Source organism: Saccopteryx bilineata, chromosome 5, assembly GCF_036850765.1.
Source record: "Saccopteryx bilineata isolate mSacBil1 chromosome 5, mSacBil1_pri_phased_curated, whole genome shotgun sequence".
NCBI lineage: Eukaryota > Metazoa > Chordata > Mammalia > Chiroptera > Emballonuridae > Saccopteryx > Saccopteryx bilineata.
The window spans coordinates 240,144,852-240,433,209 of NC_089494.1; the positions used below are offsets into that span (position 1 = coordinate 240,144,852).

The 288,358-nt window shown below is 39.4% G+C and overlaps 1 protein-coding gene and 1 pseudogene across 4 annotated transcripts; both read left to right on the forward strand.

Moving 5' to 3' along the window:
- Positions 1-22,065: 22,065 nt before the first annotated feature.
- On the forward strand, positions 22,066-201,165 carry ARAP2 (ArfGAP with RhoGAP domain, ankyrin repeat and PH domain 2). 4 transcript variants are annotated; one of them, XM_066279125.1, is made up of 33 exons: positions 22,066-22,677; positions 36,242-37,308; positions 48,507-48,565; positions 49,649-49,725; positions 51,220-51,308; positions 52,796-53,149; positions 67,336-67,405; positions 73,658-73,778; positions 84,514-84,686; positions 100,553-100,668; positions 103,513-103,712; positions 107,410-107,495; positions 108,240-108,422; positions 113,019-113,193; positions 113,661-113,795; positions 123,087-123,231; positions 125,736-125,838; positions 126,977-127,175; positions 127,374-127,437; positions 142,520-142,683; positions 146,609-146,821; positions 150,389-150,494; positions 154,283-154,430; positions 155,853-155,921; positions 158,451-158,525; positions 161,266-161,383; positions 169,769-169,897; positions 180,781-180,920; positions 184,519-184,601; positions 185,666-185,701; positions 187,655-187,718; positions 196,529-196,663; positions 200,350-201,165. In XM_066279125.1, exons 2-33 carry the CDS (start codon positions 36,401-36,403, stop codon positions 200,731-200,733), a joined length of 5,121 nt encoding a protein of 1,706 aa, XP_066135222.1. In that variant the 5' UTR covers positions 22,066-22,677; positions 36,242-36,400; the 3' UTR covers positions 200,734-201,165. The 4 variants fall into 4 exon arrangements, with proteins under 4 accessions (XP_066135222.1, XP_066135220.1, XP_066135221.1 ...); XM_066279123.1 differs by having other exon boundaries at positions 22,067-22,677; positions 51,217-51,308; XM_066279124.1 differs by having other exon boundaries at positions 22,067-22,498; positions 51,217-51,308.
- LOC136338066 (C-terminal-binding protein 2-like) lies at positions 86,447-92,011 on the forward strand (annotated as a pseudogene).
- Positions 201,166-288,358: the final 87,193 nt, after the last annotated feature.

Below are 288,358 nucleotides of genomic sequence, written 5' to 3' on the forward strand. Positions count from 1 at the left end.
AATAATGTCCACACAAGCAACTAACTCCTTGTTAATGATTTTCATACGAATTAAAACAACTGAAAAACTCACTTAAAAAACAAAAACACATGCCAGCAAAAATGGTGATGGAGCAGTTTAATTATAGATTTGAAATGTCTCTTATTTTTATCATTTCCATGTGTTGATGAGAAGTGAAAGAAGTTGATTGAGACTAAGTCCCAGCTTTGAGAAAGTAAAGCAGACATATTTGCAGGAGTAGTTTCATTCCTTTGTGTTTAAGTACGTTCTTAAATCTTTACCATTCAATTATAGTATTGAATTTGAGATGTTTTGTCCTACCTTGGAGTTTAGAAGGGAAAGTTCTTATCAACAAGTTTGCAGTCACTATGTAAAGAACATGGTTGGCCCTGGCCGGTTGGCTCAGCGGTAGAGCGTCGGCCTGGCGTGCAGGAGTCCTGGGTTCGATTCCCAGCCAGGGCACACAAGTGAAGCGCCCATCTGCTTCTCCACCCCTCCCCCTCTCCTTCCTCTCTGTCTCTCTCTTCCGCTCCCGCAGCCAAGGCTCCATTGGAGTAAAGTTGGCCCTGGCACTGAGGATGGCTCTGTGGCCTCTGCCTCAGGTGCTAGAATGGCTCTGGATGCAACAGAGCGACGCCCCAGATGGGCAGAGCATCGCCCCCTGGTGGGCATGCCGGGTGGATCCCGGTTGGGCGCATGCGGGAGTCTGTCTGACTGCCTCCCGGTTTCCAGCTTCGGAAACATGAAAAAATAAATAAATAAAAATAAAAAAATTAAAAAAATAAAGAACATGGTTGCTCAAGGTGTCAGGAACTATACAATAGAACAGAAAAATAATTCAGGATATTTTGTTACTTGGTTAGCAAAAGTTCCTTTTTTAACAGCATCAGTGGCCTGCAGTTAATATCAGCATTTGGACTACGGTTTTGCAACCCTGCTCTGTTGAGTCACTGTGTTTGTAAAGATTGACTCAAGATATAGTCAATGGGCCTATGATATGAAACCACCAATGTAAATTTTCATGTGAAATCAAAACTAGACAATTTTTTGTTTTTGTTTTGTTTTTTTTTTACTCTGAGACAGATTTTCAAATGAGGGTGCACCAGGTACATTGCTGCAGTGACCAGTATGCATGCGTCCCAGGATTAAACTGTGTTTCCACGCCCTCCTCACTGCTTGACTTCTACCAGTGCATGGTCGGAGATTTGAGGCATAGGTCTGTCAAAAAGAAAGAAGAAATAACTAAAAGAAGAAAAGAGTTTTTTGCTTTTTTTTTTTTTTAAGAAAAGAGAGAGAGAAAAAGAAAGGGTCTAATATGTTTTGACTCTATGTATTCCTCCAAGTCACGTCTAGGTTCTTTCCTCTGGACCGGAAATGCAGTTGATACTACGATTCTAGATCTCACCTCCATAGACTGTCCCTCCTGCCTACCCTCTATCACATCTCTTAAAAACTTTATTTCTGGACTTATCATACAAGGATTCATCTCGTCGAAAGCTGAATTGTCATCAGAAGTCTTATTCCTCGCACTGCAAAAATAAATCTGCAAGAAATAAATTCTTCAGTACACATTATATCCTCAACATCATAGAAACTTGTTTAAAGTAAAAAAAAAAAAAAAAAAAGAAAGAAAGAACGCTGGTGGATGCCCAATTGGAGGCTTTTCAGAAATAATCGAAAGTTTCCAATTAATGTGAATGGACTGAGACTCCCCTGGGGACCCCATCCCCAGTGTCCATCATTATAGGAGAACAATATTGTACAGGTTCAATCCTCAAATGTCTTTGTTTCTCAGAAATATAACACATTATAAATAATGCATTAAGTTCTTCAGAATCACAGCTTTCTCCTTTCTAAGTTGTTATCTTGCTACAATTAATCTTATGCTTATCAACTGCTGTCTCAAATTATATATATACATCCACCACAGACATTAACCATGTTAAACTTCAGAAAAAAATATTATCAGTCTTTCTTTTTTTGCTTTCCTTTCCCTCTTCAGTGCTCTCCTCCCCAGGTTCAGGAACATCCTAGGATCTCAGCGGGAGGCGGTGGGCGTGGGCGTGGGCGTGGGCGTGGGCCTGAGGAGCAGCGGTACGTGGCCCTAGGCAAGCATTTTTATTATAAAATGATCACAGGCATCTCCTTTCTGGCCTGTTTCCGACCCATCTCTCCCTTTCCACATATCTTCCATGTTATTCTTTCTCTCCTGCTACCTTGTGTCATCTGCCAAAAATCATCTGGAAGAACCCATTAGCACTAGAGTCTTGGCAGGTCTGTGAGTTTCCTCACCAGCATTACTTGAATTTCTAAAGAATGAATCTGTAATGGTAAAATCAAAGCTTCTGTGTGATGTCTTTCCAGCTACATCTAAGCCTGCGTGTTAACTCTGCGCAGTGAAGTGCCATCATTGGGAACATTTTTTTCCTTTCTGTTATTTTGAGCACTGTTAGAAATGCAGATTTCTTTTTACTTCAGAATCAGCTATATGATTTTAAGGGAACTTCATTTGATTTCAAAAAAAAGTTTTTTAAACTCTGTGTTAAATATGAGAATGAGAATGAATTGACCTCTGTCCTCACAAAGTGCTCAATTTTTGTTAGGACATAGATGATTCAAGAACGTTCCACCCTTAAAAGATTCTGTTAGTTACTGGTAGACCCAGATAACAGCGCCAATGTAATCCCTGGTTCCCATATTAAATTAAATCTGCTTTGGGTTATTTAGGTCACATACTGCATAAATGCCCTCTCTGTGTCATTTCTCTGTAACCAGTAAGTGTACTTCAGTTTTCTCTATAATATACATTTATTTTTGGAGCTCATTAAATGAGTTAGAAAATTTAAGTAGGTCTAGCAAGTAGACAAAAGCTAAAGCTGAAGTTAGAAATACTCTGTGGTATTGTCTAACACAAGAGGAGGGTAGTTTTTTACTCTTGGCTGCTACCTACAAAAGAACTGAGAAAGCTATTTGAAAATCAGATCTTAAAATCAGGGCTATGCTACTTTATGCATATTGTATTGCTTAAGACTATTAGGTTTGCTTTAAAAGCAAAAATCCTAATAGAACATGAATATGCTAAGGCATTTTGTCTAGGTGGGTGTGGGAGTATGAAAATTCTAGTTTAAAGAGTCAAGTCCTATTTGTCTTCCCTACCACCCCTCTCTTACTCTCTTTTTCTGCAAATACATGGTTGTAATGCCTCCTTAATCTTACATTGGTTTGTATTTTTCTAAAGTCTAAGATTACTTCTGGAACATAAATTAGGTGCTTAGGGATTCGTGATATCATTGCATGTCAGGAAAAGTGCCCTATGGACTCATTTAATTCCATAGGACAGGACAGTTAGTTAGTGCCCCTGTATGGGAAGAGGCTACCTTGTGTTTTGAAGGACTTAAATCCCCAGTGCCTTGTTTATACCCTACGAGGGGCACACAGTACTAGAAGAAATAAGCCACAATGTTCAATACCAGAAGACTTAATTCAAATGTACAATAGAAATAATGTATTCATCCATGGGAAGAAGTCATCCTCTGTTTGGGGGAAATTTTAAAAATCACAGTTTCATTCATTAAACTGTCAAAAGTCTAGTGATAGTCTAGAGTAGTAAAAGAATCAGTAATTGCTAATTTAATAAGTAGAAGTATAAGGAGTCCTCAGCTTTTACCTTGTGTGGTAAGCTATAAGATTTTAAATAGGAATGTTTCAATATTCAAAAGATTCTTATTTAGAAAATTTGTCTATGTTTTTAAAGTACCAAGCGCTCAAATATTTTCTTGTACTTCATTTGTTCTCATTTCAACAAGCTCTAAACTTAATACGTGGGAAGCCATGTCAACGTTTTTATGAACCAAGAAAGTGGAGCACTTCAAGGATGGGTAGCAGAGGACATGCTAGGAAGTAAAAAACTAAGAAATATTTCCATTATGCTTTTGAAAAGAAGAAGTGATCAATGGGATGGCTATTTATGAGGAAATAAAAGTGTTTTGAGAATTTTTGCAGTTGAAATCCTTATCCTTGACCAAAGAAAAAAAACAGCAGTGTGTTTGCATGCCCTTGAAGACTGACATTTTGAACCATTTCTTAATTCAGCAGCTCAGGCAGTGCCCTTTTGTATTATATAAGATAAACAGAGAAGCATAATACAATAAGGCAATTAAGTTCTTGAGAAAGTTTGCTATGTGGGTACAGTCTCAGCTTCCCTGCAGCATGAACTGGTTCAGCCTGGTGGTGGTGATGGTCTCGCTATACGGTATAGCTGGGAGAATTGAGCCAAGAATAGATATTGCAACCCATTTGGGGACAACTTCAATCAACATCACCTGTGAACCGTGATGAGCACAGATAGTACAATAAGATCATCTACAATAACCCACTCAATTGAAGACATGTGTTTATCACCAAACCTCTGCTAGGCAAAGTGAGGAAAATTGATCTGCACACCTACATATTACAGAGAAGGGGCCCTGAAGTGAGACATATGCCCACCAGACAATGTATTATATGTTGTGGGCTATTTTGTGCTAAGCATTGTCCTAGTATGTTGGTGGCTTAGAAGAAATAGAACTGTCCCTGTGGATCTTAAAAATGTAGTTGGAGTGACTGAACATTGCATTTGATAATGATCCTAGAAACCAAAAATTTATATCAGAAGAACAAATGATCCATGTATGAAAGGGTTTTAAAAAAAATGAGTGCTGCCCTGGGGAGTTGGCTCAGTGTTAGAGAGTCAGTCTAGCATGTGGATGTCCCGGGTTCAACTGCTGATCAGGGCGCACAGGAAGAGTGACCATCTGTTTCTCTACCCCCCTCCCTTTTCTCACTCTCTCTCTCTTCCCCTTGCACAGCCATGGCTTGGTTGAAGCAAGTTGGCCCCAGGAGCTAAGGATAATTCCATGACTTCACTATAGGCGCTGAAATAGCTTGGTTGACTGAGTAATGGAGCAACAGCCCCAGAAGGGCGGAGAATTGCCCTGTAGGGGGCTTGCTGGGTGGATCCTGGTCGAGGAATTGCAGGAGTCTGTCTCCCTGCCCCCCTGCTTTTCACCTGAGGGGGAAAAAAAATGAGGGCTATAGATTAGATAAGGAAAGCAAAATGAAGAACCAGCAAATTACCCAGCCAGGCAAGTGGAGTGGTAGAGGTTAAATATAAATATCTCCAGACATCCTCAAGTGCAATTTCAAACCTGTTACAAAGACCCCGATTTGTAGGAAGAACAACAGATAAAGCATGAGTGTAGCAGCCAGGAGTTCATGGTGAAACCACCCCCAGGCATACAGAACGGAGGCTGTTGATTCATTCATCATCTAGCTATACCAAGCACATCTTGTTGCCGTGGGGACAAGAACTATAAAGCAGCCAACATCTTAAACTTAGAAAAAGTCCTCTAGGTTATATACAAATTTATTTTTAACAAGGACATTTCTCTGCTCAATCCTTGAATCACTCAAGCTGGTTATAATTGAATTTGGTTGGCCCAGAGAAAATTTTGTGGATGTGAATTTGAACGAAAATTTAAGCATTGTTTTTTGTTTCCTGGCCTATAATATGAAAGGCACTGAAAAATAGTTCTGCTCACACCTGCTTCCTCTCTGGGGTATCCTGGGATTTTTACTAGTGCTCTGTGTTAATTGCCAGTAAGACTTTTTCTCCCTATGTTTACAGTCAAATGATTTTCTGGGATATAAAAATGGTAAACCAATGGAAGTATACAATAGCAGGTAATTACTTCTAGTCCCTTTTAGCTAAAAAATCTCAATTTTTAGCTGATTGCATGTACTACATAAAATATTGTTTCCTTTGAGGTTTTGAAAGAAATAGCCTTTGGAAAGCCTCAATACCACGATAAATTCAAACTTTTAACAACACTCTGTGAGCTCAAGGGGATTTCCACAAGTAGAACGTTCATTTTCAGTGTTTAGAAGAAAACAATAAAAACCACCTTAAACAACTGATATGCCAGAAATACAAGTGGCATCGGACTATACATACATTCTAAAATGTCCTCCATGTGTTGTGAAGAAATGAAATCCATCTACTTTGGTGAGTATTGATAACTTCAATTTTAAGCCCTAACTTGAGCAAGATAACTTACAAATAGGTTTATTCATTACAAATGTTTACTAAGCATCAACTGTATGTCAGGTACCATTTAAGGCACTGAGAACACTAGTGCCATTCATCAAGTAGCTGAATTTAAGAGGGTGACTTATCCTGTTTCTGTAGGTTAGGCTACCAGGAGAGGCAGGCTAGCTAACTATCTCCCAGACAGACTTAAATAAACAATTTCTAATGGTATGTAATCTGAATTTATTATATATATTATATATATTTTGTTTGGCAGTTAGTGCTACACATAAAAGAGCCATTCTCAATATGTTGCAGCAGGTAAAGATTATCTGGTATTTCACAACAAAGTTTAAACAAAATTCTTTCAGATCTGATTGCTTTGTTTATCTTGACGGCTAGAATAAAGTAATCCTTAACAGTTATGTTTGAGATAAAACAAATTGCTCTGTTTCAAATCACTACTATTCCACATTGTTGTAAGTATAGTACCTGTTTTATTTAATATTTACTAAAAAATTTATTTCTAAATTAATTATAGTTTCACAAAACAATTATAATGACTAAGAAATTGTAGGTATTTTTAGTATCGTTTTCCCCCTATAATGAATTAGCTCTTTTACCTGGTTAAGGATCCATTTCATGAGGTCAGATCACTGGATGGAATCTTGGAACTTCAAAAGGCTCATTATGTGATATAACATTCAAATCTAATTTGAGAGGAAATGCTTCACTACAGTGTATTTCCTGGCCTTGTTTTTGTCAACAGATACAAGTTTGGAAACTTCCGCTAGTCAATGCCACCTCTTTTTGTTATTTTGTTATTTGTGTGTGTGTGTGTGTGTGTGAGAGAGAGAGAGAGAGAGAGAGAGAGAGAGAGAGAGAGAGAGGGAGCTGGAGATGAGCCCTTAGGACCCTATCTCTCCTCCAGACTTGATGACTGAGGCCAGCCTGGGATGAACTAGTTGCAGTGGTGAGGTTTCAGCACAGAGCTGCATCTGCTACCATTAGGTCCATGGTTCAATTCCAGTGCCTGACCTGGATGGAAAGGAGAGGTTTAGTCTTTTAAACTAAAAAACAAAACTATATGTAAACTTCAAACACTCTCCTGAATTGGAACTGTTAAACTATTCACAACTCATTTAAACATTATTTCCTTCTGGAGAAGAGGAAAACTTTTTCCTTCTTTCCATCTCTTCTTTATATACAGGAGGGAGCTGGAAGAAGCTTGGTTTGACACTGGATAGAGAAAAGAGACAAAGAGGAAGGAAGGAAGGAAGGAAGGAAGGAAGGAAGGGAGGGAGGGAGGGAGGGAGGGAGGGAAGAAGGGAGGGGGGAGGGAGGGAGGGAAGAAGGAAAGAAGGAAAGAAGGAAGGGAGGTAAGGAAAGGGGGAAAGAGAGGGAAGGAAGGAGGGAAGGAGGAAGGGGCAAAGAGCAACGACAAGGAAAAGGAGACATTCTAGACGGAACTGCTGTTCTAGGGAAGATTCATCATTGCCTTCTGGGAACCATTGAACGGAAGTCTCTGCTGTCTGAGGAGCCCCAAGTCTCCCAGAAGCAAGCCTGCCTTAGCACCACTGCCACACCCTGTCACCTGCTGGAGCACAAGGGAAGGTGCGGCCCTTGCAAACTGAGGTGATGGGTTTCAGAGCTTGGCAGCTGGGGACTTACTTGAGTTACACTCTCAGCAGTCAGAGATCCCAGAGACAGTCTTACCACAGCCACAGCAATGTACAGGTTATGCCCTTCATTTACCTTGAGCGGAATTTCCATTATTGTTCATCTAGTTAACATGTAATAATAAAAACCTCCCATCAATTAAAAAGGTCATAAATCAGAATCTGTGAATTTCAGCAGTTAAATAGAACATTAAAGAATGTAGTGAGCTCTCTAACAATGCATTAGTTCCAAGAAGTTAATGAAATTTGTGAGGAAGATATAAATATTGGCAGTACTCTTATGAATAAGAGTCAATACCTAGGCAGATATTTGAAATGGTAAAAAAAAGAAAAGAAGAAGAAGTAAAAATATAGATATTTAAAAGAAATCAGAACTGTATATGGTGGAAGCCATGAAAAAACATTTTTAAAAACTGACTTATTTCTGTCAATGCAATAACACTATATGTTAGTGTATATTAGTTAAAATAAGCAAAATCTAAAAAAAATAGTTCTCAAACACTGGGTCATTTACATGTGGCATTTTCAATAATTTCCATGTGATTCCATGGGTTTTTAATATTTTTTGCAAAGAAAAATGGTTCCCAACAGACATTTCTATAAATTTTTGATGAGTTCTAGCCTCATGGATTTGGGAATGGAGTGTTCTACTATAGATTTTTCTCTTATGTGTTCTCCAAGTTAATCTCATAGATACCTTGATGGTTTTCACAAGTGTGTTTAGCTAGGATAACTATTCTTTACTGCCTATGATGTGACTTTTAACTGGCAAATACACCTATTCATGTTGAGCTTTCTTACTTATTATCCATTGAATCCAGTGGACATGTATCATTCATGGACTCATCTGATGAGCTCAATGTTGATTCTTTATACATTAACTTAATCTACAGCTTAATAGCATTATAGAGACAAAGCAAGTCTTTTTTATGTCTAGGTGGATCTGACAGTAATTTCCAATGACTTTATAATGTTGGAGAAGTTAGTCGTATCTTCGATTAGAAAGATCAACACTTTCCCATCTTTATGAATAAGGAAACTTTTGTTGATTCAAACTTCACATCCTTCCAACCAACTAGCCCCACTATTTCATTTCTAGCTGAAAAACAAACAAACAAACACACTGGGAATACAAACATTCTAAAGCTCAAACACTATTTTTGGTAGGAATCTCTAACTAGCTTGTAGCTAGTGACTCAGAGACAAACTGCTAGTTTTCCCTAGAAGACATTCTCCCTTCATTCTTTTAGGAATTTCAACTGAACACACGGATGCCCAGAAAAGATTTCATTTCTCAGCCTTCCTTGAAGCTAGGTGTGGCCATTTGATTAAGTTCTCTAGCCTATATGATTATGGGTAAAAGTAATGACGATTTCTAGGTCTGGATCACACAAGAGCACACTGTGCCCTGTCTTTTTCTTTTCCTACCTGCTGGGATGTGGATGTGATGGTGAGAGCAAGAGTAGCCATCTTTGTCCATGACATATGCTTCACATGTTGATAAAAATGGAAAAAAGCTTAATCCTTTTCTGGACTACTTTTACAGAAGTTAAGAGAGGAATAAACATTTATCTTATTTAGGTGATTTTTACTTTGGCCTTTCTTACCACATCTAAACAAAATATCCTAACTCATAAAACCTCCAATACATAACGATCATGTGATAGGTTTTTTAAATAGAGTGGGTAATTCTGGCTCAACCACTCATCCCCAGTATGAATTTGAACAAATGAGTTGAAGTCTCTTATCCTCAAATTCCCTTTCCTTCTAAAAACTGTGTGTTGCCATGAGGATTAACATACTTAGGCCATGGATGTGCTCACCTTGGTACTTGCCAAAAGTAAGCCTTAAAAAAAATATTAGCTACTGTTATTATTAAAGCACTATGTTAGCCCATTTATTTATGCAGATGCATTTTTGGCCAATACCAACTTCCATAGTTTCTTTGAAATTTATGTAATGAAACTAGTTATTTATTGTAATGCTACCTTGGTGAGATCTTTCAGGGCTTATATAACAATTTGTTAACATACACTCATAAATTTTCTGGGTTTAATTTCCTGGGATATGGAACTTTATGGTATTTATTCCTTTTTAGCTTGGACTTATTTTGAAGTCTTCTGTGGATAAACCCTAACTCTATCCACAGAAACAGGTTCTTCCATTTCCACGAAGTGGTTGACTGACCGAGGTCCGTCCCCTGGGGGTTCTGCAGTTCTCGTTCGAGTTGGTCAGCCCTATCTCCCACTGGATGTCCATGAAACCCGAGCAGAATATCTGCATGCTGGCAATATTTTAAAGATTATTTCCTTTAAACTATGTCCACCTTCTCAAAAGCCTTGCTCTGAGAAGTTCTAGTTAATAATCTTCTTTTGAAATTTATCTATAGACTATGGGTTCCCCAATTACACTGGATCATCTTTTCTGAAAGTGTGGTTTAGTAAATGAAAGGTATTGCCCCCAAAAGATGGTTTCCTTACCCACTAAATCTAGGGAATGCTAAACTCAATAAGGTGTAGCAGGTTTCTCTTCTGTAAGACTCCGTAAAGACTTTAATATATATGATAAATATGCCATAAATCTCTAGGATAGAGTACTGATGGAAGCATTTCTTGGAAGGTTTTTTATTAAGTAATTTTTGTTTTCATAAAGCATATGTAGACCTAATATGAAACCCAGGTCATTGGTGACCGGCCTGAGTCCTTTGTTGGATAACCATCGCATCAGATTAAACCACTAGTCAAATGTTTTCTTGGATCTATCCTTTGCTTCTTAAACCCCTTTAGACACTATGTATTAAAATAATGACTATTCCCAGAGCCTATCTTCAGGCTTGAACTCGGCTTTCTCTTCTTCACTGAACCATGCCACTGAGGTCCCTGTAGGCCTAACAGACCATAACCTTATTTTTTTTTTCAAGAATTTGAAATGTTGTCTTGTCTATAAAGCAAATCCATTTCCTCTGAATTCAAAATGATATCAATGTAGCTTGTGGATGACTTGCCTGTTAATGTTATTGACTGAACCCATTTTTTTCTCACAAAGTATTAGGAGTAATAAGATTATTTTCAATGCTCAAAGATGCCACAGGAACCTGCAAGCTGGAATTCAAAACAAAGATTTCTAGGCTCCTAGAAATCATATCTAAATAAACTTTAAATTTCATTAACTGTCAGAGGAAAGTTGAATGAGAATATTGTTGATTGTATTTTTGATACAATATACAAGATGATGCTTGAAGGAGTGGATGGATGACTGTGCAGACCTGGGTCTTGCTATTGTCTTTGTACTGTTTAACAGGAAGGTCACAGTCTTGTACAGGCCTGGACGTGGGACATGCCTGGCTCAGTGAAAGATTTTTATCAATAATAGAGATGAAAGCTGCTCTTAAAGTTTGTTATCTGGGTAAACCTTTGGCTCTGTATGCAAGACTTCATTTAAATAGCCTAGCGGCAGTTACTATTTATGCTAATAATACTTCAGTTCCAAGGAGAAGTGGCCAGATGTTGTAATTATAGGGAAGTAGGCCTATGCCTCTGACAGTGGTACCAAGCATGAATTCCAGATACTTACAAGGTGTGTGGCCTTGGGCAATGACTTAAACTCTTCAACTTCTAAGTATCCTCATCTATTAAGTGAGGCTAGTAATAGAACCTAACTCATAGACTTGCTGTGAGGATTGAGGGAGATAGTTTATGTGCTGAGCTTGCATGTAAATAACTGTGGGTAGTGTTTAATAAAAACGATCACCTACACATGCATGCAGGCAGGCACTCCTACAAAAATGAAAGACTCCAGCATTGTTGATGAGGTGGCAAGTTCTTTTTATAATGTGTGTCTAACTAATGATATACTTAGCCACAGGCTCTTATCTAATAGGCTTAGTCGTGTTAGATGTGATACGTAGAGCAGTTCGAGGTTCAGCTTTGAAGAAGGTGGACAACAGTCAGGACGTCTGAAATAATGACGGTGTGTATCCTGGCCCCTGCTGATGGCTGTGGGGTTCAGGAGAGAAGTCTGGGGTAGGCGCTCTGTCCGTTGAAAGAAAGCAACTTTCACGTCCATAAAGGGCTGAAGGGGGATGTCAGAAGCTGCTGGGTGAGAGGAAGAATTTGCGGCATCTCAGGGGCAACAGGTAGACAGATTCCAGACTCCAAAAATGGGGTGGGGGGCAATGGGGACAGAGTTGGGGAGAACTAGGAGAGAAGGAGCAAGAAATTGGTAGTTGCGTGCACCCTTTTAGGGGCTGCCCTTCCTCTGGATCTCCTTTTCCCAGGGAACTGACCCTGAGGGAGGGAGCTGATGCAGCACCCAGTGACTGAGGGGAGAAGTGAGCATGGGAGGGAAGAAAGTTTAGCTCTCCAGTTCTGCTCACCACACCCAGGCCTGCAGGAAAGGGGCTGGGGACTGAGGATGGCACACGTGATACTGAATGAATTATACCGGCGGTAGTGTGTTTTGCTAACTCAGATCAGACATTTTGGTCATAGATTTAGATTGTTCTTGTCATTGACACAGATCAGAAAATCTAAAGGACCCACTCTATATTTCATTCAGGGACAGGGGAAAGGTTCAAAAAGCACAGTTTGGAAGGGACAATAAAAGAAAGGCTTAAGTTCTTTATATTTAATTGTTCCCTATTGGATTCAGCTAGCTGAATAAAACATTTAGCCATCTGATGATTGTATAAATGCCTTGCTTTGTATTTGAAAGTGCACTCTGCATTCTATGAAGATAATCTAATGAATTAATATTTTTTATTACTGCTTTCATAAAAATTATCCCCACTCAGGGCATAAAGACAAGGGACAGATTTCAGTGCGGCTTTATTTTCTTATTTTTTGTTTTGTTTAGTTTTTTGGAGGTGAATGACAAAAAAAAAACAACAACCCTTTTTTAGTGGCCTAGTAACTGTAATGAAAATGCCAAGCATTCATGGCTGAATGAACGCATGAGCAGAAGTTTCTTTACAAGTGAAAGAAAGAACTGTTCAATCAAGCATGTCTGCCACGGTCTCCTTAATATGCCTGCAAAACGTACAAGCAGACACCATGTCCTCCGATGGCCAACCCAGACTGAGGTTGAAGTATTGTGGGCAAGAGTTTCCACAGGAAAAACTATAAAGCCATTACACAGGATGCTCCGGAAGCCATGTGGAGCAAAGGAAACGCAGGCTGGAGGGCTGGGTCTTTGAAGGTCTGTGCACCTGCTGTTCAAGCATTACTGAGACAGTATGTCATACTTCACACATAGAAAATAATCAGATGGCAGAGAGACATCTTTTCTAAAGAGGTCTTTTTCGAAAAGAAAATAAAGAACAGTACCTTTTCTGACAGAGAGACAGGATATATGGAACTCGGTTTTCTAAAGGAAGAACAGACTTTGATGGCATAGAAGTTACCAGTACAATGTACAAATTACCTGAAGTCAATGAACTTTTAAATCATGTGTCCATTTCTGGCACTCTTAGAGATAGAGAGCTTAACCTTGGGTAGCATCCTCACTCTCAAAAGTTTTTTGGGGGTGGTTTTCTTTTCTTTTCTTTTTTTTTTTTTTGAAAGAGAAACAGCAGGAAGGAAGAGAGAAGTATAAACTCATAGTTGCAGCACTTTAGTTGTTCATTTATTGCTTTTTATACTTGACTGGGGGCTCCAGCCCAACCCGTGATCCTTTGCTCAAGCCAGCAACCTTGGACTCAAGCCAGTGACCATAAGATCATTTCAATGATCCCGCACTCGAGCCAATGGCCTCGAGGTTTCAAGTCCAGGACCTGTAGTGTCCCAAGTCAAGGTACCATTCACTGCACCACCACCAGTCAGGGCTACCAAAACTTTTTCATAACGTGCTGGGACATTCTTCTACTCTAATCTTTCCTCTAATCTATTTTTAATTATCTGGTTTGGAGGAAATTATTAAATTTGTTTACATAACACAAAAGGAGGTACTTCACAGTTAAAAAGTGAAATTTTCCCTAACATTAGAATTTTAATTGTGGAAGCTAGAATGATGAATTGGCTCAATTGTCCATTTTATTTCCCTAAACAGAGGTATCAAATGAAAGATACTAAATAATTTTTATAAATCGTTGAAAAAGATGATGAATTAGTCATATCTGGTACTTGTAAGTATAATAATAATCCACAAATTTTACCCCGAGATTTCTACTGATTAGTCTGTAGAGTCTTTTGGATAGGTAGGCTAGAAGAGCGATTAAAAGAATGATTCCTGGCATTATGTATATGTTCCATCAAGTAATAACAGGAGCAATTTAACCTCTGCATCTCAACTTACTCAGCTGATACACGAGCATAATGATAATACCTTTGATCGAGAATTGTTTTAAAGATTATATAAGGTAAAAAAAATAATTATATTATCCCCTGTTTCAGCCCCTTGATTACTTCCCATTCCCTTCTGATAAAATCCCCAAACCCCAGCATGGCTGTGAACGCCCTACACAATGTACCTGCCTGTCCCTGCAGTTTCATCTTGTTCTGCTCTACGCTATCTAGCTGATAGACCTTCTTTCAATTTCCCCTGCTTTTTGATGCCTCTGAGGTTTTACAAATGCTATTCTCTGCCTGGAACATATCTCTGTCCTCCCCCACACACATAGCATACCCATCTCTCTCCCTCCCAGCCCGTCCTTCTCAGCTTACACGTCTCTTATTTAAAGAGGACTCCTTTGATTTACCAATTAAAAACCAGTCCTTTCTTTTATCATTCTCTTGCATAAAAATCTTGTTCATTTCTAGCACCACAAGTAAGTGTTGAAGTACCTTGTTTGAAATGAGTGGAAAGATAGGAATCAGGCAGATGAGGAAGCAAATAGCACTTTTATTACCATTAGACAAATGTCAGGCTCTGAAGGCTCGGGATAGATTTAGACTTCCCATAGCGTTTCTATAGTGTGGAAGAGCAACACAGAATTCTGGCTTCTTCAAAGAAAGAGAGGATGAAATAGCAGGGCTCATGGGACCAGTTCCTCCTTCCAAATACACTAAATAAATGACTACACAGTCACATGGGCAGAATGTGTGTATGTGTCAGGGAGTGGGAGTAGGGATGGGGCAAAGAGAGGCCAGGAAGGTTAGAAAGTCCTTTCTCATGAAGTCAAGACTCGGAGTAGGGAAAAGCATTTCCTCTGTTCTCAGTTAAATTGTATTAATCTGGCCTGACCTGTGGTGGCACAGTGGATAAAGCATCAACTTGGAACACTGAGGTTGCCAGTTTGAAACCCTGGGCTTGCCCAGTCCAGGAAAGGGAAGCTTCTCTTCCCTTTCTCTGCCCCCCTAAAAATCAATAAATAAAATCTAAATTGTATTAATCTGAACCGTAAGCAATGATCATTTCTGAGGTTAAATACAGATGAATATCGCAAATTCATACAGTTTAAACATAATCATGCATGTATTGATATAATATGTTTTATACACATGAAATATATAAATAGATATGTAGGTATGTATACTATTAGTGTATGTGATATATGTGTTCATGTATACGTAGACCATACATATGTATGCAGGCATACTTTGTTTTGTTGTGTGTCGTTTTATGCATGTTACAGGGGTTTTGATTTTTACAAATGGAAGGCAAAACCCTTGAGTACCACTTATTGTGACACTCACTTTGTTATGGTTGTCTGAAACAGAACCTGCAGTATTTCTGACATATGCCTGTACTCTACTATATGTTATATGCAGGTCATACATATATTTATCTGTGTGATTATTTGTTGAATAGCTGCCTCTGCTATCACACTGTCACCTTCAAAAAGATAATGAAGTAGGCCTACTTTGTTTACCTCTGCATTTCTGTGACTCATCCCATCATATAATATCCACAAAACTCAGCTCAATGAATAATAGCTGCAAAGTATTCAACATGTTATTTGACTTATTTTAAGAACTCAATACTAGCTATTATGATGATCAAACTGCTGCTTCTGAGAAAATATCTGTAATATTCATGTATTCATTTTTGATCTGGGCTGTGTATGGCTAAGATTTCCATTTCACAAATCTGTAACCTTGCCTCAAGGGTCCCTCCTATAGCTTGTCTATCACGGAGCGTAATTCCAGGCAATATCCCATAGTTGCCACCTCCACAGCTCCTAAGGGTTAGCCTCAAAAAGCAACAGGGCAAGAAGGGACTAGAGCAGGGGTCCCCAAACTACGGCCCGCGGGCCACATGCGGCCCCCTGAGGCCATTTACCCAGCCCCCTCCGCACTTCTGTAAGGGGCATCTCATTCATTGGTGGTCAGTGAGAGGAGCATAGTTCCCATTGGAATACTGGTCAGTTTGTTGATTTAAATTTACTTGTTCTTTATTTTAAATATTGTATTTGTTCCCGTTTTGTTTTTGTTTTTTTACTTTAAAATAAGATATGTGCAGTGTGCATAGGGATTTGTTCATAGTTTTTTTTATAGTCCGGCCCTCCAACGGTCTGAGGGACAGTGAACTGGCCCCCTGTGTAAAAAGTTTGGGGACCTCTGGACTAGAGTAAATTCGAGACAGTAAGTCCTGTCCTAAAAGGCCTTCCAATTCCTCCAAACTTGCTTTGTGAAAATGTAATTTCAGTGCAATCAAGTATTAATTTTTCAAGAGAAACTGAAATCCATATTTTAGTGTAAAATCTTCTAAATTGGAGAACCTAATTAAAAACTGCTAAACTCTATGTGGTCTGAAAGATACTGGGACTTCATTCCACCCACAAGCAGCTAGTTTGTGACCTCTGCTTTGGGGGCCATTGTCTATCAACTTTGGGGGATTCTATCAATCCTTTTTTTGTTTTTCATTTACCTTTTACATGGATATTTGTTCTTTTCAGGTTAGTTTTTTTTGTTTTTTGTTTTTTTACAGAGACAGAGAGTGAGTCAGAGAGAGGGATAGACAGGAACAGACAGACAGGAACGGAGAGAGATGAGAAGCATCAATCATTAGTTTTTCATTGCACGTTGCAACACCTTAGTTGTTCATTGATTGCTTTCTCATATGTGCCTTGACCGCGGGCCTTCAGCAGACCAAGTAACCCCTTGCTGGAGCCAGCGACCTTGGGTTCAAGCTGGTGGGCTTTTGCTCAAACCAGATGAGCCCGCGTTTAAGCTGGCGACCTCAGGGTCTCGAACCTGGGTCCTCGGCATCCCAGTCCGACGCTTTATTCACTGTGCCACCGCCTGGTCAAGCTCAGGTTAGTTTTTTTAACAGCTGAACTTAATTGCTTTGTAGGAGATCTATTTCTAGCTATTGTTTTTTGTATTTTTACCTCTTCATCTTTTGCTTCTCTAAATCTCTACCTCTTTGTTTTCTTGATGTCAGAAAAGCTTTCAGATTGATTATCTATTATTATAAGAGAAGAATTTTTAGCAAAAAGAAAAAAATGGAACTGGTTAGTATGTTCAAGCTACAGTAAAATAAGTAGAATTTTGTGATGTGTTTAGTAAGTTCAATTTCAGAAATATATGGAAAAAATTGACATGACAAAATGGAAGCAATGATTTTACACTCAGTTGATATATTTAATCTACAAATCCACTGGGCAATAATAAGGTTTTCTGGGTTTCTCTTAAAAATTATTTTTCCTTGAGGAACTTTTATCCATAAAAAAGATTAACTTACCGTGTTAGCAGTATTTGAAACTACTGGAGGTCAACAACACTAAAATAGGATCAATTTTTTTCATAAAATTAATATATTCTAAACTATGAGAAAAAATACCACTGTAACCAAACTATAACAGTATTCACTTAAATTTTTTATTATGTATATATATATATATAAATATAAAAATGCTCTCTGAGAATTATTTAAACATAGATTTTTACCAAATATCACTTTGCTCTGTTTCCTTGCCTATCTGCAAAAACCTAGTATAATAATTTTGAGGGCATTTCAAATCAAAATTAAATTCAACCTGTATAGCACTGTCAATACAAGTAACTTACATGAAGTGATGATGACATAAACATCTGTGATCAAGTTCATGAACGTGTAAGACAATGTCAGCTATGTCACGACTGTTGCCTGGCCAACAGCAGTTGAAAACAGCAACTCTTAAAACTTGTAACAGAGTACCAAAAGGAGTCAACCTTATGAATATAAGTATTTCAAGCTAATAAAAAGAAAACATTCATCTAAGGCTATATAATAGGTACTTCAGAAAAGTCAAATAGTAGGAAAGCTTCCAGGTACCCATAGTATCAATACAAAGCAGACTGACTTTACTGGAGTACTGAGAGTACTCCAGTAGAGGTGATGGTACTTCTGGGATACAAATAGTAGTAACAAAAGCTTCTCAATATCCACAGTGCAAAGCCCACCAATAAACCCAATAACAGTAAAATCAAAAGGCAGTGGTAAAATCCAAGAGAGTATTAGATACGCCTGAACATAAGACACCTCATTTTTGCTTAAAATTAGGCATCAGAAAAGATGTCCCTGTGTTCAAAACTTGAAAACTCTTCTCTGAGGCATCACAGCAGAATGCTTAAGGCATAGAATTTGAATCTATATTATCTGGGTTCAAATCCTTTCTATCTTATTTACTGCTCATGAGTTCTTAGATGAGTTCACCTTTTTATGTCTTGGTTTCCTCACTGGCTAAAAAAGAGATAATGATTGCTCCTACCTCCATGTCCTGTTGAGAGGATTAAGAGTTTATAATGTATGATACACAGAATCTATATCACATGATCTCTTTTTGTCTTCAATTATTGTACATTAATCTAAACTGCAAACTACAAACTGCTGCAGTAGAGGGTGGTGAGTGTAGCATGAAAAACCCTCAAATCAATCCTGGTGTAGAATCCATACAGAGGAAATCTGACAAAATTGTTTAAAATACAAAGAGGCACAGATATTTAAAACAGATTAAGTAATTATTATTGGGCTATGACCCACAATTTTAAGTGTCCCATATTAGTGCAAGTACTCTTTTAAAAATCATTCAAAAACCAAATATAGGTGGAGATCACTAATGTACTTATTTAAGATGAAGGAGAACAACAACATCTTAATATAAAGCAAATGGAAATCTGGTTTGTAATAAAATTCCCAGTGACAGAAGCATAAAAGCATTCAGAAAAGTAGATACTGTCAAAAATATAAACCGAAGTGAAAAAAATACCCACTGTTGATTCAAAATGTGGCTTTCATGATGAAGTCATTGATGCCAAGTCGCTTGTTAAAATTTGAATAAATCTATTTATAAAATATGAATATTAAAGGCAGTATTTATACATTAATGTATACTTACTTCATTTTTATGTTTCTCTGAAATGATGAATTAAGTATTAAAATAAATAAGCAGAAATGCCTATTTTATCTATATCTCTACAATTTTATAATTAGCAAAAATAATATTGAGTTTTCCTAAGGGAACAATGAAGAGATTACTTTAAATTCTGTTTTGTAAATAGTTCTGGGCAGCAGGGATTTGGAAAGGCTTGAAAGAAACTTAAAATGAAGCCAGGAAAGAGCCATATAAATAGAATTCTACTGGAATCCAAAGAAAAGGCAATTGCTGAAGAATAACTGTAGAGAACAGAACAGAACTAAATATATGAAGGGACTTCTATTTTCTAGGCGACTTAGATATGTCGTCATATTAAATTCTCAGAGGTATTATTTCCAGTTTACAGATAGCGAAATTGAGGCTCAGAGAAATTAACAAGTTTGCTCAACATGCCACAACCCACACAATTAGGTTTCATTTGAATGCAGGCCCTTTCAGTTCTAGCGCTGTACTTTCCTGTAAGAGACAAGACAGTGCAGAGAGTGGATAGAGGCCACCGGGCTGAATTTCTCTCTCCCTAATGGTCCTAATTGGTGTACATTGCTCAACCTCCCTTTCTTATCATGAGGCTGTTAACACCATCTCTTCAAGGAACTGTTGAGATAATTAAATGAGCTTTTACAAGTAGAGTGCTGGGAACAGCAACTGGCTTGTAAATGCTCTAAGGTTAGCTAGCCTCAGTGATGTACAGAAAGGTTAAAGAATAAAAGCAGAGAGAGGAAGAGGAGAGGATTTCCAGTCTTTTACATTCCTCAGAAGCAGAGGGCATTCTGGGTAGGAGGAGCAAAGATACAAAGTTTGGGAAGGACATAGCTGTACTGGCTCTCTTACTCAAAATTTAAGAAATGGGTGGGAGTGGATCATTTTGGAATAAATCCAGCCTAGATATGTTCCTGTTGGGAACATATACTCCAATGGCCTTGGCAGTAAACAGATTTTCATACCTCGAGTTAATTTTCCTATTTTGCTCCCTTAATGCCCCACTATGAAGGTTGCTACATAAATAATTTACAAGCCTACAAATAGTGCAACTTAGTTGTATTCAATTTATTCACTATTTATTATTTAATCTTCTTAAGTCTCAAGCCTATATTTATAAAACTGGGGGAAATTTTTCAAATAATACAGTTGTATATATACAACATATATGTTACATGTTTGTTTGGCTGGAGCCTGGTATGATTAATGGGTAATTAATAAAAGGTTTTTTCCCCCATATTTCCTTTGCTCTTTATTTTCCTCTATATATTAAGGTTCTTAAAACGAGAATACAGGTATAACCAATGTATGTGTTCAATAGGGGAGCCTGTTTTCTTCACTTTCCAAAGCTATTATTAAATCTTCAGCATGCATCCCAGCTCTGAACTTTATTTCCCTTCCGAGAAGATTGTAAATTCAGAGGTGGCTTGTATAAGCTAGCCACTGTATTCTCAAACTATCAAAAAAGTAAGTGTTCAATAAATTTCTTAAATAAATCACTGACTGACAAGGAACTAAGACACTTGCCAACAGGCACAACTTCCCAATTAGTTTATAAAATCTACCAAGAGAAGTAACTTGAGGACAAAACAATGCTTGACATTCTGACGTACCATAATCGCTGTAAGAAGAACCCACCTTGTTCAGAAAGAGATGTAAGATGGCTTACAAAAATAAAAAGAAATGAAAAGTATGTGGGAACTCTGGGAGGGAGAGAAAAAAAAACCCAGGAAACAAGAGTATGGACTGCAAATGAAGCAAAGCCAGGAAAGAGCTACATAAATAAAATTCTCATGGAATTAAAAAAAAAAAAAAAAGGAAGAAGAAGACAATTCTCGAGGTTCAGAAAATGTTAAAAAAAACTGTCCTGGTAGAAATCGAGTTTGCTTTGGAGTATTTAAGTTAAAATAAACTGGGGATTTGGGGTCTGGGTAGCTGCCTGGCTGATCCAGGGGCCCTGGGAGCAAGAGAGGGCTTTCTGGTGGGCACGTATTTTGATGAAAGTTGAGGTCTCCCAAGCTCCTGGGCAGCCTCCCACTCGCGGGACTTCACCAATGATCTCATTTTCATAATTAAGCTCACCACTTTCCCTAACTGCCTCATTTCCATCTACAGGTACAGGGGAAAGATAAGGGCAATTGCATATTTTAAGAGAGAGAACTTCAGGTACAGGCAGTCTGTGAAGAGACGATTATTTTACAAACAGAAACAAAAATGAAGGGTTGGCCTTTGAACTCATGGCAAACAAGTGGATTTTAGAAACTCTTTGGACTGGGCGTGCACAGGTTTGGTGTGTGGTTTTTGTTTTGTTTTTGATCCTCTTATTTTCTTTTGCTGCCTCATTATCACTTTAAGAGCAGAGTGTCAACTCCAAGGGGAAATATCTTTCCTGGCTCTAACAATCTCCAGTGCCACAAGGACCGGGGCATGGTTATCTCTCCCCGCCAGCAGAAAAGTCTAGAAAGGGGAACTTAGAAAATCACTGAGGAGGCTGTATTTCTTAGGGGAAAGAGTTTAGATCTAGGTTGAAAATCACCTGGAGCCTTTAGAGCTGTGTCTGCTTGAGCAAGTTGCTCTGCCTCGCAGACTCATTAAGTAGAACGTGGAGATATTAACCCTTTCCTCTCAGGGGTGACTTGCAGGAGAATCCTAGACAGTGGGCTCTGCTTAACCAGCAAGCACAAGGTTTGGTCCACAGACTGATTCTCGGGCCCAAGGAATGTAACCTTGCTAAGAAGCAGCCTGGGAAAATGAGCGCCCTAGGTGCGTCTTAAGTTTGGGCAACGCCGAGGCGGCATGGAAAGTAGTCAGCAGAGTAACACTAATAATCAGTGGCGGTGAGGTTCCGCCCTATTGACAGCAACCCCCCATCAGGGAGCACCGACAACCCAACCCGCCCGCAGGAGCCGGGAGTGGCCCCCGGCATCTCCCTCCCGGGAGGTCATCGCCCCGCCGACCTCCGCTCCCGATGCGCCCTCGCAGCCTCGCCAGCCCCGCCGGTCCGGAGCCCCCGGCCCGAGGCGCTCCAGGTGGCGAGGGTGCCAGGCGCGGTCAAGTCGCGCCGGACTGAGTCAGCCGCCCAACTATGCGGCGGAACCAGGACGGCCAGCTCGGCCGCCCCCGCCGCTGAGCCCCGCCACCCCCGCGCGGGGCACCAGCTCCCCGCCCCCGCGGGCCGGGAGGAAGCAGCCGAGGCGCGGCGCCGAGCACCTGGGCCGGGAGCCGGCGGCGGGCGCGGCGCTTCCGGAGCTGCGCGCTCCCCGCCTCCAGGTGCGGCGGCCGAGTGACAGCGCCGCCCGCGTGGCCGCCGTCCGGGCAGCCGGCGGGGACCGGGAAGGAGGAGGCCCTGCGCCAGGGACCGACGGGGGAGGACGGGGGAGGACGGGGGAGGACGAGCGAGCAGGGCGGGCAGAGACGCCGGCGCCCGCGCTCCCCTCCGCCCGCCTCGCCTCCCGAGCCTGGCGGCCCTCGCGCAAGGCGAGTCCCAGGGGCCACGGGGTGGGCGGGCGGCGCGGACCGGGCCGGTGTGGGAGCCCCGTCTCCGGTCCGGCCGAGGCTTTTCGGGTAAATTTCCAGAGCTCGAAGTGCTGGGCTCTGGTTTCAGCCCCTTGGATTTCGCTCCCGCGTGTGGGCGTCTGAAAGGAAACCAGAAGCGGGTAAGTGATACAAAAACCCCACTTACTAATGCGGTTTGGTCCGCGGTGGTGACAATCCGGATAGACAGTCAGCATCCCCCTCCATCACCCCTCCCCAAAGGAACAATAAACAGAGAGGAGCCACCCTTGAGCGAGTTTCAGGCGCCAAGTTCTTTACTCGGTAGAGAGGATGAGTTTGCCCTGATCTCCCAGCTCCCCCGCACCCTGCTCGCTGTACGTCGTGAGACGACAGGCCTGTGAATTCACTTTAATTACAGTCATTTGGCTTCCACCTGGCTGAACCGAGCACCGTGCCCGGCGACCTGTCGGCAGTGAGTGGAGCAGATTGATCTTTCTCTTTTACTTTTGGAGACAGGTCCCTTGGGGGAAATGGGTGTCCATCACATTAAGTAAAGTAAGTTCATCTTGGCTTGTTTTCTTAAGCACTTCCCTCTGCCTCCTTGCGGCGAGCTGGGATTATTTTGCAGTGGGGGGAAGCCTTCGTGAAATTGTATTGTAAACTATATAACCTTTGATAATTAGAGGAAAATACAAGCTCGTTTATGTGGAATAAGGTTCTAGGCTGTTGCAAGTTTGTATGGTGATAGCAACAATTTATTTAGTTTGGCAAGGTTGTCCTTGAAGTAGGCTGCTCAGTGGAATGTATCCTTTTGGTTAAAAAAAAAAAGTGTATTGAAAAGAAACTATTTTTAAAATTACCTTTAATCGGATGTTATTTTGATTACCAATAATAGTATTGTACTTACAAGCGCGGTATTGATTTTCCCGCACTTAAGCACTCTGCATCCCAGCGACTTTGTGGAACTTTGCCCGAAAGTAATTGGAGGGTGAAGTTATGGCTGTTTTAAAAAGGAAGCTAACTTTTTTTTTTAAGGAAATAGAAAAATACCTCTAAACTTTTAGTGATGAGTTTCGTGCACGTACAAGAGACATACTGAGGGAAAATTCTCATGACATTCCACTGTATAACAAAGTTTAAGAAAAAGAAAGAAAAAGTAAAATGGGTCATAGAACTAGGCTAGAGCTTTAAGTGGAAATCTCTCCCAGTCTCCTTCAGAAGTAGGTTTACAGTTGTTAATGTGGAAAACAATACAATAATTAATAAATAATACATGAATAAACTCTTGAGTTTCCCGTACACACAACTGTAAACCTACTTTTGCCCATCTTGTATATTTAACACGTTGAAAGTGAGTCTTAAAACCGGGAGTGTCTTTTTATGGACTTGATTTGCCAGTATCAAAGATTTATTTAAATTAAAATACCTAAAGGGTAAATCAAATGACTCATATAAACTTATTTACCTCAGCACAAGTGTGTCTGTGTTTTTTCCTTCTTCTGTAAGCCTGTCAAATTTTGTGTGTTGTGCAAAGAAGGAGAATCAGATGGTACATTTGAAACAAACTCATAATCCTCAATCACTACATCTTTCTAGCAGTGTGAGGCTCATAGATTTTTGGTTACTACTTTTCAATTTAACTCTTCTTAGTTACTGTGGTTAAGTATAGGATTCATATTATAATGAATTGCTATTTTCTTGTAAACTCTAAGAGACTATGATGTTTAAGAAACTGCTTACTACTCTGGAGTATAGACCTCATGATATCCAAAAAGGTATTTTGTCTTGTTTGTTACTTTCTACCCCACCTCTCTGCAACTTTGACAGAGTGTGGTGACAGATGCTATAAAAATGTTAAGTATAAATGATCATCATTGCTATGATAGCCTTATTTTAATGAGTGTTTTTTTCCTTATTTATTTATTGACTATTAAATCCAATCTTTTCACTTACTCTAAACAGAAGGGTTTAAAAAATCCTCTGTAAAATATTAATAAGGTAGAGAAAGTTGGAAATATTTCTCAGTTCTGGCGAGAAGTGACTGATGAAAGATTAGAGGCTATGAGATGTCTTTTGTGTGCGTGTGTGTGTGTGTGTGTGTGTGTGAGAGAGAGAGAGAGAGAGAGAGAGAGAGAGAGAGAAATCCTAGACCCCTGTAGTTGATCATTTTAGGTTTCTGTTAAAACATTGCGTGGATTAAATATTTCATGATAGTTAAACCATTTTGCTCACTTATTTCCTTAATTGAACTGTCAGTGTATTCTCTGCACTTGTTCTTTTCTGGCTAGAAATTTGATCTGTGAAATTTTGTTGCAGTTTTGACTCAGCATAACCTTATTTCCTTAGCCTAGCCCTGGAAGAAGCAAAGGAGTCCTGATCTGAGTTAAAGAAATCATTTTGAGAAGCTTTAGAGGTAAAAGTACCAGTGAAGAAATCGGGAGAAGTATGTTTCTGTCGTATACCATTTTTGTACAAAGGTGCGTGGGTAGGCGAGGGAATACTTAGGGAAGGGCTGATAAGAGTGCATCTGCCTTCATAGTTCTCACCACAGTGGGATGCAAAAAGGACTGTTACATTGCATAGCTTTAAGAAAGGACAGAATGGTTTAATCCTTTGGAGTTATAGAAATGATCAAGAAAGAGAAATGTGGTCTCCATGCTGATTATCAGTGACTTGGGCTTCTAGGGTGATCTTGGTGAATGTGGTTAACAAGATGCTTTCTTCTTCATTTTTAATAATATCTATAAATATTTATGATTTCAGCAACAGAGAAAAGAAGAGAGAGAGAGAGAACAGGAACATTGAGCTGTTCCTGAATGTGCCCTGACTGGGGATCAAACCTGTTACCTTTCTGCTTTGGGAAGATGCTCTAAGCAGCTGAGATATCTGGTCAGGGCAATCATTGCCAAAGTGCTTTCACAGTATCTTGATGAAGTTCAGAATCCAGCCTGCTCTTCAAGGCCTTCCATGACCAATTCCAGCTTTCTTTATGGCATCACCGCCTTTTATTAAACCCTTGGGCCCTCCCAGCTACTCTCACTCCGTGCTGTTGCCTGAAGACCTCTCCTCCTGTGCCCCCCTTTGGGAATTCCTTCCACTTAAGATGCTGCTCTCTTCTGCTACATTTCTCCCACACTTCTTGAAGCTCCTTTCCATAACTCCTTCACTAAGCGCTCCATCCTCAAGGCTCAGATTACTGCATATTTCACTTAACTTTCATTAAACTGGAGACTTTGAGAGTTCCTTGGCGTTCCATGAAAGATGATGGTGCTTCTTCTCTCTGTACTTTAAATGTAAACCAGGTGAAAGTCAAGGTTACAAAATTTGATTTGATTTTTCTTATCTTTACTATTTGAGTGCTATTTTGGGTACATCATAATCTTCCAAGTTTGATATTCCTTCTTTACTGGTGTTTATTGCTGTAGTAGAGAATTGACTGTTTCTAGGCGTGCTATTTTCCTGTGCTTGTAGCTGTGTCTAATCTGCCCTTTTGGTTTTAAACTCCTTGAGGGAAGACCTTGCATCTTCACTTTCTTTGTAGCACTTAAGTCTTCTCAAATGAGCTTGTAGGTGCTGTTATCTTGAACTGCAAATATTTCCTGCTGTTATCTTGGAGAGAGTAAACTGTGTTCCTTAAATATTTATTGAATGAATAGCAATTGTAACAAATGAATCAACAAATTGGGAGACATTTGCTGAGGTATCCTCTTTTTCTAACAAAAAGAGACTGACAGTTACAGAACCACTAGGAATAAGCCCTCAAATTCAGTTGGAAAAGAGGTCAGGGTGCTATTTATAAATGCAAAGAGAGGAAACGGTTCACAGTAGGCTATTTTGAAACATCTGGTTGTTAGTCTAAAAATGCAGCTCAAATTCAGAGAAATGATGGGTTACACACTTGTATTAAATTTTAAAATATGTATATATATAAAGTGCGCATGTTATAAGTGTATATTTTAAAATCTGTTTATTGAAATATAATGTTAGTTTTGATGTGAGTAAATTAAGCTATGTTCAGTGTAGCATGAAATGGAACACAATCTTGAAGAACACATGCCTGTGTTTATATCAAGCGTTCTAAGCGGTCTGATTCCCCTTCCTGCTAGATGTGGCCAGATTGCAGAGAGGGTAGGAGAGAGCTGGCACAGGGCAGAGGTAGCTGTTCAGGTCAGAGGGGCACACAGCTGGCAGTCCTCCACAGGGATGCAGGCTTCACTTAGTACTTTTAATTATCCCTGCTTCTGCTCTAGTAGGAACTCAGGAAGACAAAGTCTTTCTCTGGTTGCCCAAGATTTATGGCTGTGCTTTAAAGATCTCTAATGGAAAATAAGTCTCAAACATTTGCCAGTTAACTTAAAATCTAGGTGGACAGCTTGAAAGAGAAAAGGCTTACTGAAGTTAAGTGAAGCTAAGGAGATTATCAACCACATAATTATTAAGATACTATCTATAAAACCTAACCTAGGTACTACTTAACGCCACTGATAACTTCTCATAACAAGTAAAGGAATTATCACTTCCGGCCTTCACTGGATGTGGAAGTAGATATTAAGTTCCATATTTTGAAAGAGTTGTATTTTTCAGATTGCACAGTACATAAAGTAATCAAAACATAACTTAGAACAGTAATGCCTCCTTGATCCAAGCCACAAATGCCTTTGCCCAGAGCCTAGCTATTTCAAAACTCAGCAATGCTTATTATTACTTGCCAGGGTCTGTTCTAACATCTTTATGTATATTTACTTATTTCATCCTCAAAGCAGTCCTGTGGTGTAGGCACTGTTGTCATCACTGCTTACACATGACAACAGTGAGGCTCAGAGAAATAAAGGAACCTTCCCAAGGCCATACACCCAGCGCACAGCAGAGCTGGGATCCCTGGTAATCACTGGTCTCTGTCCCAAGTCTGAGGTCTTCGGGAAGATCATTATTCTCACTACTCTAACCACATCTGTATTTTACTAAATTAATAAAACTGTTTACTGCTGTGTTAGGTGCTTTGTAGGTTTATTAGAGGAATAATTTACAGTGTAAATTAAAGGAATGTAATATTACTAGGTGGGCAGAAGAATACCAGTCAAACCAAGTTCAGTAATCTATTATGAATATGACCCAGTGCATATTGAATATAACAGATGAAGTGATAATAATAGCCAACATTTATAATTCATGTCAGGTACTGTTACATATACCTTACATATATTACTTAATGCTAATATTAATCCTATTAGATGTGAGGTAAGTTATCCTTATTATACAGACAAGCAAACTGAGCCAGGGAAGTTAAATAATGTAATCAAAGCGCACAGTTAACAAGTGGTGAAGACCAGACTTGGATTCAGGCAGCCTGGTCCCCGAGCACTGTGCTGCTGTCTCTGTGTGTGGAATCAGTGAGGAATTATGGGGGAACAGAATAGGTAGAGAAGATTTCTGCATGTGGTGGGATACACTTGTGAGACTTGAATTGGTTGCCACAGCAGAGGAAAAAGCCAGTGTATGCACGGGGAGTTCCATTTAAACAAAAAAGCTGAAAGCCCAGATCTCTAGTCAGTCTCCCTGCCTCCTCCTTATTGTGATAAACACAGTGTTCAACTACTTTTAAGTGTATAGTTCAGTAAAAGCATTAAGTATCCATACACTGTGGTGAAACAGATCTCCAGAGCTTTTCCATTGTGCAGAACCGAGCCGCTGTATCCATTGAACCCCACCCTCCCCTGCTGCTGGCCCCTGGTAAGCACCATCCTTTTATGAATTGGACTACTTAATATACGTCATGTAAGGAGAACCAAACCGTCCTTTTTAGACTGGTTTATTTCCTTTAGCATAATGTCCTCAAGGTTCATCCATGTTGGTAGCATATTGCAGAATTTCCTTCGTGTTTCACACTGTATAGTATTCAATTGTATATATTTAGCATATTTCGTTCATCCCTCAGCACTTGGGTTGCTCCAGATCCCTGTGTTCTTTTGCATCACATTCAAAGTTAAACCTTTAAAGCCATGGTTAAGTACCTTTTCAAACAGTGCTCCAATACTTTCTGTTACAGTCAAGCAGTTTTTTCTATCCCATCACCATTGACTCCTCAGGTGGGCAGTGAATTCTTTGGCCGTAATCGATTATGTCATTTTGTTTTCATACTGTTGTCTTACATAGTTCTTCATTAACTGCCTTTCTGCAATGATAGGTGCAAAATAAATTTTAATAAACTAAATTCTATGTTAACGTTTCTTTATACGGTAACTTCAAAGGTGTTCTCCCTTAATTTGTCTTTGGTTCTTCAATCTCAAACAATTAAATGTAAACAAATGTAGGTTTCCATATTTAACTACTTACATGGACACATATACCCACAATCAAATTGAAAAGGTGTCTGAAACTTGGGTTGGCCAGGCATGGTGTAGTTAAATAGTGTTTCTCTAGTGCAGGGGTCCCCAAACTTTTTACACAGGGGGCCAGTTCACTGTCCCTCAGACTGCTGGAGGGCCGGACTATAACAAAAACCATGAACAAATCCCTATGCACACTGCACGTATCTTATTTTAAAGTAAAAAAAACAAAACGGGAACAAATACAATATTTAAAATAAAGAACAAGTAAATTTAAATCAACAAACTGACCAGTATTTCAATGGGAACTATGGGCCTGCTTTTGGCTAATGAGATGGTCAATGTGCTCCTCTCACTGACCACCAATGAAAGAGGTGCCCCTTCCGGAAGTGCGGTGGGGGCGGATAAATGGTGTCAGGGGGCCGCAGTTTGGGGACCCCTGCTCTAGTGGCTATAAGTGCCCAACTAGACAGTCAGAGGAGAGAGAAATATGAAGTCCTTCACTCCCCCTCAGCAGCTGAATCAGCTGTGTAACTCCTAGGCAGCACAGGTGGTGGCGTCTGACTCTCAGAACTCTGGTTCCACTGTTTACAGGGGCTTGGGGAGTGAGACTTCCCTCCTAAGGCAGCTCTGAGGATGACACAGATGGTTTGTTAACACTCCACGGATACTGGCTATTATTGTTAACAATGCGAGTCTGGGAGAGAATGAAAGAGGTTGGATGTGTTTTGATGGAGAGAAAGTAGTGGTCAAGGTAGAGAGCACAGAGGCAGTGGAGGTCAGAGCACACACAGGCAGTGGAGGTGACCACAGTGAAGAGTGATGGCCAGATTGAGGAAATTGGGTTTCCTGTAAGGGGTTTAATGGGAGGGGGGTAGTGTTGCCCCAAGCTGATGTAGGCGAGTGGATGTTAGAGGAGAGGGTGCTAAGTGACCGGTGAACCGGGGACTGAGCTCTTAGGTTGGAACAGTAAGTTAGGATCCTTGACCTGTGACCTTCTGCAGTCTGCTCATACTATGTGATAGAGTAATACGACAACAAGTATATTTTCTCAAAACCACTTCCTCTTCTGCATAGTTGTGGGGAACAAAGTAGAACATGTTGACTTTGTGAATACTTGGAGTTAAAGTGTTGGTATTAAATAGCGAGTTTACTTGATAAGCAAATACCACAATACCTATTTTTGGGGGGACTATATTGTGTACTGTCACAAAGGTGCAATCCTTTAAGATCTGTCACCTGAACTAATTAGTTCAGCAAGTTATCCAGATGGAGCTCCCTAATTCTTTTTTAAAGGATTAGTTATTTTTCCACAATAAGTTTATTAGCATTTAAAGGCAGGGACACTTCTCTTACCTCTAGTGCCAGACACCCTATGGGAGTACTGAAAGATGGTATTAATCCCCTTTCCTAACTACTGGTGCCACTCAGCTCTTAGGACCAGCAAAAGCATCTTCTTACACGTTTCTGGATTTCCCCCAGGGAGATGGTTCCACTCTATTGAGAATCATCTCCTTGTATTCTGAAATACAATCAACTATCATTGTTCTTACAATCTGTAAGATTTGTATTGATAACATTAAAAAGTTTCACTATTCGTGCGGCAGTTTAATTTCTTTTTATTTGGTATTTTCTGAGGTTCCTTTCAGTTCTGTGATTCTGTGACTGTTAAACCTGTTATTTTGACACATTTGCAGCTTCTAAAGAATCTGAGGTTATGTTTCTCATTTTAAAATGTTATGCTTTGAAAAATGTGGATTAAATTTATGACCAAATTCAATTGTACTATGTTAGTTTTTCCTTCCTATAAGATATTGGAGTTGGGAATAGGTGATTCCAGAAGTTATTAGCATTGAATAATTAATGACCTTCTGGTTAAAGGGAGACCCATGGTTTTCAGTTGTTCTGTTTCCTAACTAGACTAGGAGAAATGACAAAACTGCGCTGGTGGTGGCTGGGGGTGGGGTGGGGAGGGGGTCACTGTAGTGGTTTTCCTTACTTGAGGCATTGGGATGGGGAAGGCTGTTCCAACCCATGAGTTGTTAAATACCCCATGGGTGGTTGGTATGTTTTCAGCTGCCCTCCTGCCAATCCCTAACTCCTGATGTGATTTCTTTTTTGTGGTTAGATGAATTAGAGAAGTCTGTGTTTGAATCCTGTCTCTGCTCCTTACAAATCTGGTGACCTAAATAGACAAAACTTGAAAAGTATACTTTCCACTCTTAAATCTCAAAGCTGGGAAGAACTCATTGTTTGCTAACATTTACTGAACACCAGCTATGTGCCTGACAGTGTTCAAACTTAAGGGCTGGAGCATTGGACAAGACAAGGTTTCTGCCCTCTTGGAACAGGCCACTGATGTCCGGGAGTAACAAATGCCATGGATATAGATAAAGCAAGGTTAAGGAGTACTGAGGCACAAGGCATGCTTCTGTGCATCAGGGGATTAGGGAAGGCCTCTGTAAAGGGGCCTGTGTGAGCAGAGACTTGCTCAGGTGATGGAGTGAACCATGAGTCACTGATATATGTGGAGGAAGCAGACTGAAAAAGAGATGGAAAGGCGAGAGCTAAGGTCGTGAGGTGAGAATAGGACTGAGGCCAACTTGGTGGCCATGGAGTACTGGAGGGGGAAAGCCAGGGACAGCTGAGAAGTCTCAGGGAATGACTTTTGTTACAAACTACGTCATCTGGCTGCTATATTGAGAATATATTGTGTGTGTGTGGAGGAGCGTAGGGTAGGAGACCAGGACAGAATCTGAACTATCAATCAGGAGGCTGTTGTCATGGTGTAAGATACATCAGATAATGGCTTGGACTGGGATGTGAGCAGGGCAGGTGGTGAGAAGTAGTCACTTCAGGATGTAGGTCCAGGGTGCAGTGCTCAATGAAATAATAAGATCATGCTTAAGTGATATTGCAAGCCAGGCATACAGTAGGTGCTCCTGAATGTTTCTTCCCTTTTACTTCTTCTTCCTGTTGGAAATGGGGGAGGATGGGATGGCCAGATGCGCCACCACATCGGTCATGCCAGCTGCACATTCTCTAAACATGTTCTGCATGCCCGTCATCCATTAAGTTTATAAACACATAATTTGACTGGAATTTATTGGGTAATTTATATAGGCTGGTCATCATCCTGGCAGAGTTATTAGTTTATAATGGGATAAGAGAAGGTAATTCTAACGGCCGACAGTTATGTAGCATTTGTTGTGTGCAGTTGGTGTTCTAAACCCTTGCAGCAGCTCTGTGAAGTAGGTACTTATTACTCCCATTTTCCTGATGAACAAACTGAGCCAGAGAGAGGGGGGGAATTGGGATTTGACCCAGGTTGTTCATTCAGCTCCAGAATCTTGGCTTTTGCACTATATTACCCCACTTCTGTAGGTTACTATCGAATGAATAAAATATAATTAGTGCTCTAACAAGTAACTGCTGTGGGACTATAAAGAAGAGAGTTCTATTTCTTGTTCAGTAGAAACCTTGTGATGGAAGTAGCATTTGAGTGAGACTTCAAAGAATGGGAAAGATTTCAGCTGTGGGAAGATAATGACTGCAGTGATGAAAAGAAATAATTATAATGATGGTGGTGAATGTTTGCTAAGCACTTAGCATATTCTAAGCACTATTTTAACACCAACAGATGGATTATCTCATTTAATCTTAACCGGTGCAGAGGTACCTTTGAATGTTTCCATGTTATGGTTAAGAAAACCGACATACATACCTGTGCCTATGTTTACACTGCTAGAAAGTGGAGGAGGTAGGACTTGAGTCTGACTTCCCACTCGTGGACAGCGTGTTAGGAGGAGAAGGATGAGCTAGGTTCAGGTGAGATGGTATAAAGCCTACTGGGGAGTGTGAGGAATTTAAAACTGTAATTACTAAGTGTTGTTGTGCATCCCAGTCATCATTGGTATGTTACAAATACAGATTCCTGGGCCAATCATCAGCACTTGTTTTGCTGTACAGCAGATCCACTGACCGGCACCTGGACAACGGCTGACCTGGAGCACAGCATGCGTGCCATGGTGCCCAAGTGGAGGCCAGAATGTGGAGGCTTCAGTTTCCTTATTAAGGAGTTTGACCACAGGAGACCCTTATAGTTAGGCACGTCCATCTGTTGTTGCCTCTGATGATTACAAGTGGACTAGCAGCCTCTAAGGGAAGACGGGGAACTGTGAACACCGTGCAGTGGGGAAGACAGTTTACAAGTCAGGCGACTGGAGGATGGAACTGATATTAAAGTGCACAGAGAATTATGTAGGGCCCGTGGTAGGGAGCCTCTTCTAGTCACAAAAAGGAATCAGGTTCACTAACCATATTTAGCGTGTTGACTGATAGTGGAGAGGGATGGTTTTGGGTAAAACACATGGTGTCTTCGTCCCTGAATCAGCCACCCAGGAAGTAGATGTGTATACTGCACGAGAAAGAAAGGGCTTTGTGTATTAAACACATGAGGACACGAACAACAGGGGCCTCTCAACTGATTCCGTCATCCCTACCAAATTCTCTCCTCTCTCTTAAACATGTCCCAAGCACTTGGCAAGTTTTAAGAATCCTGGTTATATATTGAACAGAGTGGTTCTATTTAAGGTCAATAGGAAGCATTCACACAGGAGGTAATACCAGCCTATTCAGAATTTCAAATAGTGCAGAGGATTTTTAAAAATGTGTAGCTTCACAAGCAGCTATAGCATATGCAAAAGGTATGGGGCGATTAAATAGTTGGTTGCTTTGGGGAGCAGTAGTTAGCAGTGAGCTAAAGTGAGTGAAGGATGTAGGTAGAATGTTTGGCACAGGTTGAACCTGAGCCTGGAATGAGGACATAGCAACACTTATGCTGCAGGGAATATATCCGAGGAATGGCGTCTGGCACATAATTGCTGTTTACAGCAGCAGCAGTAGCTGCTGCTGTTATTGTTAGATCAAGACCAGACTGTGTTTATGGCACCATAAGAAGCTTAGACTTGATCCTGTTGAGGATGTGCCGTGATATGCCAAATTTGGCTTCTCAGTGATTTACCGATAGATGAAGAGTGGGCCCAGGGATTTGTTCAGAGTGAGGCAGTAATCCAGGCAAGAGACTCTAAGGAAGGTCTGAACCAGGGCAAAGGCAGTAAGGCTGGAGGAGGGTATTAGTCAGTCCAAGCTGCTACAACAAAATACGCAGACTGCCTGGCCCAGTGGTTGGCAAACTCATTAGTCAGCAGAGCCAAATATCAACAGTACAAGGATTGAAATTTCTTTTGAGAGCCAAATTTTTTAAACTTAAACTATATAGGTAGGTACATTGTTATTAACTTAATTAGGGTACTCCTAAGCTGGCCTTTGCGCCCGCACTCAAGGGTGCCAAAGAGCCGCGGTTTGCCGACCACTAGCCTAGCCTAAAAAGCAAGCATTCATTTTCTTACAGTTCAGGAGGACGGAAAGACCAAGATTGAGGTGCCAGCCAGTTTGGCAATAATCATTCCCATTTTGTGATGTGCTAAAGAGTTAGTGTGTTCCTTTATTAAATAATTGTGTATAGTAAGAGTAGTACATACGTATATCTGAGACCTAGGTTTATGTGTGGGGTTGAGGCTTCACTTTCTATTTTTTTCCTGCCTTTTTGTCATTGTGATTGTGACAGAGGGGTGCCTTATTGATAAAGGCACTTCCTGCCTTTCATCTCTTGTTTGTATTTTTATTTCTCTGCTCCTTCAGTGCTGCCTGAATTTAAGTGCTTTAAACTCTTCTACTATACGTGTTTGTCAGGATTTGCTGACGTTTTAAATAGTCGAGGCAATAGTGTCTGGGTCGTTGGCGTGTAAGACACGCAGCGTCTGAGTGGTGCCGTGTAGAGAGCCATTTTGACATGTGATTTCCAGAAACGGTGTACCAGCCCGTGTTCAGGTGAACTTACATTGGTTGTGTGCGTCTCCTTTTATTCCTTCAGGTATAAGGGTGTTAGGCATATTCTGTACCTTTTTCTTTTTATTGGAGCATAATATTCAGAAATTTGCACATGCACATGTTTGCAAACTAAACAGAGCTGTAAAAAAAGAACCTAGATAAATCAGCTTTTAGAAAAACTGATTCATGTTATTTGGGAGAAACATGAAGCTAAGTGAATCTGCTGCGTGCGTATAAAGGAAAAGGTGACCTTTAAACGTTTTCGCTTTCCTTTCACATTAACTTACTTCCTGTTTTATAATGTGTTTAAGAATTAACTAACTATTCCTATCTTGTGTATCAGTATTGCATGTAGAGTGCTGATGACTTTTTGAAATGAAAATTATTGCCCTGAGAAACACGTTCTTAACTGTGCTTTTTTAGGAGAGTCTTTGAAGCAGGTGCGCCAAAGGGGAAGGTGCTCCTGTCTAGTTGCTGGGAAGGAAGGTTATCTAAGGCTTGGAAACCAAAAGAATGCACACATGTTCTTTCCTTGCTCTGTTGGGGCTACTGTGTAACAGGCCCGCCCTCAGGGTAGTGACTCCACTTCTTGTGCTGCAGCTCCTAGTTATTTTTTGGTTAAAGCCTAGAACTGGAAAGTTACCTGATCGCTTATAGATTTTTCCCCAGTAGAAAGACAACTCTAAAGGCTGTGGTTTTACTGCCCTGTAGGACATTAACCCTTTTTTTTAAAAAAACTAAGCTACCAGTCTTATTCTAACACTAAAAAAAAAAAAAAAAAAAAAAAAAACCCGAAGGAAAAAAAAAGCCTTTTCTGATAGATTGTATAAGCCTGTTCCACAAATGCTCTTAGAACTAACCTTACCATCTTATTGGTTCCTTCGTTAATGAGTTGAATGACATTTTGACACATGTTCATTTTACATTCTTTTGACAATCAGTTTTAATCTCTTTGAAAATCATCATTTGGGCCCTGGCTGGTGGCTCAGTGGATGGAGCACTGGCCTTGGCCTTTGGACATCCTGGGTTTCATTCCTGGTCAGGACACATGGGAGAGGTGACCATCTGCTTTTCTCCCCCTCCCTTTTCCTTTTCTCTCCCTCTTCCCCTCCCACAGCCAGTGGCTTAATTGGCTCAAGTGTTGACCGCAGGTACTGAGGATAGCTCAGGTGGTCCGAGCATCGGCCCCAGATGGGGTTGCCGGCTGGATCCTGTTCAGGGCACGTGCAAGAGTCTGACTCATTATCTCCCCTTCTCTCACCTAAAGAAAAAAAAAAGAAAGAAAAGAAAAAAATCGTTTGATACTCCCATTGCATTTCTGTCCGCTACCTTCCTACTCTGCCTAGGACTGACCTTCCAGGGCACCAGAGTAATGCCCAGAGATCCCAAATGCTCAGTGGGTTATAATAATTATCCTTGTTTCTGTTGTGTTTCTTCAGAGAAAGTTTATAGTGTGGCGCTAGGTTCTAATAACTTAAGTGTCCTAATAAATTAATTTTTTTTCTAGGCTTGAGCACGTAAGCCCCTCACGATGGAGAAAATCGCTTTCTGAGACATTCTTCTGCTGCCAGGACGAGAGGAAAAGCCAGTACAGCAGCACACCCTCCTGTGCGTGTACCTCATTGTGCCACCTTTTATAAATCAGCTTAGTAATGAAGCCACCATTATGTCCTCAGTCGGCGAAGTAAATGTTGACATCAGAGATTTCCTGATGAGCATTAATCTGGAGCAGTACGTCCCTCACTTCCGTGAGTCTGGTTTGAATACCGTGAAGGACTGTGTAGCAGTAAATGACAATGTGCTACACAAAATTGGAATCTCACCTACCGGACACCGGAGGAGGATAATTAAACAGTTACAGATAATCCTGTCAAAAATGCAAGATCTCCCAATATATGCAAATATTCATAAAACAAAGACAAATGATGAGACTTCAAAGGATCACCATGCTCCATCTTCTGAGCTGGATACCTGCCTAGAACTTCCAGATTCCAGTAGTATTCAGACACCTAGCTCACGGCAGTTGGAGACTGTTACAAAAAACCTTGTTCAAGATGACATTAGTGTGGAAAATAGCCAGCCTCTTAAATCGGATGCTAAGCTGTCTCTTCCTAAACACAACTTTCCCATTCCGGAAGAAGAACCACACCGGAATTCAGGTTCTTTTGAAGATACTTTATTTGGTAGTGAAACTAGTAAAATAGAACCTTTGCTTACAGAGAATACTGTGGATAGTACAACTGAAGAAGGACAAACAAAGAAAGGCGATTTGATCTCAAAAAATGTGAGCAAGCTTCCTAACGTAGACCCTGAATGCCTTTCTTCCCCTAGCTGTTCAGTATCAGAAGCAAATTCTGGAAGTGGGACTAATGGTTCATTAGAAAGATCACCGCCATCCCCTTTCTTTAAATTTCAAGGAGAAATGGTTGTCAATGATTTGTATGTTCCGTCATCGCCCTTCCTGCCACCGATGAGAAGTCGTAGCAAGTTGGTCTCAAGGCCATCTCGGTCTTTCCTGCTGAGACATCGGCCTGTACCAGAGATTCCGGGGTCAACAAAAGGAATTTCAGGGAGGTAAGAACTTTTATGATAAGTTGTTAAGTATTCAATTTGGGTGAATTTAGTCATTTTAAACAATTATATTTTCATTGTTTTCTAAATTTGACTTCTATTAATTTACCTATTTCAACCAACCTTTTCTTCTCTTAAAACTTTATTTTTGTCACGTCATTTCTCTTGAACACTGTTTCCCAGAGGCTGTATCCATCTTAGAACTGCCTGGACCTCTTCAGCTTTCACCCATTTAATTGGGGGGCATCCCTTCTCTTTATTCTGTCTGGACATTCGCTCTGTGAGCTTCCCTCCACAGTTGGCATTACGTTCTTCCATGAGTGCCGTTCGCATATTTGAGTTGCTGACTCTGTCTCTCCCCACTAAATAATTTGTTCTTTGTCAAAGGCCAGGTTTCTACTGTCTGTATATCTACTGCCTGGCACAGTGCTTGGCATGAGTTAATAATTCAACAGATACCTAGTCAGCACCTATTTGGTACTACTGGTCACTGGGCTGGGTGTGAAGGAGGTAGTATGAAAAAACAAAATTCAGCCAAGTAAATTTGAAGATCTAATTGGTTTTGTTCCGTGACTGATGAACCGGGAGGCATCTCGTTTAGCAAATGGAAAGCAGCTCCCAGGCGTGGTGTGCAGTGGGAGACTTCTCTAGGCAACGGAGGCAGGGCAAGGAGGTTATTTCAGCAAGTGGGTTGTTTTAGTCCTGGTCACTTTCCTTGGGGAGTGACTTCAGGGAGCTGTTCTGCAGAATAAAGATGAACTTCCAGGGAGAGTCTGAAACTGCAGTTGGGTTAGATACTGTGGAGTTTAGCATGGGTGACTTCATTTGGGGCCTGTTTCTTTTTTTTTTTTTTTTTTTCATTTTTCTGAAGCTGGAAACAGGGAGAGACAGTCAGACAGACTCCCGCATGCGCCCCACCGGGATCCACCCGGCACGCCCACCAGGGGCGGTGCTCTGCCCCCCAGGGGGCGATGCTCTGCCCATCCTGGGCGTTGCCATATTGCGACCAGAGCCACTCTAGCGCCTGAGGCAGAGGCCACAGAGCCATGCCCAGCGCCCGGGCCATCTTTGCTCCAATGGAGCCTTGGCTGCGGGAGGGGAAGAGAGAGACAGTGAGGAAAGCGCGGCGGAGGGGTGGAGAAGCAAATGGGCGCTTCTCCTATGTGCCCTGGCCGGGAATCGAACCCGGGTCCTCCGCACGCTAGGCCGACGCTCTACCGCTGAGCCAACCGGCCAGGGCCTCCTTTTTTTTTTTTAACCGTAGAAAGGCACTTGAAGTGTGGCGTAGGAGACACGTAAAACGATGGTGACAGTACAGTATGACACCAGGTCCTCTAGACACAGGAACTGTTAAAGAGGGGCCCCGGCAAACTGCTGGGTGATTGGTGGCATCAGGACCTGCGAAGTCCTGAGAGGAGCTGACTTTCAGCAGAGAGAGCTTTTATGTGTGTCTCAAAGTTACACCTAAAATAGTTGTGGTTTTTCTGCAGGGCTGAGGTGGAATTTTTTTTTTTCTTTTCACTAAAAGCTAAAACTTGTCTTTCTGCTGAGAGTCAAGTTTGGCTGTCACTGCTCTGGGGCTCGAAGCTGTGACAGATTCCTTGCCTGTCTGGAGACTGGCAATTCTGCTACAGACTCCTGACCCCTATCCCTGACTCCTGACCCCTCTCTGCTCTCTTCTCCTGTCTTAGGTACCTTTGCTAATTAATTGCAGTATGAAATCTTGGTTGTATTTCCAAGAGAAAACATGAAAATGTAATATTTGCAAGAGGAAACGTGACCATTTGCAAGACTGTTCATTTCAGTATCTCCCATTAGAGCAGCCACTCTTTGAAGGCAGAGGCCCTAGTTCATTTGTCCAGCTTGGCATCCCTAGTGCCAATAGCAATGTCTACTATTGATTAGGAAATCAATAGTAGTAGTAGTGTCATTTAGTAAACACGTTGGTGCTAGTTTGGTTTGTATTCATCTATATTCTTATAAGGTAACTAACTGAGTCTTAGGTTAATTTTCCTAGGATCTCAAGGATAGTGGACTGGATTTCATGTCAGTGAATCTGACTCCAGAACCTGCTTTCTTTTTTCTTTTTTTAATTTAATTTTATTTTTTTACAGAGACAGAGAGGGAGTCAAAGAGAGGAATAGATAGGGACAGACAGGAACGGAGAAATGAGAAGCATCAATCATTAGTTTTTTGTTGAGCATTGCGACACCTTAGTTGTTCATTGATTGCTTTCTCATGTGTGCCTTGACAGCGGGCCTTCAGCAGACCGAGTAACGCCTTGCTTGAGCCAGAGACCTTGGGTCCAAGCTGGTGAGCTTTTGCTCAAACTAGATGAGCCTGCGCTCAAGCTGGTGACCTCAGGTCTTGAACTTGGGTCCTCTGCATCCCAGTCTGATGCTCTATCCACTGCGTCACCACCTGGTCAGGCCATAACCTGCTTTCTAAACCACTCATTTAATAATTAAAAATGTTGATTGCATATCAAGGCATACCTCGGAGATGTTGCAGGTTCAGTTCCAGACCACCCCAATAAAGTGAGTCAAATTCTTTTCTGCTGGTGGAGGGTCATGCCTTCAATTTGTAAAAAAATGCAACATTTGTGAAGCACAAAAAAAGAGCTAACCATAATACAATGTGTCCGTAAAGTCATGGTGCACTTTTGACTGGTCACAGAAAAGCAACAGAAGACGATAGAAATGTGAAATCTGCACCAAATAAAAGGAAAACGCTCCCAGTTTCTGTAGGATGATGTGGCAGCATGTGCACATGCGCAGATGATGACGTAACACCGTGTGTACAGCGGAGCAGCCCACAGCCATGCCGGTCGAGATGTGGACGGTACAGAGGAAAGTTCAGTGTGTTCTGTGGCTCGCTAAATTCAAATCCATGACCAAAGTGCAACGTGAATATCGGCGCGTTTATAATGAAGTGCCAGCACATAGGAATAACATTACTCGGTGGGATAAGCAGTTGAAGGAAACTGGCAGTTTGGTGGAGAAACCCCGTTCTGGTAGGCCATCAGTCAGTGACAAGTCTGTAGAGGCTATACGGCATAGCTACCTAAGGAGCCCTAAAAAATCTGTGTGTGAGCCCACATCGAACTGCACTGAATAGGTATGAAACTGGGAGAGTTTTTCTTTTATTTGGTGCAGATTTCACATTTCTATTGTCTTTTGTTGTTTTCCTGTGACCGGTCAAAAGTGCACCATGTGATGACTTGACGGACACACTGTATAGTGAGGTCTGCCTGTATGAGAATTGGAATATTTCTCAGGCATATAGAAGATCACTCAGTTTTAACTTTAAAATATTTTGCTAATTTTAAATAAAATGAACTGGAAAGGGTCTGCTGTGAGTACACATATTGGAATTTCCTCTTTGCTAGAGCAGAATCCTTTTGGGAACCATTAAGGGTAACTTTAGATAAGAAACATGTGACTTAAGTTTTAAATAAGATGCGCTATTTTACACAAATTGAAAAGCTTGATATTCCAATTGACTGTGAGCCCTTGAGGATTAGAATTGAAATATCATTAAAATTAGTAGTAAATAACTTAGTAGCTGCATCATCGCCAGATCACCCATTGTAACCTTTCTTTTCTTCCTTGATCATGGCAGTAAACAGCAGCTATGCATTTGTGGCGCTTAGATCATAAAATGAGAAAGTAATTTGTTTTCAGACTTCACTATGTATGTTGACTTGTGGTCCTCACCAGAATAACAAATAATAATTGCAAGTTTCAAAAGTATTATAATAAGACATTTAAAATAAAATTGTGTACTACATAATCCGAGATTCTCTCTAATCAAATAACATCTAAGTGATATTTAGTACATTCCTTGATGTACCAAATAAAAATATTTTGTACAGTGCTTTTAACATAATTCCTTTACTAATTAAACATTCCATGGCTCTGGCCAGTTGGCTCAGTGGTAGAGCATTGGCTCAGTGTGTGGAAGTCCTGGGTTCGATTCCTGGTCAGGGCACACAGGAGAAGCACCCATCTGCTTCTCCGCCCCTCCCCCTCTTGCTTCTCTCTCTCTCTCTTCCCTTTCCACAGCCATGGCTCGAATAGTTCGAGCAAACTTGGCCTGGGTGCTGAGGATGTCTCCATGGCCTCGCCTCAGGTGCTAAAATAGCTCTGTTGCCCAACAACGGAGCAGCAGACCCAGACGGGCAGAGTGCCGATTTGTAGGGGATTTGCTGGGTGGATCCCGGTCAGTGCACCTGCAGGAGTCTGTCTCTGCTTCCTCGCTTAATAATAATAAAAATAACATTCCATGTAATTGTTAAAAGGAACGTGATGCTGGATGTGCTTAGCTGAAGCCCTTTTTTCCTATCTCTCTCTCTGATACAATTGACTCTCCAGTCAAAAGGATTATTTTTGCTCCTGCTTTGGGCTTCTTCCATGAATTCTTGCTCCTTTTTTTCTGCACTGCTGGGCTGGGTGGGGCTGTGCTGAACAATGAATCTCGGGATCTCTTAGAACTAGGCTGGAAGAGCCAGTTTTTTTATCTCCCTCACTTGAGGTCTCTCTGGTCCTATGGAAGCCTCCAAGCTGAAAGCAAGTCCAACCAGCTGTCATTTCCTTGGAGTCGTGGGGTGTCCTGTGATCCTTCCAGGAAGAGCCTCCTTCATGCTCAGGGCAGGAAGGAACAGGTATCTTTCAGTTACTGAAGAGGTACTTTTATCTTCCCCAGTTTAATGATTTTTATACATCTTACGTGCAACTTTTTTATCCGTGGACGAGTCAAAGAGCCTTCTCTTTTAGGTGTTGTGCCCCTGATTGTTTTGGGGGACAGGAGAGGAAGGCAGCAGAGTAAATGGGGAGGATGATGCTTTTGTGGGGCAGCATTGTGATTGCAATAAATTTAATTTATTATAAGACTGAGGTACTATATTGACTTTTGAAGGGCTTTTCAAAAGTTTGAAATCTAAACCTTAAGTCTCCAGCCTTCTTTAAACTTTTTGTAAAAGTAAAAATCTTAGCGATTTTTCTCTAGATATACATAGAATGATGCAGAGATTAGAAATGGATAATAATACTTTAGACTTTAATGTCAATCTATATACAAGCAAAAATTGTACAGAAAAATAATAGCCATTGTCAGCTGCATTGAATTAAGAAAACAGAAACTCATCACATCTTTTCCATGGTTAAGAAAAACTCTGTATTCTGTGTTATAGCAGAAAAATGCCTAGCAATACAAGATTTAGATTTTTTTCTTTAAAATGCCTTTTTATAAATTCTATGATAAAATCACCTGCAAAATTTTGACTTGAACATATAAATAAATCAAACTTGAGATAGTTTGATTTATGGTTGAGGATAGGATATCTATATATCTATAATTTTTATAAGAATACATTATGGTTATACTTTTTATTTTTCACAATTAAAAAAGTTCCACTTTGTGTGAAAAAATATATTTTTGTAAACTAAAAATAGTTCTAGACTGTAATAAAGAATGAAAAGCATTTATTTGAGCAAAAGGAGTTGCAGCCTGGGAGGCACTGACTCAGGTAGTAACCTAAATCATATGCCACCCAGAGAAAGGGGAGACCATCTTCTACATCCAAAGTTTCTGCCCAGGTAGGTCCATTATATGTAAATGAGGTATCTAAATTTGAACATTTCTAATTGGTCTGAATCTTGCAATCCTGATTGGTCAGTACTAGGCATTCTGATTGGTCATTATGGACTAAGACCTGGACTAAGGTCTTAGTCCATTGGTCAACAGATAAAACCAGGAATAAACTTTTAATAGTTTACTCAGGGCTTAGGGTGGGAAGCCAAAAGTCCAGTTTGAGATTTCTCTTGGTATACAGAAAAGCCCATCCACAGATGGCCTCTAAGCTCTTATTATTTATAAAAATTGGACCTTTTTTTGATCATGGGGAATTCATCTCAGTAGATAAATTCCTTCTTGTTGTTCACATCCAATGGATCTTTCTTCTTGGGGTGCACATTTGAACTGCAACTTTTGTTGCTTAAAAAAAAGTTTTGTGATACAGATTTTTGTGCTGTAATCCTTCTAATATGTATACTTTATTCTTATCATGAGGACTTTTTTGGGGGAAGTTTATAGGTTGTCTTAATTATCTGTGCATTGTAAATTTCACATTCTTGATCTATGCTGTCACTAGTACATTCATGCTTTCTGAATTTAGATTTGTGTGTTTAGCTAGATATTATATAAACCTTAAGGCTGGTTTAAACTGCTGCCTATTTATTGTTTTTCTTTTCTTTTTTTAAATTCATTTTTGTAATAATCTGTATTCAATCTGATATAGTCTGTTATGAATTGTAAGAGCCGAATTTCTTTTTAGACAAATATTCTGTGAAATGATGATGGTATATGTTTGATTATTTTTTGTTGTGGCAACCTTGCTTAAGTAATAGGTAAGTGTAAATCATAAAAGGAGATTTTTTTACATTAACCTGTATACCACTATTTTTCTTGGCAACTTTAGTGTTCAAAAAATGTGAGAGGCCCTGGCCGGTTGGCTCAGTGGTAGAGCGTCGGCCTGGCGTGCAGAAGTCCCGGGTTCGATTCCCGGCCAGGGCACACAGGAGAAGCACCCATCTGCTTCTCCACTCCTACCCCTCTCCTTCCTCTCTGTCTCTCTCTTCCCCTCCTGCAGCCGAGGCTCCACTGGAGCAAAGATGACCCAGACGCTGGGGATGGCTCCTCGGCTTCTGCCCCAGGCGCTAGAGTGGCTCTGGTCGCAACAGAGTGATGCCCGGGTGGGGCAGAGCATCGCCCCCTGGTGGGCAGAGCGTCGCCCCCTGGTGGGCATGCTGGGTGGATCCCGGTCGGGCGCATGCGGGAGTCTGTCTGACTGTCTCTCCCCGTTTCCGGCTTCAGAAAAATACAAAAAAAAACAAAAAAAAAACTGTGAGAAAATAGCATCTGTAGGTATGCTAGGGATTCCCTCTGATAATCAGTTATTGTTTTGCAACTTGGTGTTTCACTTAATATTATTTCTGAGTTCTGTCCACATTGATGCATGTTATATTAAACAATAACTCCTATAGAGTATTTTATTAAAAAGAAAAAAACTCCATTTTTCTGCTAGGTTGTTGATACTTTTTCACTATTACAAATGAAGAGTGTTCATACTTTCAAGGACTTTAAGAAATAAATATGCATATTAGGTTTATCAGGAGGTCCAACCATGATTTTCTCTAATAAAAATGGTAATGATTGGGTCATTTGCTGTGTGTTTACATTGAATAGGGCACACCTGATGCTCCTTAAATGCATTATCTCTTTAATTCCCACATATTCCTATGCAGCAAGTCCTGTGTTTATTCTCCTTCATGAAAAGAGCGAACCAGGCTCAGAGCTTTTAGGTAACCTGACCGTGATTTCAAAAGCATAATAATAACAAGGATGATGACTGCTTCTTTTCTTTATGGGTTTTTAAGTTTCACAAATTAATCATGCGTTATATTTCAAATTTAAAAGCAATCTTCAACTTTTATACTACTTTTCTGCCAATGACAACTCCTATCATGATGTTAAATAAAAATTTATTACCAAAAAAAAAGTATCTTTTTTTTTTTTTTTTTTTTTAGTTAGGGTTTACCTTTTGAGTATGCTCCATACAATATAGTTTTGAATGTTCTGTGATTTAAAAAATAGTCATATAGTGTGTATTCTTTTAGTCAGGTTGACTTTTTCCTTGTGTTGGTGCTCGTGGTTGTAGCTTACTTCCACTGCTGTTGAATAGTTCATTGTGGGACACCAGCAGGGTAGTCATTCCTTTGCAGATATTTGATACTCTCAACATGGCCTAGTATTTTGCCTGTTTATTGTGTGTTTGTTTATATATAAATTATTTGAAGACAAATGTAAATCAGTGTTATTTATATCTATTTTCATATAGACTCATTTTAAGTATCCTGGTTGGTGAGTTTTGGCAAATATGTATACCTATGTGACCTCTACCACATGAAGATATAGATAGATCAATGCTAGCACCACCCCACACCCCCCTAAAAAAGTCTCTCTTACCCATTCGCAGTAAAATTACTCCTGGCATTAGGCAAGCCCTGATCTCCCTATATTATTTTTGCTTGTTTTAGAATTTCATATAAATGGAATCGTACTGCGAGTAATGTTTTGTAGCTGGCATCTTTCACTCAACATCATGTTTTAGAGATGTTGCAGCATGTCAGTTATTTTATTGTTGCATAATGTTCCTTTGTGTGAATCTTCCATAACTTGTTTATTCATTCACATGTTGACATATATTTTTTATTTTTTTATTATTTTTTCTTGGAGCGTATTTATGTGAATGTTTGTAGGATATATACCGAGGAGTAGAATTGCTGTCATAGGATACGATTATCTTCCACTTTGGTAGGTAATGCAAAACCGTTCCTCGAAAGCAGCGATACTGATTTATAGTAACATCAGTGTATGGGCATTCCATCTGTGTTGTCGTAACTGGCAATAGGTCATCATTTCTTATGGCTGAGTAGTGTTCCGTTGTATATATGGACCACATCTTCTTTATCCAACTCTCTGTTGAGGGACACTTCGGTTGTTTCCATGTCTTGACCACTGTGAATAATGCTGTGATGAACATGGGGGTGAATGTATCTTTACATGCCACTGTTTTTGAGTTTTTAGGGTAGATACCCAATAGAGGGATTGCTGGGTCATTTGGTAGTTCTATTCCTAATTTTTTGAGGAACCACCATACTTTCTTCCATAATGGTTATTCTATTTTACATTCCCACCAGCAGTGAATGAGGGTTCCTTTTTCTCCACAGCCTCTCCAGTATTTGTATTACCCGTCTTGTTGATAATAGCCAATCTAGCAGGTGTGAGATGGTATATTATTGTAGTTTTGATTAGCCTTTCTCTGATAGCTAGTGATGATCAGCATTTTTTCAAATATCCGTTGGCCATTTGTATGTCTTCTTGGGAGAAGTGCCTGTTCAGGTCCTATCCCCATTTTTTAATTGGATTGTTTGCTTATTTGTTTCTGAGCTTTGTGAGTTCTTTGTATATATTGGATATTAACTCCCTCTCAGAGCTCTTGTTTGCCAATATCATCTCCCATTTCATTGGTTAATGATTTTTGTCAGTTTCTTTTACTATGCTAAAGCTTCTTAGTTTGATAAAGTCCTATTCATTTATTTTTGCTTTTGCTTCCCTTGCCTTTGAGGTCAAATTCATAAATTGTTCTCTGTGGCCAAGGTCCATGAGCTTAGTACCTATGCTTTCTTTTATGTAAGTTATTATTTCAGTGGTTTTGTGTTGGGTTTTTTTTTGTTTGTTTTTTGTTTTGTATTTTTCTGAAGTTGGAAACAGGGAGGCAGTCAGACAGACTCTCTCATGTGCCCTACCGGGATCCACCCGGCATGCCCACCAGGGGGTTATGCTCTGCCCATCTGGGGCATTGCTCTGTCGCAACCAGAGCCATTCTAGCACCTGAGGCAGAGGCCAAGGAGCCATCCCCAGTGCCCGGACCAACCCCGCTCCAATGGAGCCTTGGCTGTGGGAGGGGAAGAGAGAAACAGAGAGGGAGGAGAGGGAGAGGGGTGGAGAAGCAGATGGGCGCTTCTCCTGTGTGCCCTGGCCAGGAATCGAACCTGGGACTCCTGCATGCCAGGCCGACGCTCTACCACTGAGCCAACTAGCCAGGGCCTCAGTGGTTTTGTTTTGACTAGTTTTGATATCAGTAATACAGTATAGGCTTACAAATGAGAATCTTTCCTTATTTTCTGAAGCAGTTTGTGTAGAATTGGTATCATTTTTTTTTTTATAATGTTTAGTGGAATTCACCAGTGAAATATCTGGGCATAGAGTATTTTCTGTGGGTAGGTGATTAATTACTAAATTTAATTTCTTTAATAAATATAGGAGTATTATGATTTTCTATTTATTCTTGTATCATATTGGTAATTTGTATCTTTTAAAAAAACTTTTCCATTTTATCTCAGTTGTTGAATTTATTTGTCTAGTTTTCTTAGTAATTTGTAATTACTTCTTTCATGTTTGTAGGATTTGTAGTGATGTCCCCCTTTTCATTTCAGATATTGGTAATTTATGTCTTCTGTCTCTCTTATTTTTCTTCCCTGAGGTTTATCAGTTTTTTCAAAGAACCACCTTTTTGGTTGCAGTGATTTTAAAATTTTGTTCATATTCTGTTTTATTGATTTCTGTTCTTTTTTTACTTACTTGTATGTAGTTACTTGGGCAGATGTATATGTAAGGACAGTGTCCTGATGTTCCATTTAGCTGGTAAACTAGGTGGAACTCTTTCATATGGTCGTAGGTACTTGTTACCCTCTGCTTCCACAGGGTCCCTCTGTCATTGCTGTTAGATTGTTTTCTAATTAGTTACTTGTAATGTCTCTCTCCCAAGACCATCAGATCTTTAAGGAAAAGTTTTTTGTATTTTGGCATGCTCATAGAACCAGACAAGCTTTTGTTCAATATTATAAAGCTAATGACAGAAACACTGCATGCATACTGAAATATAAGTAGAAAAATAGTTTTTCAGATGGTTATGGAAATGAGTTTTTAAATTGCGTTATGTTCAGACTAGCCTTGGATAAATATGTTTGCTTTTGTGAATTATTAATATGAGAAGCAAACACTTGTAAAATCAGTTGAAATCTCTTTCTTTGCACTTTTGATAAAAACAAAGTGGATTGTGGAAATTGGTGATTTGGTTTATTTAAAATCAAATTTATTTTTTGTGTATTGGTTTCTCTACCCAAAAGAATGTATGTCTCTATAATTAATTCTTTGCTCAAGATAGTAACTCCCCCCCCCCTTTTTTTTGTATTTTTCTGAAGTTGGAAACAGGGAGGTAGTCAGACAGACTCCCGCATGCGCCCGACCGGGATCCACCCGGCACGCCCACCAGGGGGCGATGCTCTGCCCATCTGGGGCGTCACTCTGTTGCAACCAGAGCCATTTTAGCACCTGAGGCAGAGGCCACAGAGCCATCCTCAGTGCCTGGGCAAATTTTGCTCCAATGGAGCCCTGGCTGCGGGAGGGGAAGAGAGAGACAGAGAGGAAGGAGAGGGGGAGGGGTGGAGAAGCAGATGGGCGCTTCTCCTGTGTGCCCTGGCCGGGAATCGAACCTGGGACTCCTGCATGCCAGGTCGACGCTAACTTTCCCATTTTTATGTATCTTTTTTAACCTATTTTTTTTCCTTTGCTTTAAGCTATTTCCGAGAAAGAAGAAATGTTGCTACCTCAACTGGAAAATCTGTGACACAGCAAAGTGAGTCTTAGAATTTCAAGTCTTTATAAAATAGTTGGCACTCATTTGATGATAGTCCTAAATTTGTCTAAATCATGATTGAGAAGGTAGCTCACCTGGGGAAGAGAGGATAATGAGAAGACTGTCTGCTAGGGTTCGTAGTACTTCAGATACTTTTAAAGGTAAGTGAAGAAGAGACAGTAATATATACTCAAACTCCTGGAAATTTGTACATGATAAAGTAAAAAGATGGTTTTTTGTACAGGCTTCATTCATCATTAGCCACAGTCAAAGGCATTTAACCGAATTAAGTGGTTTCTGACAGTCTGAGTGCAGAACACAGATTTATGGAAAGTAATTTTGCCATGGTAACAGAAAAGGGCTGACATTGCTCTGGTTAATTGATCATTGACAGAGACTTTTCTTGTTTTTGAGAATTCTGCCTCTATAAGTTCAGGAACATTCTTCTCAACAAGTTGACAAACACTTGGGTACTGACCCTTTTAAAATTGTTTTTGCTATATTCTTTCTAGTAGATTGGTGTGATTCAAAGATGGTGGGAATTCTTTTAAAACAATTCGTTTACAGATGTGTTAGTAGCTATGGAATTAGAGGGATTATATTAAGTGATTCGTGTATTTTGAGTGATATAACGTCTAGTTGTTTTGTTAATGAATTTTTAATAATTTTATTGAAAATTATAGAATTATAAGTATCCTCTGTTAATACTATTCTCTTATTTTGGAATTAACATTAAAAATGGCACCATGTTAATTTCTACTGTATACAGTGGGAAATGTGCTTGGTTGTATTAATGTAGATCTTAGAGTTTAGCAAGGACACACACACACACACACATGACACATCACACTTTAAGAAATGAATAATATGTCATATAATGTGGGGGGTGTATATAGTGAGTGCTACATTAGGAAGACCATTTGGTGAGTTTATTTGGGGTAAGAATTATGAACATAATTTTGGACTCTCAAAGAATAAAGCTTAAGTTTTAATATTGCTTTAAAATAAATACATGCCTTTTTTTTAAATAATGTTTTACATTATTCACATCTTTCCATTCTCATCCTATAATTTCTCCAAAAGATTCAAATGAGGAGAATTCATCTTCCATCTTTCCTTATGGAGAGACCTTTCTCTTCCAGAGACTAGAAACTTCCAAGGTTTGTTTGCATACATTTTAATTTTTTGCCTATTATTTGCTTTCCTGCCTATATTTTCTGCTTTATTTTTCTGTAAGCTGTTTGAAGAATGTGTTATGTTGAAGAATGAAATTTTTGTTGGTAAAATTCTGTTCAGTAAAACCATGCTAAATTTTTATCTTTAAATATATGTCACAAAAACACATTTTCAGTTTGATTTCGTAAATACAGGTCAGTGAGTTATCAAAGTTTTCTGCAAGAGAAGTTACTTTAAGAAAAGGACAGAAGCCCTGGCCAGTTGGCTCAGTGATAGAGCGTCGGCCTGGTGTGCAGGAATACTGGGTTCGATTCCTGGCCAAGGCACACAGGAGAAGCACCCATCTGCTTCTCCACCCCGCCCCTCCTCTCTGTCTCTCTCTTCCCCTTCCTCAGCCAAGACTCCATTGGCCCGGGCGCTGGGGATGGCTCCATGGCCTCTGCCTCAGGCGCTAGAATGGCTCTGGTTTCAACAGAGCAACGCCCAGATGGGCAGAGCATCGCCCCCTGGTGGGCATGCCGGGTGGATCCCGGTCGGTCACATGCGGGAGTCTGTCTGAGTGCCTCCCTGTTTCCAACTTCAGAAAAAAAAAATCAATTAATTAATTAATTAATTAAAAGAAAAAGAAAAGGTCAGAAAAGGCCCTGGCCGGTTAGCTCAGTGGTGGAGCGTCGGTCTGGCATGCAGGAGTCCCGGGTTTGACTCCTGGCCAGGGCACACAGGAGAAGTGCCCATCTGCTTCTCCACCCCTCCCCCTCTCCTTCCTCTCTCTCTCTTCCCCTCCCGCAGCCAAGGCTCCATTGGAGCAGAGTTGGCCCCGGGCGCTGGGGATGGCTCCATGGCCTCTGCCTCAGGTGCTAGAATGGCTCTGGTTGCAACAGAGCTACACCCAGGATAGGCAGAGCATCACCCCCTGGTGGGCATGCCGGGTGGATCCCAGTGGGGTGCATGCAGGAGTCTGACTGCCTCCCCATTTCCAGCTTTGGATAAATACAAAAAAAAAAGGGACAGAAAAAAATACATAAAAACCAAAAGCAAACAGTCCTCTTCCCTTATTTTGCTTTGCATTATGGACCCAAATGTGGACTTCTAACGACTCACCTGTCTTAGTTGCTCAGTTTATCGCTCAGTCTTTCTTTTCAGCACTTGTGCTCTTTTGCCATTTTATTTCTTGGTCATGATCAAAAAGAAGTTGGAAGAAAAATTATTTGAAAAGTAAAAGTAAATATATTTTATTTTTTATTAACATATTCTATTTTTCTTAATGGAAATGATGAGTAATTAAAGATTCAAATTAAACATTGAAAAAGGCATCCAAAGCTACTGTTTAATTTCCCTAATTAAATTGTTTTTTACTGAAAATTGATCAAAGTCATTTGACATTTGTTTAATAAAACTAAACCCAGATATTGTAGATCTTTGTAGAATATTGGAACCCTAAAAGAGTGTATATATATATATTTTTTTTTTAACAGAAGAAGTCTATAAAGAATGAATTTTGGCCCCATGAAGAAACACTCAAAGGGGAAGCAATGACTGACAAAAACTCTTTTTTGGTCAAATCAAGGTATGATGTCATGATTAATTCTTTTGAGTTGTACAGTGACTTCTTGCTCATATTATGTTTCTAAGAAAATAGTTTATATTGGTAAGTTCAAATCTTTTCTTTTTAAATGTGTTGATAATAGAACTCATTTTAATAATTGAATTTAGAGTCTGTAAATCAAGCATATTCTGTAGCAGATTATTTTGGTCTTTGTTCAATTAAAATTGCTTTTCCTCTCCCCAAAGTGGCAAATATGTGGTGACTATGATTGCAGTTTAAGGATCAAAAGTCATGTTAATATGAAGGATAAAGGAGCAGTGTAAAAAATATTACTGTGGGGGGCAGAATATTTACAAATGTAGCTTAGTGTACCCTTCTACTAGAAGTGCAGCATTGTGGCTTGAATTAGCCACTTATGTGGATCACACATGAAATTAATAGACTTTCTAAGGCACTAAATTAAATTATATATTTTTCTCAACGTTTTTACAACTTTGTTGTCCTGGTTCATTACTTAACATTTGTTTTATCTTCTCTTTTTCATTTTCCAAGGCTACCACTGTTGTAGGTTTCCTGAAGTTGAAATTAAATTTAAGGAAAATGCTAAAACTTAAGGAAAATACTGACATACTAATTGCATATCTTCAGCAAACATTTTGTCTGAACTTATTATAATGCAAAATATGAAAGGGGCCAGGCCAAATAATTCTTTAAGGAAGTAATGGTTTTTAGAATCATAGATTCAGAAAGATGTAATTTGACCCCTAAGCATATCTGTTTTATTGACTAGGAAAAAAAACTTTATACATAATTACTCAGTGACTCAATTTTGTCATTCTGTAAATTTATAGTGATTTGCTTAGTTATGATAAATGTATTACAATAAATACTATATGCTACATAGCTTTTACCTTCTTAGTGTAACCTTGACCCTTTTTCATTTTCTAGCTAGCAGTGTGGTATGGTTTTTCCTTATTAGTGTTGCAAAATAATATTAAAGCTCTGACCAGTCAGACATACTCCCTGTTCTGTTATATTATGCAACATAGAGTCCTTGGAGTCAATGAATGGGGAGTCAGAGAAGAGGCAACATGTTTAGAAGAGAGGTCTCCAGAGAGATAAGTTAGTAGTTCACGATGTTGCCCAGGGACTAGAGGTTGGGCTGGCCACACTTACGGTGCAGGTGAAGATGTTTAAATTGTGATGCAAAGACTACACTCTCCATCCTTTCCACCATATGCAGCCCCTAAACTAAATAGATAAGATTAAATGATTCATAAGAAAAAAATATATTACTTTTAGTAGTGTCTAAATATGTCTTAGGATAATGAGAGATTCGTATTTCATTTTTCTGGAAGACTTTAAAAAATGATCAGATGGGAAATTGAATGCTAAGACTTTCCTGGCTTAAATTTCTGTGATGGGTTGTTTATAACTTTAAAAAGATAACTGATGACTTCAATGACACATAACACTTTGAAATGTATACACTATTCTTTCCCATTTAGCTTATATGACAACAGGAAGGAGACTGTAAGTGAAGAAAAGGTAGAAGATATTTGGATACCACGAGAGGACAAGAACAATTTTCCAGCGGACTGCGCTTGTGATTCAGAATATTCAACAGTTGAGGAGTGCTTCCAGAGTTTAAGAAGAAAAAATTCAAAGGCATCTAAATCAAGGACTCAGAAAACATTGACTCTGGACCCCGTTAACAGGCACAGTTATCCGTTAAGCTCAACAAGTGGAAATGCTGACTTGTCCGTCTTTTCCTCAAATGCGATATCTCCTTATGCCTGTTTTTATGGACCATCTGCAAGGAAGGTTAAATCGGGATGGCTAGACAAACTCTCTCCTCAAGGGTATGTATTTATGCTTTTATTTGAATAACACATTTTCAACCACTGGAGTGTATCCATTTCTGAACCTCTTAGGTTGTTGCTGCTCCCCGCCCCCTCCCTGCCTCATGGTGCACCCAGCTTCAGCTGTTCAGGACTCAGCTTGCTTTTGCAGATTCTGTTGTTTTGACACAGGAGGAACCTGTGCTCTGTGTTAACTGGAATGCTGGGTTAAGGTTCTGAAGAGCAAATTAAAACTGCAAGTTAGGATTTCAGCTCTAGAACCTTAAGGTTAGTTTCTGACTTCACCCCAAAATGCACTATCCTGTCTCCCAATTTGTAGCAAAGAAAAACAATGCAGATTGAGTTAGTATTACTCAGCCCACACTGTTCGGCTTTTGCTCATTTCATAACAGTGTCCTGTTTGGGAATCCAAGGCTTATTATAGTTAAGGGAAAGGACGTCATTGTTAGATTTCTGGCATCACTGTTATTGATATATCGTTTTGATTGTTGTATGTTGCACAGAAGGTCAGAGTCCCCTGAATATTATACTTTTAAAACAGACTTATCATTTCTGTTTACAAAGAAACTTCTGTCCCTTAAGCATTTTATTAGGACTGAGAAATCTTTGGGGAGGAATTATGTTTAATTAGAATTGTTTTCTGGTATCTTGGTTTTTAGATGTCTCTTTGAAATGTTTATTTGAAATGTTCCTCATAAATTATTAAATTATTCTGGGGTTAAGCCTCTCCTGTTTAAGTAATTAATGTATGGACTCTAAAGTGCTGGTTTTCTCTACTGTTCCCCCCAACATGTGCATCATTTCTAAAAGGCCTTGGTTTGACCTGAAATAAATTTTACTAGCAAAAAATTACCAGAAGAACTACCACATTTATCAGTTAACTATTGGGAGCAGGAATTGCAATTCTATGGTTAATATTTCATATAGTTGTTTCCTTTTAGGAAATTAGATGTTGAATTAACCGGAGCAGAGTACATCTTAGTATCAGTTCCTCTGTCTCACTCCTTTCTGGTTACATTAGGATAATGAAGTAGTCAGCTGTGCTGGGTTTTCAGCAGTCACCAGTATTGGTAAATGCACAGTCAGTTAGCAAGCATATGAGTCAGCACTCTAATACACACACTGGTGGAATGAAACAGTGAGCTGGAATATTCTCAAATCTTTCATTTCTGTGAAATTTAAGTGTTTAGGGAGGTCTGAGTACTCTCTTAAAAACCACTGGAAGGTTGAGCAGACTGGGAACGGGAGGCCTGAGCGGCTGTGCTTTGCTCCGTCGTCTCCTGCGGCCCCGTGTTCTGTACAGGCTCGGTATGTTTACGCTGCAGGCGCACTGAGAGAGCGTCACCATTGTCGGCCACTTCTGGGACCGGACATTTTCCTCTTTCCCTTTGTCAGAACCCTGGCTTTCCAGCCTTTCTGTTCTCAACCTGCCCTAAGGTTAGATGCTGTAAGTTTTCTAGATTTATATTTTTCCATTTTAGAGGGAAATAATTGAGTTTTCTGGCTTAAAGATTTCTCTCTCCCGAATACCAGGAGGAATGGACATAAGAAAGTAAACAAAGGAGCTTGTTATTTCAGCAAGAAATTAAAAAAAATAAATTCTCCGTGATTATATTGCTATGACTGGAAAGAAGTGTGTGTCACTGGCCAAGAACCATGTATTTATTAGGCCAGAGTAGAAACTGAAGTTTTCCTTTTCTCCTAATTAGACTCCACAGGCCATTGTGAAGGTGTTTAAGGTGCTCATTAGTTAGAGAAAGTGATGCCTGTCCTCGTGCAGAGGGTGCCGAGCTCTGTTGAGCTCGTGCTCACGTGTCTTGGTGCAGGTAGCTCTGCTTTAGATGATACTCTGAATTCCAAGAGAAGAGATTAGCAAACATTTTCTGTAAATGGTCAGATAATACATATTTTAATCTTTAAAGCCATATGATCTTTATGGGACATCAGCTACTCAGCAGTTGTAGCATCAGAGTAGCCCTAGAGAATATGTAAGCCAATGCATGAGGCTATTTCAATAAAACCGTGTTTATACACACATACACGTAATGGGCCGCATTTGGGCTGTGAGCTATTAGAGACACAGAACAGATTAGATGGTTGGCTAAAATCTTACATTAATTTCCTCCATCTCCCCTGGGCCCCAAATAGAAAATTAAAACCTGATTGATCACAAAATAGGGAAACCACTTTCTATGACTCTATTAAGTAGAGAAGTAATAAGGAGCAGGAGCCCTCTTCATGGACCTTTGCACTTACTCTTTCTGTCTGCAGTGCACGTACCCCGAGAGCAGCAGGACTCGTACTCTGCATCCCTTGGGTTCTTGGTAGAATGTCTCCTTGGCATTGGGCCCTGAAGACAATACGTATTTAAAGTTGTCACTGCCCCTCCCCCACCACCTCATTACTCCCTTAGTTACTTCAGTTTTCTCTGTGGGGCTTTCTCCTAGATGATTTATCTGTGTCATACACGCTCCCTGGGGACAGCATCTATATTGGCTTTTGTTTTGCTTACTGCAGTCTCTTCAGTAGCTCAAATGTTGCCAGGCATGTGGTAGTTGATCTTAATATTTGTTGAATGGGATCGGTAAAAAAAAAACTAGCGTTAGACATAATTTTTTTTCTCGAAACTTTTTAAAAAACCGCTAGTTTTACTCATTTATGGGAACTTTGTGAACTCTGACCACTATCGTGGTTGAAAATCTGCAGGTGCCATTGATGACTGGTATACACTCCTGGAGCAGTGGGCTTGATGACTCTCCGTGTTCTTTTTACAATTTTGTTTCCTCCATAAAGACTCGTACGTGTGTTGTCAAAGCACAGTTTAAAAATTATAGCCACAGTCAGTTATTCTTCTCCAAATATTGTTTGAAACTGTTCTCAGGTGTGACGTTAAACAAAATAATCAAATTCATAATCTGGATTTAATTCACATGATTGAGTATCTATTTGCTTTGGAAATGGAAACGCCAGTTTTGAATTAATGAACAGTATGGGAAAACCACCCAGTATTTAGTAAGATAATAATTGTACAACTAAAGAAATACTGAAACATTTCCAGTTGTGATCCAAGTGTGAAATTTATTTAGGTATTTGAATGATCTAATTTTAATGTAGCCTGATACTATTGGTTTACAAAATTGTATGGAAGAAACTTGGCAAAAAATGTTGAACTTGGGTCTGTATTTAGGGTTTCAAATAGGGCAAGCAGATGAAAAACTTAATAAATGGTACCAGTTTTTAAAAAAAACTCACTGAGTTATGAGGCTAAAAATACCCCAAATCTGTCCCCTTCCCCTTTTCTAGCTGTAACTAATTTTTAAAAAGCTCAATAATTTTAGCAAGTGTGAATAGGTAGTCATATGAGAGGTTGGATATAATTTATTTCAACATTTTCTGACTATGTAACTCAGAGGAAGAACCCTGTGAGTTGCTGTAAAGAAAGGAGAACATGGTGTCGTGTCTGCTTCCCTTGTGGGAGGTGCACATGTTGAAATAACTAAGAATATCTGCAATAAGGAAACACTTTTGACTTTAACTTGCTGATTTCTGAAGATGGTTGTGTGTTCAGCATAATCCACTGAGCATTTTTATAAAAACTGAGGAATTTCTATTTTACTGACAAGATGTTTTAGACTTTATTTCTTACTCAGCCAAGGTCTCTTTCTAAAAAAATATTAAAATGTTTTAGTCATGGAGAATCATTGTGTGGTTATGTGAGCCTGCTGGGCAAGGAGCAGCATAGGTAAATGCCGTACTTGAATCTTCCCACAACCACATCAGAATGACAGCTAAAGTACAGAAGAGCCGTTGTGTAGAGCCACCTGAAATCTAGCTGAGAGGAAGTCCTACACGTAGGGACTTAAAGAAGTCACATTAAGACTGGGTCTCCTGGCACAGCAGCTCCTCCACTGTAGTTGCCACTGGTCCTCATGGATTGTGTTGGCCTGGGTGTCAATTCCTCCCAATGATGCCAACAGCAGTCAAGGCTCAGCTACAATGGGACAGTGCACACAGCCCACACAGGGGCGCACCTGGAGCCCAGCTCAGGTGGCTGGGGAGGCTGTGCCATGGGCCCTGTAGGACACCTACTACCACTCTACAAAGTGTGGAAGACATAGCAGCTCTACCTAATACATAGAGACAAACAGGAGGAACCACCCAAACTGCAGGAGACATAAAAACATGTCCCAGTTGAAAAGGACAGGAGAAATCCCCAGAAAAAGAACTAAATGAAATGGAAGCAAGCAAACTACCAGCTACAGACTTGAAAACAACGGTTATAAGAATACTCAAGGAACTTAGAACTTCAACTGTGTAAAAAAGGACATGGAAGCCATAAAAAAAGTCAGAAGTGGAGGATACACTAACTGAAATGAGGAATAATTTATAGGGATTCAACGATAAAGCGGATGACGCTGAGAGTCGAATCAGTGATCTGGAACATAAGGAAGCAAAAACGCCCTGTGAGACAGCACAAAGGAAGAAGAATCTGAAAAATCAAAACCGAACCAAAACCATGAAGACAGTGTAAGAAATCTCTGGGACAACCTCAAGAGTACCAACATTCTCATCAGGGGGTGCCAGAAGGAGAGGAGAGAGCAAGAAATTGAAAACCTATTTGAAAAAATAATGATAGAAAACTTTCCTAACCTGGTTAAGGAAATAGACATAAAGTCCAGGAAGTGCAGAGAGTCCCAAACAAAATGAACCTAAAGAGGCCCAAACTAAGACATATCATAAGTAAAGTGCCAGTGATGAAAGACAGAGAGAGAATCTTAAAAGCAACAAGAGAAAAGCAGTTAGTTACCGACAAGGGAGCTCCCATAAGACTGATTTCTCACCACAAACTTCGTAGGCCAGAAGGGACTGACACGAAATATTCTGAGTGGTTTAAAGTGAAGACCTACCAAGAATCGAAGGACAAAGAGCTTCCTAGATAGGAGAAAATTAAAGGAGTTCATTGCCATCAAACCAGTATTACATGAAATATTATAGGGTTTTTTTTTTTAAGAAGAAGGAATAAAAAGGTAAAAATTATGAACAATAAAATGCAATAATTACATATCTATCAAAAATTGAATCTAAAAACAAAAGAAACAAACAAGCAGAACAGAAACAGACTCAAGACACAGAGAACATTTTGACGGTTGCCAGAGGGGAGGGGCATCGGAAGGATGGGTAAAAACAGGGAAGAGATGAAGAGGAACAAAATGGCTGTTATAGAACAGTCGTGGGGATGGAAAGCACAGCGTCGGGAATACAGTCAATAATGTTCTCATAACTATGTATGGTGTCAGGTCGGTGCGAGATTTATCAGGATGATCATTTAGTATGTTAGATAATGTCTAATCACTGGGGTGTCACCTGAATCTAAAATAATGTATGTCAATGATAATTGAAAAAGAAAAAAATGAGTTGAAAAAGATGAAATGTACCTATAATTCTATAGGATTATGTAAACAAGGCAGGTGAATCTATATAGTAAAGCACATTAGTCTCTTCTTAGGTAGCTTTTAAAATGATTGAGAGGTATGCTTGTGATGATTTAAGTACTATGATTAATAAAAGTGATAAATTGGACTTAGTGTCTTTGAGGTTCATTTCAGTTGGGTACTATTTATAGACGACAACTTCGTAGCCGCTGCTACCTTAAATTATTATTGTTGGTTAGCATGCTTGTTTGATTTTTGGGATTTTTTTTTTTAAGCTATAAGATGAAATCTTTACAAAGAATTCTGTCTCCTAGGAATGATATTAAACAGAAATACCTATGTGAGCGCTTCATGAATAGAGATTTAATTGTTTGTATATGTGTTGTTGTTAAAAAGGAATTTTAAAGATACACAATTTTGAGACAATAAAAACTGGCACCAGGTGGTGAGGCTGTATTTATGAAAGCAGTTGAAATTTTACACCACCTGCCCTACCAGAGCTCAAGGGAAGAGTTTGTAGAAATCCGTTCAATAACACTGCACAAGCCTTATAAACTATTCTAAAAAAGCTTCTTAAAGAAATGTTTCCCTTCAGAACTCTAAAAACAAAATAGGACAAAACCTAGGCTAATATGTTTCTTGTTCGCTTTACCTTTTTTCCTGAAGGAATTCTGAAGGACTTGACAAAATTGAACTTACATATAAAATGGGTATAGGTCAAATGTTATTGCTGCCTAAAGGGATGTCCAGGATGTTTTGCTATAAAATGTGCTCGATTTGGGTTTGAGAGGTGGTTAAGTGCACAGACTGCCTGCGTTAGATTCACAGTTAGTCTCTTTACCATTTGTGTGGTGTGGGCACATTATTAAACCTATCGGTGCCTCTGTGCCTTCCTCTGTAAAACGGGAATAATAATATTCCTTATCTAGCATGAATGAATGAATATTTGTATATGGCTTGCAACAGTATCTAGAGCAAAGCACTCTGTGTTTGCTATTTTTGTTACCAAAATTATCCTGCCAAATAAATAGTTAATTAGTTAATGCTTTATTATATCTTCTCTGTGATAGAATTCATTATTATTTTATCTAATTTTTGTTGTATGATAGGAATGACATTGCATTTCACACCTTGTGGGGGTTTTTTTGTTTTGTTTTGTTTACTAATCAAATGTAGAGGAAAGGCATAACTTACACCAGAGAAAATGTTTAAGGGACTTTAGCAACCTCCAATTGTGTGAAGTAGATTAATTTTACATAATTCCAGTGGAATTAGTTGTGTGCTATCTAATAGAATTTTATAAATACATGAGAGGAATATTTAACCCTTGCTCAGAAAAGGTGCTTCTTAAAAATTTTGTATTCACCAATATTTATTGATTTAAAATTGTATGTTGACATTTAGAAACATTCTTTTAAAGCTTTCTCTTTATTCAATTGAGATTTTGATTAATTTGTAGGGTTTACCAGTATTAAATCAAGGTTTTTATTAGGTAAACGATAATATTGTGAAAAAGGATCTAAATTTAAGTTCTTTAATTAACTAGTTATTAGAATGTGGTATTGAAGTTTACATGGAGAAAATAGGTAATTGAATGTTGACATATTCAATGAGCAAAATAGGTTGTTTATATAAATTTAGTTTTAGAAACATCTTCAACTGATTAATGTGTTTGAAATAGGAAAGTATCTGTCCCAGTAGAGCCCAAGCTCTAAGTCAGTCAGATATCCCAGATTGACTTCCCTGCACAGTGGGACACTCCTGCTTAACAGCAGGGCTGTCAGCCTCTTGCAAGTCTACTCTTGAGGTGGCTGTGAGGATTCTATTTATTGATACTGAGATCAGTTGTCACTGGAAGAAAGACACGACTGACATACAAGTTAGTTGCAAGAATCGCACAGGCAGTTTATTACTCACAAATTCTTTTGGTGTGCCTGGGCACAGCTTAAGGGGGCCCCGTCGGCGTGCTCCTCTGAGCTGTCCTTGGTCTGAGCGGGGTGGAGACGGTCCATGTTCAAGGTTGGAGTCTGGGAAACTTCCACAGCAGGGTGGCCCCTTAGCTTTAGTACCTTTTCTGGCCAGCGCCTTCTAAAAGGTGTCAATCTACAGGATTATCATCTCAACCCATCTTTTAACAGGTGTCAATTTACAGGATGATCATGTCAAACCACCTTTTTTGGGAGTTCCTCACAGGGAGCCCTTTTTATGTTAATCTACCGAATGGTCACATCAAGCCACTTTTAAGGTGGTCCTAGGGAAGCTTCTTGTTTATGTTAACCTACAGAGTTGTCACATCAAGCCACTTTTTATCTACATATAACTTCACACACACACTAACTGGGCCCTGCACAAAAGGCAGCGTCTGCCTATCGTCTCTGTACACACTAGATTAATTCCTACCCAGATGGCATAACCTTATTCACTCAGCTTAATGGCTTTTAATACTATATTCTAACTTCTATATATCTTCCATATTCTTCAATATTTATATCTATTTAATTACTATAACGTATTAGTGTAACAGTATCAAATGAGTACATTTTAAAGAATATATTTAAAAAGAAAATGTATTTTAAAATTACATTGAAATGTCCATAACTTTACATTTTCCGTGGTATCTAATTCTTCTTTAATAATGAGGTAGTTTTACAAAGTTTTTATATGGTCATATAAAAATCTGATTTTTAGTATTTTAAAAAAACACAAATAATGAAATTGAAGGTAAAGTGTTTTAGTGGTATTTATTTTCTCTGTATATAAAATGAAAATTGAAGCATTTTTTTTTTTCTAAAGCTGGAAACGGGGAGAGACAGTCAGACACACTCCCGCATGCGCCTGACCGGGATCCACCAGGGGCTATGCTCTGCCCACCAGGGGGCGATGCTCTGTCCCTCCGGGGCTTAGCTCTGCTGCGACTAGAGCCACTCTAGTGCCTGGGGCAGAGGCCAAGGAGCCATCCCCAGCGCCCGGGCTATTTTTGCTCCAATGGAGCCTTGGCTGTGGGAGGGGAAGAGAGAGACAGAGAGGAAGGAGAGGGAGAGGGGTGGAGAAGCAAATGGGCGCTTCTCCTATGTGCCCTGGCCGGGAATCGAACCCGGGTCCTCCGCACGCCAGGCCGACGCTCTACCGCTGAGCCAACCGGCCAGGGCGAAGCATTTTTCATTGAAAAATATACAGTGGTCCCTAATCTATCGTGGGGGTTAAGTCCCAGGAACCCGTGATAGGCAAAAATCCATGAAATAGCAACCTTATATTTATTTTATTATTTATATATAAGGTCTACCGGAAAGTTCTGTCCGTTTCTATCACAAGTTTTGACACGTAAGCACGTTTATTTGGCGCATGTGTGCCTCTCTATTTTTATCACTTAGTGTATACATACTGACATAGCAAATTAACTAAAACAAAATTGACACACTATGTGTGAAGCGATAGTGTACCCATGGCTACTGATAAAGTTCATTTATGCCACTGTAATTTTTACGAATTTCAACAAGGAAGAAATACTGCAGAAGCATGTCTGTCGCATCCACCATATTCCCTGGACTTAGCACCCTCCACTATCACTTGTTTTTGTCCTTACAAAAGTTTTTGAAAAGCAAAAAATTCAAAAATGAGGAAGATATCAAACAAGCACTGGTTCAATTTTTTGCATCAAAAGACAAAACATTTTTCAAAAATAGGATATACAAATTGCCCTCACGCTGGCAAGAAATCATTAATAATAATGGCAATTATATTATTTAATAAAGTTTACTGATGGTAAGAAAAATTTGTATTTTGTTTTATTCCAAAAATGGACAGAACTTTCGGTAGACCTTATATATTTTAAGGTTTTATAAACCCTTCCCACATTCTTATAAACCTTTCCCACACTGTTATTAACCTTTCCCCCATTTTTATAAACACTTCCTAATGCTCTTAAACACTTTCCACACTCTTAAACCTACGTAATTTTAACAGCATATAAAATTCTATATGGGTACTCATCAGTGAATATACAGTAATATTCTTTTAATACATTTTAATAATTATATTTTATATTTTTTTCAATTTTTTAGGCTAGAAAATGCTTATTTTACTGCAAAAATAATTAAAATAATAAATACATAAAAACACCTATATACTGCAAAATCCCGTGATATAGCAAAAAGTCCTCAGTACAAAATTAGATATATACAATTTAAAAATCCGCGGTATAGTGAGACCGCAAAAAATGAACTGCACTATGATGAGGAGTGACTATTCATTAAATATTTGTAAAGCTCAATTTACATTCTAAGAACAGTAGCAGCTGCCGGTTTTAAAACAGGAAAATTTAACAGTTAGTGCTGCCTGATACCACTTGAGAGCCAGAGATTGAATATTTATGGACCCTTTATTTTGTTGGCCTGCAATCTGGGGAGATGGGGTGTATGGCCAGTGGCTGCTGTGGGTGTAAGGTATTTTTCCCTGCCGAGGAAGAAGGAAGGGGCCGGAGCCACGAAGTGTGGAATAGTAAAAGGCTTTATTGAGTACAGCGCTTCCCGCCTGACCAGGTTCCCTGGCCCCAGGGACAGAGGCTACGGAAGTCATGTAGGATGACCCCCGTGGAGGATATTTAAAGGGTCCAGTCTAGGGTGGTTGAGCTGATATGACATGGTGAAATCTCACTGGCTGACTGACAGTCGCTCTTTTCCCAAGGACTCCTGGGAATTTTCTTTTGGCGCGCTTGGTTGTGGGTGGCTCTAGCCAAAGTTTCTGGGTCTGAGTTCCTCATGTGACCTTCCCCATTGCTGACCACCCCACAGTGGCCATGCAGGTTCTTACTGGATTCGGGCAAATGGTAAAGGAACTGTGGAGTCAGAAAAGGTGGGCCATTCCATTTATTAGAGTCTCTTAAGGGTGGACGAGCAAACAGGCAGGGCTCCCGAGGCCTTCAGCATTCCGGACTCACTCGGAATAATGGGCCCCCACCAGCCTCAGGACCCCCAGCCAAACAGGCCAGGTGGAAATCCGGGCTCCCAAACCCGACTTGGTCTCTGGTTCCTTAACCCGGCCTCACACTTTGAACTCACCCTCCAGACTCTCTCTCTCCCGCTGCACTCCCTAGCCAGAACAGACTGGGGTAAAAGACTCCTTCTCCAGCAAATAGTCGCCCCCCTCCCCCCCAACGGTGGTGGCAGGCAACTGGCAATTTGCAGTCTGCCACCCTGAGGGCAAGCACCGCAGGCTTCTACAGACTGTACACTCCTCCTGCTGCTCCTACCAGTGAGCAAATCTAAAAGCATTTGTTTACCCAACAGGGGTTTACACTCCCAAATCATCTCAACTCCCTATCCCCAGTCACCATTTTTATAAGGGGAGGGAAAAGGGAGGTAAGGGTTTTGGGATTTCAAGGGGGAGGCAGTCAGAGCAGGCATCCAGTCCTTGGAGCACAAAGGCTTTGCTTGCAGTCCCCTGGGGCACAGCAGTCTATATCTTGTCACGTAGGCCTGACAAAGGTGAATCTCTCTCAGATCTTGTCAAGTCATGTAGGCAGACATCCCAGTTCCTGGAACAAAGCTATTACCTGCATTAACCATGATGCACTGACCCTAACTAAAGCTGCCATTACTCAAGCTAAAGTGTAAACTCTTTAACGACTATCAGTTTTACATTGATCAACAAATTGATTCTATATTCAAGTATCTAAATATCTATCATGGGAGATAAGATGAAGTAAACAAATATATAATTATAAAATCTGTGAGGTCTGATTACAGAAATGGAGTAAGAGACCAAGGGAGCCCATAAGGGTCTCTCTGGTAGTCAGGGATGGCTAACTTGGAGAGAATGACTTTTAAGTGGCCATCCCAAGGTTATGGAACCATCTGTATAATTATGTCATTCATTCAACGAATTCTTCTTTTTAGTGCCCTATTTGTGTCTGTGTTAGTTGCTGATCATACATTAGATAATGAAACGTTCTTGAACTTTGTCCTTGTAAAGCATAATGGCTGGTATGAGACAGATAGCTCGTAGACAAGTATATATACAGTATATAATGGGAGATTGTGTTAAGAGCTATGAGGAAAAGGAGATGCTGCTTTGAAGGGAAATAACATTGTGATCTGCTTTGAATTGGCTTATCAGGGGAAGATTATCTGTGTAGGTGGTTATAGTTGAAACCTGGAAAGATAAAGATTAATTATCAAAGGGATTTGGGAGATAACCAAAGGATCCAAGGCCTTTATTGCCTGTCCATGTTGATGACTTTTGTAATAAAATAGAAGATTCTAAGTTACTGAGCTTTACCACCATTCACAATGTGAGGCAGGTGGGGCTCAAAACAAATCTTGGTTTACAGAACTACTGTTGAGATCCTGTGGGAAGTTATGTTTTAACCTTCATTTAAGTATGAAAGAGATGGCCTGACCAGGTGGCGCAGTGGATAGAGCGTCAGACTGGGATGTGGAGGACCCAGGTTCGAGACCCCAAGGTTGCCAGCTTGAGCACGGGCTCATTTGGTTTGAGCAAAGCTTGGATCCAAGGTCGCTGGCTTGAGCAAGGGGTTACTCGATCTGCTGAAGGCTCATGGTCAAGGCACATATGAGAAAGCAATCAATGAGCAACTAAGGTGTCGCAACGAAAAACTGATGATTGATGCTTCTCATCTCTCTCCATTCCTGTCTGTCTGTCCCTGTCTATTCCTCTCTCTGTCTCTGTAAAATAAAATAAAATAAAAAATAAGTATGACAGAGATGAACATGATGTGCATACAGAGTGATTTTGTTCAATGCATTATTATTTTGTGATTGCTTAATATTTCTTTACTTTTTAATTTGAGTGCTTGGATTGGTGAAAGAAGTAGAAACAAAGTTAAGGAAACCCATTGTAGGACCAAGAGAAGTTAAGAAGCAGAAAGATCAGGGAATCTAGACAGAGGGATGGGAAGTTAGTTGTAGTTTTATGATTTTAAGGCCTTTACATGTTTTTATTACTTCATAATTTAGTGCTTATATGTGGGAATGTTGTCTGCGCTGATGAACTTTGAAACTTCTCATTTGCTCTGATTTTCTCTGATTTGATCGTAAGCAGAATACACTGACTGAGGGTCAGTGTAGAAAGATTGTTGAGTAATCCATGTGTGTCCCTCAGGAACAAGCCCAGAAGAAAAATTCTCCACATTCTGAAGTTTTTTACTATCTTTAAATCTTCTGAAAACCACAGAAGGTTATGCCAGTTCCTTATCTTAACATGTCAGAGCACAGCAAAGGGAAAAGATAGCTGGTTTTTTTTACCTTTTTATCTAGAAGTGGCTTTTTTAAAAAAATGTAGTTTTTGTATCTGTATTTTAAAGGCTAAAAGTGACCAGGTCATAGCAATCCACACAGAGAGACGGATAGAGGGTGGGATATTCAAAACCTGTAGGATTGTTTGTCTTTAGGAAAAGGAACTAAAAGCAGAGCAAAAAAGTCCCAGTAGAAATGGTTGTGGCCTGACCTGTGGTGGCACAGTGGATAAAGTGTCAACCTGGAAACGCTGAGGTTGCCGGTTCAAAACCCTGGGCTTGCCTGGTCAAGGCACATATGGGAGTTGATGCTTCCTGCTCCTCCCCCCTTCTCTCTCTCTCTTTCTCTCTCTTCCCTCTCTATAGTGAATAAATAAAATCTTTGAAAAAAATATAAAGAAATGGTTGTTTACTTTTCCCTTCTATAGCCAGAAGAAGTTCCTTCTCTTTTAAGCCTAACTAGGAAACATATGATTACATTATCTGCTTTATTTCTCACGTTAGTAACTATTTTGAATGGCATTTGTCTTTAATGATTCTTTTTCCAAAAAATATTAATGTTTCCATGAAATTTGGATGATTGTAAATGATTATTTAGACAGGACCTTTTCAGCTTAGGCAATCATAATTAAATAATTTCTCTATGTAAACTTCATTGACAAATTTTGTTATTTTAACAAAATATTATTTATTCATCTCCAAAGCAAAAATTAAGGTAAAGTATATAAATGTTTCAAGCTTACTGAGTGATGAAAGTTATATTATCTTAATTAAAGAATTATTCCCGGCCCTGGCCGGTTGGCTCAGCGGTAGAGCGTCGGCCTAGCGTGCGGAGGACCCGGGTTCGATTCCCGGCCAGGGCACACAGGAGAAGCACCCATTTGCTTCTCCACCCCTCCGCCGCGCTTTCCTTTCTGTCTCTCTCTTCCCCTCCCGCAGCCAAGGCTCCATTGGAGCAAAGATGGCCCGGGCACTGGAGATGGCTCTGTGGCCTCTGCCTCAGGCGCTAGAGTGGCTCTGGTCGCAACATGGCGACGCCCAGGATGGGCAGAGCATCGCCCCTTGGTGGGCAGAGCGTCGCCCCATGGTGGGCGTGCCGGGTGGATCCCGGTCGGGCGCATGCGGGAGTCTGTCTGACTGTCTCTCCCTGTTTCCAGCTTCAGAAAAATGAAAAAAAAAAAAAAAAAAGAATTATTCCCATTAAGGGAAATGGAGTGTGTTTGACAAAACTTTGTTTTGCACTCAACGTTACAAATGTGCATGACAGCAGTTAACAGTGTCATTGTTTTAAGTACCTGTGTCAGCTGATTAGAAAGTGTCATCATATAAAGTTTTTCTCTTTGTGTACCATTGCCAAAATTGTACATTGTCACATAGCCTATTGTTTTCTGCACTGTTGAACAGGAAATGGGAATGTACTCAGCGCAGTTATGTTACAAATGTATTTAAAATTCAAGTTCATGATACTTAAATATAAAATAACAATTTCACATGTTTCACAGAAAACGCATGTTCCAGAAGAGATGGGTGAAATTTGATGGCCTTAGCCTTTCTTATTACAACAACGAGAAGGTAAGTACACTTTACAGCACGGGGAGTCAACCTTTTTATACCTACCGCCCACTTTTGTATCTCTGTTAGCAGTAAAATTTTCTAACCGCCCACCGGTTCCACAGTAATGGTGATTTATAAAGTAGGAAAGTAACTTTACTTTATAAAATTTATAAAGCAGAGTTACAGCAAGTTAAAACATATAATAATAATTACTTACCAAGTACTTTATGTCGATTTTCGCTAAGTTTGGCAGAATAAATCTTTATAAAACAACTTACTATAGTTAATCTATCTTTTTATTTATACTTTGTTTGCTCCGATACCGCCCACCATGAAAGCTGGAACGCCCTCTAGTGGGCGGTAGGGACCAGGTTGACTACCACTGCTTTACAGTTTTCAAGTATTGCTTTGCGCATGCTAAGTGTTCTTCAGTAAACTAAGAAAGTGGTATTTGTGTTTAAGACCCTGAGTTGGATTATCACATGAAAAGAATTTTAGTGGGGTAAAACTTACTCTTTTCATAATAATTTAACCTCACACACAAAATGGGAAGTTCTAAAAAACGTAGTCCATAATTATTTATGGACTATCTTTACAGCCTACAGGAATTGTTATGAGCCATATTCAAATCCATAGGAAAATGCCTTTATCCTAGAAAGCACTAAGAAACGTTTGCAGAACAGCACGGTAGGGAATGGCAGAGCAAAGAGCGGCTGCTCAGTGTTCTGGAAGGCTTGTGGAAGAACCAAGGAAGACTTTTTGCATTAGATTTCATTTGCCATGGGTCTTGAAAATGCAATGTGCGTGCATAAAGAAACCAGAGAAATGTTTGTGCATAGGAAAACTAGAGGGCACAGGACTCAATAGCAGAGAGAACAATGAGATGCTCAGATGGGCAATCCATTCTACCATGTAAGTACAATAGTTTTCTCTGATTGAAGAATAGAGTAGGTTAAGGAGACTTGTAACTGAGGACCCTCTGTATATATATTTACACAAACGCACCATTCAATAATGCAGAAACTGAAGTTATTAACAATGGTCAAATTTAAGTAGAAGGTATATAGAAGTTCATTGTGCTAATATTTCAATTTCTTTGTGTTTGAAAATTAATTCCCTTAAGATGGAACTAATAAATATACCATATTTTAGTTAATTATAATCAGGTAATTTTATCATCTAAACTATATAAATTCTTTTAACATACTCACATTTAACCACATTCTCTTATTTATATTTTATAATCTAACACTATTTTTTCATTTTTTAGAGATTTCCCCTGCCTAATATTGGTGATATTTGTGGCTTAAATAGAGATTTATGTTCCTCTCCATGTACCGATTCCTCTTTGCTGCAGGGCAGAGGAGTAAATGCTTTTAGACAGAAAATAACACACACTACACTAAGAATAACAGAAAGTTTAGGGAAGTGTTAGTTGTTTGGTTTCACTTTGCGGGGATCCGGATAAAGCATCAAAATAGGTTTATACATACCTCCTGGAAGTTTGCAAGCTAGTGGGATGCATATTTTTAATAGCTGATTTTCTGCCTTAGCGACGGTTTTTAGTTTGCTTGTGTATTTGAATGTCGAGACAGTTTCTATGCCTCGGGAGGCTGCAGCGTGGTCTCTGTATCTGATGGTGTCTGACCCCTAGTTTTCTTCAGCACCTGTGCCCTTCTCTGGTGTGACTGAAAGGAGGACGGCAGCTATTCAGGGACGAGGCAGGCTGCCATGCCATGAAGCCGTGTGGTTGGTATCATCATCACCATCGGGGAGAGAGGATTTCTAGTATGTGTGTCCACCCACCCGTATTCATGCTGTCCTTCAAAAGCTCATCTCAAGTGCAGCAAGGGAATGATTGCTTATCACATCTTTAAATATTGATGCAATAAAATTAATGCAACCTTGGCTTGAAATTGGAATCAGAAGTTCACGTTAAAGTGAATTATTACAAATCCTTTTGCTTAACACCAAATTAAAAAAAAAATTCAAATGGTTGTTTTCTGTAGTGTTTTTCCCCTTTGACTATTTAGATGGTTGGGTTTATCTTGGCAAAAAAAACAAAACACTGGATTGGGTTTTTTCTAAAAAGAGACATAGTTTTTGTTGTGACTCTTCTGAGAAAAGAGGTAGCCTGGGAAGAAGGTATTTCAAGGCCAGTAAACAGAAGACATGGGGCCGTCATGGCTCCTGTGTGGGCTGGCGGAGCTTCTGGTGGTCACGTGCTCTGAGTGGGTGGGGTCAGTGTTTACCCTGGGGCTCTGGCAGTGGAGTTTTAGGAGGCAGTGGGCAGCGGTTCCCGTTTCCCAGGTTTTCCTCCATTTTCCTCAGCGCTGCTCACTCCTGTCCCTGCCAGGACTTCTCATTGTATTACTGACAATGGCAACATCCTAATAGCCTGGATATTTTATCACCTGCCAAGAAATCTGCCTCACCCCCATTCTCACTCAGCTGTGGGCAAAGTTGCCCTGTGGTCGTTTCATTGTCTGAAAGTGGTAGATAAATGACAAACTTGACCCAGATATCTGTGTGTTACAGGCTCAAGGGATGCTGTAAAATTTCTTTCCTTAAGGAAAATTTTACACTCTGAAAAACATAGTCATTTTGAGCCTATTGTCATTGAGCTGCTTTTTTCCCCACCATATTGTTTTTATCGAGTGTTGTTAGAAGAGAAACATAAAATCAACTCTGCAGTGTTCAAAATTGTGAGGTTTATCTTGTAATTATCTCATGATAGATTACAGATGAGCCTTAGAGAAACTACAACTTACTGAGGTTAAAGTCACACAGTATTTAGCATGTTAAGTACATTTTAATAACTTCTGGAGAATTCCTTTTCTGTTACTGTTCTCTAACTACTTGCTTGTTAAGTATAATTTCATTATTATAGACAGGGGAGGTGAGTTGCTGTTTTTTTAAGGACTGCGTTTTTTAATCTCTTTTCAAGAGACCCAGAGGGAGGAAGGAAAAATCTCCTTTTTTAAATTTCTGGGTTTTTTCTGCAATGCTACTTGATTTTTCACTACTGAAAAAAGGGGTTAATGGTAAAATTTTATTCAAAATTTAGTTCATTATCTCACTAGAAATATAATTTTATGATAGAAATATAATTTTATAAGCTCCTCTAATTCTTAGGCAAACTAAAATTTGAGAATGGATAAAGTGTAAATAAATGTTTTTGGACATTCTAGATTTTTGACTGTGGAGTCTCAGCCACTTAGAGCCGGAAAGGCCCTTACACTGCCCCCAAGGGTGCTGTGCCCACCCTTCCCCAAGGCTTCGGTCCCCTTACAGCGGGAGACCTTCTCTCCCTCCTGTCCTTGCGGAGCACACAGTGACCTCCTGGTGCCATTGCAACCCACCTGCGTTAGTTGGCTTTCCTCTGTAGGGCCAGTTGTTCCGTTTATTTCTTTGCAGTGACCTTTCTGAGCAGTGTCTGGATACACTGGGAACGCGAACATGTCCTTTCCTGTTTTCCTCGCCATGGTTTTGCTCTTTCCTCTTGACCTTCCTAGCCGCCGCACTCCATCAACATCATGTGCGAACTTCGGGACCCATCTTGTTACCCTCCCCCCATGAATCTTTTATTTTCTCCACCTGTGACATGGGAACAAGATGCCAGCGCAGTTTAGAGGGAATGAGTTGAAAGTAGGGAGGCAGCTCAGGAGCATGGCGGGAACTCAGGCGTTCAGTTACCAGTCAGAGACCACCGAGGCCAGAGAAGGAATTTAGAAAAAGGTGAAAAACCAGCTGTCAGAGTTTGGTTTAATTGTGATGGATTGGACATAGATTTCATTTATTCAAAAAAGTTTATACAATACTGCTTTTGTGAAAGGTAGTAAGGAAAATGCACATGTGACCCACAGTCTATTTGGGAAGACGGTATTAACCAAATGATCAGTGCGAGTATAAACATCATCATTTACATTATATTTAGTGATCGCTCTAAAAGAAAAGCGCAGGTTGCTGTTGGCTTGAGTGAGGGTATCATCCGCCTGGGTGACGATCCCGGACTGAGAGGACGTGGGTCAGCAAGGCTTTCTGCAGGAACACCTCTGTGCCGAAATGGGGGAGTTGTAGAGGCATCCCTAACTGTGTGGAGTCGGGTATGAGAAGCATTTCCCGAGAAATAAGTCAGACAGAAAAAGTTAACGATATGATTTCACTCCTATGTGGGATGTAAAATGGAAAGCAACAGATGAACAAACAGAAACGGGTGGATACAGACCATAGTGAGGTGGTTACCAGAGGGAAAAGGGGGTGGAGGTGTAGGAGAGGGTAAATGGGGTCAAATACATGGTGACAGCAGGAGATTTGACTTTGGTGGTGAGCATACAGTGCAGCAACATACAGATGATGTGTCATAGAATTGTACTCTTGGAAACTGTAATTTTATTAACCAATGTCACCCTGATGGATTTAATTTTAAAAAATTCCTTGTAGAATAATCAGAGTATGCAAAGACACTAGATTGGGTAGAAACACAGTAGATTTAGGGGACCTCAAGAAGGTTAATGTTACTGTAACTCAGTGGTCCCCAACCTTTTTTGGGCCACGGACTGGTTTAATGTCAGAAAATATTTTCACACACCGGCCTTTAGGGTGAGACGGATAAATGTATCACGTGACTGAGACAAGCGTCAAGAGTGAGTCTTAGACGGATGTAACAGGAGGGACTCTGGTCATTTTTAAAAAATAAAACATTGTTCAGACTTAAATATAAATAAAACGGAAATAATGTAAGTTATTTATTCTTTCTCTGCAGACCGGTACCAAATGGCCCACAGACCGGAACCGGTCCGTGGGCCCCGGGGGTTGGGGACCACTGCTGTAAAGGGTCAAGGAGTGGCTGGTAACAAGTTGATACTGTTGCCGCAGAGAGATTCTTAAATTATGTGGTTGCAAAAGGTTAGCACAGATCAAAGACTATTCTATTTAAGATGGGCTGACTAGAAGAGTCATGTTTTAATGGGCGTATAGAGAGGGAGGAGGAAACGTTTTCAGAAGTGAATTGAGTTTTAAAATTTGAGGTGCTGATGGGACAGTTAGGTGCACCATTGATGACTCGAAACAGGGAGTGGAGTTGACTGAAATGGCTAAGGAGGGAAGGGCAGATTTTAGAATTCTCCGTGGAAAATTGGTAGTTAAAATAGCAAGAAGGCATTTTTTTTTTTCCTTAGGCAGGGAAGACTTTTTAAAAAATGGAAAATAACAAGAAGAATAAGTTACTTTGTAATGACTCTTCTCCTTTTTCTATGAGGATGCCCACTCGTCCTCCTAAATCACCCTTGAAATGGACACGGGAAGGGATGGGAGGTTGGGCACAGGCTGTGGAGGAGGAGAAACTGTTGAAGGACTAAGGGATGTCAAGATAGTACAGTGCTTTCTCAGCTAGCCGAGGGCCATGTCGCTGCTCCTTAACTGACTGCTCCTTACCTATCTGCTGTGTGAGGCAGTTTACTGCTGGGAGGAATAGGAACTTGACACTTGTTCTCTGCATGAAATGGTCTAGTGCCTCCTTCTCCTGAGTTTCTTTCTAGCGCAGGGCCCTGTCAACATTATACCCTTAGTAAATAGTTGAATTTGTGGGGGTGGTTAGTATGCCAAATGGTTCGGGAGAGTCCGGGAAAATGAAGACAGACTTACCAAGGAGTCTTAAGAATGATTTCCTTGAGTAAAATTTTCATCTTTATATATCAGTTGCAAATAGCCACATCCGTTATTTTTCATTCTTTTGTCCTTGAGGAATAAAAATTAATGTGATGCAGTTGTGAGATTGCGATTATTATCATCAGGGCATTGAGTAATATGGTTAATTGATATAATCCAAAAATCTGGTTTCTTAGATTTATTCTTACTGTCCTAAACAGCAGTCATTTTGAAATGATTCAGTTACAGTACCTGGTATGGCCAGCAGATGCCAGCAAACACCATATAATTATTTTGACCGACTTGTTTTAAAGAACATACTGCTGTTTTTGGAACTCATACATATATTGCTAGTCTAGTACAATTGTTTGTATTTGATTCTGTGCCTTTTAATTCCAGATGAGGACATTTTACTTGAAAGGAGCATTTAATATTTTCTTTTCTGGGGGTATTGTGTGTGAGGATAGGAACTATGCCTTTGTTATTTTAAACAGACTGAAATCGTGAAAGAGAAGTGCTTGTAAATGTTATGCCTTTTTTTTTCTTTTTTAAAAATAAGATCAAGAAAATTTCATTTTAATGTATCTTCTTTTGTGTATCTTTTTTCTCTAACCAATGCAGGAGAAGTATTCAAAGGGAATAATTCCCCTTTCTGCGATATCTACAGTCCGAGTTCAAGGAGACAACAAATTTGAGGTTGTTACAACACAAAGAACTTTTGTTTTTAGAGTAGAGAAAGAAGGTAAGATTATTTCTTTGTCCCTAAAAAACACTTGCAAACATTCAGCAATTTCTGACCAGACACTGAGTCAGATAAGCTAGAAATGTCAAGAAAGATTTAAATATGTTACTTTGAAATAATTTACATTTTATATGATTTTTTTTGAATGCTATAAACAGGTGATCAGTCATTTGTTCACTATTCCTGCATGTAACTAATACTCAGTGAGTATCTACAAAGTGTCAAGGACTCTTCTAAATTCGGGTATACAGCAGTGAAAAAATATAGGCAGAATCTTGGCTCTTATGGAGCTACCTTTTAGCTGTTGTTTCAGTTTTGCAAAATTGTTATCATTCTAACTATTAAAAGGTTAATTTCATGGAAGTTGGCATAGGGCAGGTTTTTAACTGAATACACAGGCCCAGTAATCATACTAACAGATTTAAAGCGTCTTTTATTTTTCTTGAATCTTTTCACCTCCATCATTTGCTATAGGTCACTTGCTGGTGATAACTGATCTAAAGATTTTGGTTTAGGGATGGAGTTAAACCTTTAAATCTTCTCCAACTTTTTGGGTGGGGGAGAGGGAGGGAGAACCACTGGAGTTATGGTAAATGTTTTCTATAATGTGTTTTGCCAAATTATCTCATTACTATAAACCTTACTACATTAAATAATATAGGTAAGGTCATCTTCATTAATTAAATAGGAGTTTAATAACTTATTTTAAAGCCCACTTTTAATATAGAGTATAATTCAACTTGATTTTTAAAAGTAGTTTTACTTCTTGTTATTTAATTATTTGGATAATGCTGATATGGAAAACGTACTGAATACTCGGTTTGTGCCAATCGAAATGCTTTATTTTCACAATTTTATGAGGTAGGTAGGAATTGCAGTTATTATTCCATTTGACACATACGAGCATTCACCTTTTATAAACTACAGCATTAACTGATACGGGGCAATATTTATCTTTTTAAAACTACTAGATTCCCAGAACATATGCTTAGGCATGGCACATGGAAAACATAGAATAAATAATATATATTCCTAGAAAGCTTCCTATACTGCTTAGGATAATCAGTAAATGAGTAAGTCCCAGCTGCTATTGACGCTGGAGCAGCTTTTGTCAAATAATGAATCACTACCCACTTGTGAGATCAACTTAGTGGTTTCTGATGAACAGAAAAAAAAGAAATCCCCCCAAACATAAAAAAGAATAAAAACTAGCAAAGTACATCACTGCTAGTAAGTGTAAATATTGTGTTGTGAAATGTACCAGTGTGTATATTACACATGTGTAATGTAGAAAGTGTATCATACTGGCTATTAAAAACATGTTGAGAGGTTTAGCCTAGAGCGGGGATTGATACAACATGTCATGCAGCCTAACCCTGGCTCCCTGCCTGTGGTAAATACAATCTTATTAGAACACAACCACTCTCATTCATTTACTGTGGTACCTTGACATACAAACAGACCAACATACGAATTTTCTTAAGAAATGAGCTGTGACTCGGTCCATATTTTCGTTCGAGATTCGAGCAAAATTCTGAGGTACGAGTTGTGAGTAAGTTTTTGTGGTTCCATTTTAAGTAAAGAAAGTGCAGTTTTAGTTTTGTTTAAAGTAAAGAAAATGCAGTTTTAGTTTACATTTAGTGTTAAGAAAGTGCAGTTTTAGTTTACGTGTCCACAGTGCCTGCATCCCTTCCTCCCTCCCTCCTCCTCCGCCATTCACCTCCGTTAGCCACACTCATCTGACTCCAAGGTAAGAATACAGTACTAAATGACACTTTTTTCTTTTATTTCATATATTTTGTCATGCATTGGTAAAGTATACATGTGTGTTTCTTAATTAAAAATGTCTTTTTTCATAATTTAGGATGGTTTGGGGATGTTTCACAGGGCTGAATGGATTAAATCTATTTCAGCTATTTTAAATGGGAGGAATTTGTTTGATATACGAGCTCAGTTACAGAACGAATTAAATTCGTATCTCAAGGTACCACTGTATGTCTTATCGTTGGCTGTTTTGTGCCTCAGTGGCAGTATTGAGTGGTTACAGCACAGAGTGTATAATTGGGATACCGTCCAACCCTTAACAGAAAGTACATTTCCCAACCCCTATCCTAGAGCATTTTATGTAGACTTGCTTATGTGAGAAGCCACTTCTTATGATTCATTGCCTAAAATTCAGAAAGTTAGGATACCACAGTGTAATTCTCAATACGGAACTTGTGTTTGAAATCACAGTTTTCTTTTAGGCTATTTGTTAAAACACATGGCATTGCTACTGTTGAGTGGCTGCCATGGTGATCTTTCCTTCTGCTGTGGTGCCCCCTGTCCCAAAGGTGACTGCTTGTTTCTGTGAGGGGCTTATCACCTTGCCCTTGGCCTCGCACAGTGAATTTCACATATGCCACACGGCCTGCATTTGACGACATACATACTAAATCAAGTTTCCAAACTGTGTGAAAATCTGCTGTAGCCGTATTCACTTGCTGCAGTTATAAGTTAAACAGACACATTTTATTTAAGAAGAATGTATGAGCCCGCATGTTTAAAAAGTATGTGTTTACCATGGACCATTAAATACATTTGTGATACACGTTCACTTTTGTGGTGTCAACTTAGTATAAGAATGTCATAGACTTTGGTATACATTATTTGTTAAATAAGTCTTAGGTCTTTAATTTTGAAAGCACGAAAATACAGCTTTATTGAAAATGGAGACTGTTCACAGGAAATTACTGAATAATTTTCATTGAAAGTCCTTTTTACACAGTCACAACTCACATTTTTAATGATGAGTGGATGTAGAGATGTGTGTATGTATTTGTGTGTATACATACATGTAAATGGTATATGTGTCTCCATATATCTAGTATGGAACTTCCAACAAAATACTAAATATGTTTTATTAAGTGATTTTATTTTAGGAACTGAGATATCGGTCATATGAAATATGGTTTATTAAAATATTTGACTTAATGAACTTTAAGCCAAATTAAATCTATCTTTGATCTGTTCATCATACAAGACCAAAGTATAGAACAGAAAGGGGAAATGGTTTTCTATCCCAACAGAGATGAATTCTTCATATTTGGCAGAAAGCTTCTGAATGACCTGTATACAGCAGCTCCCCTCTGTCTCCCCTGAATCCAGTGCCTCTAGTTTCTAACTGCTCGGAGCCCACTGCTAACCAGGATGACAGCGTGGCGTCTCTGCCCCATGCATTTTCAAAGGCTTCAATTCCCCAGGTTGCCTAGTGCATTATAGTTATTCTTTTAGTTGAAAGTGAATTATATTGAAATAACATTTTTAAAGTGCTCTTCTTCATATAGAAAATTTAGTCTTGACTTTTTTTAAAAAATTATTTATTCATTTTAGAGAGGAGAGGGAGAGACAGAGAGAGAAAGAGAGAGAGAAAGAGAGAGGAGAGACAGAGAGAGAGAAGGGGGGGAGGAGCTGGAAGCATCAACTCCCATATGTGCCTTGGCCAGGCAAGCCCAGGGTTTCGAACCGGCAACCTCAGCATTTCCAGGTCGATGCTTTATCCATTGCACCACCACAGGTCAGGCCTAGTCTTGACTTTTTTGTCCTCAAGCAGAACCATGAGAATTGGTCATAACAGCTAATGCTTTCTTCATTTATTCTGTATTCCCTGACACATTGGAGTCACACATGCAGATTTGTGACTTCAAGAAGCAGGTGACAGCTCTGGCCCATTGGCTCAGCGGTAGAGCATTGGCCTGGCATGTGGAAGTCCCAGGTTCGATTCCCGGCCAGGGCACACAGGAGAAGCACTGATCTGCTTCTCCACCCTTGCCCCTCTTCTACCTCTCTATCTCTTCCCCTCCCGCAGCCAAGGCTCCATTGGAGCAAAGTTGGCTCAGGTGCTGAGGACAGCTCCATGGCCTCGGCCTCAGGTGCTAGCATGGCTCTGGTTGCAACAGAGCAACGCCCCAGATGGGCAGAGCGTCGTCTCCTGGTGGGAATGCCGGGTGGATCCTAGTCAGGCGCATGCGGGAGTCTGTCTCTCTGCCTTCCTGCTTCTTACTTCAGAAAAATACAAAACAAAATAAAACAAAAAGAAGCAGGTGATGTGTAAGTGGGCGGTTCTCCTAGTTGAAAGAGGCCTTAAGAATTCTGAGTGGTCAGTCCCCTCCCCAGGTCCCAGACCTTTTCCAGCGCTGGCTCTCAGCGGCAGGTCCATGTTCCTATTCAGGTCAGCTAATGCCGGACTCCTGGCACACAGGCAAGTGTGTCATTTTTTTCAACCATGTTTCTAGACAACAACATACAGCCCTCCAGTAGCAACTGTGATACACCAAAGCTTTTTCTTTTTTTCTTTTTTTCTTTTTTAAAGAACTTGGGATAAAATAAAAACAAAGTCCCTTTAGTTGTGTCTGGGCAAGTAGACTTACGTGTTTTGAAAGCATCAATGTTTTAGAAGACACGGAACATTTATTACTTGGAAGAACAGCCAGAGGGATGGAGAGTTCTCTGTAGTACCTGTTGATAGACGTTTCATAATGCAATAGCCCATAGACTGTGGAGTCATTTTTCTGCCTTTACCTCTCTCATATATCACATCCAGTTCATCAGCAAATCCTATCACTTTGACTTTGGAAATGTGTCTGTGTTCAGACCAGTTCTCAGCACCTGCACGGCTCCCTGCTCTAAAGCAAGCCGCCACGTCTGTCTGCGTCTACGGCAGCCATATTTTCAATACAGTGTGTTCGAGCGATTGTCCAACAAGAAAGTCAGATCGTGTCAGTCCGCTTCAGATGCCCCGTTGTCTTTCCATCTCACTGAGAATCAAGTACTTCCGATGTCTAAAATCCCCTCCACGGTCCAGCTTGGTCTCTCTGTCCTTGTCTCCTGTGCCCTCCCTCACTCACCACATTTCAGCTGCAGGGACCTTTTTATTCTGACCTTGCCAAACCTGCCCTTGCTTTGGGGTCATAATGCTTGCTGCTTTTTTATTTTATTTTTAATCTCGGAATGCTCTTCTTCCAGCCTCCTCTTCACTCGCTCCTTTACTCTCCCTTCCTTTAGACTTTTGCTCAACCATCACCTTCTTAGTAGGCTTTTTCTGTTACTATAGGTATAATATAGCACTTCCTGTGTTCCTCATCTCATTCTTTGTTTTATCCTAGAGCGCTTGTCACTGTGTAATATACTTTCCTATGTTGTATCCTCTTTTCACAAGGATGTAGCCGATAGGAGAGGAAGGCCATGATCCGTCTCGTTCACTTTTCCATTCTTGGTACTCAGAATAGGCACTCAGTAAATATTTGTGTGAAAGAATAGTTATTGATTTCAAGAACAACCCTGGTGTGCTAGTTGGGTACAATCTCTAAAATCAATTATGGGTTATATTGAGGGATTTTTAAATATTCTTTATCATACCAGGTTATATCAAAAGTAAGGATCCATCTAAACTTGGTTAGGTTCTGTTATTGATCTGTCACACAGATCTTGCACAGTAGTAATACCTAATGTAATCGATCCTTTGTTACTAATATTTATTATGTCTTCTGCCAAATCAAGAGGTCCAGAGAATATTAAGTCTCTCCAGTTGATTTTTTAAAACATTTCCTGTTTGAGTCTTATACCATTGTTGGCATGACCGAACATGTCAAGAAATGAGAAATGATATGAGATTTGAGGGGATTGATCTTACATTTTATTTACTTTCTAGCATAATCATAGGAAAGTGGTCATTTTGTTTCCCCTTCTCCTCCCCTTTTTTTTCTTCAATCTGAAATATGTATTCTACTTTGAGCAAAGCCATATGTAGATCAGAGAATGTTCTCAGAAGGAATGTGGTGCATAGACAATAAATATTTGTTATTGGAAAAAATAAAAGTACCTCAGTGAGGCCCTGACTGGTTGGCTCAGTGGTATCCAGTATGTGGACATCCAGGGTTGGAGTCCCAGTCAGGGGACACAGGAGAGAGGCCATCTGCTTCTCTACCCTTCCCCATTTCCCTTCTCTCTATCTCTCTCTTCCCCTCCCACAGCTATGGCTGGGTTGAAGCAAGTTGGCCCTGGGCGCTGAGGATGGCTCCATGGCCTGGCCTCAGGCATTAAAATAGCTCAGTTGCCAAGCAATGGAGCAACAGCCCCAGATAGGCAGAGCATCACCTGGTAGGGGGTTTTCCCAGTGGGTCCCGGTCAAGGCACATGTAGGAGTCTGTCTCTTTGTCTTCCTGCTTCTCACTTAAGAAAAATTATATATATATATATTTAATATATAGTACCTCGATGTGAAAAGCAGGCAAAAGCTAGCATAGCATCTAACTTTACCCAAGACACTTTGCCCAAAGGAAGAATCATTATCTGTTTTTGAAATTGTGACTTATCAGAGCATATTCCCCATGTCTAAGGATGCACACATTGTATGGCCAGATACCAAGTACAACTTGTGATCTATTATATTGTTTTGAATTATCTATATCATTGTTTATCTCCATTGGCATAAGTTATTGTGAATAAACTGAATGTTACTATTAATTTCTAATCTTCTTCATGACTGTTTATTTCCTATTAGTGGACAAGGCCCTGAGGGTCTAGATAATTCTTTTTCTCTTTTACTTAGAAGGTAGGAAGCAGAGAAGTGGACTTCTGCATGTGCCCTGACTGGGATCCACCCAGCAAGCCTACTAGGGGGCGATGCTCTGTCCTTTAGGGCATTGCTCCATTGCTCAGCAACCGAGCTATTTCTTTTAGTGCCTGAGACTGAGGCCATGGAGCCATCCTCAGCGTCTGGAGCCAACTCATCTTAATCGAGACATGGCTGCTGGAGAGGGGGAGAGACAGAGAGAGAGAGAGAGAGAGAGAGAGAGAGAGAAGTGAGAGGGGGAGGGGTAGAGAAGCAGATGGGTACCTCTCCTGTGTGCCCTGATTGGGAATTGAACCCAGGACCTCTACATGCCAGGATGACGCTCTACCACTGAATCAACTGGTCAAGGCCTATCCTTCAATTTTAAATGATAGCTTTGCTGGGTAGAATAATCTTGGTTGTAGGTTTCTTGCTTTACACCACTTTGAATATTTCTTGCAAATCCCTTCTGGCCTGCAAAATTTGTGTTGAGAAATCAGCTGACAGTCTTATGGAAGTTCCCTTGTATGTAGCAAACTGCTTTTCTCGTTGCTTTTAAGATTCTCTCTTTGTCTTTAACCTTTGGGATTTTAATGATGATTTATCTTCATGTGAGCTTCTTTGGGTTCATTTTGTTTGGGACTTTCTGCACTTCCTAGACTTGTATATCTATTTTCTTCACAGGTTAAGAAAGTACTCTGTTATTTTTTTCAACTGGGTTTTTCATTTCTTGCTCTCTCTCTCTCATCTTCTTTCAGCACCTCCATGGTGTGAGTGTTGGTATGCTTGAATTTGTCCCAGAGGCTCTTTATACTCTCCCATTTTGGGGGGGGGGGGATTTTTTTTTTAATGTTATTTTGATGGGGGTGTATTTTACTTCTGTATATACCAAATCGCTGATTTGATTCTTGGCTTCATCTGCTCTACTTTTGGTATCCTGTACATTATTCTTCATTTCAGTTAGTGTAGCCTTTATTTCTGACTGGATTATTTTTATGGTTTCCATGTCCTTTTTTATGCTGTTGAAGTTTTCATTAATTTTGTTGAGCATCCTTATAACCATTGTTTTGAGCTATTCATCTTGTACAGTGGTCAGCAAACAACAGCTCGTGAGTCACATGCAGTCTTTGGCCCCTTGAATGTGGCTCTTCCACAAAATACCATGTGCAAGTGCTACCTCGATAAGGAATGTACCTACCTATATAGTTTGAGTTTAAAAAATTTGACTCTCAAAAGAAATTTCAGTCGTTGTACTGTTGATATTTGGCTCTGCTGACTAATGAGTTTGCCGACCACTGATCTAGTAGATTGCCTTGTCTCTATTTTGTACAGTTATTTTTGTAGTTTTGTTTTGTTTTTTTCATCTGCGTGAGGCATGCCTCTTCGTCTCCTCATTTTGGCAGCCTTCTGTGTTGTTTCTGTGTGTCGGGTAGAGCAGCTATGTCTCCTGGACTCCCCATGGCAGCCTTCTGTGTTGTTTCTGTGTGTCGAGTAGAGCAGCTATGTCTCCTGGACTCCCCATGGCAGCCTTCTGTGTTGTTTCTATGTGTAGGGTAGAGCAGCTATGTCTCCTGGACTTCCCATGGCATCCTTCTGTGTTGTTTCTGTGTGTCGGGTAGAGCAGCTATATCTCCTGGACTCCCCATGGCAGTCTTCTGTGTTGTTTCTCTGTGTTGGGTAGAGCAGCTATGTCTCCTGGACTCCCCATGGCAGCCTTCTGTGTTGTTTCTGTGTGTCGGGTAGAGCAGCTATGTCTCCTGGACTCCCCATGGCAGCCTTCTGTGTTATTTCTGTGTGTCAGGTAGAGCAGCTATGTCTCCTGGACTCCCCATGGCAGCCTTCTGTGTTGTTTCTGTGTGTCGGGTAGAGCAGCTATGTGTCCTGGACTTCCCATGGCAGCCTTCTGTGTTGTTTCTGTGTGTCGGGTAGAGCAGCTATGTCTCCTGGACTCCCCATGGCAGCCTTCTGTGTTGTTTCTGTGTGTCGGGTAGAGCAGCTATGTCTCCTGGACTCCCCATGGCAGCCTTCTGTGTTGTTTCTGTGTGTCGGGTAGAGCAGCTATGTCTCCTGGACTCCCCATGGCAGCCTTCTGTGTTGTTTCTATGTGTCGGGTAGAGCAGCTATGTGTCCTGGACTTCCCATGGCAGCCTTCTGTGTTGTTTCTATGTGTCGGATAGAGCAGCTATGTCTCCTGGACTCCCCATGGCAGCCTTCTGTGTTGTTTCTGTGTGTCGGGTAGAGCAGCTATGTCTCCTGGACTCCCCATGGCAGCCTTCTGTGTTGTTTCTATGTGTTGGGTAGCGCAGCTATGTCTCCTGGACTCCCCATGGCAGCCTTCTGTGTTGTTTCTGTGTGTCGGGTAGAGCAGCTATGTCTCCTGGACTCCCCATGGCAGCCTTCTGTGTTGTTTCTATGTGTTGGGTAGCGCAGCTATGTCTCCTGGACTCCCCATGGCAGCCTTCTGTGTTGTTTCTATGTGTTGGGTAGCGCAGCTATGTCTCCTGGACTCCCCATGGCAGCCTTCTGTGTTGTTTCTATGTGTTGGGTAGCGCAGCTATGTCTCCTGGACTCCCCATGGCAGCCTTCTGTGTTGTTTCTATGTGTTGGGTAGAGCAGCTATGTCTCCTGGACTCCCCATGGCAGCCTTCTGTGTTGTTTCTGTGTGTCGGGTAGAGCAGCTATGTCTCCTGGACTCCCCATGGCAGCCTTCTGTGTTGTTTCTATGTGTCGGGTAGAGCAGCTATGTGTCCTGGACTTCCCATGGCAGCCTTCTGTGTTGTTTCTATGTGTTGGGTAGTGCAGCTATGTCTCCTGGACTCCCCATGGCAGCCTTCTGTGTTGTTTCTATGTGTTGGGTAGTGCAGCTATGTCTCCTGGACTTCCCAGACCCCAGTTTTGTCATTTCAATTGCTTTTCATTCTCAAGACCCAGCATGAATTCTCCTTCTTTTCACAGTGCCAGCCACAATTGTCTGAGAGTTGACACATTTGATTCTCTTAATTTTTTATATGTTTTATTTTATTTTTATTTTGTAGCAAGAGGGAGACAGGAAGGGAAAGAGGATGAGAAGCATCAACTCGTAGTTGTGACACATTTTTCAGCTATTCATTCATTGCTTCTATGTATGTGCCTTGAACTGGGGGGCTCCAGCTGAGCCAGTGACCCCTTGTTCAAACCAATAATTTTGGGCTCAAGCCAGAGACCTTGGGATTCAAACCAGTGACCTTTGGGCTCAAGCCAGTGACCATGGGATCATGTCAATGATCCTGCACTCAAGCTGGTGACCCCAGTGTCAAGCTGGTGAGCCTGAGCTCAAGCCGATGAGCCCATGCTTAAGCCAGTGACCTCAGAGTTTCGAACCTGGGACTTCAGCATTCCAGGTTGACACTCTATCCCCCGTGCCACTACCTATCAGGTTGATTCTTACCATTTTAATACTAACTTGCTGTATGATCTTTAGTACATCATTAACTTTCATTATATTGACTTATATACTATTTAATACTATTTTATTCCGTGTTTTATTATGTGTTTATATCTAACTTGACTTATAGCTTTGATTGCTCTTTGGGATGACATCAAATTCCTGTGCCCATAACACCCATGAAGGTCAATTACCTTTTGTGGAAGAATGGAGAGATCCAAATTTTAATTTTCCAAAAGAGATGCCATTGTTAGTGATTGTTGTGAGAATGGAATGGATAAGTGAATATCAAGGCAACATGCATAATCTTAAATGACTAGGTGCTAAGTGACAGAAAGTAAGATTTTTTTAGGGCATTTGAGTAAGTTAATTGCCAAGCAGAATATGTTAACGTTAGTTTGGTCACTTTATTACTTTCTTCTATTAAAACAAAAAATTCAATTTCATGAGTAATCTAGAAGAATGCTTGTTATCATGAGCATGGATACAGGTCATCTGGAGATCTTTTGAAAGGGAAGATTCTGATTCATTGTATCTGGAGTGGGGGCTGAGATTCTGCATTTCTAAGAAGCTCCAAGGTGGGGGCCATGTTTTTAGGTATAGGGCAACTGAGTAGTGTGTGTCTCTGTTGTAGAGAGTAGATCCCTTGTTCGTGTTGCTATGTGTATATAATATATATATGTTTGGATATATGTATTTTCTCTTGTCTTTATTTTCAGAGGAGAGAAATGACTGGATGAGCGTACTATTAAATGCACTGAAATCACAGTCCCCCTCCCAGTCCCAAGCAGTTGTGCCTGAGAAATGTGGGTATCTTGAACTGAGAGGGTATAAAGCCAAAATTTTTACTGTGTTAAGTGGAAACAGCGTGTGGCTTTGCAAAAACGAACAGGTAAGCTATATTCCAGCATTTGCAAATTGTGGTTCCTTCCTTATATTAGCAACTGTGCTTTGTTAGACTTGTTAGGGTTCTTATTTTTTGTCTTGTTTTTGCTTTGCGTACTCCACTAAATACAGCAAAGAGTGTTGTGGTTTTATTGAATTTTCTCTGTTCAGTAGCAAGAAAGTAATTACATCAGATTTGAGGCTAGATGTCACCTTTTTAAGAGACAGAGGAAATAGAATCAGTGGAAATAATTTTTTGAAAAGTATTCCTTAGCTGAAGTAACATTATAAAACTACATGAGGGAATAATTAAGAACAAATTAAACATCACAGCTGTGGATGAAATAGGCCCAGTTCTGCACCTGTTGTATTGCTTTTGTTCTTGAAACAGAAAATTATAGTGTAAGTACATTTTTTTTTGAGTCACAGCATTTTGGCTTTTTTTTTCTTTTAGCAGATATGTTGCTAGTAAAGGAAGTAATAGAGGCACATGCTTGAAATATACACATTCGCACATATGCACTTAAATACACACATACATCACATATATATAAATAAAACAGGCTTCAGTTGTCAACTTACTGAATTTGGTTAATATCGAAAGATTCAATAGAAAATTTAACTGTTTTAAGGAGACTGATGTTAAAGTATTATCAAACTTTATTAACTTCGTTTGATTCTGTAGACTTCCCTTTCTGTAACATATCTTGTTTTTAATATGTGTAAGGAAATTCTTTCCTTGCCCCTTTTTGGTAATTAATTCTACCTTAATCTTTCAGCCTAGAAGTGTGCCCGTAAAGTCATGGTGCACTTTTGACCGGTCACAGGAAAGCAACAAAATATGGTAGAAATGTGAAAACTGCACCAAATAAAAGGAGAACTCTCCCAGTTTCATACCTATTCAGTGCAGTTCACTGTGGGCTCATGCACAGATTTTTTAGGGCTCCTTAGGTAGCTATCCCATATAGCCTCTACAGACTCATCACTGACTGATGGCCTACCAGAACGGGGTTTCTCCACCAAACTGCTGGTTTCCTTCAACTGCTTATCCCACCGAGTAATGTTATTCCTATGTGGTGCCACTTCGTTATAAACACGCCGATATTCATGTTGTACTTTGGTCACAGATTCGAATTTAGCGAGCCACAGAACACACTGAACTTTCCTCTGTACCATCCACATCTCGACTGGCATGGCTGTAGGCTGCTCCGCTGTATACACGGTGTTACGTCATCATCTGCGCATGCACACATGCTGCCACATCATCCTACAGAAACTGGGAGGGTTTTCCTTTTATTTGGTGCAGATTTCACATTTCTATCGTCTTTTGTTGCTTTCCTGTGACTGGTCAAAAGTGCACCATGACTTTACAGACACACTGTATTAAATGCTTAGTAATTATTTGTGAAATAAAATGATATGGTTTGGATAGCTGATATAAAATGAATTCATTTTATGATGCAGTGTAATGGGTTATGATATGGTGAAATATGAATGCTGAATATTTTCATAATGAAAATAGAGATATAAACTCAAAACAAACAGTAGTTTCAAAAAGGTAACTATAGCTATTTAGCCAAGGCATTCCCTGAACTTATTCATTATATTTTATGGGGTAAATCTCTGTTAGCCAATTAAGTATGGACAGCATCAGTTGAGCACTGTTGGCATCTTAATAACTTTGATAGTTAGCTTATTTCTCAAGAATAGTGATGTACAGCTTAATAATGTGTATGAACTCAATGTGGACAGTTTCAGTTTGCGAAGATGATTAAAACTTTAGTTATTGGAATGGAGGTTAGAAATGCATCATTTGCATGTATCAGATGGAAGTTACTCTGCCAAATGCATAGCACAAATTAATTGAGGTATTCATCTTTTACTTGCACAGACCTGGTGGGCTTCAAAGTATTAGTTTAATTGCTTACATTAGTTAGATTGTCTTAGTTTGTTATTCTCTAGAAGTAGAATGTTTTTAAGGTTTTTATTAATATTTTCTGATTAGAAAAAAGTTATATGAAAATTTTTGCTTTAACATTGTAATTGAGCATAAAAATGATAATAATGGCAATCATTTCTTGAGTTCCAGCTACTGTGCTAATTAATTTATAAACATTCCCTTTAATCTTCCCCACAAATGTAGGAGGAAGATATTCTTCTTCATGTTTTATAGATGAGGAAAATGAGGATTAAGTAGCTTGTTTAAGGATTACAGTTCATTATGCAGAGTTTAATTTAAAACCAGAACTTTGTAACTCTAAGCCCAGCTTCTTTGCTTGTACAGCAAACTATCTTTTTAAGTGTGTATGAAAAAGAAAACTGTGGCCTGTGACCTTTTAGAAATAGACTAAGATTCTCTCCTTAAATAATTTAGTTACCTAGAAGGTTCACAGTGTGCATTCAGTAAACATTGTACCATGTCAGGCACTCTAAAAATGATGCCCTTACTACTGACGACACAAGTCTTCCAGGAGGGAAAGTCAGAAAAGCCCAGTGTTCATGACAGGTGGTGAGCTCAATGCTCTATTAGACTTGGGTAGAAGAAGTGGAGAGAATGGGCACCTAGAGAAGTCTGAGAATGAAGAACACTCCTTATGCACAAATAATTAGTATATTGTCCTTAAAATTAAAGCATTAATACTAGACCCCTCCTCATCTTCTAAGTAATAAACCTATTTTTGATATATGTATATTTTAAATTCTTTTTAATGCATTAATATGCATATTACATATTAAGTGTATATATATGTGTATATATATATATATACACACACACCCTTAAAAAACTCATACTATTGTTTGTATATGTATTCTTTTAAAAATTTGCATCATATTAATCATTCTATATCGAGCCAGGTCTTAAAAGACTTGGTCTAAAGAACTAGTTGGCTAAAGACTGGATGGATAAATTATGGAAGGCTCTTTATGTTCAGGCCCTGACATTCCACTCCAATTTTATTGATTTTTACATCCAGTTTGTGCTGTTCTCCCAGAGGAAAGTTACCTATTGGTTTGCTCACATGGTTGAGCAAATTGTGTTGAAGAAGTTGAGTGACATGCTAAATAAGGAATCTTTCTCTTGAGTGCACTGAGCTTTTAAGCTAATGTTTTAGGAAAGCACTAAAATATAATAATGTCATTTGACACAGCTTCTGGAAGTTTTCTATGCACACCACATAGGAGAATCTTCTGGGTTTTTTTTTTAAGGTAATAGGGAAGATCTCAAAACTGTAAGAGATTTGAATCTGTGTATCTTAATTTGCATTGGCTCTAATTTAGTTCCATGCATCAAAGCTTATTTTCATTTAAAAATATTTTAAGACAGTAAAATTATTGCCCATATGACTTATAGTGTGATTAGAATGAAAAAAAATAAAGACAATTGCCCTGTACCACCCTAGTGTGTGAACAGTTATCAATTTTTTCCCTCTATTTGTACATAGTTCCACTAGTTTACTTTGAGGTGACGCTAGAGAGTAAACAGACAGTGGATAGAGGTGGAAGGGTGGCTGTCGCAGCATATGTGGAAGAGCTATTATAAAAATGCTTGGGAGCATGTTTAGAACAATGAAGATTAGACTGGGCGGTAGCAGTTCTGGGGTTTCAGTCTCGCTCTGCTATTAATTGGCTCAGGTAATTAAGTTAATCTCCTTAGGTTTAAATGGCATCATGTGAAGAAGAGAGATGGATTACTGTCTCTAAGGCCATTATTTAAATAAGTTGCACATTGAAATTCCAGATATTTGGACTCATTAGACCCATTGACTTAGAATTTCTTGATATGGTGTGTTGGAGTCTGCATTTGTAGACAGCATCCTAGGTGATTCAGTGACAGGTGACCCAAAAACCCCCTCAGTGAAAAGCTAGCTACTCTGAGGTTTGTCTTAAGAACTATAAGCATCCAGTTAAAGTGAACAAGATATTTCTGGAGTTGGGAAATGTGTAAAGAAAGCCTTCCACAACTTTGGCGACTGTTTCATTTGTAAGCGTATCTTTTTCTTGACTGAACATTTTGAAATGTGCAACATTTTAAGTGGAAAGTTAACATCATTATTAGTGGTACTAAATTTAAAAATTTTGGAACTATTACTGATAAATTAAGAATGGTTCTAAACTACAGCTACTGGGTTTTTGTTTTTTGCTGAAATCTTAATAATTTTTATATAAATTTTCATTTTTCAGCCTATAAATCCTCTGTCACTTTTTATTTTCTTCACATAAACTTTTATTACCAGAAAATGCTTTATTGGAGAAATGAAAACTCCATTTGCAAAGTCAGAATAAAAGAAAATGTTTGAAGCGGTTGTATCTCCTCAGGTCCTTTAGCTCTGGGTATGTCTGGAAGCTTACTCTAATTTTGTGGATTATTGCTCATCTTTTGCAGAGCTTTTTCTGTGCTTCCAATAGGTGTCCCTGTGATTCCATGTCAGGCATCCCCACAAACACACTGCTGGCTCTCCTTTCACTTTTTCGGGATCTGTCCCGTCTGCTGAAACCAGAAGTTATATTTTCTAAGTTAAAATGGCTATTAGAACAGACTTTTTCATAATTCATGCCTTTCCTTATTTTTGAAACCTCTTCCTTTTTAACAGAAGTGGCATCATGACAGCCGGGGAGGCCGGTCAGTGAGTCCCCTTCTTTGTTCCCCTGACAGGTTTAAACTCTGTGCGGTCAGCGTGGACTCTCCTTTCCCAGCTGCTCAGTTCCAGCATGCACTTTTTTTCATCTGTTCCTTTCTCTTTCATTCTTTGGCTTATTGTAGTCACTGAAACTTGAAGTAGCTACTGGCTTAAGGAGGAGAAATGCCTTAGGAAATGTTAGTTTATAAAACCATGAAGAGATAAAACCAAAACATTTGTCAGAGAGGAAGATAACAAAATAGCAACTGACACTAAAAATATTTTTTAAATTTATTTTTAATTCTAGCTGACATGCATTATTATATTAATTTCAGGTATACCAAATAGTGATTCCACATTTATGTAACTTACTATGTGATCACTATAAGTAGTCTAGTAACCATTTGTTATCTTATACAGTGGTACCTTGAGATACAAGGTTGTTTTTTTTTTTGTATTTTTCTGAAGCTGGAAACGGGGAGAGACAGTCAGACAGACTCCCGCATGTGCCCGACCGGAATCCACCCGGCACGCCCACCAGGGGGCGACGCTCTGCCCACCAAGGGGCGATGCTCTGCCCCTCCGGGGCGTCGCTCTGTTGCGACCAGAGCCACTCTAGTGCCTGGGGCAGTGGCCAAGGAGCCATCCCCAGCGCCCAGGCCATCTTTGCTCCAATGGAGCCTTGGCTGCGGGAGGGGAAGAGAGAGACAGAGAGGAAGGAGAGGGGTTTGGGTGGAGAAGCAGATGGGCGCTTCTCCTGTGTGCCCTGGATGGGAATCGAACCAGGGACTTCTGCACGCCAGGCCGACGCTCTACCACTGAGCCAACTGGCCAGGGCCTAGATACGAGTTTAATTCGTTCTGTAAGCGAGCTCGTAAGTCCATCAACTTGTATATCAAACAAATTTCTCCCATTTAAAATATTAGCTGAAATATATTTAATCCGTTCCAGCCCTGTGAAACATCCCCAAACCATCCTAAATTATGAAAAAAGATGTTTTTAATTAAGAAACACACATGTATACTTTACCAATGCACAACAAAATATATGAAATAAAAGAAAAAAGTGTTATTTGGTACTGTATTCTTACCTTGGAGACAGACGAGTGCGGCCAATGGTGGTGAATGGCGGAGGAGGAGGGAGGGAGGAAGGGATGCAGGCACTGTAGACACGTAAACTAAAACTGCACTTTCCTAATACTAAATGTAAACTAAAACTGCATTTTCTTTACTTTAAACAAAACTAAAACTGCACTTTCTTTACTTAAAATGAAACCACAAAAACTTAATTGTAAAAAAATGCACTTTCTTAACTTTAAACTTAACCTAAGCTTAACATTATGTATTTTTCATTTAATCATCACCTGTTTTTGCCTTTTTGGCTGCACTTTCAGCACTTTCATTTGCAGGATTTTTGAATAAAAATCTATCCAGAGGTTTGCTTTTGTCTGCCTTTTAAAATGTTATAGAAATGTGACAAACAACTGTCATTAAAAAGTGCTGAAGCACAACCAGTTGAAACAGGTAGGTGTTAAATGAAGCCATGGGCATCATGATGTCCCACATCATCACCCTCACCAGGGAGAACCGGGAGAGGTGAAAGGCCTGAGAGTGATCGTGCAGATAGGGAGTGGCTACGATAACGTCTACACCAAGGCGGCCTGGCCTGCAAGCTCAGGATCGGCGTGTGTGACATCCCACCTGCGTGGTGGAAGACACCGCAGTTCTACCATCTGCCAAATCGTCTGTGGCGGAGTAACATGTGGTATACCAGGTGCTTGCCAAAGGGCACGTGGATGCAGAGTGTCAAGCTGATCAAGCCGCTTTGGAGCAACCAGCATCCACGGAGAGACACTGGGCCTCTTTGGCTTCGGTGGCGGGGGGCAGGCCTTCGCAGTTTGAGCCAAGTCCTTTGGATTCATCAGCATCTTTTATGACTCCTACTGGCAGGATGGGGGAGAGCGGTCCCTAGGCATACAGAGGGTCTGCACCCTGCAGGACTTAGTGTGTCAGATCCCCTGCATCTTCTTGCACTGTAACCTCAAGGAACAGAATCCCCTCCTCATCAATGACTTTACTGCAAAGTGGAGGAGACGAGGAGTGTTCCTGGTGAACGCAGCCCATGGTAGATGGGTGGATGGGTGGACGGGTGGATGAGAAAGCCTTGACCCAGGCCCTCAAGGAAGAAGGTAGGATATGAGGGGTGGCTCTTCATGTGCATGAATTGGAGCCTTTACGCTTTGCTCAGGGTCCCTTGAAAGATGCACCGAATCTCATTTGTATGCCCCACACGGCCTGGCACAGTGAAAAGCGTCACTAGAGATGAGGGAAGCCACTGCCACTGAGACCCACCAGGCTGTCACAGGTCACATCCTAGAAAGCTTAAGAAACTGTATGAACAAGGAATTCTTCATCACAGCAGCACCCTAGTCAGTAATAGATCAGCTAGTAATTCACCCAGATCTCAGTGGTACCAAGTACAGATACCCTCCAGCTATTGTGGGTGTGGCCAGGAAAGACTTCCTGCCACCATGGAAGGGATCATCCCGGAGGTGGGTGTCCTGGTGACTCACAGTGGCTCGCCCTTCCCAAGCACACTCTCCCAGCCAGCTCTCCCAGAACACAGGGACAGACGAGAACAATTGAGAACCCCCAACCAGCAATGGCAGAGGATGACAAAAGGTCATATAAGCCTGGGACTTATGAGACAGTGAAAAATAGATGAACTAAGAGGAAAGGAATTTGACAGTTTTTTTAACTTACCTGGACATAAGCACCATTGACATTGCAGCGTTCAGACTACAGAAGAGCTAGAAGGCAAGACTCGGGAACAGTGAAGAGGCCTGGAAAGATGAGGATGTGATGCAGTGACAACCAGCTTCTGTTGTTGTGTGTTGTTTTTCATCTGTGCATCAGATCACAAAGATAAATAGACCTTTTTTTAAAGTTATTTTTATTTTTTTGTACTTTTCTGAAGCTGGAAACGGGGAGACAGTCAGACACCTGCACGCCCGACCGGGATCCACCCGGCACGCCCACCAGGGGGCGATGCTCTGCCTATCCGGGCCGTCACTCTGTCATGACCAGAGCCACTCTAGCGCCTGGGGCAGAGGCCAAGGAGCCATCCCCAGCGCCCAGGCCATCTTTGCTCCAATGGAGCCTCGGCTGCGAGAGGGGAAGAGAGAGACAGAGAGGAAGGAGAGGGGGATGGGTGGAGAAGCAGATGGGCGCTTCTCCTGTGTGCCCTGGCCGGGAATCGAACCCGGGACCCCTGCATGCCAGGCGGACGCTCTACCACTGAGCCAACTGGCCAGGGCAATAGACCTTTTCTTTGATCAGTCCCTTGGGCACAGTAGGTCCTGAACACCTTGTTATAAAATGTTGTGCCAAGGGTTCCAAACATCAAAATAAAAAATATTAGAAAGTGACCCCCATCCTGTGCTCTAGCCCCTTTGATCCATGGGGCTTCTTACCTCTTTTGCTAATCAGAAAATTAAATTACTACGAAATGGGGAGAAAACTGTTAGCCCGTGTTAGACAATTAACTGCAAGCAAAGGACTGAAGGCGGTGCAGGCTCCTGTACAGGGAAGTCTCCTGTCTGAGTCCATACTGAGTGGGCCAGTGGTTGTGAGTCCAGTAATACCCTCTAGTTTTCTCAGTTTAGATCCTTAGCTTCTTTTTTGAATGGGAAGTCTTGAAGAGAGTGAGTTCAAAAAGAATGATGTTGCATTTCCTTATGTCTCAGGAAGCAGTTTTTATGGTAACTTGTCAGATTGTCTATGAACAAATCCACCTTCTTAGATACTGATAAAGTCTTCTTAATGTGATATTTTATACAAGAACACTTTAGGTGTTTTACTAGATGTGACTGATTTTACCAAATTCTTTAGGTATGTATTAACTAGTAACATATTATATGCAGTCTTTTGTGAATCATCATCATCTTTTTGTTTAAAAGATGGCCCATTTTAAGCCAACACTGAAAAGTGTTATAATCTTTATATTAATAAATTAGTGTTATAAATATTACTTTATTCACTGTTATGTCCTCAGCTGTTCCAAGAAAATAGCTGACCCTCAGTAAACATCATGTAGAATGAACTTGTTTAATTGATGGTAATTTACAGATGTTTTCTTGACTAGACACTTTATCTTTAAATTTTTTTTCTTTTAAAATTGTTCTTTGTGAACTTTCTTCACTTACTGATTGGGATTTTGTCTTTTCTGAGAATTTCTTTAAGCTTTTCATATGGTAATGATGTTAGTTTTCATGTCATACTTTCTGTAACTGCTTTCCTGCTCACTTTTAATTTTCCAGTTAATTTTTGTTATATAGAAATTTTATTGTAATTGTTTTTGTATTCAAAGCCTATAAGTTTTCTGTATTGTGGAAAAATAATTATTTTTATAAATGTATTTATCTTGAAATAGTGTGTATGTGTGTATGCATGTGTGTATATATATGTGTGTTGGAGATATATATATATATTTTATATATATTATATATATATGGTATTGCTAGTTGAATGGAATTTCTACAAATGAATGTTAGACAAATTTAATATATTTGGCTTTGGTTTTCATTTGTTATGTTGTCCTGAAAATGAGTCTGCCATCTTTTTCTAATGAATATTTTTGAATATCATGTTAATATTAGCAGATGCATTACAGCCAGATGTCTTGCTTGGTGGGTTTGTGTGTCCATTTAGTGATAATTGCGGCATTGAGGTTTTAACTACATACATTTACTTGATTAAACATTCTCAAATCAGGGCATAATAAGAGACTCAGTCCCCTGCACTCCCCCAACATCATGTTCCCTGGTGTCTGGCAGGGGCCGGAGACTCGGACAGAATGTAAATGGACCTCAGAGGGCTCTGGGTTGTGTGGTGCAGAAAGCGGCAGCACGATGTAGGTGGTGACCTCAATTCTCTGGGTTCTGTATCTGGCCAAACTCTGCATCTGGTGTTTCCCAGGAAATCCGGTGCCAATGTCAGACAATGCCACATCTGTTTTCAACAAATGTCTAAGCGCTAAGTTCTTCAATTCCTGGCTTGGAAACCTGGCATTCAGTATTTCCTGAAATAGGTTTTAGCAAATTTGGGGTTAATAAACCCTTTTTATTTTTTTCTGTTTAGGAATCAAACTTTTATTTTGCAGTTTTTGTTATATAGTTTTAAAATGTAGTTTCAACAAAATTCTGTTGCTTCAGATTTGTACAGATAACTCATTGCAGTATCTTTGGTGAACACCGTTAATTCTAACCTGGATGTTTCCTATGGAATCATTGGTGTGAATATGTTCCGTCGTTGTAAATAAAACGGATAAAATTTGAAGACAAATTCTGGCTTTAAAATCCATTGCCTGGATGTATTGGATCTTCAATTTTATATTCATCAATTTTTATAACAAAGCTAGATAAGGAAGATATTACTGTCTTTTCATAGATGATAAAATTGAGGTATAAATAAACTAAATAACTTGCCAACTGTTGTACACCTGGTGAGTGCTTCGGCAAGGTTCTCCCAGGTCTGACTGCCAGTTGCCTGTCGGCCGTTACCACCTTGGCAATTGTCCAGATCTGCGCTGTCAACCATGGCCCTTGTTACAAGAGAACTAATGGCGGGAATCTCACTTTCTGAGATCCTACATTCTCTTGACAGCAAGTTAAATGTAAAATGTTGTTTACTCCAGAAGCTTTTTAGTTTTATGTACTCTGTAATAACATTTTACCCACTTAGTTTTATGGTATTTTTTTTTTCAGTCTAGTTTATAGCATTTTAAAGATGGGAAGTTTGCCTTGTTCCTGATTTGTGTCTATTTTTCAAATTATGAAGAGTGCTGACAGATTGCAATTAGTGGTTAATTTATTTTAAATTTTCTTGAAGGTTTAACGTTGACATTACATCCCATTTTTAAAAAATGTAGGTATACTCGTTATTTTTATACATGTATTTTCTTGTAATTAATTTTTTAATAGGTATTGTGTGCAGTTGGCTTCAAACTCAAAAAGAGGTAGAGAATGACAATGATAGCAATTGCTGACTAGGGCTGTGTAGCGCTTACTGCATCCCAGGTGTTCATTTTTCTAAGCATTTTCAATGTATGAATTTAATGCTCCCCACAGTGATAGATGTACTATTAGATACAATAGATACTACTGTTATCCCCAGTGTACAAATGAGTGAACTGAAGCAGGAGAGGTACATCACATCCAGCTGGTCTCGGTTTTGTCATTTGTCTGGTCGGGTGGCACCGCCTTTGGGAAGCCTCCTGTGAGCGCAGCTCTTTTTTCTGGGCTGGGTTTGGTGCTTATCCTTCTGGCATCTGTGCACTTGCCTTTCTCTGACTTATTACAGTTCTTTCTCATTCCCTCCTTAGACGGTAATCTCCCCCAAGGTGGTACCCCGTCTTATGCTTTGGGGCGGATCCAGGGCTTGGCACAATTTCTGTTTCTTGCTAAGTACTTAATAAACACTGTTAAACACTGTTTGTCAGGGCAGATTTTCCCGTTTTAAAAACAGGTGTATCTGCTCTTGCTTTCTTTACAGATTTAGAAAATCAAAGGAGAGCTCACAGCTGTTTGTCATCCTCAGAGCCCTACACAAAGAAATCCTGAACGGTGGCATTCTCTGTGTATGCCTAATGAAGACTGATGCGTTCAAAACCTCTAGATATTGGCACAGGGGTAGGCACCCAGGACAGATAGGAGCTGGATAAAATCCAATGTATCACTGGGTTCCGGCCAGCCTATTTTTAGCTAGTAGTCTTAATGATTTCCGATGGTTTTTGTCTGAACTGACCGCATGCCTTTTTTGCAGGGCAGAAGGCTGAGAAGCGTTTACATCCTGTTAGTTTAATATTGCACTCCTCTGGTCTAGATTCCACAACTAGTTCTGCTCTCTAACTTGGCGTTCCTCAACATTGGCTGCCCATGAGACTCACAGGATTGTGGCTTTGCTTTGTTCTTTAAGGGAAGATCCTTAGGCTCTGCTTCCCGATTCACGGAATCGGAATCTCAGAGTCGGAGGGAAAGATCAGCACAGATCACTTGGTTGAACCTCAAGGAATGAGATTGAGTCTAAGTCTGTTCTAAAAATGGTCTGAAAGATGGATGGCTTCATGTTACCACAAATATTTTTAATAAGAAAAGCATTTGTTTTTTATTTAATAGCTTTTGTGAGCACTGACATTTATTTTATTCCTCTGCGGCGCATTTTACAGTCCATTTGCGCTGGTGAGTTCAGTGGATACTCTAATTACCCAAAACCATATGGCCATTGCAAGCGACTGAGAAGTGGGTTGCAGTTTCTTTCCAGACTAAAAAATCATCTTTCCCTTGCTGTGAAGATGTTTGGGGCCTTAAGCCGACCCTCCCTTATTTTGTTTTTTTTTTTTATTATTTTTTTATTTATTTTATTTTATTTATTTATTTATTTATTTTTTTGCATTTTTCTGAAGCTGGAAACGGGGAGAGACAGTCAGACAGACTCCCGCATGTGCCCGACCGGGATCCACCCGGCACGCCCACCAGGGGCAACGCTCTGCCCTCCAGGGGGCGATGCTCTGCCCCTCCGGGGCGTTGCTCTGCCACGACCAGAGCCACTCTAGCGCCTGGGGCAGAGGCCAAGGAGCCATCCCCAGCGCCCAGGCCATCCCTGCTCCAATGGAGCCTCGGCTACGAGAGGGGAAGAGAGAGACAGAGAGGAAGGAGGGGGGGTGGAGAAGCAAATGGGTGCTTCTCCTATGTGCCCTGGCCGGGAATCGAACCCAGGTCCCCCTGCACACCAGGCCGATGCTCTGAGTGTGAGCCAACTGGCCAGGGCCCCTTATTTTGTTTTTAACAGAAATTTCAGCTTTGCTTGTAGACATTTTGTGATTTGCTTATAGAAATGAAGGGCCATCTATTCAGACTGGAGCCCTGATCAGGCCCATCCGTTTCCATAAAGGTTGTCAGTCTTACTGTCTGCTAGTCTGATGGTCTGAGTGTGTCCTCTACCCTTAGTGACACATGCTACCCTGCAGGCCAGACCCCCATCGGAGAATACCATCCACGGTGATCTGATACCCAGCTCTTGTTAGAAGCTTCATTACTCAGAATTCTTTGAAAGACGTGCAGCCTGTTTTATTCTAGAGTTAGCCTGTATCAGGCTGATCCATCAGAAACCTGTTTTAAAAGTTCCTTGCTTGCCACCCCTACTTTACTTCCTCATTTATAAAAGAGAGTTCAGTTTCCAGTCCTATGCATGGGGGGGGGGTTCCTCTAACAACTGGATTATTCAGCAGGACCATTGGCATGGATAATCGAGAATTTGTTTTCATTTAACTAGTAAGTATAGCACTCTACCAGAATGCTGAAACATGAAATGGGACAGGCCAGAAAAATTTGATTGCCTTCTTCTCTTCATACAGATCACAGTAAATACCGATATTCGTAAAAGGGCTTACTATACAAAGTGGAAGTATATACCACATTCTCCTAATTATTGTAAACACTTAGCACGTGTCTGCATCTTTTCTTTTATGTTATTGACTCTCGTTTGGCTTGCTTCTCCTAGTAAAATGAGCCGTTTGTTCTTTCATCAGAAAACAATATTTGATGATTTCTTTTATGAGTCATTTTCTTATTCTAACTAAAAACTCATACATTAAAAAAAAATTAGTCTTTTCTGCAGTGTGATGGAAACTCGGGGGATCTTGACAAACAGGGGAAGATCTGTTAAAGTATTATTCTATTTCACTTATTATGTCAGGAATGCATTAGTATCAAAAACCTGAAGGGTAGCTTCAACAGATAGGATTTATTTGTTTTTAACAAATATCTTGTTGTAGGTAGTGGTGAGCCGATGCCACCAGGGGGCCTTGGGGTCTAAGAGTTTATCCTCGGGCTTTTCATCTCAAGAATCCTAACACCCTAAATGGCTTCTGTGTGTCTCGATGTTATTCCACAGGAAGATGGAAAGGCAAGGGGTGGAAAGTCCTTGTGTTTTTACCTTCCCACCCTGAGCCAGGAATTATAAATATATTTTATTGACCAAAACTATGACATATGGCCCCTCCCACCTGCAAAGGACATGGAAGAATAACGTTTTTCTTTTTGACCTATCGAGCAGGAGAGAAGAAGAGAAGAAGATCTATCAATACAAGTTGTTACTTGCCTGGTCCTGCCAGAAGTGTCCTTCTTGAAAGTGGACCAAGGCACTTTGCAGTCTGCCTTCAGCATGGCTACTTTTCCCCAGTCGTAATTGAGGAACTCAGAGCACATTGATCCTGCACCTGTTCACATAGACATTTCTTTTGGGGGGGGGGGTAGAGATTAATTATAGTTTTAACATGTTGAGATTATTTGATAAAACAAATTCCCAAGCCCTTGTGACTGGAGAATATATTGCAACCTTGAACACTTTTAAAATGCAGGCTGTGTGGCTATGTGAACAATTTCTAATCTTGGTGAGACAAACCAAACATGGTGGTGGGAGGTGTTGAACAAAAGGCACGTGCTTCATACCAAAACAGCAGTGGAGGGGCTTTTTCAGAATCTAATTGAAGAAAGAGCAACATAATAAAATGCCGGAAATGAGGTAAATTGTAAAATAAGTAATGCCTTTGAGAGTAAATGAGAAATATAATGGGATAGACTAGAGTCACGTCTTACAGTAAAACAGAGGAAGGACAAACAGATGGCTTGGGGTTCTGTCCCTTTCTGCCAAGGACAGCTGTATTTTCCTTGTAACTTGATCTTTTCTTGGGCCTTGACTGCCCCTTCTTTGTGTAAATCAGGGGTCCCCAAACTTTTTACAGAGGGGGCCAGTTCACTGTCTCTCAGACCGTTGGAGGGCCGGACTATAAAAAAACTATGAACAAATCCCTATGCACACTGCACATACCTTATTTTAAAGTAAAAAAAAAAAAAGGGAACAAATACAGTATTTAAAATAAGGAACAAGTAAATTTAAATCAACAAACTGACCAGTATTTCAATGGGAACTATGCTCCTCTCACTCACCACCAATGAAAGAAGTGCCCCTTCTGGAAGTGCAGCGGGGGCCGGATAAATGGCCTCAGGGGGCCGCATGTGGCCCATAGTTTGGGGACCCCTGGTGTAAATAGTAATTACAACAACCTCACGGTGTCATCTGGCTCTCCCACCTAGAATACTGCTGGGCACTACTGGGTAATAAGGGAGGAAACGTGCCCAACTTTGAAAAGCCTGGCGTGTGTAGCCCAGGGTCTGTGTCCTATTCAATTTCTGTTTCATGTAAAAGAAGTCCACACTTGATTACTGGTGGACCTGTCACGCTTAGAATGGCACCTTCTTACTGTGTGTTGAAAGTGACTGCCTACAATGAGCTGACTACTCCATGCAGTTTTTTGGTGGGGTTTTTTTTGTGTGTGTGTGTATTTTTTGTATTTTTCTGAAGCTGGAAACGGGAGGCAGTCAGACAGACTCCCGCATGCACCTGACCGGGATCCACCCGGCACACCCACCAGGGGGCGATGCTCTGCCCATCCGGGGTGTCGCTCTGTTGAGACCAGAGCCACTCTAGCACCTGGGGCAGAGGCCATGGAGCCATCCCCAGTGCCCGGGCCAACTTTTGCTCCAATGGAGCCTTGGCTGCAGGAGGGGAAGAGAGAGACAGAGAGGAAGGAGAGGGGGAGGGGTGGAGAAGCAGATGGGCGCTTCTACTGTGTGCCCTGGCCGGGAATTGAACCTGGGACTTCTGCACACCAGACCAATGCTCTACCACTGAGCCAACCGGCCAGGGCAGTTGTTGTTGTTTTTTAATTTTTATTTATTTATTTTTTTACAGAGACAGAGTCAGAGAGAGGGATAGACAGGGACAGATAGACAGGAATGGAGAGATGAGAAGCATCAATCATTAGTTTTTCATTGCGACACCTTAGTTGTTCATTGATTGCTTTTTCGTATGTGCCTTGACCGTGAGGCTACAGCAGACCGAGTAACCCCTTGCTTGAGCCAGCGACCTTGGGTTCAAACTGGTGAGCTTTGCTCAAACCAGATGAGCCTGCGCTCAAGCTGGCGACCTCGGGGTCTCGAACCTGGGTCCTCTGCATCCCAGTCCGACGCTCTATCCACTGCGCCACTACCTGGTCAGGCGCGGCCAGGGCAGTTTTTAATGAATTGTTTAATTTTATGTAAAATTTAGTAGGATTTATGGGGTGTTAGAGAATATGGTTGTACTCTTAAAATTTATATTTTTGCTATTGTTTTCTCTATTTTTCTTCAAACTAGGATTTTAAAAGTGGACTCGGCATTACCATAATTCCAATGAATGTGGCAAATGTAAAGCAGGTGGACCGCACTATGAAACAATCTTTTGAAATAATCACTCCCTATAGGAGTTTTAGGTAAGCTATATTTAAACATTTTGTGTTTTGTACTACTGTGGGAAAGCTTTGGGGAGCCACTTTTCCTTTGCTAGTGGTGAGTTTATTTCTTATGGGACACTTATTTTTATTTATATTAAGATTTTATGTGTTGATTATAGAGAGACGAGAGAGAGGGAGAGAAAGGGGCGGGGAAGGGCGGGAAGCATCAACTTCTAGTAGTTATTTCTCCTGTGTGCCTTGACCAGGCAAGCTGGGGGTTTTGAACCAGCGACCTCAGTGTTCCAGGTCAACTCCTTATTCACTGTGTCACCACAGGTCAGGCTTATGGGACATTTAATAAAATAAGTTTTTTACTTTTCTATAATGTTTAATTTTTTTGACCAGTCTATGTAAGCATCTTGTAAAAGTGAATTGAATAATCACCAAACCTGCAGAGATGCTAATTTCATGAAATTTGAATTGTTTCTTTTCTTAAGACCATTTTTTCTTAGTGGGCTTAGTAAGTATGATCATTTTTTTGTTATCAATGAATATACAGAAACTTAGTTTACATTTTATAGGAATAAAATAAAAATGAGAATATTATGTTGTCCTTAAGCTGTGTTGTTATTTACCTTTTATTAGCTTAATCAAATGCCATCCCTCCTTTAAGATCAACCCCTAATTGTAAATGCTCTGTAATGATTTCTTGAAAGGAACTCCAGCTTAACATGATGCAGAATTTAATGGATCTCCTAGCATCTACTAATCAAATATTTTAGCATTTTGTTTTGTATCTTGTATTATGGTATTCTAGTAATTGTTCATTATAACCGTGAAACAGAAAACCTAACGTGTTCTTAAAGTGTGTTAGAATAATCTGTAATGACTCCACAGCTGTAGTACACAGAAGCAGCATAAGTCAGTATCTGCTGAGTTCAACCACATTATTAATACATTTGTCATAACTAATCAATCCACTACAGGGTATTATAAAGGTCAGAGGCAATTGTCAAGGACCTTTAAGGGCTAACAATTACTTAGGAATTTCAAAAATACTCCCAAGTTTAGTACTGAGTTTATCAGTCAAAATATGTTTGCTGGTTCAAATTTTAACAAAAAAAAGACACATAAAAGATAATAAGCTTTATTTTCACATATGCAGATTCATGCTCCAACTGAAAATGTAGACATTGGCTGAGCTGTTTCAGTCCCATGTCTGATACCAAATATGTGGGGTTTTCCTCATAGCGACCAATTCTCCAACTCTTTGGACACCCATTGGATGTCCTACACTTCAGTTGTGTTCTGCCGTGTCTGAGTAAGAACCAGACCCTCCGGACTGAGTGACTCAGTCCCACAAGACCGTCCTCCGGTACCAGTTGCAAATATTGGGTTTCCAGGTTACTCACACTTCAGTGCAAATGGGCTCTAAACCAGGGTTCCCATAACCCCCTCTCCCCCAGCTTTGATAAATTGCTAGCATTGTTCACAGAGCTCAAGGTAACAGTTGAATTAGTGTCACCAGTTTATTATAAAGAATGCAACTCAGGAAAGGCCAGGCAGGAGAGCTGCGCAGGACAAGGTGTGAGGGATGGTGGCCCCGAGCTTCTGTGTCCTCTGGGAGCGCCCCGCCCCCAGCACCGCAGTGTGTCCCCCAGCTCCGGAGTGCTCTGAACCCTTTCGTTCAGGGGCTTTTACGGAGGTTTTAGCTCATAGGCTGGATTAACTCCTGGGCCAGTGATGATGAATGCAGTCGCCTGTCTTGAGGGGCTGGCACAGAGTTCCCGCTCTCCTGTCATCTCGGTCTTTCTGGTGTCCAGCTCCACTCTGGACTGCCAGCTGTAAGTTATCTCCTTAACACACAGAAGACACTTACCTTTCCAACGGTTTTAGAGCGTACACCGGGAACCAGGGGCCAAGACCGAGGACTGTTTTCCATTGGACCAGGTTGGCTGTGACCAATCCCTGCGTAGAAACAGAAACCACTAAGAAACTTATAGTGACAATGAAAGCATAAAGAACTTAAAAAAAAAAGAACCATGTAGGCCACTCAGTTTTCTTACAGATTGTTAGAACACATTAGCCATCTGTTATTTTCACTATATTTCTAAGCATGTTCATCGTCGGAACAGAAAATTGTAACGCAAAGCGTTAACCCTTGGGCCAGTCACCAGATTTGCAGCACTGGAGCGCGTTTCCAGGCACGTTATAGCTACTTTGTGACTGTTTCTTAAAGGACTTGAAGAAACTGATGTTTAATTTTTTTATTTTTTTCACTCAGGCAATCAATAGACACTAAGAATTAGAATGCATCAAAACATGGATTAAAATGAGTTAGAATTCTGTTAGAATGATAATCCCTTAAAACTTTTTGATTTCTCAGTTTCTTGAAGCCATCTATATATTCTTCTAATTACAAAAGAATATTTTAATATAAAAAAATTAAAATAGATGGTGGGTGTTTCTGATAGTTTAGTTTCAGGCTAGCATGTCATTCTTTCTTAGAAATAATCCTATAGTGGTGCGACTGCCAGTCTCCCATTGATTCTGACATAACCGCTGCTTCGGAAACATGGCCTCTCATTTAAGCTTTTGACCTAACAAGGCAATGTTTTATATCCCGGTCAGAAAAATATGTATGTTGATTTTTTTCTTCAAGATAGGTAAACAAAGTCATCAGCAATATGAAAAGTGACAGGAAAAAAATCAGATTTCTAAGTTGGATGATTTTTAACAGAAAAGACTCTCCAACTGCCTTGGAAGGCAGCTTTTTTTCAGCTGCTGTTTAATTTGTGAGTGGAATTAATATGCAAACGGAACATACTGCTTAATTGGCCTTTACAAGGGAGATCGATAATGCAGAACCGTTCATTGTTTCAGCTTTATAGCCGAGTCTGAAAAGGAGAAGCAGGAGTGGATTGAAGCTGTGCAGCAATCGATAGCAGAAACTCTCTCTGATTACGAAGTAGCTGAGAAGATTTGGTTCAATGAGTCTAACAGGAGCTGCGCAGATTGTAAAGCCCCGGACCCTGACTGGGCGTCCATCAACCTCTGTGTTGTCATCTGTAAGAAGTGTGCAGGTAATTAGCGATGAGTTACGCTCATCACTGCTTGGTGGCAGATTGGCGCCTAATGCTCTTTATTGTCATATATAATGTGTCCCAGCTAATGGTTGTGGAAAATAAAAACAGGGAAAGCTTATTACATTTAAATCAATTCTAGAAATGCTATTCTAAATGTCTCTTATGCATGACTTAGATATAAAAATTGATTTTTAAGCATGTAATCATTTTTTTTTTGTGCCTACTGGTCCATGTATGGGTTTTAAAAAGACAGTGCCGACATTTTTAGATTTTTGGTGAATGTGTTTCATAATGCACCCTGAACACGCTTGCTGTGTTCATGATTTGTCCTTTTTTCTTTAGTCATATATTATAAGCCCTATATTTTACATCAGGGTTGTTCTGAGCTCTAAACTCGGTATACCAGAGCTGGTCCCTCTTACAATGAGAAACTTTATACAGAAGCCTTTTCCCGGTGGACTGAAGTTTGTGAAAGTAACCGGTGCGGTGATGGGTTTTCCTGTTGCGACCTTGCACCTTGCAGACGGTCTTGCAGCACTGGATTCGGGGGCTCAGAAAGTTGTCCCGGGGAGTGGAGGAGTGGGCCCCTGCGTGGGTATGTCATTGTGGAGGTCTGGAAGAAGGTTAGCTGCAACCCCGACTTCACTTCATCTCTTTGCTCTACCAGCTACTGTACTGGTCCCAGGAATAAAACAATGTAAACGACATGGCATTCCCTGCAGTCACACGTAACTGGTATTACAGTAGGGCATGATAAGGGCGAGTGTAGGGTACAAGTTTCATTGAGAGAGAGGAAGGACCTGCATCAGCCAGAGCCAGGCCAGGGACACTTGCTTCAAACCCTGAACACTTCTCTGGAGCTCTGTGCTACCACATTTCTCATCACAGTAGGGTAGATTTTCTAAAGAGCTAATTAACAGTGTCAGTAGCATTAGCTAATCCCCCTCTTCTTTGCATTTTTTCCTGTTCTTTTCTCCTCTCCAGTCGCAGGAAGAGCTGGCCTATGTGTCGGGCTGCTCTTTCTGCTCGTGTCCCCCATCTTCCCTTCCTTCTTAGGCTCCTCACCCCATCACTCACTCTCTGTGTAACTGTTCACGTGCGGTTTCTTTCGCTTTGGTTTGTGAACTTGCCTTGGTCTGTCCTGTGACCACCAGCGCTCTGAACTTGCCATTCCCTTCTGGAATATCATTCTTTGTCCCTTTTTCCTTTAACAGCCTCAGACTTTCAAGAGTAGTGATCTTCATGGATTTTCTGCCTTTCCTTAACTCCCTAGTTTTTCTTCAGCACCTGATTTCTTCAGCCTTCTTTTCTCTCTACTCCAGTAATAATGTTTTCATCACATTTACCAGTGCATTTGAAACCTCCCAGTTTCTGTGTGGTCACTTCCTGTCTTGACTGTCTTCTGCAGTATTTCACTCTCCTGATCAGCCTGGCACTTGGTGACTACCCATCCGCCCTGGCTTCCAGGGGACCATGTTCTCAGGGTTCCCTTCCTACTCTGGGCACCCTTTTCAGGTGACCTTTCCTCTGCCTGCTCCTTGCATGTGCGTGTTCCCTTGGGTTAGTTACATGCTCTGCTCTCTTCCACTCTGATGTTCCTGAGTGATGGCATTTACCGTTTGAATTCAACTCTCATTTTTACACAGAGGATTCTGGTTGGAAACCACACTTATATCTACCTACTATTAGAATCTCTGCTTGGATTTGCCCAGTGGACCTCAGAAATAACAGGTGAACAGCGGACCTCCCTCTGGTGCCCAGTTCACTGCATAAAAGTGCACATTCGCCTAGATTACAAACTTGGTCAGAAGCGATCGTGCCAACCCTGCATTAAAGCTTAAACTCTGAGAGATTCTCTTGTCCTTTTCCCTCTCCTTAAAGTCCAGCAAGTCCCATCCATTTATCTCTGCAGTGTATCTGCTCTCCATTTTGTTTCTCTTCCTGTTGCCTCAGCTCAGATTCTGTGAGTTCTTGAGGCTGCTCTAGCATCCCATCCAGTTCTTCCCACATGGCTGCTCTAGCATCCCATTCCAGTTCTTCCCACATGGCTGCTCTAGCATCCCATCCAGTTCTTCCCACATGGCTGCTCTAGCATCCCATCCAGTTCTTCCCACATGGCTGCTCTAGCATCCCATCCAGTTCTTCCCACATGGCTGCTCTAGCATCCCATCCAGTTCTTCCCACATGGCTGCTCTAGCATCCCATCCAGTTCTTCCCACATGGCTGCTCTAGCATCCCATCCAGTTCTTCCCACATGGCTGCTCTAGCATCCCATCCAGTTCTTCCCACATGGCTGCTCTAGCATCCCATCCAGTTCTTCCCACATGGCTGCTCTAGCATCCCATCCAGTTCTTCCCACATGGCTGCTCTAGCATCCCATCCAGTTCTTCCCACATGGCTGCTCTAGCATCCCATCCAGTTCTTCCCACATGGCTGCTCTAGCATCCCATCCAGTTCTTCCCACATGGCTCTGAGTTTGAACCCCGCCCCCCGCCTTTAGGGAGTCTTTGTAAATGCAAACCTGTGCAAATAACTGCCCTGGGAATTGTAGGGATTTGTGTTCTGAGTAGGCTCCATCTCAAAGAAGAGAGGAAAGGAACCTTTATGGTAGAGAGAGGAATGAGCTTCCATGCTCCGAAGGCAGAAGGTCCTTATGATCAAGGATAATGTCTTGTGTACCTCTTGTTCTTCTCAGCATAGAAATAAAGCAGCTGCCATGCCGGCATATGCCTGGGTGCCCAGTAATGACTGAATGTTGATTTATAAAGCAGAATTGAATGGATGATAATAGAATGCTGGGCTCTTATTCTCAACCAGGCATAAAATAATAGAATAAAGAGTTCACTGAAGATTTTTAAGTACACATTTATTAGAGTGGTAGCTAGGTTTCTTTTTTATTAAAGAGTAAAGAGATAATTTTCACATGCATGTCATTTTCACAGACCTATTATAAAATATTTTCAGTGACCTATAAGTTCTAGTTAATTACCAAACAATGCAGAACATATATATGTATGTATATACATACAGGCATACGTGCATACATACATACACACATACACATATACATCCATACACCCTTTTAAGAGTATAGCTTATACCAGTACAGGGTGGTGATAAAGGTGATTGCTGTTATCTTCGTTGTGCTTGGTTATGATTTCTGTAGAAATACCATCACTACTCCAGTGTGGAAATTAGATATTAGTGTATTTAGTTAAAAAAATGTATAATCACACACATCCATGCACACATACATACACACTTTTTTTTTTTATTAAGTGAGAGGCAGAGAGACAGAGAAAGACTCCCGGCATGTGCCCCGACAGGGATCCACTATGGGGCGATGCTCTGTCCATCTAGGGAACTGCTCTGTTGCCCAGCAACCGACACATTTTACTGCCTGAGGCGAGGTCATGGAGGCATCCTCAGTGCTGGGGGCCAACTTGCCCAAACTGTTTGAGCATGGCTCTGAGAGAGAAAGAGAAAGAAAGAAGAGAGAGAGAGAGAAGGAGGAGGGGTGGAGAAGCAATCATTTGTGTGTCCTGACCAAGAATCAAACCTGGGACTTCCACACAGCAGTCCAATGCTCTACTGCTGAGCCAACCAGCCAGGGCCATACACACTTTTTTAAAAGGTAAAATGCATTTACATATGAATTAAAATAAAAATGCAACTTTTTTTTTTTTGCCTTCAGGACAACATAGATCTTTAGGACCAAAAGATTCCAAGGTTAGAAGTCTAAAAATGGATGCAAGCATCTGGAGTAATGAACTCATCGAAGTAAGTCCAGTCACAGCGGCGGCGTTTAGCGGAGGTCGGGGCGGGGAGGTCCGCTTTGGGAGCTCCGCGATGAAGTCCTCACCACATCATGAAAGTGGCTGCCAGCCTGTTTGATAGGAGCAGCTTTCTACGTTAGCTTTCACAGCGCTTCCCAAATGAGATAGGTATCTTAAAGATAAAAAGTACACGGAGTTTTAGTAAGTAATAACTACTTTTAGAGGCTTGACACCTTTTTCGTTAAGCCGGAATTTACTTTCCTTTTGACCCGGCCTGGATGAAATATTAGAAAAGTGATGACAACATTGGGCGAACTTGGCCGTTCTTTATCTTGGCCCTGCTCTGTCATTAACTGCGATCGTGTCTAACTTGCTGTCTCCCGGTTCCGTTTTCTGCTCGGGTTACAGCATCGCTCCACCACGTTAGCCCACCTGCTCAGCCATTTTAAATGAATCTGTCTCAGTGTGAGCTTCAGAAAGTAATAATGCTTTTGCTGCAACTTGTGTGGCTTGCAGTTTCTTTCCCCACTAATCTTCTACCATTATGAAGAGCAGCTAGCCTGTACCTAACACAGAAATAGAATCTGCCTTCGCACTCCATCTTCCTGAAAGAGTTGGATTCTTTCTTGTGCTTTTTGCATACTTTGTGCTAAGTTACGCTTTAATTTATAATGTGAGTCAGTTTTCTGCAGATTTAAACACATTTCAGGAACTGATATGTTTTAATAATTTTTTTTTGATAATTCAGCTATTTATTGTCATTGGGAACAAAAGAGCAAACGACTTTTGGGCTGGCAATCTTCAAAAAGATGAAGAATTACACATGGACTCACCAGTAGAAAAGAGAAAAACCTTTATTACTCAGAAGTACAAAGAAGGAAGATTCAGAAAAACCCTTTTGGCATCTCTCACCAAGGAAGAATTAAACAAGGTACCGGATACAACAGTAAACGACAGTAGGCCTGGATTTTAATACCTTTTGGTACATATTTATGTGCCAGAGACTTGGGGAAGAAGTAACTCCTCTGCTGTTTGATGAAGTTATTGTTTAATTGTGTTGTGCTTCCTTTCTTGAGATCGTGTCAACGATTTCCCATTGTTCCACTTTAGGAGTTGTCATCAGTAGCAGGTAAACGCTTCCTCCAGGAGATTCCAGATCACTTGGGCATATCTCATTATTCTTAAACCTTCGACAGTGTTCCCATGCAGGGACAGGATACTGAATATATACTGCTCACAAAAATCAGGGCGTATTTCAAAATGAACGTGAAGCTATAAAATATCCCCTACTTTTTGTGAGCACGGAGTCTTCAGCTCATACACTGTTGACTTGCTCTCACCAGAATTAACATCATTTACTCAGTTTATTGTAACATGTAAGACATTGCTTAGTGCCGTTGATTTGAACTGTCACTTGCCTTTGGCTGAGTGATTCCAGGTCTTTTTGTGACCATTTTGTGCTACCCACTTGGTCTTCTCCCTTACGGCCCAGGCTTTCTTAACCGTCCTGCCCCCTCTCCTTTTTAGATTGCTAGTTCCAGTTCTTGTGAGTCAGGAGGCTTTTCTTTGTATACATATCTACAACATACACTTTTTTATATGCTTAGGGAATGTTTCTTCCATGGCTCTCAGTTCTTTCGAATGCCTTTTTTTTTTTTTTTTTTTTTTTGTGACAGAGATAGAGAGAAAGGGCCAGATAGGGACAGACAGACAGGAAAGGAGAGAGATGAGAAGCATCAATTCTTTGTTGTGGCTCCTTAGTTGTTCACTGATTACTTTCTCATATGTGCCTTGACCTGGGGGCTACAGCAGAGCTAGTGACCCCTTGCTCAATCCAGCGACCTTGGATTCAAGCTGATGAGCTATGCTCAACCCAGATGAGCCTGCGCTCAAGCTGGTGACCTCGGGGTCTCGAACCTGGGTCCTCTGCATCCCAATCTGTCCACTGTGCTACCACCTGGTCAGGCCTTTAGAATGCTTTTAATGCCAATACTTATTAGATAAGGATCTCCAGGCAAGTAGCATTACGCTGAACATTTTGGAAAATAAGTAAAGACTTTGCACTTCCCTAGACATTATAAGATTTATACAATTGATCTACATTTCTCTTCTGTGGGTTTAGTTCCCATTAACTAAAGTTTTCATCTTTGAATACCTCTGGTATTTGTAAAGTGAGGCCACCAATTGATTAAAGCAGTGGCACACGATAAATTTAAGATTCAGGCTAGGCACCTAATGTAGGATGCCTCAGAGAGATAGGATGGGAGCAGGGAGCCATATATTTATATAGGTTACTATTTAGACATTTAATTTTGTTTGGGTGGTGGTTTTATGAGTGGTAATTATATCATGAAAATAACTGACCAATTATACCAGACATGTTTGGAAAAAATGATGATAGGGGATCATAGAGCAAGGGTTCTAATTAATCTAATTTTGTATACTGGAGGTTCTTAAGAAACAGTGTGTAAACAGTAAGCTGTGGACTTGAGGAAGAGTAGTAATTGGTGAGGCTGGAGAACCAGGGCGTGCCTTCCCCCAGTGGTTCCTCTTGTTTGGATGGTGATGGGGATCTTGTCAGTCGTTCAGTTCAGATGTCCCCAAATGAGGCCTTGTCTGCCACACCACACAGTTCCCATGAGCTAAGGCACTAGGTAGGTTTTACATTAGTTACTAGTGATTGGATTCTTTCTAAGACTGTTTATAAGGAAGTTGACCTATTAGGATTTACTTCCACTTTGGGCTTCTTAAAAATGATACTCTTAATATCAGTAAATAATTTTTACAAAAAAATATCTTATTGAATAGATATTTTAAAAATTTGTGATGTAATGAATGCACACTATTGCATAAGTTTAAGGTATTTATTTTGGTGATTAGATACATTTGTATATTGCAATATGATCACCACTATAGCTTTAGCTAACACCTTTATCACATCACCTAATTATTATTTCTTTTTAGTGATGAGAATACTTCAGATCTAGTCTCTCAGCAGTTTTGAAGTGTGTAACACAGACCCCCCAGAATTTATTTACCTACTAGTTCTTAGTTTGAACCCTTAAACTTCTTCCCGTCTCACGCCTGCTCCCAGCCCCTTGGAACCACCATTCTAATGCTCTCTGTTTCTATGAGTTTGGATTTTTTTTTCAATTTCAGATATAAGTGATTCTATACAATATTTGTCTTTTTTTGGCTGATCTCATTAAGCTGGATGCCCTCAAGGTCTATCTGTGCTGTCACAAATAGTAGGATTTCCTTCTCTCTTATGGCTGAATAATACACTATTATATATGCATACTGCTTCTTTCTTTATCCATTCATTTAATGAGGGGCAGTTAGGTTGTTTCCGTATCTTGGCCATTGTGAATAATAATGCTGCTGTGAACATTGGGATGTAGATATCTTTTCAATAATCTGTTTTATTTCTTTTGTGTATATATATATACACATATATATATATGTATATATATATATTCATTCAGAAGTGGGATTGGCGCATCATATGGTATTTGTATTTTTAATTTTTCTGAGAAATCTCTATCCTGTTTTCCAGCATGGCTGAGCTAGTTTGTATTCCCACCAGCAGTGCCAGGGTTCCCGCTTCTCCATATCCTCGCCGGCACTTGTCTTCTTGAGCGTTGCCTTTCTGACAGGTGTGAGGTGATATCTTATTGTGGTTTTGGTTGGCCTGATGACTAGTGCTGTTGCACGTGTTTCCATGTACCTGTTGGCCATTTAGATGTCTTCTTTGGAAAGATCTGTATTAAGCTTCGCTGTCCATTGTTTAATCAGATTATTTTAAAATTGAGTTGCATGTGTTCTTTATATTTTTGGATATTAACCACTTATCTGTTAAATGGTTTGCAAATACCTTCTTGTGTTCTTTAGGTTGGCTTTTCATTTTGTTGCTTGTTTTGCTGTGCAAAAGCTTTTAAGTTTGATGTAGCCCCACTACGTATACAAAAATCATTGTAAAGACCTATGTCAAGGAGATTGCCACACGCTTCTAAAAAATTTACAGTATCAGGGTTTATTTTTAAGTCTTTAATACCTTTCGAGTTAATTTTTGTGAGTGGTGTAGAATAGGCTTCTCGTTTCATTTTTCTGCATGTGGTTATCCAGTGTCCCACCTTCATTTGCTGAAGACTTTATCCTTTCCCCATTGGTGTTCTTAGTGAATAGATATTTATTGCATACTTATAACTTGCTGAATTCTCTTTTGGTGCTGGGGATACAATTTGTAGTAAAAATGTGCTTATTTCATTAATGAGGGTGAGTTTCAATAGGGGAGACTGACCATGAACAGATGAACGTCAGTGAGTGCACCATAGCAAATACAGTGTTGTGAAGGATAGGAATAGGGCGATGAGAGGGACAAGAAGAAGAAATACATGTGACTAGACCGAGAGGGCAAAGTGGAAGGGGCATTAGCTGTTATATTTTCCAGTACCCTCATTTTTCAGGTACAAAAGAACTAAGACCCAGAGGGGAGAAGGGCTTGCCCAGGATCACCTGGATAATTAGTGCAAGTCAGGTACAAGAATTCAGGCTTCTTGATTCTGCAGTGAAGGAAGCTCAGCTTCTGGAGGTCAGCTAGACCCTGGTAGAAAAGGTAAGTGCTATTGAAAGAGTAGACCCTCCAGGCTGGCACTGTGCATGCATCCTGGGACTCGCTGGCTGCCTCTTAAGCTGTCCGTTGGGATAGTTATTGAGTGATTATCCTGAAGTTTCACTATGGTGGGCAAATTAGTGATCCGTCCAGATGCAACGTCAGGAAGGAGGGAAATAGTGAACCTGAGGCTAAAGTCAGATGGGATCAGGGTGCCGAAAGGAGAGGGTTTGGAAGCCAATGGGAAGCCAATGAAGTAAGAAAGCAGGGAGAGAGGATGAGAAGCGATGTAAAGGCAGCTTATTACCTCGAAAAAAGAAATCAGGTTCCAGCAATTCTGTTTGTACAACGGTGATATATAACGCAAGTCAGTAATGCTTTATTGTGTCTGATTACCGCTTCTCCTCCCCACATACCCCTCTCCCAAAAGGAAAGGTTCTGAATTTGGACTCATCTTTCAAATTACCAAAACACAACAGTAATTGAATCTACAGATCTCGATTAGGATGGGCAGTACATGCATGCATACATACATACATACATACATATAACATTCATATGATGAAACATTTAGTGGACAATCTATTGTTACATTTGAAATATTTTGAATTTTCTGAGCATCAGTCACTATCATAGTATATAAGTATAAAAAAATGTCTTCCAAAGCAAACATCCTGGATTGGGAGGTTTGGAACACATTAGCAATAAAACAGTGAATTGAGACTTGGAGGTCTTGAGTTATCATTGAAATTCAAACAGAGCAGGAGTTTTGTGCCTATTCAAGGCATGCTTAGATGTCTCAGTTAAAAAGGAGTACAGACTTCATAACACATACAAACTGACAGATTTTCACACATTTTAATAGTTAGGAAGTGTTTCCTTCCTTGAACAGGTATGTTTTCTTTCCGTGAGCAGGCTCTGTGTGCTGCTGTGGTGAAATCGGATGTTCTGGAAACAATGGCTTTGCTGTTCAGCGGAGCAGACGTTATGTGTGCAACTGGAGACCCCGTGCACAGCACCCCCTATCTGCTGGCCAAGAAGGCTGGGCAGAGTCTGCAAATGGAATTCCTCTACCACAACAAGTTCTCAGGTTTGTCCCTGTCCTTTCATTAGCCTGTTCCTTCTGATATGTCCCTACATGGCCTGAAGCACAAATCTGTTTATTTCTGAGAAAAGAACAACCATCGTAATGAAGAAAAAGGACGTAACTACCAAAAGAGATGGAGGATGCATAAGATTAGGTTTTCTTTAATTTTAAGAAGTTCAGGAAGTAAATCTTTTATGTTTCTTTAATCTCACAAATGGAAGATTAAAACAGTTAATCCTACATTATCATTTTCACCAAAATTAAATCCGATTTTCATATATGAATAATAAACGTCACTTGAGTGCTTCTTTTGCATGTTTTATGCAAAGTAAAGTGAATATCTGTGTATGTTTATTCTGTGGTATGTTTGAAGTAGTTTCCCTTCTGGCTCGGGACTCACCCATTTATGAGCAAAAGGAAAATTGTTTACATTTTCTATTTCAACTGCATTATTTCTGTGAATTTTCTAGATTTTCCTCAACACGACATTCATTCTGAAGGTGGGTTAAGTCAAGAGTCTTCCCAGGGCTCGTTCCTCTGTGACTTTCTGTACCAGGCTCCGTCTGCTGCTTCAAAACTCTCCACAGAGAAGAAACTGCTGGAAGGTATCTTTTCTGCTCCTTTTAGATTTTGTTACCTGATCAAGCTATATTTTATTATCAAAACAATTAGGTTTAAATTTTGATGGTTTCTTCCCCCCCTGAAGATACTAGATTTGATCTTGTAGCAGAGAAATCTATTTCTTAGGATTTATAAACGCTTCCAGGTGCAGATACGATTTCCTGAACTGCAGCGGGTTTACCACGGGGTGGAACGCCCAGTGAATTCTCAACAGAACTCGCTGATGTTTGTTGCAGGGCCAACCGATTCTGTTCCAGGATTTAAGGGTTCTTCCAAAGAAATGTGAAACTCAGCCCCTTCCCTTTAGGGACAGACTCTCTAACTTGGGAGATAAGATATATAGATAAATGTCAACACCTAGGAAGGACTGGCGAGTTTTCAGTGCACATTCTGTTAGAATAGTGAGTGATGTTAGGTCATTCAGTTTGTTCGGATGGTAAGTGGTGTGCGGATGTGTGCATGTGTGTGTTTGTGTGTGTGTGCGTGTGTGTGTGTGTGTGTGTGTGTAAAATAAAGCTTAGCGTGGTTTTCAAATAATGATGGGAATTAATTGATTTAACAGCCTATTCTACGTTTGGGGAATTATCTGAGCGGCATCTCCGCAGGCATTTATCCACCTAGCTCCTGTGTCAGGTGTGTGCGAGGCAGGCATTAGGAATACAAGAACGAGAAAGACACTGGCCCCATGCTCCCATGCTCATGGGACAAATATTTGAACTAATTTTAGAAATATAGGCAGGAAAATATGAGCTCTGTCTTCCTGAAACAAAAGGAATTTAAGGGCGACTAAGCTGTGCAGGTGGAGAGATGGTGGGCGGTCCGAGGCTCAGGGCCCTATTGGTTCCCGGTGGCACAATCCAGCTGCGTTCCACGCCCCACAGGAGCAGTAGGATCAGAAACCCACTTTAAAGTGTTAATCCGGATCCTTGTGCTTTTGAAGTGATTATTTCAGTATGAACGCCTCACTTCCAAAAAAAAATTACTTCCCTAAGCAGAATTATGTTGGGATTAGCTGTCTTTCATTGGGTTTTTCTGAAAACGGGCAGTCTTTTAGTGAGCATTTACTATATGTGAGGCGTTGTTTTAGGTACTTTACATACATTAATTGTAATCCTCATAAAAACTCTGCAAGATAATTGATATTATGCGGATTTTCACATGAAAAATGGTGGAGTTCAGTACAAAGCAGAGTTTGACATCTGAGTTGTGTTACCATTGTTACTGTGACACTTTGGGCTGGTCACAGCGCGCTGGCCGATGGCACTGGGCTGTCAGAGCATGTTTGTCCTTGGAGTTTAGATGTTTTTGATTCTCTGAGCAATTGGATTTTAGTGTCGCCCTTAAGTCAACCTAACCAATAATAAATTGCGAATTTTTACAGAGATTTTCCTCATCTTCTGTTACTCCTGGTTCAGTGTTAAACTCTTAAGGACTGAAAGTCGACTGCTCAGAGAAAAGGGAGAAATTACCTAAATGATCTGTGAATAGACTATAGAAATTATTGAAACAATTAGATAATAAGGCAATTAATGTACTTGTAAATAAGTTTAACCAGATTTCTAGAATGTTTCTTCTAAACAGTAGGCAATCTTAGACCCACCCGTCAAACTATTATATGAAGTAAGAAATCTGAAGTATAAAGACTTTTTTCCCCAAAGCTTTCCAGTATGTCATAAGCACCCTGCAGGCTAAAACCTTGACAATTGTGGTTATACTATTTATAGACTTACCAGTTTGACTGTTTCCTTGAAATAGGTTTTTTTTCCCTTAATTATTTGAGGATTGAATTGATGTTTTAAACTTGTAACTAAGCCATTGTTTCCTTTTATCTTTTCTAAATCAACTATAGATTCTTTTTGTTGCTGTTAAAATATATTCGAAAAAGCAGAAACTGGTGCATTCTGTGTATGTGCAATTTAATGAGGGATGTTTTCTCATTGTAGCACATCTCTTTCAAGGAATATGAAATGGAGCTTTGGCCTTTGGCTGTGCAGCACACAAAAGTTAATTCATTGGAAATCATCCGTCATGGTATTCTGCGGTGGTCTCCATTTCTTCCATCCAGTTGGTCAGCAGGGTCTATTCTTTGAAACTCAAAATGGATTATGAATCAGTTGGCTATTCTCTGTCTGCACTGATACAATTCTAGCTCCAGCCACTATCGTGTCCTGCCTGGGCTGTGACAGCTCCCTCACTTTTTGCCTGTATCTGCCCTCGTTCCCTCCAAAGCAGTCTCCAAAAATCGGACTCAGTGGTCCTTAAAAGTTTCAATCAGGTCGTGTGCTGCCCTTGTTCAAGTCCAGTTGAATGGTTCCCCATTCCAGAGCATAACCCTGCTCCTTATTAGGACCTAAAGACCCTCTCTCTCCTGCCTTCTCTCTTTCGTCCCATAGTCTTCCTTCCTTCGCTACAGCATGCCTGGCCACACTGGTTTCCTGTCTGTTTCCGCAAGGTGCCCCATTCTTTTCTGCCTTGTTTGGATCGTGCCAATTGCTATTCACTTTGCAAGGAGGCCCCTTCCTCCGTTTTGGCTCCTTCTTTCGGGGATCAGCGGAGCGCTGCCTGGTCACACAGAGCCGGGCCCTCTGCTCGCGCGTTCCCGCTGCCAGCCCTTCTCTCTCAGGGTCCGTGCCCGCTCCATGGCAGCGCTGCCTGGTCACACAGAGCCGGGCCTTCTGCTCGCGCGTTCCCACTGCCAGCCCTTCTCTCTCGGGGTCCGTGCCCGCTGCATGGCAGCGCTGCCTGGTCACACAGAGCCCGGGCACTCTGCTCATGCATCCCCACTGCCAGCCCTTCTCTCTCGGGTTCCGTGCCCACTCCATGGCAGCGCTGCCTGGTCAGACAGAGCCGGGCCCTCTGCTCGCGCGTTCCCGCTGCCAGCCCTTCTCTCTCGGGGTCCGTGCCCGCTCCATGGCAGCGCTGCCTGGTCACACAGAGCCGGGCCCTCTGCTCGCGCGTTCCCACTGCCAGCCCTTCTCTCTCGGGGTCCGTGCCCGCTGCATGGCAGCGCTGCCTGATCAGACAGAGCCCGGGCACTCTGCTCGTGCGTCCCCACTGCCAGCCCTTCTCTCTCCATGGCAGCGCTGCCTGGTCAGACATGGCCCGGGCCCTCTGCTCGCGCGTTCCCACTGCCAGCCCTTCTCTCTCGGGGTCCGTGCCCGCTCCATGGCAGCGCTGGGCACACCAAGGTGCTCCCTTCTTCACTGGCCTGTGTCTCTTTCCCTCCAGAGTGAAAGGTCAGTGGACCCTCAGCATTTTCTGGCTTATTCAGGATTTTTAAATCATCGGTGCCTCAAACCGTGTTTGACACGTGGTGGTCGCGTGATCACTCTCTGTTGAATAAACGATCATTTCCCAAATCACGTTACTACCAGTGAAGAAGGGCAGGTGACTTGTTAATATTTTGTGTTTCACCTGTGTATAAAAATACTACTTGCTGGCAAAAAAACAACATTTTTTTTTGTTCAGAAGGAGCCTACTTAAGAACAAAAGAGAAAAAGTCAAAATACCAAGAAGCCTGCAGTTCTCGTGTTTTTGTTTTTCTCTTTCTCTTTGCCCTCAAGATCCTGTCGTGGCATTACTCCTGTTGAGCACCAGCTTGATGGAAAAGATGAATTATTCGGAGAGATTTAGAGATTAAAGTGTGGTTGTCCCCTCTGCCTCTGAGTGGCGGGCACCCAGACCGCGCCATTCCATCAGCGCTTGTCCGGACGCCAAGGAGCCGAATGATTAAACGCCGAGAAGAAGAGCGCGCGGCCCTTCAGAGCTACAGAGGCCTCGGACTGTCAGCGCAGGTTTCTAGGACTTGAAGTTCTCCTAGCCTCTGGTTATGAAGACTGATCTGTGTTTTCCTTTTCCTTCTCAATTTAGAGCTCGTGCAAAGGAAGATTGATGGCTCTTGTTAACCCTCAGTGCAGAGCTGAAGGATAGCGTTCTGCTCTTGTTTTCTGGTCTTTTCCCTCAACCATGATTTTTCCCCTTAGCAGTTTACTTTGGGTTGTTGACACAGTGTTTGATTTTTAAAAAGAAAGTTATTGATAGGGTTACTAGAAACTCTGTATCATCTGTTTATTTTTAATTTCATAGATTAGCATTGAGGAATTTTGGAGATCTGTTGTTTTATGAATGCCTGGATTGTACAGTTTTAAGAAGTGTTTCCAAGGCTAAAACATTAGTTTTAAATGAAAATGATTCCTAGTGTGTATTGTTATTTTTTTTTATTTGAGAGAGAGATAGGAAGGGAGACAGAGTGAGAGAGGAGAGAGAGAGAGAGAAAGCATCAATTCTAAGTTCCACCTAGTTGTTCCATTCAGTTGTGCACTTATTGATTGCTTTTCATCCATGCCCTGACCAGGAATCGAACCCACGACCTTGGCATGCGGGAATGACAGTCCATCTACTGATCCACCTGGTCAGGGCCCCTAGTTGTATTCTTATTGTCAGTGGATGCAGTATACTGTCAGTTTAGGAAATTCCTCATCAGGCAATGACTTCATGCTTTCTAAAAATAAGTTTCACCTTAACTATCTCAGACTTATTGTGCACATAGGTGTTAGAAGGTAAGACCTCTACTCTACCCTAATACATTTTAAAAATGGACATACATGCTTCCCCTGTACAACAGGCATGGAGAGGTAGTACCTGAAGGAGTTGAGACTGGAGCTTTGTGAGCTCACTGCCTGGCTCCTGCTTCCCACTCGGATGCAAAGTACTTGTGTGATCTTGGGAGAGTCGACGGACTGTTTTGTGCCTGTCTGCAGGATACAAGGGAGGGGTAGATAGTAATGGAACTGACCTAATGGCGTTGTTCTGAGGATGCAGTGAGTCAAGGTACATGAAGAGTGTAGAACAATGCACGGCACGTAAATGTGATGATAACGGGATGAGGAGGACAAGGAGAGGCCATGAAGGGACTGCTTCTGGTTTCCAGTAAACCCTTGAGTTTAGGTAGATCCTACCGGCTGTAGGGTACAACCGAAATCTCCAACGCTCACATCCGTATCACTTCATAGTCGAATTTCAGTAGGTCGTCTCTGGAGTCCTTCATCTGTGCTTGAGTAATTTCTAGTACTGGTTGTCATCCCTGACCTAAACATTGAGATTGAATAGAAGGAATGGACAAACCCTCCCGTCAGTCCGACCGCCATCACATGACCTTGTATCTGTTGAGCAGCTTGCGTTCTGAGGGGTATCCATTGTGAGTGGCCCCAGTTTGGTTTCTGGTAGATGTCTTCTGGTAACTGAATAATAAGTAATAGTAAGACTTCTTCCATAGCCAACAAGGCGTCATGGATGGAGTTGACATTTCTCAAGGTCGGAATCTGCAGAGCATATCTGAAATTGGCCTACGCAGACCAATGCAGTCCAACATAATTTTGTTGCAGCTTTTCATTGCTTCCCAAATGAATAGGAATGTCAAGATTTGCTATCACAGCTTTGTTATTATAAATCCTCAAAGGTAATATCCATGTCTCTCCTGTCTGACCTCTGGCCCATTTTCACTTATGAAAATGAAGCTAATCAAGGGTTATAGGGATGATAATGCTATAGGACTGAAGCTCCTCAAGCCCATATTTCTCACTTAAAATGAGTTTGTACTCACCTTTTTAAAGAGCTCTGTCGTTTGTTTCTCGTTAGCATTTGCATAATTAGGTTCTGCACTTACATTTATTTTATGTGTCATGTATTTGGCACTTTTTGTTTAAGACCTCCCAAGGACTCGCACTTGTCTACTGAGAAAGGTACAGACTCCTGAACACCTGTCACATGGGACTGCTGGGCCCGGCCTCGGCCGGAAGCCTGTGGTCCTGTTTCCCATGTCCCAGCTCCATGTGTAGTCCGAGTTTCTGGCCAAATAGGTTTCCAGTAGTTTCCTCTTTCCATGACTTTTCTCACAATGTTTTATCCCCAAAATTATGGAATGATTGCCGTTCAGAATGCCTTCTTCGCTACTTTAGAAACCTGCCTTTTTAGTCATAAATGACTAATTCAGAAGCTGTGTTTTCCTGTGAATTTTTTTTATCACTTCAGACCTAGGCTAGCTTCCCTCCATGAAGCATTCACACCCCGAAAGGTACCACCTGATGGTTGTTATTCCAAAAACAACTCCCCTTTGATTGGATTACAGCTGCCTGTGGACTGAGGATGGGCTGGAATTTCTACCCTGTGCCAGTGATCAGTGCTCTGAGCACATGTACATTTCTTTGCTTTATTCTTTTGTGTGTGTGTGTGACAGAGAGAGGGACAGACAGGGACAGACAGACAGGAAGGAGAGAGATGAGAAGCATCAATTCTTTGTTGCGGCACCTTAGTTGTTCACTGATTGCTTTCTCGTATGTGCCTTGACCATGGGGCTATACCAGAGTGAGTGACCCCTTGCTCAAGCCAGCAACCTTGGCCTCAAGCCAGAGACCTCAGCTTCAAGCCAGTGACCTTTGGGCTCAAGCCAGTGACCATGGGGTCATGTCTATGATCCCATGCTCAAGCCAGCGACCCTGCGCTCAAGCTGGTGAGCTCGCACTCAAGGCAGATGAGTCCGCGCTCAAGCCGGCGACCTCAGGGTTTCAAACCTGGGTCCTCTGTGTCCCAGTCTGAGACTCTATCCACTGTGCCACTGCCTGGTCAGGCTCTTTGCTTTATTCTTTTTTTCTTTTGTATTTTTCTGAAGTTGGAAACGGGGAGGCAGTCAGATAGACTCCCACATGCGCCCGACCGGGATCCACCTGGCATGCTCACCAGAGGGCGATGCTCTGCCTATCTGGGGCATCGCTCTGTTGCAACCAGAGCCATTCTAACGCCTGAGGCAGAGGCCATGGAGCCATCCTCAGCGCCTGGGCCAACTTTGCTCCAGTGGAGCCTCGGCTGCAGGAGGGGAAGAGAGAGACAGATAGGAAGGAGAGGGAGAGGGGTGGAGAAGCAGATGGGCACTTCTTCTGTGTGCCTTGGCCGGAAATCGAACCTGGGACTCCTGCACGCCAGGCCGACGCTCTACCACTGAGCCAACCGGCCAGGGCTCTGCTTTATTCTTTACAGAGTTATTTTAGGCATCTGAGTACATTGTTTTAAAATTATTTTATAACTTAGTACTTTGACTTTTCCTTATATTTTAGAAATCTGAAATAAAACAATACCCTTTTGTGTCTTTTATGTGACTCAGAACATTAGGGTCCCAGAACAATACATCACCTTCCAGCAGGAATGGATGGGCTCTCAGTTAGATTTCCTTTCCAGTAGCCATAAAGAAATTCTTTGTGCTGTTTTCTTCTGCAAGTTCCGATGCAGCCTTCTGTGTGGTGGTCACATTCTCAGAACGCAGTGGTCCTACAGTTCTCGGGGGCCTTGCCTTTCGAATGTTCCTCCCCATGCTGGTGTTTGAGGCTGAATACATCGTCTTTTCTTCTACTTCTCACAGCCACTCCACCCATGATAAAGGGAAATAAGTCTTTCTTGTCACATTTCATTTGTAATTATTTTAACATAATTTCAGACTTACAGAGAAGTTGCAAGTATTGTACAAAGAATCCCCATGTATCTTTCACCAGTCATCTCAAATATTAACGTTGTACATTTCTTTACATATGTATTATATATGTACATACATACACATATGCACATGTATATGTATTTTCAGAATTACTTGAGTAAGTTGCAGATTTGATGCCCCTTTAGTTCTCAGTGCCTCAGCCTGTATTTCTTAAAAATAAGAGTGTTCTCTGAAGTAACCACATATAGTGATCAGAATTGGAAAATTACTTGATTTATAGACTTTCTTCATTATATCTGTACCTATAGACCTTGTTTAGTAGCCTTAATGTCTGTAGATTTGATGTGTATTTCAAATGCAACATTGATAGTTATTTATATAACTTAGTTCTTCGCAGTAACTTAACAATGTGAGAGTGTGTATAGTCTAGAATCCAAAAGAGGATGGTGAGGTGATAATTTAAAAATAATAATAATAATTTATTTCATCTAGGGAAAGTGAAAATTTCAAATAACTTTTCTTTCCTTGAATTACTTTATTGAAATATTTGAATTTAGTATTTTCCCTCATTTATAGAGTTATTAGGCAAACCGAACTTTGAATTACATCATTAAATTTTAATAGAAGATAACACTTTCTGAGTTTAATTTTCACATGTTAGTGCCTTTCAATAGGAAATATTTGGGATGGTGGTTTTTCGTTGTTGCTTAATTAGCAAGGCTCATTATTTTACTTTATAAGTGCGAGTTAAAAAGGAACAATGAAGATTAATAACAATTTGGCAATACAGAGACATATTATATATATAAAATCATTGTGTTTAGTTGGCGTTCATCCCTTTTGTTTCAACTCCTTTGCATTTATATTTTCAGTGCCTGTGGTTTAGTCGGGAAGTAAGCTAAATGCAAAGAGTACTTTTGGAATGTATAATAATGTGTAACCCATTAGAAGACTGTAAGTGGTGATACACAGTGTATATTTGCACATAATTTTCAGAATTCAGTGGGAGCAAAGCAAGCCATAACAGACAGGTGTCTGAAATGACACCTTCCCAGCCCCACTGTCTTTGGACTCCACTGGAGCAAATAAGCATCTTTTTTTCAGCTACCCCAAATTTTATTTAAAAAATAAAAAGACAAAGCATAAACAACCATTAGGTAATAGTTCTTGACTTCAATCATCAAGTCCTCCGTTGAATTGTAGCAATTAATAGCTTCTTACCCCACACCTGCGGAGACATTAGCCTCTCCAAGACTTTCTGGGACTTTACAGAACGTTACTTACTTCTTGTTGACCTCATTTTGCATATCTGAAGGTACCAGCTATTGCCTGTCAGGCAAATCAGTCATTTGCTAAGTCCTCTAATTCTCTTCAGTGATCCTCGTCCTTCTGAGTCCCGGAACATGGGATCTGCATGTTCTGACCCCTTCTTCCTCTGTACACCTGAGATCAGCAATCGTCTCACTTTTCACCTTATACTTCTTTCCTGCCTAAGTCTGGACAGATCTCAGTCTTGTCTGTTTCAGAGTTGTTTTGCAGCTGTGCTTTATGGATCTACCTGATTCACTGGTCATCAGTTTCACCGTTATTTTTGTATACATCCCTTGCTACTAGATTATACATTTTTTTGAAAACAGAGTGTGACAACTTTATGTCTCATGAAGCAATAGCGTGCTCTTTACATGAAACAGAAAATTAATTCATTTATTTAAATGCAGTCATTATTTAAACATTGTATTTTTTATTATAATTGTGATAGGGTTCAGTTATTATTATTATTTTTCCTTCTTAGAGACAAATAAAAAGTGGTGTGTTTTTGAAGGAGGCTTCTTGAGTTACTATGAAAATGATAAGTCTACCACACCCAATGGCACCATTAATATCAATGAAGTCATTTGCCTGGCTGTCCATAAGGAGGACTTCTACCTAAATACAGGGTAGGTCTATCATTGCACAGGCAGGATGAGGACACTTTCTGACATTTATCATACCAAGTAACAAGAGTTTCATTATTTCAGTGCCTCAGATGTTTATTGTGGGAGGGTTTGATCATTTCTTGAAGCCTACTCACTTTGCAGTTCCTGAAAGTTCCTGAGGGAATTCAGTACAAAGTAGAATATTATATTCAGTGATATGAAAGGCTAACATATCTGCATCTAATCAGAAGTAAATTTATAGTATTCCATTCTTGAACATGTAGCCATCTAATTTTTAAGATTTATTATTTAAAATAGTGGAACAGGGTTAAATGTTATGCATTCATTTAATGCACCACAGTTCAAATAGATAGCAAAGGAAAATACATTGTCTCATAGAATAGTTTAATAGAGTTTTTCGTTGTTTGTTTTTCAGGGACAGAGAGATAGAGAAAGGGATAGATAGGGACAGACAGACAGGAACGGAGAGAGATGAGAAGCATCAGTCATCAGTTTTTTGTTGCAACACCTTAGCTGTTCATTGATTGCTTTCTCATATGTGCCTTGACTGTGGGCCTTCAGCAGACCGAGTAACCCATTGCTCGAGCCAGCGGCCTTGGGTCCAAGCTAGTGAGCTTTTTGTTCAAGCCAGATGAGCCCGCGCTCAAGCTGGCGACCTAGGGGTCTCGAACCTGGGTCCTCCCATATCCCAGTCCGACATTCTATCACTGTGCCACTGCCTGGTCAGGCTAATAGAGTTTCTGTGACAACTTTTAGAAGCAGAGCATCAAAGATCTTTGGTGTGGAAGTTTCTGATCACATTTTGTGATGATATTAATGCAAAAGTAAAAATAAGGAGCATGGAGCATAGTATTTAATGAAAATTTTATATAAGGGAAGAGATTTGCAAAGCTTTGTTACTTACATACAATTTCATGAAACATTATTACGTAATGACCAATATATTCTAGTTGAGATGGCTGTTGTTTGCTCGTAAGTCAGAATTTATTTATTATGCAAACAAAATTGATTACTAGTTGATTTGTTTTTATTTTAATCTTAACAAAGCTTTTATTCTAAATATATTATCAGTGTACTCTATCTGACCGTGAAATGTTAAAATAAGTTTACTCAATATATTAAGCTGCTTAATTAGTAAATAAAATAAAATTTAAAATAATTAATGTTAGGTTGCCAGCATAAAATTATTTAAAAATGAAACATTCTTGATAGAATGGTACCAATAGAAGTGGATGTACAGGAGGAAGCATGTACAGTGAAATGCAGTTAAAGAGTAATGTTTGCAGCCGGATTCTGGATTACCTTAGATAGCATATTGTAGAGTTTGAGCTCAGTAATGTAGGCACTGAGGAGTATGCAGGTTTTTGGAAGTATGCTGGATATAATTGGAAGGAAGAGATTGGAAGAAGAGAAACTCTAATTACTGAGAGTCTAACTTGAAGAAGAGATGATTAAAAAAAAACAGTGGATTGAGAGAACACTGTGATTGATGTGATAAGATTAAATGTCTGACTAGCTACAATAGATGAAAAGCTGATGTTAAGGGGAAGAATAAATTAAACATGATGGTTTGTTGATAAGGTAGATGGTGATGCCTGTAAATTGGAACATGAAGGAGATGTAATGAGTTTGGGGTAAAAAAGAGGAAGAGGGAAGATAACTATATGATATAGGGTATTTTGAGGGCTTTTTTTTTTTTAAGTGAGAGGAGGGGAGATAGTGGGACAGACTCCTGCATGTGCCCCAACTGGGATCCACCCGCAACTCACATCTGGGGCCGATGTTGAGACAAACCAAGCAAGCCACTGGCTGTGGGAGGGGAAGAGAGAGAGAAGGAGGAGAAGCAGAGGGTTGCTTCTCTTGTGTGCCCTGACTCGGAAATGAAGTCGGGACGTCCATATGCCAGGCCAGTACTATCCACTGAGCCAACCAGCCAGGGCCATTTTGAGGGCTTTTTTAAGGTAATAGGAGAGTACATACTTAGCATGTTCCACAAAATAGCTGAAGCTGTGGATGAGAAACCAATTCAGAATTCAGGACCTGGGATAGTGCTCTAATTTTTTCTATAGTAAGGAGATGAAATTTTGGAATAAGATGCAATGATGGAGGGAAACTTTGTGAAGTAAGACGAGAAGAGGGCTAATTAGAAAACTGTTCAGATAGTGTTCGCTTAGAACAATTTGGTTCAAGTAAATCCAGGAGTGGCCTGAGAGGAAGACAAGACCAAAGAAAGCCCTGTGCCACAGGAACCAACCGGGGAGGGTCCAGGACATCAGCAAAGCCATGCACTGTAGCGATGAAGCAATCAGAACACTCTTCCTTTTATATGACCCATTTAACTCATTTGAATAAAATACACTTAGAACAGAAACATATGGTAGTTTGATTTCACAACATTGTTCTGTTTTCAGACTGAATTATATTTAAAAAGTTGACCATCATGTGATTTATTTTCATAAGAGCCAATTATAAAAGTGCGATCTTTTTATTTGTGTGTGCCATAGGCCCATCTTTACCTTTGAGATCTATTTGCCCTCGGAACGTGCGTTTTTATTTGGAGCTGAAACATCTCAAGCCCAAAGAAAATGGACAGAGGCAATAGCTAAGGTATTTAAATATTGCATTATTACCCTAAATCCAGGGGAGTTTTTCAACTTGGGGTCTGTGGTTGAACTTTAGAGGGCCACGAAAATATTATATAAGATCCTGGGGAGAATGTCCATTCTTCATTAAGTTTTCAAAAGTTGTCAATTTTTAATTTAATTTTATTCATTTTAGAGAGGGAGAGAAAGAGGGGGGGGGAGGAGCTGGAAGCATCAACTCCCAAATGTGCCTAGAGCGTCGGCCTGGCGTGTGGAAGTCCCGGGTTCGATTCCCGGCCAGGGCACACAGGAGAAGTGCCTATCTGCTTCTCCACCCTCCCCCTCTCCTTCCTCTCTGTCTCCCTCTTCCCCTCCTGCAGCCAAGGCTCCATTGGAGCAAAGTTGGCCCGGGCACTGAGGATGGCTCCATGGCCTCTGCCTCAGGCGCTAGAATGGCTCTGGTCCCAACAGAGCGACGCCCCGGATGGGCAGAGCATCGCCCCCTGGTGGGTGTGCCGGGTGGATCCCGGTCGGGCGCATGCGGGAGTCTGTCTGACTGCCTCCCCGTTTCCAACTTCAGAAAAATACAAAAAAAAAAAAAAGTTGTAGTCAAAAGAGGTGAAGAACTACCTTCCTAGAGCCTTAAGTGGAGAAGAACTTCATATAGGACCTTGGGGAAATCATTCTTCAAATAAAGCCATGTTTTGATGATTAAGTGTTTTTTTTCAATATTGTAAAGTCATTTCTGTGTATGTCTTTATGGGTAGGTATCTTATTCATGATGTACACAAAGGGGAGATGGAGAGATTCTGTAAAAGATACAAATGAAGACAAACAGTGAAGGTTGACATTTTGGAAAGTACCACACACATTGACTAAGAGAATGTCTTTCTATTTCAAGTCTACATATTTCAAGAAAAATGGCTTCAGATGCTGCCATTTGAAATGCTTGATTAGCTGTTCAGTTTTAAGTTCATATTGCATATGGTATCAGTTTTAAGACTGATAGCAAGTTTAAAATATTATTTTGAAATTTAGGTTACTTCTAAATCTTTAAAATAGAAAAACAAAGATAATTTTTCCTCTTTCCCTCATATCTCTAGATAGGGAAGGGGTATCTTATTTTCACTGTCTTCATTACTTTTCTATATTTGTTATAACAGCATTTTGTTCCCTTTGTGGCTGAAAACTTAACAAAAGCTGACTATAATTTGATTGGTCAACTCGACTACAAGGACTGCCATGCCCTCGATCAGTGGAGAAAAGGCTGGTTTGCTATGGACAAGTCTAGTTTGCATTTTTGCCTTCAAATGCAGGAAGTTCAGGAAGGGAGAATGAACTTAAGAAGACTGCAAGAACTAAGTAAGATTTTTTTCCCTCATTTATATAGTTTGGGCACAATTATTTGTTGCATATGGTAATAGTAGCTTTTACATAAAATTATGAAAGCTCACTCCCAAACATATGACCAAGGAGTATTAGTAATTATATTTTTATGGATATTTAGTTGGTATTTTATAAATGTTCTTAAGAAATGTATTGATGTTTTTCTCCTTCTAGCAATCAGCACAATGGTTCAAAATGGGGAAAAAGTGGATATCTTGCTCTTGGTAGAAAAAGGGAGGTAAGTGCATTTTTTCTTTGACTCTTTGTATTAATAATTCTAGGGAGTGGGATGTTTTGGTTATCTTCTTGGAGGAGAACAGATTATTTTATAGCCGCTAGAAATTTTGTGAGGTGTGTGTGAGAGGGGTGTGTGTGTGTGTGTGTGTGTGTTTATATACTCATGACAAACTCAGTATGATAATTTTTGTAATTTTCTGTAGCTGTGGATCCCTCTGGCCATCCCATTAAGTATTTGGAAGCACTTTGGTAGTTGTAAATATATTTTCAGTGAAGGTATATGAGGAATGAATAATATCCTGATGAATTACTTCTGCATGTGAGTCATGCATAGCCAGTTTATCCACTTTTTCAGTAAATATGAAGCATCTGTGTCTCAGGAACTGTTACAGCTACTGATGATGCAGGGACTTACAGGTGATGATATGCACAGATTTGAATTTTATTCTAAGAACGGTGGGAAACTGCTTGATTTGAGAGCTGGGAAGTGGAATGATCTGACGTGTTTTTAAAGAAGTACTCTGACCCCAGAGGAAGAGGCTTTTGGAGGACAAGAGTGAAAGTGAGTGTCCAGCTGGGATACAGCCACTGAGGCCAGGCAAGAGGTGACATGCCTGGTACCACGGTTCGAGAAGTGGTCGGACGTACTGTGAAGGTAGCAAGGAGAGGTTCTGTGGGTGGATTGGATGAGTGTAAAGGTCAGGGATGACCCCAAAGTGTTTGGCCTGAGCAGTTACATGATGATGTGCTGTTTTGTCAGATAATAAATACAGGGGAGTAGAAGTCGGTTACTAGTAAGTTTGTAACTATCAATAGTAGTAGATCAAGAATTCGGTTTTGGCAGACAGCCAACTATATGGGAACTGATATTTTCAAACGACAGCTCAGATAAGGGCCTAATATCCAAAATTTACAAAGAACTCATAAAACTCAACAACAAACAAACAAGCAATCCAATAAAAAAATGGGAAGAGGACATGAACAGACACTTCTCCCAGGAAGAGATACAAATGGCCAACAGATATATGAAAAGATGCTCAGCTTCATTAGTTATTAGAGAAATGCAAATCAAAACTACAATGAGATACCACCTCACCCCTGTTAGATTAGCTATTATCAACAAGACGGGTAATAGCAAATGTTGGAGAGGCTGTGGAGAAAAAGGAACCCTCATTCACTGTTGGTGGGACTGTAAAGTAGTACAACCATTATGGAGGAAAGTATGGTGGTCCTCAAAAAACTGCAAATAGAACTACCTTATGACCCAGCAATCCCTCTACTGGGTATATACCCCAAAACCTCAGAAACATTGATACGTGAAGACACATGTAGCCCCATGTTCATTGCAGCACTGTTCACAGTGGCCAAGACATGGAAACAACCAAAAAGCCCTTCAATAGAAGACTGGATAAAGAAGATGTGGCACATATACACTATGGAATACTACTCAGCCATAAGAAATGATGACATCAGATCATTTACAGCAAAATGGTGGGATCTTGATAACATTATAAGGAGTGAAATAAGCAAATCAGAAAAAAACAAGAACTACATGATTCCATACATTGGTGGAACATAAAAATGAGACTAAGAGACATGGACAAGAGTGTGGTGGTTACCAAGGGTGGGGGGGGGAGGGAGGACATGGGAGGGAGGGAGGGATAGAGTTAGGGGGAGGGGGAGGGGCACAGAGAACTAGATAGAGGGTGACGGAGGACAATCTGACTTTGGGTGAGGGGTTTGCAACATAATTTGATGACAAAATAACCTAGACATGTTTTCTTTGAATATATGTACCCTGATTTATTAATGTCATCCCATTACCATTAATAAAAATTTATTAAAAAAAAAAAAAAGAAAAAAAAAGAATTCGGTTTTGGAAATGATAACCTTGAGCTATCTATTTGGTAGCGAAGTGGGGCTGGTAAGTAGGCATTTGGAGATACGAGTCTGGAATTAAGTGGCAAGGTGAGTGGGGATGCCACTTGGAGAGTCACCAGTAGAACTGGCCAAGGAACTTGACAGATTCATTTAGAGAAAGAGCATAGATAGAAAGAGACTTAAGCATTTAGCCCTAAGGTTTCCAGTATTTAGAAGTTGGGAAGATTAGAGTGATCTAGAAAAAAAACCTAAGAAGGAGCCACCAGGGTCATATCACAGCAGTTAGGAATATATAGTCTCTTAGACAAGACATTTTACTCACTAATTTCTTGTTATTTGGACAAGAAACCTTGTGAATCACCGTCTCTTAACACAGATTCAGAATGTTTAGCTCTCTAAGGATACAAGGTAATTTGCTATATATAGAACAATGTAAAAATACAGCCGAGTCAGCCTCCCCTCTGGGTGTTTCCCTTGCTGGTGTCGAGAATAATGACTCTCCGTAGTTCCCTGAACCTGTCTTTGCTCCAGCTTCTTGGGAGGACACCATCAACAGTTCAGACAGCAAGGGTATTGCTGATGAGGTATTTATGTCAGCGTTCATTTTTTAATTTACACGCATAATTAGGATTTTATGTTTCCACTTACTATTTCTGGGATTATAATGGTTCATGATACTTGAGATTCCGATTTTTGGGACCAGGTGATGGTTTTACTGTACTGTCAGAGTACTGTTAATTAAATGTTCAGAAATACTAATGAGGCAGTATTATGTATTGGTGGTACTGTATTCTTAAAGACAAGCACAAATGCAGTTTTTACAGTCATCTATTAATATTTATGAAATGTCTGCTGCCTGCCACCTCCACGGCTGGAAAAAGTGGTCAGCAATACAGCTATGGAATCTGAACTCACATAACCAAATAAGCAGCAGTTTGCTGGTTGAATTTATTGGGCTTATCATTTATATATACTGCTCACAAAAATTAGGGGATACTTCAAAATGAATGTGAAGCAATAAAATATCCCCTAATTTTTGTGAGCAGTATACATTTTTAGGGTACGATAGCTAAGGATTTTTGAACCATTTTCAGTCTAAGGAGGATTTGACTAATGCTACGCAGGTCTTAATTAAAATGTAGCAAACGTGGATTAGAATTTCTCAATATGATGAATTTTTATTTAGTGGCTATTGTTGCATGCAGTGAGTCCCCTTAGAGATGAAAGATGAGGGAGCAAGAAGACTGCTCTGTTACTTTGTAACGTACTGACTTTTCCCCTGGACTGTAGGAGTAGGGAGCATATCTGAGTTCACATCATAGTTGAAAACTGATGGCATTCCAAAATAATGGTCAAAGCTACACAATCATGTTCTTGATAATAATTTCAAAGTCTTTATCTACCCGTGTCAGTAGCAAGTTATGTTGAAAGTCTGTTTCCAGAAGGAAGAGCAAGAAGGTCTGAGGGTAGGAGCAGGAGAGATACAGGTCCCAGATACATGAGCATGGTGTTTCCCTTCTTCTCTTTGAAGAGCTGCCATACAGAATGCAGCATTACAGTATAACTGTACCACACTGTGCTCTACGGCCATACCACCCTGAACGCGCCCAATCTAGTCTGTACCACACTGTGCATCTTGATTTTACTTGCTTTTTTGTGTTCTGCAAGTCAGTAATATTCTGATGATAACAGTAATACAGTGATGGGAATGTATAGGATTTACCTGTTTTAAGTGTTTAAACAACCTTCCAGTGCCTCTATGATATTGAAGAGAATACTCTAGTTTGAAGTCAAAGTACAGTCAATTGGTAACTTAACGATCTAAATTTTTTTCTTTCGTTTTTATTTTATTTTTGACAGAGAGAGAATGAGAGAGAGGGACAGATAGGGACAGACAGACAGGAAGGGAAAGAGATTATTGCTTTCTCATATGTGCCTTGACCTGGGGGCTACAGCAGAGCAAGTGAACCCTTGCTCAAGCCAGTGACCTTGGGCTCAAACCAGCAACCTTGGGCTCAAGCCAGTGACCATGGGGTCATGTCTATGATCCCACACTCAAGCCAGCTACCCCGGGGTTTCGAACCTGGGTCCTCCACATCCCAGTTTGATGGTCTACCCACTGCGCCACTGCCTGGTCAGGCTAAATATTTTCCTTTCTAAAACAAGTGCTACGTGTTAATCTACCAATACTTTTGTACAGCTCATTCTCAAGAATTAAATCAACCAAGGGATCCAGAGCCCGAATAAACAATATGTTACTGGAATTTAAAATTTCATCATTTTATTAGAAAATAAAATTTTTCCTGGCTGGATAGTTCAGTCAGAGTGTCATTCTATATATAAAGGTTGCAGGTTTGATCCCCTGTTAAGAACACACAGGAACAGAAAGATGTTTCTGTCTTTCTCTCCTTCCTCCTCTCTCTAAAATTAACAAATAATAGAAAAAAAAAGCCTGGCCTGTGGTGGTGCAGTGGATAGAGCGCTGATCTGGAACACTGACGTTGCTGGTTTGAAACCCGGGCTTGCCCGGTCAAGGCACGTATGAGAAGCAATCAGTGAACTGCTACAGTGAAGCAACTACTTCTCATCCCTCCTCCCTCCTCTCTATCTCTCTGTGAAATCAACAAATGAAATCTTAGAGAAAAAAAATTATAAAAATAATTTTAAAAAATTAAGAAATAAATATTTTAACAGAAAACCTATAAAGTTTTACTAGAAAAAAATATCCATACAACGCTTCCGTAATTAAAGATGAATCAGAGGAAGAGAAGTCAGAAGTGTGAACAGAGGAGACTCAGCACAGGGGGAGGTGAGTAGAGTAGGTTATAAACCCTTTCAGAACAAGGAGTGTGTGGGTGTAACCGCACCTGTGTGTGGTAGAAATAGGGTCTCACGTGTATTTGTTTACACATATATGGACCTGTGTAACATGTATATGCACATATAGAGATTACGTAAACAAATGGATTTGAAACAGGGAATGGTGGGCAAGAGCAAGGTTGGAAGACAAGCTGGGAGTTAAGGAGTTTGATTTTAGACCTGTTGAACAGGAGGTGCTCGTCAACACTTAAGGGGAAATGCCGAGGTGGGGGTTATATTTGTGGGTCTGATGTTCACGTAAAGGTGGATGGAGTGGAGGTACTAGATTTTGAAGTTCTTCCTCTATAGTAGGAAGAAGATAAGCTCCTCACCGGGCAGGGTCTGAGAGTGAGGAGGGAGGGAGCAGCACGTTGGCACCTTGGTGAGTCTGCGTCATTTTGGAGGTGGGGGCAGTTGTCAGGAGGAGGAGCTGTCCTGGATATTAACTAGTTTACCCAGGTTGTGAATCGAGAAACCAAGAAAGTGTGTCACAAAATCTAGAAAGAGTTTCAAGAAGGAGGGAATAGTGAAGTGTCAGGTGCTGCCCGGTGAGGACTGGTACTCCATTAATAAGTGGTGTGGACCCGTCTGGTGAGGTTAATAAGTGGTGTGGACCCGTCTGGTGAGGTTAATAAGTGGTGTGGACCCTGTCTGGTGATGCTGGGAGAGCAGACGTGACAGAACAGAAGCTGGGGTACGGTGAGGCGGGAACCGGGTCCGCTGACACAGGTGTGGAGGAGAGTTGGCCAAGGAGGCCTGGAGGTTAAAAGGATTCTCGAGGTGGAAGCGATGTGACCCAGAAAGGGAATGTGTGTGCAGTTTGTTGTGAGATGGCTTGAGCTTGTGCAACCTTAAATTCCAATGGGAAAGAGACTCAAAAGAGGACTGACTGAAGGTATAAGAGAGTGGACGACAGGAGAACAGTTACCACAGGAAGAGAAGAGGAACTGACAGATGGTTTTGAATGTTGATAACTTTCTAGATTCGGTGGTAGGATGTGTGAGGGACTCCCATCTGATGGTGTCAGTTCTTTGTAAACTAGGGGGTAAGGATGACTCCTGAGCCATTGGCCTGGCTCACTTTACAAATGGTTGTATCATTTACTGAGATAGGGAATATATACTTCTCTCCCAGTACTCAAACAAGGCCCGCTAATTCTAGATGGGATTGTTTAAGAGCTGTTCTAATACCATGTCCAAATAAGAGAATTTCATTGCTCTACCCTCTTTTCCATCTCTTTTGATCTATTAGCCCCTTGAGAAATAACAACTGTGAGCTAAAGTAAATTGTGTTAGACTTGTCAATGACAGATAAAATTGTGGCTTTAGGAAATAAAACAACTCCCAATTATTCATGTCGATGGCATATAGAGATACTGAATAATTGAAAGACTAAGAAACCAACCAGCTGTAAGTTTTAAACTTTTATTTATTTTTTGCTAGTAACCGCTAGAACCAGAATTGGAAATTATAAATAAATGTAATGAATTAATTTCACATTTTTCCCTGTCCTTGTCTACCTTTGATTAAAGTGCTAAAACATATTTATGTTCCTTAAAGGCAAGGAGGAGAAAAACCCCTCTGAACTAGAAAAGTTCATAAATTGATAATCATCCTCTGAATATAGGCACTATGTAGATATATACTGTAATCTTTGTGGTAATTTTCCATATGCATAACATGAGTGCCTTTAGACAGATAAATATTGCAATAATATTTTTTATGCACAGAGCACTTTTGCTCTAAAAAGCTCTAAACAGAAGGTGTTCCAGATGGTGTCGCTTTAATGTGTATTCTTTGTATACTTTAAAAATTATTATTTTGGAAAAATAAAGCTTTCTTGATTACACTTAAGAGTTCCTGGCATGCTGTTTGGTGCTGTTACTTGCTGTTTTTGGGACTGGGTCCTGGGCTTTCCTCTTATGCCTTAATCAGAATTTTTGTATGCAAAAAAAAAACCCACCAAAAAAAACCAAACCATGTTTTTGAGTATCTATTGTTTATTAGTGAATGTTCTGGATCACAAGTTCAGAAGGCATTTTCCTGGTTATATGTTCATATTAACTGGAACATTTAATAGATTATAATATCCTGTTCTTAAAATTTGAAAACTATTTGTATACTTTAGTCCACAGTTTCTGTATATCTCTTTCTGATAAATAACCTGCTGTGTTCATCATCTTCACATTAAATAGCTTCTTAACCATTTGTCAGACACCCATTATTAAGCTTTTACTGAAAGGTTGTTGGTTTTAATAAATATACAGTAAACATGAATGAAGAACTCAGCTGCGTTATTAGAAAAGTCTGGTACGGGGTGTGTGTGTGTGTGTGTGTGTGTGTGTGTGTGTGTTTTGTTTTCTTTGGTTTTGTTGTTTTTAAGATTCCTTGGTTGACTTACAGTAAAACATGATGCACTTAATGGTTCCCAAGCCTGATTGCATTCGGTTTTAATTGCAAATTCCAGGCATAAAGGGGCTACCACTGGAGAATAAACATTTTATCATTATGTCCCACAATTATGAAACAGATTACTTTTCTCAATTTAGGACATTAGCACCCTAAGTTTAAGGTTCTTATTTCATATCAACTTACTGCATGTAATATTTTCCTTCCTTGAATTGTGTTTTCTAGCAGCTATGTTAGTAATACTCTAGAGGGTGAATTATCTTAAAGTGTTTTCTAAATTGTGCATGTAATTGCAAATTAAATAGTAGCCGATTGCCCACCATATCAGCTTGACTGTTTTTGTAACTTTCTGATAGTTTAATTTGAATGTTGCCAAGGTAAACAAGAGATTTTCTCCCCTCACCACACGAGTGTTCAGATTTATGTTGTGAAGTGTTTTGTAGTTGTTGTTAAAGAGAATTATGGTAAAGGGAATACAGGACTAACAAAAGGTGGTTTTAAAGTATATATTATTTGCTTGAAATTTATTTCAATCAGTTCAAAGCCCCTTCTGTATATAAAATGTAAGCTTACAAATAAATGAGATTTGTGGAGAAAATGCAAAAGAATGTAAAGATCCCATCTTGATAAAAAAAAAAGATTAGGCTATTTTTTTTTCAAAACAAGTGTTTTCAATTGGATCTGGAATTCCTAGCTAGAATTTCAGTAGGAAACAATGAGACAACCGAGAGACTAACATATTGCAGGAGGCAGAAACAGTAGGTTCAGAGAAAGAGGATGGGCTGTGGAACTAATGTAGTCCAGATGGGCTTAACCTTGCTGTCTTGAGGAGGATGCAGGAACCAGCAGGCCTAGAAGACATTGACGCCACATTATATAGTATTAGCAATTAAGTTTCATTAACAGCTTGCCTTGTTCTGGAAGGGACTGCAGGTCTGTTACAAGGGTATAGAAGACTTCTTTTTAAAGGATATTTTAAAACTATTTTAAAAATTACTTTTTAAAATGATTTGGATTCCTCCAACAGCCAGTCTAACACTATTAAAGGGTGTGTGTGTGGATGTGGGTGTGAGAGAGAGAGAGAGAGACAGACAGACAGACAGACACAGAGAGATAGAAAGAGGGATAGATAGAGATTGACAGACAAGAAGGAAAAGAGATGAGAAGCATCAATTCTTCATTGTGGCTCCTTAGTCTCCTTAGTTGTTCATTGATTGCTTTCTCTTATGTGCCTTGACCAGGGGGCTACAGCAGAGCAAGTGATCCCTTGCTCAAGCTAGCGACCTTGGGCTCAATCCAGCGACCTTGGGCTTCAAGACAGTGACCATGGTGTCATGTCTATGATCCCATGCTCAAGTCAGCAACCCCATGCTCGAGCTGGCGACCTGTGGTTTCAAACCTGGGTCCTTCCTCCGCATCCCAGTCCGACACTGTATCCACTGTGCCACCGCCTGGTCAGGCAACACCATTAAAGGTTTTGAGCAGACTCAGAACAGGGTTGAGTCTCAATTCCTATATTATTAATATAGTATATAATACTGTACTATACACATGTTAGTAATGCTATAGCATAGAATTATATATATACTGTGTATATATACTATATAGCATATAATGCTATATAGCATAGAATTATATATATACTGTGTATATATACTATATAGCATATATATATATACTATATATATTGTATATATACTACATAGCATAGCATTATATAGTATAGCCTATGAGTGTATAGCAGTGAGATTGAAAAACTAGAGCCCTTGCCTTTCTCAGGGAATCAGGTGCCTTGACATATTTTATTGTACTGTGGGATTCAGGAAGAACAAGCTACTTAGGATAACATTTTCAACTGTATTAATCTTGCGACACACTGTCTGCATCTCCAGATTTTCTTAATAATTGTTTGCCCATTTCTGGCCAGAAGTCCATCTCTGTGCAGCAGTTTCTTATCTGAAGTTAGGAAAAAATACTGTATCTCTGTAAATGAAAATGAAGGTAATTTATAGCTGCAGTGATGAAATTACATTTGCCAGACTCCTATTTCTGAGAGCTATGAAGAAATCACTCTCCTTGTACCTGCCCTCTCAGTTCAAACAACCAGGAAACTGGACAGAATAGATGAACCATCTGCTTTCAGACGTGGGGACGATGGGTATTCCAGGGGGTGATCACGGAGGGAAGGGGAGCAAAGGAAGTGAGACTTAAGACCACCTTGGCTCCCTCTCTGCAGGCGCTTTTCAGTCCCCAGCCCGGTCAGTGGGGAGACCCAGCAGAATGTGGCGGTGCTGCTACCCTGAAGAGGAAGGGTTAGAAGTTCGGGGAGTCTGTACTTGCTAAAATGTGCAGGGTGGAGTGTCAGAGCAGAGGTAGATGTGTCGAGAAAGAGCTTCAGAAATCTTCCTCAGGTCTCACTGCCGTCCCAGCTCCTCAGCAGGTGAGGCTCCGCGACACAGGCAGGAACAGCTCCCACAGTGGGGCTACACGTGGAGCAGTTCCCTTCCGTCCCAGCTCCTCAGCAGGCGAGGCTCCGTGACACAGGCAGGAACAGCTCCCACAGTGGGGCTACACGTGGAGCAGTTCCCTTCCGTCCCAGCTCCTCAGCAGGTGAGGCTCCGCGACACAGGCAGGAACAGCTCCCACAGTGGGGCTACACGTGGAGCAGTTCCCTTCCGTCCCAGCTCCTCAGCAGGCGAGGCTCTGTGACACAGGCAGAAACAGCTCCCACAGTGGGGCTACACGTGGAGCAGTTCCCTTCCGTCCCAGCTCCTCAGCAGGCGAGGCTCCGCGACACAGGCAGGAACAGCTCCCACAGTGGGGCTACACGTGGAGCAATTCCCTTCCGTCCCAGCTCCTCAGCAGGCGAGGCTCCACGACACAGGCAGGAACAGCTCCCACAGTGGGGCTACACGTGGAGCAATTCCCTTCCGTCCCAGCTCCTCAGCAGGCGAGGCTCCGTGACACAGGCAGGAACAGCTCCCACAGTGGGGCTACACGTGGAGCAATTCCCTTCCGTCCCAGCTCCTCAGCAGGCGAGGCTCCGTGACACAGGCAGGAACAGCTCCCACAGTGGGGCTACACGTGGAGCAGTTCCCTTCCGTCCCAGCTCCTCAGCAGGCGAGGCTCCGCGACACAGGCAGGAACAGCTCCCACAGTGGGGCTACACGTGGAACAGTTCCCTTCCGTCCCAGCTCCTCAGCAGGTGAGGCTCCGTGACACAGGCAGAAACAGCTCCCACAGTGGGGCTACACGTGGAGCAGTTCCCTTCCGTCCCAGCTCCTCAGCAGGCGAGGCTCCACGACACAGGCAGAAACAGCTCCCACAGTGGGGCTACACGTGGAGCAGTTCCCTTCCGTCCCAGCTCCTCAGCAGGTGAGGCTCCGCGACACAGGCAGAAACAGCTCCCACAGTGGGGCTACACGTTGAACAGTTAGTTCCCAGAGCATAGTGTTCGGGTGTGTTCAAATTCCATCCAGCTGTGTGAGACCTCATTAAACACATAGGGCATTGGTAAAGACCCCAGAAAAGGAACTCCTTAGTATCGGGGCCAGGCCAGCCTCCAAGTAAAAGCTGATCTGTTTTTACCTAAGCTTCAAAAATAGACCTCCAAAAGATCAGCTTTACCCCACAAGTAATTTAGTGGCCCTTGTCAAACAGGCAGATTTTGCCAACACAAACATCAGTATTCTAAAGGAAAACCACACTGAGGCTGCTGGTTCAAAAACCTGTGCTTGCCCGGTCAAGGCAGATGCAAGAAGCAACTATTGTACTGCGAGTTGATGCTTTCCACTCCTCACCCCCCTCCCCTTCTCTCTCTCTCAGATCAATAAAGGAAGATAACACAGTTCTGGCACTCAGTTAACACTCACAATGTCTAGCATATGATTAAGGTTACTAGTGATAAGAAAAAGCTGCAAATCAGTTGATAGGAACTTATCCAGAAATGAGAAAGATAATGGAATTAGCAAAGATTCTAAACAGTGATTTTTAAATATTATAAATATTTTCAAAGATGTAAAGAATAACAAACATATCAAGAAAATATGAATAACTAAAAAAAAAAGTATCAAATGGAACTTTTAAAGCTAAAGAGTATGTTATCTGAAAAACTTTCACTGGATTGGCTTAACCTAAGAGTAGACTCTATATAAAATAACACTAATGAACCACAAAGCATGAGAATAGAAAAATGATCAACACTTAAGCGCGGGGAGAAAAGACTAAAACCAATCACCAGCGCCTCAGGGACTTGTGGGACAGTATCAAGCAGTCTCAGTATAATTGGAACCCAAGAGTGAGAGAAGAGAAAGATGGCTTATAAAAATATATGAAGAAGTGTGGCTAAACATTTTCTGAGTTTGATAAAAACTGTAAACCCACACATACAAAATCAACATACTTCAAGCATGATGAAGTCCAGTGTGAGGAAAAATGTCTCAGAGGAAAACACATGAAATATGGAGACAAAGGTGAGAATGCCTGGTTAAAAGCAGTTCAAACTAGAAGATAGTATAATGATATCTTTTAAAATGCTCCCCCCTTCCAAAAAAAGAGAAGAGAAAAAGGGGAGGGAGAACCTCAACAAAATATCTAAACCAGCAGCTGTTAACCTAAAATACTCTATTCAGCAAAAATATTTTTCAGAAATGAAAGAAAAATAATGTATTTGTAGGCCAAATAAATGCTGACACGCTAGAAGATTCAGTGTTTTTATTTTTGTATACTTAGCGTATTATTTGCTTTTTACTTTTAAAGTGTTCTTTAGTTACATAAGTGAATTTATTTTTATACAAATTTATTAGTTCTATTATGTGTGAAGCCATTTCTGGTTCTTGTCAGTAGACTAGGCTCAAATATGATAGACCACACTCTGTGGTTATTATATTGCAATTTTGAGAGAATTGTTTTTATTAGTTCTGGGACTTGGTTTCTGGGTCTGATTGAACTGTCTTGATTCATTATAGGATATTGGGATGTTTCTTTATATGGCTTTGAGGTACCCTTTAAAACTCATGCTTGGGAAATGGACAATTAGAATAATTCTCTCTACAATTAGGATTCAAAATAACGTTTCAGATTTTCCAGATGTAAATGAATGTTTCTTTGGGATTCTTATCCAGAAATGTAAAATGGTTCATTGGTAACACTTGAAATCACTAACTCCACCAGCATTTGTGTTGAAAATATCTTTTGATGTTTTTTTCAATGTGCACAGAGTTTAGATAAGCATCAGGGAGGAAAGTTGTTGAATTGATGCAGTTAAATGTCAAACCTCTGCTGCACCAGATGATGTATTTTAGGATTCAGTCCTTGACAAGTTGACTCAGGACTTAGCTTGTCATTCGTTTTACCCCTCACCAGTCCCACAAGGAGACAACTAAGTTTGTCATCATGGGATTTCTCCTGACCAGAAACGAAGTTTGAAGTTTGAAACATTCACAGTTAATGGCAGAATTATATTGGTATTTTGGGAGTGCCATTGCATTTTGGATTTCTTTCACTGCTTGCTGAAACACCTACTGTAGGGCTTTGTTTAAAAACAAATAGTTTCAGATATATCTAATTTAGAGCTTAATTATCAGGTAAAACAAAACAAAAACAACTAAGGCGCAAAACAAGTTAAGATTCTCTTTACCTAAACTCCTGAGTTTAGCCATCTGTAACTTTAGTGAGGTCTAACAAGGTGTAGGGGCTTGAAATTTCTCGGGGAAATGACCAGAGTTACACAGTTTCATTTAGATAAATATACCCAGCCATAGAATGTTCTTGAACTAAAGATGAGGTAAGAGAAACGACAAAGGCTGACACATGTCAGGAATCTCATTAGAGTGGCTGAATTCCGTCAGAATAAAATGAGAAAGCCTGGGGGTCAGGGCTGCTATAGTGATGTAGAAAAATAAAAACAGTAGCTAAAGATGCCAGGAAGCAAGTGATGGAGGTGCTGGACGTTAGTGAAGTAGGCCCTCACAGCGAGTTCAGATCCTGCGTAACTGTGGTGAGGTGCAATAACTTTGTCTTCTTGGAGGAGCATTTCAAGGAAAGAAACTGAAGGAAAAAAAGGTTTTTTATTTTGTTCTTCCATTAAACTAGGGTCAGTGGATTATCAGGAAGGTAAGAGTTAACCCTCCCTCTGAGGAACACGGAAGACCCAGAGTGACCCAGGCTTACACAGCACATTCCCCACTGAGTCCAGAGGAACGCCCGCATAGATTGAAGTGGAGTTTAAATAGTTTTACTACGTTGGTGCAAACACACTCAAATACATTAGTGATTACTTTAACTGGAGCTTCACATCAGTATTTATATCTAGTGATCGGACTTTGAAACTATTACGTGTACCTACTAAATGTCAGACGTTGTGCTAATGACTAAAGATACTTAAATGCTTTTCTTGTTTGCCTGTGTGAGGTTTGGATTCTGCTAAGATGTTTTCAAACATAGAACAGATATTAGAATGGAGGGCAGAGCAGCTACTAGGGATTGAGAAGGGACACCTGTTACACATGAATGTAGGCGGGACATCAGGGTGGTCACCTGGAGTACTGGGGGGGCGAGTTGGAGTTGCCAGCCAAAGCGCATGAACTGTTTATTACAGAGCTAAGGAGATGGGCAGAATTGAACAGGAATTATGGGCCCGATCATGAAGGCCTTTTAATCTTGAAAACCCCAGAGGTACAGAAGAACAGTGATCAAGAAGTGATGTCATTAGATTTGCATGTTAGAAAGATCATTCCGGCAGCCCCAAAGAGTCAGGATGAGATGGGTGGAGAATTGGGGAACGGATTCTATGCAGGGGGGGGTTAGTTTCTTCAAGAAGCATTTTAAGGACTTGAAATAAGGCAAGGTTGGAAAAAAGAGGAGGCAAAGCAAATATGCCAGGGAACTGGAACCAGCATTTTGTGACTGAATTCATGTGGCATTGATGAAGGTGTGGGTGTTGTGTGTGTGTGTGTTGTGTGTGTGTATGTTGTGTGGGGGAACTAATCTATTAATCCTAAGTTTCTGCTGGGATAAGTGGAGAATCATAGTATCTGTTTAGTATGAGGAGGCAGAAAGGTTTGAGAAGCCTGTGACACATTACGGTGAAGGTGCCCAAGGATTAATGTTTCTTAGTTATTAATATTACATTTATCCAGTGCTGGGAAAAGCACAGGTATTATCCTCATTTTGCCAGTGATGCACTGGAGGCCCTGAGAGGGCTGGGGACTCTCCCAGGTCACACGGGAAGTAGTGCAGAGCTAGAACATGAGTTCTGGACGTGGTCCAATTTCCCACTGTCCTCGCTGTTTCCAGCCTTTGCTTTTTGCTTAGGGAGACTCGATTTATAAGAGTAAGTTACAGCCTGGAGATGAAGCCTTGGGATTCCCCAATTTGTGTATGGGGGATGAGACCACAGGCTTGAACGATGTCTTGGTGGAGAGGCCTTGGAGTTCTTGTGAGTTCACTGAGGTTACAGCTTCATTTTCAGAAAGAGTAACTGAGCTCGGATAAGAAGCTGACCAGAAAGCTCAGAGGCAAGCCAGAAAGAATTGTGCCACAAAGCCAATTGAGTAGGCTTTTCTCTTTCTCTCTTTCTCAAGAAAGAAAATCATCAACAGTTGTAAGTCTTGAAAAGTATAGTCACATATTTCCAATAGCCATCAGCAGTGATGCTTACCAGAACCGTTTCAGTCCATCTGCGGAAGGAGCATCAGAGTGGCGGGGAAATGGAAGGAGGGGAGACCGCAGATTCAGAGAACTTCCTCTCCTTCATGGGGAGAGATGACCATACAGGACAAAGAGGCATTCTGAGTGGGAGCTAATGGTCGATGGAGGGTTTTTCTTCTCATGGGTCAGACAAGATAACATGTATGGATTTAAGAGTCATCTGTCCAGAAGTAAGAATTCTTTTTAAGCAAAATTATAATTTGAACTGCTTTTGAAACTTCACAGAACATTATACATCCGTGGGCACACCAAGCTGGATTTCTCAGTCTGGCATACTGCAATTGCGAAAGCAGCAGGTACAGATGGCAATGCTTTGCAAGATCAGCAGCTCAGCAAAAACGACGTGCCCATTATCGTGAACAGCTGTATAGCATTTGTTACGCAGTATGGTGAGTATCAAGAGTTTTTATTCAACCCCAGAACTCCTAGTATCTTTCTTACAGGTTTTAAGTGGTACCTCCTTTGGACTGAATTAGAGCCTTTTGTAGTTGTTAAGTACATCAGTGAAAAATAAAAACAGTCGCTGTTCAGTAAAAGGCCATTCCTTCTCCCAGTAAAACTCATTTAAATTATGGAACGTACTTTTACCATTTTCTTCTTCCTTTACATGCATAAAATTTTTAAATCACATTTTGAAAGAATCTGTGTCGTGAAGTGTATATTGAAAATGGATTGAAGAATATTTTTCAGATGGTGCAAGCCTACAGTCAGGTCTCGGGGAACTCAGTGTGCTGCCTCAGCATGGCTTTAGAAATGGCAAATCATAAGATAATATATGAAAGAATTTACTTTTTTAGCATGCAAATAAGAGTGTATGTATGTATTTCACTTACCATGTTATTGGTCACATGTTTATATTAAGAATCATGGTTATTGATTGTAATAGTGTTGACTTAATTGTAACAAAAATTTTAATAGTGTGTAGATAGTAAAATAGCTAACGAGTTGATGCCTGCATGGTCCAGTTTCACTTTAATATACAGCGGTAATATTTTAGATAGTATTGAAAAGCAAACGTATGCCTTTATTCTTCCTGGTTATTTTCAAATTACTGTGAATTCTTCAAATTCCTTCTTTCTGTTACATGTTTCCTTAATACTCTAGAAGCTAGAAATTCCTTGACTATATGTTTAATATAAAAATATTTCTACTTTTTAATCTGTAGATAAATATGCCCTTGAGTTAGATTACAGATGTGGAAAAGAGTAAAATGATTGATCTGGTATTTTGGAAGGTGTATTAACTTTTCTTGTTTTCCTAAAATTAGAAATGCGTTGGGGTGTTTTTTAGTTGAAAGAAAGTATTGTTAGTGAGGGAGCTGCAGTAAAACACTGTGTGTTCAGTTGGCTACTTATTTATTGGGTCTTGTGTGCCAGCCGCTGACCTTGGTGCTGGAAATATGGCGGTGTGAGTAGAAAGTTCAAGACAAACCCGTGGCTTATGCGTATTCTGCATGAGAACTGGCAGCAAACTGATGTGTAACAAAATATCAGAAATAACAGAAGCAATGAGGAAAATAATTGTGGAAATTTATGATATTCGTATATTAATCTAATTTCTTTTAGGAATAGTGCTGTTTTAAGTATTTTTACTTCATACATAATCCAAGTATGATTATCATTAATATTCAGATATGTTGTTTGAATTATACCTCTACATTATATGGGCATTACTCTGTGAGGTTTCTTCCCATGATAGTATGTTTATGAATTTATCTGCTGTAATCATCTGTTTATTTGAAAATGGGGCAGAGAGAAGGTTATCATCTTCATTTTATCAGTTATTCAGTTTAGTGCAGTTGTATGAATGAATTGCACACATGCTATGTTTTGGCAAGGGCATAACCTCATTGGGAATTTTCATATCATGTTAATTTTACAATGACATAGAGTCTTTCTTAAGCTGACAACTGATTAAAATAACTTGACTAGCTCTAGTGTATACAATTCCATGTTTCTCTAGGGAAATCAGAAGTTACTTTGTGATATTTATTTGAATTTAAAATCATTAAGCATTAGATTGTTTTCAACTAAATTTCATACATTATATCTACTTTGTAACTCTAACACAAGGTACATTAGCTTGCATATTAAAGTAATAAAGCCAGTGAAAGACTTTATTTTTTTAATGTTTTTTAATAAGCAGAACTTGAGGAAAATCCCCATGGTATTAAAAAATGTCCAGTGATTACAGGATGCAGGTGGTCAGCTCAGAGCCTTTCAGGTCACATTTAGTTTTAACTTTTGACCTTTGGGTTAAAATTTAAAGACCAATATTTTTGTGTGTTCATTGTGTCAAGATCTGAACTTGACTGAGTTCACAGTATGAACTTTAGAATTTTCATTTTTTAAGAGTTACAATAGTTAGTTCTTGGGGGAAATTAATTTATGTAAACAAAATTGTGTTCACATTCACATTTGGTTAACTTAGTTGATTACCAGCTATTAGAAATTCACTCAGCTAGGAACGTAGTATCTCAGAAACTTACAATTGTTTTTTGTAGAATTTGCTTATTCTTGCATTAAGTGATCATTTATTGAAAATCTGCTAATTCTTTTAGGTACTATATAACTGTTCTCTACAGAGAATAAGCATGAACCTTGCCTTCTAGGGCTTTATAGATTTGTGGATCAAAGACAAACAAGTGGGCAGTTACATCTCAAGTGTACAAAATTCTGTGGTAGAGCATTTCTGAGGTTAGTGCAGATGTCTGTAAGGATAAATCTTACCCAGAGTAGGGGTGGCCATGGAAGAATTGGGGGAAAGTCATTTGCATATATTGAGATGGAAGAACTAAATAAAGGGTATGATGAGATTGGACATGAAATAGTGAATGGAGCAAGAGAAGAATTCATTCTGTTAAATTATTTTGATTTGTCTATATGTATAAGCATGGTGTATGTGCTTGTTCATGTGTGTTGTATGTATATGGCATATGTTTATTCAAATGTGTTTGAAATCTTTGAAATTAAAACCTGGGTGAAAAAGTACATGTAAGTGGTTGAAGTCATAGGTTGGGTGGGTTTACCCTGAAAATTTTGTGGGGAAGTAGAGAAATAAAGAGAATGGAGGTTAGATTCCTAGAATTGCTGGTAAATACTAGGTGAGCAGAATAAATAGACCAGAAGAGTGACCATAGAGTAAGGGGGGGTATGATATATTGCCATGAAACCATGAGATTAAAATAAATTTATTGGAAATTCATTTGGAATGTCAAACACTGCAGCGGATTCTCATTACATAAAAACGAAATAGCATCTAGCCAATAAGTTGGCACTGATATTCTTTTTCTGTGTGTGACAGAGACAGAGAGGGGACCAATAGGGACAAATAGGGAGGGAGAAAGATGAGAAGCATCGATTCGTTGCAGCTCCTTAGTTGTTCACTGATTGCTTTCCCATATGTGCCTTGACGGGGGGAGGGGTTACAGCAGAGCAAGTGACCCCTTGCTCAAGCCAGAAACCTTAGCTCAATCTGGTGAGCCTTGTGCAGACCAGATGGGCCTGCGCTCAAGCCCATGACCTCAGGATTTCGAACCTGGTTCCTCCGTGTCCCAGTCCGACATTCTATCCATTACGCCACCACCTGGTCAGGCACACTGATATCTTGATGAAGATTTTCCTAATAGAGTGGGAATTGGGCACAGAATGTGTGCTTAAAGGATTAACAGGGATGTGCGGTGGTAGGAACAATAAATAAAGGAAACTCCGTTTAGTTTTGGAAGTAAGAGAAAAGAGACCAGGGAGGGGCAAGGGAGGCTTTTTTTTTTTCGTATTATCTGCTTTGTGTTCAACATCACAATCACTTCTCCTCCTATTAACCACTATTATTTCTATTATTTTATATGAGCACTTGAATCAATAACTCTGTAAAAAAGAAGACCCAACTCTTCATCTGTGAGAAGGTGAAGGTGGGAACAGACAGATACTAATATACAAAAACAAGGGCAGAGGGTTGAGGAAATTTATACCAGAGAGCTTCAGTTTTGTCAGTGAAATTGGAAGCAAGTTATATTCTAGGCAACTAAGTAAATATAGGGCACTTGCTCTAAAAGAACAATTAAAAAAGATAGTCTGAAGAACTGGGGGAAGGGCTGGCCAGGGTCTTGCTAAAAGCCGAGGCTGATATACAATATTTCATCATGTTTCCATTGTAAATACTAAAATTAGGGGGACAAGCCTTTTCTCCTCATACGTATTTCTATCAATGCTTGGATAATGATTTCATCTTGCTCATCCAATTTGTTCAATTTTTAAGATATCAATGTACATTTTGATTTTAGATTTCTTTCATATAACTTTTTTTTTCTTAAAGGTTTAGGGTACAAATATATCTATCAAAAGAACGGTGATCCATTACACATAAGCGAACTCCTGGAGAATTTCAAAAAAGATGCAAGAAGCTTTAAACTGAGGGCTGGAAAGCATCAGCTTGAGGACGTGACAGGCGTGCTGAAAAGTTTTCTGTCTGACGTCGACGATGCACTCCTTACTAAGGAGCTCTATCCATATTGGATTTCTGCTTTAGGTAATGCACGTACTGCAGATGATTATAAATGTTCGCTTTTTAATTGGATGATTAAATTTTAAAACTCTTCTTGGATAAGCTGAAAATTTAATTGAAGGGAAAAATGCACATATGCCTCAGAAGAGAAATTGTATAAATAACAATAGTTATTTACATCTACCTAAAAAGAAATTTATAGTAATAATTGTTAAGGCATGTTTTACATATTTAGTTTTCAGTAGATTTCTTAGTTCTTACTCTTCTTGAACTTGGGAAGTGTTATGGTCAAGTCCATGTATGCTGTTAGTTTCTCATTATGATTGAACTGAAAGGTTTAATATAAGATTGGTTTTATAAGATTTTCCCATATGGCTCTTTTCCTCTATTATTTATTTTTCTTCATTGGAATACCTAATGACAATTTTTTACTCTTTATTTTCTCTATATTCCATTAAATGAAGTTAGAAATCTTTGCTACAGTGTAAGAGAACCTATTTAAGAAACAACTCTGGAAAAGTAGTTTTATAATGAATGACTAATTTGGTCAAAATGATTTCAGTAAAACTAGATTTATTTTCATTAATTCAAAACAACTTTTATAGAAACATTAAAACAATATAAAGAGTTCAAAATATAACTATTGTCTTTAATTCCATCTTTTCAATAGAGCTACTTTTATTTTTATATTTTATTTTGTGGTCTTAGTCCCACATCTATAATTTATTTATTATATATAAATACTTTATTAAATCCCAAACATTTTCCATATATTTACAGTGTTTTCAAAAAAATGGATTTTCAGTCTTTATTTTCATATCAAATTTTAAAGTTTATCATTTGAATTATATCATTAACTTACTAATAGATTCCTTTCTGGCACATTTAATCTGTTTTAAGATTTATTTGGTGGCCTGACCTGTGGTGGTGCAGTGGATAAAGCGTCAACCTGGAACCCTGAGGTTGTCGATTCGAAACCCTGGGCTTGCCCGGCCAAGGCACATATGGGAGTTGATGCTTTCTGCTTCTCCCCCTCCCCTTCTCTCTCTCTCTCTCTCCCCCCTCCTCCCTCTCTAAAATGAATAAATAAAATATTTTTTAAAAAAAGATTTATTTGGAAAATGACCTTAGAATTTGACAGTACGATATTGCTCTGTTGAGAAATGGGTTTTTTCTTTGAAAGTATTTGTTTACTTTAAAACATCAATATGATATTTGAAGGAATTAATTTTGACATGTCACAAACCATCCACAATTTGAAATATTATTCTAAGAATGACCCTATTAGCACCAGCAAGAACAGAATATTGTTATAAAAATAAAGCTTTTCACAGTATGCCTAAGTCAGAAGTCTTTTATTTGTTTCCCGATATTTCTCAAATCAATAGGTTTAACTCTAATCACAAGAAGAGTTGACTGTACAATTTTCTGGGGTATAAAATATGGAGTTATATGATACCTTGCCACCTTCATGTTTGTTTTAAAAAGATTTTATTGTATAGTTTAACTGTATATAGTTCTTTATAGTATCTGTCTTACAAAGATTTAAATTTTGTCTTCATTATAATATTAGTGACCAAAAACTGTGTGACACATAAGCTTTTGCTGAATTGTCAGATTCAGTGACAAAGCGCTGTCTGTGATGTCTGTCTACCTGGAGGAGGTATTGGGGAGTGGCTTCGTGTGTCAGAGAGGACTGCATTCACCTTTCACTTGGGTGTGAATTCTTTGAGAATTTACTTGGAGAAGACTTTGAATACTGAGTCAAATAGCCCTTAAAGTCTTTGGCTTTCAAATTCCCTGCTGCTCTCACCCTGACCTTTCAGAAGTGCCCTGTGCTGTTTCTGACAAGGCTAAACCAGAACTCTGGGTGACCTCATGGAAGAGCTCTCTGGGGTCCTGTGCAGCCAAGGCGAAGGATGTCTTCCAGTGACAAAGCACTTGCTTATATGATATATGATCTGTTCTTCTAGGAACACTATTAAATTGTCTGAAGTCTGTGTGGCTAGTTGAATAGTTCATTATATTTTCTGTGTGACCTAAAATCTGTCTTAAGTTTTACTTTCCATTTGCTTAGGCTTGGTTTTGAAAGTGTCATTTACTTTTGTTTTTATAAGATTTGTGAAAATGTGCTATACCAGAATGACTTCTTGTAATAAGTACAGTAGTATCAATTAACTTTTTATTGAATAAATACAATTATTTCTGTAGTTAGAAACAGGATGACACAAGGGTAAGTGTTTGGGTTATACTAGGGATGACAGTTAATTCTTTTTTACTATTTACTGATTTTAGAGAAGGAGAGAATGAGAAAGATAAACATCAGTTTTTTCCCCCCACTCATCTATGCGTGCATTGGTTGATTCTTTATGTGCCCTAACTGGGGATCGAACCTGCAACTGGGGCACACCATGACGATGCTGAGCTGCCCAGCTAGGGGGCCAGTGGTTAATTCTTCATTCACTTCCAGTGTGATATCTGAATGTAATCTAGGTGTTTGCCCCTTTTGCTTTTATAGTCATTCATCTGCCAATGCAGATAAGTCAATATGACTGTTTACTTTTATAGATCTCTATGCAGGCTAAATAAGCACAAAGGAGCTATCAGTTGCAGTATGGAATAGGAATGTGTTTCAAAATGTGTCATAGAGGTTTTTACCTCCCCAAGGATCCTAATGCCCTTTACAAGTGACCACGTACTTCTAAAGAATTATTCATTTGCCGCTGGCTTTCTGTGAATAGAGTAGGCAGGGCTAAACAGAAAATGAAAAAGTCTGGTTTCCAAAAGTAGTTGGGAATTTAGAGGGAATATATGAGTACAATACCCTCGAGTTACAAAGTCAGCAGTTATTTCCCCTGTGAGCTACTAGTAGGTTAGACTTCTTCTAAGGACTAGAACTTTGGGGGTTCCTATGTTTAATTTCTCCAAGTATGTATTTGACTTCCTGGGGTGAGGAGAGTGGAGGGTAATTCCTTCTTGTCATCTGCGCCATGACTAACCAAGTTCTGTCCGTGACGAAGGCCAAGGGCCCGTCCTCCTGTAAGTCAGTATCGTAGCTATCTGGAGCTGCACACGACTTCTACTGTCCCCTTTTCTTTTCCAAAGAGCTGAAGGTGCCAGGGCTGGTGAAATTTCTTGGACCTGCTGGGTAGTGCACAGTTCACAGCTCTGGGGTGGTTAGTTTTTGGAAGATTTCTATGATTTCACAAGGGAAAAAAGAATAGTAATGTCAAATACAAATAGCAAAATCTTTTCATAGTCAGAGTTCAACTACTTTTGGCTTATCTCTTCAGTTTTTACTCCACTTTGAGTTATTATTTGAATATATTCCTATTAGATGAAGTTCAGTAGTCCATAAAGTAGAAAATAAAATACAGCCCTGGGTTTTGAATAAGAACTGTAGCATATAGCCATGGAATGTTTATGTAAATACTTTTCCAGGATTATAGAAGTTTGAATATTTTTCTGTTAAAACATGATTGTATCGCTTAGTGAAATATAATTGTGAATATTGTTATATAATACTATTAAAAGGCAAATTTTTAATACAGTTTATTACATTAGACTTAAAGTTTCTTTTTTAACCTCTAGATACCCAAGATGACAAGGAAAGAATTAAAAAATATGGAGCATTTATACGTACACTTTCAGGGGTCAACCGAGCAACACTGGCAGCTATAATAGAACATCTCTACAGGTGGGTGCATTCAGGAATTTTCTAGTTCATTTCAAACATGGCACTTGATAAGTTATTATTTCCGGAATTGTTAAGTACTGTGGTTAACTTGCTACATGTGACTGCAAATCTTTCACTATATATTAAGAGTGGTTTCAAAATTAAACTTTCAAAGTTAATTAAACCATTAAACTCTTGTTTTACTGTCTCTTTCTGTAATTAAGATGCATTTCAAATAATGACCCTAGAGAGTTTCTTCAACGAATTAAAAATAGTCATGTACAGTATCTTCAAGTGCATAAGCAAGACTTGGGAACCTCATTTAGGAGGGAGGTGGCTAAGCTGACCTGTGGTGGTGCAGTGGATAAAGCACTAACTGGAAAGCTGAGGTCGCCAGTTTAAAACCCTGGACTTGCCTGGTCAAGGCACATATGGGAGTTGATGCTTCCTGCTCCTCCCCACTTCTCTCTTTTTCTCTCTTTCTCTCTCGCTCTCCTCTTTCTCTAAAATTGAATAAATAAAAAAATCTTAAAATTTTTTTTTTTTTAAATAAGAAGGAGGTGGCTAAGAGAAGGGAAGGGCGGAATTGTATAGCAGGACTCTGTGAGTCCCTGTTTTCTCATGGTGGATTCTTCATTAACTCATCTCTTTACCACCAGTTTGTATCTGGCTGGACTCGAATGTATTGGTGTCAGACTGTTGATCTGATGAGGAAATTTTGAACATCAGAAGCTTTGTCTATGTCAGAGCATGTGGTCCCCTGTATTTGGGAGGATAGGAGGAATATAATGGTAGCTTGAATAATGACACTTCAAGGATGAGGATGTTTGAAAATAACCTTTTACGTTAAAACCAAAGATTTGCTTTGCGATCAGCGAAAACGACTATTTTTTTTTTCTTTTCTTTTTTTTTTCTGAAGCTGGAAACAGGGAGAGACAGTCAGACAGACTCCCGCATGCGCCCGACCGGGATCCACCCGGCATGCCCACCATGGGGCGACACTCTGCCCACCAGGGGGCGATGCTCTGCCCATCCTGGGTGTCGCCATGTTGCGACCAGAGCCACTCTAGTGCCTGAGGCAGAGGCCACAGAGCCATCCCCAGCGCCCGGGCCATCTTTGCTCCAATGGAGCCTTGGCTGTGGGAGGGGAAGAGAGAGACAGAGAGGAAAGCGCGGCGGAGGGGTGGAGAAGCAAATGGGCACTTCTCCTGTGTGCCCTGGTCGGGAATCGAACCCGGGTCCTCTGCACGCTAGGCCGACGCTCTACCGCTGAGCCAAGAAAACGACTATTTTTTAAGGAATATATTGTTGTAGCCTCCTGTCTGGATGCAGTTCTCCCTTGAATACATTTCTGGGAAGCTGAATTCTGCTCGAAGTACTCCACTTCGAGTCTATATTCAGAAATCCTCCACCATTTATTTTTCTTCTTCATCTTTTCCAGCCACCACTCCTCATACATGTAAACTCTATGACTATCAATCTGGTTTTCTTTTCTTTAAAAAAAATTAATTGAATTTTTTTGGGGTGACACTGACAACATAATTTTACAGGTTCCGGGGCCCAGTTCCACAGCACATCCCTGTACCCTGCATTGTGTGTCCATGCCCACGAGTGAGATCTTCTGATTTTCTTATTGCACCAGATAAACATAGTCAGCAGAGTCCTAGCTCTATGCCTATGAGACATTGGGACACATTTTCTTTTTCAATAATTTTAGTAGTGACCAGGCTGCTGCAATTTATTAATTTTTAAACCTTGAGTTACACATCATTATTCTTACAATTCTTAATTCAGTTTAGAATTTGAGATAACGCGTTCATTTCCTTCCTTCCTTCCTCACGCCTTTTCCTCACCTCACATATAGTTTAGCTTCTGTTGTGTGCAAGACGGTGCCTGTCGGAGTCCATGTGGGCACAAATATTTGATAATAATATGTAGATGACAAAATCATTAAGTCTGCAGTTCCCAAAGGGAGCCCCAAGGAGCCGGGGATGTTACTGTAGACTCGGTGCTGCAGGGCACTGGATGTATTTAAAGGAAGCACAGCAACATTGGAGCAGATTTTCCTACAGAAAATGATATCGTGAGCCATGGACTTGTAGAGGAGGGACTGAGTCACTCGTTGTGTGTGGAGGTCCAGGGGATGCTTCAGATTTAAAGAGACATATGAACTGGGCATGCAGTAGTATAGTAAGTATAAGGAATGAGCCAAAGGCACTTTCTCGGAAACAGGTGTGCCAGGAGAGGAGGTGGTTTGTAGCTGGCGGCAGGAGGTTGTGAAAGGCTCTATGAATCATGCAAAAACGTTCAGGGTTTATTCCTTTAAGCGATAGGCGGTGACTGAGTAAATCTGTGCTAGGATAATAACCCCTGTAATGGGATGGTTGGGAAGAGGTTAGAGTAGAGGCAGAGAAACTAATTAGGAAACAGTTTGAATGGGCTTCCAACGAGAAGGCCTGAGCGAGAAGAGACTGAGCAGGCTGAATAAGGAGCACCAGGGAACGCTAACATGTGGGGGCTGAAAATACAGGAAGAAAAGGAACACGCCACACTGTAGGTGCTTTGGCCAGAAATGAAGGCAGCAATCACACTGCAGTGTGATTAAAGCAACACTGTCCGACTGTGAGATGCCTAGATTCTAGTAACAGAGACCAACCTGCAGATATGTTTTCCAGATGTTCACAGCCTAGTGTAGAAGAATACAGAGGTGGTTTTGAGAAGGGTGTCCAGTTATTACATTCTTCTCTAACTTATAATTCTGTGTGCATCCTGTAGATCATATAGGATGACTGTGCTTATTCTGTGTCTGCTATGCGACTTGGCATCTTATTTCTTTATATATATATATGCTGTCATGCTTGCTCACTTTCTTCCAGTCCCTACTAGAATTTCTGTTCTTACAGACAGGCGTACCAACCTTAGTCTTGCTTTAATCTTTTGATGGAGTTGGCCTCCCCTGTTTGGTATGCGTCCTAAAAGTTTGGACATTAGGCAATTAAGCAACTGCTATAATAGAGGGCATTGGTAGATACTCCCATGTTTATCACTTAGTGTTCTCATCTCATGCATTTTTATCAATATAAATTTTCTTTTATTATTAGTGATGGCTGTAGTTTTCCTTTTTATCTTAATCGTTTTGAACTTACATTTGTAACTGCTTTAAACGCTCTAAGACCCAAGCATAGCCTACTGATTGGGAGACTTGACTCATCTGTTCATTTCTGCTCATTATAAGAAGCCATTCTTAGTTCTATTCAAGAGAAGTATAATTATATTTTTAATTGAAGTGTTTGCTTTTTGAGAGCTAGTATCCTGTTCCTTGATAATGCACTTTCTGCAACAGTCAGGGCAGCCCTGAACAGTGACCTTGGGACTCTCCACCCCGTACCGGCTGATTGACCATTCTGCCTGGTTCCCTCCTGACCTACCACCCCCTTTCCCCTCATGCACCTGTGCTTCGGCCCCTCAGCTCGTGTCACACTGCTCTCAAGTACACCTTTATGCCTTTGTCATGGGTTGTCCCACTATCGGGAATTGTTGGATACAGTGGGTCCCTCTAAATCAACACTCAGGCACTGCTTTGTAACCTGTAGCAATATCTTCTCTGATGGTAGTTTTTTTCTTATGCTCTTAACAACACTGTTAGCTACTTGGAAAAAAGAACTGTGTATTTACCTTTAAAACACCACTGCACCTTTTATAGCTGAGACTTTTGATACATGTTAAAGTGATAAATGAATATATGACTTCTAGTTTATGAAATTTTCAAATAGGAGCGTGTCATAATGAGCAATGCTTTTCTTTAACAGGGTTCAGAGATGCTCAGAAATCAATCACATGAATGCCCATAATTTGGCCTTGGTCTTTTCATCCTGTTTATTTCAAACGAAGGGACAGACGAGTGAAGAAGTAAATGTAATTGAGGACCTAATTAATAATTATGTTGAAATATTTGAGGTAAATATTTTATATATTCTTTTTATTAAAATAGTTTTCTTACTATTTGCAAACAAAATACATATTTTAGAATGCTTTTATTCAGATATTTATGAATATCTAAAAATAACAAAAATAAAGGATAGTTATATTTGGTCTTAATTTTTTAGATATCACAGCTTTTTAAAGTGGGCTGCTTTTAAAGCTCTTTTACCATCTGGTGTCTGTCAGACATAATATTCCTATTTATAGCGTATTCCTGTGTGTTTTTCTTCCTCAGTCTATGTATGCATTAAATATGTGTACTTAGAGGTGTGAAATTATGAATTTACAAATTCAGTAATAAACACCAGGCTATTAAATTCTGCACTTGAAAGTACTTCCTTTTTTTTTTTTCATTGTGCACTGAATTGGAAAAAAATGAAAATTCTGAAGTGTAATTCTGTGATTTTCACTATCATCTCTGTTCTAATTATTTGACTTTTCAATTTGCTATTTTATGCAGTTAATATATTCATGTTCATCAGAAAACTGTTAGACTAGGAATAGTTTCATAGTTCAAAGATGTCAAAATAGAGGAAATTTGAATGTAGGAATACAGGGGACCTAGGTCAACAGTCTGGCTGCATATGATTTTCAGCATCTCAGTTGTGTCATTGAACCTTTCTGAGCATTGCATTAAATGGTGCTTTATAAGATGACTTGTTTTCTAGTGCTACAGATGTACCAGATGAATGCAAGTGTATTAGTAGGTTACTATTTGTAAAGTCCTTACGTTCTTATAATAACTGGTCACAAGATTTCTTTAGCAAGGGGAAGAAAACTGTATTTTAATAAAATAGCCATGTAGGAACGGACACTGGAGTTGTCAGTTTCTCTTTGCTTTTTGATCTTCTTTTTATTTCTTTCTATATATGTTCACTGTTTTTGATCAACAGCAGCTTCTGTGCAATAATTCTGATGCTGAGAACTGAAAGAATTAGGAAAAAGAATATTGTGTGGCTTTGCATGCTCTCTATTTATTTTTTATTTTTACTGTTTCATTAATGAAAAAGAAAATGGTTATTTTCATAGTTTTGTTAAATATAACTGTCAATGGTGGAAATTTCAGTTTGAGAAATGAGTCTTATCTCTCAACCTACATAATACACTCTACAAACCAGTCATCTGCACCTTTGATCATTAAACTGCCCTGGCAAAGGGGCTTTTGTTGACAGAACCTGTCGCCGGAAGTGGTATCATCATAAAGTGTTCTGACTTTTATGAAGTTCTTATCTTGTTGGCTTTATTTCTGCCCCAGCTGTGTGGGCCTGCACTGGTTTAAGATGGCCATGCTCGTTTATTTTTACATGTTGGTCTTTAAATTCCTGAAGAAACTATGTGAGGATGAATACCATCACTCCATGCATTTTATTAGAATGTCCCAAATTATATTTTAAACAGGTTAAAGAAGACCAAGTCAAACAAATGGACATAGAAAATAGCTTTATTACCAAGTGGAAAGACACTCAAGTGAGTAGTAATAGTTAGATCTCCAAAGAATAAAAAAAAAAATTTTTTTTAAACCCCCAAAACTTCCATTGTAAGTAAACAATTGTTGTGTTTATTTCAAGTTTCTCTTTGAAGCAAAGTAAAATTAATGGGCAAAGGGACCCAACATAAAATAGGTGTGTAATTCTGCAGCTTGCAGCACGTATGCAAAATGCCAGAGTTCTTTAATGTAAATTTTTCAAACTGTAGAAGGAAAAAAAAAATCAGCGTTAATCTTATCAAAATATCCTTTATAAAATCAGTTTCCATTTATAAAAGCACTATTGAAAATGTCAGTGGATTTCACAGGAAGCATTTAAAGCCCAAAATACTAGAGTGAATTGAAAATTCAGCCTCCCTTGTGGTTCTGTCCGTTACGATTTTGAACATATAAATTATTTCTTATACGCTTTTGCTCTGCCTGCTGTGGGATGATTGCATTAGCGGGAACGTTTCTGTGTGATCTTTGTAACACATGCTAATTTATGTCTTAGTGGGCTTTTCTAGATCTTTTCTTGCTTTTTTCAGTCTCATTATATTGGATGTGTGTGTTCAGGCTGTGCTGCACTTTTCCAGGGTACCTCTCCTCGTCTGACGACTGTTCACTGGACTTGCTTACGGTCCCGCTTTAATCCTCTTCTAATAACTGGGAATTTTAGTGAATTCAGGGTACCAATGTAAATAATAGAAATGGGTGGAATATTTTCTGTTTATTAGATGCACTCAGAGAATGAGGCAAATGCTTCCTTATTAGTCAAACCCCAAATTCACCTCATTCCTGGAATATCCACTCCTAATTAGAGAAGCCATTGGAGCCATCATTCCATATGAAAAAGATGATGAAAGGCTTTTATGCCAGTGTCTAGATTTCCGAGTGCCAGTACTCTGAAACTAATTTCCGAAACAAGTATTTCCTCCATTTTGACCCCAAGTAATGAACGCAGCCTCCAGGGGAGTTAGCTGTAACGCTAAAAAACCTGGCTCATTATTAGGAAGGTTTTTTTGGATTCTTGCTTTTTCGGGGAGTTTCAGTCATGAAATAAGGGATTGTGTGAGCCCAAGGGATAATCTTTGACACATTAGCTATACTGTATCACATAAAGCAGAGTACCCTTCTGCATTTTTCTCCTATATTCATCTTACAGTAAAGAAAGGAGTCTTGAATACTTCCTAACTAGGTATAAGTAAAAATAAGAAAAGAATGATCTATATAATAGAGTAATTGGGAAAGGAAAGTTAGAAGTGTTTGGAAAAATCTGTTTCTTGGGTTTTTTTGTTTTTTGTTTTTATTGCTTGAGGTTTTCTCTATTTCATCCAGCTCTCCTCTGGAGTATTTTTCTGACAGTTTCTGTGTCCCTGTTTGAATATCTTAGCTGTGCTTGTTCTTGGCTTCACTCTGTGAGTTCGTGGTGTTTGCTTTTTTAATTTTTAAAAACGTGTCCTTCCTGGAGAGTTGTTTATGCAAACACAGTGAAAAGGAAAAATGTCAACTGGATGTTTTCTTCCTTAGGATTTTTGTATAGCATCAAAAGTAAGAAAGAAAAAGTAGAAATAAGGTTTTCTAAGCCTACAGTGTCAGAATAATTAAGAACTCTTCTTCAAAGTACATTTTTAGTGTTTCCCCCACAAATTTACTCATTAGGTTTTACTCCGAGGCAAATTTAACTGCAGAATGACCCTTTCTCATTAAAGATTAGATGATGGATATTATTTCTAAATGGTTACACAACTTAAGGGAAGTTTTGGAGAAAGCTTATCAAAATATTTTTCATAGATTAATTTGGTTCTTTGTTAATCTTTTCCACCTTATACTGTCAATCTCTACATAACACTTATGTTATTCTTTTTATTTATTGGCTGGTATCTCCTTCACTTAAGATGTCTTCTCAGGGTTTCTTAGTGACCCCAAATAGCACCAATGCTTGGCTAAAAATAATTAAAAAGTTATCTTTATTATCTACCTTATTTTGTTACTTCACTGTTTTGTTCTGTTTTTCTTGCTAAGTATACTTTATCTGTAGTTTTAATACAACTCTGACTGAGTTTATCCTCAGATGTCAACTTGTGGACATACTATCTCTGAAAATGTCACAGCACCTATTTTTCATTTGGTATTTGGCCCACACTATAGCTTAGAGCAGAATTACATACAGCTGATTTTTCACTCCTTATTTTGTTAAACAACAGCTGTTATTATAACAAGCATAATTTTATTCTAGCCAGATTCATTATTTCTGCAAGAATATAAGGATATCTGAGGGCTCTAAGCTCTGCAGTAAGAGATAAGAAGTCTCCCTGTAACTGTTGTGGCTGGTTGTGTTTGTGTAGATCCTTGTCTTGGGTCAACCACATCTGGTAAATTGGTATCATCTGCTGTTCAGGGGGACATTGGCTGATTTCATTATTGTGAACTATTTAGAACTAGGACTAGTACTGTCTCACTGTCTAAGTGTCATATGTGTGTTCTTGCCACGTCCTTACACTTGCCGTCTTCACATCTGCCTCCGCCAGGTTTCCCAAGCTGGGGACTTGCTGATTGAAGTGTATGTGGGCAGGAAGGAGCCCGACTGCAGTATTATAATCCGGGTGAGTCCTGAACGTGGCTGTCAAGAGTCCTGTTGGAAATTGCAATTGTCAGCGTTAATTTACATGTTTTGAATTTTTCACTGTTTCTTATAGCTTATTTTACACATCCAGTTCAAACTATGACTGATGACAGGATTGACTTTTTAAACCAGTAGCCTCTGGGAATTCCATGTGTTAGTCATTTGGAAAAGGTGCATTTTAACGTGCTTTGGCTTAAAGTTAGGATTTCCCATGGGTCCTGGAAAACAACCTGAGACTAAATTTCTCACTCCTTCCCTTAGGTTCTTAATGTTAAACAAGTTAATTATTTGGTTTGAGCCTCTGTCTTTTCACCTGTAAAGTGAGGAAAAACTATTGCACCATAGCATTGATAGGAGGACTCAATAAGATAATGCATGTAAGACACTTAGCAAATTGCTTGGCACATTAAGTGTGTAATAACTGTTACAACTATTATTATTATTAATCATTAATCTGCTACCTTTCTGTTGTAGACTTTAGTTTCTAGTTTAACAATTTATTTGAATATTGGATTACTCTTTTTTTTCTATGCCTATTAATTATTTTTATGGATTAAAAAGGTCCTTATCATGCTACCGTGTTCCGTGCTTGGTCTGATTTAGGAAGAGTAACTGATATTTCCAATTCCTACTTAGTGGGAAAACGTTCTCTATGAGGAATAGACATTACGCCATGTAGCAGGACATACTCAGCTACAGCAGTTTATCATTTTTAAAGTTCAAGATCAGAGTCTTCATTTTAGATATTTCTGGACTTTAGTTCTATTAAACATGTATAGTGATTGTTAATGTGTATATTTTTAATAATTAACATATTATGACTGTAGCACTGGTTACCTTGCCTAGAACATGGAGCTGATCGCAGGCTATGGTCTGGCGACTCCTTGGTCACATCACAGCTCTTATGCTGATCACTCTGTGATGGTGATAGAAGGGGTCTTGAGGAGCCAGGACAGGTGAATCAGCCCAGTTCTTACATTAGAATCGGTATTCACAGCACATGACTTTACTCTGCATACACCCAAATGCTTTAGTTTAGTAGCTCAGTTTAGCTTTGTCTTACTAAGGGAAACTTTTTGTTATTTTAAGTACAGTATTTAGAAATGACTGTCCAGTTTCACCATAAAAATTCCGAAAACATTGCAAACACTATACAAAAATAATCATTAACATCTGTTTAATGCTTAAGGCTTTGCAAAAATCTTGAGTTACATTTATCTCAGCTGATCATTACCTCAAACAAAGTTGGCAGATAAAGCAGGGAATGTCCTAAGTTTATAAGAATCGGAACTGGGAATTCAGAAGCACCAAGGCCAGAATGCAAACCTGGGTCTCCATATTCCAAACCCTATGTCCATTATGCTGATTTACATATTCTTCCCAATAATGGTTTCCGCAGTGCCGTTGGTGGAGTTGGAGGTGTTCTAAAGAGGGAGCCGTGGGTTTTCCCTGAGACAGGCTGGAGTTCAGCCTTCCTGTCCTGTATCCCTCTGAGATGTGTTCTTTGCTGACCTTGTCACAAATTTGGATTCTCAGTCATTTATTATTTTATGAAAAGAGTATACTTAAAAAATTTTAAAGCCATTCAGGTGAACAGCCTCATTGAAATGAGTCATCGACTAATGTTTCTGCTGCTCAGAGTTTTCTGCTTTACCCAGATGCTGTTTTCTTTATTTGGGGGAGGGGTTTGCTTTTAAGTTTATACTGTCTTGGGCTTTTCTAGATGGGAAACAGTGGGGTTCACATGTAACTAGTATTCCAAAGAAAGTACTGGGTTCTACAAAGTTGAAAAGATGCACTGTATGAGTTCCCTATGATGATAATTATTTATATTATTTATACATGTGCAGTGTGTTCATGATCTGTGTTGGACAGGAGAAATGGGAACGAGCACATTCCTTTCCTAAGAAGTTGTTAAATAGGTACATACTTTTACTGAAAATGTGAGGTTAGAATAGTTGAACGCTTAAACCATCTTTTATTTGTTTAACACGTTAGCTAAGTTCTCATTGAAGAAAGCCAGCTTGCTGTTGGCCAGCATGCATTTCAGATTGGCACATGCAGAAACAAGAAGAAACAAATCAGCCGCAAGGTCCCGAAGAAGGTGGTGTGCTTAGGCAGCGGCCTGAGGCTCTAGGGCTCTTGTAGAGCTGGCCCCTGGGCTGGCGCTGCAGACCCTGGCCTGTGCCCTGAAATCTGGGTTCCCGTGCACTTTGGTGTTCCACCATCTGTCACTTGGCAGGGCAGGATACACTGCAGACCACTAAAACCCTGAGGCTCTTTAGCACAGCAGACAGCAGTCAGCTGTGTATAATTTGGGCATCAGGCTGAATAAACCAAGCCACTTTGAACTCTTGATTATAGAACTGACAAGTGAAAAGTTTTACTCTCAAACGCCATTGGATTTGCTGTCTTGTGAGGGTCATTGAGTGTGTGACTAGGTATATGCTTCCCTTCTGAGTGATCTAATTACTAAGTAAAAAAAAAAAAATCTTCCTGATTATGTCTATGTTGTAATAACTTTTTTCCCTCACATTAAAATGTATTTTATGGAAAAGATCTGAATGGGCTGTTTTTTGCTGTGTGCTTAAGAAGCTAGTTATACATACTAAGAAGAAACTTGGGCTCTCAGAAGATGGTGGATGGCGAATATGGGTGCCTTATCCTGGGCTTCGTCTGTGTCTGACATGCGTTCTAAAGAAATTTGGCCTCTTTTACAGATATCTCCTGTGATGGAAGCAGAAGAATTAACGAATGATATATTGGCAATAAAAAATATTATTCCTACAAAAGGTGATATCTGGGCCACATTTGAAGTCATTGATAATGAAGAGCTGGGTAAGTGATTTTCATGCCAGGGAGTCTTAAATTCCTTAACACATGAAGAAGTACTATTTTTGTGATGTCATTACTAGCATTTTATGTTTTTCTGAAGATTTACATTACAAATTCCCCTCTGCTGCAGAGCCTGTGCTGATATGTTATTGCCACTTGCGGTTGCCCCCCTATGATTTTACTCATTGAAACAATTAGATTATTTATTGACTATAAAAATATAGTGCAGGGCCTGGCCAGTGGCTCAGTGGATAGAGTGTCAGCCCAGCATGCAGACATCCCGGATTCAGTTCTTGGTCAGGGTGCACAGAAGAAGTGCCCATCTGCTTCTCTTCTCCTCCCTCTCTCCCTTGCTGCTTCTTCCTCTTCCCCTCCTGCAGCAGTGGCTCGATTGGTTTGAGAGTGGCCCCGGTTGCTGAGGATAGCTTGGTTGGTCCAAGCATGTCAACCTCCGGGGCTAAAAATAGCTTGGTACTGGAGCATCGGTCCCAGATGGAGTTGCTGGGTGGATCCTGGCATGGGTGCATACAGGAGTCTGCCTCACTATCTCCTCTCCTCTCACCTAAAAATTAATAAATAAATAAGCAAACAAATAAAAAAGAAAATATAATGCAAAGTGTTAAGCATCTATGTTGTTGTCTTAGGAAATAAGGCTTTTGTTTCTAAGGACAAGCAGTTTGATTTGTAACAACATTCTTAAATGTCACCACCACCATCTACATTATTTCTGCATGCTACTTATTTAACAAAAGGAACATTGATTAAAAGAATATTTACTATTTAAAAAATAATTTTGTTTTAAGCCTATCAGAAGCCTTTTTTTTTTCCTTTTTCCTTTTTGTGTATTAGTGGAGTGGGTCAGATATTTTGTCCTCTTTTGTCACAGCTGTGGATGGATAAAGAGAGCTTTCAAAACACCTTGACTATCCCGGCAGTCAAGTGCTGAATAAGCTTACCATCCTAACGACACCATTTGGTTTTAAAGACCTTTAGGAAAAAGAATACAAGATGCAGGATGTCTTTGTGCTTTGACCATCTGTCTAGCTGATAACCTACTAAGGTCTTGGGACCCTTTCACATGTAGCTGTCAAACTGCCAGAAGTAAAATCTTGCCACCTGCAAGTTCAAGCTAAAAATTAAAATTCAACGTTGAAATACCCCAGTGCTGTGTTATTGGGAATGTTGCGATCATTGTTAGAATGCAAGAAATAGGATTATCAAACACTTTCGTCTCTCAGTGCTCCATTCTTGATGTTTTTATTTCCTTTTTGTCATGCACAGTTCTTTAATAACCTTACATGTATCAAAACGTTATTTTTCAATATTCACTGTCAAGGCTGGCTCTGGTGTTTCAGTATCATGCAATTAAAATCTATTGCACAACTGCAGCACAATTTTGTATCATTGTATGGTTCAATAGTGGTAGAGTCTTTGGATTTTTGTTGTTTAAATACAAGGAAAGGGTCTAGGTTGTCCGCTTCATCATATTCATGAATACAAGGTGACTGTCAGCCTTTACTGCCAGAACCGTCTTTCCAGACCACGAACAGGATCCTACCGTTCCATCACTGAAACCCTTTTATTATGTGCTCATTGCCTATCTGTCCTGCAAGATCCAGCTCCAGTACCCCTTCCTCCATCATGCTACTTCAACATCGTTCCCACTGATCTTTTCTTTTCCTGAGTATTTGCTTATAGATCTATAATGTGTGTGGTCTGCCTTACTGAATGTATGTACCTGGCTCTGGCCTGGACCACATGCTCCTTAGGACATTTACCGTATCTTGCAGACCTTTATATGTCCCACTGCCTCTAGCATCGCACACTGGTGTGGGACACATCCTGCAGATGTCTTGTTCACTGAGGTGGAACCTGAGTAGAGTACCAGAACCTGAGTGCTCGGGTTGTTGCTTCTTGGATAAATGTATTGAAATGTGACAGGCAATGAAAAAGTGATTCCTGCTTGTAGATTAGCAACCACGAGGCCATCTGAGTAAGGCCTTGGTTGGGTCTGAGCCAGCCGACTGGACTGTCGCCTGCCTGCTTCTGTTTCTGTTGGTTTCTCAGGAGATTCTCGCAGAATAATAATGAATCATGGATTTGGGGGTAGGCACCCTCTCTCTACCACCTCGTTCTCTCAAGGGTTCAGTCAAAGCGTCTCCCTGTGTCACAGTATTGGAGCTCTGTGATGCCTCCTTCAGCCCGAGAGGAGGGAGCAGAGAGGACTGGGGTAGGAGGGGATTATATGTAATTAGAAGAGAGATTGTAATCAGCTTGGAAACATTGTTTTTAAATTTCATCAGGGAAAATGAAGGAATACCTACCCTGAAAATGTGATAATGATAATAAAAGGTAAGGTTGGATGGGGGTGGGTTACATTGTTGTTATTGTTTTGTTGTTCTTTTGTTTCCTTCTCTCTACATAAAAAAAAAAAAGTTACCTGTTGAAGCTTTAAAAATAGCAGGAGACCTCAAGTTGTTTTGATTTGTGAGTTTCCAAATATTTAATCAAAAGAACACCCCAGTACCTCAAGAACCTACATTGGAAGGAGTTAAGAATTAAAATTTGGAGTGCCTTTCATGTTTGGTCAACTGTTCAAGTAGAAATTTTTCAAGTAGAAATGCCAGACGAGAAAACGAAGACGGTTCTCGCGGTTTTAGAGGCACGAAGCTGGGCAGGCAGCAGAGGGGCCGGTGATTATGTCGGCTTCCTGCGCGGCACACGGGACCCGCTCCACCTGACCTGGAGTGTGCAGAGCTTCATTGCTGGAAACGTGCAGGGAAGGAGAAGCGGAAGAGAAAAAGAAGATAAAAGTGAAGGCACAGGGAGTCCCTAGATGGTTGTTGATCGGAGGAATGTCAGCAGGGAATTGGTGCTTTTTCTCATGTAAATATAAACCCCTGAGTAAGCAAGTCACCAGAAATAAATAAGTAAGCAGGTAAATAAGTGAACTGGAAGTGCTGGGTTTTATTTTAGGTGTCTGTAAATTTTAAAGCAATAGTTCTCTACCCTGTCATAACCAGTGCCACCTCTGTATTATACACCTCTGTATAATAAATACGTTGAAATATTCCCTTTACTCGCTTGAGATTCTTTTTTATATTCATTAAAAATGAATATAATACCCTGATTATAATATAAAATAAGTAAGAGGAAAATATGTAATGTCATGTAAATACTGACCCTCCTCTGTGATCAAAGATCCTGACAATAAGTTCTTGCACATCTATGGAATGACCATGGCTGTTAGGCTACAAACGTGCACTGACAGGAGCAGGTCGGTTTGTGACTCTTCATCGTTGGAAGCATTGCCGTTGTCCCTGAAGTGGTGCCTCAGTCCATTTGGACAGCTATCAGAGAATTCCATAGCCTGGGTGGCTTATAAACAACAGAAATGTATTTCTCCCAGTTCTGGAGGCTGGGAAGTCCCAGATCAAGGTGCTGGCAGATTCATCGTCAGGTGGGAGGGAGCCGGTTTCCCAGTTCCCAGAGGGCTGTCTTGTCTCTGTTCTCACATGGTGGAAGGGGGCTTTGTGGCCTCTCTTTCGTAAGAGCACCGATCCCATTTATGAGGACTCTGCCTTCCAACGGTGCTGCCTCCTAACATCTCTTTGGGAATTAGGTTTCAATGTAGGACTCTGGGGGATGGGGTAGGGCGACCCTAGCAAAGGGTGGACAATTCTTAGGGAGTTCTGACAAAGCCTGATCTTTTTCTGCTTATATGGTAGCCAGATTCATGGAAAAAATACATCATGTAAAACCATATAAAATATGTTCAGAATTTATCTGTACAAAGATGAGATAGTTTTAGGCTCAGTTAATTTATAAGTAGGTTTTCCCTCTAAGCGAATGTCTGTTGGGACGTTTGAAATTTGTACTGGATAGAGAAAAAGGCTTTCTTCGTCTCATCCTTTGAAAGATGCCAGGCATCCCTAGCTTGATGCTGCCAATCATTAGGACAAGCGGAAGCCCACCCTAGGAGAGGCCCTTGCCTTCATCAGGATCTAATCTTCTGAAACATGCTGTTACTTCAGTGCTTCACCTTGAAACTGAACCTGTCCTCTGCTGATAGAGCCCCATGTCCTACAGGTCCTTCACATGCTGACAAGTCATAACGGCCCGACGGCCCTCATTTAAGTGGGCTTTTTCACTGTGCGATTCAACTTTGTGAAACACTTTCTACGCAACAGTATCCTAATGAAATGTTCTATTGATTCCTTCCCAGAGCTACTATTATATCGAAGATCTGTTCATTTTTAATTCAGGTTCTTTCCAGGCCTTCTCTTCACTGACACAGAAAGTGCTGTCACCCTCTAATTACATGGACAGGACAGAGAGAGACTTGCACAGCTCTAAGTTTGGTACTAAGAATTTAATTATTGGGGACGTCATAGTTGTCTCAGAAAATTTAACGACAATACCTTTCATTTCAAGTGAAAAATGGAGAGTTCTCTTTTTTAACGGGAGGCCAGCGTTTTTCTGTGAACATGATTTTAAGCTATTAATGATTTGATTTGCCTGACCAGGCAGGGGCACAGTGGATAGAGCGTCGGACTGGGATCTGGAGGACCCAGATTCGAGGCCCCAAGGACACCAGCTTGAGTGCGAGCTCATCTGGCTTGAGCAAGGCTCACCAGTTTGAACCCAAGGTCGCTGGCTCGAGCAAGGAGTCACTCAGACTGCTGGAGCCCCCAGGTCAAGGCACGTATGAGAAAGCAATCAATGAACAACTAAGGTGCCACAGCGAAAAATTGATGCTTCTCATCTCACTCCCTTCCTGTCTGTTCCTATCTGTCCCTCTCTCTGCCTCTCTATTGCTGCCACAAAATAAATAAATAAATAGATAGATAAATGATTTTATTTACTTAGCTAAACAACCACCTCCATAAACAGTTCTTCGCAACTACACTGAATTTTCAGCAATTTTTATGCTATAGATAGTACACAAATGAATTATTTCTAATAATGCCCTAATGCCAAATGACTTATGCACCATATAATCTACCATAACAGGCAGTTGTAAATGTAACTATAAAAAAAAAATTTGTAGGAATTTATATTCTAGCAATGTTTGATGAATCAATTATTTCTGCCTCTTATCTCTTTCTTAAGATGGATTTTAATGCCATTTATGCAGGAACATGAATCTTCACAATTTTTGTTCTCATAAAGTATTTTATATTATTATAAGACTGATGTAATAGAGACAGATCTATATTTGCCTCCATATCTGCTGTGATAAGTTTCAGTATAACTAGGAATACTTGAGAGCTATCACTGTAGCCCCTGTTTGTAATAGTGACCCTCTTTAATAAGACACTGAGATCTGGGAGTCTCATTACCAATGTCATCTTGTAATAAGAAGAGTAAACTTTTATTCAACCCAGATGAGGTTTTTCAGTAGAGAATACCATTCTTACCTCCAAGTCAACTGCAGTATCATCAGTTTCCTTAAGGATAGGATGTTGGATCTGTCCTGCTATCATTTCCTACCACCTTCTCACTCAGGATAGGAAAGTGAAGGGGAATTAGGCAAGTGTGAACTGACCTTGTTTTCACTTTGCTTAGTCACCTTGTTCAGTCCATGCCCCCCCAAAAAACCTCACTGATCTTACATTTAAGTCTTTAATTTATTTTGAGTTTATTTTTGTATATGGTTTAAGAACATTGTCCATTGTCCAGCTTCATTTTTTTTTTTGCATGTATCTATCCAGTTTTTCCAACACTGTTTATTGAAGGGACTGTCTTCTTATTCCTGTCTGATTTGTCATAGATTAATTGACCATATAAACATTGGTTAATTTCTGAGTTTCTTATTCTGTTCCATTAATCTATATGTCTGATTTGTTCAGTACCATGCATTTGATTACTATAGCTTTGTAATACAGATTGAAATCCAGGAGCGTGATATTGCTAACTTTGTTCTTCATTCTCAAGATTGCTTTTGGATATTTGGGGGTCTTTTGTAGTTCCATATATATATTAGGATTATTTCTTCTAAGTTCTTTGAAAAATACCATTGGTATTTTAATAGGAATTGCATTGATTCTGTAGATTGCTTTAGGTACAGACATTTTAATGATACTAAATCTTTCAGTTCATGGGCACTGTACTTTTATTTATTTGTGTCTTTTTTAGTTTCTGTCATCAGTGTCTTATAGTTTTCAGAATACAGGTCTTTTGCCTATTTTATTAAATTTATTACTCGGTGTTTTATTATTTTTTGATGCAGTTGCAGATGGGATTGTTTCTTTTTTATTACAATTTCTAATTATAGAGACATCTTAAATTTCTGTATATTAATTTCATATCCTGAAATACTGAACTCATTTATTCAAATAGCTTTTTTTGTGCATGTAATCCTTGGGTTTTCTGTATAAAGTATCATGCCATTTGGAAATAGTGATAGTTTTACTTCTTTTTAATTTGGATACCATTTTATTTCTTTTTCTTGTCTGATTGCTGTGGCCTGGACTTCAAATTATAATTAGTTTTATTTTTAAATACAATTAATTTGAATTACAATGTTGCTTAATAGATGACCAATGTATGGGTTAATCAACAAGTGAATTATAGCTTTGGCAAATATGGACAATTATGATTTTTGCCAAACTCTTTACAAAATTGTTTGAAGAAAAACAAGATTTATATAGCACAAAGGATTTTCTCTAGTTTTACAAAGAAATATATTTTTCCTGCTGATCCACTTAAAAATACTTTCTGTTAGTTATATGCCACTATAGAAATTCATATGGCACTTTGTTACTCAAGTACTTATATACTTGAGATCTGTTATATATGTACTCAGCACTCTACTGTGTACAGGGATGTATTTGTAAACAAAAGGGAGATATATCTTGAAGATGTATGGCCTAGTTATTCTTTATTTGTTTATTTAGAGTTGCCATCATCAGCTTTCTCCAATAAGCACAAAGTACAGAACTGCATTACATTGTATTGAATAGTAAGCAAACATCTGGTTATTTATATTAGAGGCAAAAAATTTGTTTTCTTCTTCTATGAACCTGGGGTTGTTCACATATCCTGGAATGCTGTGGTCATAGCAGAGGAGACTGGTGTTGAAGAGTATATAATAGGTTGTCTTTATTAGTGATTTTATTACCAATTAAAATATCATGGTTCATATATGACTATGATACTATTGACATACTCTTTCTTGTTTGTTATTAGCATTCCTACTTTAACCAGAAATAAAAAGCTCAAGTGCTATGTGCTTCACGTTTAGAAAGGGTATAGAAGAGTTGGATTGACTTACATTTGACGAGGATACTGGGGAAGCAGCATTAACAACTTCCTGTTAGAGCTTATGTTCTTGATGTTTCAATTATTCTATTTTTAGCATACTGTGAAAACGGTTGAATTTTTTTTCTAGCATATGCTTCTGTTGTAACACTTACTAAATGATTGGCATATTTTGATCAGCAATAAAAGTTTTCTATGAGGCTTTGACTATAATTGTAAAATGTTTTTTTAACTCTGCTAAGAAATTCTAATGCTTTTAAAAATATGATTGCCTAAAACAAAATGTGTATGAATGAGTATTTATCAAGGAAACATCTTTAGGATATCATTAATTTCTTGTTTTTAGTTTATTGCATTAATAGTTAATGAATAATACAATGTGGGGCAAAAGTGGGTGTATAGTTGTTTGTATGGAAAATAATGCAGTAGTTTAATAATATAATAAAATAGGAATAAACTTTATATTTTGCATACTCACAACTGTAAACCTGCTTTTGCTCTACCCTGTATTGCCACATACTGTTTCTGATTGATGTTTCCACTAACAGTTAAGCATAGATTAACTATTAGTATATCATGATTATTTTCATATGTTCTCTGTTGAAATTATGAATAAAGATTTTAATTCTAAGTTGTTTACTATTACTGAGCAGAATTTATATTATGCTAATCTTTATGATTAATACTTGCTATTGGACAAGAGTAATTTTGCTGATTCTTTTATAGCTATTTAACTGTATAAGCAGATAGGCAGTTTCCACAAGCAAACCGGAATGTTACCTAATTTCAAAAGAAGATAGAGTAAGACAGTGATTTATTATATAAAAGGGTAACCATTATTTCTGAGATCTTATCTAAAGGACAACAGATGTGATTTTTGAGCCTAAAAACAAATATTATTGCATAGATTCATTTATATAGTAAATTTTATTATATGCTTGATAAGTGTTCTTTCTAGGTATTGGAGTCTGTTTTATATAGTCTTATTGCTATTATTGTATATCATAAGATATGGTTATGCTTATTGTTGCATAAGGATATTTTGAAAAAGATTTTTAAGAATTTATAATTATAAAAAATGGCATCTTAAAATATTTTTATTTGATTTGGTTTTATATTTTGCAGAGCGCCCTCTTCACTACACAGAAAACGTGTTAGAGCAGGTGCTTCGGTGGAGTTCATTAGCTGAACCTGGCTCTGCTTATCTCGTGGTGAAGAGATTCTTAACCATTGATACAATCAAACAATATAATGGTAGGTGCTGTTATTCACATGGTAACGATGATTAAAAATTCAAGTGGTTAAAGGATATTTATCACAGAACAAGAGTTATTTAAAAATGTAAAAAAAAGAAAAAAGGAGTGGTTCACTCCAAACCACTGACATAGTATCACGCGCAGAAAGAAGAGTGTACACACACCCAGGAGCGCCACGTGCTAGAGTCGGGCTTCCTGGAGCACAGCTAGCTCTAGGGTGATAGTGGGCAAATCTGATGGTGCCGAGTGAAAGTGCTTTGGGAGAACTGGTTTATGTTTTTAAGTGCTTTTTGCCATGCTCCAGTGTTTTCCTAATTTTTAGATAGCTGGTGACCGACCCTTCTTCTGAAATTGTGGAAGTTCTCTGGGTATTCAAGAAGTGCAGGCCCTGGCCGGTTGGCTCAGCGGTAGAGCATCGGCCTGGCGTGCGGGGGACCCGGGTTCGATTCCCGGCCAGGGCACATAGGAGAAGCGCCCATTTGCTTCTCCACCCCCCCTCCTTCCTCTCTGTCTCTTTCTTCCCCTCCTGCAGCCAAGGCTCCATTGGAGCAAAAGATGGCCCGGGCGCTGGGGATGGCTCCTTGGCCTCTGCCCCAGGCGCTAGAGTGGCTCTGATTGTGGCAGAGCGAAGCCCCAGAGGGGCAGAGCATAGCCCCCTGGTGGGCAGAGCATCGCCCCTGGTGGGCGTGCCAGGTGGATCCCGGTCGGGCGCATGTGGGAGTCTGGCTGTTTCTCCCCGTTTCCAGCTTCAGAAAAATACAGAAGAAAAAAGAAAAAAAAAAAAGAAGTGCAAGTCATGCAAGCCCTGAGATTGAGTGCTTCATATAATTCCCATTTTTGTTGATACTGGAAAATAAACACGTCTAAAATAAAACATTTCCAATAAGGATACTTGCCATCCGACTGGGAGAAGACATGTACACATGTCAGGTTAAACAGGAAGCTAGCTGGCACAAGGAGCCCCGTGGTTAGTCTCTGAACCAGTGTGAGACACCAAAAACTTTTATTGTGAGACTTTGATTCTTCTGTTGTGTTGCCGTTAACTGACAAATTGGAAAAATATTTCCTGCCAGCTCTGTTTGTAAAACAACCCCCAAAAGCAAAGGATTCAGGTTTTATAAGATGAAATTCACCACAACTTTAATAGTTAATAATAATGATAACGATTATTATTTCTTAAGCATATATTAATTGAGCTCTATTAATATATTATTACATATTATATAACAGTCTAATAACATATTAATCAGCCACTGAGCTCCGTACGCACCAAATCTCATTTAAACTTTTAAAAATGTCCTTGTGAGTTATGTTGTCCTTCGAATTTTACAAATTAAGAGAAGCTCAGAGCAATTAATAACTTGCCCCATCTACATTATAGCTAATAAATATTGGGTTTGAGAACAGATTTGTCTTCTAGTTATTAAAAGACACGTAGGGGTGTTGATGCATCTCTTAAATGCTATAAGCTTCGGGCTCAGTTATGATTGCTGACCCTCGAGCTAATATCCATAGGTCAGCAAGTTCTAAAGTGTACTATGGCTAATCTGATAAATGTCTGATTTCATGTGATGTCTCAGTTGCTGTAACTGCGATAGATTGGTAGCTTATAGAGAGCAGGAATTTATTTCTTAGTCTAGACACCAGAAGTCTGAGATCGGGGGTCCAGCACGGTTGGGTTCTGGTGAGAGCCGCCTTCCGGTTGCAGACTTCTTACGTCGTCACATTGCAGAGAGCAGAGAGAGGAAGCAGGCCCGCCCTCTTGTGACTCTCCTAAAGGCAGGAATCCCATTCGGGAGGCTCCCATCTTTTGAAACCATATCATATTGCGTGGTCTTGGGGAACACATTCAGTCCTTCACACTGTCCTATACATTTTATACTTAATATACAAGTGTTTTTACAACATGTGAGCAGTGTAACAACGCCAAGTTTTCTTGTCTTCTAGTACCTAAATAAAGGGAGCAGATACTCTTTTTGCTGTAGAATTTAATCTTTTAGAGACCTTTATCTTATTTTCTTTGATACTGTTACAAACGATTTTGACCACATCCTTCCTATCCCCCTCTTCATGTGAATGCAACATGCCTTTGTGTCACAGAGCAGCGGTTCTCAGACATGGGGCAGCTTTGTCCCCCAGGGGACACTTGACAGTGGTTAGCGACATTTCTGGCTCTCACAGCTGAGTAGGGTCGTGCTTCTGCTATTTAGTGGGTAAACTCCAGAGGTGCCACTAAACACCCTACAATACATAGGAAAGCTCTTTAAACAAGGATTATCAGGCCCAAATGTCAATGGTGCCCTTGTTGAGAATTTCTGATTTAGATAATCAATGAATTCTGCTCTAGTTCTTAAACTCTGTATTCTTTCATTTTAACATTGAAGTAAAAAAACCTACTGAGCTTACAAACAAAGTCCTGTCAAAATGATCAAATACATATGGTTCTCATGGTTCCTTTTCTTTTAGGAAGTAACTTATCTTTTCAGGTAAATTTTTATTTTTATAGTAAATTTATATCCCTTTTTATAATATTTCCCCACATGTCTAATTCTTTTTTTTTTCTTTTGCATTCTTCTGAAGCTGGAAACAGGGAGAGACAGTCAGACAGACTCCCGCATGCGCCCAACCGGGATGGGCGACGCTCTGCCCATCCTGGGCGTCACCATGTTGCGACCAGAACCACTCTAGCGCCTGAGGCAGAGGCCGAGGAGCCATCCCCAGCGCCTGGGCCATCCCTGCTCCAATGGAGCCTCGGCTGCGGGAGGGGAAGAGAGAGACAGAGAGGATGGCGTGGCGGAGGGGTGGAGAAGCAAATGGGCGCTTCTCCTATGTGCCCTGGCCGGGAATCGAACCCGGGTCCTCCACACACCAGGCCGATGCTCCACCGCTGAGCCAACCGGCCAGGGCCATAATTCTTCATGTTGCAAAATACTTGAAACTCACAGCTAAACATAATACCTAAGCTCTTGTTTGCGTGGTAGTGGGCTGGCTACGTGAATAAAAATAAACAAAAATAAGATCTTATAAGGCTGTGCTATACAGAAACGTTCTGTGCAGTTGAGGTGAAGAAAAATTCAAACAAGGATAACATTAATGCTCTTAATCTTTGGGGGAGGATAGTAAAGATTAAACAGGTTGAGAGCAATCTCATCTGAGTAAAATCTCTATGCTGTTTAAAAGACAGGAAGAAAGGGTAGCGTGACAACCTGAACATTCGCTCGAGCCAGAAACAGGGTAGGACCAGTGGGCAGTATAAGGGTGCCTCGCCTACTCCTGCGTCTCTGTCGGGTTATGTGTGTGTGTGTCCGTTTGTTCTGAAAGCACGAGCCTCTGTAAGGTTGAGCCAAAGCATCTTGTGTAAAGACTAGAGAACCCAAGCAGTGAAAGCAGATTTTAAAGGATAGTTTCAGAATTTGAATGACACATTCTGTCGAGTAAAATGTCACTAACTTTTTTGTACCTCTCGTATCTCCTTCATCCCTCTAACAGGATGCTGGCTGAAACACATCCCTGTCCCTGCCCTGTTCCTTCCGCAGTTTCCCAAACCATATGCAACTTGTCACATATCTATAATTCTTTCTTCCAGGAAATTGCATTAAAAAAAATCAGATTTTTTTTTTTCAGAGACAGAGAGTCAGAGAGAGGGATAGTTAGGGACAGACAGACAGGAACAGAGAGAGATGAGAAGCATCATCAGTTTTTGTTGTGGCTCTTAGTTGTTCATTGATTGCTTTCCCATATGTGCCTTGACCGTGGGCCTTCAGCAGATCGAGTGACTCCCTGCTTAAGCCAGCGACCTTGGGTCCAAGCTGGTGAGCTTTTGCTCAAACCAGATGAGCCCGTGCTCAAGCTGGTGACCTTGGGGTGTGGAACCTGGGTCCTCCACATCTCAATCCGATGCTCTATCCACTGCACCACCGCTTGGTCAGGCAAAAAAAAAAAAGAAAAATCAGATTTTAGAGTAACATCTGTCAGCAGATACATTAATTAGACAATTTGATGTTGGTAATTATGTATTTGGGAATTAAAATAGTACCAATGACGTAAACATTTAAATTATTTTTTTAAAGTTTTCTAGCCAATAAAATTTTAATAAGTGCTTTTAATTAGACCATGATTTATATTTAGGTTGTCAAAGCTATTAATCTTTTTCATTACGGATGTTTCTGCATGTGTGAATTTAGGATTATCCTTTTAAATCAACTCTAGCTGTTGTTTGTTTTTTAAATCAATTTCTCAAATCATGATTTTTTCCCCCTCTAGTTTTCTCTTGTAGCAACCTAGCATTTATAAGTACATTTTATGCAATATGCTTTGCAATAGATTTTAGACTGGTTAGATATTCAGTCTACTTTGTCTCTGTCTTGGCAGATGTCTCCTAAATCAATCACAGTGACCACCTACTCCAGAATTATTGCTCCATTCAGTACCTCCACCACTCCTTAAAATTGGAATCTAAAAGAATAATAATAAAAGTAAATCAAATGTGATTTCCCTATCAGTTTGTTAGAAAAATTTTGAGTTATCAGAAATGCATTACTCTTCACAGTAGGAAGGGTACAATGTTAAGGATTTCTCTTACTTATGATTTTCTTATTCTAACCTGGGGGCTGAGGAGAAATTAGCTGAGTTTGAAACAAGGGTGGTTGGTTGCAACCACATTTTTCTCTTAGTAACAAATAGCCAATGTGTTAATATTTTTTGAAACATAAAGTAGCAATACCACATCCTCTGTATTCTGTCCCCTCATACTTGACGCCTAGTTGCCACAATATTTACTGTCTGTCCACCCATCTCTATTCCAACGCTGTATCTACACACACAAATATATATGACCTGCATTTTGTTAATTGTATGATGGCTTCTTTTAGTTTTATGTAATAAATTCCAAGCATATACTTTTGATTGGTGTTGTTTTCACCACTAGTTTGCTAAATGAAGAATTTTTATTAAATAATAAATTTGGGGGTTTAGGAATTTTAATTACTCTGTTTTTTTTTCACTTTATCTAAACATTTTAATATGTAGCCATCACTGTAGGAATAGATTGAGAGTCAGCCAACACTTTGTTGCTCATTCATTTAAGGTAATGAGGTAACATACCTTTCTGGGAGTATACTAGAGTAAATGAATTTTCTGTTGCTTCTACTTAAAAGTCAATTCTGTGCTTTTCAAAAGCAGCATTTGATTTCTCAGAAACATTTGTGCCATTGTCTTTACTGTAATGAGGAGTTAACTAACTTGAAAAGAAAGATAATAGTCCTCTAATTTCTTTTCTACACCATGGATTATAACTGAGACATTGAGATAGTATAAAACTTCATTAAAATTGCTATTTAGACTTTGTCACAGCTAATCTTATTAGACCATCTTTTATTATTATCTCTTGTTTCAACATCTCTATCACAAGTAAGGCATAAATTTATAGCTTCTGTAAGGTTCCAGAATAAATAATTCTATGTTGCCAAAGTCTTACTTTAAGTGCCAAGTTTTTTTTTTAAATTACCCCGATAGAATGTGATATGGGGGACTTGAGGATAAATGATCTCAATAGGGAAGAAATACTTTTAAGATGTAAGATGTAACTCAAATGCAGATCCCTGTGGGTTTCTAAATTTAGATTGCTGCTATGACAGATGCTTTGGAATTAAATTTGCATTAGAATCGAATAGTTCAAAATGCAACTGCTTCTGGCAAGTTCAGACCTGGAAAGCTGAGCTATCCACTGTCAACTGATTTAAGAAAAGAAAATTTCAGCAGAAATAGCATGAGTCTATAAATCATAGTCTATCTAAAATAATTTACATTCCACGTCCATCAAATGTTTTTAAATCCAAAGATGTTTAAAAGTTTGCAGGTAAGACCTAGTCCGCTTCAAGTGGAAGAATTTTCTTGGGAATTGATAGTCATTTGATATTGTTATAAAGTACCACACCCCTAGCCTGACCTGTGGTGGCGCAGTGGATAAAGCGTTGACCTGGAAATGCTGAGGTCGCCGGTTCAAAACCCTGGGCTTGCCTGGTCAAGGTACATATGGGAGTTGATGCTTCCAGCTCCTCCCTACCTTCTCTCTCTGTCTCTCTCTCCCTCTCTGTCTCTGTCTCTCCCTTTCTCTCTCCTCTCTAAAATGAATAAAAAAAAAAAAAAAGAGTACCACACCCCAGATTCTGAAAGGCACTGTACCTCATTTCATTGAGTTCACATAGAGACACCCAGTCCAGATGAATTTTGAAGAGTTTTTATTAGAGGAGATTTATTAAATATGCCGGCCACATATGGCTGGCACAAGCCATCAGACCTAAATTGTGCAGTCCCAAAAATAGTTCAGGGGCTGCTTATATACCCTTGATCCCACACAGGCAGGGGAGAGCATGACATCATGGTATATAGGCTGGCAACATTTGTTTAGGCAGGTGTCCCCAAACTACTGCCTGCTGGTCGCATGCGGCCCCCTGAGGCCATTTATCGGGCTCCTCCCCCCCCCCCCGCACTTCCGGAAGGGGCAACTCTCATTGGTGGTCAGTGAGGGAAGCACTATATGTGGCGGCCCTCCAATGGTCTGAGGGATAGTTAACTGGCCCCCTGTGTAAAAAGTTTGGGGACCCCTGGTTTAGGGGATACACAGAAACATTAAGACTTTCAAGGTAACACAATCAAAAATGTTTACAAATCTTTAAGGGTTCATCTTCCCTTATTAGCCTAGAGGTATTTTGCTTTCAAGATTCCAGGAAGGGGGAGGAAGTACAGTCAATACAGGGTGGTATGTCAATTCTGTCTCCCATTGAAAGAGAAGAAGTTTCTAGGTTAACCTTTATTTTAGATTTAAAACTGAATGACCCATTGTTGTTGCAAGCCAGAAACTTCTACATTCTTCTCCCTCCCCTCCCTAAAGAAAGTACAGGACGGGAAAGCCTCATAGGAAAGCCTGACCTTTCCTCCCAGAACATCAATACCAATTTTCAGCTTTTAGGTACCTTACAACAATATGAACTATACAGTATGAATGCCCTGACTTCTGATATTTTAATTTGGTACTGAGAAAATTATTTGATAAGTTTCAGCTCTGTTTCATATAGGAACCTGTGGAAAATTTAAAGGATTGTAAAAACATTTACTTTACCCACCCACAAGGAACCTAAATGGATGAAAACTACATAAATACAAATCTAAGTACCAACACAACATGCTATCCATGATGACTGCAGGCCGTGTTGTTTATGTTTATGGAGAGCTTTCAAGCACAGAAAAGGGGTTCTGCTAGATCAGTGATAGTCAACCTGGTCCCTACCGCCCACTAGTGGGCATTTCAGCTTTCATGGTGGGTGGTAGCGGAGCAACCAAAGTATAAATAAAAAGATAGACTTAACTATAGTAAGTTGTTTTATAAAGATTTATGCTGCCAAACTTAGTGAAAATCCGACATAAAGTACTTGGTAAGTAATTATTATTAGATGCTTTAACTTGCTGTAACTCTGCTTTATAAATTTTATAAAGTCACTTCCCTACTTTATAAATCACCATTACTGTGGAACCGGTGGGCGGTTAGAAAATTTTACTACTAACAGAGATACAAAAGTGGGCGGTAGGTATGGAAAGGTTGACTACAGATGGTTGTTGACATTTTCTGACACTGAATTGTCTTTCACTCAAGGAAATAGTTCTTTTTTAGTTTTTCCAGTATGTCTTGTTCTTCTATTATAAGACTCAATCTTACTCTTTTACTCAATAAAAGGACAGGTCCAGTAAACTTTTCAAAAATATAAATGAATAAAAACACTTTGTAGTTGAGGAAGTTACTGATAAAATCTCACAGGACTGCAAACTCAACTATTATTTGGGTGGCGGGGGGATGCTTTCTAAAGGAAATGAGCATTATATTTTGTAAAGCCAGTATCCAGGGCCATCAGCCTGGTTCGCATTGGATTTGGACAGACGGTAATGAAACAACGGAGCCGAAAACTGGTGGGCCACCATCTTTAATCCTAGCTTGTACCCGGCGGGCAAGTAAAAACACACACTGGGTTCCAAAACCCACTCATTCAGTGTTCACAAAGCTACTGACTTATCTGAGTTTCCTAGAATCAAAGGTTTCTAGCTCACCAGACTTATTCACCTCTGTTCCCCATCTCCTTCCTTCTCCCTGCACAAACTCTGCGCTAACTGGCTCCATCATCTTGGCTGCCTCTCTCCTCTCCTCCAAGTGGCCTTTCTCTGCTCTCCTCTCTAATGTTAATCTCAGGAACTGAGAGAGCAAGCTCCTGGTCTGCCCCACTTTATAGTGCAGAAATCAAAACCTTTTATCCAATATACAAAATAGAGAAGTCTCTGATACAAAGTCCACCCCACATCAAAAAGGGTGGGAAAGGCTTAGTCCTAAAACCAAGCCCCAGGCTACAAGGATCCTGCCTGCCCACAGCCCGCCCCCAACACACATTAATATAATTACGCCTATTCCAAGCATAAGGACAACTAATATCATCACCTGGGAGACGGGCTTCCACGTGGGCAGAACCATCTTTAACAAAGTGAGCATAATATATTTTATCTGCCCAACAGTATTATTACGGAGACCCTGTGTGTACTTTTCAGCTTCTCGCTTTGGATGCTTCGTGAATCATTGAGAGAGGGAGCCTAGTAGAAAAAGGTCATTGTGTGGGGTGACAGAGGGGAAGGGTCCCTGAATTCCTTTTCAGATGTGTTGGGTTTTAGTTGTCTGTGGAGTGTGTCTGAGGGAGATTTCGAGAAGGGACCCGCAGAAGCTCGGAAGCACGTTGCCTGAGACGAGGACTCAGCCTTGGGAGAAGACAAGATTATGCCTGTTGCTGGTTAACGTGAGAACATTAAAGATCTGAGCATAGAATTACTGGCATTTGCATTTAAAGGATGGAGGTATCAAGAGAGGCTTGGTATGTGAAGGGTCAGTCAGAAAGGTTGCATGACAACAAAGACGGAGCAATGTCACAGAAGTCATCAAGGGAGTGAGTTTTAGGGAAAAAAGAGTGCTTAGCAATGCAAAACGGTGCATGAGGTCCAGAAAGGCACATGGACATTATTGTTACTGTAGTAATGGCGGTGATCATGATAATTGTGACCATTACTTAGAAGTGTCTCATTACAAAAGACAGACTTCTGTGTTAGTCATTGAGAGACCTGAACTGCGATTCTAGTACAGTTGCTTTCTGACCTTGTCCCATAACCTTTGTGAGCCACAATTTTCTCATTTAGAAAATGAGATTATATTACTTGGAGTTCCTACTTTGGAAAGCTACTTGCAAATCGTGACAGAATATGAGAACATTTTGAAAAGTCTAAAACGTATACTAGTTTTATACAATGTATAATTTTTTCTTAATTTTCCAGTTGTATTAAAACATGTCTTCAAGCCTTTTAATTGGAAAAGTGTAATTTTCAATTTAAACAGAAGTTATTTGGCTATAAAACAGCATTTAAAATATTTTTCTATGGAACTGAATAATAATAAATTTTGCTGGAAGACAATTTTAGACTATGTTATTCAGAAATTATTTTGTAGTCCCAAACTACCTAAAAATAACCGATGTGAGTGTGACCATGTGGTTGAAACAATGTTGTTTGTGGCCAGTCACAGTGTATGGTGGAAACTGCTGGGGTTTGTTAAGACATTTGCTTGTTGGTGGTTAGGACCAGTGATGCGATTAATCCTGGGCGGGGGGGGGGGGAGGGTAGGGGGGTTCTTCCAGGGAGTCATTCCATGCTCATATTTTTGTTGCAAGGGAACTATTTCTATATATTTTTTTAAGTTTTTTTTTCTTATGCTGAGTTTAACAGTGAACATCAGTGCATGAATATTTTAAAATTATGTCACCTTAACACCTAGAAATTGCTAAAGGTCCTAGTCCTGATCTATTGTCCACTGTACACCTCTTGTGGACATCACCTGACCAGGGCCGCAGCCGTCTGTGGGAGAGGTGTCATTTCTCCTGTCATTAGAGAAGCAGAGGTTGGCCCGGTGACGCCAGTGTCCCGACTGCGTGGCTCCCGTGCCCTTTCTTTGCGCTGTATTCAGTTCTCACCCGGGTGGCCGGGTCCTGTTTGGATTGGAAGGGACGGTTTTAGACTGGAGATATATTGATAAATGTATACATGATAAATTTATGCAAATTCAAATTTGATGTTCTTTATCAAAAAGTGTTGTCTTAACTGAGTTAGCTGAAATGATTCCTAAGTGGGGGACAATGACAATATTGCACGTGAAATTATAATACCTTAGCCATTTTGCATTTTTTACCCTCACCTGCTTCATAATGATAGGAATTTCTCTAATGCCTTCAGGAGTCCTGGATTCCTGTGTCAGAATTCTGGTAGAGGTTTCCCTATTTACCTGTGCATTTGCACTGTTTACATGAGTGCTCTGTAAAATAAATACAATGCAAGCTGATGATGTACTTTTAAGTTGCCTAGTATCCACATTAAAATGTATATATGGTGGGATGAATTTTAAATTAATTTTAAATTAATTTTACTTATATTTAAACTCACATATCCAAAATATTATCACTCTAACATGTAGTTGATACTACAAAATTGTGAGATTTTTCTTGTATCATACTCAAAACCTGATGTTTATTTTATGCTTATGGCACATCTCAATTGAGACTAAGCGCATTTTCAGTGCTAATAGAACAGCACAGGCAGGCCTGTCTATTATCAATAGATGTAAATGGATCTAGTCGATGCATATGTGACTCATCCAATACGCCCCTGACATTGTATTCCCAGACAGACTCCTTCATGGTAAGAAGCAAGATATTACTTTATAATATCAAAACTGAAAATATTGTTTTATATCCTATTCCAAGTACATGAAAATGTCCTAACTTACAAAAGCAATGTGCTTTACAGAGAGAAGGGGCCTGGAAAGTATCAAAGAGGGATCCTTGAAAATCAAAGAAGAACCATCTAAAATACTGTCTGGAAATAAATTTCAAGATCGGTATTGTGTTTTACGAAATGGATATCTCTTCCTTTACAAGGATCTCAAGGTATTTGTATATGTAGTATTTGAATATGTATACATTTTTGTGTGGGTATTAACATGCTCATTTTTCCCCTTTCTTGGTCCTCTCTCTTGAAAGTCAAGGCTGCACTATAGTAAATAAAATGCATAGTAAGCCGGTGACCTCTTTCAACCTCTGGGACACCAATGTACTCTGCAACACTGTCAAGAACTCCATACGTGGCCTTTCTGAGCACTTCACATTTTTTAGAGCAGGCAACGACTTAAGTCCTAAAGAAAAGTCTAATACGTGTTAGATAAATGAGCATATAAATTAGCATTTCAGTCAATTTTATTGACTGAGATTATATGCCATGCCCTAAGGCTAAAGAGGCTTGAGTATAGCTAGTGGAAATTAATAAATGCAAAGTAAAAGTCTGAGGTACTGCTTTACTCATTGACTAAAGTCAACTAGAATGACTAAAATTGTAAGAGTGACAACACTGAATGTTGACAAGATGTTGATTAACTTAACTCATTAAATAGCTGATGCAGGGGTAAAATCACACAATCACTGCGTAGAAATATATGGCACTTTTTAGATAAAGTTATTAGTGCATCTACCCCGTGACCTAGCAACTCCAGTGCTAGGTATTATGTCCACAAAAACACTTGTTCAAGAGTGTTCATAAGCAGCTTTATTCGTAACAGTTGCAACCTGGAAACATTCCAAGTGAACATCACTATAAGAAAGATAAATTCATAGACTGGAATCCTACTTGGCAGGAAAATAAGTGAATGCTAATGCATGCAGCAACATAGATGAATCTTCAAATCCTCGTGGAGTAAAAGCTCAACACAGAAAGTACCGTATAAGTCTGTCCGTGAGAAGTCTAAGGTCAGGTGAAACCGTTAATGGGGATATATAAATTAGAAAGTGTTTGCCTGGGGTGTGGAGAAAGTTTGCTATGGAATTGTGATAGAGTCAGAAGGATACTTCCTAGAACCGTGATGGCGAACTTTTTATAAAAACCACCCACTTTTGCAGTGCTGGTCAACCTGGTCCCTCCCGCCCACAAGTGGGCGTTCCAGCTTTCACGGGTGGAAGGAACAACCAAACTTCATCGCAATTGGCCTACCATGAAAGCTGGAACACCCACTAGTGGGTGGGAGGGACCAGGTTGACCAGGACTGCAAAAGTGGGCGGTCTTTATAAAAAAGTTAGCCATCAGGGTCCTAGAATAATAGAAATGTTTTCCCTCCAGTTTGGGGTGGTCATCACATGAGTGTATGCGGTATCTTCTGTACTTCCTTGGGATTCAAGCAATGCCCACACAATTAGTTTAAATGCTGAATGACAGCAGAACATAGAGATACTTTTTTATATTAAAAAATTATTTAATTAACTTCAGCTAAGCATTGTTTGCATACTTGAAGTGTGTGGCACTGTAATGTGTTCTGTGGTGGCGATGTTCAAAGACCAGACTAGTAACATCTGTTAATATGATATGAAGAGAGAGTTGTTAGCTTTCCAAAGCTCTGTGGCCCAATTTTTTGGTAGTATCTGTTGAGGTGTCCACACCCTTTGATCATTTTCCCTGTATGTTTCTCCAAGGAAGCCTCCATGCGTGGCCATAAGTAAACCTTAGTAGCATTGCTAGTTGTGTACATCTGACATCCACTTTCTTCAAGGAAAGTGGAAGGTCCAGGCAGGAAGCTAGTAAGACAGCACTGAGTTCTGCAACCCATATCCCTCTATTCAGAGTCTGTGTGATCTACTGCACTTGAACTCCCGCTTTGTTATTCCATCTGAGAGACCCAGCAGGGAGTCTGGGCAGGTGCCCAGTTATTATTTATTATCACTCTTCAGTGTTTTTTTAGTAATAGTAGTGGAAAAGTGGAGTTTGCAGAAGAAGTTTCTTTTATACATAAGAAGAAGGGATTTTGTGAACAGAACATCAGATTTTAAGATTCATGAACTTAGGTTTATATACATAAAAATAAATGACAGATTTCACAGCTGATTGTCTTCTTGATTGAACTGTATTTGGTTTTCTTCAATGGGTCACCCACCTTGATCTTTATTAAACTGAGTTCCTTAATCCTGTCCTTCTATATACATAATATGGTGGCTAAAATCTATCGCAGGGTATCCAAGGATAGTAAAGTGTGTGTGATTTGATATTAAGTTTTTAAATTAAAGTATAATGATTCAGGTTTTATTTCTGTCAGACAACTTTTCTGATGATCTCGATTTAAAGATTAACTTTCTTTTTTTGTGGCAGAGTCAGTGAGAGGGACAGATAGGGACAGATACATAGGAATGGAGAGAGATGAGAAACATCAATTCTTTGTTGCGGCTCCTTAGTTGTTCATTGATTGATTTCTCCTATGTGCCTTGATGGGGGTGGGGGGGGGCTACAGCAGACCAAGTGACCCCTTGCTCAAGCCAGTGGCCTTGGGCTCAAGCTGGTGAGCCTTGCTCATACCAGATGAACCCACACTCAAGCTGGCGACCTCAGGTTCTCAAACCTGGGTCCTCCCCATCCCAGTCCAATGTTCTATCTACTGTGCCACTGCCTGGTCAGGCAAGGATTAACATTTTTAAAATATAATCATAAATAAATATGTCAGGATGTATATGGAGAAGCTATAATTGATCTAAAGCAAATGTATGTAAATTCTTTTTTATAGTCTATTTTCATGTATTAGTGAAATTTTTCATTATTTGAGATAGTTCAGAATGTGGCTATATATGTTCATAATGTTTTCTCTAATTCTGAAATCCAAAAAGTATGGAAAATCATCATTCATTTGGTAGCAAAACTTGACCCAAACCAACATGAAAATTTTGTCTCAGTTCAGGTAGTTATAAGAAAGTACTATATGTAGACTGGGTGGGTTCTAAACAACAGCAATTTATTTTTCACTATCCTGGAGGCAGGATGTTGAGGTCAGGGGGCTGGCTTTGTTGGTGCCAGTGAGGACCCGCTTCCACGTTGTGGACTGCCAATTTCTGTGTCCTCCCTGGTGGAGCGGGAGGGCCAGCTCTCTGTCCTGGACACCATTCATGTGGCTCTACCTGTCACCTCTTCAAGTTCCCACCTCCACACACCGTCACACGGCGACTTGATTTCAACATATGAAGTTGGCGGGGAGGAAACAAACATTCAGCCTATGAGAATATTTCTAGCCTGCCTTTATCTCAGTGCATGAAATGTCATGCATTTTAATATGGAAATATGAATATATTTGAATACAGGGTGCTGCCCCCATCCAACACTGGAAATGTGGTGGAATTACATAACATTGTATATGTATTGTATTGTATTTTTAAGATATAGGAAAAAAGGAAAGGATCAATTCTCATACACATCTGGTCCCAGGTGTTGTGAATAAGGAATTATTATGTATGTGTGCTTAAATATGCATGTATAAACATATATATATAAATCTAAAATTACCTATTTAAATTTATAACATTGTAATCCAAACAATCTTCATTTACTAAAAACTTGGTATTTTACATTCACAGAACATTGGAGAAACTAAACAATTTTAAACCGAATCATTAACACTCGAGGCAGATAACAAGGATATTTATAAAATCTACTTAATTACATACTGTTTTGTTTTCATTACAGAGTAGCAAACATGACAAAACGTTGTCTCTCAGCTCAATGAGGTTTTATCTCGGAGTGAAAAAGAAAATGAAACCTCCAACAAGGTAAAGCCTGAGAGGGAAGGGTGGTTGGAACAGTTACAGGAAAATATATCATCTGTTCAAGGAACTAGGGATCAGTGGCATTAGTCTCACTTTTCATATACTAAGCATTAGACACAGACACGTTAAATTGCCAGATCAAGAGAACCCGTGTGGGTAGATAAGGAGGGCTGGTGTCCACTGACGGCAAGCTCCCGCGGGATTGCACGGCCCTTTGCAGGAGAAATCCCCAGAGGTCCTGTCGGCTGAGAGGCACAGGGGTTTCCCCACATCCTGTTCTTTTCTCAGTCTCAGCCTGGGGACATGAGGAATGTTCCAAGCAAGTCTACACACAGCAAGTCGGATGGCTGCCCTCAGCCTCCTGCTGCTGCTTGACTTTTAGAGCGTCTGTTCCTGGCTCTATCATTTGCCCTTTTTGCTTGGCTGAGTTTGGTAGTAAATCCACAGCACAGAGACGGTAGAGAGGAAGTGGACCGCTCTTCAACTGGATGGTCTCTTAACGCCTGAATCACCCCAGCACTTGGTTTGTGCTGAACTTCCTTACCACACATTACTTTGATTAGCTAATTAATGTTTGTACTTACACACTTAATCTCATGAAACTTCATTTCAATGAACTGTATGTGATTTGCAATTCTAAGAATGTTCCCAACTTTTGCCTCTATGCATAATTTATAAGCCCAGCACATAAACCTGTGTTGCAATTGGCACATTCTTTAATTTCTCACACTAGCAGCAGGTCAGTATATATGTTCTCTTATTTTGGCCATTTTCCTAGACAGCTGCTTTTACTAGGCCAGAACGTCTGAGAGATTTCCCCACTGCTCCATAGCATCACGATGCTCTTTTCCTCTCTCCCTTCAGCATATTTAAATTTGAAGCAAAATCCTTTAACATTTATCATCTATCGCTCAATGAGAGCATACCCATTGAATCGCTACTTGTGGGTATCGATTCTATTAGGCATTTCCGCTGGTAAATGTCATCTCCTTAGCATCCGATCCTGTTTTGAATCTTGTAATATTTATCATTTTTAATGTGTTTGTTTTCTCTCTCTTGTGATGCAGTTGGGGATTGACAGCATATTCAGAAAAACATCACTGGTAAGTTAACGGCTGGCATTTCGGGGATTTGGTGCATTGATGATAACTTCAGTAAGTGCGTGATGTTGGGATTTGGCAGCGAGATCTATAGACAGGAAATGTTTCACCTAAGTGAAGTTAAAATCTTTATTAAATACTAAGACTCTAGAAAGAAGAAAAATATATTTGCTTTCAGGGTTTAGGTCCATTTGAATCCCAAGTATCCTAATTACCAATAGCTCTTCAGAGAAACTATATCTGATTTCTTTCTAGTTATTTTGAGTGTGGAATCCTGGCTCTTATGGGATAAGCAGGCAAAATTCAGTTTTGAATAAAGAATAAGAACTACCCAAAACTCAGTTAAAAAATTTTGGTTTCAGTCCTGATTTTTACATATATTTACGTCCTTCCCTGATGTCCTCAGGATCTAGCCATTCTCCAAGAGATGATACTACATGTCTCTTTCTCTCTCACCTACCTGTCTAACCAATACGACACTATACCTGTTGTGCCTTGTCGTTTTCGCTCTGACCCACCCATCCAGCTCCCTGCGTCCTCAGGGTCGTGCCTTCCTTCATCTGCCTGAATTATTCCAGGAGTTCTTTTTTTTTTTTTAATTGATTTGAGAAAGAGGGAGAAAGACCTGAACATTAATCTGTTCATGTAAGTGCCCTGACCAGGTATCGAACTGGCAACCTCTGCTTTGGGGCAGTACCTACCCAACCAAGCTGTCTGGCCAGGGCTATTCTGGTAGTTCTAAGTGCTCTTCCTGCATTTCTCTGACTTCCTTGTTTTCTAGTGCATCCACCAGAGAAACTTTCTAAAAGGTATCATGTTTCTTTCCTGCTTTAAAACTTTTCTGTGAGCCTGAACTGTGGTGGCGCAGTGGGTAAAGTGTCAACCTGGAACGCTGAGGTCGATGGTTCAAAACCCTGGGTTTGCCTGGTCAAGGCACGTGTGGGAGTTGATGCTTCCTGCTCCTTCCCCCCTTCTCTCTCTCTAAAATGAATAAACACACACACACATACACACACACACACTTCCATGAATTCTGTCACCTACAGCAGTGGTCCCCAACCCCGGGGCCGCGGACCGATATCGGTCCGTGGGCCATTTGGTACCAGTCCGAAAGAAAGAATAAATAACTTACATTATTTCCGTTTTATTTATATTTAAGTCTGAACAATGTTTTATTTTTAAAAAATAACCAGATTCCTTCTGTTACATCCATCTAAGACTCACTCTTGACGCTTATCTCGGTCACGTGATACATTTATCCGTCCCACCATAAAGGCCTGTCCGTGAAAATATTTTCTGACATTAAACCGGTCCATGGCCCAGAAAAGGTTGAGGACCACTGACCTACAGGATAAACTACACATTGTTGACAGGACATTTTTCTCACTGTTTAATTTGGTTCCTTGCCTGGCCCTCTTTATAGACTATGTGAATCTTGAGGGCAAGAGCTGTTATACATAGGTTTACAATAAAATGACTGGATGGTGTTACTGGACAGGCAGTGGTTTTTCATGTAGTTTTATTTTTTCCATGGGTCTTGTAGGTATTAATGTTGATAGTCATAATAATGGTGACTGTCTAATCCTTTCTTAAAAATCTGCCATTAAGAAAGCATGCACATATTTTTCTTCTTAGGCTGGGAGTTTCTAGGGGCAAAGGTATTTTCCCATCACACACCTGAAAAAGCAAATGACATTGACCTTTCTAAAAATTTTGCTGATCATTTTTCAGCAGCTGTCAAAACTTTAGTTACATTTTATTTAAAACAGCATATGTGCACTATTATTTTGATGTTCTATACTTATGGAAGCCTGAAGCAACTAGTACTGAAATACTGCCATTTTGATTACATCAAGTGATTAACTGGAGAAACCCCAAAATAAGTCTGATCACTTAATCACCAAATATACTGGAGGATAGTTGTCTTATGCATATATGTATAATCTTGCTTTGCAGGCACCTGTGTTGTGATAGTTTACAAACTCAGATGGAGTGGATGGCTGGTGTCTTCATCGCCCAGGTAAGATATCTGTTCCCAATTGTCCAGCAAAGTGTAATAATGGTGTATAGGAAATGGTGGTGATTTCCAAGTAACATTCAATGAGTTTTATGCATATACTTTTATTTACTCATTGATACATTTTTAATCTGTATGCATCCAGCTTTATCCATAACTCTTTGAAAGAGAGAGTTCTGTCTTTTTTATTATTTTTTTATTTTTTGTCTTTTTCTGAAGCTGGAAACGGGGAGAGACAGTCAGACAGACTCCCGCATGCGCCCGACCGGGATCCACCGGGCACGCCCACCAGGGGTGATGCTTTGCCCACCAGGGTGCCATGTCTTTAGTTAGTGGTTTAAACTCTGCCCCTCCGGGGCATCGCTCTGCCGTGACCAGAGCCACTCTAGCGCCTGGGGCAGAGGCCAAGGAGCCATCCCCAGTGCCCGGGCCATCTTTGCTCCAATGGAGCCTTGGCTGCGGGAGGGGAAGAGAGAGACAGAGAGGAAGGAGCGGGTGGGTGTGGAGAAGCAAATGGGCGCTTCTCCTATGTGCCCTGGCTGGGAATCGAACCCGGGTCCCCCGCACACCAGGCCGACGCTCTACCGCTGAGCCAGCCAGCCAGGGCCGAGAGTTCTGTCTTTGTTGAGGTGTTATACCCACCCAGCAGCTCCTTCGCTTAGGAGAGGTGGATTGCTTCAAGAAGATAGGATAAGAAAGAGGGGTTCGTCTAAGCTGCATACTACCAGAGTCCCACTGGATCTTTGCTTAGAAAACTGTTAGTTTCCTTTTTGTTCTCCCTATAACCATCTCTTCTCCCCACTCCTGCCTGTTATTCACAAACAAAGACGGGAACCTACATTTTTTCTTAATATTTCTTATTTTCTAGAAACCTCAAAAAGAGTTAACTCTTGTATTCCTTGCAACACACTCTGCATGGCATTGCTTATAGACGAGGTAATAAAGATTAACAAAGGTGCCATGTCTTTAGTTAGTGGTTTAAACTCAGAGCTACCAGAGGGCAACACGTCCGCTCCGTTCCCCACTTAGTATCCTTCCCTCAGGAGGACTCACTTTGGGGTGGGCAGGTTTCAGTAGTCCCAGTGGGAGAATTGTTTTTTTCTGCAGCCTTGTCTGGCTGATTCTCAGAAATGCTTCCCACAAGAGCACTGAAACTGGTAACGATCAAGTTGTGTCACTTTATTACTGAGGATGTATTCCTGGTTTCTCTCTCAGGAGAGTTCATTCACCCCTAAAATCTGGATATTTGTGTTGAAAACCATTTGTTCATTTAATTGAATATTCTCTCCGGTGGTTAATAAACACTGTTCTTCTCAGCCTGGTGCTACTGTTACTACCTGGGATACACTTTTAATAATTCAGATATTGAAGTCTTACTTTAAAAAACTTGATTTAAAGTATTTTACTAAAAATGGAACTACAGAGTTGAAACCTGTTCCACTGTCTCTTTTATGGTGCAACTAAATTGATTTTTTTGGTTTTTATAATTGAAGTCAGTCAACTCTGTAGTTTAAAATCAAAGTATAAGTCACCAGGAAGCAGAGATTGCCCTCAGGACCAAGTTATTTCTCCCGCCCTGTCTGTCCTTTGTTGTCTTGGCCCCAGAGACTCAGCCCAGTACCTTTCCTTGTTCATTCCACGTTTTAGGATTAATATAAACACAGAGGTCCTTGTGGATTTAAGGATTTAATGGTTCACCTCCCCAGGGAAACAGACAGGAAAGCAGTAAATGTTAATACAGTGGTACCTTGAGATACGAATTTAATTCATTCTGTAACCGAGCTCGTAAGTCAGTGAACTCATATATCAAAGAAATTTCTCCCATTTAAAATAACTGAAATAGATTTAACCCTTTCCATCCCTGTGAAACATCCCCAAACCATCCTAAATTATGAAAAAAGACATGTTTTTAATTAAGAAACACACATGTATACTCTACCAATGCATAACAAAATATATGAAATAAAAGAAAAAAGTGTTATTTAGGACTGTATTCTTACCTTGGAGACAGACGAGTGCGGCTAATGGAGGTGAATGGCGGAGGAGGAGGGAGGGAGGAAGGGATGCAGGCACTGTAGACACGTAAACTAAAACTGCACTTTCTTTTTTTTTTTTTAAGTTTTTTTTTTAACTTTATTTATTCATTTTTAGAGAGGAGAGAGAGAGGGAGAGATACAGAGAGAGAGAAGGGGGGAGGAGCTGGAGGCATCAACTCCCATATGTGCCTTGACCAGGCAAGCCCAGGGTTTTGAACCGGCGACCTCAGCATTTCCAGGTCGACGCTTTATCCACTGCGCCACCACAGGTCAGGCAGAAAACTGCACTTTCTTAACACTAAGTGTAAACTAAAACTGCATTTTCTTTAAACAAAACTAAAACTGCATTTTCTTTACTTAAAATGAAACCACAAAAACTTAATCACAACTCCTATCTCGGAATTTCACTTGGATCTTGAACAAAAATATGGACCCAGTCGCAGCTCGTATCTTAAAAACAATCGTATGTTAGTCTGTTCGTATCTGTAGGTACAACTGTACAGGGTATGTATGTTCACACACACACACACACACACACACACACACATACACACATCTATAGTAAGTGTCCCTTACAATGAATCTTTCTGCTGCCCGGAATACTTTTCTAATACCCATCCCCAGCCTCACCCGTTCCTCAGGAGTCCTTGAGATCTTGGCTTACATGTCACATTCTCAGAGAAACCTTTTCATTTTCTAGTTAGACCTTCCTGTAGGAAAACTTAATATCCTGTACTTCAACACTGTAGCACTGAGTAAAAAGCATACGTATATTTAGATTTTGCATTTTTGTCTTTCCTACTAAAATGTAAATTCCATGCTCTGTCAGTCTCTGGTGTTGGAATTTAATATTTTAAATACAATTTACATTCAACATTATTTTGCTTTAGTCTCAGGTGTACAGCATTGTGGTTAGATAATTCACATACTTCACAAGTCCCCAGTATTACAAGTACCCCCTGGCACCTTACATAGTTATTACAGTACTGCTGACTAAATGCCCTATGCTGTGGTTTATATCCTCATGGTATTTTATAACTATTCAGTTTATACTTTTTAATCCCTTCACCTTTTTCACCCAGCCCCCCAGCCCGCCTCCTTTCAGCATCCACTAGTTCACTCTCGGTATCTGAGTTTGATTCAATTTTTTTGTTTGTTTATTTTGTTCTATAGATCCCACATATAAGTGAAATTATATGGTATTTTTCTTTCTCTGTCTGACTTATTTCATTTAGCTTAATACCTTCTAGGTCCATCCATGCTGTTGCAAGTGATCATGTTTCATTTTTTATGGCTGAATAATATTCCACTGTATATTTGCACCACCAATTTTGTATCCACTCAGCTACTAATAGGCACTGGGCTGCTTCCAGATCTTGGCTGTTGTAAATAATGCTGCCGTGAACATAGGGGTGCATATATTCTTTCAATTTAGTATTTGGGGTTTCTTTGGATAAATTCCTAGAAGTGAAATCTCTGGGTCATAAGGAACTTCCATTTTTAACTTTTTGAGGAACAACCTCCGTAGTCTTTTTCCACAGTGGCTGTACCAAGCTGCAATCCTACCAGCGGTGCACATCCTCACCAACACCTGTTTGTTGATTTATTGATGACAGCCATTCTTAGAGTTGTGAAGTGATGTCTCATTGTGATTTTAATATGTATTTCTCTGATGACTAGTGGCATTGAGCATCTTTTCATGTCTATTGGCTGTCTGTATGTCCTCTTTGGAGAAGGACTCTTACGAGACCTATATGTATATCTGCATTACAGAACCCAGTACCTTTTTACAAGGTATGTGCTCAGTCAGTATTTGTAAAATAGAAAAAAGTGTAAATAAATAATCTGAAAAAATGAATAATGAATAAATAAAATATGTGAGGGAAAGAAAAGCCGGTGTGACCGAGGGAAGGATGGGCGTTCATTGAGAAAGTTTCTCGGGGAATACCTTTCAAGGTGGCCGACTGACAGCTGTGTCGGGAATGAGGGAGTGATTTGTGCAGGTATGTAGCAGGTGTGACATTCCAGGGACAGGAGCCAACAGATGCCTCAGATGTTAGAATCTTGGCTTATTCCATGAACATTGAAAGCCTATGTGAGAGAAGATGTAACAATTTAGAGATTGAGTGGGAAGTAAGGGAAGGATATGGAATTCACATTCATTGATAAACAGCGTTGGTTCCTTTGTTGAAGCTGCACTCTAGGGTCAGAGATGGAGCAGGAGGCTGTGTGTGGAAGAACAGCTCATATTGTGGTTGCTCTGGTACGGCATTCAGATTCAATAATATTGGAAGGTAGAGCCAACAGGTGATTAATTGGCTATACCAGTTTGAAAGGAGTAGACATCAAGACAGAATCTTAGTTTTTTGGCCTCTGGTAACTGGTAAATGTAAGTGACATTATCAGGGATGCAGCAAAAAAAAAAAAATGAGAGTTCTGTTTTGGCCACATGTGATCTGACATGACTTTTTAGACATACAAGTGGATATGCTGAGTACTGTTTGGATGTATGGATGAAAAACTCAGGCACAAGTTTGGAGCTGAAATGTAAATTTTGAGGAAGTCAGTATTTAGATTGTTTTGAAAGTCATGAGTTTGGATGAGAAATAAGAGAGAAGAAGAGACAGGGGTGATAGGGGAGAGAGAAAGAGAGACAAGCCAAGAGACACTACAGATAGAAAGGCCAAGTATATAACATGGGGGGGAAACCCAGGAAAAGAAGTGAGAAGGTTGAGGGAGGAGGAAAAAGCAGGTCATGGGTACAGAGTATCCTGTCAAGGAATTTGCTATATAGGGATCCATGAGGCTGTGAGTAGATAGAAACAAGAAGTCGTGGTAGGTTTGGGGTTTCATCTGGTTTGTCTTTAAGATGGAGAGTGCATACTTTGCATGGATGCTGATGAAGACAATCCAGTAATTGGAAGAAAAAATGTTCTTCTTAGGAGGAGGGAGATTATTAAACCAGCAGAGTCCCTGAGCAGACGTGAAGCATTGTGAGTGCACGTTTGTTCATCATTGCTGGAAAAACCATCCTGCAGCAGAGAGTGTGGCACACTGGTTCTCAGGTCACTGACTGTGCCTGCTGGCTCGCCGAGCAACTCCAGAGAGGGCTGGGGACACGCTTCTTCATCAGGGCAATGCTGATGGGAGAGAAAGGAGCCTCACTTATTGCTTATAAATATGGAGGATATCAGTACATTTCATGATAGGAAAGTGAAATTCTTGAATGATTACTAATAATTTTTAATAAAATCAGGTCACTGTATGGGGGTATTAGGAATGGAGGGGCAGAGTAAAGATGAGATTCTGCAGAGTAAGAGGAAGCCACCTGCCCTATAACGGAATGTCAAGGTAATGCTCAGTGCTCATTGGACACTCATGGTTACAGTGAGAGGCCTGTCGAGAGTGACTTACTTCATTTTCCTCCATCAGTTGGTAGGCACCCACAGAGTAAGCAGAACTGGGTTTAACTAGGTTCAGGGCTTTGCCAGGCAAATGTGATGGAGGCAGAAAGAGCACGAGACTTGAGGGTACTGATAAGGAGGTGAGTGTACTGACTGACCATGAAATATAGGCCACGCTGTGAAGGAAATGTGGGGGAAAAGTATGCCAAGTACAATGGATTGAAGGTCTCAGGAGCCTAAGAACACTTGATGTGAATGAAACTGTATCAAGGTACTTGGAAGGATAAGAGGTCAAGCTCAGAAAATGAGACGCAGGTTCCTTGTTCACGGCAGCCGTATTCACCCCAGCCGAGGTATGGAAGCAGCCGAAGTGTCTGTGCACAGTTGAATGAATAAATCCAGAAAATGTGGTGCATATACACAAGGGAAGATTACTCAGCCTTTACAAAGAGAGAAATCCCACCTTCTGCAACAGGATCGACTAACTTGGAGGGTATCACACCAAGCGAAATAAGGCAGACTGAGAAAGAAAAATCCTGCATGGGATCACTTACATGTGGAAGCTTAAAAAATAATAAAAATAAAGTCAAACTCATAGAAACAGAGTGGGAAAGTGGTTGCCTGGAGCTGGGGTGGGAGAAATAGGGAGAGGTTGGTAAAAATGTACAAACTTTGTTATATGATGAGTAAGGGCTAAGGATGTAATTTGTAACATGGTGACTGTCGTTAATAACACTGTATCATATAACTAAAATTTGCTACTGAGAGTAGAATTTAAATCTTCTTGCCAGGAAAAAAAAAAAAGGAAAGAAAGAAAAGGTAAATGTTAAGTAATGGATTGTTAATTAACTCAGTGGGGGGGGGGTTAATCTCTCAAATCAGCACTTGTATACTTTAAACGTTTTTCAATTTTTTTTTTGTCAGTTATACCTCAGTAAAACTAGGGATGGAAAATATATAGAGGGAGACAAAAATGAAGATTTTTAAATTTATTTTTATTTATTTATTTTTTTTAACAGAGACAGAGTCAGAGAGAGGGATAGATAGGGACAGACAGGAATGGAAAGAGATGTGAAGCATCAATCATTAGTTTTTCATTGCAACACCTTAGTTGTTCATTGATTGCTTTCTCATATGTGCCTTGACCGGGGGCCTTCAGCAGACCGAGTAACCTCTTGCTCAAGCCAGCGACCTTGTGTCCAAACTGGTGAGCTCTGCTCAAATCAAATGAGCCCGCGCTCAAGCTGGTGACCTCGGGGTCTTGAACCTGGGTCCTCCGCATCCCAGTCCAATGCTCTATCCACTGCATCACCACCTGGTCAGGCAAAAAATGAAGATTTGGGTGTGTGATCATTGGTTATAATAGTGATCTTCAGCTATATGATTCATGCAATATAACTTTTGAAATCACTTAAATATAAATATCAGGACATATTATTTACATCTAATGATTTCTGCTGTTGGGAAAAATACCTCCTGGGTCAATGCAATGAAACCTGATTAGCCAGTATTCTCTGCATTATTTATCATGTCAGGAAAAGAAATACTGTTTGAAAACTACATTTGCTCTTAGGTTCCTCATAATATCATTTAATACTTATACTAAATATCTCAGGGAGTAAAAGTATAAGCATGGTTCATAAATTCTATTTTCTTTCCAGCCAGCTTTCTCCCAGCTTTAGACGTTGGAAACATCCTAATTAAATAATATCAACATTATCTTAGCAAGTTTTGAACCATGACATAAAAATATTTTGAAGTGTGTCATTTTCCCTGATTGAAATATTGCGTAATCTACCATGGTGCATTTGTTGAACCAAAGTAAACTTTGCTTCCCTAAAATTCAAAGGCCGACCTCATGCACACACTCTAAGTCTAGTGATCACTAGGCCCTACACTGTAGAATCCTGGAGGAATGAAGGAGATAATATGTGCATATTGATAAGCACAAATTCTCTCAGTATCCCCTTCAATATAAATTAGCTATTATAAAGTGAGTACATACTCAACATTTGTTAAAATGAATTTTGGGTAATAGAACACTACTTTAAAATAGTAATTGCGCCTGATCAGGCGGTGGTGCAGTGGATAGAGCATCAGACTGGGATGCGGAGGACCCAGGTTGGAGACCTGAGGTCACCAGTTTGAGCGCAGGCTCATCTGGTGTGAGCAAAGCTCACCAGCTTGGACCCAAGGTCGCTGGCTTGAGCAAGGGGTTACTCAGTCTGCTAAAGGCCCACGGTCAAGGCACATATGAGAAAGCAATCAATGAACAACTAAGGTGTCACAATGAAAAACTAATGATTGATGCTTCTCATCTCTCTCTGTTCCTGTCTGTCTGTCCCTATCTATTCCTCTCTCTGACTCTTTGTCTCTGTTAAAAAAAAAAAAAAAAAAGAATAGTAATTGCAACATAAGAACAATAACATGTTGACTCTTAAGAGTACAAGCTAATAAGAGCAGGCATTTAGTTACATAGTTCACCAAATGTTTTTCACCTCATCATTGCCTCTGTAAGCTGCTCATCTTATAGTTGGTATTCTGTATTTCTTTCATAGATTGTTGTCTGAAAATCAGGTTGCTTTTCTCTACTTCTGACAGGTGAATCTACCCTGAGGAATAGAAAAATCTTTAAAGATTTTTCTTTTATATGCCTATCTCAAGGATTTATCTTTCAAGAGCTCATATTTTTACCTGTGGATATATCTCCCTGTTGCAAAATTAACTCTTCCTCAGTCATATCTGTAATTGCTCAGCAGCCAGAATATATAGTCAATAACTTGAGGACAAATATGCCACACTCTCTGTTGTCTAATGATGTTCAGTATAAATGTCTTGTACAAGGGACCATTGCTTTGGAATTCAATTAGATGAAAAGTAACATTTTTAAAAGGTCATAAAATAGAGCTAGTATTTTTTCTGATAGACATGCCTAAAGTTGATTTGGGCTTAGACTACAGAAGGGCAAATGATTATGTGTACACTCAGGTGGTCTTCGTTGTAGAGAGTAAGTGTGAATGTGTAGTTACTTTGATTCCAGGGACTAGAAGTGGAGACAACTGTACTATTTCCCCCCCAAGAGAGTTTGCCAGTTTTCCTAAATATTTTCCCCCTTTTGGTTTGATAAGTAGTGCAGAAGGCATGCATTTGGAACTTAGAAATTGCACTGAGACCTCAAAGCTCAGTTCACTTGAGAGTTTGACGTCCTGGAGCGGTGCTGCCGCCAGAGTCCACATCATAATTACAGACGGCTTTCTCGGGGAAAGCAGATCATTGGGTTTGTGCATATATGGGAAAGCAGCCAGGCCATTCTATAACATGGTGTATGGTTTATGACATCACACACCAACGGCAAGGAATTTTGTTTCCACAGCATGAAAATGATATCCGGCCACCAGCAGGGAAGGAACGGAAACGTTCTATAACCAAAAATCCCAAAATCGGAGGTTTGCCTCTAATTCCCATCCCGCAGGAGAGAGATGCAGGCCAAGCCCGGAGGAATACCGAGGTAGGTGGGGGGTCTCGTTTCTTTTCTAGCATTGCATTTGTTTTCTTATGTCTTACTGTGATTGATGCATTAATTCATTGGCTTCAAAAAAGTAGACATAATCACATCACGAAAACATTATGAATAGCCCTCTGGCATTTTTGGAAATTTTGTGGTTTTTTTAACTTCTCTTTCATGATGAGTTTTAATAATGGCAGTGACTATTACATATACACAATGCCACTTGTTTTCTTATGCCCAAAGTAGTCAAGCAATTTTGAATATGGATACAGAAGTTCTGGTTGGTACAATCACAATCTGAAATTTAGTCTTACAAGTTTACTTCTTACAATCTGAGAATGAGTCCATGGCAGAATATGTCTGGAGTCATGGTAACTAGACTTTCTAGGGACATAATCACATTCTAGTGGTTTGGGAACCAGTGGGGTGTCCCAGTTAATTTGAGGAACTGCGAGATGACCTCTGAGCATCAGTAAAGAAGAGTGGGCAGTTTTTTCTTGAAAGCTGAGATGTCTTTTCCTTCTCACCTGGAGGGGCCTGGAGAATAGAAGTGGCCTCAATCTTGACTTGAAGTTCAGTGTTTTCAGAAAAGGATGTAGGCTGTTTACATTCAAAACTGGTTGTATACTTCGGGTCTAATGCAGGTTTCAGTGCCTTACCTCAGTCTCGCAAAGCAGAAAGAAAAGCATGTAAGAGGTATTATTCTTAGAGGCTAGGTTTGGAATTCAGCTGCTTGAATTTTATTTTTTTTTAAGATTTAATTTATTTTATGGGGGGGGTAGCAAGAAGTGTCAACTCATAGTTGCTTCACTTTAGTTGTTCATGGATCGCTTGTCATATGAGGAGAGAGAGAGGGTGAGAGAGAGACAGAGATAGAGAGAGGAGAGAGAGACAGAGAGAAGGGGGAGGAGCTGGAAGCATCAACTCCCATATGTGCCTTGACCAGGCAAGCCCAGGGTTTTGAACCGGCGACCTCAGCATTTCCAGGTCGACGCTTTATCCACTGCGCCACCACAGGTCAGACTAGTGATCAGATTTTTAAAAATATTTTTCCAGGTCTATACTACCTTGCACATTTATCTCATTATAGTATTTCTCTTCTCTAAAAGATAAAAGCTTTGAAAATAATGGTTTATTACCTTTGTGGCCTACTTGGTCCTTCTGCACTACAGGTTATCTTGGTAATAAACTGCTATGCAAAAGTGTGGATTCCTTGGCTAATCTACACCTTCAAATTCTAAGGGTCAAGTTTCCCAGAAACCCAGGTTAGGAGACACAGGTTGAACCAGTGAAGCAGGCATAAGGAATAGATATGTCGTACTGTCACCCTTGCTTGTCCTGACACTGCCTGGGGATTATTGATGGTGCAAAGCAAAAGATAATCATCGAAATACATTAGTATCAAAATACATGAACCAATACCCAGTAAAGAATTTGTAGGATAATTAAATATGTAATTATTACCTAATCCCAAATTCAGAGTTTCAGCAACAACTTCTTTTAAGTACACTTAAGACTAGAAAGTTGATGAACTAAAATTCTGAAGAAATTGTTAAAGGTTTTTCTTAATTCCATGAAATATTAGTTAATGGGAAATTTATGAGTACTCAAATTAACCAAGCATTTTTTATAAATTTAAATATGGTGATATGTTTTTACATATTCCAACATTGGGGGAAAAAAGTTGAAAGTTTAAAAAGCATTAAAACAAAATTAGTAAAAATTTGAAGTTTTTCTACAAACCTTAAACCTCCTATAGGAAAACATACAGAGTAAATTCTTGACATTGCTCTTAGTAATATTTTATCTCCTTGGGCAAATGGAAAAATAAAAGCAAAAATAAACAAATAGGACTACATCAAACTAAAGTGTTTTTGCACAGTGAAGAAAACCTCCAACAAATGGAGAAAACAGCCTACTGAATAGAAGATATTTGCCAATGACATCTCCAATGAGGGGTTGTTGTCCAACATATAGAAGGAACTCATCCAACTTAACACCAAAAACATTAAAAGAAATCTGATTAAAAAATAGGCAGAGGACCTGTATAGACATTTCCACAAGGACAACATACAGTGGCCAATAGACATCTGAAAAGATTCTCAACATCATTAACCATCAGAGAAGTGCAAATTAAAATCATGAGATCTCACTCCATACCTGTCAGAATGGCTATCGTTAATGAGTCAACAAACAAGTGTTGGTGAGGATGTGGATAAAAGGGAACCCTTGTTCATTGTTCGTGATGTTGTAAATTGATGCAGCCACCATGGAAAGCAGTATGGAAGTTTCTCAAAAAAAAAAAAAAATTAAAGATAGAACTACGTTATGACCCAGTGATTCCACTTCTGGGTATTTAGCCAAAGAAATCCAAAATACTAATTCAAGAAGATAATGTACATTCCTGTTTGTTTCATCATTATCTACAGTAGCCAAGGTATCAAAGCAACCTGAATGTCATCCATAGGCAAAAGGATAAAGAAGATGTGGGGTGTGTGTGTGTGTGTGTGTGTGTGTATATACTGTATATACATAAAATAGAATATTACTCTACCACAAAAAAATTAAAGCATACTATTTGGTACAACATGGATGGACTTGAAGGGTATTATGGTAAGGGAAGTAAGGAGTCAGAGAAAAATAACATGATTTCACTTAAATGTAAAATAAAACAAAGCAGTAACAAACTCATAGATGAACAAATTGATGATTGCCAGATGGGAGGGAGGTTGGAAAGATGGGTGAAGAAAGGGAAGGGACTTGAATTATAAATTGCCATTAATAAAAGCAGTCACAGCAATTTCAAGTACAACATAGGGCATAATAGTAAACACTATAGTAATAACTACGTATAGTGTTTGATGGGTACTAGACTTACTGGGGTGATCATTTCGTGAGGTATATAAATGTCTAATCACTATGTTATGCACCTGAAAGTAATTGAGGGGAAATAAATTTTAAAAAGAAAGGGTACCTCTGTACCACTGAGGGTGTTGTGACTGGATTCCCAGGATCTGTAGGCTCTTACAGTTTACTAAATGGATGTGTATGTACTCTCATCCTCTGATACTAAAGTGGGTAGATAGAAATGTTTGTGTCTTTTAAAATGTATCTGGAATTCTAATAGATATTTTGTGAGAGGAAAGATTTCACTGAGTATTTTTGCGAGTTGGAAAAGAAAAATAGGAAAAGAAGTTAGATTGACCTGTCATGATCTCCTCAGTGTCGTTTTTGTGCCAGTGTGGATTGTGAAGCTCAAAGAGGGGCTATAGGACAGAGAGCGTCCCTGACTCCCGGGGCCACAGAGACTTCCCTTGTTCTGGGTGCCGGGAGGACGGCGCCGTAGGGACTGCAGATGCACGAACACTTGACAGATCCAAGCAGAAGAGAATGAGGAGAGGCAGATTTGAAGTGAGAGGCAATTTGAATAACTGACCTAAAAGACATCTTTGATGTTCTCTGTTAAATGCATGTTAAAATGGATTTCCATGGACTACATTTCAGTTGATTTTATAGCTCTCAGATCAGTCTGTAAATTTAGACAAAGACTTGTGTCGAAGTTGTTAGACCCTAACTCATAGAAGAAATAAGGTGTAATATAAGAAGCATCAACATTTTTAGATGGAATGTATTTTTTAAATTTAAATTGTGCCAAACCTTGCTTTCCCGTGCGGTGTGTATTTCAGAGCGTGCGCGCGGAGCTGGACCGGCTGCGGCTCAGTGAGCAGCACGCCCGGGAGTCTGGAGACAGCACCGTGAAGGAGCGGGCCTCCCTTGTGGCCCACTGCCTGGAGCACAGGGACGACAGACTCCGAAATCGTTCCAGAAAACACAGGAGTCTCAACTGTCTGGAGGACACAGAGCCTGAGGCCTTTCATGGGCAGCAGAAAGGCCTCAAAGGCTTGAAGACATTGGGCAGGGCCGAGGACAGGAATGGCAAAGCTACTTTAGACCCTGATAATAAGTTGCCATCCAGGGTCATCGAAGAACTTAGTGTGGTTCTACAGCGGTCCAGAACCCTTCCAAAAGAGTTACAGGGTGAGCAGATCTTGCAGAAAGAAATAAAATGAATTGCAAAATTTTAAAACTATTGTATACAATGTTTATGTGCAAATCAGAAACCGAACTATAAGATAATCTATGGTTTGTGAGATTTGTCTAGCTATATGTAAGCATTTAAAAAGCATTTTAAGATATATGTGTATATATGTGATAAGTGTAAAATTAACTTTATTTTGGTCTGAACAAAGCTTGTACAGTTCAACTGTATTAACCTTGTGTAAAAAAAGGCATTGAGTTACTTTGAGTGGCCAGCCTTTTAAAGTAGTTATCTGTTAAGTGATGTAATTTATGAGCAAAAATATCAAACTGTACTGTATTGTATAAAATGCTGTTTAAATGATGCCTATGAATCTGTTTAACACATTTTGCACTTTGAGAAACTCTGTGTATTAAGTTATCACATGGTTTTAGGTTTACATAGGGTCTACGCTAGGGAAAAGGAGGGGAGCTAAGTACAAAATGGGGGTGGGGGGGAGGATTTATTTTAGTAGCTGCCTATCAAGTAACAGTGAGGTTTTAAAAAGAGGCAAGAAGTGAACAAACGTCCAAAGAACCAGTTAAGATGTATTCTGGTTCACTATTGACAAACTGCTTGTTAAGAAAATGTCTAGTGACTAGGTATTTCTCAAGAGTATATTCAGCCAACAAACATGTACAACGTCCCCGGCCCTGCTAACTTACTGGGCGCGCTGCCCAGCCCGGGCGTACACTCGCGACAGTTCAGGTCTTCCTCGGTGGCTGCTGGGAAGAAATTAGACTGCGTTGAAGGGAGTGTGTGAGCAGGACCTGGCACGGGTGCCGTTTGCACTCTTGCTGTGTACAAGAAATTTTGTTTCTTGTTATTCCTTTGGTACGAACAAAGCTCATCATCACAGGGTCGTGTTATCATTGTTTTTGCTACTGTTTTACTTTGTGTGCTCATTTCTTTTTATTTTAACTAAGATTGTAACATGTTTCTCTGCAATGTCAGAATTAACTGGAAGTGTACAACACATGGCCGTTTTGTGGTAGGAGATGACGTAACTCTCCAGCCGGGGCAGTCTCCCCCCTGTGCCTGATGAATGACGACAAAGCCCTCCATCTTGACTTCCACGTAGGGTCAGCTACTGAGTTGGTGATTTTCCCAGGAGAGACAATACAGTACTAATTATAGTTCACATTCAGGGCAGCACTTTTCTGCAATTACTTTAGAATTTTATCAGATCTGGTGAGTTTCAATTAAAAGTTATTTGCTGCAGTTAAGCTTTATTCCTGGCATTTCCCCCTCTATATTTCAGGTGCCTTTCTTACCAGAATATGTATACAGAGGCCCATACTTGAATCAGTCCAATCATAGTACAGTAATATGCCGTCAAATGCCATGAACTTTTTCATTGTAAAATGCTGATCAGTTATGTTTGGTGGGGATAAAATTGTTTGCCCTGGATGTGTGATATTTATTCTTCAAATCCAAACAGATTAGAAAAGTTTTTAAGAAGAAAAAGCTGCAGGTCAGTTTATAAAATAGGTGGCAATATTGAGGAACTTTGATAGGATTTGGTAAAAAAAAATCTAAAATAAACTATTATTCCTGACAAATGGTAATACTTATGTTGTAAAGTAAGGAAACATATGAAAATTGTTTGACATGGTAGGACACTGGAAAAAGTATCTGGGATTTTTTTACCTGTCTTACCTGAATATTTTTGAAACTTGAGCTTAAAATCTAATAACTTTTATCTCCCTTCCTTTCCTGTACAATTCTCTCCATTTTTCCAAGTGTAAGATAAGGGCTCATGATGACATCTTATATTTTGAGTAAAAATTAAAATTGTTTTACAAGTCCACCTGAATGCAACTTGTCTCTGTTATTTTCAGAGTTGAAGGTTGTTACGAAATAAGTAGTTATTCCTTTCTTCCCTTTTTTAATAATTTGAATTTAATATAAACTTAAATTAGTTCTGTCATTTCTTCAAATACATCAATACAAATATGGTTTCATTTTTAAATGATGACTGTATGCAGGCCTGGCACAAATAGATTGATGCTATTCTAACTTTCATTTCTATAGCCTGAAAGTGAATTGCTAGATATGGAGCTACCCATGATCCAGGAATACACTTCTAGGTATTTATTCAAAGACTTTGTGTACACTAACTCAAAAAGATATATAGCCCCCTTTGTTAAATGCAGCATTATTTACAATCACAGGATATGGAAACACCCTACGTGTCCATCATGAATGATATGCATACATGCAATGCTATTCAGACATAAAAAAAATAATAAAAATGCTATTTGCAACAACATGGATGGATTAGTCTGAGAAAAAAAAATACAATATACTATCACTTACATGGGGAATCTACAAACAAACAAAGTTAATAGATACAGAGAATAGATTGATGGTTCCCAGAGGCAAGGGTTGGGCTTGGGAAAAATGGATGAGGGGGATCAAAAGGTATAAACTTCCAGTTATAAAATAAATAAGTAAATTATGGGGATATAATATATAGCATGGTGACTATAGTTAATAATACTGTGTTGCATATTTGAAAATTGCTAAGAGTAAATCTTATAACTATGGATAGACACAGATGTTAATTAGACTTATTGTGGCAATAATTTTGCAATATATACAAATACCAAATCATTATGTTATACAACTGAAACTAATATACATGTCATTTATCCCTCAATGAGAAGAGAAAGAAAAATAAATAAAAAATAAATAACCTGCCTCACAGCCTCAATTCAGCTCAGCCCCTTATTGGATCAATGCCATCAGTCTCTTCTCTGCTAAAAAATAAAAAGGTGCATCCTCTCTAGCAAAACACAGAATTATCTAGAATCTCAACAATTTTTCCCCCACTGGCATTGTTTAAAAGATAAGACTGAACCAAAAAAAAAAAAAAAAAAAAAAAGAGAAACTAAGAGAAAATAAATATAAAATGAAACCCCAAGGGAACACAAATTTGAATTTTCAAACAAGGACTCAGTGACAGCTCAGGACTCAGTAATGGCCAGTATTAACATTATCAAGAAAATTAGAGGAAAAAGAAAATACAGGAAAAGTTGGATCATTCTGCCAGAGTGATAGAATCTGGAAAATGAAATGGATAGTCTAAAGTTAAAAATAGAATAAAGGTAAAATAAATGGATTTAAACATACACACACTATTTCATGTTAAAATAATAGAGTTTAATAAAATATAGATTAATGAATTGGATGAGATATATATATATATCTGCAAACACAGAAAAACAAATGGAAGATATAGCAGAAGGAGAATTGGGACACTGTACATTGTGGGAAGTCTAGCATGCCTGTGATTTGCTCTCCAAAAGGAGAGGAGACTGTACATAGGACGCAATATTGGGAGAGATGATGAATTTTTTAACACTGATAAGAGATGTCAGTCAACAGATAAAATAAGCTATCCAAACTCTAAGCAAGGTAAACACAAAGAGAATTGTATATAACATCAGAGAAAAATAATGGAAAAATTAAAAAGGAACTTTTAAAAGGAGAATAAAGAAACATGAAATTAAAATAACAGTACAGTGATAGTGGACTCTCACCGTAGAAGAAAGTAAGGCGATAGATATAAGCCAAATAGGTCAGAATAATTACCTCAAATGCAAAAAGAACTAAACACTCGATTAAAAGCAAACAACAACAAAATCTATGTTTGGTACTTCTCAGGATGTAAACACTGATGACAAAAGCAAAAAGTTGACAAAAAGATATACTTTGCTGACACCAGAAGAAAACTGGTGTCACAATACTATATATATAAAATAAAGTTGACTTGAAGGTAGGAAACATTGTATCAGAGAAGCATCTCTTATAAAAGAAGATGTTAATGAATGAGATCTGTATATCTTTCATAGAATTGTAATTCAAATTTCAAAGACCAGGATCCAACCCACCCTGTAAGAAGATCTCATCTGAACCGGTAAGAGCTCAAGACACTGTATTTCATGGAAATGTCGCATGACTGAAGCCATAACAGTAAGTCTGTAAGTTTTCTGCCAGTAAAATTTTTCCTTTCTTGCTCTCACAAATAGAGCCTACTTGGTCCAACTCAAAAGCAGGGATAAGAGATTATTACAATGGTCAGGAGTCGTTGTTGCACTGTTAACTTCTCTGACAGTCTAAAACACTTCCTAACAGTTGTATAAGATGTTCTGGAGCCACCAGAACAAAGAATAATTGAGCTAGTTAACTCTCTGGAGAAAGAGTTTTGCCATCTAACAACTATTGAGATCATTCATGCATTGAAATGAGCAATCAATCAACTTGGTGGTTGATGCACTCTTCTTCCTGGACACGGTAGTGCTGTCTTTACCTTTAAGGTTTAAGAGAGGTGTTTTCCCACTCCGGGAAGATAAAATTTCCATTTCAAATGGGGAAAGGACTCATTGTAACAGAGCTGTCTACCATCACCAAGATCAGGAACCTCCATCTCATTCTGTGGAATTCCTTTTATCTACTGAAGCCTGGCAACATAAGGCAACATTGTCTTGAACACTTCATCTGGTCTTCATTCTAAATGCTGGATCCATTTCCCGGTTCCTCATAGCTGCTGTAGAGGAGAGTCCATGGCCGTTGTGTTTGGAAACGCTGACTGCAGTGCAGATCAAACTCTGTGAGTATGTCCTGTCTCCTCTCCATCTGTGCACCACTCCATACGGTCTACAAATGGCTGCCCGGAAAAGGACACACTTATATTTTTATATTGGAGATGGTTTAGAACCAATATGATAAGTAAATTTGTATTCTAATATTTCTTCATCATTTTCTACCAACTGCTCAGTTACCTAGTAACAACAGGAATCCTTAATCCTTTACTAAGATATATTTCTTCCTTGGCAGATGAACTTAATCTTTGCTTCCAAGGAAGTTGTCTGTCTAGGAAGTTTTCATTTATGTCTTGTTGTAACTATACACCAATTCTGGTTCTCTCCTGAAATAAAATTATAAAATTACTTTACACAAGTAACTGAAATAGAATGATGTACTCCAGGGGTCCCCAAACTACGGCCTGCGGGCCACATGCAGCCCCCTGAGGCCATTTATCCGGCCCCCACCGCACTTCTGGAAGGGGCACCTGTTTCATTGGTGGTCAGTGAGAGGAGCATAGTTCCCATTGAAATACTGGTCAGTTTGTTGATTTAAATTTACTTGTTCTTTATTTTAAATATTGTATTTGTTCCCGTTTTGTTTTTGTACTTAAAAATAAGATATGTGCAGTGTGCATAGGGATTTGTTCATAGTTTTTTTTATACTCCGGCCCTCCAATGGTTTGAGGGACAGAGAACTGGCCCCCTATGTAAAAAGTTTGGGGACCCCTGATGTACTCTGTAGTCTTCCAACGGGGTAAAGTTACCCAGTTGAATAAGGAAATTAGATGTCTAACTAATATTTAATAACAAATTCAAAATTATACATTTAACATTCTAGAGCACAAACATAATGCCTTATTTTAGTCTATCTCATGAAGAATAGTGTGTGCACTTAGGCAAAGAATGCTATGCATTCATTCCAGATAAATCAGGTCTTATCTAAAATTTTGTAATTGTACTACACTATTCCCAGAATTGAGGCTTCTTTATAGGGTTTTAGTGAAATAACTGAACCTAAAAGTGGCAGATGTACACACACATATAGAGGGATTCAGTCACTTTAAAAAAATTTTTTAAACGTGCTCTTATACAACCAGTACTATTCAACTACTAGAAACATTTAAATCGTTTTTATCAGTTGACTGGTCAAATGACAAATCACCAAAAGTTGTTGCATATTTTAAAAAAGATAATCAGCTGATGAGTTAAAGTCATTAAACTTGAATAATAAATTCCTGATAATAGACATTTTAAATTGCTACTGAAAAATGAACTCCTGGCCTCATCTGTAATCAGCAATCATTATAAAATGCCCTAGAAGTAGCCTCCAGGCCCTTAGGGAATTTCCTCTCATACCTCAGAATAAAGTGCTTAATAAATAGTTCTTGGATGACTGCATGGATATGAGCAGTCAGCAGCCCACACTGAGTAAAAATTATTTCTAAATGTTGATAAATGTTTATCTGATAGTCTGTGGTAATGGTGTAATAGTTTTTGTTTAGTGTTATTTTGTATATTTATTGGTTTATTTTGCCTTTTTTGTTTGCTTTTTTCTCCCTTCATTACTAGCATTTAAATGTAAAATTAGGACAGACTTTCATTTTTTTTTTCTATATAAACACAAATTTTTACTGGAAGTCCAGATCTGGTGTCTCTCATTTTGATTAAAATTCCTTTTAATCGTGGTTTGTGAGAAGCATTTCTTTATACATTACTCACTGTTCTTCCTTAATAATTAGATTGAAATTTAATTGCCTTCGGTAAAGAGTACTAGAAATATACATCCTGCATATCAAATATTCTGTTGCTCTTCCTACTTACTAATTATAGTAAAAATAAGTAAACTGACACTGAAATAATGTTGCTGATGTTTCCTGTATTTATAATAAAGAATGATAACATTATCAAATGCCAATGGTTTATATTCATACAGTATTATCAGCTACGCCTCTGTAGTCCAGACAGACAAAGAGAAGTAGGGGACATAACGAAATTAGTGTTGAGGCTATTATAGAGGAGTATTCCAGTTGCTTCTGTGATATTCTTGAAAATTAAGACCCTTTAATAAGATAAAGCCTGCACATTTCAGTAGTTATAGTGATGCATTATAGTGGTTAAAGTGATATATTGAACATTTACAGTGTACAAATTATTAGCAAAACATACATAACTTGAAGGACTGTACCAAGGGGAAAAAAAACAAGAGATGATTTATTCAAAACAGGTAGCATTCTGCTACTCATATTCCTGAACAGTTAGCAAACACGAGTTCTCTCTTCATTCATTCTGTTGTTCTTTTATGCAATCTTATTTCATTTAACAAATATTTATTGTGTACCTACTCTATAACTGGTATTGAGATAACTAGCAATTTCATAGATGGACCTAAAGCTGTAAGATAATCAGGTAGGTGAAGGACAGTAGATGTGATCATGGTTCGTCCGCAGTGCGGATGACTTGCCAGCTCTCTGAAACCTGATGGACGTTGTCTAGTGTTGCACTCATTCTCCAACTAAAGACAGCCTCCCTTTAAATAAGTTATTTCTACATTAAAAATGCTTCAGCTTTTACTCAACCATTTGAAAGATGCATGAGTATTTTACAAGTATGGTTTGAAATATTTTCTTTTATTCAGAGGAACATTATTAATGTCTTTGGAAAATAGAAAGCCAGCAGTTGAATATATAACTCCTTTTTACTTGATCACTTTAAGTAGTGTGCAGCATTATACTGGAAAATATCGTAGGAGTCAATAAAGACTAACGGGAGCTTTAAGCAGACAATCAGTCTGGAGAGCCTGTGGGAGGAGCTAGGGCTTGTGGAAGCCCTCACACTCTTTAAGTAATTGTGAGAATCCTATACACTAGAAACCTACAGGAAGAAAGCTATATTTATAGTCAAGTTTTATGGTTCTAACTTCCCCTTCCCTTTTCTTCTTTTTCCCTTCTCTAAATACCCCTCCATCTTGGCACATGGGCCAGCGTGTCCATGTGGCTTGCCATGTCTTCATGCACAGGGTTGCAGCCCTTTTCCTGAATAAATCTCATTAGGTTACCTGTTTATTATAAAAGGGTATAACGAGGAATAGCCAGATGGAAGAGTTACTCAGAGAGCGTATGAGGAAAGAGCAGGAGCTTCCAAGCCTTCTCCCAGCGAGACACTCGCACCAAATCTTTTACCAAATTATATGTACCTAGAAGCTCTCCTTTCAGTGTTAATGAAGGCTTCATTCCATTGGCAGGACTGGTGAAATCACTGGCTATTGGTGACCGAAGTCCATCTCTAGCGTCTCTCCCTTCCCTGGGGTGGGACTGAAAGTTCCAACTTGTGGACAAGTCCTGCCAGGGGTGAGGACAACAGAGACACAAAGATCCAACTCCAGAGACCAGGTTCAGTGACACAGATCCACTTTATTCAGGAAGTAAGCTAGCTTATATAGATAGGTTCAGCCAATAGGATGTTATGGCGTGTCCTTCATAGCCAATGGCCAAAAAGGACAGAGGGCTGCCTAACTGACGCTGAGTCATTTCCCCGCAACAGGCGAGCTTCCTTCCTAGGTGTGCCCAGGAGGGTTCTGGGAGCTGGGGTATTCTCACAGCATTGCATCAGCCACAGCCGCTAGCTAAATGCTCTGTGCTCTATCTACATCTCCCCCTTCTCTTTTAATTAAGGCCAGTTGAACTTGCTTGATGACTGCTTGTTGCTGTTGTAGCTTCTGAATGCTACACATGATGCAACAGAACCCTAGTAGAACTAAAACAACTATAATATCTATTATATGCTAATAGATTAGCTGGATTAAACAATGAGGCAAGCTTCTGTAATGTTTGATGAGTTAGGAAATAGAACGGGGGTCTTAAACAGGGGATTCCTCCTAGGGGTTGGGATGTCACTTCCCTCCTATTGCGTTACAGAGACCTTCCAGGTGCCATTAAACACAGTTCCATTTTGATTGCAAAAAATGAATGTAGGTATATACACGCCCCCTTTCCACAAAGGTCCCAGCGTCCAAACATGGAACCGATGGCTTGCCATGGGCTGCATACTGCATATAGTTGCATTCTGTCTCTCAGCTTCCAATGCCAAACTCCGAGGTTGATGGTCTGTGCATCCAGGCCAGAGGCAATGTGGCAGTCTCTCCAGGGAATTCCTTCTCTCGGGAGTAACAGGCAAAGAGGTGACCCTGGGAAGGCAAGGTTAGCAGGGCAGGCCCAGCTGTTGGTGGCTTGGGGGAGGAGGGCTTGTACGCCAAGTACTGAGCCTTGGTTGGTAGTACCATTTTTAGCAAAGTCCTCCGTAGTATGATTTCGAAGGAGGACCCACCCTCTGAGGGGACAGTGTTATTATTCAGAGTAAACTTAAGTAGCATTGGGTCACTGAGGTTACACCATATAGTGCTGTTCCACAGTTGGGATTCCTGGCCACTATTGTCACAGGGAGACTAAGGAAGCAGTTACTGGGATATACTGCTGGAAACTGTGGGCTATTAACATCAACAGACATAATTATGCCAGAGTGGGGAACAGCAGCCTGGACGTGGGGGTCCGCCTGCGTCTGGGAGTCAGCGGTCACTATAGCATACACAGGCAAGAACAGAGCACCAGGGCCTGGCGGCCCATCAGGGGCCATTCTCTGGGCCCACCCCGCCAAAGCCTCCACATCCCCCCAGGTGATGGGCTGTGCACACCAGCTGCGAGGTCTTCTTCTCCTTCTGGAGCGCTGAGGACCTCCTCCCCTCAGGCGTAGTCGGTGTGGAGAAGGCCAGGGCTGTGGCTTTGGACGGGTGAAGACTGAACTATTTAGTGGGTGCCCAAGAAACCCTGTCAAGCAGGTTGGGGGTTCCTGGGACCAAATTGGCTGAACTACACAAGTATAACCTCTCCCTTGCGTTAGAATAGGGTGTGATCCCCTGTGCCGTGGCTGGGTCCTTCCAGCGTCATTTCAGAGAGAGGGGTGGGGGAGAGAGAGTACAAGAGATACAGAAAAATATACAAGACAGACAGAAAAAAGACACATGGGGGCGTATAGGCTGGCCCATGGGTTTGCAGCAGGAACACATGTTGGAGTTAAAGCTGGGGTAGAAAATGGCATCTGAGAAGCTGGGGTGGGGCACTGAGCCCCGGCAGGGAATGCAAAAGAAGTGACTTCCGATTTTCCTGCAGCAGATCTGAAGGCGCAGTTAGCAATTTGGTTGGTTTCATTTCTGCGCGCTCAGCCACGATTTTGTCAAACTCTGAGTCTAAACTACTTTCCTCCTCAGTGGAGGGGGCGAATAGGGAGGTAGGGGATCCCCAGAGAGAGGCAGCCTGCAATATCTTTGGCACTGGCGGAGGGTCCCGAGGAGAAGCACCGGTCAGGCAGGCATGTATTGCTAGCAGGGCAGGAGTGAGGCTAAGAGGGAAGGTAACGGATGTGCCGCAAAGCTTGGACCCAAGTATTAGGGTCCCAAAGAGGCACATCCTGGAGCCAAGGATTGAAACCAGAGGATCTCCCAGTAAGTACAAAGATCTTTTTCACTAACTTTAACTCGCCTACTCTGCAATAGGGCATAGAGGGCTCAAGCTTGTGGGGCTCAAGAGTGGGGGAGAAGGTTTCCCATTGCAGAGGGTCACTCACCCGTCCCTTGGATGCTGGTTGGGTCCCTGTTTGAGGCACCAGTATGTGGACAAGTGGCACCAGTATGTGGACAAGTCCCACCGGGGGTAAGGACGACGGAGACGCAGAGACCCGACTCCGGGGACCAGGTTCAGTGATGCAGATCCACTTTATTCAGGAAGAAGGCTAGCTTATATAGATGGGTTCAGCCAATAGGATGTTATGGCGTGTCCTTCATAGCCAATGGCCGAAAATGTCAGAGGGCTGCCTGGCTGGCTCTGAGTCATTTCCACACAGTGGGTGAGCTTCCTTCCTGGGTGTGCCCAGGAGGGTCCTGGGAGAGGGTTCTTACAGCATTGCATAAGCCACAGCCGCTAGGTAAATGCTCTGTGCTCTACCTACACCAACTCTCTGATCACATGGTTGGATCCACTGTCAACCAGCTCCCATCCTTAAGTGATTTCCGAAAGTCCCATCATTCATAATGGAAAATAATATAACAAAAGATACCATTATATCTCTCTTTGTAGGAAATGCCAGTGGTTTTAAGAGCTCTGTTCCGGAAACAGGGAAAAAGATCAAATGGGTGTTTCCCATCACAGGATCAGATCAAACAGTTGTCTTGGGTGGGACCAAGATTGACTAGGATGGTAAAGGGGTAACTTCCTGGAGTGAATGGAGATAATGTTCTGTATCTTGATAGAGGTTTGAGCTACCTAGGCGTGTGTATTTATCAAAACTGAGGGAATGAGCCCTGGCCAGTTGGCTCAGTGGTAGAGCATCGACCTGGCGTGCAGGAGTCCTGGGTTCGATTCCTGGCCAGGGCACACAGGAGAAGCACCCATCTGCTTCTCCACCCCTCCCCCTCTCCTTCCTCTCTGTCTCTTCCCCTCCCACAGCCGAGGCTCCATTGGAGCAAAGTTAGCCCAGGCGCTGAGGATGGCTCTGTGGCCTCTGCCTCAGGCGCTAGAATGGCTCTGTTTGCGGCAGAGTGACGCCCCAGATGGGCAGAGCATCGCCGCCTGGTGGGCGTGCCAGGTGGATCCCGGTTGGGCGCATGTGGGAGTCTGTCTAACTACCTCTCCATTTCCAACTTCAGAAAAATACAAAAAAACAAAACAAGACAAAAAAAAATTTAAGAAAAGGCTTTTAAATTTATTGGGTGTTTCTGGTGAACGCTGGTATGCTGCTACCCATATCCTCAGGCTTCATCCTAACAGGTCTCTTTAAGCTACTAAATTTATTTTTACCTTTAGTAAATGAGTACATGCAGGAGCCTGTCTGACTGCCTCTCCATGTCCAGCTTCAGAAAAATACAAAAAAAAAAAAGAAAAAAGAGGGAATGTACACGTAAATATGGGCTTTCCATTTTATGTAAGTTTATATAAAAACTGTATGCTAAAGTATTTGAGGAAGTTGTTGAGATGTTTGTAATTTACTTTAAAAACAGACAATAAAATGAATTCCTGGATGAAGGTGGAGAGGGACAGACAGTATGACTGGGCAAGTATAGTAAAATGTTAATGGTAGACTCAAGGTGGGGGACTGAGGGGTATTCACTAAAAAGGTTTTCAGATTTTTATCATGTTCAAATGTTGGCATCAGAAAATATTGGGAAAAAGTACAACATTAAGGGTGCATGTAATTTATTCACTCCATCTAGCGTTTTTGATGTAATAAAAGTATTCAGGACTGAATTAAATTGTATTTAATTTCAGTGTTGCCTTTTCATATGAATGAATCTAATGTTCATAATAGTGAATGCTGTTTCCTGAATGTGTTCCTTTTAGAATTCAATTAACACCGATTTGTCCACTGTTACAGACTATATTAACATGAACAATTTAGAATAAATTAGTATTTGCTCTTTATGAATAAGTTCCATAACTTGCTTTCATTCCAACTTCCCTACCAATGTGTTCTAATTAACAGTTAGTAATGTTTGTGTTTCCCGGCAATTTTATTTTTATATTCATATTCAAATTACTGCATTACTGAAATGTATATTCTTTCTAATAAACATCAGATTATATTATTTCTATCTAAGTAATGAGTGGCTGTTCAACAGTCAATTTAAAATTTTTTCATAATTTAAACTTTAACATGCCCTATTTTTTTTAATGTATAAACTGTTCTAGTAGTTAGCACTAGGGTAGTGGTCCAGAAAATGCTTAGATTAATTGAAGGTGTTAGAAGAGTATATAAAAACTATCTGAATTTATTTTTACTTTAAAAACCTTTATTCATATTTAACATATAGATTGGCCAGGATACGCTCACTTGGTCTTTTTTAGTCATATATCACATGCACTATTTGAATTTCCTGAAGGAAAGACAGAGAGTTTTACAATGTGGAAGAGCCTGACCTGTGGTGGCGCAGTGGATCAAGTGTTGACCTGGAAGGCTGAGGTCATCGGAAACCCTGGGCTTTCCCGGTCAAGGCACATACGGGAGTTGATGCTTCCTGCTTCTCCTTCCTATTCTCTCTCTGTCTCTCTGTCTCTCTGTCTCTCTGTCTCTCCTCAAATGAATAAAGTTTAAAAAAATAAAATAAAAATACAATGTGGAAGAATTAGCAGTTAAGCTCATTGTATTATCATTCACACTTGACTGGTTAAGTAGATTTATGAATATTTACTAATTTTAACTAAATAAACTCTTAGAAAAGGACACTTTGTTTAAAAGATTTCTACAAAAGCAGGCAAAACCAACTTATCCTCCTGACCACAAAAAGAGCACTTCTCAGCCTCATAAGCTAATAAAGATGAGCCTCTAAAGTGATCTGACCAAAAGCCAACTAAAACTTCATTGATCAAGAAGAACAATTCTCCCCACCACCATCAGTGGGGAACCCAGCCCTGAAGGAATGACCTGTGCTGAGAGATGAACAAACGATTCTGTCAAGACTTCATGAGAGCAAGACTTTCTAAACATGGGGAAAATGAAATCAAGTCTCTGCAATTTTTAAAAGGGAATTTTAAAGTAATTAGATATCTATTGTACTTTACAAAATCATAGCAATATAAATAATAACTGTTTAGAATTCTCTTTGGAGTGAATGACATAAAAAATAAAAAGAATTGAACAAAGACTTGTTTCTGTACTAGAGGGCTGGACTGTCACACGAAAAACAAACATAAATGCATTTACTTGCAAACAAACAGAACTGCCAGAAGATCTAAACAAGTGAATTGTGGGTGGTATGGTATTCAGTTAGGGAAAAATACCGTATTTCAATTAGGTCCCGATGAATGGTTATTTTCCGGATGTCACATCAATGCAAAATACATTTCAAATACACAAAAAGTAATTGAAAACAATTATTTTTTTTGTGATCCTCTAAAGAAAAGAATAGGGGGGAAAAACCATTTTCAATAAAGCCTTTAATAAAATCAATGTTTTCTTGAAGCACCTATTTGAGGGTATGGTTTGTGGTGCAGCATCTTTGATTAGAATGCAGAGGGAACTCCAGGATGAGAAACCCGTTCCAGCCCGTCCAGAGACAAGCTTTTGCGGGAGAGTGTGTTGTTCCAGATTAATGTATTTCAGCCAGGAATGCCTTCATTTTATGAGAATTCCAAACAACTCCTGCGAAGTCACCATCACACTAATTTTATACTAATTGGCTAAAACCAAAAGTGAGAATTTTCAGACAGACGTCACCAGAAAGAGCCTCAAGTGATAGGCTTTGACTTTCTGACTCAAGTGCAGCAGCAAGGGACCTGCTGCAGACGCTCCACAACAGAACGTAAGTGGACATGTTCAGGGACTTCTCAAATATACCCCTGTCTTGTCCATCTCTAGAACCAAGTGTAAAAGGTCCCCTTCTAGGCATGAAAACAAGTCTCAGGTCAACTGTGCTCGTCAGTGTTCCTGAATTGCATCCTGAAGAAATTTGTGTTAATAAGTAAATGATTAAATGAATTCACAAATGAATAACTTAACAGTTTCAAAAACAACCAAAAATGCTATTATCTCCTCCCCATTGACCTTGTTTTAAAAATGCATAATTAATTCTAAGAGGAGCCGTGTAACTGAAAAATTTTCAAAGATAAACTCTATACTAAGGCAAGCTATTTTAGATATCTTAACTCAGATGAAATATTAAGCATTATATTTCACATTCAGTGGCTTCTTGTAAACGTCTCTACACTGAAAAGTGTTCCTTTTTCTTTTAACTTTCTTGAATAGACATTTCTTGAGCTCCTGACATATTGTAGGTCAGGGGTCGGGAAACTTTTTGGCTGAGAGAGCCATGAACGCCACATATTTTAAAATGTAATTCCATGAGAGCCATACAACAACCCATGTACCTTATGCATTATCCAATAAAAATTTGGTGTTGTCCTGGAGGACAGCTGTGATTGGCTCCAGCCACCCGCAACCATGAATATGAGCGGTAGGAAATGAATGGATTGTAATACATGAGAATGTTTTATATTTTTAATGTTATTATTATTTTTATAAAAAATTTGTTTGCGAGCCAGCTGTGGCCATCAAAAGAGCCACATCTGGCTCGCGAGCCATAGGTTCCCGACCCCTGTTGTAGGTTATGCACTAGTTTCATACGTCCTACCCAGTGGTGGGATTCAAATAATTTAACAATCGGTTGTCTGCCCTAATGACTGTCTTAAGTATAAAAAAATGACATACCAAAAGGTAGTTTATTATTTCATGCACTTAATACTTAAATAAGAACAATAAAAGGTACACAAAACTAGATGTTATGAGTTTTAAAATATTATAATAAACACCTGACCAAAAAAACAATAAAACCGTTACTTAAGATATTTCCATATTGCTTCTTGATTGGTGTCCTCACTTGCAATTTTTTCACCTGAATATTCATGGACTGAATGAACATTATTATGGGCGCTTAGAATATGCTGTTGCGCCTGACCTGTGGTGGCGCAGTGGATAAAGCGTCGACCTGGAAATGCTGAGGTCGCTGGTTTGAAACCCTGGGCTTGCCTGGTCAAGGCACATATGGGAGTTGATGCTTCTAGCTCCTCCCCACCTTCTCTCTCTCTCTCTCTTCTCTCTCTCTCTCTCTCTGTCTCTCCCTCTTCTCTCTAAAATGAATAAATAAATAATAAAAATAAAAATTTATAAAAAAAAAAAAAAGAATATGCTGTTGCGCAGATGAGCATTAATAAAGAATAAGGAATGTAAATTTGAGATTTCCACAATGGGCAGCTGACCAGGCACCCACCGTAGAGAGAACCCTGATTACAAGTGCCATTTTAACAACTAGTTCTTCTAACTCAACAGGAAATTAGATATCAGTTCTTCTGAACCACTGCGAACTGGCAGAATCTCACCACTGGTTCTACCTTATCATTTCAGTTAAAGTTGAATATCAATATATAAGACCAAGCCAAGGCTTTGAAATATCAAGATTTAATCTTCAAACAAAATATATTTAAATAGCTGAATGCATATATCCTGAAATGGGACGTGCATACTTAGAGCAATTGCAGGAAGTCCATCACAGTTAATGACTCCTCAAGGAAAGGGACTAATCATGAGACAGAAATGTGGCTTCTTATTAGATGCCTGTCGGTCACATTTCTTCAGGCCTAAGACCCATCAGGGCGCCTGCTTCCAGAAAAGAACAGCAGTTTTGCCAACTCCTTCCTAGTTCCTCAGAAACGTGTTTCTCCAGAGGGCTCATTTTCATAAAGTATGATGCAACACATTGTTTTTGGAAAAGCAAATACTTTAATGACATAGGAAGAGTCAGGGAAAAGTGTTTAATAGTAATTAAACTTAAGATTAAGTTATCACTATTAAACACAATGGTGACTAGTTAATCATACTATATCAAGTATTTGAAAGTTGCTAAGAGAGTAGATCTTAAAAGTCATCACAAGAAAAAATAAAGTTTGTAGCTATGTATGGTTAAGGGTATTAACTAGATTTATTGTGGTGAACGTTTTGCAATATATACAAATGTTGAATCATGCTGTACACCTGAAATTAATATATGTCAATTATTTTTCAATACAAAAATTAAAATAAAAAGCCCATAATATGCAAGCACTCAAAAGTTTTTGAAAAAGATGGTTTCGATTTGTGATTTCTCGGGCATAGTTCCCTCTGGGAATAACCCTCATGTGCCCAGGCAACTATTTTTGCAAAATGAAAGTTGAATAGCAACAGTTTATTCTGTTTAAGAAGAGTAAGGCAGTGAGAACTGGTTAAAGGTCAAATGTATTGAATATAAAAGGTGTTTGCCAGAGTAAATAAAACTTCTAATGTTAGATCCTGAGCTTAAACTGGTGATAACAAGCATGCTGAACAGTTTGTCCCCGTGGGATATTGTTTAATTTTGCATGATTTTCAGTGCCTGGAGATTCAAAGAGGTGGCTCACAAGAACCTCAGTAAGTTTGACTGAGAACTAATCTTGGAGAAATAAATTATGAAATTACAACATAATGGACCAGAGAAGAGATAAAGAAAGATATCTTATAGGGACAAAACACCATTCAAAAAACCTGGGTTGAGTTAACTAACTAAACTAAGGTCTACTAGGTAGTTGTGATTTAGTGATAAACAGAATGGGTGGTTTTAGATCTTAAGGCACTTACTGCTTCATTGGGAAGAGTTGCATTAAATAATACTTCCCAAGAAATATATATGCTTATATACACTGACAAATGCTTTGAAGAAAAGGTATAAAAAACATATAACGGGGACCAAATTTTATTAGGCAGTTTTCATTTTCTATAAATGACACTAGAAGAATCATAAGCAATTAGTTAGCCTGATGAAAAAGTGGGCAAAAACAGTTCCAGGCAGAGAATAACATGTTTAAAACCTCAGAAGTAAGAAACAGTTTAAACATTATGGTAGTAAGTACCCTTCAATTGTTTTTTTTTAATTTATTTTACACTTGCACCAGTAAAAACTTTGTGAGCATTCAGTACCAATAGCTAGCTCTCTATTCTCTCTCTAGCTTATTTCCTATATACATTTATTATTTACATTATGAAACATGTATTATTTTGCAATAAAAATAGGCATTAATAAAGGATGAGATAAAAATATGATTCTAGGGCTCTAGTGTTTTCTTCTCACATACCAATTTATTAGCTGGCACGCTCCAAAGACTAATGCATCTTAAAAGGAAAATTATTGCATGAGGAAGTCTGAAAGCTCACTGTGTCGGAAGCATTGTAAGCAATGATTGGAGGGTAAAATTGAGGCAGAGGTGAGCAGCGGCCAGATCATGCAGGGCCCTCACATATACAGTTAAAGCTTCTCATTTTTTCCTCTGGTTTGATTAGACAGTAATGAAAGATTTAGCGCCCCCATTCCAGAACATATGGAAGCTACTAGATGGAGAATAAACTGGATAGGACCAAGAGTAAAATAAAAGAAATATATATATTATAATTTAGGGGGGGAAATGATGCAGACTTGGATTAGGCTAACAGCCGTGGAGGTAGAAAATTATAATGTGATTAGGGGTATATTTTAGAGGTAGATTTGTCTGGCCTTAATTGTGGTATGAATAAAAATGTACCATCTGTTTAATAAAGAATGTGTGAGCCAAAGTTGGGATTAAATCTACTTTGTGATCAAAGCAGAGAAAAGTGCAGAGGCTAGACCTGGCCCAAGAATCTAACTCCTGTTTTGGAAATGGATGCTTTCCTAGTATGATACATTTAAGATTAAGATACACAAAGAGTAGATTAAGATCTATAGTATATATATTATAAAAATGCAGCATTGTTCCTAATGCATATTCACATTGTACCCTCTGATTAAAATTTGCCTTCACATGTTATGTGTGTGAAAGAGACACAGTGTTGTGCAGAAGAACCCACTGTTTGATGGCCTTTGCACTGAGAGTTCTCAGTGCCATCTTGACTGGAATTCATGTTCCAGCACAGTCTGTGTAAAAGGGAAGGACGTGTTGGCAAGAAGATTCTAATCACACACCAGGGTTGGACTTGGACTTTTTGACATTTCAGTTGTATCACTTACCAGTGGTGTGGCTTTTGCAAATTTACTGGACCTCTGTGCTTCCATTTTCTTATGTGAAAAATGCTAATACTAGTATCATTAGCTAAGACAATATATATAAAAGGCAGTACATTATATGCTCAGTAAACATGAATTATTGTTACTAGCTGAGTCCTGAGATATGTATTCATGAGAGAATGAGCAGTGTTCACCTGAGTAGGATGCAGTGAAAACAGTATCCACAAGAATGAGGTGAATTTCAGTTTTTCCAATGCGGGAAAATAATAGTCAATGAATACCGAGGATTAAAGAAATTATTCGCAGAATTGAGGTATCTGATAGCACAGTAGAAAGTTTGATAAAAGAAGTGAGCCGTAGGAGAAAATGTTAACCTAAAATTGGTCCGCCACAGGATGTCTGTATTGAAGAGACAAGATGACTATACTAGTGTCCTCTATAATTTGGATTATGACCAAAGATTCAAGGATGGAAACCTCACTAGCTTTAATTGAGCCATTAGAATGAGTTGTGGTTTATCAAGCGTATCAAGCTATGGCAGAAGAGACCGAACCTTCTCAGAAACCTTAGATTTTCTTGGATGGGGGGACAGTCTGTCCCCTAGTAAAAGCCTGCGTTGGTTGTTCAGGAACTGGGGAGCTGATTCTGACTGAAGGGTGCTGGTACACAGCCTGCAGGGGAGGAGTTCAAGAGCTGGTCTGCACCTGCTCGTCTGGTGGACGGACGGCCCCGGGGAAGAAATCCTGGTCTAGAGGAGGTAGAGACCAGCCCACGGCAAGTCAGGTCTGCTCTGTCCACATGCCCTTGAGGCGTGAGAGTCCTGACCACCTCTCTGATGTCACAGGGAACAGGGAAGGTGCTGCCACCTTGGAGAGGATCTCCAGAGGGCTGGGCTCCCAAATGATCTGCTCCTTAATTGATTCAAGTAAGAGTGAAAACTAAATATAGCTCAATGTTTAGTAGTTTTATTTATTTGTTAACATGCTCAGAACATATTTTGTTCACATATATCTGTCTAACCAAGTCCTTCTGACCTAATGAGATGGTTAGCCACGTGCCTTACTATCATGATTCTTGGATTTTTGCTGACTTTGATGAATTAGTTCTGCCTTGGCCTGGACAGGAAGAGAGAAAGAAATCTAAACATCTTGGTTTTCTTGTTCTGTATTATTGTGGTTAGTGAGTATTTTTCCTTATGCCTGTGGGCCGGGGTCTGTGGTTAGTTTCGCTGCTATTGTTACCTTTGGGGATGATGGCGTATCCTTTCCCACGAAACTTTAAAAGAAATCCTTGCTGTGGTCTGCATGAGAATGTCTTCTAACATCCACGAAGGGAATCTCTACTCACCAAGGTTTACAAAAGAGCCTGTGCAGGGAATAACAGTTGGTCAGAATCTCCCTTACCTTTAAGTGACTAGCAGGAACTTAGCTGGAGGAGGCATACACCCAGTTTACAGTGAGCTGATTAACTCTTCCCTCCCTTCCTCGGGAAGAGACAGCCCAGCCTGGGTAGAACTGAATAGGGGAACCTGGGGAAGGAGCCGCCTTGAGCGTTTATTCCGGTCTCAGACCTGAGGCAAGGTTCTCAGCGTTTCATACCTCCATTTCTTCACCTGTACCTTGCTCTGACAACAGTCCCCCTCTTTCTTGCTATAGGTGTTGTCTCTGCTTTATTACTGTCGTCAACATACATGCATCCTGTTAGAGCTTCCGTCTTAAATTTTTTAAAAGAAAATCCTTCTTTTGATCTTATTTACTCCTCTTGTTACCTCCTAACTACCCACTAGCAAATCATTGTAAAAGAGCCTCCTTAAGTGCCCTGTCTGCTCCCATTCGCTCAATCTTCCTCTAACCCGGCTCTGCTCCCTACTAATTCCCTCTCCCCCCAAAATCCTATTTCTAGTCAAAATCATAAATGACCTCCACTTGGTCAAAAGTCTTGCTTCTCATTCTTCAGATAACTTATTCAACCAGTGGCCTTTGACAGTGGATTGCTCCCTTTTGAAATCTCCTTTTCCTGGGTAAACAGGATACTCAACTCCAATGAACACACACAAAAACCTGAAAGCATTGATGTGCTTACGCTGCTCACCTCTCCTCTGTGATACAGGTGCTCCTTTCACCCAGAATTATGGCCTGAAATTACAGGCATCACTAATTGATTCAGATTTTTATCTCAGACAATTTTCTTCCTCTTCACATTGCATTCCTTTAGGTTTAGGAAGTTTATGTGTATCCTTATTATAAGTTTCTGAAGTGGTTTCTGTTAATTTCACCTCCCCCCAAAGACCAAATACAGTTCTAGTTTCCTTTCTGGAAACATTGTTTCTCATATCTGGACTATAGTTTCTATATACAGACACAATAGGGGCTGTTCGACAAAGACTCTGGTGGTATGAAATATGGGGGGAAATGCAATTCTCTAAAGTTTTCTTTAGTTTTCTTCATATTATCGAGAATTATTTGATAGAATTAGTTATTATATCATTGAATACAGAGCCCCAGACCTTGAAGAAGCATCAGAGGGCCATTGTCAGCATAGTGGGGCTGCTTAATCATGACTCTCACTAGGCTACAAAATTGAGAAGGAAAGGTGTTAGCATGGGACAATCCATAAAAACATTTTTTAGAAAGGATGTGCTAATCCCTTTACCTTCTCTAATCTCATCCTCTCTTCCCCCTTCCCTCTGACAGCTGTCCCTCTGCTCCCTGTGACCCTGCCTCTGCCATTATTTCATTCCTCGGTTCACTTTGTTCATTAGATCCACATATAAGTAAGATCATATGATTTTTTTTTCTTTCTCTTCTTGGCCATAGATGCAGATAACAGAACAGAAAATCACAGAGGGGAGGAGAGAGGAAGATAGGGGGAGGGGGCAAAGGGAGTGTAATGGGGGACACGGGGGTGGGGGTGAGGGTGTTATATTGAGTGGGACACTTGAATCCATGTTAACACAATAAATTAAAATTAACAAAAAAAAGAAAAAAGAATGTGCTGAAAACAATGTGCTTATTGATTTAATAAGTGAATAACCAATGGACTCTTGACCACAGGGAGCCATTAGCATGAGATCTACAAAAGAGATCCTATAGGCCTCTACCAAACCATATATAAAAGGCATTCTTAAAGGATGTTTGTGGGGGGTTTTTCCCAGCAAGATAAACAATTCTCATTTTATTTGAAGTAATCTAGTCAAGCATCTGAGGGATAGAAATACTGGTATAGTAAGTGGAAGAAAGACATTACAAAGTATTTGAGAGACAAGAATTAAAAAAAAATGCATATCTTTTGAGAAAAAGAAGTGCAAGAGAACAAGGTAGAGTGGGATAGTCCCATCATTGTTGTAAGTTCAGCACATTAGGTTTGTTATAACCGAACTGTTGGGAAACAAATGAAAATTTTCCTCATCCCTTTGGAAATAAACTTAATTTTTATCATTGTCTAATCAGTACTTAATAGCCCCATCCTAAAGCCCCTAATTTTACATAATTAATGTGCATGTAAAAGAGCCTTGTAAATGTTTTATTTTCATAACCTACATGTTGAAAAACATAGCAATATAGTATCAGAGTCTTACTTTGGAGTCTCCTAAGATCTCAATCAGTACTTATACAGTACCTATACACTGAAAATTATAAGACACTGATGAAAGAAACTGAAGAAGACACAAATACATGGAAAGATAGTCTATGCTCATAGATCGGAAGAAGTAATGTTAAAATGTCCACACTACCCAAAGTAAACTACAGGTTTAATGCAATCCATATCAAAATTCTAATGGCATTTATGCCTTTTTTCATTGAAATATAACAAGCAATCCTAAAATTTGTATGGAACCACCAAAGACCCTGAATAACCAACGCAATCTTGATAAAGATGAACAGAGCTGGAGGCAGCACATTCCCTGATTTAAAAGTATACTATAAAGCTATAGTAATTAAAATAGCATGACATCAGCATAAAAGCAGTCATATAGATCAATGGAACAGACTAGAAAGCTCAGAAACAAGCCCACACATATATGGTCAATTAATTTATTAGACAAATGAAGAATATATTTATACAATGGGACCAGTACAGTCTATAGTAAATGATATTGTGAAAACTAGACTGCCACATGCAAAACAATGAATCACTATCTTACATCATAAACAAAAATTAACTTAAAGTGGATTAAAGGCTTAAATGTAAGACTGTAAGCCAGTGGTCCCCAACCCCCAGGCCACGGTCCATGGGCCATTTGGTACCGGTCCACAGAGAAAGAATAAACAACTTACATTATTTCTGTTTTATTTATATTTAAGTCTGAACCGTGTTTTATTTTTTAAAAATGACCAGATTCCCTCTGTTACATCTGTCTAAGACTCACTCTTTTTTTTTTTTTTTTTTTTGTATTTTTCTGAAGTTGGGAAACAGGGAGGCAGTCAGACTCCCACATGCACCCGACCGGGAGCCACCCGGCATGCCCACCAGGGGGCGATGCTCTGCCCATCTGGGACGTTGCTCTATTGCAACGTCCATTCTAGCGCCTGAAGCAGAGGCCATGGAGCCATCCTCAGCGCCCGGGCCAACTTTGCTCCAATGGAGCCTTGGCTGTGGGAGGGGAAGAGAGAGACAGAGAGAAAGGAGAGGGGGAGGGGTGGAGAAGCAGATGGGCCTTCTCCTTTGTGCCCTGGCCGGTAAACGAACCCGGGACTCCTGCACGCCAGGCTGATGCTCTACCACTGAGCCAACCGGCCAGGGCCTAAGGCTCACTCTTGACACTTGTCTCGGTCACGTGATACATTTATCCATCCTACCCTAAAGGCCGGTCCATGATAATATTTTCTGACATTAAACCAGTCTGTGGCCAAAAAAGTTTGGGGACCACTGCTCTAAGCCATAAAACTGCTAGAAAAAAACACAGGAGGTGAGTTCCTTGGCAAAGGTATTTGCAATAATTATTTGGAGTTGACACCAAAAACAAAGCTATGAAAGTGAAAATAAACAGGTTATAAAGTATGGGCAGAACATCTGAATAGACATATTCCAAAGGAGGCATACAGAGAGCTATCAGTACATGAAAGCATGCTTAATATAACTAACCAGCAGAGAAATACAAATCAAAACCATGAGATATCACCTCATGCCTGTCATAATGGCTATTACCAAAAAGATAACTGCTGATGAAGATGTGGAATAAAGGGAAGCCTGGTTCACTGGCGGGGGGAATGTAAATTGGTTCGGCCACTATGAAGAGCAGTCTGGGGATTCCTCAAACAATAAAAATAAAACTACCATATAACCCAGCAATTCTACTTCTGAGTACTTACCTGAAGAAAACACACTTATTCTAAAAGATAGGGCAGCCCCATGTTTATTGCAGCATATTTACAACACTGAACACATGAAAATACCAACGTGTGTATTGATGGATGAATGGATAAAGAAGATGTGGTCTATCTATCTATCTATCTATCTATCTATCTACAATGGAATATTATGTAGCCATAAAAATGAAATCTTTTCATTTGAGACCACATGGATGGAACTTGAAGGCATTATGCTAAGTGAAACAAGTCAGGCAGAAAAACAATGTTATATTATCTCTATATTTGGAGCCTAAAAAAGAACAATAAAACAATAAACAAAAAACAATAAAACTAACCAAACTAAGAGGTATATATATATTATTGGTGGCTTCCTGAGGCAGGGGCTGGGGAATGAGCGATAAGGGTTAAGGGAGTCAAAAGATACAAATTTCCACTTATAAAATAACTAAGTCATGGGATGTTTTATATACCGCACAGTGATTGGTTCCAGACCTCCACAGTAAAATGAGTATCTCAAGCTGTAATCTTTTTGCTTGTTGAGGTGGGGGGAGCAGTGGTTCCTGCCTTTAAAATTTTTTTTTCCCATTGATTTGAGAGAAAAAGAAAGGGAAGGAGAGAAAGGGAAAGAGAGAGAAGCATCAACTTGCTGTTCCACTTAGTTGTGCCCTCATTGATTTCTTCTCGCATGTGCCCTGACCAGGGATCAAACCTGAAGTTCTTGCCTTAAAGTTGTAAAAAAAAAAAAAAAAAAAAAAAGCAATATCTGAGAAGCACAGTAAAGCAAAACACCATAAAAATTTGTAACTGTCTAGTGATGATTCTAACTGGACTTGTGATCATGCTGCATTACACAAATATTGAATCATTTATACCTGAAACTAATAACATAATGTTATATCAGTTATACCTCAATTAAAAAAAAAGAGCAGTGGCATGAGGCCAGCCTGGAAAAATGAGCAGAATTTTCAGGCTCAGCATTCCAGCCGGAGATTACTTCCAAAAGTTTAATCAAGATGCCTAAGCAGAGCAGATGAAGGTTGTCCAGGCTACTGTTGCACAGACCCAGGGAGGTGAACCTACAGAGGCCCCACTTGGAAAGGAAGGCTTATGCAGAAGCAATCCAATTACACAGGCACCAGCCCAGCATTCAGGCTGGGTCTGCGGCTTTTTAACCAGATGACTAGAAACAGCTGTTCAAAATCTGGATGAGATGTTCAGATTTCTACAAACTGTGTGGGGCGGGTACCTCCAAAACAGGAAATAGTTCGTTCCTTGCCATGGTTTTAGTCACTTTTCTGAGTGTGTTTGGAGTGTGTGGCAGGTGAGGAAGGGATGCTTCCCGAGAGAGGCAGAGCTTGGCTGTTTCTAGCAGACGGTGAATTTCCCTCTGAACTCTTGATTCCTTCTTATCTTCCATCCTTAACAAAAACTTTGAATCCACGTTTTGCTCCTTCACCTGATTTTCCCTTGTCTGTATCTCTGCTGGAAAAAGACAGTGATAGTTACTAAAATAATATGACACTCGTTGTCAAAGGCATTGAGCCACATTATTTTTCCCCTTTAATGAAGTGGAGTGATATTGGGGAAATTTTACATTTAGTTGGCATAAATGTTCTCAGAAAATTAAAATAAATGCAAAAGATGACATTTTACAAGATTGCTTTCCATTCTTAACATAATGAACAATTCAGTGACTGTTGAATAGCCCGATCTATTTCATTTATTTGAACAAATTCCATTGTAAAAGCCCACTCATCCACATGCTTCTAGAGCAGAAGATAATTATCATTACAATTAGCTTTTAGAAAGATACACATATTCCGTACGGCATTGCTTCTCATCTTCACCTTCCTCTCCGATTTGTATTCATATCTTCAAAGTGGCTGTATAAAAAAGATTACTCCTTCTGCACCTACTTATATAGCTCTGTTGAGAAACTCCGTAGAGATATTAAACTATAGATAAACTGTTGCCTGAGTCAGCACAGTCACTTTTTAGCCAATATGTAAGGTCTAGACATATTGTCAGGGTCTTTTGAGATTCTGAAAAAAACTTCAGAAATATGAATATTATCTTACACAAGGGAAAAAAATAGTCAAAGGAATTTCTTTTTGAGTATTTATGGAAAACACAGGCTTTTCAACTGCTTTCTCGAACTCTATTATTCCCTGATCCATCATAGTCTTCTGTAGGAGCCAAGTGCTTTTCACTGTAATTGGCAAATGAGTAGGAAGCAAATTGGGAGTTTGGAGATGAGACTTCATGCCCTTACTTTTTAAAGCTGTATAGGCAGGGAGGGTCCAATCAGAGATACTACTGGCCCTCCTAAGTATGCCAGAAAGATTGATATCCAAAGGCTAATGTTAATCACTTAACTCCCACGGTTAAACTATCCAGAATACACTCTACCCCCAACTAAATGGCACCAAAGGAGAAGGCAGAAGGATCTTACATATGTGTGTAGTCACATAGTCAGATTTTTATAAGACTATTTCCATAAAAATTCATGTCGGTGATAGTTTCTCAGAATTTGGAAAACAGAGAAATAAAATGGTTCTCTAAGAATCAAATTGTAAAATCCACACTAAATTATAAGAGAGATCTAAAGTCACCTGGAAAAGACAAGTTGGCCCCCTGAGCAGAGAAAGATGAGAGAAGCTATTAATACATCTAAAAAGAATTATTAGAAATAGTGATTAATTAGCATAAAATATAGAAAAACAAGACCTTTAGACAATCAATGACAGTCGTCCCTTTTCCTAGCTCTGTTCTGGGGAGAAAGCACATTAACAAAATGTTCACCCTGCTTGGTTTTGGTAGCAGGTATCTCTCTACTCTGATGATGAGTGTATCTGACTATCAACACTGATATAACTAAATACTGAAAGGCAGAACTAATTCTTTTTACCCTGATTCTATGTTCACCTGTCAATTTTGTGATTATTATTTTATTTTTCAAGAGGTGTTTTTCCTTCAGGGAGAGAAAACCAGCGAGAGTACATGCATGGCTAATCTTTTTTTTCAAGCTTAGATAGTGTGATCACATCCCTGAAGTAGGGTCCCTACTGTTGCTAAAGACACCAAGCAGGAAAAGCTAAGGAATGACAGTGGTGAAGTCAGTAAGGTAAATTCCAATTTGGAAGGCTTCTCTGATGACACCGTAACTTCAATGCATGTTGTATGAAGATATAGAGTCTATAATAAATAGGTCTATAATCTTCATACAACATCAGGGTAGCTAACTCTTTCATGGACCAGCACAAAATTTCTGGTGGACTGGTGGTTGAAAAACACTGATTTGGAGACAAATGGAAAGATATCCCATGTTCATAGATTGGAAAAATGAAAATTGTTAGAGTGTCCACCCTACCCAAAGTCATTTATAGACTCAATGCAATCACTTCAAAATTCTGATGGCATTTTTCACAGAAATAGAAAAACAATCCTAAAATTTGCTTGGACCCACATAAAGCCCCAAGTGGTCAAAGCAATCTTGGGAAAAAACAAAGCTAGAGGCATCACACTTTGGTTCGCAAACTGTACTACTACAAAGCTATAGCATGGCATTTCTATAAAAATAAATACAAAAACCGTAGAATAGAATCAAGGGTCCAGAAATAAATCCCTGCATAATGGTCAACTAATTATTCACCAGGAAACCAGGAATACTTAATGAGAAAGGAGAGTCTCTTTAATAAGTGTTGTTGTTTACCACTGGGTAGCCGAATACAGAAGAATGAAATGGACTCCTAAATTTACTCAAATTGAATTAAATACCTAAAAATGAAAACTAAAACCATAAAATTCTTAAAAGATATAGGGAAAATCCCCTTGACATTGGCCCTGGCAATAATTTTTTGGATAAGACAACAAAAGCAAAATCAATATGTGTGATTACATCAAAATAAAAACTTTACATAGTAAAGAAATCCATCAGCAAAATGAAAAGAAAAAGGCAATCTACAGAATGGGAGAAAATATTGTAGTTACAAATCATGTATCTGATAAAGGGTTAATATCCAAAATAAGTAGCCTGATTGTTAGTGGCACAGTGGATAGAACATCAACCAGGGAGACTGAGATCCCAGGTGCAAAACCCTGAGGTCACCGGCCTGAGCACAAGCTCACTAGCATGAGCGCAGGGTTGCTGGCTTCAGCATGGAATCATCAACATGATCCCATAGTCACTGGCTTGAGCCCAAAGGTTGCAGGCTTGAGCAAGGGGTCATTGGATCAGCTGGAATCCCCTGGTCAAAGCCTGTATGAGAAGCAATCAATAAACAATTAAAAGTGACACAACTATAAGTTGATGCTCAGTCTGTCTCTCTCTCTCTCTCTCTCAAAAAAATATATATAAGAACTCATAGTACAACTGAATAGCAAAAAATTAATCTAATTGAAAATATGGATAGAGTAACAGACATTTTTTCAAAGAAGACATACAAATGGCCAGCAGGTGCATTAAAAGGTGCAACATTACTAAGCATTGGGGAAATGCAAACGTTCACGTGAAGGAAAAGGAAACCTTGGTGGGAATGTAAACTGGTACAAATGCTATGGAAAACAGCGTGAAAATTCCCCAAACACCTAAAAATCAAACTACTGTATGACCCAGCAATCCTACTTAATTCTGGGTATATATTCAGAGGAATATATGGTACAACTCTCTGGTTATAAAAAAAAAAAACAACCTTTTGGCGATCTAATAGCTAGCATAGTGATTATAGTTAATAACACTTTTATATAATATTTGAAAGTTGCTAAGAGAATAGAACATAATATTCTGAACACACACACGCGTGCACACACACACAAGATATGGTAATTATTTGACTTGATGGAGGTGTTAGCTAATACTATAGTGGTAATAATTCTAATAATTTTTTAATATATAAGTATATGCAATTAATATGTGTACACCTTAAATGTATACAATGTTATGTGTCAATTATATATCAGCAAGGCTGGAAAAAATAAAATTTGGTCAAGGTGAAAGTCTTTGTTAAGACCATGAAAAATAATTTCCAATCTTTAAGACAATATCAGTTTTTTTATTATTCCCAGAATATAATCAAAACAAAATAATTCCATCTGAGTCTTAAAAACTGGATGTTTTCAAAGTGAACAAAAAATGACAGACAACATCCACACAAGGGAAACATAAGAATTTATTAAAAAAGAATCAATGATTTTAGGTAAAATTTGACTTTAAAATCACCATCATCTAGAACACCTTTAATCAGATAGCCAAACACTCAAAATAAAAATAATAGTTACCTGGGGTTATTCAGGGCCTGAAGACTGCATTTTCTGTCATCAGTGTAAATACTTCTACAACAAGGAGGTTTAAACATAGTGCTCAGAAAAATTGATTTTATATAAAGTATCAAAAGAATACCTCATTTAGTTCTTTAAAGTAGTAATGATGCAAAAATATTTTTATCACAATATGATAAAACTTGAATTAATAATAACAAAAAGAACACTTTCATTGATGGGAAATAAAATAAAAATGAAAATTGTAAAAGTTTTGAAAAATAAAAATGAAAATTATCAAGGAGATAAAGCACTGCATAAATTCAAATTTAAAAGCCAGTAAGAAAAAAATAAAGTAAATGTAAGAATTTAAGGAAAAAATTACAGAATTAGTGAGAGAGAAAAAAGGAAAAAAAATTAGAATTAATAAATTAAAGACTGATTATCTGGGTGAAACAAATACAGGAGGTCCTCGGGTTACGGTAGCCTCAACATAACAAAGTTTCAAGTTAAAGATGCTCACTCCCATTAAAACTTAAAAAAATTGATACATAAGTGTTTCGGTTTACACTGTTAGCATTGTACTTACAGTCTACATGGGCGAACTAGTTCAGTTGTGCGCAGTGGAAGAATACACAGTAATGCGACCTATGAGTGAGGGAACTGGTCCCCCAGTGCGCTTACTTATGCCATTTTGGACTGCTAAAAATGCAAATGTTTCCTCTGTGTTAGGCTAGGGTGTGTTTCGACTTACACCAAAATTCGGGTTATGTCCCTGTCGTAGGAACGGAACTGTGTCATAACCCGATGACACCTTGCAGACAAACACTAGGTAATGTATAAACAAAACAACAAATTTAAAAATGATAAAAGGAAATAACTATTGAAACAGAAAACCTTTAGAAAACTTATGAGAGATTACTCGTATAAATTCAAACAAATATATTTGAAAACCTAGATTACAGAAAAATGAACAGTAAAATCAAAATTTATCAAATTTTACTAGACTAGAAACAGAATAGCTAAACCAAAATTATCTATAAAAGAAATGTTTTTAGTGGAAACTATTGTTGTGACTAGTTTTCCCTAAGTCTAGTGTTGTTTAAAAAAAAAAAAAGAAAGAATAGACAACTCTGATTTGGAGTATCAGAGTTAATAAGGAAAAACTTTCTTTAGCTGAGGTTTGATGGCTGAGACCAGAGTTGAGTTTATCTATGTAAGGGGTATAGAAGGGCACCTAACAAATTGTAAATGCCAAGTAGGTGATATATTATAATCTGAGGAAATCTGAGTCAGACAAGGAATTTAAAATAAATTGGCAAGGGCCAATTCACAGAGGACTCGATGAGTCCGTCATGCTAACGAGCCTGAATGTGATCTTGCAGGCAAGTGAAAGTCATTAAATTGTTTAAGTATAATTGCGAAAGGATCTGACCTGCCTTCTAGAAAATCGCTCTGACAGCACTATAGAGACATGAGGAATTGTGGAATAAAAGTTGACTTCTCGTTATCGTTGCTTTCCCTACTGACATGCCTGACAAAGACAATCTGTTTCTTCCCTAAATCATAGTCAGCATTGAGCAGATAAATTCTCAGTTTAAGGACGTGCCTTCCGGCCACAGCATCTGTCTCGGGAGGCATCCTGGTGAAGAGTCAGCTGTAATTCACCCCCTAAACACTGCTTGCACCCTATGCCCAATCAAGAGTGAGAATCTACTCTAGACTGCACCCACCTCTCACCCCCAGGCTTTCTTTTTCAGACCAACTCCAGGCTGTTCGAGTCAGAGCTAGTCCCCTGCAGAGGACTTGAACACTTCCTGTCCCCTGACACCCGGTGGAGGTCCTCACCGTTTGCTGGAGCTGCGGGAGGATCCTTGGTTGTACTCATTGTCATTCACAGCAGGTGGAATGGCAGCCAATAAACAGTGTTGACTGCACACCCGCTGAGTTTAAGCACAGAAAGAGGACTCCAGATAACTGCCGCAGCAGAGCTAGCAGTGGGAGGCGGCAGTTCCTCTGTGTTGTGTCTGATACCCTCCGTGGTGTTAGCTTTCCCACACTGCTGAGAATCGCTCTACTAAAAATGTGACTCCTAGGCTGCCCCTCTGCCAATGCCCAAGGTGTCTGACAGCTGAGGAAGGGCTCACCAGGCCTGGGGCAAAATATTCCGAGAGGATATTTTGAATTCTCTTTATGAATCAAAGAAAATGTCAATTTATTTTGCATGATCAATCATCTCTGGATTTCAGTGTGACTTATTTACTCAGATTTGATCAGCAATAACTCTTTAAAAAGGGGGAAAACACTTTCTGAGTATTAAATATCATTTTAAAATGTTCAATAGCATCAATGTTAAATGTGTTATTTCCTCTAGCAGTTTGGGAGATTGTATTTGTTTTGTGAGAAAAACTGTTTTGAGCTCTCTTAGAGGGAAAAATATAGTGCATACAATCAAACCGCAGTTTGAAAGTTCGTTTTTTTATTCTAAAATGCATCTTGTTACTATCAAGTTCATTATTTAAGATATTAAGGGAAAAAATGTCATTAACATTTAGCATCAAGCTTTTTTGTTATATGTAGAAATATAATTATCTTTTTTGGAGTAATTTTTGTTCTGAGTATTTTATCTAATGCTATTATCTCATCATTTAGTCACCAAGTAATATTGAGCTGTTGGGTGTGGCTACTTCCACATTTCACATTTTCTTTGTTCTGCGAGACATAGCTCTCCACGGCCATTCCTCAATTATATTTACAAAGATAGATGAAGGACCTTGTTACAAATCTCAACCTTGTCCAAAAAAAATGAGATTAACAGGGCATCAGATTGTTCAGATCTTCTGAAATGAAAACATTCTGGAGACCCAGTTTGTGTGACAACAACATGCATTTCACAAAACAAAAAAGAATCAGTTCCGTGCCAGTGACAGGAGGTGATTCAGCGAGCTGGCTGGCAGAGAAAGGTTGCTGAGCAGGCTTCAGATTCCTAATTGGGTGTCTGGCTCGCTAAGTAGCAGCTGGTCTTTCATTAGTTGAGAAATTATTACCACTAAGAGTTGCCTTAAAACGGAAAAGGACAAAATAATTAAAATGGTAGAATCCATATGGTGGGTGCTTTGTACTCACTTGTCAATAGCTGTTTTCCTTCTTCCTCACTAATAAGTTTTAAAATATTCCGATGCCACTTACTTCTTAAAATGTAATTGTGTGTAAATGTAAACCCCCAGTGATTCCCAGAATAGAATAGTAAAAAATAAAAATAAAATAGTTCCTTGCCATTTAATAATTTTTTTGACCATAAAATTATCTCCAATCCTCCCCACCCCATGGACTGAATATGTAATTGACAAGTGAACCTTACAACAGACATTATTGAAGGGATTAGTATATTCCTTGACTTGATTTGTTATAAATACAATGACACTGGTGGAAATACCAGTATCTTACAGATGACAGGAAAATTGCCTTTGCCCACAGAGTCCATTTATTGATTAGTAGGAAGTTAATAATGCCTTGACTAGGAAAATCCAAATTTGCTGTGATTTTGTAATTATATGTCTACCCTTTCTTAGAGATAAAGTTTTGTAAAAATATAGCATAATACATTATTTAGAGGTAAACCAGTCTACATACGCACTGAACATGCCATGAAACTCTGTAGCTAATTATACACGTATGAGAAAACTGTGCCATTAGACCAAATATATTTTTTAAAATTTTGATTTTTATATTTTTTAGTTGGGGTGGTAGTGTAGTAGAAAGTGTATGAGTTTTGCCATAGTCAACGGAATGGTGGTTAGTTACCAGAGGGGCAAGGGGTTTGGGGAAGGTGTAGTGATTAAATGTAGGGAATCACCCATCTAACCTTGAACGCTCTATGACTTTGATTGAAGAACTTTTGTTAAAAGCCCTGAATGAATGTCTCTTGGATGCAAACACCAGAAAGCTGGGTGAATGAGTAACCTTGGTGCAGACACAAAGGAATGCATGTGAATGGCCTTTAGAAAATTAGCCTACTAGAGGTTCTAGATTGCCCCTTCCTTTGTGCTCATTAATTAACAAAAGAAAAAGAATGCACTGACCATTTCTTCATGTCATCAAAAAGTTTATTAGTCATTCTTTTTCCTTATCGCCTGATCTCTTCCCCTGTAGTCCTGTTACCTTTGTTCTGCTTCTGATCAATAAAAGCTAAGGGAGCAGCAAATTCAGGAGGTCTTCTTTGCCTCCCTTGGCAGGCCTCCCCCTCTTCCTAGTGACATTAGTTTGTGTCCTGAGAAGGTTTTTTCCACGTGACACTGGCAGTTCCCAGTGGGCTGGAGTACTACAAGTAAAGAAGGTCAAACACAAGAAAACTAGACTTCAAGGGGTCAACACAGTAATAGAGCACACAGATGTCAAATTACAGTCTTGTACAACTAAAATTTATATATTGTTATTAACCAGTCTTACTCCAATAAATTCATTAAAAAAAAAGTATGAATTTTGAGGTTAGTAGAACTGGATTCAAATTTTAGTACTTTTTTTTTCCTTTTTATTAACCCAATGCTTCTTAACTGATCTTTGTCTCTATTTTTTCTTCTTTGATGTAACTATAATAAAATCCAACTTGTTAGATTATAATGAACTCTACAAAGTAGCTAGCATGACTATTTCTGGGATGTATTACTCACTCCTTACATTATTTCATTAGTTTGTTATACTTATTTCAATATACATGTACTGTTTCGGTTTCCTATAAAGTTCATTTATGGGGTCCACCTCATGCTGTTATGGTATCCATGAGCAATGACCTGTGTGTGTGTAAATAGATAGATAGATAGATAGATAGATAGATAGATAGATAGATAGATAGATAGACTCATTTTGAAAAAAATATCATTTATTAACTAATTTTTGAGACTTGGCCACTTTTTGGAACTTGAAGATCATTTGATTTTTGTGTCATTCACCCCATTGTTGCTAGAGATAATCAGACTGATTTGAAGGGGAATTTTAATATAATATTCACCTTGCATGCTCCAGGAATTGCTAACTCACTTGAAGAGGAGAAGTTCTTATAGGTATCCAAGTAAATTCTCTAACTGAATACATGTTTAATGTGTATGCCCTTAATGAGCAGAATCAAAGTCATGCCCAACACTGTGGTCCTTTTTGTCTGCTCTAGGACACCATGCCTTCCCTCCTGACAGAATGAGAAACTCATCCTTTCTTTTTTAACTTGAAGTTCTTCTTAAGCCACCTCTTTTTCTTGTTTTAATATTAGTTCTTCAAGTTCATTGAATTTTCAATTAAATGTATCAACAGCTATCCCCACTTTTCTGCTTACTCTGCAGCACTGTGTAAGGTCTCTGGCCAGGAAAATTTTCCATCATTATGTTCTGCATGTTGCTGAGTTCACTGCTGATGTTCAGTGAATATCAAATCATCGTGATCAGATGATGCCAACTGGGAAAAAAACACTAACATGTGTTACAGTAAGATGCAAAGCTGGCGATATAGATTAATAGCAAACATTTGGTTGACATGTCTAATTTCACTTGGGTTGAACACTTTATTGCACTTCGCTGTGGTCTGCCCTATCGCCAGCTGCCTTCTCTACAGATGTTCTCAACATATGAAAGGCAGGCTGAGAGCTAACCCCCTGCTGCATATCAACAAGATGTGGATGATCATGCAACAATTTTCTCTCTTTTCAAGATGTAGCTGTTGATATGGCATGATGGAAAACCTCATTGTCATACACTGTTGCAAATGCCTGTGATTACTTCTGCCACAGAACTAAATGGCTCAGCTCATCCATTCCATCACTCTCAGAAGATACCCAGGTGACATTTTATGTCTCCTGACCTTGGTTTCCCCCAGATCATGGCAGCTGGAAAAGTCTGCAGCCTAATCATGAACAGCCCGGGTAGAACATTTAAAGTTTTACTATTCTAGCTCATGGGGTGACAGTGACTGTTTATGAGCTGGTTAAGGACAAGACATAAACAATCATAGAGGGTTCCCTGGTAGCTGTGTCCTATATGGACTGGAGGTAGGGGTCAGTCATAGACTGAGGACACCTGCACAAAGCTTTAGGATAAACAGATCTAGGAAAATCAGAGAGACAGGGGGCCTGCCTCAGATTTTTTGGAAGATTTCTTGTTTTTGTTTGTTTGTTTTTTCCCTATAAGTGTACTCTGATGTTGCCTAAAGACACCAATCCTACAAGATACTCTCAATTTCTGAGTGGTTTTTTTTTTCCTTTTTAACAACCTTACAGTAAGTTTAACACAGCACGCCAAATCTCTGTTACCCTTAATCAGTTCCTCAAATACTATCTGACTCGAGGTTTTGCATTTGCTATTTGTTCCACCATTATCTTCTTGCTTCTCTTTACCTGGCTGACACCCGTATACCATTGTTTTCTTGAATTATTTCTTCTTACAGATTGCCTTTTCCTATTCTAACCGCTTATACACATACACATATACACGAAGACACATATATAGGAGGGAATGAACAAAACGGTACACAAGAAAGCAAAAAGCAAAAATAAATACTCATGTTTCTGGAGAACAGGGTGGTGATTGCAGGAGGGTGGCTGTTGGAGAAGGATACGGGGGATAAATGTAACGGACGAAGAGGAGACTTGGGGGAGATGAACACACAATATGGTGTACAGAGATGTGTTGTAGAATCGGGCACCTGAAACCTGTATGGTTATGTTAACCAGTGTCGCCCCAATAAATCCAATTAAAAAAGATACATATATAAAAGAAGGGCTATTACATTTTATATGTCTCCCCTGTCAGTCTCCCATCATAGCATGTATTACAAGTCTTAAAATTGCTTTTTAATTGTCTTATTAGACCAAAAGCTCTGTGAAATTTGAACTATGCTTGCCTTGTTCTCCATGGAATCTTCCACCCTTAGTACACTGACAAAAAATAAGCATTAATAAATTAAATTTATTTTCAACTAAATAAGAATGTGTAATTATCCAAGTAATGACAGTGAATGATATAACAGTAAAACACCTGTCACGGGGAGCAACATCAGTTGGGCCATTATGTGCAGCCTTCATTGTACTTATAATTTCTTTACTTTGTACTGTTGTGGAAAGCAGGCTAAAAGAAAGCAATAAAGATTTGTATTATTATTTTTTTTTACTGAGTTATAATTGATATGTAGTATTATGTTAGTTTCAGGTTTATAACATAATAATTGGATATGTGTATAGTATATCGCAAATGAATGGTCACTACAATAAGTCTAGTTAACATTCATCACCATACATAGTTATACTTTCTTTTCTTATGATGACGTTTAGAATCGGCTCTCTCAGCAGCTTTTAATACGCAATACCGCATTATTAACCACAGTCACTGCGCTGTCCATCACACTCCCATGACTTATTTATTTTATAAATGAATATTTATACCTTTTGACCTTGTTCACTCATTCTATCACTCCCACCCATTGTCTCTGGCCACCGCCAATGTGTTTAGAGGTAACTTTCTTTTACCACACTTTTTAACGTGAAAGTATTGTAAAACTTTGTATATTAGTTAAGTTACAAGTTCACAGCTGTCATCAGAGATCCCTGAACTCAATAGTTGCCTAAAGGCAGAATTTGTTTCTCCCACATCCCCAGTTTCAAGCTGCGACCCTCTGCCCAGGCGCCTTCTCTCTTTTGCTCAGCCCTCCCTGGGGTGTTGGCCTCGTCCACGTGGTCCATGGAGGTTCAGTACCGTGTCCGCTTTCAAGTCAGCAAGGAGATAGAAAGAGATACATGAAAATAACACCTACTCTTTTTAAAAGCTTGTGCTAGAAGTTGCTGTGATGGTTAGTTTTATGTGTGAAATTGACTGCCCAGGTACGTGGTCAACTATTATTCTGGATATGTACGTGGGAGGTTGTTTTTTGAATGAGAGGAGCTTATAGGTCAGTGAGCTGTGAAGACAGCAGATTGCCCGTTATAATGTGGCTGGGCGCTATCCAAGCAGTAGATCAAAGACTGACCTCCCCCCTGCACAAGAAGGGGTTCTGCCAGCAGACAGCTGCAGACTTGAGATGCCACCTTGGCTCTCCCCTGAGTTTCCAGCCTGAGAGCCTACTGTTGATTCCGGGCTTGCCAGGCTTCACCATCAGAAGCTCCAGCTCCTTGGTGTAAATCTCCGTCTAAATACATGCTACAGCCTATTGTTTTGGTTTCTCTGGACAACCATGACGAATTCAATTGCTGAGGTCAATTATGGTCATATTGGATCGACAAGAAGACCGTCACTTAACCACACCTGCTTCAAAGGAGGCTGGTAAATGTCTTTAATTTAGGAAGGGATATACCCAAGTAAAGTTCTGTTCAAAAGGAAGGTGGGAAGAGCAGATACTGGAAGAAAGTAATTATACTCATTTGCTTGAATATGTCTGTCATTTATTTGCTAAATACCTTGGATCAGACAGATCAGTGTGCTGAGCTGCCTCCATTTGGAACACAGGCCAGGAGGTATGGAATAGCTTCACAAATTTTAGGCAGTTCTCATAAATACATATTTTATCTTGACAGTTCAGCTTTTGAGAGGTATTGAGTGAATTCTGTCTCCTGTTCTGAAGTCACGGTTGCAGCCCTTCTAGGCTGCTCACTACTGGAGTGCAGAGCCATATGCTCCAGCAAGTATCAGAGTGGGGGAGGGGGAATGGCACGACCCCCTCTAATAGACAATTGAGGAACCTCACAAACACCCAAATCAGAATGGGCCCTCGCAACTCCTCACACAGAGCCTCAACAACACTTGCGTCTGCTCCAACATAGGGATCAATAAGTAGGAGAGGGCCCCAAAACTACAGTTCATGCTTACAAGAATTTTAGACTAAAAACCTTTCAAACTAGATATATTTTAAATTATATACTGAGCCTGACTTGTAGCGACACAGTGGATGTATAATAGTATTGACCCGGAACATTGAGGTCGCCGGTTCGAATCCCCGGGCTTGCCCGGTCAAGGCACATATGGGAAGGAATTACGAGTTGACGCTTTGTGCTCCCCCACCTCTCACACATAAATTGTGTTATTTTTTTCCCTCTATCCCCAACTATCTTTTATTGCGGCCCCCCCCCCACCTCTTGCCTGCTTACTGGTCTTCCTGGTCCCACGCTTCTCTACACTCTATTCTTCTTAGAAAGCCTCACTCAACGGAACAGCCAAATTAGTCACCGTGACTTTGAAAAATGTCTTACAAGGTTCCAGTGTGGACACTTACTGCTCTCTGACATTTTCTTTACATTATCCCTTCACTCTGTACACTGCGGTCGTGCGATTTGCTGTCCTTGGGTACACCAATCATATTTCTCCTCAAGACCTTTACACATGCAGTTCCCTCTACTCGGGACCCTCCACAGGACACTCTTGCCACTTTCTTAGGTCTCGGTTTTCATGTCCGTCTATAAATTAGACATTCTCTGACAACCATTCTGTAAAAGAAGAGCCCCCCGCCTCCCCCATCTTTCAGCTCCTCTTACCTTCCTGGTTTCTTTTTCTCCATATTGCCTATCACCATATGAGATATAGAATGGTTTGGCTGTTGCCTGTCTCCAGTAATGTAAGATGCACGAATGAACGGACCTGGCTTGGTTCACTGCTCTATGCCCAGCACCAAGAGCAGCCCTGGCCGTGCAGGGAGCTCTCGACAACATTTGCTAAATGCATAAAAGAAAGTCTATCTCGTTTTAAATGCACCAAAATTAATGATTTGACAAGAAACAGATAACAATGTTTCATTTTTAATTCGACGCTAAATTGAATATATATTTAAAGATGAGTTTCATGAAAATTTCTCTCCTTTTTTTTTTCTTTAAGTTTCTAACTGTCACTTCATGTCCTGGGCTTCAGGCTTTTCAGGCTTGTATGACTTCAAACAGCATATGGTAAAACAAATGAGCATGGGTGTGACACCACCTGCCCTTTAAATGACAATAAGAGCAAAGGGCAGAATGAAGATGGCCTTGTCAGACTCTTATGAAAACGGAAGATTTCCAGCCGCCCCAGAGAAAGTCAATAAAAATGTTCCATAAACGGAATGAGGAATCAGCTGAAAGTTTTTCTTCAAATGAAGGTGACAGACAGAGGTCTCTCGAAGAATATATAATGAGGCTCATCCAAGTCATTCAAACTAAAGAATGGCCAAGAGGTTGTGAGATTTATATAGCATTTTCCAGCAAGGCATGACCACCGCAGAGAAATAAGATATTTTCAAGGGTAACATATGTTATAAAAATACAAAGAGTACCAAAAAGTATAAAGTGCCCGGTGGTCCTTGCCCTACCTGCCCCTTACTTAGCTCTCTGGTTCCCTTCCTCAGTGATGCCCACTGACACTAATTAGTTTTATAAATTTCTAAATATATTCTATGCAAACACAATTGGGATTATATGTTATTTAAAGGTTTCTTAATGCTGACAAATTGCAGGCAATAACTATAGAGGATATTAGAACAGCACCAAACAGATTTTATGAATATTAATATTTGTCCAATACAGGTGTATCTAAACAAAATGTTACAGGTATGGTTGAAACCGCTACTGCAGTCTCATTCTCAGAGATCAACACAGTCCTGACACTGATTTGAATCTTTCCTAATTCTTTTTCAATATTCTTACATGTATATTATATATCCATAACACTATATAATTTTATATTACTTCTTAATTTATATAAGTCCTATCATACTGTACCTTTTTTACTTGCTTTTCCACTTGATATTATAATTTTAAAATGAATATATATTGACATATGTAGTTCTAGTTTATTCATTTTAACTAATTACCCTATAATTTCTCATTTGTGAATTAACTTGAATTTATGTATCTGGTTATTGTACATTAAATTGTCTTCCAACTTTTCTGTTTATAGACAATTCTGTTCTCTGTATCTTTATAGTTCTTTTCTTGTACAATCATGTAAGATTTTCTTTAGAGTACATCCATATAAGTGATTTACTAGTTTGGAAGATATGTGAAAATGTAATTCTGACAGGTGTTTTTTTTTTGTTTTTTGGGTTTTTTTTGACAGAGACAGAGAGTCAGAGAGAGGGACAGATAAGGACAGACAGACAGGAAGGAAGAGAGATGAGAAGCATCAATTCTTTGTTGCAGCTCCTTAGTTGTTCATTGATTGCATTCTCATATGTGCCTTGACAGAGGTTATGGGGGGGCTACATCAGAGAAAGTGACCACTTGTTCAAGCCAGTGATCTTTTGGGCTCAAGTCAGCAACTGTGGGCTCACGTCTATGATCCCACACTCAAGCCAGCGACCCCTCACTCAAGCTGGTAAACCTGTGCTCAAGCTGGATACCTCAGGGTTTCAAACCTGGGTCCTCCGTGTCCCAGGCTGATGCTCTATCCACTGCGCCACCACCTGGTCAGGCTAAGTCTGATAGGTATTGTCAAACTCTTTTTTGAAATTTATCAAACTTCTTATACCACTAGCATCAATCTCTGAGTACTTATACACAGTCTTGCCATGACTTGGATAAAAATTGAAAACAAAGCCATGACATTTTGTAGCTACTGCCTTCGAGAGCAAGAGTCTATTTTCCCCAAACTGAATTTTGGCTTTGACCGAAACAATATGGTAGAAGTTACTTTATGTGAATTCCAAAGCTTAGGCCTCAAGAGACCTTGAAGATTCTGCCTTTTCCTCTTTGCCGCATCTATCTCATTGTGTGAAGAAGCCAGTCTATCTTACCAGAGAAAGATAGAACTTGTGAAAAAGAATAAAGTGGCCACAGCCAACATCCAGATGTCTAGTGAGGACACCTTGGATCACCTAGCCCCTTTGAGCCTCAGATGACTAAGACTACATGTGTGACCCCCAGGAAGACAGATGGGAGAACTGAACCTAGCCCAGATTGTCATCCTCAGGATTGTGAGCAAACAATGGTTGATGTTTTAAACTACTGAGTTTGGGGATAGTTTGTTATACAGCAAAAGACTACTCAATTCCCTTGATGTTATCAGATATTTAACTTGTGAAACTGACTGGACTCTTTCTACCTATAAAAATGGCATTTGTCATTTAAACATCCTTCAAGAGCCTTCATATCAGAAGCATAATTCCAGATATCAATCAATAGTTTTTTTTAATTCCACTTGTTCACCAATATCCTAATCCACCTTGATCTAAATGCACATATGTTACCTTCCCTTCTATAATATAACCTTCAAAGTCTAGATCTGTATGCTTCTCACCTACTCGAATGCTATTCCTGTCATTCTCCATTTCTTCCCCTTACTTGTAAGTCTCTTGCCCTCTACCCTATTATTCTACATCAGCATTCAAGCATGGTGAAAACATTTCAAGCTACATCAACATTCAACTCATTCCTTATTCTCTACTACCCTTCTCAGTAAAAATTCCTGGGGAGAGACTTTTATGCCAGCTATACAATTTCATATTTCTTTCTCCTTTCTTGAGCCCACTCGAGAAATGGTTTCACTCCACTTAGTTAAAAGGAATCATTTCTCAAGTGATAGAAAAGCCACACACACCTTAATATAATTCTAACCTCCCATGATTTGGGGGATCTTATTCTGGTCTTTCTACTCTGTTTCACTGGTCATGTTTTAAACATGGCAGAATTAGTCTCCTTCATTGATATTTTTCCCAGTGTTTTCATATACATAATGCATATTTTTTATATTAACTTTAGAATCAGTTTTTTCCAGCTCAAAAATATTAACAAATACTTGTGGGTATTTGGTATTTGTTTTGGGTACATATATGTGTATATATTCATGTTAATTTGTCTACCTTAATATCTTTTTAGAGTTTGAAAAATTGCCTCAAATTAAATAGTTCTTATTAATTTTATATAGTTTTTTATCTTTCATTATAGCTTCTAAATTGTTGCTTGAAAAATAAAAACTACTTATTGTTAATATTAATTTGATATTCTGCTAGTTCTAGGTTTTCAACTTACTGGTCCTTGTTAGAATTAATGTCAAATCATCAGTTAGCTAACAGAAATAATTTTACTCCCTTTTTTTTTGCCAATTTTTATGCCTTGATTTCCTTGTTTAATTTCATTTTACTAAGATCTCCAACACCATGTTAAAGAACAATGGAAAACAGGAGCATCCTTGACTTACTCCTGATCATTGTGGGAGACCTTAACCTTTATGTTACCAAAGTTCTTTGTATAGTAGGTGCTCACTATTTGACTTTGAGTAGGTAATTTTTGCAAATGTGATTTGAGAGTTATATTGTCTGTTTCTCCTTTAAATTGTGAGGAACAGAAAGTGTGCTGTAGACTTGTTAAAGCAATCATTAAAAGATCTGTAAATGAGAACTGCATTCTTCAGCATTTCACATTTTCTTTTATGGTGATAATATCATGAGAAGATTTTATAGCATAAAAATGTTCAAAATAGCTTAATATCAGAAAAAGGGAACCCTGCAGAGAGTATCACTAAAAAATGTATTTCTATCCTTTAAAATCTAATGCTGATAGTTGAACAAAAATATCATTAGTGAAAAATAAAGCTTCATTAAAAGCAACAAATACATCAATATGTAACATACTGTAGGTGTATTAAGTCTTTCAAAATCTTTACAAATACCAACGTACATGTTCTTGCTTTGAAAGGTATCACACTCACAAAACTTTAGACTGTAATTCTATTTTATTCTTATTCAGTTTGATGCATATGTCATGCATAAAGTTTAGTAAAGCAGGCAAGACAATTCCAAAGTTTCATAATGGTTTTAGTAAGCTCTATAGTCATGAATTGTTTGAGAATATGCTCCATGTCCTCCACAGGGAAGAACTGAGGTCGAAATGAGAAACAGTCTCAAGGGTGTTCTGACCCTCTGTAACATGAGGTACCTGGCATGCTCTCTGGTTCATACACAAGACCTGCATTCTATTCTACCTGGCAGGAACCAGAGGTGCAGCATGAAGAAGTGTGTCTACAGGTAAGAAACACACAGTGCATTGAGATAGTTCTTTTGATCTTTTAGGAGCTATGCATTTTGAAAAACACGGATGGATGAGAAATTCAAAGTGGGTTCCTTGTGCTCCTGCTGGAGATTTTCTGAAATTGTACAGGCTGGATGAAGATGTGCAGGAAAGTCAGAAAGGGTCTGTCATATTTATATCAAATAAACAGACCCACTTATATGCATACTGATAAAGCAAGGGCACCATCAAATCTAGATCAAGATAGAAAAACTAGTATTATAAAGATAATCAATGAAGATGGCTACCTGGAAGGAGTATTTAAAATAGCAAGTTCAGCCTGACCAGGCAGTGGCGCAGTGAACAGAGTACCTACCTGGGATGCTGAGGACCCAGGTTTGAAACCCAGAGGTCGCCGGCTTGAGCGTGGGCTTACTAGGTTGAGTTTAGGATTGCTGGCTTGAACATAAGATCATAGACATGACCACATGGTCACTAGCTTGAGCCCAAAGTTCACTGTCTTGAAGTCCAAGGTTAGTGGCTTGAACCCAAGGTCGCTGGCTTGACCAAGAGGTCACTGGCTCAGATAGAGCCCCCCCCCCCAGGGAAGGCAAATATGAGAAAGTAATCAATGAACAACTAAGATGTCACAACAATGAGCTGATGCTTCTCATCTCTCTGCCTTCCTGTCTGCCTCCCTGTTTTTTCTCTCTCACTAAAAAAAAAAAGCAAGTTTAGCAATGAGGAAATGACATGTTTTCTATAAAAGTAAGTATATTTTAGTGGCCTAAGGCACATGGTGTACCTGACAAAAATGAAATGTTCTGAGGTCATGGAACTAACACTTTTTGCCTCAGCAAAATTTTACATCTACAGACACAGCCTGCCAGGGAAAAGCACAGCCTTTTCTAAAATGGCTGCTTGTCACAATTGCCATTTTCTGAATAATTATAGACACTCACACAATTTAAAAGTTACAAATCAGGCATCTTCTTTATATTATTTGAAAATGATAAAATCTTTAAAAAATTTACTTAATATAAGCTATAGAAATTTTTACCTGAAATCTGTGTACTCTTATTGAACAATGTCACCCCATTAAATTTGATATTTTAAGTAAAATTAAAAAAATTTACTCAGAAATCAGTTCATTTATATACTGCTCACAAAAGTTAGGAAATATTTTGAAATGAGTATGATGCAATAAAATATCCTCTAATTTTTGTGAGCAGTATATAATCATTCCACCACACTTTAGATAGTTTGAAATTATTGACTCATTTAACATATTATTGTTTTAAATTATGAAATACTGATATAGTATCATTTATAATTTAAAAGTATTTTCACACTCATTAGTTTATTTAGGAAATATTCTAAATATGCCATCATATTCTTTTCCCTGTGAAGAGAGAAATATAGCCCTAAAATGTCTTATTTCTGTGTTTCAGATTTCCCCAATTCTACTAACGTGTTTATTTACAATTTTAAAATTGTAAAATATGCCACATATTCAAGAGGGTCTATGTTGTTATATGTTTGGTTTAAATAATAAAAATGTAAACACACGTATGCACAATTCCCAACGTAAGAAATGTTGGTGCATTTAAATAACATTTTCAATTACTGTTGACATTTAACATTATATTACTTTCAGCTTGTACAGCATAGTGGTTAGATGATTATATAACTTACAGAGTAATCCTCGAGAAGTCTAGTACCTCCCTGGCACCATACATAGTTATTATATTACTGACTGTATTCCTTTGCTGTACTTAACATCCCTGCGACTATTTTGTACTGTCAATTTCTGTAAGAGTGAGTTCAAAATTATTTTGTAAGAGACCTCTGGCCCTGCAAAGATGTTCCCCTGACTTCCCTCTAAGAGGAGTTGGAGTAGATTTCTATTCAGAATTTATCTTTGTTGGGTTAATTCCCCTAATTATTCTTCATTCTCATTAGAATTCTCTTTGCACTTAATTGCTAATGAAGAAGAGCTACATTGTAAGAACTCGGAAGTGAATACAGGATCAAACTCCATGTGATATTCTATTTCTCAAAAGATTATGGAAAACTGGCTTACTTCATTTAGCATAATGCTCTCCAGGTCCATTCGTGCTGTTGCAAAGGGTAAGCTTTTCTTATTTTTTACAGCTGAGTGGCATTTCATTGTGTAAATGTACCACCACTTTTTTATCCACTCGTATACTGATTAGTACTTGGGCTGCTCCCATATGTTGGCTGTTGTAAATAACACTGCAATGAACATAGGGATGCATGTATTCTTTCAAATTAGTGTTTCTGTTTTCTTCGAATATATTCTCAGAGTAGAATCAATGGGTCATAAGGCAGTTCCACTTTTTAAATTTTTAGTGGCTGCAACAATCTGCATTCCCACCAAAAGTGCACATTTCCCTTCCCCACATCCTTGCCAACACTTTTTATTTATTGATTGTTTCCTTTGCTGTGCAAAAACTTTTTAGTTTGATGTAGTCCTATTTGTTTATTTTTTTATTTCCCTTGCCTACAGAGATCTATGAGAAAAAATACGGCTACAAGAAATGTTCGATATTTTACCGCCTATGTTTACTTCTAGAATATTACGCTTTTGAGTTTAATGTTTTAAGTTTTTAATCAATTTTGCATTTATTCTTGTGTTTGATGTAGTTTCATTTTTTGCGTATATGTGTTAAATTTTTCCTAACTCCATTTATTGAAATAGACTATTTTTACCTTATTATATTTATATATTCTTGCCTCCTTTGTCAAATATTAATTGACCATAAAGACATGGGTTTTTATTTCTGGAATATATTCTGTTCTGTTGATCTATATGTCTATTTTTTAAAAAATAATTTTATTTTTTTAATGGGGTGACATCAATAAATCAGGATACATATATTCAAAGATAACAAGTCCAGGTTATCTTGTCGTTCAATTATGTTCCATACCCATCACCCAAAGTCAGATTGTCCTCTGTCACCTTCTATCTAGTTTTCTTTGTGCCCCTCCCCCTCCCCCTTCCCCTCTCCCTTTCCCCCCTCCCTCCTATATGTCTATTTTTAAACCAATAGCATGCTTTTTTGCCTACTATATCTTTGTAATATAATTTGATATTCATATTGATATTGGGTAGCATGATCCTTCCCACTTTATCTTTCTTTCTCAAGGTTGCTGTAGCTATTCAAGGTCTTTTGTAGTTCCATATAACTTTTTGTTCTAGTCCTGGGAGGTGTGCCATTGGCATCTTGATAGGAGTGAAGTGTGCCAGTCAGTGGAAGACAAGTACCAGATGATTTCACATAAACATAAGTGGATTCATTTAGTTACAAAGAGATTTACATTTTGCTTGCTCTAACATGTCTTTTAGAGATTGAACAAAAACTAACAAAATATACAATAGAAACAGACTCATAGAGACAGAGAACAGACTGACAGCTGTCAGAGGGGTGGGGTTTGGGAGGCTGGGTGAGAAAGGTGAAGGGATTAAGCAAAAACAGTCTTAGATACAAACAACAATAGGGCGATTACTGGAGGGACAGGAGATGGAGGGAGGTAGAAGAGAGTAAAGGGGACACTAAAGGTGATGGAAGGAGACTTGACTGAGGGTGGGGAACACAATGAAATATACAGATGATGTATGGTAGAGTTGTACATCTAAAACCTATATAATTTTATTAACTAATGTCATTCTAATATATTTAATAACAATAAAATGAATAAAATAAAAGTTAGATAAAGGATTAAAAATGTTATGGAAGAGAAACAACAACTGAAAGAATTGTCTGGATGCTGGTTGAATGAAATGGTTTCTTTTTAGAAATTTCTGTAGGAATGTTTGTTGCATCAATTTTTTTTAAAGAATTTTTGAAGGATTGTACTTATGTTTGATGCCACCAGTCAACCTTGGGAGACTCTCTCAGAGTAAAAACAGGGCCCTGAAACTTTGAAGATTTTACTGATAATTTCAGGAATACTGTTATTGCAATTCTCTTGTCCAATTGGTTTGGTGTTTATCTTAAGGAGAACTTGAAATATATAACACACTAGAATGTCTTCCATGTCTGTTAAATATTTTAGAGAAGAAACTGTGGTCAGCTCATGGCTTATGTATAGAATTTTATGGTATAAATATTTGATTAGCCTCATTGATGGGTTGGTTTTATGTTTTACTTTGTTTTGCATTTGCCTAATTATTTTCATTCCATTAATTTTTCTATGTAGCTGAATTGTGTATTTTTTGAAGCTACTCAAAATTGTTAAGCCCATTTCATAACTTTACCGATCCTTCAAAAACCAAGATATATGTCTGATATATAAAACAGAAATATTTGAATAACAAGTAGAGAAAGTTTAAGGTATGTTGGGGACTGATGCAACTTTAATTTATAGCTTTATTATAAAAACAGTGAAAATGCCAAATTCCTAGTTATCAAGTGTGAGTTTTAATATCTACTAGATGTTAAAAATTATTTATACAATATATTTTAAACTACTTTGAAATAAAATGAAAAACATAATCTACATATTGTTTGGATTTTCTTTTCATTAATTTTTTTTATTTCTTCAGAGCATATACATTTTTGCTATACAACTAAAATGTTTGTAGAAGTATACTTTGGAAAAAGATTCTACATGACAAATGGTTATAATATATAGGGTAAGACAAAAACCATCTATTAGGAAAATTATTTTTATTTTCTGAAGCATGTGTCTTCAATTAAATTTTGTAGTGCAGAATTTAGGTTCATACCACGTGAAAGGTTAAACTTTCCACGTTAATAAAAATATTTTATGAAAAATATGAGTATAGTGTTATGTTTTTTCATATCCATTTTGACAAAAATGCTAACTTAAAGAACTCAGGGAGATATGCCTCATCAGAAATATAATTATATTAAGTAGCCATTGTTTTTTTCTCTATAGATTATGAGTATATTTTAATTAAAAAAGACATGACAAGTAAATTATTGGAGAAAAAGGTAGTTTCTTGTGTTAACATACATTTGTCAAAGGAAATGATCTCTCTTTTAGAATTTGCTCTTTGAGCACTCAGGTGACAAGCATTTGTTCTATATGCTCAGCTGACAATGAGGCTGTCTCTCACGAAAGACAAATGAAAAGAATTGGATTAATTTAGTTATAAAGAGATTTACATTTTGCTGTTTCTTACATGTCCTTTGGAGATTGATGAATAATAAATGAGATAAGAAATTCCTTCAGAAGCTACTATTGCAGAATATGGTAGAAAAATTGCTCTTGCTGGAAGATGAATCAAGCTTCTGTCAGGTAAAGCCAAGGAAAATTCTCTTGTGTTATCAACTAATCTTAGTAGAGAGGGAATATTGTGCAAGATGTATGACACTGCTTTCTCCCTGCCCTGGAAGCCAGGTGGTCATGCGCCATTCCAACCTAACGTGATTTCTATGCCTTCACCTTCTTTATTTACCAACATGGCCATGAGTCTAAAATAAATATTGTCTGATCTGGTATGTCCACTAAGCTTCTTCTGAAAGGGTTTTCAGTCTTTAAAATTAGTTATTAAGTCTTTTATTTTTATTTTATTTTATTTATTTTTTCTGAAGTTGGAAACGGGGAAGCAGTCAGACAGACTCCCACATGCACCCGACCGGGATCCACCCGGCATGCCCACCAGGGGGCGATGCTCTGCCCATCTGTGGCACTGCTCTGTTGCAACCAGAGCCATTCTAGTGCCTGAGCCAGAGGCCAAGGAGCCATCCTCAGTGCCCGGGGCCAACTTTGCTCCAATGGAGCCTTGGCTGCAGGAGGGGAAGAGAGAGACAGAGAGGAAGGAGAGGGGGAGGGGTAGAGAAGCAGATGGGCACCTCTCCTGTGTGCCCTGGCCGGGAGTCAAACCCGGGACTCCTGCATGCCAGGCCGACGCTCTACCACTGAGCCAACTGGCCAGGGCCTTAAGTCTTTTATAATGACAGTAAACTTCAATTTGCTGACGTTAATTTGTTTTGCTCTATTTTTCAGAAATAGAGCAAAAGATAATCTAAATTCAAGGAATATATGTTTTGTTATTTTGTCTGCTTGCAATCTTTTAAGGGCATTTTCCTCATCAGTCAGAATCATAATTTCGTTTTCTTCAACTCGGTATATATAACAGCACAAAATTACAAAACTGTAATTGTGTATCATTCTAATGCTATATGGAGGATTACATAAGTGTTTTGCCAGGCATGACTTTTGCAATAAACACTAACTTAGTGTGAAAACTCATTAACCCCAAACAATATCTAAGTAACCTAGACTTAAGTATTCTAGAATGAAGAAGCATAAGACAGAAAATACCCATTTCAATTAGCCAGGATATTCTTTAACCCATCTAAGAGCTATTTAATTCAGTACTTCAGGGTCATGAAATAACACAGAGACAACTGGGAAGATCTTTGGATCCTCGTCATAGCTGATCCGTTAGTGATGCATCACGGGCGGGAGTGGGGAGGAGAGAGGGGATGTAGAGTCCAAGCATCTTTTACAGTCAACACAGATAAACTTGATTACAATTAGGTCATGTCACTCCTTGCTTACAACCCTGGAATAGCATTCTACAGCACTTCAAATAGAACACATGTTTCTTATAAGACCTTCTACGCTGCCATCACCTTCCATAAGGCTCCCACTCTGACCACATTGTAAGCCCTCCCCTTACACTCTGTCTGGTTCCACTGGGCTCTCTCTATTCCTCTGGTATGCTAAATCCCTGCCATTGGGCTTTGCACTAGCTGTTCTTGCCTGCAATGTCCTCACTTGAGATTCTGGATCTGGTGCTCCTTTTGATATTGAGTTATCAGTTTAAATTTTACCTCTTCAGCTATCCTTCCTTGATTGTCAAGTTTAACGTAGATCTTCAGTCCCTTTCTGTCACATTATCATGTTTTTGTTGCTCAATACATATATGAATTGCCTGACATCTTCACATAGCCGTGTGCTGTGTTTTAATGTTTTGGTCAAAAATGACCGCACATGCCATGGTGGGCCATTATAATGGAGCTGACTCACTAGGCGTTAGAATGGCATAGCCAGCAGAATGTCACAGGCATCCTAGCATCACAGCTGTCCCATGTCACAACCATCAGAACATCTCAGTGGTCAAGGTGTGCCAGCTAGGAAAAGATTTTAGGTGGTCTAACATTTTAGCGGCCTAACTTTGTAGTTATCCTAATGACCTAGTGCAATATTATGCTAGTTTTTTTTAAAAAAATAATTTATTCTAACGTAAGTGTACAGTTTCTAAAAAGACTACTGTAGTGTACAGTGATGCCCCAGACCTTCACATTCACTTACACTCACAAGACTCACCCGCAGCAACTTCCAGTCCTGTGTCATGCATAGTAAGTGTCTTATACAGGTGAACCAGTTGGTATCTTTTATTTTTAGTGCACCTTTTCTAAGTTTAGATATTTTAGATACACACATACTTTCCACTGTGTTACAACTGCCTACAGTATTCAGTGCAGTTACACGTGATACAGATTTGTAGCGAAGGAGAAATAGAATAATGGAAGTGTGTAGTAGACTGTACCCTCCAGGATTGTGTACGTGCACTGTGTGATGTTCCCACCACCATGAACATTCCTCATGGTGCATTGCTCAGAGCACGTTCCCATCGATAAGCAACGCAGGACTGGACAGGCTTACTGCTCCTCTCCTGTTATCACACGTGCCTTCTGAGAGCAAAGCCCTTGCCTGTACTACTCATTGCCCATCCTACTGTTTGTGCTCACTAAGTATCTGTTGAATGAGTAAGTACAATCTCAGATTATCAGAAAGGTAGCTAATCTGAAATGACAGGGTTTGCATACCAGAACCTCGCCGTCTAGTTTTAATAAATTTAGTTAATGGACGGAATGGTTAAATGGCTATAACAATGCATGCAAGTCTTTGTGTCTTGCTGGATTTACATTGTTTGGTTACTATAAGGGGTACTGGTATAGAATCACAGTTTGCTGTCTCCGATTTAAACTTCAAGTATATTTTTTTGTATGTTCTATATATTTCAGGTTCTGATACTCTGTTTTTTTAAAATTTATTTTTTATTTTTCCCTACATGACAGATATTGGCCTAAGTGAGTCTATGCATTTTAGTTGTGTACATCAGTTAATATCCCCATTTCACAAATAAAGAAAATCTCAGTTTAAGAAAATCTGATGCATGTCTTCTGATTTCAATGTTGAGGCAGTTGCCACCAAATCACTCATTCTTTTGTAAAATTAAGCATTATATACTTTTTCTGTATACCCCATGACTATGAATGTGAAACTAGGTAAATTTTTAAAATCCTTGATATAAATTCAAATGCATTCTAATATACATACTTCCAAAAGTTAAAAACCAAATTGATGGGACAATAGTGAATAAAATATTATTAGAATTTAGCTAATAGAAAATTTTGGGTTTTTATCAGGAGATAAGCTTGTTCACTGGAAATAGAATTGGAATAACAGCACAAGCAAAAATCAAAACAAAAATGAAATCCAACCAAACAACATAGGAAAAAAATAAACACCCTCGCTTTTATTTTTGGGTCTGAAATCAGTGTTGTGATGCTAGATGTGTGATTATATTTATGTAGCTTGGTTTCCTCATTTTTGAGATAGGAATCATCCAATTCTTTGTAATCTTTTAGTACTGCTAAAGGCAAAGTTTGAAGTCATGTGAAATTTGCTTTGATAAAGCAGAAGTCTGACTCCATCGGAATGACAATTACGGAGAAGTGGAGTGATGGTATCGCACTTGGAAGCCTGTGGTGCCCATTAGTGGAAGTCAGAGTTCACATCTCGGAAATTGTAAGATTTACTTTTTCATTTGGGGAAGAAGTTTGAAGTGTCTATTGCAAATGATTATCTAATCAAATTTCAATGTTGTTTTAGATATGTAATGCCTTAGAATTAGGAATATTTTAATGCTAATCTATTACTACCTTTCTCCTGGTGTTTCATGTGTACTTATTTAATATGAAATAGTTAAATGCAATATAAAGAAGTAATTGTATTCTTAAATAATATGAATTAAGGAATACAGAGTGGAATACCTTGGCTGAGGCTTAGTCACCTACTATTTAAGATCTAAAGCTGAATTTATGAGCATGAGTTGTTTTTTGTTTGTTTGTTTCTGGGAGGTAGCTAGTAAGAACTCAGATGCTTTTCTTCGAAATGTTTATGGCCAGAGTAACCACTGTGATATTTTTCTACTTTTCCTTCACATAAGACGCTCACCATGACTTTTCTATTCATGCTATTTTAGTTAGTTTTTCTTAATAGAGTGACTTCTCCCTTGAGCATAAGAAAAGTTTGAAACCATGTAAATAAGCATTCAGTTTGTAAATACTAAAGTAATTATATTGGACAGGAGCCACGAAAACTGGTTTAATATTCTGCCTATAGTGGACATCATAGAGAAAAATCTTTCTCCCCAGTATTAAAAATTTCCAAGTCCAGACAAAAATACTTAAAGCATAGAAAAAATAATGATGTTCATGAAATTATTTCAATATTTATTGTCATGCTAATAAAATTCAAATATAACTGGATTCAGTGAGATTACAGATGTATAGTTTAAAGTGATTTGCTTGTGGAAATGATATGCTTTATTTGCCAAGGAGTAAACTCAGTATTTCTGGGTTGATTATTTTACTTTTATATTTAGGATTATGATCAAGACAGAGTGTATCCTGAGCGATAACATTAAATGGGACAATATAAAAATATGTTCCACATGAAAAATCAAGTTAGAAATATTTATACTAGCATTGGATCCCACCACCCCCCCTTTTTTTTTACAGAGAATATATTATAATTCAATATAAGCTTATTTAGATCATTTCAAAGATCTATTTTTTTTGCCTATTTTATACTAGCCATGCTACTGTAGGCAGTAGTAGCTCACTAACTTGAGAGTTCATTGTAATCACCAGACGAGCTTGTTAAAACGTGGCTCTCTGGGATCCACTCCCGCCCCCTACCCCCAGCCTGAGTTTCCGGATGTCTGGGTCTAGGGTAAGGTCCAAAGTGTTGCATTTCTCACAAGTTCTCTGGTGACGCTACTGTTGCTTGTCCAGCGACCACAGTTTGAGAAACTCACCTTGCATGAGCGACTTAGTTTTTTATTTCTCATCTATTTTACCCATGAAGTAATGGTGTGAAGTGACTTATACATGTAAAGCTCTTTGCTAGTCATGCTCCCTGCCTTTGAGAAAATCATGGAGAAAAAAATGTGACTGATTCTGTCTGTGGTAGAAGAATCTGGAAACACTTTATAGAAGAAATGAATTTAAAACCAAGAAAGGCTGTTGTAAAAGTTAAAACATAAAGAAATACATAAATTTAGAAAAGCATTACTTTTTATCTTCCACCTCCCAAATCCACCTCACAATTCCAACTTTCATAGATATAACAATGTTAATAATTTAAATGAATTTTATTTTTATTTTATTTATTCATTTTTAGAGAGGAGAGAGAGAGAGACAGAGAGGGAGAGAGAGGAGAGAGAGACAGAGAGAGAGAAGGGGGGAGGAGCTGGAAGCATCAACTCCCATATGTGTCTTGACCAGGCAAGCCCAGGGTTTCGAACTGGCGACCTCAGCATTTCCAGGTCCACGCTTTATCCACTACGCCACCACAGGTCAGGCAATGTTAATAATTTCATGTGAAATCTGCCAGAATGTCCCCAAGTTCTCTAAGCCATTTGGAGTGACTCATTAAATATCCAAATAAAATAACCTGAGCTCTGTATCTCATACACAAAAGAAAGTTAAACAAATATATCCAGATAATTTCTAGGATTCGATAGCATGTAGGAAACGTTTTCCTGCGACCTGTAGCTCCAAATTCCCGATGCAGATTCTATTTCTAGTCCCCACTCTTGGCTTCTGGCCCTCTGCTGCTCTCCCCTCTCTGTCATGCACTTCTGAAGCCATCGTCACTGTATGCCTTCATTCCCCAAAGCACCACACATCCAAGACTGTTGTTGGCTATAGACAGACTTAGACTACATATTTTGAGTTTATCAAAGGTAATTATAATATTTATAAGAAAATAATTCTTCAAGTATTACAGATGTCCACTGTTAACATTTTCAAAAAACATGCCAGACAATCTTCATCATAGGGAACCTATTATTGGCTATATCTGTTCTTAAAGCCAGATCTACTGCCATGTGTTACGAGTTCTTCTCTTCCTTTCTGAGTGATTTCAATAATGTGTATGACACCTACCCCTAACTTAGGGGCAGCCAGTTGGTAACCCCAAAGTTTCTTTTATTCTATCAAGCTGAGTATAATTCTTCAAAATTTCTTGTCTAGTAGACAGGGGCTTGCCTTACATTTTATAACTAAAATTGAATGATTTTCTAAATCGGGACAACACATTTAGAAACACAAAGCAGAAACGTTAAAAACATCTATTTATTCAACAACTAATATTTCCTGGTTTATTAATATGTTGCAGCTTGAATTCATTTGCAGTTTTTTGGATTGTAAACAATTCTGTAGAATTTATAGAGGTAGAACTGCTGAGCTTATTATTTTTAATGATATTTTGAAAAAGATTATTCAGGCAGCAAAGATAAATATTTATGGACGGTGAGGCAACATTATCTTTTTAGGTCCTATGCAGTCTGTGTGTAAGCAGCTAAGAAATTGTGTCAGTGATCTGGATGAGAGGTTATGAATGAAAGGAGTGAAAGTAAACATGAGCTTTAGTACTATATGAATATAAAGGATGAGAACAGAGATTTAAAACTGAAGTCCTTCATTTTTTTTGTAGTTACTAGGTAAATGATTACCTAAACTTTTTTCCCTTTTATTTAATATTTTAGGCTTTGATTTTATGTTAGGTATATGAGAGCTGAGTTATAGTAAGAATGTGGCTGTAGACGGCTTGAGCACAGGCTCATCTGGTTTGAGCAAGGCTCACCAGCTTGGACCCAAGGTCGCTGACTTGAGCAAAGGGTCACTCAGTCTGCTGTAGCCCCCCAGTCAAGGTACAAATGAGAAATCAGTCAATGAAGAAATAAGGTGCCAAAACGAAGAATTGATGCTTCTCATCTTTCTCCTTTCCTGTCTGTCTGTCCCTCTCTGTCCCTCTCTCTGTCTCTCTCTTTGTCTCTGTCACAAAAAAAAAAAAAAAAAGAAAAGAAAAGAAAAAATGTGGCTGCAGAGAGAGGGACTGCTATCTTACCCTAGGCTCAAAAGTTGAATTAAGGCCCTGGCCGGTTGGCTCAGTGGTAGAGCGTCGGCCTGGCATGCGGGGCACCCGGGTTCGATTCCCGGCCAGGGCACATAGGAGAAGCGCCCATTTGCTTCTCCACCCCCCCTCCTTCCTCTCTGTCTCTCTCTTCCCCTCCCGCAGCCAAGGCTCCATTGGAGCAAAAGATGGCGGGGGCGCTGGGGTTGGCTCCTTGGCCTCTGCTCCAGGCGCTAGAGTGGCTCTGGTCGCGGCAGAGCACCGCCCCCTGGTGGGCAGAGCGTTGCCCCTGGTGGGCGTGCCGGGTGGATCCCGGTCGGGCGCATGCGGGAGTCTGTCTGACTGTCTCTCCCCGTTTCCAGCTTCAGAAAAATACAAAAAAAAAAAAAAAAGTTGAATTAAGACATACAAGGCTTTATCTAAAATAAGATGGATGTATTCTTATATTTTAGACATGGAGTTAATAAAAATTATTTTTGTGTGATTTAAACTCATATACAGTTGATAACTAAGCCACATTTAGAAAAAATGAAATTGTTTACAACATGACTTCTAGTGGAAAGAGAGCCCAGTGACACGGTAGCACCATATGGAGACGCCTCTCCAATATACAGTTGGTACAGGGCACACATAACAAAGATTATAAACAAGGTGTTAGAGATCTGTCATGACACTAATGTTTCCTCTGCAATGTGAACACTTGCAGAAATTGCCAACACAGTATAACTAGGGTAAATAAAGAGAGTTGTGATCTATTATCTGATAAAGAAAAAACAGAACATAGGTGTTAGATGTGAATTCTTAATTTTATCTAATTAAATCCTTTTTTTTTTGGTTTGTTTAAGGAAACATGAGTCAGAATTTTTAAGTGACTTGTGATGAATTAAAGTTAAAATTGCAGGAAGGATGTAACATTAAAACAATATTAAAAAGCAGTTTTTAAGTTCTCACAGTGGTTTTGTTATTTTGGCAAAATTTTTCTGGTGTTCTTATATGTATGTAGATAAACATAAAGATTTGAAGACTCCCTAAAGAATGGTGCTTTAACAAGGCTATTTCTGACTATCTATCTGCAATAGTATGCTACATAAATGATTATGCATTGAAGCATCATAGAAATAATGATAACTTAAAGCTAAGGCAGTTCCTCACATGACAAAAGAAAAAAAATCATTGAATTTTGCAAGGCATTTTTTGATTATAAAAATACTTCATTTCTAACACCTGTACATAATGTAATGAGAAAACTGTTATCCTTTGGGGTAAATCTTCACAGATTCAAATACTTCAAAAAGTTTTTAAGATTCTCTGAATTCAATTTTATGCTACAAAATCAAATCTCTTCAGAATATTTTCCATTTTATGAAAGTGACCTCTCTAAGTTACTGTTCATCTTAAAAAATCTATAGTAATTTTTATAAAAATTGACTTCATGCCCTGGAAGGTTGGCTCAGTGGTAGACAGTCAGCCCCATGTATGAAAGTTCTTAGTTTAATTTCCAGCCAAGGAGCACAGGAAAAGTGACTATCTGCTTTCCCATCCCTACCCTTTTCTCTCTCTTTTTCTCTCTTCCTCTCCCACAACCATGGCTCAAATAGTTGGAGTAAGTTGGCCCGGGGCACTGAAAATAGCTCCATGGCCTTGCCTCAGGTGCTAAAATAGCTTGGTTGCTGAGAAACAGAGCAATGCTCCTGGTGGGCAGAGCCTTGCTCCATAGATAGCTTGCTGAGTGGATCCCCATTGGGGCATAATCGGGAGTCTGTCTCTCTGACTCCCTGCCACCCACTTAAATAAATAAATAAATAAATAAATAAAATATTACTTCATTTTTACTAGCATAATATTTCTTTTAAGGTGTCAGGCCAATAAATCTTTGCCAAAAACTACATATTATTTTTTTCTGGTTATTAGTCTTATGATTTTGTCATTTGTGTAACGTAACAATACTTCACCTATGATAATAATAGGCTTGTTTACCCTAAGGCAGGGGTCGGGAAACTTTTTGGCTGAGAGAGCCATGAACACCACATATTTTAAAATGTAATTCCATGAGAGCCATATAACAACCCATGAATATTACGTATTATCCAATAAAAATTTGGTATTGTCCTGGAGGACAGCTGTTGATTGGCTCCAGCCACCCACAACCATGAACATGAGTGGTAGGAAATGAATGGATTGTAATACATGAGAATGTTTTATATTTTTAACGTTATTATTTTTTTATTAAAGATTTGTCTGTGAGCCGGATGCAGCCATCAAAAGAACCACATCTGGCTCGCCAGCCATAGGTTCCCGACCCCTGAGATAAGGCTTTACTTTTCCTGATGATAGTACATTTTACTCCACTTTTGAAACATCTTTATTGAAACACAATTCACATGTGAAAGTATACAATTTTGAAATCAAATTTGTGAAAGTATACAATTCAGTAGATTTTAGAATATTCAAAGCTGTGCAATCATCAACATAATCTAAGTTTAAGATAGTTTATTCCTGAAAAAGAGAGCGCATACTACTCCTACTTATAGTGGTCACTTTCCATCACCACAACCCCCTCCTTCCCCCACCTGTAAGCCACCACTAAGCTACATTCTGTCACTATAAAATTGCCTGTTGTGTACATTTAATATAAATGCAAACATATAATATGTGACTGATTTGTTTCATTTAACATAGTATTTCCAAGTTTCATGAGTGGAGTAGCATATATCAGTATTTCATTCTTTTTTATTGCGGATGACATGTTGTTTACCAATTTTTAATTGATGGGCAATTGTATTGTTTCTCCTTTTTGGCATTTAATGAATAAGGTTGCTATGAATATTTATGTACAAGTTTTTTTTGTGAAAATGTTTTCATTTCTCTTGCATATGTACCTAAAGGTAGAATGTTGGATGATATAGTAACTCTGTTTAAGCTTTGTTATTAAATTTAGTTTATTGGGGTCACATTAATCAACAAAGTTATACACTACCTCAAGTCAGGTCTAGTCTCTCACCATCTATCCCCTTTCAGCCTGCCTCCACCTTCTCCCACTCCCGTTTCCCTCCTGCAATCCCCACACTATTGTCTGTGTCTATAAGTTTTTCTTTCTTGCTTAATTCTTTTACTTTTTTTTTACCTTTGTAGAAACTTCCAAACTGTTTTCCAAAATGGCTGCATCATTTTGCATCTCCATAAGCAATGAATAAAGTTCTAATTTCTTCACATCCTCATTGTGTGTCTTCTTGATTGTGGCCATTTTGTGGTTGTAAAATCGTATATGATTGTGGCTTTGATTTGCATTAGCCATTTGTGTATCTTTTTTGGAGAAATTTTTAGTCAGATTCTTTGCTCATTTTCTAATTGGGCTATTTGTATTTTTAGGGCTGATGTGTTTCCAGATAGGTCCATATAGGTATCTTATCACATATATATGATTTATGGACCTTTTCTCTCATTCTATGATTGTCTTTTTGCTTTATGTTTGTCAGTTTTGTTGATCTTTTCACTTAACCAACATTCAGTTTTTATTTTACCTATTTTTTTCTCTATTTCATATATTTCTTCTCTAATTAATTTCTATTCTTATACTTGTCTTGGGTTTAACTTGTTCTTCTTTTTCTAGATTCTTAAGGTGAAAAATTAGGTTATTAAACCTCTCTTTTTAATTTTAATATTGGTATTTACAGCTAAAAATATCCTTCTTTGTAGCTACATCCTGTAAGTTTTTATATGTTTTATTTTCATTCATTTCAAGGTATTTTTTTAATTTCAGCTGTTATGTCTTCTTTGGTTCACTGGTTATTGAAGAGTACTTTTTTATTTTCAACATATTTGTGAATTTCCAACCTTTTAATTTTAATGTTGATTTATAATTTAATTACATTGCAGTTGGAGAACATGCATTGTATTATTTTAAATTATTTAAATTTGTTGAGGCTTGTATTATGTCTGCATTTATTGTCAAATATTTTATTTTTGCATTTTGTTAAGTCCAACAATACAGTTATATTCATATTGTTTTGTACAATTGTGTTTAAAATCAGTTACGAAAAGAACAGAAAAATATGTAATTATATTGTCTTTTTAAATTATCTACATAATTACCTTTACTGGGATACTTTGATTTTTTTTTAAATGTGGATTTAGCTTGACCTGCAGTGGTACAGTGGATAAAGCATTGACCTGGAATGCTGAGGTTGCTGGTTCAAAACCCCAGGCTGTCTCCTCTCTCTAAAATAAATAAATATAAGCTAAAAAAAAATGTGGATTTAAAGTATTGCTTGAGCTTGATGTTTTTTGCTTTTAGCCAGAAAAAATCCCTGTAGTATTTCTTGGAAGACAGGTCTGCTAGCAACATGTTCATTCAGTTTTGGTTTGCCTGTGAATTATTTTATTTCATTTTCATTTTTAAAAGACAAGTTTGGCTATATGTAAAATTCTTAGTTAATAATTTTACTTTCAGTCCTTAGAATTTGTCATCACATTGGCTTCTGTCTTCTCTTTCATTGTTTCTGAAACAAAACAACAACAACAAAACATAGCTGTTAATCTTTTTGTGTGCGTGGGTGGGCCTCTTACAGTTGATAAAATATTTTTCTCTTATTGAGTCTAAGATTTTGTCTTTATCTTTGGCTTTTAAGATTTTGTCTTCTGTGATATGTCTGGCATAGGTTTCTGTCTGTTTGTCCTACTTATTTTTTATTAGGCTTCTTAGATATGTAAATTAGTGTTTTTAATCAATTTTAGAAAGTTTTCAGTCATTATTTCTTTACATATTTTCCCCCTTTCTCTCTCCATTCTTCTGGCAATCCCATCACATTTATTCTGGTATACTTAAGAATGTGCTCTATTTTTCTGAGGCTCTGTTTATTTTTCTTCATTATTTTTACTCACTGTTCTTCAGATTGTATCATTTTTATTTTTATATCTTTAAGTTTGCTGATTCTTTCTTTTGGCATCTCAAATCTACTGTTAAGTTCCTTCAATAGATTTTTAAAAATTTTTGGTTATTATAGTATTCCATTCTAGAATTTCTGCATAAATGAGTCAACTGAAACTTGACATTATATATTTATTTCCATTCAGAATATTATTTACATTTGATGAAAAATGACATTTTAATTTATTTGATCATATATACAGAAAATGTTCTCAGTAAACAAAAATATTTGGAATAAGTCCTGTTCAGTTGGCTCAGTGGATAAAGTGTTGACCCGGTGTGCAGTATGAGTTCATATGTGTGTGTTAGCACCTACATTTACATGCATAAGCACACACAGTAAGATCACAAATTATCATCAAAGCACCTATATTCAAAATTGCTCCTGTTGGCCTTGTTTCTATGTTAGCATTTATTACAATCAAATGATAAAGGATTTAAAGGGAAAGGAAAGACTACACTTCTGGAGACAGATATAAATTTACCTTGAATTCCTTACACATAAAGGGCCAGAGCTGTATAGATACTTGGCTGTGCCACAGACATCACTGAATATCACAGAAACTCCAAGAGCAAGTTTTTCTGATCTCCATTTTATAGATGAGGGAACTGAGTTTCAGAGGCATCAAGTAAATTGACTAAGATCGTGTAATTAAATGGCAGAGAACAAACAAGGAGGGGAACAAAAGTTGATCGATAAGAGAGGCATCACAAGAAAGCCAAAGAGGTGATGGCAAAATATAATAGAAAGAAACATGTCAGAGTGACCTAATCAGGTTTTTATTAAAGTCTGATTAGTTGGGAAAGTTAAATCTATCAAAAGGAAAATATCCTTGTAGTCTCCAACTTTCCCAATGCTAGCTGCAAGTCAAACAGTGTTTGGCATGCACACACACACTAATGGAAAAAAAGTCTGGATTGGAAAGAAAAATGGCTCTTGCCAGTTGGCTCAGCGGTAAAGTGTCAGCCTGGTGTGTGTAAGTCCTGGGTTTGATTCCCGGTGAGGGCACACAGGAGAAGCACCCATCTGCTTTTCCACTCTCCCCCCTCTACTTTCTCTCTATCTCTTCCCCTCCCACAGCCAAGGCTCCATTGGAGCAAAGTTGGCCCGGGTGCTGAGGATGGCTCCATGGCCTCTACCTCAGGCGCTAGAATGGCTCTGATTGCGTGGAGCAACGCCCCAGATGGGCAGAGCATCACCCCGTAGTGGGCTTGCTGGGTGGATCCCAGTGGGGCGCATGCAGGAGTCTGTCTGACTCCCTGCTTCTCACTTCAGAAAAATACAAAAAAAAAAAAGTGGAAAGAAAAAAAATGATACTGATGTTCTGACCTTGGTTCTGCAGTTATTAGCAGCATTCACTAATTCTCACTAACTTTAATATGACTGGCTCTGTTCTGTATTCTTAAGTATTAACTCTTTTAATCCCAGTATCAACCATTTGAGGTAGGAAATATTAACATCATCCCTACTTTGCATATATGAAAACTAATCATTGAGATTTTTGGTAACTTGCTCACAGTCACACTGCTAGTAAATGATGGAGTTGAGATGAGAATTCTGACATTTTGTCTTGAGAGATGAATGCACTGTTCAATATGTCAGACACTAGTCTCCTGTTCTTACTGAGCACTTAGAAAGGGGTGAGTCCAAAATACAACATTCTGTAAACCTAAATGTATAATAAACACTGAATTTTAAAGGTGCATTGTAACAAAGAATGCTAAACTCCTGGTCACATATGAAAACAGTCATCTTTTGTGTAAATTGGATTAAATACGATTTATTATTAAAATGAATTCTAAATGACTCTCCTTTTATAAAATGTGGCTACTTTAAAATTTTAAATGACATCTGTGGCCAGTGTTTTACTTTTGGGAAAGCAGCACTACTCTAGAGACTGATGTCTTTCTCACCATGCAATCCTCCCTCTTTTATTTCTTTGTAACAAGAGATCTAGGCTTCTGTTGTTGCCTTCGTCCAGCGAATGAACTTCCCGATACTCTTAGTAGAAGTAGGATGTACACCTTTAGCTATGTAGATGTAAGGTAACTGGGCTCTCTTTGAGCTAGTGTCTTTAAAAATGAGATACTTCAGCAAAATCTCTTTTTTAAATTAATGCATTAATTTCTTAATTGGAGTCATTGGACACTAGATGGAAACTTAATAAATTTGTATAAAGAACTCAGGGCATTTTGGGAGGAAAGGGTCCATATTCCCCAATTTTAATACTACCAAGTCTAAATTAGAGAGTTGGGTAAAACTAAATGGTGAAGATTACAACCTGTAGTAGGGAGAGAAATATAATTTTGAAATTAAATAATCTTGGGAAACTAGGAAGGCTAGACTCATTAAAAAAAATGAACTAAGATCTTGTGTAAGATTATTTTGGGCACAGGTTATTGTTGTGATTAAAGGTGATTTTAAGATACAGCCCAGTTTGAGAGATCCTGGGAGACAATGAACGAGAAAGCAAACAAGACCGTGTTTTTGCTCCCCAGTGTGAGGATCCCTGCAATCCCTGTAGGGGGACGGAGGAGAAGAGCATCACTCATGATACCAAGCATTTGTCCTGCACGTGTTCCTTGACAGCCACATGGATGTATGGCAGGAAGAAGCGAGGGCAGCAGTGAACCGATCAGATTTGAGTGCTCTCTCCCTTTCCCTTTTGGACTCAGTTCCCGACGCTTCTGGTTAGTTAGGGGAAACTCAGCTGGTGTAGCGATCAGCACTAGTTCATCATGTTGGTGAGGGAGGGAATCCCAAAACCTGAAAGTGCAAGATGGCTGAACACACACCACCTGACACTGGACAGATGAGATAGTAGTTTATTAGTCACATATACTCTCAATTCAGGGGAAGATACCCCTCCACACACACACGCAGAGCCACATTGGGATGGCACTCAGGAGCAGAGTGAACATACAGCAGCGGTGAGAAGCAGGTTTTATAATGACAGAATGAGATGCCTTTCAGTACCTGCAGCAGGATGCATGGGCTTGTTTCAATACTTCCTACAGCTGGCCTGAGAGTGAAACCTCTTCAGTTGAGGACCAAGTGGGGCACAGCTGGTCCAACTGATAAAGAACTGGCATTTCCCTCTGGGTGGGTGACACTGCAGGGCCACACTTGAAAATTTAGGCTTCATAGTAGCGGTGGGACATTTGGAGCTTCTGTGATTGACCGGGTGAGCACCTGAGCAATGAGTGGGAAGCTGTATGGGTCGTGACTATATTCATACTCTGGAAGGCAAATACTTGGGAAAGATAGTTTTTTATTGTACCATATGATGCATTTTTTTATTTTGCTCTAGAGGACGTGAAAGAGCTTCGGGAACTACAGTGTGACGGACAATTTGTATTTTTGTGGAGAAATGTGTGCAAATGCCATTTTGAACTATTTTTTTTTCCGTTGAAATTGTTGAAGCTTGAAATGACATTCTTTAATTTTATTTAAAATAGAAATAAATTCAATGTTATATAAAGAAATACATGGTGTCTAAAAATGAGGTTTATTATTTGAAACAAATGCAATATTTATATGCATTTGCAAAGCTTATTTTCCTCATTTACTTAGGGAGCAATTGGTTCCCAAAACGAAAACTCACCCAAGTGAGTATGTGTCAGAAATAATTTTATTGAAATGAAACAAGGGTATTTTATAAAAGTGATGAGTAAGCCCGTAGAATGGAGCCCAATGAAGAAATGGAACCAATACGTACAGACCTCTGAGAAGCAGGAGTTTAGCAGAAAATTAAAGAAAATGAGATATAAAATTTATTCCCTTATTGTTTACTCCAATGATAACTTGTGCTTCCCTTTTCAACAGTGGGGTTTGGCACTATTTATTTGATTATTTGAGTCTAAAAACTATCTGTTTTCATGAAGAGTTGGAGCTCTGTGAGCATAAGAATCAGGCTTATCTTTTCACAACTATAGCAGCTCTTCTGTCTAGCTTGGGCCAGGTGTATAAGTTATATGCTTCAGACGTTGCCTGTTGTTTTTATTATTGAATGTGTGGCATTTCTCCTAGGTGCTAATTTAATGGTTTTATATTTTATCTTATAAGAAATGATAGCTACCTTGTTGTAGTATTAGGGAATAGGCTACCATGTTCTAATAGAAACCTAAGAATGCCGTGGCTTAAACAGGAAGTATGTTTATTTCCAGGAGGGCAGGTGGCTCAGTCCAGGGAGGACACTCTCAGATGCTTTCTGCTCAAATGGTTCTGCAGTTGTCATGGTACTGCCTTCGTCTCTGGGTGTAAGGTGGCTATTCATATTGTCACTCTTTGTCAGCTACTGAGAAAGGGAAAAGAAAGTTCCAAAGTAATGGTCTTTCTTTTAAGGAGATGACCTGGAAGTCACACACATCACTTTTCTTTTTAAAGCAATTCTTTTTTTTTTTTTTTAATTTTTTTATTTATTCATTTTTTTTTTTAGAGATGAGAGAGAGAGACAGAGAGAGAGAGAGAGAGAGAGAAGGGGGGAGGAGCTGGAAGCATCAACTCCCATATGTGCCTTGACCAAGCAAGCCCAGGGTTTTGAACCGGCGACCTCAGCATTTCCAGGTCGACACTTTATCCACTGCGCCACCACAGGTCAGGCCCATCACTTTTCTTTATATCCTTTTATCCCAAAATTAGTCATGTGGCAACATCCAGTGCCCAGAGGGCTGGGAAGTGTGGCCATCCCTTGGGGATGTGCTATTAAAGGAGTGAAGAGTGAAAGGGACACTGAGGGGCAATATATACACACATGCATTCATATATAAAAATATAGCTATTTTTCATGTTGTTAAAGTGTAACTAAGTTATTCTAACACACATATATAGGGGCAGGTAAAAGTAGGATTGCAGTTGTGAGTATGCAAAATGAGTTTTTTCTTGTATAATAATTAATTTTTATAATTAATTTATAAAATTAATTTTTATTAATTGTATTATTTTTCATCTGAGCAACTGTAAGCTATCTACATAATGTGTGTATATATATATAGTACAGTATATGTATATAGTGTACACTGTCAAGTATATATAATGTTTTGTCTATTCATTTGCCTACAGGTGGATATTTTATTATGATTTTGGTGTTTTGAAAGTTTCCAGGTAATATTGAATCAGCCAATCTGACATATTTTTATGACATAGCCATTGAGAGGAATTTGAGGATAATTGAGAATAAAGAAATGTAAAGAAAGAAAAGATACAAAGGTAATTAAGGGATCAGACATAGGTGACTTAGTTACATCTTTGTATGCTATAGTGCAGTGTTAAAAGCATTGTAATAGATGCTTATGAGGTGCTGACTATATCAAGCCAAGTGCTAAGTATAACAAATAGTGAATAAACGATAAGAGATGGTGTCTCTGGAACACAGAGATTTTGGTTGTTTGTTTTTAGCTTTCTTTTTGGTTCTGCTGACTTCACAGAAGAGTAGTCACAGCAGTCATTTTTTTTTTTTGTATTTTTCTGAAGTTGGAACCGGGGAGACAGTCAGACAGACTCCCTCATGCGCCCGACTGGGATCCACCCGGCATGCCCACCAGGGGCGATGCTCTGCCTATCTGGGGCATTGCTCTATTGCAACCAGGGCCATTCTAGCACCTGAGGCAGAGGCCATGGAGCCATCCTCAGTGCCCGGGGCCAACTTTGCTCCAATGGGGCCTTGGCTGTGGGAGGGGAAGAGAGAGACAGAGAGGAAGGAGAGGGGGAAGGGTGGAGAAGCAGATGGGCGCTTCTCCTGTGTGCCCTGGCTGGGAATCGAACCCAGGACTCCTGCATGCCAGGCCGACGCTCTACCACTGAGCCAACTGGCTAGGGCGACAGCAGGCATTCTTACTGCTATTTTACAGGTGAAAACAATCGACACATTAATAGCAAGTGAGCAAGTTTAGTACCCAGCCCTCTGGAATTCAACTTCTGGGTTTTCTTCTTTACGTGATGCCTCACAGGAGACTGTAAATTAGTAGCATCACTTATATGCGTGCAGTCAACTACATGTTTAACCTTCAGGTCAGTGAAACCGAGTGGCTATCAATAAAAGTTTATTTGGTCATATATGTTGAGTTGAAAATTCTAAGAGCAGTGAACTTGAGTTTCTCAGGTTGAAAAAGGCTTACCATACTCCATAAGTGCCCACCAAATATGACTCCTTGAATATCTCTCCTTTTGGGGCCAATGTTTTAATCTTGATAAAATAATATGAATGAAATGGCAAGTGACAGTAGCTGGGAGCTCCGTGCTGGGGTGTCTATGATGTTTGCTGTCATGAAGGATGAAACACAAGTGTCATAATTATTGCTAGCATTAAGTGATGGCCTCAGGGAACAAGTCTCCTTGTCTAAGCCTTGAAAACTTTCTTCCTTTCTATATATTATTTGAGAATTTATTTCACAGTCTAAGGTAACTTCTAAGATAAGAGAGCTTTGAAGAAACTGAGGAAATACTCAATACTGAAATTGATGCTTTATGCTTCTATAAAGTCTTCTATGTTTAGTGGCGTATCTAGCTCTGTGTGTACCCCTGGTCTGATGCCATTCACAAGACACTGGCCAAATTAGGTTGCTTTTGTGTTGATTTGTCCTTACTAAGACTTGTCAGATAAGGTAGGCAAACACATTTTTTTCTGTAAATTATTTAGTAATAACAGCCTTTCCGTTACTATTTGTAGACTGTATCCTTTCATATGGTTCTCATTGATTTCTATCTTGAGCTAATCTCACAATCTCACACACTTTCTCATATTTGGTTAAGCAGATATTGTTATTCTGGTTTTATAGATGAAGTAAGTTGGCATCAGAGAAATTGATACACTATAAATAAGTGGTACAACTCTAAGAGTGGAGAAGATAAGACAAATGGTGGGTCTGTTCACTCCAATCAACAGTGTTTCCTTTAGTTAGATCAGGTATCTGGTTCCAGGAACGCTTGCTATCCCCTTCTAATTCCTGCTGTGTGTGGGTCTTTGAAAATTCAACTTCTTAAGAAATACATGAGGTATGTGTTAGCATAGTATCATGCACATTAAAGCACATTAAATACCCAGACTCCCTATAACTGTGATGGTGAACCTATGACACGCATGACACACGTAGTCATTTTTGATGACATGTGGCCGCATGCGGCCGCATACCAGAGAAGTATGGGGCTGCATGCCACGAAGAACATTTCATCCTTTGCTCCTGCATGGCCAGGCGCAGTAGCTGAGGATAAAACATTTGCTGTAGTGTAGACACTCTGCCAGAGGTCTGTAGGCCAAAACAACAGAACTCCCGCACAGAGTGTCTAGTTCTGGGACTTCCAGTTAGGCCATTAGGGGATCTTTGACCTCACTTCTGGCCGGTGGAGTAGGGAGCAGTGGAATACCATGGGTGACACATCTCTGGGGGCCCTGTGATCGCCATTACCAGCAACCACATAACCACAGCAACCATCATCCAATCTACTGTTCTGGGGTGTCGGGGATTTCTAATTGACCATCATTACTGAGATAAGTGAGGGAGAGACTGGGAGAGGCAAGGGCCTGTGCTATGGGTGCCGTTTCCCGCCATTAAAAATAATGGCAGCCATCTTAATTTACATAAGATGCAACTTGCAGAATTTCAAGACAGCATCTGGGCTCAGGTGTCTGTTGACTTGAGGTCAAAGCTTAAGAATCTGGACAGGTGCCACTTGGAGAGTCAAGAGGAGTGCCATTACGAACAGGAAATTTGGAGTGCCTGGAACCGATTACCAGACACTTTTAGCACCCTGAAAAATATAGCAATGGCTTTACTCACAATTTTTCACTCTACATACTTTTGTGAGACCTTATTCTCAGTGTTAAATAATATCAAAACCAACAAAAGAAACAGATTGACAGATGAAGTTAGTAGTGTTTGCTTGGGCTTAAAGTGTACAAAATACCAACCTTCAATTGAAGATTTAGTCAATGAAATTCAGCAACAAAAATGTCACTAATAGGCAGGTTAGTTAAAGAATCCCCCTCCCCCTCACTTATCTTAGTTCACGGCACCCCACACAAGTTAAATAATATCAAGACCAACAAAAGAAACCGACCGATAGATGAACAAAGAAGTCACTAAGTTAAATAATTAGTTTTTGGTTTATTAAATACAAGTTATATATTACAATTATACATTTTTGTTATTTAAACTATAAATATCATGAAATTATGTTTTTTTTCTCGAAGTAACACACCACCAGAGTTATGCTCGGCTTTTTGGTGAATTTTGACACACCAAGCTCAAAAGGTTGCCCTGTAACTTAAATGTACTTATTCCCAATTTATAGATAAAGAAATGTGAGGCTTGGAGAAGTGAAATAACTGGCTCGAGCCTACATGACTACCCCCAGATGAAATCTATAAGATGTCCAGTGTCTCTGGTAAGACTAAACCTCACTCTACTCTTTAAATATGAGGTGAATTTTTAGTTTTTACTTTCAAATTTTGAAGAAAGGGAATTATGGAGAAGAAGGAAGAAGGAAAAAAGTCTGAGCATTTAGGCAGTATTGTCTCCCCAGCATTTTATAAGCTAGTCTGCTGACTCTTTGAATGAAAAACCATGCCTGTGACATCTTTGAATTCCTATTAGTTCATTGATTTGAGTAGAGTAGATGCTTAGTAGATATTTATGGAAAGAATACTTCCTTAAACAGAATTCTGGATGAGTTGTATATCTGTAAGGGACCCCTTCAGGCACCTGTCCATGGACTCTTGGCTCCAATTGGTCCTGCGCACACCTTTGTCTTCCTACTGCAAGTCCCCACAGCTCCCCCTGTGATAGAGCTTTCTCCTGCCCGGTCTGGTCCTGTGCTGGGGAAGCTGAGAACACGGGAAAGGTAAGAGCTTCCAGAGCAATGACTGATGGCAGTTTCTGGAAAAGTACCTCACTATCCCATGCCACAGGTGGGACAACCTTGAGGAATATGCTAGTGTTGCCTAGAGGTCTCCAGTTAGATTGAGTTCTAACTGCCTATATTGGTAACCTGCTCATTTATACACTCCGTGTGTGTGTGTGTGTGTGTGTGTGTGTGTGTAATCTTCTCTATTTCAATTCTCCACAGCCTACCTGCACTTGCTAGAATCACCTTCCCAATAAACTCTTTGCATTATAATCCCAGTTTCAGGGTTTGCTTCTGAGGGAACAATATTAGCTAGCATTTATTAATGAGCATTTACTATGTGCAAGACCTAAACCTTTTATGTCTTACAATCCTATCAGGTAAATACTACTTAATATTGCCATTTTACAGATGAGAATACTGAGGCACAAAGAGATTAAGGAGCATGCTCAAAAATCACAGCTATTAATGATCAACATTAAATTGCAACCCAATAACCCAATCAGATTTTCCACTTTGGAAAAGCAATGTCCTGACCACGACCAAACATAATTGATTTCTTATTAGAAAGCTGACTGAAGATAAATACTTGAAAGACTTGATTGTACTCTTTTGCTCAAATGATGCAAATATGTGCATTTATTACTCAATATGTATGGTTATAATATTTATTACACAAGCAACTGCATGTAGGTGTACTGCCAAATATTCAGTAATCCTGGATTATGAAGAACTAGTTTGTGTGGTTTTGGCTTCTGAAAAAGCACAATGAAACATGAATATTAGGGTTGAGTAACTCTGTCTTTATTCCCTATAGTCTTTTCAGTTCTATACTTACCAGTATTTTTCTTTTATTCTCTTGTCATTATTTTTCTTCTGTTTCTCATTTTCCGCTCATTTTCTTCTTCTTCTTCTCCTACTCTTACTCCTCTTTGTTTCTATTTTGCCTTGAATTTATAATGGCCCCACAGAACTTAGCTTTCTTTTCTCTTTTTTCCCCTTCCTTCCTTCCTTCTTCTTCCCTCCCTCTCTCCCTCCCACCCTCCCTCCCTCCCTCCCTCCCTCCTTCTCTTCCCTTCCCTTTTCTTCCTCCTTCTCTCTCTCTCTTTCTTTTTTGTAATTTAATGTATCAGGATTTTGATGATTAACATCTACAATTATAGCCTCAAGGAAATAATTAGATACCTATTAGTCACAAATGATTCAGATTACAAAACATATTATGTTTGAACATATTATGTTTTATTAAACGATGTGACTGAATTGGTTTTTCTTTTATTTTGCCAAAGTAAGTAGAAAGAAAATGCATCATTAGCTACAAGAAAATCATATAAGCACAAAATAATAAATTAGCAAACTGTGGGTAAACACTGCACATTTAAAATACTATGTTTCAAAGCTGGTAGGAGAGATGTTTTTGTAAATGCCAGAAAGTAAAATGTGAATATAAGCCAAATAAGTGTAAAAATGTAGGGTTGGAGGTAGGAGAGGGAGAAAAGCACTCATAAAACAGTCAAGATCGATTTCTAGAATCAAATGTTTTAAACCTTGGATGAGCATACCATTAAATGAAAAATTATTACTTCAAAATACTAGCTATTTTACTATTGTAAATAATCTTTAGAATATTTTATATAGAGGAAGAGACAGAATGACAGAGAGAGAGAGAGAGAGAGAGAGAGAGAGATCAACTTATTTTTCCACGTAGTTGTGTATCCACTGATTACTTCTCATGCGTGCCTTGACTGAGGATTGAACCAGCAACCTTGGGCTCAAGCTGGCGACCCTGGGTCTCAAACCGGCAACCTTGACACTCCAAGTTGATACTCTATCACTGTGTCACCACTGGTCAGGCTTATAAGTAATTTTTAAATAAAGAGGTTATGAGAATATTACTTTATTTATAAATTTAATATAAGTTTACTTCAGAATTTAAAAGTAACCCATTGTAAAATCTCAGAAACCTAGAACCCTGGTTTCAATCTGGACTATTGAACTTTCCCTATGTATATGAGCATTAGTAAAAGTATTTTTTCACTGTTTCTCCATTCAATACCATTCTATGTTAATGCAACTGTGAGATTTTTTTTTTTAGAGAAATAGCATTTTAGAAGAAATTTTTTAAAGTACAAAGAACTAAGATTATATAATTAAATGTTTATGGAAATTTAAGATTAATTTGCAGTATATGGGAAGGATATATAAATGTATATTGGAAGAAAGTTTCTATTTATCTGGCTATATTGCTTTTTGTACCACTAATATGTCATGTGTCTGGGGTTTTAGGTTATCCAGATTCAGCCGTGTGGTGTTTTATTCTTATTGGTTTAATTTCTTTGGAGTTGAAGTAGGTTGGCTTAAAAGATATCCTTTAATTACAAAAGAGGAAAATAACCTCCCACCACATAATTTAGTGTGGTTGCTGTCCTAGAAATCCTCACTGGGAAATTGATTCTTAGATTCCTAGTTGAGGTTTGGCTTAGAAAAGGATAATACATTTACAATACATATTATACATACACATTAAGGGATACGTTATACTACTGCCTATCTGGAGAAATCAGTCTGTTCTTTTTCATTCGGTGGTTGCTTTATGGAGTCTACCATGTTTTCAGTTGGTCTCTCAGTTTCCCACAGGTCCATTACTCTGCACCGTTATCATTCTCTGATTTCTCCCTTTCTCAGAGGCACTTCCTCTTCAGAGCCTAAGCATGCTCTTCATGGTATTAGATGTATTTGTGAACTGACATCAGTTTCTCCGTTAGACCTGATTTAGCCTTATTCATTCTAAAGCATGTTAACATCACTTCTTGCAAACCTTAGACACTCAATGAATGTGTGTTGAAATAACAGAAAAAGAAAAAGGTTTGCTGAATGGGTTACATGATTTGGAGTAAGTAGAGTGGGGTCCTCATTTTATTCCATTCCTCTTGACTGATGGCAAGTCTCTGCATTTCTCTGGGCTAGACTTCCCTCATTTATAAAATAAAACTAACTCCCTTCTAAGGCCTTTTTCAGCCCTGACTTCCTGTGAATGTATGATACAGGGAGAGTCAGAAGAAAGTGCAGGGAAGGGGACAGGTTATTATGACAGGCATTCTGACATTCTGATAAAAATATCTTGCCTCTTCAGGTTTCATTCCAACAAATTCCATTTTGCTCAGATGGTAACCATCACAGCATAGGAAATACAGATAGAACAGCTGTTAATATTTTAGAGAATTTTATCTTTTTAGTATGCTTCTATAGAGTTATTTATAAAGCCAAGATCATTATCTGTATGTCTATCTGTATCTATTTATCCATCTGTTTTTCTATTAATACAGATAAATGTGTTATATATAATCATGCGCCATACTGTTTCATTATTCATTGAAATGTATTCCAGATTTCCAATCTCAGTTAAACATCTTTGAAGTCGTTATTTTAATGGCCATTGAAGTAAATTGGGATGGCTAGAAGTTTTATCGATCCAGCTCCCTTTGACTACCTCTCCCCTCTTCTTTGGTTAATAGACTCTGTTGTGAGGAATACATTCAGAGTAGTTCATGTCCACTGCCATAGTCTGGGCACATGACCAAACCATGGCCATTTAGAAAACTACATTCCCGGCCACTGTAGTTAAGGGAAAACAAAATGAACCAAGTCAACTGGGTTGAATGAGTATTTCTCTGGGACTTTTGGTAGAAACACTAAAAAACGGGTATTATACTTCCATTAAAACTTGTAGCTGAAAGACTGATGTATGCATATTTGCTGATGTCACCTTTGCCAGAAAATAAAGCCCACATCAGCAATAACAGATCCAAAAGATAGGATAGTCAGTGAGATTTTTGGTATTTGTGATTCTCTGGTTCAGTCAATTCCTAAAGCCAGTATAAGCTTGAACTTCCCACTTATGTGAGTCAGTGAAATTCCCTATTACCTTCTTTTTTAAGTGACTTAGGTTTCATGTATTAGAAAAGAAATCATCCTTACTAATGCATTTAGATATGTATCATAGAGAATTTAACAAGTTGTTCCTGTTTCTAATACCAGAACTATCTAGCTTTTTTCTATAATAAATAATATAATCATCTTTTTGTAAATTAATTTTGCCCAAATATTGGAAGGAGGAGATAGGATAATATAAGATAGTTTCTGTTGGGCAAATGAGTTTTGAAATTTGTATTTTTTTAGTTTGCTCACTATTAGTGTTAAAAATGGTGCTGGGCAGCACCAGGTATATGTGGTCTGTGAGATTGTAAATTACTTTCCTGCTTGAGAAGGGCCGTTGTCTTGCTAATGTTTGCTGGAGGAGAGGCTTTTGCACCAGAAAGTTTTGAAAAAGAAAGAAGAAAGAGAGGAGGAAGTGAGGAAGCCATGTTTGCAGCGAGAGCTGAGAGAATGCAGGGCGCTGTGGAAGAAGCCATGTGCAGAGAAAGAGAACGTGTACAGATGGGGAACCAGAACTGAGGGGCTCTGTGAGCTCCACTGAGACTGGTGGGGCCTTTGATTCTAGGAGGAACCAGAGAAGGTTCTCCTGGTTGTGGAAACGGATAATGTGCCAGGGCTTTGTGAACTCTGAATGAATGAAGAGGGAAGGGTTTTCCTTATGTGTTTGCTCGTTGGCCAGTGCGAGACTTGAATAAAGAATGGCCCACGATTTTTTGGCTCCACTGTTTCTTTACCATCTGCCCAAATCCAGCGAGAGCCTGCATCGGCATGGACACAATGGTGGTGGCCCCTGGCCTTACAGTTTCCTAAAAGAGAAAGTTAACGAGTGAGGAATCTAGTTTTTTTAGACTATAGGTGGTACCAAAATACTGTCCAGAAAACTTGAGTCTTTGATTGGCACCACCAATAGTCTTTGAGGTATGTAGATCAGGGCTAGTAGGCTGCAACATCAAGCTCCGCTATTCTTGTCATCTATTATCTATCTAAGTTAATTTAGAGGACTAAATTTTCCCTTGTCCTTGGGTTGGGCAGCCCTATGAGGTCTAGGCTTGTTCTGTCATCATACAAAGCTATTTAGTCAGTAATTAAAATGTTTAGACCATCCTTCCCTACTCTAGCTTGCTTGGTATAGACAAGGAAGCACCAAAGTCAATAAAGGGCACATAAACGATTTCTTCTTTCTTTCTCTATCTTGATATTTAACACCTTTTAGTCTTCCATCTTATAAATGTTCTTTTTTTCTCTCATCTTATATAGATTCTTAATAGTATGCTCCCCCTATCCCAGGATGTGGGGATGGAAGAAGAAATAAAAAAGAGTGGGAAGGTTCTTATGTTGCTGCTCCTGTTTTGAGCTGATGGTGATCCTTCTAGGCCTGGGAATTTAAATACAGTCATGTGCCCCATACACTGTTTCTATCAATGAAGGATGGAGTGCACAGTGATGGCCCCATAGGTTATCATGGAGCTGACAAATTCCTGTTGCCTAAAGGCTTTGTAGCTGCTGTAAAATCAGAGTTCTGGAAGGTCATAGAGCCACGCATTACTGCTCTGCACTGGTCAGTCTATTGATTGTCATGCTATCTGCTAAAGCATGTGGGGGCACTTCCTGGGCACCTGTCACATCTCCTTTTTCTAAACCAGGAGTCGGGAACATTTTTGGCTGAGAGAGACATGAATGCTACATATTTTAAAATGTAATTCCATGAGAGCTATACAACAACCCATGTACATTATGCATTATCCAATAAAAATTTGGTGTTGTCCCAGAGGACAGCTGTGATTAGCTCCAGCCACCCACAACCATGAACATGAGCGGTAGGAAATGAATGGATTATAATACATGAGAATGTTTTATATTTTTAACGTTATTATTTTTTTTTGTTAAAGATTTGTCTGCGAGCCAGATGCAGCCATCAAAAGAGCCACATCTGGCTCGCGAGCCAAAGGTTCCCGACCCCTGCTCTAAACCAATGATATATGCAGTTTTTATTTCGATTGTAAGACATCTTAAAGCAATAACCATTAAGAAACTTTGAAGAAAAAATAATTTATTTTTTATGGGATGTTGGGTTTGTAAAATAAGACAGGGCACATGGCAAAGAAGTGATGAGTAAGGTGGGGGGAGTGCGTACACGTGGGCCTGGGGTTCTTCTTTTATTAGGGTGCACGGTGGGGACCTTGGGTTGCACAGGCTCACTATTGGTGAATTTAAAACAGATGAGTGAGAGTGTAAAGCATCAGAAGAGGAGAAATACATAGTCCAAATGGTCAGTTACAGAAACTAACCAAGATCTAAAACAAAGGAGCCTCAGTGAGGTGAGAAACCCTGGCTCATCATTTAATCATATGTCTTTTCAAGGCACCCTTTCTGAAGTGGATGCATTGGCAATCAAAGCTTACGTCGGGCACTGTACTACAGAAATCGAAGACAACCGTCAGGGCTTATGCAACAATTGTATGTTTGTGGTTATGCTGGTGTAAACAAACCTTCTATGCTTCCAGTCTTATAAAAGTATAGCACATACAATTATGCTAGTGGGCGGTACCACCTAGGACTGTGTAAGTGCACTCGGTGATGTTTGCACAAGGAAAAGGTCTAACAACACATTTCTGGTAACATATCCTGGTTGTTAAGTGGCTCAAGACTGTACTCTCTTGAGAGCTGCTTGGGTTCTTTGGGCTCCCATCGCCAACACCAGCCAGGCCACCTCTGCTAACTCTCTTCTGTAGTTGCATTGACAATGGCTGATGCTCTCTCTTACTCATGGTTGCTTATTTCTTGCACAGCCCCTAGTTGCCTGTGGATATGGTCTGTTCTGCTAAAAAGAATGTTTGAGTGACACATATGTGGTAATGCATGATTGGTAAACCATATACAGTCTGCAGACGTCTCAGGGGATCATATATGATTTTGCTTTCTAGTGTGCTAATATTTTGGACCACCAGTTCCTGCAGTTGAATGCAGAGCCCATGACTAAAATTAATCACAGTAAGCTACAGAATTATGGGGTCTTGAACGTGATGACCAATCATCTCACATTTTCCTTCTTGGCCCAGCTTGACCATATGCTCTGGCTGCAAAGTTCTTACTGCATTATTACCTCTGTTTATTGTTCATTTTGACTTTTTCTCCATATCTTAACAGGTTTAACTCTTCCTTTTGTGGCCTTCCTTTGATCAATCTTTATTTTTAAGATAAAATCCTTCATTTACTATGGTCTTTATTTATTTAGAATTTAACATGTCTTTTGGCATATTAAAATTATTTTGCTCTTTTGGATTTGTGTGTGTGTGTGTGTGTGTGTGTGTGTGCGTTTATATATGCATTTTTTTAATGATAAGGTTATGAAGTTGTCCAGGTTTGGGGTGTTCTGCCCTAACAATATTACCCCATAAGCTCAGGTTATTTTTGCAGATTTTTCAGTATCCTGTATATCATTATTTGAAAATGCCTGCATTGTGGCTTCTGTCCTAGGAGACCTGTTCCACCTTCCAGGTGATTCTTTTGGATAGGACCCAAGAGGAGTTCATGTTGATTCTCTTCCCTCCTATATCTCATCCACGGGAATGGTGAGGCTTTCTTTTCTTCAGAACACTTTTGGAGAAACAAGTGGAGTATAAATAGTAACACACTAGGTAATCTGGTATTTTGCTTTGCTTTGCTATCAAGGTGCCATCCTTGTCTTGCCTATAATCTTCCAGGTGGGTGGCAGACACAAGGCCATTGTATTTTCAGGGGGGATGCATATTAAGTTTTATAAGTGGTTGTCCAACTGACACTTCCTCCTTGGGGATAGCTGTTTCCCAGTGCAGTTCTCTCCAAAGAATCTTTCCCAATGTTATTTTCTTTCACTTTCTGATTTTTTTCTCTTTTATATTTTTGATGTGGCTTGGAATTTAAAAGTCCACTAATCCATTCTTGGGCATGGACTTTGTTACTGCTACCACTTTGGAAACTGTTGGCTGTTGTGTATTCTGGAGCTCCTATTTTAAGCTCCTTTTCCATATATCTCTAACTATTTCTGCATATATCTATAACCATTTTGAACCATATTGCCAAACAGGATTAGCACATTTTATTTAACTCCAGAAACATGCAAAACCTGTATTTATTTCCATTTTAGAATTGCTTGTATTTTTGAAATACAAGAGTGATTTAATTTAAACATCCAGACTTTTAATTTATTTTGAGAAAGTATTATTGCTCTGCAAACAAATGAAGTTACCTTCAGTGGCTCCATGAGTTATGAAAACACAGCCCAGTATTGTAGAGTGGTTATAAAGGGATGAATCACGTCCTTCAGAATATCGTATTCTTGATCAGTTGGGTCAGAATAAATGTAGTAGTATTATGGACCGACTTCCTAAATATTTACCCTGTGGTGGTTTTTTTCCACATTTTTCCTCTTGCCCAAATATACCTCTCTTGGAATCAACAGCGTCAACTCATCATTCTTGGTTTCTGAAGCAGCAAATGCTGTAAAGCATCATTTCTAACAGTGTATGAACCTGGTACAAGATTTGAGATATAGGCAACACCACTAGACAGAAAGATTTTAAAGTTTATTCACTTGTTAAAGAATACTTTTTAAAAAAAAAAAGATAAAATTATGATTTTTATACAGCTATTAAGCAAACACATACAAATAATTTATTTGACTCATTAATTAATGAGAAAATTATGGTTCAAAAGATAGCTCAATTCTGAAACAAATTTACAAATGGATGCAAACTGGCAAAATTCTTGAAACCTGTAGGGCCATAGTCACTTGCATGCCAACAGACATGGTTTGAATTTACGTGGATAGGAATTATTTATATTAATATCAGTTAATGATAAGTTAACTTCTATCTGTACAGAGTAGTAAAATAGCCAATCAGACACAAAGATAGTCTTCATCTTTGATTTATGAGCTAACCAGGAGAAGCACTACATTTTGAAGACTTTTAACATTTTTTTCCATGAGAAAGTATATCTTAGATCCTTTTAGGCACGACTTCATGTATTTGGTAAGAATGGTAAATACTTCCTATCCTACGTTTCACTAATAGTCGAAGAAAATAGTAATACATAGTAAAAGAACGCTTTATGGTAAATCTCTACCTCTAACTGGCTTTGTCGCTGGCTTTGTGTGTGTAGCGAAGTTCTGGTGGTCTTCCTGTGAAATTCCTTATTAAAGTAAGGGGTCTTGGAAACCAATGATTGTGCTTATATGCATCACAAACCTAATCCCTGGTTCACAGTATGAGTTTAGTTAATGTCAAGTGAAGGCATGAATGGTTTGAGAGACAATTATTCTGAGGACACTTGGTTAACTGAAAAGGATCTTTTCTTTTTTCCTCCCTAGGAAACTGTAGTTATTCAAATGTACCAACTAAAAAAAGGACCTCAATACATTGTACTTATTTCTAGGACAAGTAAGTGTTCAGTTTATTTTTTATTGTCACAGACATTTTTGTTTAGGAAAACATTGTTTGCAGACAGTTGTACATACTTCCAGGTATTTGTCACATTTCTTCTAGGTTCAAAGTATTTTTTGTCCTTGCCTTGAAGCACCTGGCATTTAAGCTCCAAGGACAGGCTCTGGTAATAAGAGAATATATATTTTGTGTACTCTGGGTGCTGCCAGCAATGTTTTCAAACTAAAAATTAATTTTTAAACAGCAGGCTTCTGTGACCATGACACTATTGTTAAAATCTCTTTTTGGCAAAAGATCCAGCTCTCCTTAGTCATCGTTGATACTTTTATTTTTACAAAGCTGTATTTTATGTTACATCAGTACTTTTTTTTCTCAAAATTAATATTTAATCTAAAGTATATTAGAAAATAAAATAGAAATGCATTAACATTACATAAGCCTGAAGTTAGTAGGGTCTTAAACTTTCATTTAGCATGTTGGAACAGGGCACATTTTTTTCCACTTTGGAAACAATAAAAGTATGAGATAGTGTTATTGGCAAAACAACCATACCTCGATTCTGTCTTCTTGAAGGAAAGAATTCAATCAAGAGACAAAGTATAGCAAACAAAGAATTTATTGGCCATACAAGAGTACTCTTGGAATTGAGCAGGAAACTCACTTGAGAGAATCAGTGCCTCAATTAAGTCACAGAACTTAGGTATTTATGGACTTCTGCTTCCTCGACTTCCCTATTTCTGTTTTCTCCAGCATCTCCCTCTCATCTGTCTTTCTTCATTGTACAGCTATGTGGCTGATAATGTTTCAGGAGACCAGTCTGGATATGGTGAGTACTGTTCTGGCATAAAGACTCACCTAGACACTGCAGATGTGCAAGAATGCATGGGGGCAGTTTGTTCCTCCCCCTCTTTGCCTGTCCCAGCTCATGTCTAACGAGCTACCTAACCTGATGAAAGGATTATGCTAAGGATAGATAAGAATATGCTACAATATTTTGGAATCAATGGTAAAATAATAATTAAAATATAATATCTATACATTTATGTAGTCAAAATAGACTGAATATTTTAGGAATTGGCATTTGTATTACTTTATACATAATTATAACTTTATAATTTGTGCTCTAGAAATATTACAGTTTTGAAATGAAGGAAAATATCAGAATTGTTTCTGTGAGTTTCCTTGAAATTATTCCTCATTGAAAGTCTCCCTTTCTCATTTTTAGTTTTAGAATAATACTTGACTTTTCAAAAGCAGTGGTAAGAACATTTAGTAGTTGTAAATGGTAAGTATTTTTAATAATAAAGTCAGGTTGTCGGGGGCATTTGATGTACTTTTTTTTTTTTTTCTGAAGCTGGAAACGGGGAGAAACAGTCAGACAGACTCCCGCATGCGCCCGACCGGGATCCACCCGGCACGCCCACCAGGGGCGATGCTCTGCCCACCAGGGGGCGATGCTCTGCCCCTCCGGGGCGTCGCTCTGCCGCGACCAGAGCCACTCTAGCACCTGGGGCAGAGGCCAAGGAGCCATCCCCAGCGCCCGGACCATCTTTGCTCCAATGGAGCCTTGGCTGCGGGAGGGGAAGAGAGAGCCAGAGAGGAAGGAGGGGGTGGTGGAGAAGCAGATGGGCGCTTCTCCTATGTGTCCTGGCCGGGAATTGAACCTGGGTCCCCCGCACGCCAGGCCGACGCTCTACGGCTGAGCCAACTGGCCAGGGCTGCTGTACTTTTTTGAATTAATTTGACTCTCTCAGTCTCCAAATCAATTCATTCTTTTTTTTTTCCCCTTTGGAAAAAATAGCACCTCTAATATAAATATTCATTTTTTTTCCCAGAAAAAAATTACTGGCTAGTTCAGTTCAGGTTAGTTTATTAAGTATTTCTGGACTGTCTATCATGTATAGGATTTCAGTTTTAATTATAGGGGTAGGAAAATAAATAGCACTTGGGAGAGAGAAACAGAAATATAATTTCTTGTTTAAATGTGTCTTACATTTAAGGGACTCTTCTTAGAGTCCTTGAACCCCTGGGTTGAAGGTTGAGTAGTAAACAAGTTAACATGGTAGAAAGGCATGTGTACGCATATGTGTGGACTTTCTATATTTTTTTCTAATTACAAAGGTTAAATGGTGAAGTTGGGTGTGATCAGGAGATATGGTTGATGAGATGGAAGAATGAGTTTGTAGGAAAAATTAAGAGCCTCTCCTATGTATTCTGACTAAACTAAATTAATTCAGTTTAGATTACCACAAGTTTCTTGGAAATGTATAATATTTCCAAAGTAAGTATGACATAGTCATAAGAAAAGAATGTGAGTAAAAAAAGATTTTGCAGAGTCAACACAGAAGTATAAAAATTGGAGGAATTGTTAAAAGTTGGATGTTTCTGAAGTATGTTGTGTGCAGAGAGAAACTGGCAGGACATGAGGTCGGAAATATACTCAGGATGTATGTATGCACAATGTGTGTATACACAATTTTTAAAATTAACCTTTAATTTAAAACAGTTTTACCTTACAGTATTATTGCAAAGACAGTCCAGAGTTTCCCTGTATACCACACTCAAATTCCCGTATCACTAACAATCATTGTTAATTGAAGTCTGTACTTTATTCAGCTATCCTTGACTCTCACCTAATGCCCCTTTCTGTCCCAGAGTCTCAGGCAAGGTGGAACACTACACTTAGCTGCCGTGTCTCCTTAGCCTCCCCTTGGCTCTGAGAACTTTTCAGTGGTGCCAGATTTGTCTTGTTTTTGACAGTTTTGAGAAATACTGATGAGGTATTTTGTAGAATGTCTCTCATTTATAATTTATTATTATTATTATTATTATTATTATTTTTATTTTTTTTTGCATTTTTCTGAAGCTGGAAACAGGGAGAGACAGTCAGACAGACTCCCGCATGCGCCCGACCGGGATCCACCCGGCACGCCCACCAGGGGGCGACGCTCTGCCCACCAGGGGGCGATGCTCTGCCCATCCTGGGTGTCGCCATGTTGCGACCAGAGCCACTCTAGCGCCTGGGGCAGAGGCCACAGAGCCATCCCCAGCGCCCGGGCCATCTTTTCTCCAATGGAGCCTTGGCTGCGGGAGGGGAAGAGAGAGACAGAGAGGAAGGCGCGGCGGAGGGGTGGAGAAGCAAATGGGCGCTTCTCCTATGTGCCCTGGCCGGGAATCGAACCCGGGTCCTCCGCACGCTAGGCCGACGCTCTACCGCTGAGCCAACCGGCCAGGGCAATTTATTATTTTTTTTATGATTAGACAAGGGCAATGTATTTTTAGGAAGAACACCAAATTATGTTTCTTATTTCAAGAGCACATAGTATCAATATAACTTATTACTGTGCATACTAAATTTGATCACCTGACTATCTAGTATTTGGTTTCTGCACTAAAATTCACCCTTCTCTGCTCTCTCTTTTCATACTGTATTCTTTGAAAGGAAGTCACCGTGTACAGCTCATACCTACCAAGTCAGAGCTGGGCTGTACTTCCTTGAGGGAGGAGTATCTATGTAGGTTACTTGGAACGCTTGTATATGGGGTATTTGCCCATTCACCTCCTTTGATTTGTACAAGCATTTGCTTTATTTATTGGGCTATAATCCAGGGTTACCTTATTTATTGTATTGGTCAAATTTTTCCAGTTTTGGCTGTTAGGAGCTCCTTCAATTTTCTCCACCATCCTTTAGAAATACCCTTTGCATAGTGATTTAATTTACTTTTGACCACTTTTTTTCTTTCTGGGACTACAGATACTCCAAATTTATCTCGTACACTCTCTACTGCAGTTCTAGAATTGGCTGTTTCTCCAAGGAGCCCTGATTCCTTTTATTGGGTAAATTAGAAAGCAACATCTGGGCGCTAGGTTGCTCATTGCTACTGGAGTCTGTTTGCGTCTAGGCCCTCTCAGCTGACAGAAAAAGAAGATGTATGAATGCCTATTACCCTGAGTATATACTCAGGTACATAAATATTTCTATATGCAACTAACTATCTATATCTATATTAAACTAAATCTCTATGAGTTCAGACTGATGTCTCCAGTTATAATCCAAGTAAGCCATTCTAGCCTCCTGTCCTTACTTACCTGTCAACTTCCACTCTAAAATTGAGAAGCCAGGTCCCATCATCTATGTCCACTTACTTAGTTATTCAATTTTAGTGTACATGTGTTGAGGTTTCAATTATTACTCAGGTAGAAGGAAAAAAATTTTTACCAACTTGTTTGTATTTTAAATTCCTAATCTGATAAATCTAACATCTGTGTGTCTATCTCAGTCTGGTTCTGACATACTTTCTTAGTCCTTTTATAATGTGTTTTTACTTGCCTTTTTGAATGCCATATATATATGTATATATATACACACACACACACACACACGCACACACACACACACATCCATATATTTATATTAGCAAATGCTAGACATGTTATTGGTTAATAGAAACTGGGATAAGTAGAGCTCAAGCTTAAGAATGTATACTAATAAGGTTAGGAGTTGGGCCATGTTTAATGTTTGCTGTAGTCTAGGTGGCAAGAGGATTAAACTCCTCTAGTGTCTATGTTTCTGTGTCCATGCCTGTTTTGGGTCTTCTCTAAGTACTCCTCATTAGAGAGGTTCTGTGTCTTGTAGTTCTTACAGGGATAATACACTGTTGTCTTACTTGAACCATGTTGGTGTGATTATAAATTATGGAGAAGGGGGAGAATTCTATAATCTTCCACAGTAATTGAAACAGAGGAATTAGATGGGTCTAGAGTAAAAGGAATGAAGTGCCCTTCCCCCATATTTCTGGTACAAGGCTCTGGTAACATCTTTTCCCTAGAAGAGTAAGCCTTTGTATGTTGAAGGTGCTGGGTACATTTTAGAATAAACACCATTTCCCCTTTCTGCCAGAACCAGGAAGGGGTCTTTTTGCATCATCACTTTGAGAAACTGGTCAAGTTCCTGCAGATAGGTTGACATGAAGGGGTGGGGACCTACCAATACTGTGATTTCAGTTTCTCATGCTGATGCTGGTCTACACGCAGCCTCTAGCAGGTGGTCAGATTACCATTGAAATTTTACACCAGTCAATGGCTTCCTTGCCTTTACTCCAGGTGATCACATTTCTTCTGTGACGCTCTGGTTCGCCTGTCTCTCCAGAGCTTTGGGGTGGTGTTTGCTCCACAAACAGTTTTCTGATGGCTTCAAGTCAAGTTGCTGACTTTTAGTTTATCCAGCTTTTCATTAATGTACAATTGGAAGTAATGATTACTGCATTTAAAAAAATATATATGGGGCCCTGGCCGGTTGGCTCAGCGGTAGAGCGTCGGCCTAGCGTGCGGAGGACCCAGGTTCGATTCCTGGCCAGGGCACACAGGAGAAGCGCCCATTTGCTTCTCCACCCCTCCGCCGCACCTTCCTCTCTGTCTCTCTCTTCCCCTCCCGCAGCCAAGGCTCCATTGGAGCAAAAATGGCCCGGGCGCTGGGGATGGCTCTGTGGCCTCTGCCTCAGGTGCTAGAGTGGCTCTGGTCGCAATATGGCGACGCCCAGGATGGGCAGAGCACCGCCCCTGGTGGGCCTGCCGGGTGGATCCCGGTCGGGCGCATGCGGGAGTCTGTCTGACTGTCTCTCCCTGTTTCCAGCTTCAGAAAAATGCAAAAGAAAATGCAAAAAAAAAAAAAATATATATATATATATATATATATATATATATATATATATGAGCTAAAACTGAACATCTTCATACATATCTTAAATTTTTCTCTCCTTCAAATGAAATCTGACTCTGATCCCACTCCACTGAAATGGGGGGTCTTTATTGTGGCTTGTGTGCCTCAGAGGGAGATAAAAGAATCCATGTCTCACCCAGTGTCAAAGCTCTCACGGGGGAGGGTTTGTTCCTGCTGGGCTTCCTGTTGAGCCCACTGTCCTGGCCCCGAGTGCATTCGGAGGACTGACACGCTGCTACTTCTCTTCAACTTGGGGCAGAAACCGTAGGAAGGCTGGTAGTCCCTGTGCCCCGGGGTCCAGCCATTTCTTCCCGATGCTTTGCTATCCCTCCTCGCCGTTGTTGGGAGTGGGAAGCTGGGTCTAGTTTGCAAATAATTGTTGACCACAGGACACAGAAACCTCCATCTTTTCTTCATCTCTGCGTATCTCTTCCAAGTCTCTTTTTTCTAGGCATACCTTTTTTTCTTGCCTTTCTTCCCCCTTTTCTCTTATGATTTCAGTATATTAAATGTTTAAATAGCTCTTTTAGAATATTAAATATCTTTAAGAAAATGAAAGCCAGAAAGAAAAGTGTCTTTTTGAAGAGGATCTAAATTTCCCTTGGGATATCTCTTTAAATTTAACGGATTTGATGTTTTCTCAGTATAATGTGCACAACACTAGTAGCTCTGTGTACGTACCCGTGAACACATCCCTGAAAATGCATGTATACAGGAGGAGAGGCAATGGGGATGGGAAGAATATTGGGAAATACTTACATTTAATAATAGCCATGGGTGTTTTTTTCCTCCATTACACTAACATTTTTACTCTAAATTTAAAAAGTGGAAATATTCTTTATTTTTATATTTCAGCACTCAGAGACTTCTAATAACTGTACTCGTAATATAATCTGGGAATTCAAATTCCAATTCAGTTTGGTACAGATTCAAAATACCTAAATTTCAATGTTCTTCCTCCATTATTTCCTGTGTGGACTTCTAAAATAAAACTTCCACATTTGTGCTAAATAATAAGTACATTTTTAAAGTTTTATCTTACTACTATAGTATTTAGAATAGGCAATGACACATTAAAATAAAATAGTGTTCTGGTTAAGAGTACCATATAGGATCCAGAGTAAACAAAAGAGATTTATTTGTAATCTACCAGCTTATAAATACTTTATATCTGGAACATAGACAAATTAACTGTAAAAAAAATTGGGGAGAAAGAGTATCAAACCCCCAACACACACATGCTTGTGCACGCATACACACACATACACACACACACACACATGCACACACACACACACTCTGCAACACACTGATGCCTGCTGATTCTGGGAAGTGTGCTCTAGCCTTCTGCTTTCTAGAAACACTGTTATTTTCACAAAAAATTCTTTGTTTCCAAATAACTCCCACGGCACTTTTACTTGGTACATTTGTGCGTGAGTTTGGAAGACAGCGTGCTTGTGTCTGAGTGTGTGTGTGCACACATACAATTTAAAAGAGTCTATTCAGCCATTGTAACATGGCTGGTATGTTTCTAGTGCATTGCACTTATTTGTGTACTGTGTTTTTACAGCAGTCCTAGGGATATATGATGATTATCATTCTGTGGTTACCGACGGAGCACCTGAACTTAAGTAACTTGCCAAAGGCGCCATGGAACTAAACTGCTCCACCCTAGTTACATCCAGTGACTCCAACTCCAGAGTCCATGCTCTTAACCTCTTCTCTGTGTGGCTCACCATGCTCGGCCTCCTGCATTATGTTATGGATATCTAGATAAACAACAGCACGAAATGAATACATGATTTTGTTTTCAATCCATGAATTTTTTTATAGTGCAGTAGTGTTTTTAAGACAGAAGATTGTTTTGCTTCCTTTCTAAAATACTTTTCTATACATGGTTTCAGTTTCAGTTTCTCCAAGATATGAAATAATGATGCTAAAATAAGGCATTCATATAGTACTAAAGGTCAGTTTGATTATTATATTAATATTATTCATTATGTTAGATATAATGTATTGTCATAAAGTATAAAGTACATTATACAATATTAGACATTGAGAAAGAACATACAGGGACAAAATGTAATGACATGGTAGACTGATTTGAGTAACACATTATCATGCTTCATTCACCTGTACAATCCCTAGATGACTTCCCATAGTTTTTGTTAATTCATCACACAAAGTGCATATAAAAGCTAAACTCTGAAGTAGTCAACAATTATTCACAATGGATGTAATGTGAAAGGGGACCATATTTCTTAATTCTAGGATGTCAGCGTATCTTCTAGGATGAATGGTATTTTGAATGGGTTCACTATGAACTTTCCCTCCAATATACAGATTGAGTTCGTTATCAGTGATGTTGCTGGGTCGTCCCCACGTGGGCGGAGCTGGGGCTGCAGGGATGATTGAAATCTGTAGGCGGAGGAGACAACTGCAGCCCCCGGAGGTGTTAGGCGTCTGCAGTGTTGGGGAGGTCTGGTGCTGCCATTTATATTTCCCTTCCCTGGAACTCTTCCTTCATAACAGATTTTGAACTAAAAATAAAGAAAATCTTCTATGCTCCGTCAGAAGTTTAATTTTCAAAGAAATCTTGCCACCCCCCTTTGGAAAAAGTTCTAATGAATTTTATACCCTTTCTTCTTCTTATTTCAACAATCTGGCAACATTTTTCTTTTAAAATAAGAACATTAAGGGTAACATTGCCTACTTTATTTAAAATTTTTTAAAATTTATTAATTTTATAGGGAGAGAAAGTGGGAGAAAGAGAGAGACAGAAACATCGATCTGTTTCTGTATGTGCCGTGACTAGGGATCAAACCAGCGACCTTTGGGTTAGGGGGATGATGCTCTAACCCAGTGGTCCCCAACCCCTGGGCCACGGACCAGTACTGGTCCATGGGCCATGTGCTACCAGTCCGCAGAGAAAGAATAAATAACTTACATTATTTCCGTTTTATTTATATTTAAGTCTGAACAATGTTTTATTTTTAAAAAATGACCAGATTCCCTCTGATACATCCATCTAAGACTCACTCTTGATGCTTGTCTCGGTCATGTGATACATTTATCTGTCCCACCCTAAAGGCTAGTGTATGAAAATATTTTCTGACATTAAACGGGTCCATGGCCCAAAAAAGATTCAGGACCGCTGCTCTAACCAACCAAGCTATCCAGCCAGGGTTAAACGTTGCTTTTTGTTCTCACAATTAACTTGTTTGACTTTTTTCTATCAATTCTTTAGAAACTGAGTTCTCAGAGGCCATGTTTATTAACTATATACTAGAATTAATTCTTGATTTTGAGTTGATATTTAATAAAAGCTTATTTAATCACTCAATATACAGTGTGTCTGTAAAGTCATGGTGCACTTTTGACCAGTCACAGAAAAGCAACAAAAGACGATAGAAATGTGAAATCTGCACCAAATAAAAAGAAAACCCTCCCAGTTTCTGTAGGATGATGTGGCAGCATGTGCGCATGCGCAGATGATGACGTAACACCGTGCATACAGTGGAGCAGCCCACGGCCATGTCAGTCGAGATGTGGACGGTACAGAGGAAAGTTCAGTGTGTTCTGTGGCTTGCTAAATTAGGATCCGTGACCAAAGTGCAACGTGAATATCGGCACGTTTATAACGAAGCTCCACCACATAGGAATAACATTACTCGGTGGAATAAGCAGTTGAAGGAAACCGGCAGTTTGGTGGAGAAACCCCGTTCTGGTAGGCCATCAGTCAGTGACGAGTCTGTAGAGGCTATATGGGATAGCTACCTAAGGAGCCCTAAAAAATCTGTGCGTGAGCCCACATCAAACTGCACTGAATAGGTATGAAACTTGGAGAGTTTTCCTTTTATTTGGTGCAGATTT

Coding starts and splice junctions, on each gene's coding strand:
- ARAP2 (XM_066279123.1), top strand. CDS start 36,401: ATGTCCTCAGTCGGCGAAGTAAATGTTGACATCAGAGATTTCCTGATG. Junction 49,726..51,216: donor AGAGACTAGAAACTTCCAAG/GTTTGTTTGCAT, acceptor TTTTTTTAACAG/AAGAAGTCTATAAAGAATGA. Junction 187,719..196,528: donor CTGGTGTCTTCATCGCCCAG/GTAAGATATCTG, acceptor TTGTTTCCACAG/CATGAAAATGATATCCGGCC.